General features: G+C 39.1%; 6 protein-coding genes and 1 long non-coding RNA gene across 20 annotated transcripts; 2 read left to right on the forward strand and 5 right to left on the reverse strand.

Moving 5' to 3' along the window:
- The first annotated feature begins 18,278 nt into the window (after positions 1-18,278).
- Positions 18,279-221,204, forward strand: CASK (calcium/calmodulin dependent serine protein kinase). 13 transcript variants are annotated; one of them, XM_057405084.1, is made up of 28 exons: positions 18,280-19,020; positions 21,048-21,317; positions 70,007-70,119; positions 102,830-102,935; positions 107,941-108,018; positions 108,928-109,000; positions 129,885-129,987; positions 141,163-141,338; positions 143,306-143,428; positions 144,652-144,735; positions 146,537-146,636; positions 153,393-153,410; positions 160,589-160,710; positions 177,221-177,298; positions 178,637-178,717; positions 183,884-184,072; positions 184,514-184,592; positions 189,875-189,960; positions 191,768-191,836; positions 196,734-196,802; positions 198,136-198,171; positions 200,849-201,045; positions 202,290-202,405; positions 207,094-207,174; positions 207,266-207,346; positions 211,278-211,480; positions 213,672-213,755; positions 219,782-221,204. In XM_057405084.1, the coding sequence occupies exons 2-28, from the start codon at positions 21,301-21,303 to the stop codon at positions 219,956-219,958; spliced, it is 2,739 nt and encodes a 912-aa protein (XP_057261067.1). In that variant the 5' UTR covers positions 18,280-19,020; positions 21,048-21,300; the 3' UTR covers positions 219,959-221,204. The 13 variants fall into 13 exon arrangements, with proteins under 13 accessions (XP_057261064.1, XP_057261066.1, XP_057261068.1 ...); XM_057405081.1 differs by lacking the exon at positions 21,048-21,317 and having other exon boundaries at positions 18,279-19,020; positions 207,109-207,174; XM_057405080.1 differs by lacking the exon at positions 21,048-21,317.
- Positions 22,077-24,251, forward strand: LOC130596970 (uncharacterized). Its single transcript, XR_008971656.1, has 3 exons — positions 22,077-22,156; positions 23,414-23,495; positions 23,962-24,251. It is a non-coding gene; the product is annotated as an uncharacterized LOC130596970 (long non-coding RNA).
- GPR82 (G protein-coupled receptor 82) lies at positions 115,397-117,790 on the reverse strand. Its single transcript, XM_057405097.1, has 2 exons — positions 117,669-117,790; positions 115,397-116,419 (listed from the first exon to the last, which is right to left on the reverse strand). The coding sequence occupies exon 2, from the start codon at positions 116,384-116,386 to the stop codon at positions 115,397-115,399; it is 990 nt and encodes a 329-aa protein (XP_057261080.1). The 5' UTR covers positions 116,387-116,419; positions 117,669-117,790.
- On the reverse strand, positions 124,867-128,337 carry GPR34 (G protein-coupled receptor 34). Its single transcript, XM_057405096.1, has 2 exons — positions 128,216-128,337; positions 124,867-126,496 (listed from the first exon to the last, which is right to left on the reverse strand). Exon 2 carries the CDS (start codon positions 126,471-126,473, stop codon positions 125,331-125,333), a length of 1,143 nt encoding a protein of 380 aa, XP_057261079.1. The 5' UTR covers positions 126,474-126,496; positions 128,216-128,337; the 3' UTR covers positions 124,867-125,330.
- A 16,420-nt stretch (positions 221,205-237,624) lies between the features above and the next one.
- Positions 237,625-243,567, reverse strand: NYX (nyctalopin). Its single transcript, XM_057405095.1, has 3 exons — positions 243,494-243,567; positions 243,237-243,312; positions 237,625-239,947 (listed from the first exon to the last, which is right to left on the reverse strand). Exons 2-3 carry the CDS (start codon positions 243,256-243,258, stop codon positions 238,548-238,550), a joined length of 1,422 nt encoding a protein of 473 aa, XP_057261078.1. The 5' UTR covers positions 243,259-243,312; positions 243,494-243,567; the 3' UTR covers positions 237,625-238,547.
- Positions 243,568-269,845: 26,278 nt separating this feature from the next.
- DDX3X (DEAD-box helicase 3 X-linked) lies at positions 269,846-278,326 on the reverse strand. Of its 2 annotated transcripts, none has more exons than XM_057405094.1 (13): positions 277,967-278,326; positions 277,784-277,883; positions 277,128-277,263; positions 276,616-276,701; positions 275,931-276,029; positions 275,695-275,855; positions 275,365-275,509; positions 275,107-275,251; positions 274,608-274,789; positions 274,399-274,516; positions 273,820-273,976; positions 272,739-272,863; positions 269,846-272,381 (listed from the first exon to the last, which is right to left on the reverse strand). In XM_057405094.1, the coding sequence occupies exons 1-13, from the start codon at positions 278,161-278,163 to the stop codon at positions 272,299-272,301; spliced, it is 1,734 nt and encodes a 577-aa protein (XP_057261077.1). In that variant the 5' UTR covers positions 278,164-278,326; the 3' UTR covers positions 269,846-272,298. The 2 variants fall into 2 exon arrangements, with proteins under 2 accessions (XP_057261077.1, XP_057261076.1); XM_057405093.1 differs by having other exon boundaries at positions 272,739-272,866.
- Positions 278,327-279,032: 706 nt separating this feature from the next.
- On the reverse strand, positions 279,033-285,279 carry LOC130596975 (ATP-dependent RNA helicase DDX3X-like; the record flags this gene model as incomplete). The annotated part of the gene is made up of 3 exons (XM_057405101.1): positions 279,033-279,422; positions 284,097-284,147; positions 285,222-285,279. Coding segments are annotated over 3 exons (324 nt in total), but the record flags the coding sequence as incomplete, so codon positions are not given.
- Between the last annotated feature and the right edge of the window lie 1,572 nt (positions 285,280-286,851).

Consider the following 286,851-nt stretch of genomic DNA (forward strand, 5'->3'; position numbering starts at 1 on the left):
CGGGTCACCACACAGGTCCCCTTAGTTATGTATTCCACCTGCTAAAAAAGGTTTACAAACCAAACTGTGTAACTGAGGTCCTCTCACACTCTGTACTGCTTAATTTTTGCCTCCATCCCAATTACATCAAAAAGTGAAAGCTGTCTTCCGGGAGATATATGGCCTTTATATCACATTAAATCAAACCCATCAAAATTTAAGATCAATTGACAAGACACAGCACATGAGATTTCTTTGTCTGTGGACATCCACACTGTTAGGAAATGGAAAAGTCATGATAAGATGGATGGTAACGGACTGGAGCACCTCCCGTAGAAAGACCGGCTGAGAAAGTTGGAGCTCTTCAGACTGGAGAAGTTGTGTGGAGACCCCATAGTAGCCTTCCAGTATCTGAAGGGTGCCTGCAAGAATGCCAGAGAGGGATTTTTTACAAGGGCATGTACTAATAGGACAAGGGTAATGGGCTCAAACTTAAACAGGGGAGATTCGGGTCAGATATAAGGGCAGTGAGGCACTGGAACAGGTTGCCCAGAGAAGTGGTAAATGTTCCATCCCTGGCAGTATTCAAGGCCAGGTTGGATGGGGCTTTGAGCAACCTGGTCTAGTGGAAGGTGTCCCTGCACATGGCAGAGAGGTTGGAACTAGATGATCTTGAGGTCCTTTCCAACCCAAACCATTCTATGATTCTATGATTCTGTGAAACTCAGCAGTATGAAAGGACAAAACTATGAGTTCAGACACATCTTAGGCACTTTCTGGTTTTTCTTCTTCAGGATGAATACCCCAGCCATTAAAGCAGATGTGAACAAAGCAAAGATGGAGACAGGAGTCTCCGTGGTTCTGTGGAATAACCTGTCATTTCGCAAATGACTGTTTATTTAAATGGAAATATTTCTGACCTCAGGTTTGTTCAAATAGCTACGGCCAAGGTTAGTGATGCAACAGCAGAACCACTTTGTTCTGTTGTTCTGATGTTTATATGACAGTTGAGGATTTCTAGTTAGTAATAAATTTCCCACAGCTATATTTCCTTTCTTTTGCGGAGTACTTTACTGAGGCAGATTTACCTTAGGGTAAAGGATGGGCAGATGGCAGGGATATGTAGGTCATGTGCTCTTCAAAGCTAATAAAGGAAACTCTTCCATGCCTATATATTGTCTGTCTCCTGCTGACTAAAGCTGAGAGTAACTATAAAAGCACTCATTATAATCTGAAATATATCAATCTAAGGATAAACATACTGCCTAAACTAATTATTATGTTTGATTTTATATACCCCCTGTGAAAATAAATTTCCTGATTAAATAAAACAGAGCATCTTATCATCCAAAATACAAAAGGGACACAATCTTAGAATCATAGAATAGTTAGGGTTGGAAAGGATCATCCAGTTCCAACCTCCCTGCCATGGGCAGGGACACCTCACACTAAACCATCTCACCCAAGGCTTTGTTTAACCTGGCCTTGAACACCAGCAGGGATGGAGCATTCGCAATTTCCCTGGGCAACCCATTCCAGTGCCTCACCACCCTTACAGTAAAGAACTTCTTCCTTATATCCAATCTAAACAATTGCTGTTTTTTTTCCGTTGTTCATACTGATTCCTCCAGTTAGCACTTTTGACTTCCAAATGGGGAGACTAGATGACACCATCGAATCTAGGATCACATCAACATCTGTTGACAGTCCCAGATGCTTCAGATGAGGTAAACAAAATCCTCTTCATTGTGTGAAGATGAAATAGCCAGTCTTTTTTCTTATTTTGATGGGATTTTTTTAAGTCCCTGAATTATGATATTTTTATTATTCTTCCTCTTCAGTCCTGTGTATATTGTAATATTTCTAACTGAATATCTTTTAACTTCCTCCACCTGGTTCTACTCCTGGCCTCGGGATTATAGTCTAATATTGCATCCATTGCTATCTATTATCCATTCTGTCTTGATTTAAATATGATAAGTTTTATCTTTTTTGTTTGACATTTGCATTGATTGAATATCTCCTTGCACTTGTATTACAATTAAAAACACAAGAAGATGAAATAACTTTCCTTAGCTATTTTAATGTGCATTTCAACAGTTATCCATTCACTTTTTATGGAGATAATCCTAATTTCCAGTTTATATGGAAATTTTTCCATGCTGTTCTTCCCAATAGCTTCTAAGTTCCTCTTTTCTGCTGCTCATTCTTTCTTTTTTACACAGTAATCAGAACTGAAATGTTCCAAATAAACATAACAGAGATTTATTTAGGATATAAATCCATACGTTCTTCCATGCCAGTCCTAGATTTGCACTGAAGTTTTCACTCAAACCTTTTTTTTTTTTTTTTTTACTGATTGCAATTAAATTTGAGCTCTGACTTCTGGCAATTCTTACAGAATGTAATACCCACATTAATGTTCGTCTGATACTCAGTGACCTAGCTTAGCTGTCTCAGTAGTGCTCCTCAGTCTTCTCTTGTTTTAATTATTCCAAAGAATTTTGTCATATTGCAAACGTTGCCACCTCACTGATCATTCTTTTACAGAGTGTGAGTTATATTAGTCACTAAGTACTGTTACTCAGCCTCAGGCTATTCCACCACTTCTGTTGACATTTCTTTATCTGTCTCACCATGTTTCGATAACAACTTTTTCTTCTCTTACAGCAATTAGCATTTTTCACAGGTTCCTGGTACCTACAAAGGATTTTTGAGGAATATTTTTTATATTAATTTCTGTAAAAAAAATTGCATTTTCTTTCATGGGAAAATGTTTATTGCTACTACATTACATCCACTTAGGTGTCTTGTACCTATTCATAATTATTTAATCCAATTTACCCAGCAATGCTCACAAAGGCTGTAATCAGAAGATTGTCCAGAGCATTTACAGTCTGTTCAGCTGTCTAATACCCTTGGAACATCTCACTTCCCATTTGTGCTGTACCTCCCTGGAATAAAAACCAGCCCAGTGATGCAGGCAGAAGGCCCAGAGTCAACACTAGATTCTTGCTCCAGCTCTGCCAACTACTGGCAGTGTAGCCTTAAGTAAGTTTTCTAACCTTTCTGCATCTTCCTCCTTTCTCCAGTGTAGATGGTGCTTAACAACATCACAGAATAGATTTGACAGGTCTCTGTGTTTGTCTTAGTGCCAGTTTCTGGGGGCTTGTTAGATGTCTCTGTCAGAGCATTAGAAGTCTGGGTACATGAGTGCAGAGCAAGCAGGGCCTCCTGCTCCTCTGTACATCTCTGAATACCCCACCAGCTTTCCAAGGATTTCCTTTCTGGATGGGACAGGGAACACTTTGCAGGCACAGAGTGGAAACTGGCTCCGGGGGCCAGGCAGCGGGGCTTCAAACAGCCAGCCTGTGGGAGCAGACACATCTGGAAAAGCTATATATTAATTTTTTATGAAGCTTGATTATTAATGTTTTGTAAAATGCTTGGAGATCCTTGGTAGGGAAATTTTACCACCTGCTAAGCATTAGCCTTCTATAAATATTTTCAAGCAGGACACAGTTGCCAAATATTTCAGTTTGCATTTAACTGTTTTAAGGCTGGGCTTGGGAGAAGTTTCGCAACCACCCAAATCTTCTTGCTGAACAAATCTTTTACATTGTTCATTTTTCATTTTTTGGTTTCTGTCTCAGTAGTCTCCATTGTGTCCTGTCCTAACCTGTCCTTTAAATGGTAATTTTAATCATAAACACTTTTTTGTCAAACGTGTATCTTCTTTCTCAAAGCCAGAACTCCAGTCTTAGAATTAATGCACCTGTATGCTACAGATATTAGTTTCAAGGTCTTGCCATATGTAAAGTAATTAGAGAATCTGATTAACTTGTTCCAGTATTGTCATTTTAATACTGTATTAGGTTTCAGCTTCATGAAGTATTGCATAGGGCTCTGACTGCAGTAAGTCTGAGAGAAATTACACCACTTGAATTTTGAATTTATTTACTCAGTAGCTTGTAACAAAATTTGTAGTAATTCTGTTGGTTAAATTATGGTTGTGACTTGTTGGCAGCTTCATTTACAATATTAGTAGCTGACTTCAAAATTAGTTAAGGCAATTTAGTCCCATTCAAACTTATGCAAGACCAACATGCAAATGGAAGAGAGAGATCTTTAGACATTTAGAACTACTACTATTTGAATAAATATGTATTTAAATTTTTATTTAAATAAGCACATCACAGAGACCAGCCAATGCCAGCTGGTCCTCCTACAGCGTAGGCTGGCTTTGATCTCCACGTTCCGTGTATTTCTTGCCTTATTTCAGCAGAGCTCTTGGCTTTCTCTCTGCCAAAGCACCATCTAAATGACTGACTTGAGAACAGAGTTTTTCTCTTCTTTTCCAGATGATGGTGCTTGAATCAGAAAACGTTATTCTGATTTTGTACCACATTTGTGTAGGACACTATTTCTCCTTATCTCGGTATGTTGTGTTAAAGATGGAAGAGTAAATTTATGTGATTATTCATGATGAATTCCTGACAATGACCTGTTGTACCGTAATGAAGATCCTGCTTGGGTGGATTTCCACCTAGCTTCTCTCCCATAGGCGTACTAAGAAGACAGGCGTAAAAATACACAGAATTGTGTTTTAAAGTGATGTTTTCCTCATGTTGTATGTCCAGTCTATATGACCTGAAAACCTACTCTAAAGCTTGGTGTTCTGCAGCAAGAACCACCAGCAAAGAAATAACTGTACATGTCAGGCTACATGCTGAATTTGGTTGGGAATTCCTGGGTTAGTATCTCTCCTGCATTATCTCTCCCTTGGAGGCAGGTCTTTTTACTGCAGTGGCTGAAAATAAGCCAGGCATGATTTCAGAGTGCACTTGAGTTTGATATCACTATACAGAGAAGTCTGGTTCAGTTAAACAGACAAACCAAAGTTTTCAGATACTTAAACACACACTTGACCTTACATATGAGAGTTCCAGAGTTTAAGGAATAAATTATAGATGTGATCTTCCAGTGTGCTGCAGGATTGAACTCCAGGGGTTTAAAACTATGTGGAAACAAAGCTTTTTCTATACTATTTCTCATCAATACATTTTCCAAAATATTTTGCCTGTCTGTCAAAAAATGACAAAGATGCTTAAAATTGACCTTGAGACAAAGAGAGAAAGAAAATAATTAATTTTTAGTCAAGAACTAAGTTTAATCAACTCTTCCAATAAGATTAATTTTAGGGAGTCTAATGAGCAATCATCTGCTATATTTAGGGCTACTGTGTCATTTGTGTAACATGAAAAATCAAAGCCTAACGAGGAAAAGGTAAAATGAAAAATCAGGCAAATGCATAATGTAGCATCTGAGAAACAGAGCAGTTATATTACCAGCCTCCTCTTATTTGAAGTGAGAGGTTAAAAGAAAACAAAAAGCAGAAGTTTTTTTGAAAATCTTAACTTCTGATTTCAAATGTAATTCTAGTAAAACAAGTGTATGCTGACTAACAGCATACAGGTCTGCCAAGGGTGACAAGACTGCTGAGACCTCTGATATTTTCACATTGAAGGTGGAATCTCTCAAGTGCTGAAATGAATTCTTTTTATTTACAATTAAATTGCCAGCTTTTTTTGCCTATCCACAACAAATTATTCTGTAAACATTTTCAGCACTAGGGAGCATATTTCAGAGATGAGTGATATTTGCAAGTGCCATCCATAGCCTTCTAAGTGCAAGACCTGAGAACATTTTCTGAACTACAGCTTCTGTTAGCTGACAGTATCATCTCTAAGGCTGGCCAGCATGGGAACCGCAGCTTTCCAGAGCTCTGAAAGGAGCCAGGAGCTGGTGCTGACAGCCAGGCTAAGCCATGCTGGTCAGTGAGGTATCAGACGGGATGAATTAGATTTCATTCAAACATTCTGGCTCTGTATGCTTTCAGAACAAAGCCTGGGACTGAAAATCAAATGAGGGTATAACTTCACTGAAGACTTCAATGGACAGCACAGATATCTGAGACAAGTTTAAAGTAGATATCTTGGACAAATTTAAAGTAGATATCTTAGACAAGTTTAAAACTTTAAAGTTGAAGACTTCAGTGGACAGCACAGATATCTGAGACAAGTTTTAAAGAGCTTTCAACAGAACAAATTAACCCATGCAGAGTTTCGCACTTTCATATGCAACCAGCTTAGCATATGCGCGCACTCTTAAGAAAGTTTGTCATAGCTGCTTTAGTTTATGATGTTTAAACTAAGGTATATAATCTTGTAACTGCGATGTGATGGATGCTTTGGGACCGATAGGCATCCATTCTGGTTGTAGCAGTTGTGGCAGAGGCTCATGTGTTGAGTCAGAATGAGCTGGGCAGCTTTAGCAATTTAAATAATGTCTTCATTAATCCATCTTATTCTCTAGAATGGTTTAGCAAATGATCACACAAGGGAGGTTGATGTTATCATTAGTATACCTAGCCTGACAGACAAGAAAGGGTTTAAAGGTTCCTTGGAGAGACAAATGTTGTAGGCAAATTTGTGCCTGATGGAGCTGCCAGAACCAGCTTTCTAAGCCTGCCACACTACAAAACAGAGAACATGGCAAAGACTTTGAGAAACAAGCACCACCAACTGTAGCAAAGCTTTTGAGAAACCAAAGGAGTTAGAGAGGTCTGTAAAAATAATCACAATACAGTTTTCTGGCACCTGCTCCAAGAAAGGCAGTGGCACAAGTCCTCTTTGAGCTGCACAGCAATGGCATGCATGTCGGAAGTGTCAACAAAATGCCAGTGCCCTCAAAAGGCAAGCGAAGCAATGGCTGACAGCCCTGCAGCTAGAGGGGTTCACACTCTCATTCCTCGGAGTTCAAGTTCAGCTGAAAGTGACTGTCAGTCACAGGGACCTGGGAAATAGTTCTTTAAAGAGGGATATTCAGCTACGGATATGGGATTTATGAGTTGAATGTAAACTTAGGAAACTTTTAGTGGTTGGAGACATGCTCTCCTATTTAACAATAGGGCTGTGATTCAAAGTTCAGAGTCAGATTTTACATGAATCTGGAAGATTTTATTTGCTTTTTAAGCAATAGTAAAAACAGAATACACTTTGTCAAAACTTCTCTTACAAACAAGTTATTTACAAAATGTAATGAAAACTATTTACATACCTTACCCAATACATGGTACTCTATGTACTGATAACCTTTACAACACTACAGCTGGAGGAAGCTCTTAGCACCAGATGGATGTTTGAAGACACCGGAGAGGTCATTTTTAAGACATTAATGGAAAATCATAAAATGGTCAGCGGAAACTCACTTAGGGATTGAAAACTCTAAGAGAAGGACCAGAGATTTGTCCTGATCCTTAGGAAACAATGCCGTTAAGGAAGTGGTAAGACTTGTCACATGGTACAGCAAGTTCTTATTCCCAGTGAAAAGGAGAAACAAACTTATATGTCCTGGATTGAAAGGAAAATATGCAGTCAGCAATCCCTTACTGCAAAATATGTATGTAGAATATTCTAATTTTCCTGAGATAGCGTTGATAGAAAACATAACAGCTTAGAAAGATGACATCCCAAATTTGATTCAATATGCTACGCTTGGTATACGTGATATAGCAATGTCTGACATTTAACATGCGCGTGTTTAACTGTTCTGCTCTAAAATATAAGTTTAGTCGTATAACCTTAGCCTCCATTTTCTCTAGCCTCTGAAGGCTACCAGAAAATAGGTTAAAGAATATACAGGAACAGATGCCAGTTCTGATCTGTACTTGGTACTGCTAAACAACAGAGTGGTACCTTTGTAACATGACTTGTTACTTGCTGACATTTTATTCAACAGAAAACTGAAAACAAGATCGGCTGCTCTTGAGCGCCTGTTAGGAACTCATATCAAAGTCATGGACATCCAGCAGATTTATGTGAAAAAAGACAGGGTGTGGTGAAGGCAAAAGGGAAACAAAATCTGGGGTAACGGGAGCTGTCACCGTTTTGTATAAACAGCTGAGAGACTGTTTGTAATGAAAAGCAGTGACTACAAACAGCAATAATGTCACAATCCTATGGTCAAACTTGACACACCAGGTGGACTTACACAGACAAATAAGTGACAATTTCTCCAGAGGAGGAGTACCAACACAGCCATTGCGCCTAAGAAATTCTGACAGCCAACAGCCACAGCAGGTTGAGACGAATTAGTTTCAGAACATGGCACAACTGGAACTAACAGACCGATGCCATCTAACAGCGAGAGTATTGATACTATGGGAGATATTTCCAATTCCATGAATCAGTGCAGAGTACCTCAGAGACTAATTGAATGTGTGCTTGTCCATTAAGTTAGATTAAGTTAGTATCTGAACTTCCTTATTATGTTAATGCTTAATTTCAGGATGCAGAGGGAAGTTGCTGAGAACCATGTCTTTAAGAAGTTCTGGCTTGAACCAGTCATTAAATACAAGGTACAAAGTGCAAAGCTCTTGTTAAGAGCTCATACTCCAAGTAAAGCAGATCCCTATCAAACTCCATGGTGCCTGCTGGTCGCAGGACAGCACAGACATATGGAGGAGACATCTTTTTCACTTCTGTGGAAAGTGAAAGCCAGACCAGGAAAAAATAATACATTTCTCATTACTTTTTAAAAAGCTAGTAATTTCTTGTTATCTTCTATGCCACTCATTACTATATTAATGGAATAGTTTAAAGCATCCCTCTGAAAGTTCAAAGGCAAAATATCCTTGTTTGTTATAAGAGAAACACAGGAACTTTGGTGGAGCTACTCGCTGCCTCCTCAGCATATCCAGAGTGATTATGCCCCAGACATGCCGTTATCTGTTGACTGGCTGTAAAAGAAGCCCAGAAAACTAGCTCAGATGTAGAACTTTCTCCAATTGGTGTCTAAAGTTATTTGAGATGATTTGGATTAGAAACATACCAGATGAGAAAACAGACTTAATGACCACTTGCTAAAATCTTTGTTACCTGAGATAACAGCTGGGCACTGGCTGTAGCTATACAGCAGAGGTAATAATAATGTTTCCCTATACATGTTCCATTCTTGGTGTGCAGGCCCTTCACTTTCTTGAGCTGACAAGCTGACATGCTTCTGGACAGGTACAACTACCGTAGGCGACATCTGCTCTGTGATTACCTTCCTACTTCCAACCAAAGGCACCAAAGGACAGACCAGGCAACCAGCATCAGGACTGGCACTATGAGTCACAGCTTTTCCACTCATCCTAGGGTTTACCCATTGTTCTGACAATTACTGTAAGTAAGTACTTAACAGTTAATTATTAGTTACCAATGCTAAGTTAGAAGTTTTTTAGATAGTATCTCCTTCCTTCTGAAACAAGAAAACACTTGATTCTCTTTTGTTCTTATTCGAAAGAATCAGTTATTATGACTGAACTCGAGCCTCCAGTCTCAGAGTTGCCCTTTATCCAAAACTGTAATGACTGAGCACAGACACGCCCAAAGCTTGTGGGTGTGGAGCACACATACATACACATGGTATTTGTAAATCTTCCTTAGAGAACCCAAACAGCAAGGGAGCCAGAGGGATTTGAGTAACCCATAGTGACAGCACGGTGAGGACACCAGTGTGTATTCCATGCTCTGGGCTGGCTTCAGAGGTGCTTCCCTGTACCTGTTACAGCATCCCACAGTCTGGGTGGACTGTCAGCAACACCATTGGGTTTAATTAACCTAAAACACCGCACTGTAAGTGAGTATTTCAGAGTCTGAGTGACAGGCAACACAGCCTCTGTTCCAGAGGCGGAGGGAAAAAAGAGATGTTAAAGTAGATCCCCTTTCTTCCATCATCAGAGCCCTAATTTTCTGAAGTTCTTTTTAAAGAAGGCCATGTAGCCCAGAAACCAGCCTCACAGCAACTAAACCAGATTTTTTTTTCAGAATCCATCAAAAAGTGTTACTTCTGATTCTTTTCTCACAGAAAACATAATTATTCCTAAATCTTTTTCCTCCTCATTTTACAGTAAAAATACAACCTTCTGAATTTAGTTCTGCTAGAAGCTTTTGTGTTACCTGTGCTAAGGACATTACCAGCATCAGACAGAGTTTCTGATAAGGAGCTATCATCTGTAAAATATAACCTGAGTTAGAATAGGTATTCACAGTTCTTTAGAAACTGTTCATATACTTCCATAATTCTTGGTTTTCCTCTACTTTTGTCGTAACATACGGATTTTACATTGGTGAAGAGAGATGTGTTTGTTGTTGCTGTACACATAGAGCTGTGAGAAAACTGAGGGCAAAGTCTTGTCTCCAGATGAGCACTGATGGCTGAAGCTGAGCATATTGGCCTCATTTATAAACAGTGAGCAAAGCATCACCAGGGACCACATTTTACTACAAAATAAATAACGAGTTGTTCACCTGTGTGTCAATATCCCATCCTAACATCAAGATTCCCCACCTGCTTCTTCCCACCTCACACATTGCACACAAAAAGCCTTTTCCCAAAGGAAAAAATATTTTGCTTTTGTGGAAGCATTTTTTCCTCCTTAAATGAAAAGGCCCCAAGTAACTCTTAAAAATCTCTGGTGAGATTTGGACCATGTGCAGCACACAAGCGATCATCAGGGGAGTTACAGCTTGAATTTCTACAAAATAAGGGTGCTCTTGAGCCTTTAAAGGAAGACATCAAAGAGATACTATGTGCTGGGTTTAGAGAGAGCTATTACAGAGTGTGGGTTTGTTTTTTCTCTCTCTGCTGTCTCTAACCTTCACTTTCATGGCAGCTTTTCAGCTGCAGCCAGAGTGTCAGGCTCCCAGCACAATCCTGTGTGCAGTGGACAATGTCTGGGATGAGAATGCCCACGGCTGGTCTCTTGGATGGCTGCCAGAGTGCTACTGCCAACATAAGCCATAGGAAAAACCAATATTTTTCTCCCAGCTTCTCCCTGTGTCAGACCTGAATAGAATTCCATGGGACACAGAATAGCATATGTCTTTGCTCTCTAGGACATTTTCCCTGCTAAATTTCAAAGATCTGTTGCAAACAATCTATGAATTGGATTTCTGCAGGCAAAAGATTCACAAGAAGCTTTTCCAATGGTAAGTTGGCCAGTCTGAATCAAGAAGTCAATATTAACTCCTTCCACTTCAGGGGGGTTTGTTCTTTTAAAAGAGCCTCAAAGTCTGGGGATGAATTGTCATGCAGTGTCAGCAGAACAATTAAGAACGGGAAAGCATAAGGAAGAGGGAGAGGGAAGTGGGAAATAACTAGGTGGCCAGGTGGAGGTGGAGTGGTGTTTGCTCTCCTCTTTGAAGCTGTACCCCATATGGAAAAGAAGTAGGCTGAGAAAACCAGGAGGAAAAGGAAAAAAAGCTGTGTGACAGAGAGGAAGACGGAATGCTTGTCAAATAATTATTTACAGAACTCTTATTCTCTTCTGAAGTTATAAAATGTGGTAAACTTGGCTTAACCTGAGGCTATAAGGTAAGTGGTAAAGCTATAGCTGTGTCTTATAAGTCTTCAACTGTAAGTCTTGTCAGCTTTTGGACTGTATTACTGCACATTAATAGAATAGTTATCTGGGAAATGCAGTAAGAAAAAATAGGTATTTCAAACCGCATAAACAGGGTTTGGAAAATAAATTGGTGGCAGAATGAGGACAAAATAAAGGACAAAGTTGCAAATGAAAAATTAAACATACAGTGAAACTAAAAGGCTGAAAATGTAAGAAATGCCCTAATGGGTCCACCTAGCCCTACTTACCCAACAGGGGATAACAAGATCAATAACAAGGCCTTCCTGGGTAAGGATATTTTTTGCATTCCAGGTATGCTGACGCTGGTCATTTCCCTGAATGTAAAGAAGCCGACAACATAATTTGTAGTGAAAGACTGTATTTACACCTTCAAAAATGAAAATGAAGCAGTGGCAGTAGAATGTAATTTAGAAAGTACATGAAAGTCTAGTCACTACCTGCAGTCATTTTCCTTCCACTTCCCCAGTGTCTGCGTTTGTTGTACTAGGTAGGGGTGCTCCACAGCCCACCCCTGCCTATTCCTTTCAGTATTTTTTTTCTAGTGAAGTGTCATCCCTGAAACGGTCTAATTCCTTTTTGAACCTGCTGACACTGTTGGTGTCCACCATCTCCTGTGGCAGCACATTCTCAAAGGTCACTATCCAGTGTGTGTGTATGTTTTCTTCTATTTTAAATATGTATTTCATGTATCTGTCAAACTACTTTCCTACTTATTTTACTGAGCACCCTTTACTTTTAGTATTGCATGATTTGGTGAATAACAGTTCTGCCTTCAATTTATCTACCAACTTCATAATTTGTAAAACTCAACTATATCCTACCTCAGGTGTCTCCGCTTAAAATTGGCAAGTCCCAGTCCTTTGACCTCTCCTGGCAAGACAGATAGCTCACCCTCAGTTTCATTTCATTTCCCTTCTCTGGCTGTTCCTCTGCAAACTCCTTTGTGTCCTTCTGGAGACAGAGAGTCCTGAAATGTTCCAGCCCTCCAGGTGTGGTTGAACAAGAGCTTCACATGGATGCAAAAACACACGTCATGCTTTGTTTTCATGCCTGTCCTGGTATGCCTGATATTTTATTGGCTTTTTTTGACTGTCACTGCAAACTGCAGCAATGGTTTCAGAGAACTGCCATGATGAGTCTGAGGGCTCTTCCCAGAGCTGCAACTGATTGCTCCAAATTCATCATCACGTGTGAGTGGTGTAGATAAGGATTTCCTCTAGATGCAGTACTCTTTGCCATTTATCTACACCAAAGCCCCTCTGGGAAATTCCTCTGCTTTGCAGGGCCCTTCTGGAGTTCTTAACTATTAGGGTGGCACCTGTCTACTCAAAAGAGCTTAATACATTTCTGCAAAACATAGTAACAGGGCAAGAAATGCAACAAAGAAGAAAAGAAAGATATAAAAGGAAAATACAAGGTGGTCTGTTGTTGTTTGTTGGTTTTGTTTCAGTGCTAGTATGTAGCATTCTGGTATTATTCTTGTGATGTGATTTTTAATTATTTTTCTGTACATAGGTGCACAACTGTAGCATATGGTTGCAATTTTCTGCTTAGGATAATGAACAAAAGATAACCCAAATTATGTGTTGTTTTTATTACTTTGTTTTATCCCCTGTATATCTTGTAAGCTCTTTTTAATTTTAAAAAGTTTTAATAAATGCAACATGGAGAGATTTCTTCCACAATTCTTATTATTTAATCCATAGCCATTAATGAAGAAAAGTTGCAGCTGGTGAGAAAGAAATAAGCACCTCCAGTAATACAATCAAGATTGTTCACAGGTACACAGTAAACAAGGAAGGGGAAAATAATCAGAATGGCAAGGAAAAGTGAAGAAAGCAACTCCACTAAGTGGGGATTGTGTAATTTCTGTGGGTTTGTTTTTTTTTATTTATTGTTGCCAGTTGTTCCTACCTGAGACTGTTTCACCTTCAGAAATCAGCTCTGAAGGGTGACCATGAGCTTCTTTGGCAGTGTCAGATAGGCTTAGGTTTGGTTTAGTTTACTCTCTATCTTCAGCAGTGTTACAGTAATTTATGTTTAATTATGATGACAGTCTAATTACAGATGAGGAACGTGACTTTCTCCCTTACCATTCCTTGTCCACGACTCAGCTGATTACTTGACTTGACATTCTCTCGCAGCTGGGTGGCTGCGTCAGAATAAGCCAACTGGTGCCTGAGAAATGACATTTATGCTTTACCATGGTCACATGTATATACAAGCCTGTATCTTTCCCAGGAACTTTTGGACCTGGTTGTCTTTTTCAACAGAATTAGATGGGGGCAAGGGATGGATTTCAGAGATAAGCTCCAACTTTCCTTGAAGATAGGGGGCTGCAATAAAGAGACCTGATAATGTCTTCAATGAGGAATGGTGGCAGTGAAAGTCCACTTCTCATTGAACAATGGAGAATTGACACCGTGGAGGAACTTAAAAAAACCACCTCCACTAAGGAGAAGAATGGAGATTTATCTTCCTAGACAAACATCATTCATCTGTTAAGACATGCAGTCATGGGAAACCAGCCTCCTTAATTACGGTGTGGCATGACTTGTATCTGGAACCTAAGGTAAAGAATTTGGTGCTTCCTACCTTTTTTGGTAGGAAGATTTAACTATCAAACCATTGAAATTTCTTGTTCATTGTCACATACCTTTTACATCACACTTTTAAATGGGAACACTATGAGGGCTGTTTGGATGTAACTAACTGATAATTTTAATTCCATAAGCAAACTTTGAAGAAACTTACCTCCTCTATGGCTCACTGTGGTGGTTTAAATGGACACTCACCAACAGTGTGCAGACTGTATGTACACACCCTGCACAGGACACAGCCAAACAAAACTTGAGAACCCCGTGAAATTTAAGAAATAGTCTTCTAGTGCTCAAGCCCACACTCGGCTTTTTCTTAGGACTTCAAAATAAACTCTAATGAAACAGTAGCGGTTTACCACACTTTCACCTAGCATCTCAGAATCTGACAGACAGGCAGTGGGGAAAGGTTTGGGGAAGGCTACTAGGGATTATAAAGCATTTCCTTCCTGTGAATAGTCAGTGCCTTTTTCTTGCTGTTCACCTACGAACAAGTCCCTCTTCCAACCCTGAAACAAGTGATGCCCTGCACTGTTTTCAGACCATTATCCTTGCCAGTAAATCATTCCAGGTCTCAAGTGTAAAGTTTCTTCTGCTTGTATGACAAACATTATTGTTACATACTTTTAGTAAGATCTTAGATACACATATTTCAGAATTTAAACTTAAACTTTTATATTAAAGCAAGAATCTATAAGATGTATTAGATACGTGGGTGAAAAACAAGAATGCCTGCTCGGGAAAGGGAAAGGGGAATGATCACTTTCAAACTTGTAGCTGAAATTCAACACGGAATGGTGATCACAGTGGTTTTGAGTGGGAAGGGACCTTAAAGATCATCCAGTTCTAGCCCCCCTACTGTGGGCAGGGAGACCTTCCACTAGACCAGGTTGCTCAAAGCCCCATCCAACCTGGCCTTGAATGCTGCCAGGGACAGTGCAGCCACAGCTTCTTTAGGTAAACTGTTCCAGTGCCTTACCACCCTCAGTGAAGAACTTCTTTCTTATATCTAATCTAAGTCTACCCTCCTGTCAGCTTGAAACTACCCCCACCTTATCTATCACCACACACCCTTGTAAAAAGTCCTTCCCCAGATTTGTTGTAGGCCCTCTTTAGGCACTGGAAGCTTCCTGAAGGTCTCTCCAGAGCCTTCTCTTCTCCAGTCTGAAGAAGCCGAACTCTCTCAGCCTGTCCTCACAGGAGAGGTGCCCCCACCCTCTGATCATCTTCATGGCCCTCCTCTGGACTTGCTTCAACAGGTTCACATCCTTCTTATGTTGCAGGCATGTGTTCACAATCACAAACATGTCTGTATATGCATTGCTTGGATGGTCATATTACTGGGTATTGACTGCTGGCAAACTAATGCTGGTATTTTGTCAAGCCCATTCAATCTGAACCTGAGTTACAGCATACTTCTCATTTGTTCTACTAATTGCTGATGCAGTGGTATCCTCGCTGTTTTTGCTGGTTCAGTGATCTGCACACAAATCCCAGTTCAGGCAAGTTCTTCTCATGCAACTCCAATGGTAGGTAAAACACATTTTTGCTCTTCCCCTGTACTGAATGTAGACAACTGACACAGTTTGTAGGCTTTGATAGATTTTTCTTGCTTCATGTCAGTCTAAGCAACAAGTGCTACAGCTGCTTTAACAAGCATGTCTTCTTTGCTCCAGAAAGGGGAATAAAGGGAAGGGAAAGGAAGCCTGAAAGGCAGTAGGACCCTTCGGGAAGCTAGATGCCAGTGAATGAAATGAACCACCTCTCTTCATGAAAGTCCATTTTTTGTTCACTGTCTTCCAAGAAACTACTTTTCCATCACAACTCTCCAACCCTGCATTGTGAAACCCCATCCCTTAGCAGAAAACCATCCTATGCTCTGTGCCATCCCCAAATGGACCCAACCGCCCCGCAAAGGTCTTAAAGGGTTTGCTCTACTATAACACTTTGGCTCGAAGCCCCCCTTGTGTTATGCTTGTATTCCTTGTTTCCAGTTTAATCTGTCACACATAGGTGATGGTGATGTGGCCTATTGTGACCCTCAGCACTTAGCACCCAGAGGGAGGCAAAACATCTGTCAAGTGGCATTGCTGGATGGCAGAAGCATTTGCCTCAGCTCGGGAAGGAATCTGCTATGAGCATTCTTCTTTCTCATGCATTTGGATAATTATTTCTTGTTAACTTGACAGCTCCACATATAGTCAGATTGTAGAATGGTTAGGATTGGAAAGGACCTTAAGATCATCTAGTTCCAACCCCTGGCATGGGCAGGGACACCACACACTAGACCAGGTTGCCCAAGGTCCTGTCCAGCCTGGCCTTGAACACTGTCAGGGATGGGGCAGCCACAGGTACTTTGGGCAAACTGTTCCAGTGCCTCACCATTCTCACAGTAAACAATTTTTTCCTTATATTCAACCTGAATCTCCCCTGTGTAAGTTTTAACCTGTTACCCCTTGTCCTATCACTGCAGTCCCTAATGAAGAGTCCCTCTCTGGCACCCCTTCAGGCTCCCTTCAGATACTGGAAGGCTGCAATGAGGTTTCCATGCAGCCGTCTCTTCTCCAAGCTGAACAACCCCAACTTTCTCAGCCTATCTTTGTATGGGAGGTGCTCCAGCCCCCTGATCATCCTCATGGCCCTCCCCTGGACTTGTTCCAACAATTCCATGTCCTTCTTATGTTGAGGACACCAGAAATACATAGTAGATGACAATTTCAGCCAAGAACATAAGCAAATACCCATATTCTAAAACTCACTGCTGTGAGGTCTATGTGAGGCCAAATATCTACCCATGTTTGCTGCATGAAATCTGGGGAACAAGCTAAATATATTGGCTTTTCCAAAGAGCAGAGAGTGTTTAAATCTTTTTAAAAGGTTTGTATGACATAGAGCATAGCCTCACGGGAATGTCTCTCACCTTGTATCTTAACATTGTGCAATAGAGAAATGGAGTAACTTTTACTGCTTTTCTTCATTTTTTTTTTCTTTTGAATTTATCTGGAGACAGGAACAAGGTGTTCTTGGTGACGTGTGGTCACCTCTGCATTTTAAATCTAACCTTTAAACCATGTATCAGGTAATTTTGCTGTGACAGGCTTTTTTTCCTCTGTGTGGGGAACAACTGTATAATTCAGCTTTGTTAATAACTTTTAAGAAGTTGCATATGTGCTAAAGTACTTTGGCAAAAAATAAACACTTCGTAAACTGCAGTAGTTCCCAATTGATTACTATAAGAGAGCTTTGATTTGTAAACTGCAATAGTTCCCAACTAATTACTATTAAAGAGCTTTGCCTTCTTTTACAAATACAATTCAAAGCTTGGGAAATCACACAGCTGCAACTTGCAACTTTCAAAGGCAACTTTCTTTGCAACATGTTAAAAATCATGTAACACACAGATCAGGTGAAGTACTTAGCATTCTGAAAGTCACCACGTGTCTCAGATGTTTTAAAGTAGCTACTAAGAGAAACGACAGCCCAACTAGAAGAGCATTGAGAGCACTTCTGAAAGGTTTTTATTCCCTGTTTTTAGCGCTAATGTGAAGATAACAGTTTTCTTAAGAACAACGAATGCTCAAATTGTGCTTCAGAAAACGCTTATATTCTCTTAGGCGACCCCCCCCCGAAAAAAAGCCACTTCAACTGCCCCGGGACAAAGCTCTCCAAGCCTAGTTGTGCACAGAGGTTCTTTATTACTACAATGAAAACGAGAAGGGACGCCCATCACTAGAAACCACGCTTGCGTGCGGCTGAAACGCCGCTCCCCTTGCCCAAGCGGCAGCCATTGCCACACTCTCAGGGCGCACCAGGCCTTCTGCCTCCCGTCCCCGTAGCTGCCAACGCTCCCACAGCCCCAGAGCCGCGCTCCCCCGCGGCCGCCGGTCCTTCCTTCGGCCGCGCCACCAGCCCAGCACGAAGCCACTGCCGCTCAAAGACCGGACGGCGGAGGAAAAGATAAGGACGGTCGGTACCTGAGCCCGGCCCGGCCGCACCCTCACACACAGCAACACCAGCGCCCGCCACAGCGCTGCCAAACCCCACTCCCCGCAGATGACGTCACCCCAATCCACGCCTGCGCACACAGGACCCCCCCCCCCCGTCCAAAACGGGTGGTGGGCGTGGCCCCGCTCGCGGTTCTGGCGGGGCGGGAGGAGGTGGAAGAAAGGGAGCGGAAGCAAACGCAGCCCCCCGCGTGCTCTGCGTGCGTGCGCGCGCCGTGACGGCCTTGCGTGACGGTGGCGGGGAGCGCGCGCGCGCTCCCGCCCTCCAGTAAAGGCAGCGCCTATCGCGGGCGCTGCCGCTTCTCCTCCTCTTCCAGCCTGGGAGCGTAATCAACGGCCGCGCCTGCAGCTCCCCGCCTCTCCCCCTCCCACCATTATCCTCCCTCCCGACGCGCCCCCCCCCTCTCAGCCCCCGCCCGCTCGGCGAGAGAGCGAGACGGCGCTGCCCGCTCCCCACCGCGCCGATCCCCTCCATGGAGCTGGCGCCGCCCCACTAAGCCGGAGCTGCCCGCCCGCCCGCTGCCGCTGGGGAGTAGCCGGCTGAGAAGGGGAGGGAGGGAGGGAGGGAGGGAGGGAGGGGGGTGGGGGGCGGAGGAAGGTGGGGTCGCGGAGTGTGTGACACGCGCGGGGAGCGGCGGCGGCGGCTGCGGGCCGCGGAAGGAGGAGCGGGGAGTCCCGGCGCGGCCGCGGGAGCCCCCCGGGGCGGGCGGCGGGAGCTGCCGTAGCGGCTGGGATTTACCGTGGTGGTGGCGGTTGGCGCTGACCGGCGGGGGAGCGCGCCGCGCGGCGGGGACCGTGCCCGCGGTCCCCCCTCCCCCCTCCCTCGCCCCTCTCCCTCCTTCTTCCCTCCCCCCCGCTCCCCCACCCCGGGGCCGCCGCCTCTCGGGCTGATCCCCCCGGGCCGGACCATGGCCGACGACGACGTGCTGTTCGAGGACGTGTACGAGCTCTGCGAGGTGATCGGCAAGTGAGTCCCGCGGGTAGCGGGAGGCGGGCAGGGCCGGGCGGAGCGGGGGAGGGGGCGGCGGTGCCCCGGGCCCCTCCCGCCGGGCGCGGGGGCTGAGGGATGCTCTCTCTGCCCGGGACCCACCTGAGTTGCCGCCGGCGGGTTCGTGCGAGCGGCGCCGGGTCCCGGTCGTCCCCGCCTCGGCTGGTGGCGTTGGCACGGCGGGTGTCTCCGCCGCGCTGCCCACCGTCGTTATGACAAGGGAGGCGGAAAGGGGAGAAGTGACCCGGTGTTTCCTCAGCCACCATGATTAACCACCTAACCGTCGCTCAGGCTGGCTGCAGCAAGCGGCAACCACTTCCCACCCCCTTTCTTCTCCTCCCCCCTATATCCCATTCCCGGCACACCCATCAAGGATTGCCTATTGGGGAAGGGAAAGGGAAGATATCTCTCCGTAGATCCACCTATTCACTGGGTGTCTGCATGTTGGTGCGCCAGGTGTTGTTTTTTCCTCTCCTATGCTGCATAATAACCAGCTTGTTAGTGGCAGCTCGGGTAGTGCTCGGTTTTCGTCCAGATCTTTCCCTCTACTCTCATTCGTGTGGAAATAGAGATGTGTAAGGCAGTAGGAGTGTTTGGCCTTTTGAGTCTTATTATGCAACTGCTATTAAACCGATGTTCGAGGCTTGCATCTAGCCTAAGAGTTGAGGTAGTTGCTGGCGTTCCCCAGCTGCCTATTTCGGGTTGCCACTGTTACAGGGTGAATGGAAATGACAGTTTAAGTCTCAGTCGGTGTAATCGCACCAAGAAAATACAGAGTCCCCCAGATCATATGGTAATAGCGAATTGAAGCTGAACTCTATTCCTGGCCCATTTTTGTGACTGCTTAGTTTCAAAATCCGTTTTTATTTATTTGTTATCATTCATATATTTTCTGTAGTTGTGTCTGTGTTGCAAAATGCACATGAAAGATGTAGCAATATTGTGACTTTGTAATTTTCTGTGTGTTTCTGATTCCAAACCTGAGATTGCTGTGGAAGCCTTAGTAGTGACACCATTCGGTGTGTTTGGAGTTTTTTCTTCCTGACAATTAATTTTATATGACCAATTGTTCACCATGTTTTGATTATAAACAAAGGATTTTTTCTGCATGTATCCTCTTGCCTGCTCTCCACTGGTATGCTTTTCAGTTTATATCGAGTGCTGCCTACTTTCAAAGCTGGGGTTGAAAATATTCTCGGATTAATCTTTCCTGGCGATTATATGAAAATGTGAGTCCTGGACTTGGCAGGTGACTTTGTTGTCAGCAGAAGTTTCGGCACTCAATTCTGTCATTTCACAATGTATTGCTACATCTCTCAACACAACTTTTTAATACATTGAGCTTAAAGGGCCTTGTTTGCTGCCATAGTCGGTAAGCAGTTGCTTCAGTGTAATGCTGATTGTTGGTGAGGAGCTTCTGTAGCTCAGAAACAAAACTCAGTTATTAAGCATGTTTTGAGGACAATTTTTGGAACGCTCCTTTTATGAGTGGTTTTATGCTAACCACTGCAGTTCACACACTGTTTTATTCATACCTAATTATTGTTAGAAAGAAGGTGCAGTGATTATGTGTGACCGCATACCCGTTTAGAGAATGGATGATTCACAGGAGTCCAGATGTTTGCACACCTCAAATGGCTTTTTTGTTTTGTGATCTGAGAATTTCGAAGAAAGTGCTCAAAAACTGTGGGTTTGGTATTAGCTGCAGAAGTTCCACATGAAATTTTGGTAGTATAGATAGCGTTGTGATGTAACTAGATGTAACAGATAAATACTGAATCACAGTAGCATAATGCCGCCAAGAGTACTGTGGCAAAAACAGGGTGGATCACTGAAAATAGCAGCAGTGATGGTGAGAAGGGCTGATAGCTCGTTGTGATTGCTCAGGCTTTTCCGCACAGATGTCATGTCAGTCCTCCAAAAAAAAAAAGGCAGTTAAAATAAATACACAGTTTCATGAACAGTTGTATAAGGAGTAATTCCTATTTTGTTGCAATACTGTGCAGGTGAATTCCAGGGAACCAGGAATGCAGCACCTTAATTTAGCTTACAGATTTTGGGTACCACCTTGGCCGCCTGGAAGCAACTTGAGGAAAGATGCTGTAAATCTGCTTTCAATTGCTACATATGCATCTTACTAAACCTCTTTCAGTGAAACATCCACTAAATGTCTGCACATTTTTGTGATTTATCATTGATTGATACAGTAATTTAATTCTTGCAAATAGCACATCTGGCCCTGATTTGTGTTTCAGACACATGAAATATTTAACCAGGTAATTTATCTTTCCTGAATAGGTGGTTACCACTGCCATGTAAGGTAGTAAAAGGTATTTTCACAAAGGGTGTGGGAAAGAGATCTTTGCCTGTAAAATAACTGAATATTTAGTCAAAGTTCCCATGCGATTCAGAAGCTAAGTAAGGTGATAGTTTCTTAGCTGACAGTATGCAGTCCAATTTGTTGAGGCATATTCTGATCTTCAGGATAAACTTTAAACACTTTAAAATATAATAAACTGGTAAGACTTCCTTTGTGTAAATGCAGTGATAATAGCTTTTGGTGTGCTGGAGTGTGGAACACTTCCAATATAATTGTATATGAATGAATTGATTGGTGTGACAATGATAAACTGTTTATCGTGTGACATTTAATGTGTTTAGGTTCTGCAAGCATGCATTTTTCATATTGAAAAGAAAGGCCAGGAGGGATAAAGAGAACTTTTAGTTTGTCTCCTTTAGAGAAAAAAAATTAAATAAAAATGAGATCTTCATTTCCATATATTTCCAGTATACCTTTCTGTTGCTGAAAGCTATATGGAGATAAAAATTGGAATAACAATACCAATTTCATGTTGAACTTTTAAAGTGGCATTTATGATCCTGTCATTAGTCATGCAGCTTTATTTTTCCAGGTGTGTTATGTTCTGAGTTTACTGTCTTGTCTTCCGACTTGACTGACACAAACACATTTCAAGCAAGAAGTAAATTGGGATTTCTACACTGGCCTTCAAAAATATGTTAACGTATCTCGGGATAACAGGTGGTGGTGAAAAACACAAACTGGTAGTGATAGAAAACACAGGTGTGCCATTTTTTCCCCTAGACTTTCTTCCAGGTAACTTTGAAGAGGTTCTTCCTGTACATTATCATAGAATCGTAGAATAGGGTTGGATAAGTACATAGTCTAAAATATTTAAGCCTTTTGTTATGTCGGTCACACCATGCATTTGATTGGCAGTTCACAGATAGTCATTCTAAGTGTACTACTTAATCTTTTTATTAACACTTTCACTGAAAAATGCATTTATTTGTTTATAAAACATAGTAGGTATAGTGTTGAAACATCTTGGGTATTCATCTGAGGTGAAAACTGGTCATACGAGCTCCACATACACATAGCAAAAGTTTTATTTATGCCAAAGACAGAATACCTGTGTTTCGTTGGTATTGAATCTAGAAGACAAGAACAGGAGGTACAGTCCTTGTTCTGCAAGGACTTTGTTTTACGTCATGTGGTTTTGAGTTTCTGTACCTCTTAAGATTCATCTCCAAGTATGTTAGCATTAGGGAAGTACTGTAAAGGATTGCAGGCTGCTTAAAATATTCTCCACATTTTTAGTTGTAAATAGTGTGTGATAAAGTTGATAACTGTTTACTCTTGTTAAAAAGGGCATTGATCCCAGTTGAAATCGTTAGTCTTCATATTGTCACTTAAAGTGTAATTTTTGTAATTTTGCCTTCCATTGGTGAATTATATATGAACAATCATTGTGCATAGTAGTAGTGTGGATTTTTTTAGTAGCAAAGTATAATGTGATGATCGGTGCTACTACTATTGTAGTTTTCAGGATGTTCTCTGCAATACATCTGGGATCAGTCTGTTCCTTTGCTGCACTGCATGCTTGAGGATTTTAGTTTGTTTTCATCCCTCCTTCCTCTGTGATAGGATAATTCTCTCTGCTTGGGCTCATCTAGTAAAGAGGAGTTTAAGTGCCTGAAGCCTGCAGGTGTTTCTCTTCAGCAGCCTAGTAGCACTGCTGGAACACTGCGAAAGATGTGCAGGAGGATACAAGGTCTTTAGGCAGGATAGAGGATGGGGTTGTTTTGCATTAAAGTATGAAGGCTTGTATCCTGTTGAAGTTAGGCAAGAGGATGGTGGTTGCAGTTCCATCCTAAGCTCTTGCCTTGACATGGGGATGCTTTATGCTTTAGACTGGGAGTGCTTAGGAAAGAAAGGAGAGAGCTCATGGATTCCTTGTCCAAGGAAAAATATTTATAATTTGAAGTATTGTGCTAACAAAACTATCTAGAAGTATTTTGATGGTTTCAGTGATACTTTCTTTTCATTGTTGCCTTCATTTTCTCTGCACAGGAGTGAGAATAGTGTTCACTATCAAATGTACTTTTTCCATATACACTGTTGAAATTTTGCGTCTCCTGGTGAAGTGATGCAGGTAACTGATGGGTATAATTTTGACAAACCAAATGAAAATGTGAAACAGCTGTGTTATGTCACTGTTTGGAAAGTGGGGAGACGGAAGAGAACTTCTCTGGAACATGGAAAGTGATTTGTCTAGTTTAGCTTTTGAGGGGTTTTTAAGACTGTTTGAAATAGACGAGAATGTTTTATTAGTACACTGGTTTCTGTATTACAGTGTTTAAGTGTAATAGATGATAATGAATATTTGATTTAAGCATGAGGTCATAATGTGCATTGCTTCAGGAAAATAATGTTAGATTGTTTGAAGTATGTAGTTGCTAGAATATCTCCTTAGCTAAGTTACTCTGCTATGGATTGAAACTTTAATAGTGACTTGTTTATACTTAAGAGGTTCAACTGTGGCTGAACAGCGAATAATATACCTGGTTGCAGACTACAACATTTTAATCAGTACTCTCCATTTCTGTTGCTTTTTCTAGTGCTGTTTTGATAAGCAGCTGCATTCTTACATAAATCCATACGGTGTGAACAAGACCACTGTAATGACTGGGAAGTAGAGCCTTGCTTAAGACAGACGTTTGAAGGAACTTGATCTAGGAAAATGCAAACTGAGAAAGATCGTGCAAGGGCTTTACAAATACGATTTTGTGCTTAAACACCTAAGAGAAGGAAGCCCTTGAAGGTAAGAGCAGATGAGCAAATGTGTGTAGATTAGTCCCGAGTAGTTTGAGACTGAAAATTAGAAGATTTCAGGCCAGTTTACTTCTGAGATTCTGGACCAGCTGTCTGTAAAAAGTTGTGGGACAGAAAAAAAAAAAAGCTACCTTGTCTTGAGGATTTCCAAGAGTTTGATCTTTTTATTAAAATAGTGTGAAACTTTGCTGCCTTCAAGAATGGGGCCTTTATCCCCGATAATCACTTCAATCAAATACAATGCTTGAGATAAAATGCTCTAGGATAAAGAAATATTAGGGAAAGAAAAGACACATTTTATGTCAATAGAAACTCATCTGCTTGGCTCTCTGTCTGATACAGTGGCCTTTTTATAATCTCATACAGATGTCACTACAATGAAAGGTAATGAAGCAGTATTAATCCTAATATGATGTTTCCAAAGATCACTGATCAGAAACCTGTAGAGCATCATCTAAAGAGTGGTGACTGCAGAATTCTAAGCGGTTGTCCTTAAAAGTAGGTGTTTTATGCCAAATTTGGAGTTGATAAAAATAACTATGAATTGTCCCTTTCCAGTAGTGGGTACTTTTTTTTGTTTTTTTAATAGCGTCTACAGGATACATTAATGTGTGGCCAGGATTGTCATCCCTAGTCGTTTAAAAAGTTAGACTGATCTCTGAAGATAGTGTACCAATCAGTTAATATACCCACAGAAAGAACCTCAAGAAACCCTTTTCTTTTTCTTTGTGTATGTCAGATATGCATGTAAGGGGACACCTAGGCGAGGCATCGAAAGCGTGGGAAGAGAGAACCTTCAATGTAGCTGTAAACTGAACTGCTTTTTAGAGTGTCAGGTTAGTAACTTCTTATAATAAACTTCTGCTCTATTCAGAGTGAGTTATAGTCTTTCTTGGGAGATGTCTGTTGGGGAAAATAATGCCTCCCTTGTCAGAAAAAGAAGTGCACCACAAGCTTTGGTGTTTCTGTTACAGTAATGTTACTAGTGTTTAAGCCCCATTCTTAGCCAGTATCTTTTTCTGAAATGAAAACAGCTAAATAGTGTTTGGAATAATTTTTGGAGCTTGACCATAAAAGACCTTTGCATCATAGTAAGGGTTTAATTTTTCACTTCAGTTTGTATGAGAAGCAAAGATGTCTTTTTCAGAGAAACAACTAGAAATCTGTTACAGCATAAATTCAGGACTAAAAGGACCAAGAACTATTTCCTAATGTATTCTCAAATGACAGAAGTGACTGTACTTTGGTTAACAAGTGCCTTGTTCTTTTACTTTCGTATCTTTTTGCTAAAATAGTGTGAGCAGGGGTAGCCAGAAAGTTACTATCTACCTTCAGACTTTTATTGCAATATTCAAGGTACAATGGGGCTGTACTTTCCTTCCAGTCTCAGGATGTGTCAGTATTCTTGTATTGTCAATATTTTATCAATTGCTGTATTGACTTTGATGTTTTCAGTTCTTATACACTTACAAAGTTCACTGTGTGCCCCTTAAGTTCTGTGTGTTTTCCTTCCACCGTAGGTTTATAAATAGCATTTGGTTAAATAGATTTTCACGTGGCTCCTTCGCTTGCTTCTTTGGAGTACCTGCAAGCAGTTACGTATGCCACTGGGTAGCCAATTTAATTTTTCATTAACATCCCCATTTTCTAGCTGGATATAAGCAGTTACTCCTAGCATTTAACGCTGAGTACATTTCCTAGGATATGTGAATTAAGAAAGTTGTAAAGAACTTGCTTCTGAACAAAATTTTTAGAAGTAGAAGCTTGGGTGTAAGTGGGCATTTAAACTGGTATAAAATACGTTCTGTTTCAGTTCATTTGTTTAGGAAGCGGTTTCAGCTCAGCTGAAAAACTAGTTTTATCTCATTAAAATGTTAGTTCTGCTGTATTTGAGAATGAGAAACAATTTTAAAGTGTTCCTTTTCTAGGAAACACATGGTTCTTGGGTAACTTCATTTAAACTCACTGTTACCAGGGTTTGGAAGGTAGTTCACATTTCAAAATTTTTGATCCAAAGAGCTCTAGGGGTAGGAAAAAATGTCTTGGCTGAGGCTTTGCAGGTAGAGTGGCCTTTAAGATATTCAGAACTTTATGAAATCCATCTCTAGATGTCTTCTTATGTGAGTATGTGAAGTATCCATTTATTTTTTGTGCTTTCAGAAGTCATCATGGATTTTCCCAGTATTAAATCTGTCGTCTTTAAAGAGGAAAAAAAATAAAAGCAATCTGTACAAAGGTAGTCCCTCGTTCATTGCTCTTTCAAGAGGGGGAAAAAACCCAAATGCACACAAAATACCAACAAACCAGCAAAACCAAACAAAAACCACAAACCAAAAGAGAAAAGTTCTTAGTATTTCTCCTGAAGAGAAGTTTTAACTTGTCCTGACAAGGTCTTCAGCCATGTTTCTCTATCTTCTTTATTCTCCCAGTTTCATTTTGGGGAGAGGGTCTATGAATAAAACCTTTGACTGCTTTCCTGATGTTCGAGCTTGGAGAAGCCCGTCAAAATAGTCTCCTATTAATTTACTTCCACCCTGCTCCAGGGAAATGCTGCAGCTGTTGCTGCAAATGTAGTGGTCAGCTGCCCACTTTTCTCTCTTTTTTTTTTTTCTCTCTTTTTTTTTTTCTTCTTTGTCTCCAGATGTTGTTCTGGATACTGAACAGAGGGAAACAGTTCTGAACAGTAGGAAAGCACTGATTTACATTTGGTTGGAGACATATGTACACCTGTAAGTGGAAGGGACAGTGAGGAAGCAAATGAGGTAATCCTACTTCCCTCTCCAAACCTTCCCTCCACCCCCCTCTTACTGGTTGTGAAAAGGCAATCTAGGGAGTAAGGATGGGGGTAGCCTGGGAAGATTACAAAAAAAAAAAAAAAAGTAGGGAATGATTTATTTTGGTAATAGGATCTTTCCTGCATTGGTACTGATCTGACCTAGTAACTTCCTAGAACAGAGCAGATCTTTGTGGAAAACTTCATGTTTGCTAGGGTTGAACTTGAATCTAGCAGGATGAGATAGGTTGGGTTCAGATGGCTTTAGAGAAAACATCTGTTTGGCCAGCACTGGTCTAACTAGAAGGCAGCTAATTGAGGTTAAGGGAATTGAGGTTAAATCCTGCATCTCCATAATCCTGCAGCCTTTTTAAGAATACCATGATTCCAGAGGAATGCAGTATCTAGTTATAGCTGGTCTGTAGATTCTGTAAACATGGTAGTATTAGCCTTTCTCTTCTTTTTGCCTCTGTGTGAGGCACTGTGAGCATATGAGTTCAATTATGATGTGAGCTGAATTAAGTTTGCTGCTGCTGGAAGAGGGAGATCTTGCTCTAATTATGTGGTTTCATGCCCTGTGATACCCTTCCTCTATGCCAGCTTTAGTATTCATCTGCTCTATATAAGCCAGGTGGACTATGAAAATATTTAATTGTTGAATGGGTTGTTATTCTGATTTCACTGGCTTGACAAGACCTACAATGCAGTCAGGGCTAGCTCAAGGTAGAAAATTTAGGAATGGACGGAGAGAAGCACGCACAACTTCCTGCTTCTCACCTTTGACAACAGTGAACTACTACAGCCATATCATGTAATGCTTTGTTGTTGCTTTTTGTAAAGCATATTTGGCTTTTTTGTATGTTAAACAGAAGGATAGTTTCCAGGCTCTTTTCTGCAGTAATCCAAAAATAGTAAGGAAAGGGAAAGAGTTTTTTGTTTGCTTTGTTTTTTTGTTGGTTTTTTTTTTGTTGTTTTTTTGAAGGAAAAAATAAGTTTTAAATTAACAAAAATTACTCATACACACACAAAAGTCACACTTAGTTGCTTTTATGTTATTAATTTGCTTCTTCCTTCTTTCTATACACACAGACATTCCTCATAATTAAAACTAAGCACTAACTTTGTCAGGACCTCACCTTATTTAGGATTTAAATTGAATACACAATAGAGTCAAATTAAAATTAGGAAGGCAAAGTGTGAATGTGGGATTTGTGTTTTTTGAATGTTTGAACTAAGTCTTTGAAGCATATTAGCTTATGACATGGTTAGATGCTTTTGAAGTGTGCATGTATTTTGTTTGGTCCTTCAGGACTTGAATATTAACAGTTGGATGTACTCTGAACCACAAACATGCTTAACATTTGTGAGTGCTTCTAATTTTTATAGAAGCCAAATCTCACTGTGTTTCTGCTGGTTCTGGTGTGATTGTGTGCAAAAGTAATGATAAGATATTTAGGAAAATTGAAGAAATTCAGAATGTTCCTGAGCTACCTTTTTCTTCAGATTTTGTTTTGCTCTAAACCTAAATCTAAAACGTACTGCATTAGTCAAGAACTTGTTTCAATTAAGATATTTGCTCTCCTTCCTTTTTTTTTAAAAAAAAAAAAAAAGAAAAAGGAAAAGTTCTCTATTAGTATATCTAGATCATTTAGATTTAAAAGTACCAACTTCGGCTTACAGGAAACACTGTTTTTCTTTCTATAACCCCCAAGTGAGAGCTAATCTCTTCTTTAGTGTGTTCCTACAAGTGTCTTAATTCCAGAGCTTTGGCACCAGAGAGATGAAAGCAACAAAAGGGGCTTTCAAACTGAAGGTCAGACAGAACTGTTTTGCTCAGTTACAGCTTAAGATTTTATTTATTATTTATATTTTGGGTTGGTTTGTTTGTTTTTGGGTTGTTTTTTTTTTTTTCCCTCTATGAAAAAATGGTTGCCTGTTGGATAGGTTTCTCGGATGTTCAGCCCTTAAGGTTCAATTGTCTTTAAAACATGTTCCTCTGTCTTCTTTATTCTTAAAGTAAACACGGTGCTTAAAATATCAGGAGCTCTTTAGCTAATCTTAGATCTTGAGTGTGTCTTTTTTTTTTTTTTTTTATTCAGCTGCAGGCTGAATTGGAAGTAATTGGAAAGTATTGAATACTTCATAGCTGTCATTGAGGCAGGATACTTTCTGAACTCTTGCAGACATATTATCTTTCTTGAATTCTTAGTTTTTTAGTTTAAAGTGTTCAAAAGTCTGAATTGTCTGTTTGCTGTGCTGGTTAGGAATGTTTTCAAATAGATTGCTGGCTGTAGAGTTGGTTTCCTTGTGTGTATGAAATAAAATTCTCACAACAGGGACTGGGAATCGGATTTCTTTTTGCTTAGTGAGTATGATCATCGTGAATGTTGCTTTTCCCTTCTTAGTGGTCTGGTGAATATTAAATGTTTCCATAAAACAACAGCCAGCAGTGCTGAGAAGAATACCTTTGTTTCTCATGTATTCTGGTGAGTGTTTTTTCAGGTGCTGCGTGTTAGGGAAGGACTTGAATATGTGCCTCCCAGTTTCAGAGTGAGTGTTACAAGCACTGATGAGAGAGTAGCAGATGCTGCTGCACTGGACATGGACTGACAGTTTGGTTCTGAGAACATGTCACAGTTAGTAGCTTGACAAAATATGTAGCAGAACTGTTGGTTTTGGTGTTTTCCTTAGTTGTGAGATACTGAGCTATTTGTTGCTGTTGAGACAGAACTTTTCATTATGCAAGGATCCTTTTCTTTTAGAATTAAATAGCAAACCCAGAAGTGTGTAGCATTTTAGAGGATTCTCAGGAGGCAGTTTAGCAGAAATCTGAGATCACTTTGTGAAATTTTTGTGATTCTTTCCCTGAATATTTGCTATTTTTCAGAATAGAGCTTAGTTTCCTATACTAATAATGTATTTTTTTTTTTAAAAACTAGGTGTTGCAGAAGACTAAGAGGTGGGAATTCTTTTCCTGCAACTGAGCCTGTACCAAATTTTTCAGTATTCATTAGGGTTGCAAAGCTGAGCAAAAGCATGAGAATGATGCATTCCTGAAATGTGGTTTCAGATACATGGTTGGAAGACTCAGAAATCTGTGGTGACTTCTGAGTACATTGATACATGATAGATTTAAATGTGCATCTTTTCTTGAAAGCTGCTTAAAAATGTTTTTTTTCTAATATGTGCTGAAGATTGATCTGTGAAGTCCTTGTGTTTGAAAGTGAAGTCTTACTGTGGTTTATACCTTTTCTTTCTAGTGGGTTTCCTTTTTTTTTTCTGTATTGTCACTGTTCAAGGTAAAGGAAAAAGAGAAAACCAACTTGAAATGTTTACTGTTTGAACAAGGCTGTAAGAATTATTCAGTACTTTCCTTTTAATTTAACTTTTACTCTCAACTGATAGCTTGAGACTTTGCTGCCATCTCTAGTTTCTTGATGAAATTTATCTTGAGCTGCTATTTGGTTCTACATTTTCATCTGTACTCTTAAAATGACAGATTTTGGCTGGATTTCAATACTGATTGCTGTTACAAGAATTTGTTTTGTAAAGCCTGTGTCAGTGAAAGAGAGCTGTGTGGTGTTTATTTTCTTTAGAAAAAATTGGGGAGTTTCTGTAAACAGAAGTATCTTGTATTCCTCCTTGCCTCATCTTCAGATACAGCTGTAGTTAATGAGCAAACTTTCAGTACTTTTTGCTTTCATTTTGGCTGCTAAAATTTGCATGTGGCACTCCTGTTACTGTTCTTGCTATGATACAATACCTTACATTTTTGATCTTACTTTACTTTCTGTAATCTTAAGAGCTGTTTCAGAAAGATTAAAGTTTGGGTTTAAAAATTAATATACTGTTCTGTATCAGTTCTATGCATATTTATATATTTTGGAAAAAAAAAAAAGTTTTGTTCATCTTATTCCTTCCTACACCCTTGAGTGTTTTCAGAATAACTTGAAGGAAAGATTATACTGGATCTGACTCTGCGTTCTGTGTTGCTTGGTTAATGAACACAGAACAGTTTTGTTTTCTGCTAGTCTCTTCTGTACCAATATTTTACTTTCAATTTGAGTGTCAATATTCCTTAATGCTTTTTAAGTGTTCCTCTGCCAGTTTTCATTATTTTAGTATTTCTTTTATAATATAAAGCTCCTTGGTATCTCTGCCAAAACTTCTTTCTGTACTTACTAGTCTACACTGTACTTGCTGGTCTACAGTGAGATCTCGTTTAGTTTTTTTTAGAGTCACTGGCCTCCCAGCACACTGTAGGAAGTTTATTAATTAGAATTTTGCTCCCATGGAAACTGGCTTGCTTTAGAATTGAACTGCAATTTGGGTTTCTGAAATCAAACTAACAAGTTTCCCTAGTGCTCATAGTTACAAGAACCTTTGAAAGAAGTGTCATTATGGTTTTATCTTTGAATTTGCAGCTACCTGCCGACAGTACTGTTGCAACCTGCATTGTTTTCCTTAGAGGGAGTGGTACACAGTAACCTGTTCTGTTACTGTCTCTTGAAAGTCCTCATGGCAGTTCAGGTACTTGGTATGTGATGTGTCTTTCCCATTCCCCCCCCCAATACTTGTAAAAGCTTTAGGGGTACAAAGCTGCCTCTGCAGCATGGAAAAAGTAAAACTAGAATTGAAGAGAGAGCTTGTTCTCCACACTCAAATTGTATCCTGGTGAGCATGTGTGGAAGAAATAAATTTACCTAATCTTTTCTTACCGGGGGAATAAGATCTTGGCCACCTTGTTTGCACAACCATGCTCCCCTACCTAATCGCTTTTGGGGAAAAGAAGGATTTTCTAGCACACAAGCATGTTTTACACCTAATAAGTACAAGCCTGCATCAGTCATTCCTATGTACTGTAACTAGCAAAACCATTTTTTTATATATATCACGATTTTCTAGTATCTAATCTCATGGCTTTGGCAGGGGATGGTCCTCAAAGAATGATTAAAAAATGTTTCTCTTTTTCTCCCTGCTAAGCTGCTGCTGTTTTACAGGATAGCACTTGAAATCTCAGGAAATGGAAACTTGAATGCCTAATGCCCCTGTTCAAAGTCCTGGTTACTTTCAGAAATATAAGCCTCCAAGAGAAAGGAGGAAGTCATATCTCCCAAGTCTGGAACTGTAACATATCTTCTGCAGAAGTGTATGTGTTCTGTGGAAAATGTTACTCCAGTAAGCTCGTTTGAAGGGGGGTGATCGTCCCTGTTACTGAACAAGAGATGATATCAACATTATATTATCATCTTTATCCACATGTAAGTGTGCTGGTGGTAAAAGTCTTCATTTTTTTTTCCCCTACTCTCCTTCACTTCTAGTAAAAATAAATATGATCTTCCATCCTATCAGCTGGAATGATATTTGAAAATTTCTTAAAACCTTTGGAAAGTATGTTGTTCTTTAATGACATGTAAAAATCTCTTGGTCAACATTCTCTGGCTCAAATGCACAGAGGTGTGCTAAGTCCAAATTCACACTTGACCAATTGCTCATTAAGTGCTTTTCTTTTTTAGAGTTAAGACCCTGTGAGACATGCAAAAAACCTGTATTCTTTTCTACTTTAATGGATATGAGCTGAGTTGTTGTAGTCAGTATCTTTCTCAGGAGCAAATTTTTGGTCCTGGCATACTTAATGCGTATAGGAGAAATGGGAAAGTACACAGTATTGATCTAATGTAAAAGTATTTGTTTTATTTGTTTGTTTTTCCAGTTGTTTCAGATGTTGTCTATATTCTCAGTCCTATTTCTCAGTAAAGCATGCGTAACCTGTTACTTCCTCTTAAGAGGTTAAGTGGGAAGGGCTATCACTCGATATTAACAAGTTAGTAATCAACAAAAAAAATATGGTGATATGGTTTGGAATGATCCAGTACCCAAAACTGTCAGTGTATTTACGAATGTTTGGTTCCATTCAGAGCGGGCTGAAAAAACATGTTAAGCTTCTCAGTATTGTGTTGGAGGTGACTTCCTAATTAAAATAGATTAGCATGTGCTCTTTCATCGGTCAAAATGGTTTCTCAATTTACATACTTCAAAAAAATCTGTCTAGTAGTAGAAGATGCTGACTGTAGTCAGACGCTTGTCATAAAAACAGTTTATTTAAGTCATAGACCATGTTGGTCTATGTAAACAGTTTGTAATGTTTATGTAGTATATGAAAATCATACAGATTTACATAGATAATTCTGTAAAATGGGAATTATTTGCTTGTGAGGAAGTTGACAGCAAGTAGTAGAACATGTTCACAATATTGATATTGCAGAACAAATTGCCTTGACCAGAAAAGAGTTTCTGTGCAAGTGTTCACTTTCAAAGATTTTTACATTTCATAGTAAAATGCATATAATGAAGTCCTAAAAAAATTTGTCAAGTAGTGTTTCTTTATGTGTGTTACTCCCCTCCTTGTCAGTTCACATTCTTACTGCTCTGTGGCCTAAACTAGGCTGGAAAAAATACCCAACCCAGGACTAAAAAGAGTGTGTCTCTCTCTCTCCTCCCACCCCTTTCATAAATTTCCCACTGAATCATTCTCTTCACAGATTTTGGCCACTTTTCCAGCTACAGAGCAGTTACTCTGAAAACCTTCATATTTACCTGGATAGCAATCATGGAGCACCAGAAAGCAAATTGCTGTGTGAACAGCCATGTGTCTTGACGAAAACAGTTAAGCCATGAAACCAGTTTGTCAGAAAGATTACACTTCTTTGATTTTTAAGAAGGAATGTACATATTATGTCAATTATTTTACCTCTTGGGCAAATATTTTCTGCTTCTCAGTGGATTACATGTGGTTTCAACATGCTGGGAAATGTTAACGAGGGAAGGGGTTTTTGCTGTTGGCTCCCTTTTGGTGATGTGATACTTAGAATCTGGTTTGTCACAGGGGAGTGTCATGTATTAAACAACTTATTTATCCTTTAAGTATCCCATATGTAGAAATGTTGTTGAGAACCAGGCCAGCACCTTCCTTGAGTGTTAAAAAAAAAACCAAACCCCACCAAAAAACAGAAAATAAAACCAAACACAACGACCCAGGAAAAAGGATATCATTAGCAGTTTTGAATATATGTATCCAAAACCCCCCTTCTTTTAGTTTGGCCTAATCTTCCTCCAGCTTGTATTTTAAATCACATTTAGACTCTGAATAACAAAGTAATGGTTTTAAAGCTTTGTTTGGGGCAGATTCTTGCAGAAAGGAGAAGACTGTAAAGATGGAGTTTTCTAGCCTTATGGGCTCCTTTCTCCTTAGGATAGGAAATGAGCAATCAATTGGAATCTCTATTGGAAATAGAGAATCAATTTTGAAAGTATGCCTAAACTGGTTTGGAAATAAAAATAATAAATAAATAAATAAGGTGGCTACCCCAGATATACTATTTAACCATGCCATCCACAAACTATGTAAAATGATTTCCAGACACCTTAGAGCACTCGTTTTGTGGATGACATATTCTGGTTTTGGCCACAGAAGGATCTGATTTTAGCTTATAGCAGTTGCAGTTGAGTAAGATTTCCATAACAAATGGGGTGATTGCTGCCTCTCTGTTCTGAGGGAAAATAACCCTAGGTATAGAGGAGAACATATTTATTCTGCATTCCAAGTCTGCAACCAGAGGGGAGAAAAGAAGCAAGATCTGGAAAGGTGTGCAGAGCATTGCTTCAGTTCTTTCAATTGCACTTTAACTTAAAAATGAGAAAGGGGGCTTTGTTTCAATTTGTAATATGTGTTTCCAGTGAGAGTCAGGAATGGGATCTCCATTAGCAGGGGGGCTAGTAAAGGTGACAGTTCTAGACCTGTTCAGCTGCTTCTCAGTTGAATGTGAAGAGAAAAAGCAGGTAATAGCAGTGACCAATTCTGCCTAGTTCCTACTAGCATATCATTGGGCTTTCAAGTAAAAGTATGTAAGTCTTGTGTTTTGCAGGGTAGGATAGATTGAAATGAATGCTTGGACAAACTGATTAAAGAAAACTTTGCTTAGCTGCTGCTAGTTCTTATTTTAATTAGTACATTAACTTCTGAAATATGGCCTAAGCTTACCCAGGAGAGTTTCACAATAAGCTGATAGCTGGCTAGGGAGGAAAAAGGTTTGTTCATTTGTTTATTTTTAAAGTATATGTGTAGCATTATTTTTAGTATGTTGTTGGCAAAAAAAAATAAATGGGAGTTTTACTGTCAAGCAGGCAGTAAATCCTTCTTTTCAGCATTCAACCTTGCTCCAGCTGTGAAGGTTCATGCAGTACAGGCTCTGAACTTTTTTATGCTTGTAGCTGTACTGAAGTTGCATCTCTGCAGAAGGGTATGTCATATTTATCATCTGCTACCATGTCTACAGAAGGCTTTCACCACCAGTTAGGATGCATGCTTCAGTTCTCTTGTCAGTTTCTCATTGTCAAAACTGAACTTTGTCTGCACGCAAAGTTGAGGCAGGTATATGCCCTTACTGTAGTATCTGCAAACCTTTTTCTATTAAAAGTGTAACTGCATATTGTTTTGTGGGAATTTAGGTCCATTTCTGGGACGTCTCCACTCCAATCCTAACTTGCCTGAAGGTCTCAACAAAGTCTGAAGATTGTCAGATACCTTACATTCATTCTGTCTTGTCAAAAGATGTGATTTTTTGCCTTTTTTTGTACCTATCATTCATATTGAGCTGCTGAATTTTATCTTAATTAGTATTTTGCATTGCTGCTTGAAGGTGAATGAAACAATTATGTTTTTCCAAATATCCCCAGCACAGATGTTTTTGAAACATATTCACATCTCTTATGGGTTATAAGGTATAAAAGCAAATTGAAAGTTTGTGCTTTTATATTGTGACAAACCAAAGGGATTATTGTCTGTTGTTTAATGGCATTGAGTTAATCATTGGGCTTTTTGTCCTGATAAAGGTAAATGTGCAGTTTCTAGGGATGAAGCTCTACATTAAAGAAAAAATGCTGCTTAGTATTTCTGAAGTGTCATTTAATTCTTCCCACCTTCCCCAGCTTGAATTACCTTTAGCCATATAATGTACTTTCTAAAATTATTGGTCAGTTGCACTCACTGTTTGAATACAACTGTCAGTAAAAAAATCTGCATCTGTGTGTTAAGCAGAATTGGCTCAGTATTACATTCATATCAAGGATTTTGCCTGAATTTTACTTTCAGAAGCCTAGCAGAGCCTCAGTCGTAATGGTTCTATTATTATATTTTTGTTTATTTAAATCTTCACATGTATCTTAATTTCAGATGGTGTTGAAAATGATACATTTTGGAGCAATAAAGTAGCAGTGCGCTTCAGCAAAGTCTCGTTGCTGAAAGAATGAGAAACAGACTCATGCTTAAATTTGATCTGCTGAGGTAGTTGCTTAGGGTTGGTTTGAGCTCTGTTATGTTGGAGCCGTGAAGGTGGAAGTGTAAAACCTTTCCTCAACCCTTGAATATTTTGACATAAGCTTTTTCAGATCAAGTCTGGCCGTTTTAGAATATCTTGAACTTGGAGCAGAGCTCATCAAGCATGGTTACTTTTGATCAAAGCTAGGGGAAGGAGGATTGGGGAGGGAGAGCAGGAAGCAGGGACCTTTTGTCCGGTGTGTGATTAGTGCACCAGCAATGGCTATTGGAGACCTGGGTTTGACCAAGTGCCCTGAGTACTGTGCTAGAAGTTGGATTTAGATGTGAAGCTCTACAGTCTTGCTGCTCTGGCTGCATGACTGTACCCAAAAATACCCTGTTACGGGGCTACAGGTAGTAGGGAATTTAGATTGTGGTTTTGCCTGCAAAGGGAACTGCACTGAACAGTCTGGAGCCTCTAGTGCTATGCATCTTGTTCAGTTTGCTGTAGTGAAGAATATGTAAGTCTTTGCAGCAGAAGTGTTAGACCCATCTAGGATTTCAGTATATCCATTAGTGTATGATGTGCTCCTTCTAGCTCTGGCTGTTTGTGTACAGTTCAGGTCATGAATGCTGTTTTTTGGTTTGGTGGGTTTTGTTTGGGTTGTTGGTTTGGGTGGTTGTTTCTGTGTTTTGCTTTTGTGTGTGTGTGGTGGTGGTTGGTTTTGTTTGTTTTGGTGGGGGTTTTTTTTTGTGTGTGGTGGTTTTCTTTTGTTTGTTCATTTGTTTATTTTTTTTCTTTAGAGAGTCATATTGGTTTGATCAGTGCCCTGGTTTGAGATGTAACAGTTGTAGATAGTTCATGCAGTAGCTCTTGGGCCAGTCTGTACTGGGCAAGGTGTTAAAAATGCCCTCTACACCGCAGCTGGGGAGAATGGTCCTACCTGGAGCCTCTAGCAGAAAGCTTCAGGGGAGACTCGAGGTCAGCTCCTTGGCTTTTGGGGTTGGGGATACAGAAAATCCGAGGCCGACTATACTCCAACAAAAAAGAGATACTGGCAGCCTGTGAAGCGGTTATAGCTGCTTCAGAAGTGATTGGCATGGAAGCACAGCTCCTTCTGGCGCCCTGGTTAGTGCCGTTAAGTTATTGGTTTAAAGGGAGAGGGTAGGGAAGGAGGGAAAGAAAAGAATACTGTTAGTATTGCAAACTGAAAATTAGCCAGGATTAATTAGTAAGTGTGACTCTTTCCACCTTTCCTGTGATGTACAGTGTAAATACTATAACCAGAGTGTTGTTTAAATCTATTGTCTAGGCTTGAGTGGGTTGCATAGAAGTCAGCATATGGTTGTTAAACTGGCAACGATTTCCTATATAATTTCCTTGCAGTCTCCTTGAGTAAGGATAGGATTGTACAAGGTTACCAGCAGAGAGAATTCAGCTTGCAGCGCTATTGTTGGTGATGGCACATTGCAAAGAAAGAACACATGATTAAACATTAGTGGCAGGATGTTACCATATAGAAATATCCATTTTACACATGTCCTGCTTTTCTGTAAAAGAACCTTCTGTTCTTATATATAATAAAAAACTTAGCCATTACTTATATCACATTTTTGTATACCAGCTTAACAGAAATCAAGCGTTGTAATTCTTACATTTCTTTCTTAAAAAATATGCAAGAGAGTGTGATGCCACTCAGCTTTCCTGGTCTCTACAGAATTGTGTGATGGTCTTATCTGTCACTGGAAAAGAAGATTCCAGTGCATTGGTGTAGTCAGAGGATGGGGTTTTGTGTCAACCAGACAGTTGTTTATATTCAGTCAACAATAGGAAATGGTGCTCTGTCCCTCCTCCCCAGAGACTTTTTCTGTCTTTTTTGCTGCTGGAAATAAGCAGGTGGTTGTCAGCTCTCTGCCTCAGACTAATAAGACTGGAGATGCTAAATGTATTATACAGTATTAATGCAGTACAAATTCTTTTGCTTTATGGGTGAGAAAATGAAGAATATCTCTTTAAGTCACTGAAGCTGTGGCAGTTTTCTTTCCCATATGGTGACCCATCAGTCCAGAGGCAGCATGATGGATAAATAATATATGTGCTGCATTGTTCCTTTAGCAAAGGAAAAAAACCCTAAGACTCAGATAAATGAATGAGGTTTTGGGGATGAATGAGTTATGCTGTGTATGCTCACTACATGTGTGGCCTTAGGACACTCTAAACATAAAGTAAAATTGATTTCGTATAGAATCTTTCCAGTTAAATGGCCCAAGAGGTCTTCAGTCTGATCTGCTTGAAGTGGATTGCTCAAGGGTTTGTCCAGTTGGGTCTAGAAAAGGATGGAGAGCCATAATTTCCCTGGGCAGCCTGTTTCAGTGTTTAATTATTTTCCTAGGATGAAATGTTTTCCTTATATCTAGATGAAACTTTCACTGTTTCTTTTTATGACTGTTGTGGCACAAGGTGTACATTCACTGTATACCTTGAAAAAGAGCTTGGTTCTATCTGCTTGATAACCTCTAACATGTTGAAAGACTACTGCTAGGTACCTTATTATGCTCTTTTATAGGCTATACAAGCTCATTTTCCTCATCTTGTCCTTATAGGCTGAATGGTTTGAAATCAGATGCTGTATTTGTCACTTTTTTCAAGGACCTATTTGCAGTTGCCACATCACCATCTTTTTTCTTCTATTAAAAAAAAAAAATCATGGTAGATGAAGGGACAGCGAGAGATACTGTCTAGACTTCAGGAAGGCCATTGACACTGTGTCCCTAAAGATCTTCACAGAGAAGCTGGTGGCGCATGAGATGGATGAGCAGACAGTGAGGTAGATTGAAAACTGGCTGAAAAGCTGGCCCCAGAACATTCTCATCAGTGGCAAGTATAATTGGAGGCCAGAAACCAGTGGTGTACCCAAGTGGCAGAAACCAGTAATCACTGGATCTAATAATCTTCAGCATCTGCATTAGTGGTCTGGGTGATGGGACAAAGTACACACCAAAGCTGCAGGTGATACCAAACTGGAGAAGTGGCTGATGAAACAGGGTCATGCTGCCATCCAGACAGGATCCATCATTGACAGGAACCTCATGAAGTTCAACAAGGGAAAGTATGCAGAGTCTTACATCTGGTGACAAACAACCCCGTGCACCAATACAGGCTGCAGGCTGCCTGGCTGGAAAGGCCTTTTTGCAGAAAAGGCTCTGTGGTAGTCCCGGCAGACACCATGTAAAATGTGAGAACACGATGTGCCTTTGCTGCAGAATGACTAACAGTATCCTGGGCTGCCTCCCTAGGAGGAGTGTTACCAGCAGGGGGAAGGAGGTGAGAGAGGGAATGGGCACAAACACACAGAGGAGGTTCTGTCTGAACATCAGAAAATAAGGGGGTTTACTGTGAGGATGACCAAGCATTGGCACAGATTACTCAGATTGTGGAGTTTCCATCCTTGGAGTTATACAGAAGCTACCTGAACACAGTCCTGGTCAGCTGGCTTTAGGTGTCCCTACTTGAGCAGGGGGCCCTGGACCAGGTGACCTCCAGAGGTCCCCTCCAACCTCAACCATTCTGTGATTCTCTGTACATGATTTGGACTAATAGATGGTATCTCTTGTGTTTTTTACAAGCTCCGTGGAAAGTTTCCTCAGCAGTAGTCTAAAGGCTCGACATTTTAATTGGATCCAACCTAGGTTTTCTTGTCATAGCTACTTCTAATGTTTTTTGAGAGTGGAATAGCCTTTGATACTATATTCAATATATTGCAGTTTACAAAAAAAGGGGGAATGGGATGGCCAGCTCTACATACCCAGGTTTCCTGTGATCAGAAATATGCTGAAAATCTGGCTGTAATATACCTTTAAGTTTGTAATCTTAAATTGGATCTTTCATTTCGTACTAGAAGCTATCAGGCAGCATTCCAGACCTTATAGCCTTCTAAACCTGGGTGGCGCACATAACTTCCAAAATATTTGGAAACATTTTTTATGATCACAGACTCATAGAATGGTTGGTTTGGAAAGGACCTTAAGATCACTGGTTCAAGCTCTCTTGCTGTGGGCAGGGCCACCTTCCACTAGACCATGTCACCCAAGGCTCTGTCCAACCTGACCTTGAACACTGCCAGGGATGAGGCAGCCACAACTTCCCTGGGTAAACTGTCCCAGTGCCTCACCACCCTCATGATAAAGGATTTCATTCTTATATCTAACCTGAATTTCTCCTGTTTAAGTTTAAACCTGTTATCACTTGTCCTATTGCTGCCTCAGTTCCTAACTGCTGCCTTGTTCACTATGTATGTATGGCAATGATTTCTCCCACAGTGTGGTGCTATTGTCTTTAGCTCTGTAAAGCTAGTAACAACTGAAATAAATCATTCTCTAAAAGGGTATAAGATAATAGAGTGACAGGTAAGAAGGATACAAATTTTTTCCACCTTCTGAGCACTACATTCCAGTTAATGTTTGCTATAATAGAAGCTGTGAGCATGGAGAAGGTTTTCATAGAATTATTGTGCTGGTAAACCAAACTATTGTTAAAGTTTTAGTGGCTTCACAGCCTCCTCTCATTTTGCATTGTACAGAGAAGTAAGAAGTGGAATATTTTTCAAAGGTAGTCTTGCACATTCATTCATGTTTCTGGGACAGATCCCGTGAATGTTCCAGATGGCTTTCCATGTAGACTTCTATACAGAAGGAAGATCACAATAGTTGAAACACTTGGGTACAAGGTAGTCTTTTCTGCTTCAGTCTCCACTAAATTAATGTAGACATTTGAGTAGGTCATTGGACCACCTTTACTAAACCACAAGTGAATTTCCTTCTGCACAGGAGTGGAAAAAATTAGCTTAATTTAAAACCATTATTTAATTTTGTTTAATTATGAAATGGATTTCTCTTTCTGTCAAACGATAGTGGAATTTAAACAGAAATGTTAAACCAGTGGGATGTTATACTAAGATACATCTCACATTAAAAGTGCAATGTAGTCAACTCTGGTCATAAGTAATTGTTCAGTTTCCTGTAACAAAATGTGCCCAGCTGCTTGCAGTTCATGAATAGTTGTCAGTTCTGCTTATTATTTTCTTTCTTTTTTTTTTCCCCTTCTTTCTTAATTCTGAATTAACAGTTTTTGTTTCCTGAGAGGGAGTTGTTTCTTAAGACTTTGATTTACACTAATTTGGCCATGAGTGATTCTGAGAGCTTTCTTTGCTTTTTTCTGGCATGCTCTTCGAGTATCTTCCTTTTCACCCCACTACATACACAGAGTTCAGATTATTTTCCTTTCCTTTTTTTTTTTTTTTAATCTTTTCATGACAATCTTCTCTCTCATTTCTTGTTTTATTTTGTTTTGCTTTTCCCAGTAATGTTTACTCTTCTCTGTTTTAGCCACATGGGTCTGAATTTAATCCTCCCTCCTGTTACTTAGACCCAATGCCAAAGACTAAAATTAGCTTATTTAAATCCAGTTACAGAAAGGTATTAGTTCTTAAATTTGTCTTGCTGATTTAGTATGCATATACAGACTTTTACTTGAAGGTGATGTAATGAATGGCTTGTTTGCTGGCACTGTCCAGTTTGTTTGAATTCATGACATCCTTTAATGTAACATATACTCTGTAGTTATTAAAGGTGTGAAGGGCTTTCAAGAGTAGTTTTGCTAACATTTAATAGGGTGTTGCTTAAGCTTTAAAATGTGTTGAAGAAACTGAGGTTTATGCAGTTATTTTAAAGTTATTGCATTTTAAATAAACAAATCTTCAAATAACCGTTAAATAGGCTAATAAGACTTATCTGGCTTTCACCATGTTTATGCTATAAATAGATCTAAAGCTGGTCCTTGGCATCAGGCTGCTTAACAGGCTTCTGTGTGGCTTTACAGTTAGAGCTGTGAATGTCTGGGAGACCCACCTGGTGAGTAAGCTCACTTTTTAAATGGACCTTTTTTTCAATGGTGAAAGTCAATAGAAAAAAAATTCATAGTCATAGGAAAATATAGAGGGGCTAGATCCGTCTAGTGACTTTTATTTCTTCTAAAATCTTCAAGAGTTAACAGCATGCCTTTGCTACCTCACTAATTAGATGGATGAATAAATTGATTATCAAGTATCCAAAGTTTCCTGGTTTTCTCAGAATGTACCACATTTAACACATCACAATTGATATAATTTATAATTTACTCAGTGATTGAAAGAGACACAAGTTAAAATTTGTTATGTAAAAGAACATAAAAGATCACCTGCTTCAAACTTGCTACTCAGGAAGAGTAAACATAAAATACCCTTTCCAAAGTTAAATTATACTTAATGTGTATCCCAATTTAGGGCAAAAATGAGGTAACTAGAAAGAATGTTCTCAAAATTTGCTGTGCTAGAATAGGAGACCAGAGATCATCTTAACTGGTTTAGATACATATTTTTTTAGAGAAATGCTAAAGTAATGGGGGGATCAGATTTCTTACCGAGACATAAAATTTAAAAATCTTTTTCAGGAGAGCATGATGCTGTTTCTTTCATTTAAATGATCTGGTAGGCATTTGATGAGTAATTAGATCTTAAAGACTGTATGTTTAGATTCATTTCTGAATCTGCTTAAAATGAGTATGCATACATATATAGAAGTGGCTGAAATGCATCAAAATTGCTCTGTATAATGTATTATCTGTAAAAGCAAACCCGCAAGATATCTGAGATGATATACTGTACACTGTAATGTTTTTTATGCAAAGCAGCATGTCTTGTTTTCTGCAGAGTACAGAAATGGAGGGAGGAATTCCGTGAGAGACAAAGCAGCTTCTTGATGAAGAGTGCCAAGTTTTCTGTTTAACTGCTAGTAGCATTGAAACCTGTCAGTTATGTGCAGTCTGTAAGCTGTTTTTTGCTTTTGTGCCTAATACTGGAATCAGTTGTCATAGCCACTTGACTTGTTTCGAGGTATTGACTGCTTAAGACATTAGGCATGTTTGTGATTTCCAACCCATTCACACAGAATTTCAATTTGAAAACAAAATGACTGAAACTAATAGCTGGGAATCTAATAGTATTTTGTTATGTTCGTGAGATGAAAAATAGTATGACAGCAAATAACAATTTAAGAAAAGTTGTCTTTTTTTTTTTTTTAATCTGTGCTCCTTTGTGCAAAGAATGTTACTAATGCATGCATGCATTTCATCTGAATATAATTTGTTTGGGGTTTAGGAGATGGCTGTCACCTTAATGCCAGCCATGATACAGAAAACTCTATTAATCTGTAACAAAACTGTTTTGTAACATAATTGTGGCAAGGACTTTAATATTGGTACAAAAAGAAAATTAATTTCATGAGCACATTCCCGTTCCCAATCCTGAAAAGTACTGCCTCTGCAAATACAGAGCTAGATAAAGAAATCAGTTTCACTAGTAACTGGAGAATGTATTATTTGGGCATTTTACTTAGAACTTTAAATTTTTTAGTGTAGCATAGGGAGAAATAGAGAGATACAAATTCCTCAGGCTTGGCTCTACATTGATATCACCATGCACAATATTCTAGAGTTGTGTTGTGTAGTATGTAGTCTGTATGCATGTAAACGTAATTTGTAGGGTAACTAATATCTCTTTGAAAAATGACAAATACAAATTTGTCAGAAGGTTCATCTTAGACTATTATGGAGAACAGTTAACGTCTGTCATTGCTTTCTTGCAATGGGAACTCCCATGTAGCTAAAATTGAACCAAACTAGCTACTCTATGAGGCTTGAGTTTTTCAAAAAAAACACGACTACGTGGTGTTTGCTTTGTATGTTTTCCCAGATTGATCCTTATGGATCTGTTAATCTTTCTGTTCAAAACTGAAGAATAATTTGAGATCCTTAAAAATCAGACGCAAATATGTATCACACAGCTAACAATCATTAAAATGCTGTAGAATTCCTGTATGTTTTCCAGGTAACTTTACTGCACACTGTAAAAATTGCTGTACTACTACTGTATATTATAATAAACTGATCTCCGTATGTATTCTCCAACAAATCCAAGTAATACTGAAATGCTTTTCTAAGCACAATTAAAAGGGCTTTTTATAATACTCCTTTGTGGGAACTGTGACCTAACTATTAGTCTATTTAAAAACAAACAAACCAATAAAAAAAACCCCAAACACAACAGAGCCAAACCAAAGAAACAAATAAACCCCACAGCAAACCAAAACCTCACAAACATACACAACCTAGAGTCCCCTCTCCAAACTAATACACATTTTGTGTTGAAGGGCCATGTTCTGTGTGTATGGAAGTTCTACAGTGGTTCACATAATGTAATGACATTAGTTGAATATGGTTACCATAAGGAATATGTGCAGCACTTAGTTGTATGTATTTCGTTTTAAATGTGTCTCAAATTAAACTTTGCCCTGCAAGAGGCTTGTTTTTGTCATGGCTGCTAAGAATAGCATCTTCTGTGTTAGCTACACAGATTATGGTTATCTAAACTGTTCTGTTGTAACAGAGTGTAGCTTTTCTAGCGTGTCCATGTCACTGACAGATGGTTAAAACTGGTCCAAAGGAGAGAGTGCCCCACTTTGTGATGTAATCATTCCTGCCTATGAAATTTTGAGAGTTAATGAAAGGTACTTAATTCTGTGTCTGAGACAAAACTATCGGTTGCCTAGAATTTTACTAGTTGGAACAATGGGGTTTTTTGGTGTTATGCTTTGTGTGTGTTTTGGGAATTTAATATTGTTAGAATAACTGCTTGTTCATGCTAAAATATTCTAACAAAATTGGAATGCAATTAATAATATGCATGTTGTTATGGGATTAGAGTTATGTTAAACTCTACTGTCAGAGCTCATTAGAGGAAGTATTGTCTGAATGCTTTTTTTAAGGTGTCAGAGGAGAATTTATGGAACTTCATCCTACAAATACTAGTTGCTTAATTTCTTTAATATTGGTAATATTAAGGCTGTCATTCAGATAAGCAGTAAAACTATAGATTATACATACAAGTAAAATTACAGATCATACATACAAGTGTTTAACAGATTTCACAATTTCTGGATTATGTCTTACTTTACTCCTGCAGTTAAAATACTTTGGGCAAATTGGCATTTTGGGCAAATTGGCATTTTGGGCAAATTGAATAAGGCAAATCCTTATTCAAATAGGATTCTGTACTGTCTTTTCTAAATACATAGAAGTAAATATGATGTATCTCAGGGTTATGTTTGCAGATAATTTAGGCTTAGTATTTTCAATGTAAAGAATTCTTGTCATTTTTGCTAAAAACTGTGCTCTGCTGGTACTTGTGATATGAATAAGTTGAGAAATGTTATGTCTTGCAAACTTGGCTTATTGATTTTATTATCAAAATGGAACTGTTTTAAATTTCCAACATTCGATCATTACTGTCTTACTAGTATTATCTGTACATACCTATGCAGTTCAAAGCTTCTCAAGCATTCAATACAATACCTTGTTTTTTTTCTGAGAGCTGGTTACAGTAGCTTGGTGTTCGCTTTCGAGTCTGACCTTTCAAACTGAAGAACAGAATGCTGATTTTGTTGTTTTTGTGGAGTGTATTTAAGTTGCATCCTAGCTCCTCTGCTGGGTAGCAGAAACATCTCTTCTGCTGGTAGCAAGTTCTTGCAGATCCTGATGTGGACTGGGGGGCGGGATTTAGTCTGTAAGTTAAGCAGAAACGTCTGGGACCAAAACTATGAACTTCCAGTGTACAACTAAACAAATTCCACTAACTTTTTTTAAAGTGTCATTTTTTGAAACTTCTTTCTATATCGGTTACTGTCCCGGTTTCAGCTGGGATAGAGTTCGTTTTCTTCCTAGTGGTTGGTATAGTTTTGTGTTTTGGATTTAGGATGAGAATAATGTTAACACTCCAGTTTTTTTAGTTATTGCTAAATAGTGCTTACCCGAATTAAGGACTTTTTGGTTTCCCATGCTCTGCCAGTGATTAGCTACACAAGAAGTTGGGATGGAGTGTAGCTGGGACTGACCTGAACTAGCCAAAGGGATATTTATAGAATCACAGAATGTCATACTCAGTATAGAAACTGGGGGGGTGGGGGGATGGGGGGCGACGGGACTGACTGTGTGCTTGGGAATTGACTGGGCATTGTTTGGCAGGTGGTGAGCAATTGCATTGTGCATCACTTGTTTTGTATAGTCTTATTCCCTTCCATTTCTCTCACATTAAACAGTCTTTATCTCAACCCATGGGTTTGACTTTTTATTCCCAATTCTCTCCCCCATCCCACTGCAGGACTGGGGGGTTAGAGGAGGAGTGTGTGCATGCGTGTGTGTGTGTGTAAGCAACTGGGTGGTGTTTAGCTGCCTGATGGGTTAAACCATGATGGTTACCAACATAATACCATTATTGACTAACAGTGAGAATGTTAGACAGTATTCTTTAACACTGATACAGTGAATATGGACAGTCTTCATCCAACTTGTTTGCCTCTTGCCCCCTGTGCTTTAGGGCATAGATACCTGTGATCATAAAAAATAATAAGAAATTAAGTTCAAATATAAACCGAAAATGTTAACTCTCCGCATGCCTTAGATTTTGATTGCTCTCACTGCCTCTCTCAAGAAAAAAAGCCAAAAACCCTTCTGTAGAGCGGGTTAGCTGTGAACATTGCATATATGAGCCTGGTGTGTTGTTGCTTAACCTACAGTCCAGGAATGGGTCTTCAGTTTTCTCCTATTTGACTGCTCAGCAGTTCAGAGGTCATTTCCTAACATTTGTACATTTGAATGGACAAAATTATTAGCTGAAACACTTCAATTATTGCTTGCAGTTACAAATGTAGTGTTCCAGACTGTATCGCAGATTATGTGTAGCAAGTACCGTATGGGTATTTTAAATATTGTTTTCCCAAATCATCTAAGCTGCAGATCAGTGTGATTACAGCGGGAGGAGGTGGAAAGCCAGGCAGAATAAATAAATATATCGGGTAGAAAATAGCAAAAATTAAGTACATGTGCGAAAGTTGGAGTACAAAAAACCAGACATGATCTCTTGGGGTCCAGTAACAGTGGAGATGTGAAAAAGACTGTAACAGTATTTGTCCGTAGATTACATGGTGCATTTCTTGGTGGAGGATATTTAGAAGACTGCTGCAAAAGCTCTTAATTTGGTGTCTCCCTGATGAATTCTGTGGAGAAAAGAGAAAATCAAGAGATGAATTGAGCAATGTAAATAAATTTGAAATGGAGCATACTGAACTCTCCAGTCAGCTCTTACATTAATTCTTCAAAGGGAAACAATTAAAATTTAATTATTTGTTAAAACTTTGCATTATTTTTTTTTCCTGTGATGGTTGTTGTTTTCCAGATGTCTGCCTCACAATAGTCTGACTTAGTGTTTTCAAGTCACATCGATATGTCTCACAGCTTAACTCTTAATGGTGTTGGAGAGAAGAGGATGGCTCTTAACATGGTGCTTTATCAGAACTGTCTAAGCCATACCACTTGTCTGGACTTTGTCCAAGCATTTTTAAACACTTCAGAATTTACCAATTGAATACATAACAATTAGCATACGCTTTCCCCAAGAATAGATATACAAGAAAGATACAACACTCTTATTTCCTTTCTGTTTGCAGTGTAGCTTGTTTTGCAGTATGTGATATGTTTTCTATAGTTCCAATGTGAGTTTTAGATTTTGTAACAGAAAAAATAATTTCAAATTAGCAGACCTGCAATATGGGTGTGTCTCTTGGTGTTTTATTTCAGGTCACAAGTGCTTTTTTGAAGTCTTTTGATCATCCAACCTTTGCTGCATTTCATAGAGTGATCTCGGAGTGTGTGAACTGAATTCTTCTTGAATTAAACTAAACTGAATAATGTGCTCAGAAGGTGAGCGTAATGCTCTCCAATCTAATGGGTATTTAGTTTAAGGGACCAGACCAGAGACAATTCAGAGCAAAACCTCTGAAAATACTTTCAGTGTGAATGTTTGGATTTTTCAGTACTCTTTACCAATCTATTCCTATTGCACTGCTCCCCTTGCGAATGTTCTCTACGTAATCTGAAATTTTTTGACAGGAGAGGTATTGCAGAATATTTGCAGGTAGCACAAGGTTGAGTGGCAGTATGCTTTGCTGGAGGGTAGGAGGGCTCTACAGAAGTCTCTGGACAGGCTTGATTGATGGGCAAGGGCCACTTGTATTAAGGTTCTATATGGCTCAGTGCCAGTTCCTGTACTTGGGTCAGAGCAACTCCATGCAACAGTACAGGCTTGGGGAAGAGTGACTGGAAAGCTGCTTGGCAGAAATACTATCAGAAATAGTGTGGCTGGCAGGGCCAGGGAAGTGAGTGTCCCCCTGTGCTTGGCACTGGTGAGGCTGCACCTCTAATACTATATTCAGTTCTGGGCCCCTCACAACATGAGTGATATTGAGGTGCTGGAGCAGGTCCAGAGAAAGCCACAAAGCTGATGAAGGGTCTGAAGCACAAGTCTTACGAGGAATGGCTGTGGGAACTGGGGTTGTTTAGTCTGGAGAAGCAGAGGCTTGGGAGAGACATAATCACTCGAAAGGAGGTTGTAGCGAGGTGGGTGTCAGTCTCTTCTCCCAAGTAACAAGCAATAGGACAAGAGGAAATGGCCTCAAGCTGTGCAAGGGGAGGTTTAGACTGGATATTAAGAAAAATTGCTTCACCAAAATGGTTGTCAAGCATTGGAATAGGCTTCCCAGGAAAGTAGTGGAGTCAACATCCCTAGAAGTATTTAATAGATGTGTAGATGTAGTGCTTAGAGGTATGGTTTAATGGTGGACTTGGCAGTGTTAGGCTAACAGTTGGACTCAATAATCTTTCCTAACCTAAAAGGCTCTATGTTCATCTTTAGCTGTCCTAGTGAATTTGACAAGTTGTCTTTCTTTTCAGGTGCATATGGTAACACAGTTTTGATACAAATTGATTTACTAAAACATCTTAGAGCATGTGATTGCAGTGGTAATATAGTATGAAGGATGTCATCTTGTCCTGATTCAAATATCCAACTACTACCATTTAAAGGTAGGGACTATTGCACACGCTAGGGGTTGACCAGCTGGAAAACACCTTTGCAGAAAAGGCTCTGTGGTGGTCCTGGTGAACACCAAGTTGAACTTGAGACCGCAATGTTCCCTTGCTGAAAAAAAGTATCCCGGATTGCTTCCTTAGGAGCGTTGCCAGCTCCCCAGTTCCCCTACTCTGCACTGGTGAGGCCACACCTAGAGTGCTGGATCCACTTTTGGGCTCCCCAGTAGGAGAGACATGGAAGTACTAGGAGGAGTCCAGCAACAGGCCACAGCTAAGATGATGGGCACCTCTCCTGTGAGGAAAGGGTGAGATAGCTGGGACTGATCAGGCAGAGAGGAGAAAGCTCAGGAGGGTTCTCATTGATGTGTACAGATACCTAAAGGGAGGGTGCAAATAAAACAGAGCCAAGCTCTTTTCAGCAGTGCCCAGTGACAGGATGAGAGACTGTAGGCGCAATCTGAAACACAGCAGCTCTGTCTGAATGTGAGGAAATGCTTCTTTTACTGTGAGGGTGACTGAGCACTGGCACAGGTTGCCCAGGGTGGTTTTAGAGTCACCATCCTTGCAGATATTCAAAATCCACCTGGACAAAGTCCTGGGTAATACGCTGTAGGTGGCCCTGTCTAAGCAGGAGGCTTGGACCAGATGACATCCAGAGATACCTTCCAACATGCTAAGTACATTTTATAATTAAAAGCAAATGTGGAAACAAATGCAGAAAATGCAGGTAGTCTGAAATTTGTGGGAAGTAACATTGGTTTGTTTCAAATAGTAGCTTCTTTAAAAGAAGGTTTTTGTGGAGATCATTCAGGAAACTTATTTAAATGGTGATATATATTGGAAGCTTGACCAAATGCTGCTCACCTAAAATTATTTTCCTTTTGTCACATTTGGCATGTGACTTGCAAGGTTATTTCAGGTAGGTGTTATGTCTAAAATAACTTCTAAACTTGCATATTTACAGAAGTGCAGTGTGGGTGGTCAAATTGAGAGTGTTATACAGGTTTTAGAGAGCTTTTTTTTATGGTCATCTGATTGCATACAAAAGCATATTAAGATTTCATTACTGGTTTAGTAGTCTGTAGGAACAGCAAAAGGGTTTTGTTTGAGTGGTTTGTATTGTGTGATTTCTCAACTGATCCAAAATAGTTTTGAATGATAGGTTAATTCTTTGCAGTTAACTAATTCATTTTTGCCTAAAGTTTTTTGACAAAAAGGAAATAATGGAATGTCAATTTTGCTTTCATACAAGTGGGATCTTAGCTTTACTTTTATATTTAAGTTTCTGTCTGGAGGAATCTTAGTGATAGCAGCTGTAATTTTGGTTTGTGCAAAATAGAAGAGTATCAGTATAAAAGAGAAGCCAAGCCTGTTTTGTAAATAGGATTCTTTTAAGACCTGTCTGGTTCTGCTAGCAATATTTTGTTCTTAAACATTGACAAGCACTTGAGTTATGCTTCAGTTGCTTTATTTCAAGCTGATAGAAGTAACATCTATTTCTGAAAAAGGTGATCCTTCCAGTGACTAGAAAATAACTGAAAACCAACCCGTCTAAGCCCAGTTCTTCTGATGAGCTGTTTTTCGCTAGGTACATTTCTTATCCGTCTGACTCCTGTGGCCACACAATTGCCATGGCTAGTACAAAGAACCTGGCAGCAGTACATGCCTGGAAGAACAGGATTTCCTCATTTGGTGACTACCTGCGTAATGGTTCATTTTAAAGCAATCATCAAGCCATAGTCCAGGTGGCAGTTAGTCACTTTTGGTGTCTCCCCAACTTTTCTGCTCTTGAAAAAGGTCCAGAGGTGCAGTAGAGCACAGGAAAGAGTTATTGAAGTCTTGCCAAAATAATCTGCTTGTGTGCAAATGAGGTGCACACTTGTCTAGCATTTGTCTGCTTGTGCTGCAAATTAATGTTAAGTAATAGGTTATTTTAACTGGTGCTATTTGGTTTTGACCCAAGATGTTACCTAATTTACATTTAAATTACAGTAAGGTATGTATTACAGTGGTTATAAGTGGGCTTTTGGTTTTGTTTTTTTTTTCGTGTGTGTGTTCTGTTTGTTATTTGCATTGAGGGCAGGAAATACGCTTTCAAATAAAGTGAAAGCACTTATCTGTATTTTAAGTGCAAAGAAGCACCTAGAAAAGTCTAAACTCTGATGTACAAAATCGTTTAATACAATATGGAGTGTATTTTTTAGTTTAGATAAATATTGTAGTACAAAGTCATATATAAGCATTACCATTCTCAACTGTGCTAATTACGTTAGCTATCCAGGAATAACCTTTTTGTTTTAATTTCTGGATAGCTAATTTGCTAGATACACTTTGGCCATAAATCACTTTATTAATATTTAGTATTGAATGGTGCTTTGCAAAAGCCAGTTCTCAGCCTCAGCAGAGAGGTGGTTGTAGAGGCAAGGTAGTAATAAAGCTGCAGATACATGCAGAACCTGGAAAGAGGTTTTCAAGGGTTCAAAAAATCTTAAAAAAAAAAAAATCTTTTACGTGTGAAAATGACCTAGATTGCCTGTAAGAAATTTAAAGCACCAGAAGCAACACAAAACTGATTGATGTTTTCCAGAGAGGAACGAACTGGATATTCTGTAAGCGTTAGTTCACGTGGAACTTGTTGATAATTTTTTGAACTGTGAAGATTTGCAACTTCATCAGTTGGGTTGTTTTTTTTTAACCCTTGTTTCTTGGCAGAGCAATGAATACAAGTGTGGAAGATATAATTGGTGAAGAAGGAGAATAATTATGTGCTAGAGAATTTGACTTTCACAGCTAGCTTGAATCTCTCAACTTGTTCCTGCCTTAAGGAGGTGCCCTGTTGTAATATCTATGTATGGGACCAGGGTGAAGAGCTGTCAAACAGCAGTATAGGCAGAGACTTAGGATGCCCAGCATTTAATTATACATATCCCATATGTGTTTGGCAGCATGGTTGTACAAGGTGGTTAAACATCGATTGGTAGACTGTTGCTCCTACAATCTGTCTGACCTGCTCTCTAGTTGCACTTGGGAAGGAAGGTTGTTGGGAAAGCAGCCAGTCTTGAAAGACTTCTGTTCAGATACAAGGTAAAAGATTTTGCACTTTATATTGAATTGTGAAGACTATTTAACTTTGTCGTTCAGTCACAGTGTAATGTTCAGCCACTTTGGTGTGGCCTATGTTGACCTCAAGATGCAAAGGTGCTCTGTGTAAAGACAAGCAAGTCAGCTTAAAATTGAAATTAAAACATTTCCAGGAACTGTAGTTAATTACCTGTGACTAATTCTTTTTCTCATTTTCACTTTTTTTATTGTTTAGCTTTTAGGGAGAATTTGTTTTTATTATACTTAAAATATGTAGAATATATGTGAAAACCATATACTGAAACTGTAGCCCTTGCTAAGTGCCTCCATGAATAAGGCAACATTAGTTGATTACTGAAGGACCTTTGTCTAAAGATTTCTAGAGAATGCTGCAGAGTGGATAACAGAAGAATCGTCATGGTTCTGTCAAACTGTGCAGGGAAGAAGAATTTTAAGAGCTTGTTATGAAGTTCTCCTAATATGAAGAATGTCTGAGCAGGTCATAATTGCTACATAGGCAGCTCTACTTGTTTTTATAGCTTTCAATTTAACTTTTGCAAACAGTAGAAGAGTAGAATGCTCTGAGAAAGGAGATTTTCTCTTTATTGGTAAATTTGTGTTATCCATATTTCTTTCCCAGTGTACATGAAAGCATGGGAGCTAGCTTTTTCTCTGTTGGTATCACAGGACTGCTTAAATTCTGAATTAAAAACTCAATAAATGTTTTCTTCCTCCAAAGTGGTCTTATTTGCTCTCAGTAGAGCAGTTGGAAACTTAATTTAGGCAGATTATGATGTGCTTTTTAAAATGTTTGGGGGTTTTTAGAGAAATATCTCAAGAAAAATGTGGGGATTCTCCTGTATCATATTGGTAGATGGTAAACTTCTGTAGCTCTACATTTCACACACACCTCCTGAAGAATCAAGAGGTGAAGGAGGAATGTCCCCTGTGATTTTCTTCTGTAACTGGTACAGGGTAGTAACTTGCTAGGGTTTACCTAGCAAGAGGGAACATGAATACCGGGTATCATTGCATACCTACAGTGTTCTCTTGTGAATATGTACACGTATCAACTTAGAAAGAGACTTGATTGTCAAAGACCTTAGCATACCTTTTCTGTAAGGACTTCAGAAATGAGACTTCTGTGATACTCAGATAATTTTATTTATTTTTTAAATTCTTGTCTATGGATTTAAAGAAGTGTCAGCTGATAAAAATATTCCAAATGTATTCTGCTATCTGTAGAGGAATTATTTATTTCTTTTGAACTTAAATTCATGTTCCTAGATAAAGATCTGTTGCACAGCATAAAAACATCGATTAAAATATTTGTGTAGGATTGTCTTTTGTAAGATTGTGATCTGAAGCTAAACCTTTTTCAATAGATGGGAAAGACGGATAGGGAAAGAAAGGAGATGGAACATAACTGTGCATTCTAATAAAAAATCCAAGCCTGCACTTGACTAAAATACAATAAAGTAAGTTTTTTTTTTGTACGTTGTGAATATAGACTTCACAAAACTGGAATGGGCTCCTTATGTTGCTGTTTAGTTTGCAATTTGTAGAAGTGGGGTTTTCTTTGAGCTAAAGACAATGATTCTTTAGAATTGCACAGCAGTAATTGCCAGGAGGAGCCGTATATTTCAGTAATGCACTGAGTTTACCGTTTCATTGGGATTTAATTTTTTTAACTTTCCTGAAGAAACAAGAACATTTCGATCCTTGTTTTTCTGTTTGTACTAATGCACAGATTTTAGCTAATAGGTGCAAAAGTGAAGAACATAAAATGTCTTCATTAGCTGTTTTAGCAGTTGACAAGCTGATAAGGTATCAAAGTCAATCCTGCTGAACTGGTTTTTGCTATTCTGTGAAGCTAAATCATCAGGTGCTCCATAGACAGGCACTTTTCTGTCTTTCAGCAAACTAAGATCTGTAAGTTTTGCTCAGATACATTTTTTTGCAGCATGGATTAAATTGTTGTCTAATCTGCAACTAGATTGGTGATAAATATTTCTGAAGACTATCAAATTTAATATCAGGTCTTAAATTCTTTGGCATTTGCCTCATGGTTGACCTAAGATGGTTTTGTACTGGTGTGCTACAACAATTAAAATATGTAACTTTAAGGTAGTATAAGTTTATACCCCAGTATCTGCATTTTATAAAAGAGTGGATGGAACTGAAAATTTAAAACTTAGAATGATGCTTTTATCAAGCACTTCCCCCTCCCCCCCAGAATAAAACAGCTTTTATCTGGTAACTTTCTATTATGAGCATGGGTTAGCTTGCATACTTGAGCCTTTTAGAATAAGAACTCCGGTAGAATTAAATACAGCAGAATAATCTGAGTTATGTAATGATGGCTCACTAAGGCAGTCTCATACGCACTTCATTTTCCAAGGAGAAAACTAGATTTCAAAAGTGCTTGCAAAAGATTTTACTTGAACATGTATTGGAACTGCTTTGGCATACTGCAGTTTAACTGTGTGTTTGTGTACTTACATGGATGTGTGTATATCGTGTCTCTATGCTAATTTATATTATTAGTGATGTACCCATTCAGCTACCTCAAATAAAACTTCCTGGAAAGGCTATATCCAGTTTGGGTATCTCTTTGAAATTGCTATTGTTTGGAGTGAGTTTTGAATATTATAGCTGTTTTGCCAGGGAATCGGGTATATTAATTCCTCATGGTATGTAGGAATCACTGCTTTAAATATGTTGCCACATGTTCATTTGAAAGTGAAACTTAGTTTAGTACTATCAGCCAATAAAGTTAGTTTGCAGGGGTATTGTTAAGCTCCTAATGAAGCCATAATTGTAAGAGTTCATCTGGGGATGCCACACACACTAAAGGACGTTGGAAACTAGAATATACAGCTGGGTTATGAGCAAAACTCTTACTCTCACAGTTATCTGAACAAATAGATTTTGTACCTAAATGACTAAAACAAAAACAGCTTGATTAAAATTCCTTGTAATTCTGGTATTGCAGGATGTCAAAGCTGCTTTCTGATATCAGTTATTTCTTTTGTAGTTCTGTATTTGCCAACATCCTTTTTTTTTTTTATTTTATTTTTAATTATTATTATTTCCGTATGCCTGGCTAGGTGTTCTGGTAAGCTACAAAAAGTATCTCCCCTGCTCTCATTTCTCTGCTAAAATCTAAGATTGTGATGCCACTTTATGCCTTGCTCCTTTCTTTTGGGATTCTGAATTACACTATCTCATGGTCCTGCAGCAAAGGCTGCCTCCAACATTGTTTGTGAGGTTTTTCCCCCTCACTGGTTCCTTAACCCTGTGTGTCAGGAACTTGCCATCAGTGTACTCCAGAAACCTCCTGGATTGCATGCACTTTGCTGCTTTGTCCCTGCAGCAGATGTCAGGGTGTCCGTCATGAGGACCAAGTTCTGTAAACATGAGGCTTCTTCCAGTTTTTCTGAAAAAGACCTCCTGGAGGACATGTCAAAACATGGAAAGCAGGGAGGTGATCAGAAAGAGCCAACATGGCTTTACCAAGGGCAAGTCATGCCTGACTGATGTGGCTTTCTACAACGGAGTGATTGTGTCAGCAGACAAAGGAAGGGCTATGCATGGCATCTACTTAGACTACTGCTAAGGCCTTTGATACAGTTCCCCACAACATTTTTGCCTCTATATTGGAGAGATATGGTTTTGATGGACGGACTGGTAGAGGGATAATGAATTGGCTGGATGGTTGTGACCAAAGAGTTATATATGGTATAGCTCAATGTCTTAAGTGAAAACCAGTAATGAGTAGTGTCCTGCAACAGTCCATACTGGCATGGGTACTACTTAATATCTTCATTGATTACATAGATAGTGGGATTAAATGCACACTCGGCAAGTTTGCACGTAATACCAAGCTGAGTGATACAATTAATACCCTAGACTGAAGGGATGCTCTCCAGAAGGACTTTGGCAGGCTTGAGGAGTAGCCTTGTGCAACCCACCTGAAGTTCAACAAAGGCCATGTTCAAGGTCCTCCACCCAAGTCATGGTAATTGCTGGTATCAGTCCAGACTGGAAGGTAAATGGATTGAGAGCAGCCCTGCGGAGGAGGGTTTGGGGATACTTGTGGACAAAAAACTGGATGTGAACCAGCGGTGTACACTGGCAAGCCAGAAAGCCAGTCAGGTGTGGCCAGCAGGTCAAATGAGATAGTTCTCCCCCTCTACTCTGCTTTCACAGGACCTCACCTGGAGTACTGCATCCAATTTTGGTGTACCCAGCACAAGTAAGACTGTTGGAGTCCAGAGGAGAGCCAGGAAAATGATCAGAGAAGAATTTCTTTATGATGAGGGTGGTAGAATTTCTTTATGATGAGGTTACCTGGAGAAGTGAAGGTGTTGAAGACCAGGTTGGATGGGGCTTTGATCAACCTGATCTAGTGAAAGACCTCTCTGCTGTGGTAGGGGTGTGGACTCTAGATCATCTTTAAAGGTCCCTTTCAACCCAAATGATTTTGCATTTTCCTGACCAGGCAATCAGTAGCAGAAACCCACCACAGTGTCTCCTGTGTTGATTGATTCCTAATCCTGACCTATAGTTTCTCACCTCACTCCTCATCAGTCTCAAGGCAAAATTCCATATGTAAAGCTTATCTCTTACATAAAGAACAACTCCCCTTCATTACTCTGCCAACCTGTTCTTTCTAAAGCTTTGTACCCACACATTAGAGCGCTTCAGTTCAGTGAGGCAACTCATCATGTTTCTGTGAACCAAATGAGACTGTGGCCCTGAACTTTCATGTAGACCTCACATTCTTCATGTTAATTCTTTATGTGGCATGAGTTATTACACAGGCACTTCAAAAAGACACCTAGTTGTGGTGATTTCCCAAAAGAGGCAAGAGAGGTGTCTAGAGAAGCATAATGAAGAAAAAACAGTATGATAATTTGATTTTTTTCTTCCCATTTCCCTCTCCGCCATTCTCAACTGCCAGTGCCTTTCTCCTCATTCACTTTTCCTGAATGTGCTTTTTCTAACAGTTAACTTCTGGTTCTGTTTTGTATAGCCTTAATTAATCTAAAAATATGGTTAGACTTAAATTTACAGTGTAATTCCTAGTATAAAGCAGGAGGGTGCTATGGTAGGGTTCCATAGCACGTGTTCATACATTTAGTCCAGAAACAATTGGCAGTTTCAAATTGTAGTTTTGTTCAAATTTGTAGCCTCTCTGTTTGAATACTTAGGATTCTTTGTAGCTCCAAGAATGTACCATCATTCAAACCACAGCAGTAGCTAAATTCTCTACTTTAATTTTTTTTCTTCTAAAGAGAGGGCAGTTGGTGTGGCTATGTGTTTACTCCTTCATGTGCGTATAGCCTAGAACAAAGCTGGAAGCTGCATTTCTACTGCTGGGCTCCGTTACGGTGACAGCAGTAGCAGCTGCCACCATCTACTTGTGGCAGCCAAAGCAAGCTAACCTTGGGAATGCCTCAAATAAGCAGCAGCAAGTTTCTTACTGAATAGTCTCCTATTTATTTTTTAGGACTTTTACCAGTGTCACTCCATTGTTTTGGGTTGTATTTTTTGAGAACATCAGTGCATAGGTAGCTCTGAGACAGTAATTTAGGGAATTACTTTAATTCTGTGGTTTTAATCAGGGGCCACAGCATTTATCACTGCAGTTGAATTCACTTCTGCTTTGATTTTAATTGAGTGATATAACTGAAACTTTGACTGTTTTTTGTCTTGGAGTGAGAGTATCATAAGGAAACAAACTGAGATCTAATCTTGGACCCCCAGTGCTGCTTGTCTGTCTCATTTCACTAGTCGGTCCTTGAATAAAATAAATTAAAAAAAAAAGAATTTAAAATTCATGAGCGGATGTTTAAAGGAAGCTGGTATTTCATGTTTAGATACTTACGGTATTTGATGCTTTTACAAACAAGAGTGGTTAGTTTTCCTACTATACTTATATAACAATATACCTTCCAAATACTTAGTAAGGTGAATAGCTCTGTTTAGTTTTAAAGCTTTTTCTTGTAGCTGCATTAGCTTTTTTCAAGATATCTTTAGTTTTTGAAGTTAGCAAGAGAGATAATGTTTCTAAATAAATTACTAAAACACAACTTGCTTAAAGTTTAGAGAAAGGCTGAACTAGTACAAATGGTATAGAGAAGTGTTTTTCTCATAGAGATATCTAGGCTGTTGAAATGCAATTTCTACTTCAAAACCAAAAAAAAACCTCACAACAAAAACACACCATGACTTTAAACAGTAGTTTGCATGCATTAAATATATAATAATGCAAAGAACTACTGTTCAGAAAGTTAAGAGATCTAGGTAGACGTCATGTGTCAGATTTTTCATTCCTGTGCGTAGTTGAAAGCTTCAGATTTCAAGAGGTCAGAATTAATTCATTTCTCCCCTGGAGAGAGAATTCAACAACCTTTTATAAATACCATAACCAGGAATTTTTTTCCCAATATTTAGCTGAACGTTCTTAATAAATGCCATAATCCTTCCGTAATTTAAAATGTTATGAACCACCCTAAAGGCTAATGATTTGAGTAATAAATTCTGCTTCTGAAATATTGGAAGTCTTCCAACATCTTTAAAAGAAAACCTCAAGTATTTATTTTTTCCTTCACTTCATACATGATCTTGATGAGAATTTATGAAATTTGATACTGATCTGCATACTTTTGAAACACACAAAACAGACCTTCTTTTCAGGATAGTTTTTGGTTTCCTAACACGTGAAGGTGTTTGGCAGCTCAGAGGCCAAACTCCTATAAGAAGTATAGGAAGCTGTCTGTCTGAATCAAGATTCTTTGGATAATATAGCTTTATGGATCAGGACTACAGTGGCAAACTTTCTCAGAAAATTGGTCTCTCTTGCTGAGGTAACCTCTCGCAGAGGCTACCTCAGTAACCTCTGGTTTCCTTTTTGGGTTCCAGAGGGTCTTGTGAATTGGTATGCACATAGAAATACCCTTGAGGCTACGATTTTAAGTGACAGGTGAACTGAACTGAGATTTATATATTTGTTTATTTTAAAAGCAAAATTTCAATATTGAGCAATGCAGGAAGCAGTTTTTGATCAAACTGATTACCAAAATAAATTCTGGTTAGATTAAGGTATTGGTTTTATGGGAGATACTGATTTCTAGTATATGTGTGTATCTTAAAAACACTAGGGGGTTTGGCCATTGCTGTCTTTCAAGTTTAAGACTCAACTATTGTGTAGTGGTAGCAAACTAAATGTGAGTTTTATTGTTAGTCACATGGGGGAGAGAGAAACCCTCAAAGAATCTCTGAACCATTTGCATATATTACACTATAAAGGTGATGAATTTTCAATTTTGAGGAACCGTTATATGTTATCACAGACATAATAACAGTATTTAAATGAGGCTATTTCCATTTAAAATGTTAAGTTTCTTCTCCACTTCTGTAGTGGCCCATGAAAGTCAAGTGTGCCTTTCTCTATTGTCATGAACATGTAGCAAACTTACGGTTTTTGTAACACAGTAGTGTTGGGGCAGCTGAATTAGTGGTGATGTATTCGAAGAAATGAGAAAACCCTTCTGTCAGTGAAATGTAAGCTCAGTTTTTTTAGCAGGACTGATAGGGGAAATTAATAATCTTAAAGTGGAAATTTAAAATTGAATCGCAGTGCAAGAGGGAGAGGAGTAGGGAGTGCTTAATGCAGGATAATTCAGCTGAGGGTGTAACCTCATGAAGGATATTTTGGCAACAGTGGTGGATGACATATTCCTGTCCTTCTTTCTCTTCTTGCTCTGTGTGCTATGTGTTATGGAAAGCACTTGTAGTTGCAAAATAAACTATGCACAGTGGAGCCAGCTATATAGGGATCTACCTGAGACTTTCTCAGTTAGATGAGTTCCTTTGCTTCATTTCATGAATGCATATATTCTGTATTAGTGCAGGTCCTACAGGTGGCTGTAGGACCATATGAAAAATCCTTGTGGTCTGAGATGATTCACTTTTAGCAGCAGTACTGTTTAAGCTCAACCTGTGTCCTAGCTGTTTGTTCATGCTTTTGTCTGTCTTGACAGAGCTCTTTTGCATAGCTTTGCTTTAAGCAAAATCAAGCATGTGCTCTAGATGAAAAGTAGTGCAGTAAAAAGTGGGAGAAGCTGTTTGCGTGGAGTATTTCAGTCGTTTTTGCTGCTGCTTTGATTTGGTTCAGCATAACCATGCCAAAGCTGTTTCAGAGCAACATAATATCTGGAAGGGTTGCTGGTTTGGCCAGTGCTGCTGCTGAAGAAATGCTGGTGAAGGCACAGCCTAAGATGGAACAAGGCTGTGTTAAGATGTGAATGGGATGAAAAGATTGTCTGAATGGGGAAAGAGAAAAGTAATGGTCATTGTCTCTAGCTGACGAGACTGAAGACACGCTTTTGTTTTGGAGGCGAAGCTGTTGTTTTTAATATACTCCCTTTTGTTCCTGTGATTGCAGTACTTTTTTTGAACATATTTGCTCATTCTTGCTGCTTTTCTTCTCACTGTTGAATGATTTCCTACCTAACGTAGTTTTACAATTATTTTTTTTCAGATTTCCTTTACTGCCTGCTGATTTTGTCTGATAGGTCTTTCTTCACAAAAAAACAGGGGCAAAAGATTTCTTCAGATATTAAAGTATCTGTTAGGAGAACAGCATAATTTTTTCTGAACACTTGAACTGGTGCTCTTGATTCAGCTGCTGGTGTGTTATATTTTTCTGTGAAGTGTTGCAGAATAAAACTAAAATTCTGTGGATTTTGATTCCATAATTTTATTGAAGTATTTCCAGTGGGAATTTATCAGTGAACAAAGCTTTCCCCTCTCCTGTTCAAGAAGTAGGTTTTGTGCTTTGATTACTGTTCTCCACCTGCGCAAAATCACTTCTTGCATGAGACGTAAATTCTTACCTACCTGAAGGTGAACCAGGGGGAGAGTACCCTTGCCATTACTATATTTGCTATGGCTGCAGCTTTTGGACCAACTCTTTCAAGGCTGTAAAGTCTATTACTAGAATATTTATTGAAAGCAGAATTTGCTTACCTGTATGCTGAGGTGGATGATTTTTTTTAAGTGGTTGTATTCAGAAAATTAGGTAACATGGCAGTATCATTTTTGATAGCAGAAGTGGACGTCCTGCAAAATTTGTTAAGCATGTCCCTTTAGAAGTACCCTTCAACCTAAGTTCTTCCATGAGTCTATGAATAAGATGGTAGAGTTTACAAGGATAAGGTCAGTGTTAACAGATAATTATGGAATTCTGAAAATTAAGGGTGTTGTAGTATATGTGAACATGAAAATATTTTCTGAATAGCTTGCATGTGAAGAATGTTGGTTTTGACTTGTGCTGAAGTTTTTATTTCATGGCAATAGAATAGAGAATCTAGTAAGTATCTTGTCTCAATGTTCTTCCTTTCCCATCCCCTCAATATCCCAGTCAGTCAACACAAAATGAGTTGTTTACAAACTAAAGATAAATTAAAGATATTTTTATATACCAATATCTGTTTATAGCATATACATGCCTAAGAGATTTGGTAAATACCTCATATATTAAAATGTAGAATGACTGATAAACTCATTCTTGCTCTTTTCCTTGATAAGAATAATCAAGCCACAATTTACCAATTCTGTTGATACAAATTATTACAGATCAGGTAAGGATAGCTGGATAGCTTATCCCTCTTGCAGACTGAAGATAGGGAAGACAGGATAGCAGAAGAGATCTCTTTCTGCGAGTGTTTTGCTTTTATAGTTACAAAAGCATGTAAACAAGCTTCTGAATTATAGGATAAAATCTTGAAATTGAAAGCAAGTATTTTCTCAGTATGTTGCATAAATTCTAAGCATACCCTAAAGCTTTCTTGGGGAGAAATAAGGCCTCAAAGCCTTGGTCAGATAAGGCTTTGAGGAGGACTGAAAACGTGGAGTTCTGATAATACTGCAAGGAGGGGAATGCTGCTGGTAGGGCAGTAGGTTGGAAGGAGGACCATGACTGGGTGTCTGGTCCACACTAGCAGCCACTGCTTCTGACTGGAGTTGCAATGAGGTCTACAGTAGAAAGTCTGTGAGTGCTAAGGTCGCTCCGGATGTCTCATTAACTCCTATAGTGTACTGCATTGGTATGACTATGTTTTTTAAAGCATGTTTCCCCATCGTCACACCCCACCCCCCATTGAATAAATGAAGTTTAAGGATTTTTGTCTAGGATTTTTGACAGGTGTTTTCCCTGATGGTTCTTTTGTTCCTATGCATAAAAGCTTGCCTAAGCCTTTAAAACAGACAGTAGTTGAATATTTTTAAATTGTAACAATAATTTATAAAACATGTTTTATCACCTGGCTAGTATTTTTAAATTCTTTAAATGCTGTTATTTAAAAAATACCTGCCATTTCCAGTCTTCTATTCACATTAGTTTACTGGTTTTAAATGTTTCATTCGAATCTTACCAACTTATTCAGTAGCCTTTCTCCAGTTATTTTGTTATTTACAAAATCATTACAAAAGAAAATCTATATTCTACTCAAATATTATGTAAGCACTATAATTCAGTACTTTTAAAGGTGTTTGAGCTTACTTACCTCTCATAAAAGTGATCATGAAGTTGAAGGAAGACGTGTAAGTTGTTGGGATTTTTTTCCTACCTTAGAACCACAGTTTCGGTACTCTGTATGTTCTCTTTTCTGTTGGATTAATATTAGAAGGTACATATGTACACACTATATATAATATTCTATACATTAATTATAAGTATATACATTAATATATAATACTATTTTATTTTCTATCTATTGTATTCATATATATATATATATATATATGGCTGCTTTCTTGTGCTTTGTCCTTTGTAAGTTTTGCCCTAAAATTGAGTTAAACATGGACTTGGTTTCCACAATGTGACCTGTTGAAGCATACTTGTGAGTAATATTGCTGCCTGGGAACTCAGTTTTGTGACTTGTTCTGGTATATCTGATTTTCTAAAGAAGTATCAGATCTTCAAACCAAATGTTCTTCTGTGCCACAGTCATAATAATGCAGTATTTAAAATTTTCCTTTGAGACTAAAACAGAAAATGTCTACCCAACAATGGTGTGATCGCTTTTTAAACATAGATGCCCTCTAATCCAATATGCTGATTCACAGAGAGGTTCAGTCACTGTTTTAAGCTGCAGTTCCATGTGCAAATGAGCTGATATAATGACTAATTGCAGGTTTAATTGATCTTGGAAATACTTAATTTTCAAAAGAGATTCACTTCAATCAAAGGGAAAATTAAAGAACAATTACATATTATAAATGACATGGGTGAGTAAAGAGGGAAGAGATCTATCTCTTTAAAATGTGGTTGTAATTTGCCTTTTCCCCCAACAATTTTTATCAGTTTGGATAAAGTTGTTTTGGAAGTATTAAGCACATTAGGACAAAAGCAGTGTTGTCTGCTGCTTAGGTAAGCTGATGCATAGCCTTCAAATAGGAAAAAAAAAAAAAAATCTCTGTATGTTTGTCTTTCCTTATGTGACAGACATTGTATTCATTTATAGTATCTTCATGCAACAAGCTGACATAATCCCTTTAAGGAAATATTGATCTTCCATTTAAAATATTGAATAAAGGTTACTTTAAGACCTGTACTGCATGTTTCAAGTTCTTAATTTGTTTTCTTATGGAAAAGGAGAATCAGAGGCCTTTTACTTCTAAATGGAAGGCCATTTTTAAAGGAGCACTCTGTTCGTTGGAGGAAATGTTGTTCAGTGTTCTTGGTTTCACTGACAAAATGTTTGTTTCTTTTTGGGGGGATTGCTTTTGTGTGTTTGGTTGTTTCTGGTTTTCTGTTTTTGTTCTTTTTTTTTTAACAATGAAACTGAATTTGAGAGCCAAAATGCATTGGTTTATACCAAGTTGCTCAGAAAATTCTAATTTGTTTGGGAGAGATGTTGAGCAAATTCTTGGTCATCTGACATATGGATTACTTATAATCTTAAATTTTGGGGTTCTGAAGCATAAGCTTCTGATTGTCTTTATAGTATCCTTTAGTGGAAACTCTATTCCCACAAATCAGTTCAGTACATTCCAGACATGGGAAGGGAAGAGGCTCTCACTACTGGTTGCAGGTATTTGTGCTTGTTAAGAATCAGCAAGGTATGTTTTAATCACAACCAGTTCTCATTCATGCATACCAGTATAGAATCATAGAATAGTTAGGGTTGGAAAGTACCTTAAAATCATCTAGTTCCAACCCCCCTGCCATGGGCAGGGACCCCTCACACTAAACCATGTCACCTAAGGCTCTCTCCAAACATGGTCTGGAGTGCACAACACGCAGATAAAATAACAAGATTCTACTGTAAAAAAAATCAGTTTGCAAAATATTGGCTTATGGTACTGTCGTGGTTTAAACCCAGTCAGGCAGCTCGTTCACTCACTCCCCCCCTTTCTTTCCCTCCCCCTACTCCCAGAGGGACGGAGAGGAGAATCAAAAAGAATGCAACTCCCACAGGTTGAGATAAGAACAGTTCAGTAACTAAGGTATAACACAGATCACTGCTGCTACCACCAGTAGTAACAATGATAAAGGAAATAACAAGGAAATAACATCTCACCACCAGCCAACCGATAACTCGCCCCCCCAGCCCGACCAAGCTCTGACCCATACCTCCTCCAACCCCGCAGTCGCAGCCCTTCTGGGTAGCTCCCAGTTACATTCTGGGCATGATGTGCTGTGGTATGGAATACCTCTTTGGTCAGTTTGGGTCAGGTGTCCTGTCTCTGCTTCCTCCCGGCTCCCCTTCCTCCCTGGCAGAGCATGAGGCTCACAAAGTCCTTGGCCAGACCAAAACATCAGTGTTATCAGCTCTGTTCCCAGGCCGAAAGTCAAAGCACTGCCCTGCACCAGCTACCAAGAAGGAGAAAAATGACTGCTACTGCTGAACCCAGGACAGGTACTTACCCTTGAAGCCATAATGGCATACACTAAGTAAAATAATCTAAAGTGAAAGAGATTATAAAAAGGGCTTTGATGGTCTCAAATTTTTAGGATTTTATTCTTTAAGTGATATACTTCTCAAAGAGGGAGTAATAGAATTGATTTTCTTCAAGTTGGCCTCTAGCTGATATAAAATTAATTGTTCTGTGCTAGACAGTAAAGCTAATCACCATAAAATAGTTTCAATAAAGTTAAGGTTATATCAGGTTATAAACCTGCCCGGCTTATTCAGATTTTGGAAGCATGAAAAGAAGTGGCTGTAAGGCCCCTCTTCAGCATTCCTATCCACTTTTTTTACGGCCTACCTGTAAACAACAACTTAATAATGTGGTGTTATACTTTTATTTCCAGTTGCAGTAGACAGCCTAAGTCAGCATACATTTCAACTTCAGTTTAAGCAAATACATTTTGCTTTCTCATACACATTGCAGGTGGGACTCAAAGGATTGTAGGTGCTGGAATGCACTCTACCAATGTTGACAAAATATCAGTGAAAAAAAAAATCTGTCCTTACTACTTGCATTTTTTTTTTATGATTCTCCTGTTTTGAGCTGTTGTAGTCTGTTGTGTGCATGTAAACCACAGTGAAAGATTTTGAAAGCTTGTGGGGAGGCAGGAGGTCTGAAACCAAAGATTTGCATGTATCAGCAGGAATGTTTGTCAAAGGTAGCACAGAGAGAAACAAAATATAAACCACGTAACGTTATAGTTCTAGTTTATATGACTTACAAGGTGAAGTCTTACTATGCAGCTTAACTTGGTTCCTCTGTTTTAATAAATAAAGAAATAGTCAGTCTGATCTGTCTATAACAGTTTTGAAGGTCTGTATCTCATGTTACAATTGTCCCTTCCCCTGTCTACATTACCTCTGTATTTTAGAGCTGTATAATTTGAGCTGCAGGGTTAGTAAAATGGGCTATAGAAATTGTCATTTTGAGATGATATATGTTTCCCTAGTGGCAGACACAACTGTTGAATAGCTCCTTGTCTTATTAGAAAGATGAAATATTGTAGTCCTTTTCTTGACTGGGAAGAGTGTGATTTTACTGCTGAGACTGAGGGTGGCCTGAAAGACTTCTGTTATTTGAATTCCAAATAAGGTTTGAAACTACTGTGTTAGGAAGCGTGGACTTTTGTTTTGCGACTCAGATTAGACAGTATCACCATGGGCTATTAAAACTTTGTTTGTAAAATTGCTGTGTGTCATTGCAGCTGTGAGGAAAAAGTAAAAAAAAACTAACTGCAAACTATTTATTTAAAAGTTCTTTTCTGCTACTTAGCATGTGGAGGCAATGGTGTCTGCTTAATTGATGAGTGCACCTGTCATGAGTGTTCTAAAATCACAGAATGACAGAATATCTCGAGTTGGAAGGCATCCATAAGGATCTTTTATGGGTCCTCTCTCAATGGCACCATCAAGTCAAACTCCCTTCTCCTCGCAGGACTACTTAAAACTTAATCATATGACTAAGAGCATTATCCAGAGGTTCTTTGAACATTGACAGGGTTGGTGCTGTGACCAACAGAGTCCCTGGGGAATCTGTTCTAGTGACTGAATACCCTCTCAGTGAAGGGTAATAAATATTTTGTGTTAATATTTTCCTAATGTCCAGCCTGAACCTCTCCTGATGCGGCTTCATTCCATCTGCTCAAGTTCTATCACTGGTCACCAGACTACTTCCCCCTCCACCACCCCACTTGAGGAAGACTGCGGTCGGGTCACCCATCAGCCTTCTCTACTCCAGGCTGAACAAACCAAGTGACATCAGCCACTCCTCAGAAGTCTTGCCCTTGGAAAATTCAAGCCTTTATTGTGCTGCTGTTGTCATTGATTTTGAAACTGTCTGTGGCTTTAATATGAGAGAGCTTGTTTTGAGAAAGTTGGGAGTCTAAGGCTTGTAAATAGCTGAATCTTCAGGTTATGTTTAAAAATCTTTTCATTTCTGTATGAAACTCTAAATTGCTATATTTTGATAATAAAATCAGTTTGTTGTGGGTGTCACTGAATTCTTACTTTCTCTGCTTTGAAACACTTTTGATTTACTTAAAGAGTCTTTGCATTCCTCAACTGAGAAGGCTCTGTTAAAACTATAGCTAAGTTTCAATATGCCATAAAAGTTGAGACTGTACAGATGTTTTTTGTACCCTCTCTCTCTTATGGAACTGGGTAAGATACTTAATTTTTTTTGTCCCAGACTTAATATTCAGGAAGCAGATCACTTGGGTTAGGGTTAATATATAATGCAAAGAAAAAAGAAGTAATGGTTAAAAGAGAGAAGGGAGGGATGACCACAAGTGTGATCTCTCTTGGAGCTGCAGCTCATATGCTCTTTTTTGATTTATGGTTCCTCCAGCTATCTCTGCTTATCTGCTCTAAGTATGTATGCATATTCAGATGGCTGGGCAGGCTGTCCAGCCCAGACTTGAGGAAACTGGGAAATCTAGAAGTAGCTTGGTCAACAGCAAAACATATTTATATTCACGGAGTTTGAGTGAATGAGTAGAAGTCAGGGGTCTACCTATAAGTAAGGATATGGTCTTGAAAGGTGTCCCTATATTCTAGTGATCTACCATTCGGTATCAGATTATATTAGAAGTGTTTTATTTAATGTCTTCAGAAAGGCTTTGTGTGGGGAAAAAAACAATGAGAATGAAAAGAATCATTTTAATGAAACACATTTAGTTTCTAGTAACTTATTTCCAAATTACCATAATGTAAATGTGTTTATACCATTTTAAAGCAATTTTACTTTGGCAGATGCTAAAGGAGTAAACAGACTTGGGATAAGCAGGTGACACTGATCTATGTAAAATGGGACTTTTTAATAAATTATTACTTTCTGAAATGTGAAGGGGAGGATTACAAGTCAATAGCTGTAGTCTTTCTAGTGCCAAATGAAGTTAGTTGAACGTTTTGCATTTACAGGTGCGAGTTTCTAAGTATTAGAGTATTAACTGAACATCTTTTTGAAATATCTGTGGTAGCTGTTGGTAAAAGGCCTGATACTGATAACAGTGGAGTGTGGATTTAGAGGGTATTTCAGTGCATGTTAGGAGCAAGGGAAGAGGAAAAAAACATGTGTTTTCTTGTATAGTTAGTTCTGTTTGAGCACAACAGCATAATTCGCATGTATATAGCTGTGCTAGTAAGTATTTTCCTTGTTTGTGAATGTTTAGACTGTGATTCGTTGCCTGGTTTTGGTATTCATGTTTTGTGTCAGAAATGATCCAGTTTATAGAAATCTTTGCAAGTCTGTTATTAAAGGAATACAGGAATTGGTTTTTAGCTATGGGAGTACAGGTTTGGTAGTGTGCTGAGTTACATATTTGTATCATCTGGTATATAAAGGAATACCAAAAGCCAGTCATAAATGTTTTTAAGGGCCCTCAGGGGGACGTTTCTCCCTTTGCAGGGAATCTTTTATTTCAAGAATTGTGTTGCTTTGTAATCTTATTGCTCAGAAACCTGTAAGCTAACTTTCTGATCACAGGTTGAATAGAAGAATTTGTCTTTTAAGCTATATTTAAGCATTTATTTCACTCAGCAAGGTGAATGTTAACTTAACAAATAAATTTCTGAACAAAGGCTCTTTCCATCAAATTTTCCCTTGCATCTTTTTGAGAAGACTGCAGGACGGATTTCTTCAGAACTATCTTGTCAGTCATTAAATAAGTAGCAGTAAAAAAGGCTTGATTTGCTGCAATTATTGCAGTCTTGAAGCAATCCTATTCTGTTTTCATGGCCTATTAATTTTTTCATGTTTGAAAGTTTGACCATAGTTATCTCATTGTATTGTTTGTTCTTTAATATTGGATGGAAATGTCCATATTTTAGGCAAGGCACCAAGAGCTTAAATAATCTTCTAAAGGAAGCTTACAAAAATGTATAGGTGGTCATGATTTTTAAAAGGCTGACATTGTCCTAACCATGTTTTGGCAAATGTGATTTCATTCATAATTTATTACTTGAGTGCAGTGCTAACACCTGTCTGAATTAATTTTAATAAGTCTTTTTATCTCTAACTCTGTCAGGATTCTTAAGTGCCACAGATGAGAGGTTGTAAATTTTTGTGGAATCTTGAAGTATTGTTATGGAGGCTGTTTATATCCACTGATGTCAAATGAGCTCAGAATAAACCTAGTTTGTTTAAAACAAACAAATGAAACCAAACAGAATGGCTCAACTATTCTCTTATAATTGTTTAGAAGGAATAACCTTTCAGTTGTTTGAAATAGTAATTTCTAAACTTTAACCTCTTCTTTGGAGGTGTTGCTGGGTTTTGTTTTTTTTTTATTTTCTTCTCTTGTTTGGGTTTGAGTTCCCCCCATCCCCTCCCCTATCTGGATTATGTATCAAAATAAAGCACACTTTTAGTAATAATGTCAGTGTGCTACACAAGGTTTCTAAGAGAACAGGGTTTCTAAAGTGTCAGAGTATGTCTTTAATATAGGAAAATGCAAAACTCATTTAGTGTTCCTTATACTGGTCTGTAGTTAAAACTATTAATTTTACATTTTAATGAGCAGCAAGCATGAGAGGTATAAGCTTCCGTGGAACTACTACACTTGAATGTTGGAATCTAAACTTTGCTTAGGAGTAATGGAACTGTAGCTCAACACAAGAGAATGGGTTATATATTGCTGTTTTCTGTTTGTGTGTGTTCCAGGGGTCCATTCAGTGTTGTGCGGCGATGTATCAACAGGGAAACAGGGCAACAGTTCGCTGTAAAGATTGTCGATGTAGCAAAATTCACTTCAAGTCCTGGATTAAGCACAGAAGGTAAGAACAAGCAAACAAGTTCTAAGCAGACAGATTTTTTTTTTTTGGTCAAACTCTTACGTGTTTGTGTGCTTTGTTAAGATCCTTTCTGGTTTATATCTTGTAGAAGCTTTAAAGCAAGATCTTATATTGCAAATTCAACTTAGTTGCATGCATTTCTAATCTTTAGTACTTCCTATGGCTGTTCAGTTGCAATAATAAATACTGGAAATAATAGAAGGTCTATACTAATGCTAAGCCATTGCTATTTCTGTTTGGATTCTTTTTTTTTTTTTTTAAGAATGAGAATTTCTGAAACAAAACACAAATTCTGAAACAAAAAAAGCATATAAAGGAAATAAAGCAAGAACACATCAGTTTTGTTTTAATTGGTGCAAATTTAGCAAGTCGTTTGCTACAAAATGAGCGAAGACTTGCAATTCAGGTGTATAAAATGATATAAAAAACTATACATTTTTCATATAGCCAGGATTTTAAAACAATGCTGCAGAAGCTACAGTGTAAATAAAAGCCTGTTTTTCTAAGTTGAATATGCAACCCCTGTGTGCTTAAAGTGCTTCTTTTGCACTCTATCGGAAAGAGCATGGTAACTGAATAACAATCATTGTGTATTCCATGTCCAGTGTATTTTTTTCTGGAGATCATATTCCTTTGTACAATAATGGTTTCTGAGGATTCCCCTTGTGCCATCCAAGTCTTTACGACTTGGTCCCAGGTTCAGCAGCATAAAAGGGCTGATGGCTTTTGTTGGTAATTATAGAAAACAGTACCTAGTTTTATTTACAAAGTAACTCACAAGTCTTACTTCAAACTTTAAATCTTATAATGCCATTGCTAGTTTGTTTTTCCTAGACCTCCAACCAAGTATGAGCAGCACTTTCTGGAATATTCAGCTTGTGTGTAGCTGCATTGAAGTTTTGACAGGTTATATCAATACTGCATTTGGAGTTAGTGTATTTTTACCAAAATGATTTGATATCTCTTAAAGAAGTTCTGTCCATATTGTAGTCTTTCTTTGGGCCCTATCTTAACTACTGATGCTAGTAACACTTTTCTATCTCTAGTGGAATATAGCTTTCCTTGCTCCATGAGAGTAATTTGTGGGCCATGAAAGAATTGTTGAGAGGGAGAAATAGTAGATAAAAGAGAAAGGACTCATCAGGAGGAAAAGAGAAGGCAATAATAATAATATAGTCACTGAAAAATGGAAGGATAGCCATTGATGGTTTGCATTTGCTGCCTGGGTGTAAAGACTTAGGAGTATACTAAGAATTTGGGGTGGTTTTTTTTTTTTTGGAATCCACTTGTGCTATATTGATAGCATTGTAATTCAAGGTAGCCTGTCACTGAGTTAACAGATCATAAACACCTTTTCCGTTTAGAGGTTTTTTGTTTTGGTTGTGATGATGGATTGTGGTTGGGGTTTTGTTTGGTTATTTTGTTGTTTTTTTTTTTAAGGTTTTGAATTGTTAGGCGTTAGATGTGTAATATTAAGACACATAAATATATAAATGAATGTGAAGCAAGTTCTTAACTCTGCATAAGAATCTGAATCTGTTTTTCACAAACTCTTTCCAACTTGTGTGCTGTTTATTTTGTGGCTTTCCTTCTGTTTTCCTCTGCCTTTTTTTTTTTTTCCCCTAGGTTCTAGTTTGGCTGGGGTTTTGGTGGTTTTTTTTTTTTGCGTATTTCGATATGGCATTCCTTAAAAACATTGGTAGGCAGCCATGATCATAGAATCATATAGAATCATGGAATGTATTTTGTTGGAAAGGACCTTCAGATCATCCAGTTCCAACCTCCCTGCCATGGACAGGGATGCCTTGCCCTACACCATGTTGCTCAAGGCTCTGTCCAGCCTGGCCTTGAACACTGCCAGGGATGGAGCATTTACTGCTTCTTTGGGCAACCTGTTCCAGTGCCTCACCTCCCTCACAGTAAAGAACTTCTTTATATCTTATATACCTGAACTTCTCCTGTTTAAGTTTAAACCCATTACCCCTTGCCCTATCACTACAGACCCTGATGACGATGGCAATTGCATAAAATAAATGTTACATAACTTACCTGGGAGGAAGCTGTATTTGTTAGTTGTGTTAAAGTGTAAGTTGGAATGGAATGGAATGGAATGGTAAGATTGATTCTTAGGAACATTCTTTACCTCAGAGTTTTGCCATCTGTTATCTTTGTACAACTTTCCACCTCCAGTCTTTCTCTGAGGCACAGGAGTGGGAGAGCAGGACATCCTGCATGAGAGGTAGCTAATGACAGTTCCTTCCATTAATTTCACAAATATGTAGAGTGCTGAGTGGTAAAGGGCCCAATATGCCTCCATATTTATGACAAGTTCTTTGTTCTTGAGTGCTTTCATTTAGAAGTGCCCATATGAGATAACATGTGTTTATGGGCAATAACTTCATCTTTATATTTGTCAGCAGTGTACTCTTGTGGCAAAGGCAGACAACTGCATAGCATACTGTTGCAGAAGTGTAGCCAGAAAGTCAGAGGAAATGATCGTTTTCTCTGTGCATCCCTTGGGAGACCGCATCTGGAGCATTGTGTGCAGTCTTAGTTCCCCAGTACAGGAAAAACAATGCTGTACTGACATGAGTCCAGCAGAGATGGACTGAGAGAAGTGGCTTTGTCTAGCCTTGAGAAGCTAAGGTGAAATTTAGTGCTGTCTTCAACTACTTAATAGAAGGGTACAGAGCAGATGGAGCCAAACTCTGCGTATCAGTGCACACTGAAAAGACAAGAACCCATGTGGACAAGTTGCAACATGGAAAATTCCAACTAGAGACAAGAAAGAAAGAAATCACCCTGTGAATGGTAAAACTGCTGCAGGTTGTATAGAGAGACTATGGACAGAATCCTCAGATGCTCAGAACTGGGATGCACGAGGCTCTGAATTGCCTTGTGTACTTTGACCTGCTTTGAGCAAAAGTATGGAAAAGATAACCTCTGGACGTTCTTTCTAACCTATGTGATTCTGTGGTATTAGTAGCAGCAGTCTACATGTAATCTGTGGGCAATATAGTTTTAATACTATACAGCGAGAGCATTAAGTGTAACATGACTATGCTTAAAAAAGTTGAGTTGAAACTGTTTGACACAATGTTTCAAGTCAGAAAAGTTAAACTGCCCTTGAAACAATATTTTAATTTAAACCTGGCTTAGATGCAATGTCTCAATTAACTTTTACTTTCAACTTCTTTTAAGGTTGGCTGGGTGTGTGTTAAAAGGACTACTTGATAGTCTAACAATTCATTTAAAAAAAAAAATTATACTGATTTCTCACAGTAATGGTTATCTGTCTTACCACAGTAACAAAAGCAGTCAAGCTTGAAAATTTGATACTTCTTTAAGCTAATCTGTGTTTATCAATTGAAATATCATGGGCATTTGTGAGCCACTAGCGTGCAAGTCAAACTTCTATCTAGTAGAGCATTCTTCCCATAAGGCTGCTCAATACATGTAGTGTGTATAGAGATGAACATCTCAAGTGATTTTTATGTCTTTGTGCATCTTTACAGTGGTTTGATAATGGAGGGGGAAAATAATGCTACGTAACAGTGCCCGACAGCTAACAAATCTAATTCAGGCTTAATTCCATTGGATTTAAGTATTAGTATTCGTGTTCTTATGTACAGTGTGTCATCAATCTCTGTAGTACTGTAATTCAAGCATATTAATGAAGTATATTGACACCTTGTCACTGTTCACATGGCTGCATGATCTACTGGTGGCTAGTTTACATGGTGACAGATTCTACTACAGTTCACTGTGCTTTCTTTCATATCACAGAAAATTAAAAATATACACAAGAAAATGCAAAGCTTTGATATTTTTAGGTACAAAAGATACTATTTTACACAGTTCAATTTAGAGGATTCATGTTGAAGAATACTTGATGCTGTCAGAGACAGACTTACTCATTGAGGTCTCATAAAAGTAGTGTAAATAAACTTACTTTCAAATACAGGTCTTAGTTGCTATACTTAGAACTTTTGGTATAGAAAACTGTAAAAACCATGTTCCTTATTTCTGAATGTGTTACAGCTTACACCATAGTTACCTTTTACTGTCCATTTCTTTTGCTGCTGTCTTCACATCCCATGCAGTTTCCTTTTCTTTATAATTCTCGGTATGGCTTGCATATCTTTCTTTTAGTCGGTGGTTCTAACACCAAATATCTCTTAAGTGCAAACACTGTTTCTCAGGAAGAGAACAATGATGGGTTCTTTACTATACTTAGTAAAAGCTAATATGCAATATTTGCCTGCCTTTTCTTAATGTCAGATTGCTGTCTTTTAACATGCTGAGTGTTTTTTAAAGCAATTTAAATGGCAGTGTCCTGCTTACGTCTCCTTGAAGTTGTTTTTCAAGATTTAATTGATTGTATATTAGATTCAGTTATGTGTAATTCATTTTGATGGACATGTCCTCACAAAGAAAGTGATTAGAATTACTTCCACAACCTCATGATAGCCTAGACTGTATTTATTAGGTTGATATATGCATCTGTACAGGTTTGTATACATGCATATCACTGTGAAGCAGAACAGATGAGCTGATAAGGAATGATTCAGGTTTCCTTTAGAACCTCAACTGCTTCTACTGGAAGCTGTGAAGAAAGTCTCTGCAAAATGTTACAGCTGTGTCAAAGAGCAAAATTGTAGCCAAGAAAGAAGCGTTTTGAATATAGTTCTTGGACTATTTCTAGCACTGAGACCGGCAAGACAATCGAATCAAAACCAGAGTTGTTATGGATCATCCATTTTAGGAGGATAATTCCAAAATGGGGGGGGGGGGGGGGGGCGGGGCAAGAGGGGGAGAAAATGTGAAAGTTTATGTTAGGTTGATTTTGGTTTGGTTTGTTCTTTTTCCACAAAGGTCCCACAGATCTTTTCCCTGACATATTTTTAGGTTGTGAGTTATTTTATTGCAGTTGAGACCTTACTCTTGTTCTCCTTCTTTCCTGAAATACTTTACCCTTGTTGCTTGTTTGTGGGCTGTTTTTGGTTTTTTTGTGTGGTTTTTTTGTTTGTTTGTTTTTTGAGGGGAGATAGGGTTGGTTGTTGGTTTGGCTTTGTGTTTGTTTGGGTTTTATTATTATTATTATTATTTAGACTTGCATTTTTGAAATTGCTTTGTCAGTGCTGTTAATTTTAAAAGCTTTGTTTAATTCTAGATAAAGATGCCCGACAGTATCTTAACTTTTGATGTTGGAAAGCTGTGGTGAATCTCATTACTTTTTGCAAAAGCATCTGTGTGTAAATTTCTGTACCTACGTCCCTACTTTTTTTCAAATATTTAAGCAAAAAAATGCAGTGTTAGTGTTGAGCTCAAGTCTTCAAGTAAAAGGTATTGGGAATCTGTATGGCATCAAATTTTACGATACTATATCATATGTAGACTTGTATCGTATGCAGACTTCTATTTGTGACTCTTTGCCTTTGATTTGGAAATACCAATTTATCTGGAATTTCTAGTAGTTGTGAGTTCTGTCCTGTACCGTATTTCACAGATGGAAGTTGCTTCTTTCTGTGTGGCATTACTGGGCCTACACCTGAGCTATTGTGACCAGTTCAGGGCTTCACAGTCTGAGGGATGCTGAAAAATGGGAAAGGTCCCAGCAAAGGACTGTCAAAAAGAGTTGGGACCCTTGAGCACATCATGGGCAAAGAAGAGGTAGAGGGAGCTGGGTTTATTTGGTCTGGTAAAGAGGAGGCCAAGAGGCTAATATAACACTAGTCTACAACTATTTGAAAAATTACAAAAATGGCAGAGACAAGCTGTTTTTAATAAAGACAGCTGTTACAGAAAAGAGTAATGGTCAGAAATTGTTGCTTGTAAGGTTCAGGCTGAACTTGGGGACGAACCTGTCCACTGGGATGGTGGTGCAGCAAATACAGGTAGCCCAGAAAGGTCATACGACCTCTGTTGCTGGAGGTTTTCAGGAATTTGCTAATGAAGGTACAGCTGTCCTAATCTAATGATAACCTCACTTTGAGTCAGAGTCTGATCAGATGACTGTCAGAGGTCATTTCATACCAGCATTCCTATAATTTAGTGAGAGTATGAGGAAGGCACCATTATAGGTTTACTTTCACAGAAGCAGAAAATACGAGGATATTTCAGAGAATGAAAAACTAGATCAGCTTGACTCTGCTTTTTCCTTTATTATTTTAAACCTATGAGAAAGCTGGAAGTATTTAGTGATATTAGTGTTGCAGATATAACTGTTATACAGGAGCTTTCTTGAAAATTCATTGAGTATGTACATATTGGTACTGAAGAGGTTGAGGCATCTGTTTATAGACTGCAAAAATCAGATGGTATTAGTGACACCTCTGTTGATAAGAAAACACAGGAATATGGAATTTTGAAGTGAAGGTGTTTAAAATGTCAATAGCTGCCTGTCATGGAGTTTATGTTGCTGGTCTTTTAAATATCACTACAGTTTTCGTGTATGCTGTACAAATGCTTGGGGAAGAGGGAAGGTGTCAAGGTCATGATGAAACGAACCTGTACTAGAGTTTGTGCTTATCAACAGAACTTGAAGACTGATGCTTAAAACCATGTCTGATATTTGTCATTTCAAGAGTCTACCTTTCTGGGGAATGCACTGTTTCTAGCATAGTTCTACTTCTTATGCACATGGGTAGAACTGTTCCTGTTTTGGTACAGGAAATGTTATCTAAGCCTTTCTGAGGGGTTTGCTTGTTTTAACTTACTGAAGGATTTGAGTTTTCTTTTGTTTTTCTGGAAAAGCCATAGGCTGCTCTGGTTATAAATTCAGTTTAACTAATTTCTATGTGTAATTTTCATAAATGTCTGTTCTATAGTTCTGCTATAACTGTCATAAAGTGTTATGAAAATTAAATACTTCTGTGCAAAAATAAAACATGAGAGTTGGAACCAAGCTTTTTTGCCCAGAAGACGTTTCTGTAAGTGTTTGTGCATGTTAACCAGATAATAGATCCAATGAATCACAGGAATGCATGAGAACATAACAAGGATTTCTTTTTCAGGATTCTATTTAATCTATTATTGCAAGTAGGTTTACTGCAGAAAAGGTGCATGTGTTTTTTCAATGGTTAGAAATACAGTACTCAGGCTTGGGCAACACTTCACATAATATATATAAAGCATAAAATACAGTGTTATATATTGGGGCCTTCTTTGGTGCTGTTTCTAGCATGTGGCCAAATACAGGCTTCCAGGAGTGGGCTACTACGTGTTACTTTGTTTAGACTTCGTTTGGAGTCCCACATAGGAATTTGATTGGTCCAGGAAAGCAAGTATAAGGTTCTACAACAAAACATGGCCTTTCATCCAGATCATAAGCAAAGAGTAACAAAGATCAATTACATGGTGTTATTTTATTTCAAGAACATAAAATTTCTTGAAATTTAATGCAAGCATATTCACAGCAGTGTTGATGTAATGCTGTTTCCATCTTCAGAAGGCAAGGCATAGTTTGTGAATTTATTACACCTTCTTTAAAGCACTTAAGAATATTTACCTATTTTTTATGAACTATTACTTAAATGGAATGAAAATTATTACATTTCATGCTTTGCAAGCAATTGGTTCTTTATATAATCAGTCTTCAGAGCAAGGACAGCTTTGTTGTTTGCTATGTGACTTCAGTCCCTTGCCTTTAATATGTATCTGGTTGTTGTGGTTTAAACCCTAGCCTGACAGCTTGTTCACTCACTCCCAGTGAGTGGTGCCAGGTTGAAACCAATTCGGGCCCGCTCCCCCTCCCGCAGGGCTCTTCCCTTCCCCGCTCCCGGAGGAACGGGGAGGAGGATCAAAAGAGTGCAGCTTCCACGGGTTGAGACAAGAACAGTCCAGCAACCAATGTACAACACAAATCACCACTGCTACCACCAACTACAACAATGATAAGAGAAAATAACAAGGGAAGAGAATACAATACCACCGGCCAAGAAACGAGTCCCACCTGGAAGCCCGTGTCCTTCCGGGTACCTCCCAGTTACCCCCCACCCCGGGCATGACGTGCTGTGGTATGGAATACCTCCCTGGCTAGCCCGGGTCAGGTGTCCTGCCTCTGCTTCCTCACAGCTTCCCCTCCTCCCTGGCAGAGCATGAGCCTCACAAAGTCCTTGGTCAGGGTAAACATCACTTAGCAACAACCAAAAACATCGGTATCACCAGCACTGTTCCCAGGCTGGAAGTCAAAACACAGCGCTGCACCAGCTAACACAAAGGAAAAACATGACTGCTACTGCTGAACACAGGACATTATCCACCCCTTATTCCATACCATTCATGTCATGCTCAGATCCCACATTTTCAATATACCATTGCTCTCCCACATATATAAATCCATATACACACAGAGACCAAGAGAAAGAGATCATTTTCTTAGTGCATGGACCAATCCCTATAATGCTGCCGAGTCCATTCGGTCCATGATGTCAGGTTCCATCTCTTGTAACAATCTTTCAGGGCAGGAAAGGCTGTGTGCAGTATTGGATGATGCTGGTCGTTCCTTTACTGTGGAACTCATCCGGTTCTATCAAAGTGCATTCTCCATTGGGATGATGGTTGGAGGGAAGTCAGGGCCAGTCGCTGGTGACCTGAAGACATCTAGTTGATGGGCTATAAAAGTATTACACAGCAGGCAACAGCATACATTAAGTTCATTGGTTGTTTTCCCCTAAAATCAAATCCCCTTGAGGTATACATTGGACTTCCCCATCTTCCCGCATTACCCACCAAGTATATCCAGGTCCCTGAGCAAAAGCAATCCCACGAGTGGGTTTGCCTTTACCTGAAGCAGGAATAACCCAGACTGTCTTCCCCAGCAAATTCTTCATATGCACCACGGGAACTTTGTCCCCCTCTACAATATGTAAAAGCTCTGACTGGGCTGGGCCGGCCCTGTTGGCAGATCCTCTGGTGTTGACCAACCAGGTGGCCTTTGGTAAGTGTGTATTCCAATGCTTGAAAGTTCCCCCACCCATTGCTCTCAGTGTAGTTTTTAACAGCCCATTGTACCGTTCGATTTTCCCAGAGGCTTGTGCATGGTAGGGGATGTGATATACCCCCTCAGTGCCATGCTCTTTGGCCCAAGTGTCTATAAGGCTGCTCTGGAAATGAGTCCCATTGTCTGACTCAATTCTCTCTGGGGTGCCGTGTTGCCACAAAATCTGTTTCTCAAGGCCCAGGATAGTGTTCCGGGCAGTGGCATGGGGCACAGCATATGTTTCCAGCCACCCGGTGGTTGCTTCCACCATGGTAAGCACATGGCGCTTGCCTTGGTGGGTTGGTGGCAGTGTGATATAGTCAATCTGCCAGGCCTCCCCATATTTATACTTCAACCATCGTCCTCCATACCAAAGAGGCTTTAACCGCTTGGCTTGTTTAATTGCAGCACATGTTTCACACTCATGAATAATAACCTGGGCAATAGTGTCCATTGTTAAGTCCACCTCTCGATCACGGGCCCATCTATATGTTGCATCTCTGCCCTGATGGCCTGAAGTGTCATGGGCCCACCGGGCCAAAAATAATTCACCTTTATGTTGCCAATCTTAAGTCCATCTGAGCCACTTCAATCTTAGTCAGTTTACCCACTTGTTGGTTGTTCTGGTGTTCCTCAGTGGCCTGACTCTTGGGTACATGGGCATCTACATGACGTACCTTCACCACCAGGTTCTGCACCCGGGTAGCAATACCAAAAGCCCATCGGTACCCTTTTGGATCTTTGAAGTACCCTCTCTTTAGGTAGTCTATGCCGAGGATGTATGGAGCCTCTGGACCAGTCACAATAGGGTGCTTTTGCCATTCCCTCCCAGTCAGGCTGATTTCAGCCTCCAGCACCGTCAACTCTTGGGATCCTCCTGTCACTCCAGAAATATAGATGGGTTCCACCCCTTGACAGCTTGATGGCATCAGGGTACACTGTGCACCGGTATCTACTAGAGCCTTATACTTCTGTGGGACTGATGCGCCAGGCCATCTGATCCACACAGTCCAGTAAATCCGATTGTCCCCTACCTCCACCTGGCTGGAGGCAGGGCCCCTCTAATGGTCGTCACAGCTTTGGACACTTAAGTCGTGGTGAAAGGGATTATTCATTATCACAGGAGCTGGAGTAAAATCAGCTCTTCCACTCCATCTGGGAAACTGCTCACCAGAGACTGAAGCCGTAGCTCTCATGGGACGATCAGTCTTGGCCCTTGCTCCCCTTTTCAATTCACTCACCCGTTCCTCCAAAGCTGAAGTAGGTTTTCCATCCCACTTTGTCATGTCTTCTCTGTGATCCCACAGGTAAAACTATAGGGTAGCCCATGGCATGTACCTCCTGTATCTCCTCTCTCAAACAATAGGATGCCTTTTGTTAATAGCTGAGACGTGTGTTGGTACACGTGAGGAGCTGGATAAATCAGATAGATTGTCCCTCAATTGTTTGAGGTCCTGGGACAGTTTTTCCACAGCTGAGATGATGGAGGGGGTGAGATTGTCTTCAAATTCTCGGAGTTTGTGAACCATTTACTCCATGTAGCATCAGTTGCATGATGTGTAGAGGAGAGCCTGCCTTTGAACATCCAGCCCCAGCATGGGCAATCCGGGTGCCAGGAGGAGCTGTGCTTCAGTGCCGATCACTTCCGAACCAGCTTGAACCCCTTCATAGGCTGCCAGTATCTCTTTCTCAGTTGGGGTATAGCTGGCCTCAGATCCTTTGTATCCCTTGACTCCAAAAGCCGAGGGGTCGACCACGAGTCTCCCCTGGAGCTTTCTGCCAGAGGCTCCAGGTAGGACCGTTCTCCCCAGCTGCAGTGTACAGTACATTTTTTACATCTGGCCCAGTCCGGACAGGTCCAAGGGCTGCTGCGTGAACTATCAATCCAGTCAGATCTGTCGTTATCTCAACCCCTTGTGCCCCACGTTGGGCACCAAAAGAACTGTCGTGGTTTAAACCCTAGCCAGACAGCTTGTTCAGTCACTCCCAGTGAGTGGTGCTGGGCTGAGAGCAATCGAGGCCTGCCCCCCCCCCCCCAGCCCGGGGCTCTCCCCTTCCCCACTCCCGGAGGAACGGGGAGGAGGATCGAAAGAGTGCAACTCCTACGGGTTGAGACAAGAACAGTCCAGCAACCAATGTACAACACAAATCACCACCGCTACCACCAACTACAACAATGATAAGAGAAAATAACAAGGGAAGAGAATACGATACCACCGGCCAAGAAATGAGTCCCACCCGGAAGCCCGTGTCCTTCCGGGTACCTCCCAGTTACCCCCCACTCCAGGCATGATGTGCTGTGGTATGGAATACCTCTTTGGCTAGCCTGGGTCAGGCACCCTGTCTCTGCTTCCTCCCGGCTTCCCCTTCTCCCTGGTAGAGCATGAGCCTCACAAAGTCCTTGGTCAGGGTAAACATCACTTAGCAACAACCAAAAACATCGGTATCACCAGCACTGTTCCCAGGCTGGAAGTCAAAACACAGCACTGCACCAGCTAACACGAAGGAGAAAAATTGACTGCTACTGCTAAACCCAGGACACTGGTTTTACTGTATTTGCTGTAGTACCTCAACATACAATAGCTTTGCAGGAGCATACCTCTTCTCCCCTCTTTTTTGATCTTTACTACTTGACTACACTTTGCTCTGATAACTTTATCTGTTCTTGGTTTCACTGTAGTGCCAATAATGTAAAAATGACTTGTATTTAGTGGCTGAAACCCCTATGGACCAGCTGCACATTGCCAGATTAGTTAGGTCTTTACATAACCTTGTCATGAAACTGCTTTTGGTGATGGTACGAGCAGAAAGATTTATAAATGTAAACGGTACCCTTTACAGCTTGCAAAATGCAATTAGATGAAGTGTATATGTTTGGCTGTCATTGTAATAATTATTCATTCTAAGAATAGCATATTAGAATACTAATTAAAAAATTGCTGCATCTTGAAATTCTTAGAACACATCTAATAAAGTAATTATGTCATTAGCACTAAACAATTAATACAGCAGATGATATGTAATTTAACTGTTATTTTTGTTATGTAACCGAGTGTGCAGTTGACCTGGATTTTTTTAAAAAAGCAGTCATAATTGATTGAGAAGTGCTCCAGAAGGAACATTGCTATAATCTTTTCTCTCATGTTACATCTCACTTCCATATATGTGAAACAAGAAAATATTTTCATATATGTGAACAAGAAATTAAGACCTATGCAAATGAATCTTGTTATGAAAAGTTGTTTTAAACTTGCTGTCATTTCAGTCAGGGAACATCAGTGAATATGATTTATAGCTTAGAAGTTAATTCCTCTTAGTACATATTAAATAGGACTTGGTGATCATTTAATTAAAATCTTTGCTGAAATGACTAGTGTTGTTAAATATGTGACTGGGTAATACATAATATCAAACCATTTTTCTGAAAAAAAAAACCAACAACCAAACAACCACATAATGTATGCACATTTTAGTCATTTCAATAATAAAGGATATTTACTAATTGAGGAAAACTTCTGTACAGACTCTTACTTATGCATCACTTTTGCTTAATCTGAACCAGCCTTTTGGAATGCAGCTTTAGCTGAAAATTAAACTGGAAAATGTTTTAAATTCTTAATAGATTTTTTTAACTTAGGAAAAACATTTTCAGAGAGTGCTTGTGGTTTAGCATAGATCACAGAGCCCAAATGATAAGCTGCAGTCAATACTATGTATTTCAAGCAGACTAGTGAAATGATGCCTGCCAGGTAATTGGAATGTCTTGTGGTATACTGAATGCTTTACAGAAGTATCAGAAATAAGTGTCAAAGGTTTGTTTTGTGGATTGTTTTGGGTTTGTTTTTGGTGGGGTTTTTTTAGCCAGTGGTAAGTCTGTTATTGAAATGTCCATCCCAGTCAGCTACAGTTGCATCCTCAGTCAGTCGCTTTGAACCCAGTGCTGCTTTCCAAACTCCATCTCCTAAATGGTAATGAGAAGGATTGTAGTTGAGCAGGGTTCTAAAAAATCTTTTATACTAATCATCTCTCTCCCCAGAAAAAAACAGGCCCTGTGGTGGTCCTGGTAGACACCAAGTTGAACATGAGACCGTAGTGTGCCCTTGCCACAAAAAAGGCTTACAGTATTCCAGGCTGCCTCCTTAGGGGGAGTGTTGCCAGCTGGTGGAGGGAAGTGATCCTTCTCCCCTACTCAGCACTGGTGAAGCCACAACTGAAGCGCTGAAGTTCTATGCTCCCCAGTGCATAAAGAAAGAGACATAGAGCTACTAGAGGGAGTCCAGCAAAGGGCCCCCGGATTGATGATAAAGCAACTGGAGCATCTTTTCTGCAAGCAAAGGCTGGGACAGCTGGGACTGCTCAGCCAGAGAGAAAGCTCAGGAGGGATCTCATTGATGTGTACTAACACCTGAAGGGAGGGTGCAGAGAAAATGGAGCCAGGCTTTTTTCAGTAGTACCCAGTGACAGGATGAGAGGCAGTGGGCACAAACTGAAACACAGGAGGCTCTGTCTGAACTTGAGGAAACACTTTTCCACTGAGAGGGCAATTGAGCCCTGACACAGGTTGCCCAGAGATATTGTGGAGTCTCCATCATTGGGGGTTATTCAGAAGTCATCAGGATATAGACCTGGGTAACATGCTCTAAGTAGCCCTGCCTCAGCAGGGGGGTAGGACCAGATAACATCTAGAGGTTCCTTCCAGCCTCTACCATTCTGTCATTCTACAGAGGCAGCTTTATTACTTTCTTGATGGGCGAATGGCTTTCCTGTGATAAGCCTGGGAGCAGCTGACCAGAGTACTCTTTGGGATCAACTCTGCTCCACATGCCATTGTCTCTCTGTACTCCTTGCTGAGTGTGTAGATAAGGTTTTATGACACAACCTAACAACATTTTTTCTTTTCTGAAGCCCTAGTTTAATTATAGCTGTCTTCTTGCTTAGGGAAGCAAACTCTTTCTCAAAGAGTTTGAGAAAGTAAGCTTGTTTGAAAAAGAAATCTAGGTTGGAGAAGGAAACAAGGGTGTTCCTTTGGTGTTCTTAAAGTAGTAAGCAATGGCTGCAGCTTTTACCAGTACAATAAACAAAATTGCAAAGGTGTGTTTATTCACCCTCTTTGCAAAGCAAAGTCATACTTAAATTTATGCAAAGAAATACAGAAATATGCTTTTTAAAAGATTTATTTTGAGAATGCTCTCAAGTCTTCATTCTTAAACATGATTGTCTTTAATCTCTTTGCAAAATGAATGAGGTAAGTCCAACTTCTGTTCTGAAAAATGAAAACGCTTTCCAAAACACTTCTCTTTCTACACAGTCTGTACTCGTCTAACGAGTCATGATTCTTGCCAATAGTCCAGAAATAGGCTTCTAACTGTGCTTGCCATAATTCAGGCTGGTTGCAAACACAGGGAAGATAATAAGCATCAGCTGTATTTTCAAATATTTCTGTTTGGATGCAAGCATGTATTCTGTTCTGGTTTGTTCAGTCAACAAAACTCAAGATTAATTGCAGCTGAGCTGCAATTTTTGTTAATTCATTAGTCCAGGGAGAACCTTCTTTGACTCTTAAATGCTGGGGTTGGGGGTTTTTTAATCAAATAATGTGGTGATATGATAAATAATGGTACTTGTGCAGTTTCACTGTTCTAGAACTGCTTTTCATGTCAGAATGAAAAACCTGTATTCTGCCATAGCGTAAGATATTGGCAAAAGTTGTGTCTTTGGGTTATGTGATTTTTGTTTCGGATAGTTTTATATCCCGTGAAAATCCCATCTAAAATCTTTCTGTTTCCAAAAGAGAGATTTCATGGTTTGTAATCCACAGATTCCTGTTCTTTTGTACTCTCCTGAGATTTCTGCTAAGTTAGATAGGTACGTTATGATCTTGGATAATCTTGCCACAAATCAGCTACAAACTTTCCACTTGGACGTTTTCAGCACGTGCTAGTATTTTTACTAGATTATGGATGAACATGGTTTTGAGCTAGAGGCAATAGAAATTTGCAAAAGTAAAGGTATGTTAGCAAACCTTGATGGACTGCTTAAATAGGATGGGAGAAAGAATGATAGCTTTTAAAACAGGTGCATGTTTTTAATACGTAATATATATATTCTTAATAAGTGTGCGTGTTCATCATAAACAAGACTGCATGCCTCTAATCAAATAAAAAAATTATTTTTGATAACGAGTACTTCAGATCACTTGCTTAAGAAAATACAAAGGAGCTACCTAATAGTTGACATTGATTGCTGTTGTGTCAATCTTTGGATGTAGAAGCTCTTACCTTTGTTTGTCAATTTGCTGCATATGCACTGCTGATTGTAAAACAGTTTACTAAAATTAAAACACATAGCATAATCTCCTTAACACCTAACTGGTCTTTAACCTGAAAAATTAAGCAGGAGAAAAAAAAGGTAAAGCTAAAAGACCAGTGACAAACTATCACAATCTATGCTGTGTTTATAGAAACTACAGTGTAAGGTATTTGCACAAATGAAGGTCTGCGTTTCTCGAGTGCAAGTCAAGGGGTTTAGTCCGGTTGTAAACAGTGCCAAACAATGGCTGTGTTTTTCCAGCATAAGAGTTGCATCAGTAGAAAAAATAAAAAATAAATCTTGTAACCTTCTTGACCAAAGAAAATCTTGGGGAAAAAGAGGAAAAAAGTGTTGAGAGAAGTTATTAAGTCTACCTAATATGAAGGCAGATGGAAATGTTTGTTGTTTGGAAGCTATCTTGTAAAACAATTTAAATGAAAGATCTTGGTTAACATATAGAGTAGAATATTTGAGATACATAGCTTCTTAATGAAGAGAAGCATTTTGATTTAAATAAATCAGAGACCTGGGTGTCTGAGAACACTTACTAACTTAATTTTGTTTCTTAAAGACGTTCTACATTTTATCTGGTATTCTAGTTGTATGTCAATTATTGTCCTGTCAGTTGTCTTCCGCTATATTATTTTAATAGAGTGAAGGAATTTACATACAATGATTTTCTATACGGTTAAATTTAACCTAAAGGCTACTTAAAACTTGAATGAACATGCATTATATGTAATCAATTTTATCTGTAATATTGCATTGCATTTCCTCCTAATTCTAGCTTTTAGAAGTATTACATGTATAACCAGTAGATTTAAAGAATTTTACTGAAACAACTGTCGTTGTTCCCACTGTAATGGAACGGAAGATGTATGATTTTAAAAAGCTTTAACACTTAAGTACCTAGAAGACAGAAGGATGAGAATATTATAGCATATCTAACTAAACACTACAAGATAATTGCACTTTCTTAAGGTTATCTCTTAACAGTTTGGGGGGGGATTTAAGTGCCATTGGCTTTAGGAGAGAGACCTGTTTTTAACAGCTCTGTGTATTACTGCAGTCTTAGCACTCTGAAATAGTGCTTACTGCCATGGCATTTTCCAGCTACAAGTCATTTATTTTAATGATGACGCTGATCAGGGACACCAGAGTAGCCTACTCATGCTGAATGTGTTGTATATACTTGATTTCCTAAAATGAATCCAACCAGGAAGTATACACCATGACAGTAAGTAAATTGGCAATGTAAATAAAAATACAGTGATCTATAGCAGGTTTACTTAAAATCTATGACAGAAATTTGTTTTGGAAGTTGTTTTTTAAGATCATATATGAGTAAGACTTACATTGCATCTCTTGGGTGGGGGAGGGAATCATTCTGTCTCTTTTGCCTAAAATATGCAGTGGTCAAATTCTTTCTCATTTGAAGTTGCTGTAGAAGAAAAAGCCCGATCACAAATGAGACTGGCTCTAAAAAATTGTATTTTATTCTCTCAGAATGTCTTATCATTTGTTAAGACACATAAATGAGGATTAATTTTTAAAACTTTTCAGAACTGAGAAATTACTGTAAAAGATCTGTTCCAAATTCTACAGAAAGTTACTAGCAGAATAGGTGATACAAAACCCAAGCTTCTTGATTTTCTGTGGTTTCCCAGAGACTAACTAAATAAAGTTATGTTAAAAATTTTATTGCTTTATCTACTGTGCCAGATCTAGTTACTGTAGATCTTTTAATATCTGTCCCTTTTAACATTGCCTGTGATATAGTGACAATTAACAATTGCAGGTCCTGGTGAAAATATTGCCTTAGTTTATAGCATCATAAATAGCAAAAATGGCTTATGAAATACCGCTTGGCCTGAGTGAGGTAGATTTGCCAAATCAAATAAGTATTTGAATCCAGGTTGCACAACATAAATGTTTATTACAGTATATGTGTGTTACGCACCACTGTTTTCAGGTCTGCACGGGTTATCATTGTTGTATTCTATTTTGTCCTCGTAATTCTCTTTGAAAACCTGTGCCAAACTGGAGCCTGTGTTTCCAGCAGAGGGCTGGACAAGTGTGGTGGTTGTGCTTAGAAAGAAGCTTTTTACCTCTGATATTGTAGGTTTGCAAGAACCTCTATTCTTGTGCTATAGAGTGATAGAGGACCTACAGTCTTTCTCTCTCTCGAAACCTTAGCTGCTTGAGGGGAAACCAGTAAAGAAACTACTATGCCCTGGAAATGTAGGATGCTAACATCTAGGATTATTAGATGCCACTTACCATCTGTGCGGTGCGTGGGTGAGTCTCGCTGCTTTGCATCTTCTCCCCTTTTCCCCTCGGTAAGACTAGTTGAGCTGATTTAACAGCTCCTGGATGCTGAAAGGAGGGGGAAAACCCTGTTTCTTCAACCCAGATTCCTTACAGTGCAGCCCTGTTGTTTCATTTGCATCGGCTTTGGTACTATTTTTGCTTTTGGACTGATTTATTTTAACTCAAGTTGGGGAAAAAAGTGAACAGAGGACTTGGACCCTCAGTCTCCTAGTCTTTACTTTCTCTTGATTGGCTTGCTTACTTTTTTAAATACATCTCCTTTGGAAACCTGTTAGGGTTAAAGAAGGATTACCTTGTCAGAAGGAAAATGTAAGCAAGGATAGTTTGATTTTATTCAGCTGGGAATTTTGATGGTGTCTTTAGAGGAAAATATTTCTATATGTTGTATGTTAGTGTCGTGGTTTAAACCCTAGCCAGACAGCTTGTTCACTCACTCCCAGTGAGTGGTGCTGGGCTGATGTCATGGTTTAAACCCAGTCAGGTAACTCGTTCACTCACTCCCAGTGAGTGGTGCCGAGCTGACAACAATCAAGGTCCGTGTCCGTCCCCCCCCCCCCCCCCCCTGCACCGGGGCTCTCCCCTTCCCCGCTCCCGGAGGAACGGGGAGGAGGATCGAGAGAGTGCAACTCCTACGGGTTGAGACAAGAACAGTCCAGCAACAAATCACCACCGCTACTATCAGCTAAAACAATGATAAGGGAAAATAACAAGGGAAGAGACTACGATACCACCGGCCAAGAAAACGAGTTCCACCCGGAAGCTCCTGTCCTTCCGGGTACCTCCCAGTTACCCCCCACCCCGGGCATGACGTGCTGTGGTATGGAATACCTCCCCGGCTAGCCCGGGTCAGGCGCCCCGTCTCTGCTTCCTCACAGCTTCCCCTCCTCCCTGGCAGAGCATGAGCCTCACAGAGTCCTTGGTCAGGGTAAACATCACTTAGCAACAACCGACGACATCGGCTTCACCAACACTGTTCTCAAACTAGAAGTCAAAACACAGCACTGCACCAGCTAACACAAAGGAAAAAACATGACTGCTACTGCTGAACCCAGGACAGCTGAGAACAATCGAGCCCCCCCCCACCCCGGGGCTCTCCCCTTCCCTGCTCCCAGGGGAACAGGGAGGAGGATCGAAAGAGTGCAACTCCCATGGGCTGAGACAAGAACAGTCCAGCAACCAACGTACAACACAAATCACCACCGCTATCACCAACTACAAGGATGATAAGAAAAAATAACAAGGGAAGAGAATATGATACCACTAGCCAAGAAACGAGTCCCACCTGGAAGCCCGTGTCTTTCCGGGTAACTCCCAGTTACCCCCCACCCCGGGCATGACGTGCTGTGGTATGGAATACCTCCTTGGCTAGCCCGGGTCAGGCGCCCCGTCTCTGCTTCCTCACAGCTTCCCCTCCTCCCTGGCAGAGCATGAGCCTCACAAAGTCCTTGGTCAGGGTAAACATCACTTAGCAGCAACCGAAAACATCGGTATCACCAGCACTGTTCCCAGGCTGGAAGTCAAAACACAGCGCTGCACCAGCTACCACGAAGGAGAAACATGACTGCTACTGCTGAACCCAGGACAGTTAGTCTAGAATTTGAGATAATAACCCAGTGTGGTATACTTAGAAAACAGAATAGAGGTTCACTTCTAAAGGCTACCAGTACCTGTTTAACACATGAATGCAAGCTGGGGTTGGACAAGGAACTGCAGAAGCATGTCTTGTAAATAGCTGTGGTTGTAACCTCATTTTCTTCCTAAATAGCTCATAGGCATTGTTTGGTTTTTCTTTTTGCCTTAAATAACAAGCAAGTAAGCAAATTAGCTGGAGAAAGTGCACGTACAAGGTAACATTAACAACAGAGAGAGAAGAAAAAGCCTCATATGTTATCAAAGCTGCTATCCTCATCTGTGCTCCTGTCCATCTGGTAGTACTGGTCAACAACTAAATACTAATTAAGGATTGAAAGTTAGATGGTCCATTCTAGAAATTGTCTGGGCTACCAGGCTTTCCCCCCCTTTTTTTTTTCATGTCCTGTTTTGCTTGTGTGTGTGGAGTTGTCCGTATGATTAGCTCTTCTTACAGGCGCTGCCTAATTTAATGAAGGTGGTCATCCAGTTCAGATTTGCTGCTTTAGTGTCATCATCCCCTCCCCATCACATGGCCAAAAGAAGAGTTTACCGATTTAAGGGGTATTTCAATCAGCTTAATTGATCATCAGTTGACAAACTTCCAATTGCTTGTTCTGGTATTGAAACAAACGCACACAAGTGTTGCCATGCCCGTGGCCACATGGGTAACATTGAGTCTTTTCGAAGAGGCAGTGGGCAGGGAGGAGATGAGATTAGTATATGCTGGTTCCTGCAGTGGTGGCAGCCCCTAAAAAATGTGTTGAGAGCTTAGATTATTTTATTTTAATTTTTGTTTTTTCAGCTTAAGAGTGCTATGGTGCTGTTTATTCTGTTTTAAAGTCCTGCTTCTCTAAAAATTACAAATAGGCTTTCCAAACTGACGGTAGTATATGTAAAAAACCCAGGATATCTATATAAAATGTATTAATTCATCTGTGCTCTGAGGCCATTTTTTCCCTAATTAGTTGTTCATGAATGAAGACTTAATGCAACAGGAGGATTTAAGCTGCCAAATTTTACTTCTCTGGTAAATGGAGACTGAGATACTGTAGCGAATAAGAAAAAAGAAGTGCAATAACACAGGTACAGTGGGATGTGTTAGAAAGCATGTGGATGTGCAAAACTTGTACGACATGCTTGTATCTGTCAAGATTTGTGAGCTCTTTCTTAGCACCAGTCCAGAGCTGACCCTTTGGTGAGTATCAGCCCTGTTTTCTTGGCAGGCCATTTCTGTGAGTGTTTATTAGTGCATCCTCAAGAACCAGGGTCACCACTGTGACTTTCAAGTGACCTTACATAGAGCTAGCTATGCAGTGGCATGTATACCCCTCCTTGCCTCAGTTTTGTGTCTTCCTGCGCCTACTGCAGTACTCTGGAAAAATAAGAACATGGTTGTGCATCATGAGACACACTGAACAGATTGTTTCACCAGGATAGGTGTGGAAACTGTGAGGGAAGGCAGGTCAAGAACTAGTATTTGCTTCTTCCTTCAAGGAGTGTACATCTTTTGCGACTAAGTGTGCTTCAGATTATTTTCAGGATCAGGACAATGCTGCGTTCAACCTGAGAGTCATGTGTTGTCATGTTAAGATACTGGTTTGATTTTGTTGTGTAGACAGGAAGGGTGATCTAAAGAATCTGTGGAATGGGTCAGAGGTCTCTCAAGTCAGTTGATCTATGTGACTGTTATGTTTACATTTCCAAGTAACCCCTCATGTCAATGAAATCCTTAATCCTGGTGGTATTTGGTGGTATTTAATGTAGACAGACTTATTTAATTTTTAATTATTTTTTTTTTTATAACTTGTGAAGAAAGGAAATTTGGTTCTTTAACAAAAGAACTGTCTTAATTGTTTTTTCCAGTGGTTTTATACAGCTCTGTTTTCAAAAGAGGATGTAGATTATTATCGGTTATTTTACTTCTGTGGACTTCTAATAGTAGACATATGCTTTGACCATTTAATATATGCAAGCTTATTGTTGCTCTTGCACTTTAGAGCAAGAAAAATGAGCAGAATTTATAAGGTTCCGTTCTTACTCTAATTGAGCATCATTTCACATTTAGTTATCAACAGAAGAAAATGAATCTTATGCTGAGCATGCAGGAGTGAGATAGTACAGGTTAGTTATTGGAACAAATTTGAGTCAAGCCTTTTAACCCCTGACGAAGTTTCATTCAGTTCTGAGAGTGTTTACATGCAAGTACTGTGAGTGTAAGTACTTAAATAATCTTTGCTTTGTCAAGCAGGAGGAGCAATCCATTATCCCCAGCTGGTTACTGCAAAGCTTCATAGATTGATGTCAGTCCTCTGTGTCCCTTCACTGTGACAGTAAAGGAAATTGTTGTATATATTACCTATGTGGTTTTTGCTATTGGTATCACCTGGAATTTCAGAGGCAGTGGGAAACTCCCTCAGAATTTAGTTAAAAAGCCATGCAGATACACTGTTTCCAAATGTGTACCTCCTACTTTCTCATAGAATTTCCAAATTCACAGATTGGATTAGATGACCGAACTGTTTCTAACTCAGTTTTTCCTAAGTATGAATTTTAGGTATTTTTGTTCTTTGCTGATCACCAGATAATAAAGAAGGGAAATGATATACTGTTTTCTTAATGCTTAGGTGAGATTAAAGAAGTAACCTCTTCATATCTGTATTAATGAAGAGGAATTGCTCTTTAAATACCATGAGGAGTGTGTGAATATTATGAAAGAAAATATTTCTCAGGTGATCTTTAGTTGTGATCCAAATCAGTTTACAGGCAAACGTCATTGGATAGGTTCTTTACAGGGATATGTTACCTCTGTCACTTACGTTTGCCAGAGAAAAAAGCATGAGTGATGATTTGTAAAACCTCGCAGTATTTTCAGCTTGTTGTACAATCCAAGTTAGGCAAGCTAAAACCTTGCTGCTACAGCTGTGACTTGGATGTTGCTAGAAACAAATTTGAGCTCAGGTGCACTGATTTCATCACCAATGTTAAGTTTTTATGGAATGAAAGGGGGAATATATTTTAAGAGCACTAGTTTCGGAGCCTTGGAGAAGTATTGCAACTGCACAAGCAGAAAAGGGAAAAAGTACTCTTTTAAAGCTTTGCAACTTTAATAGACAGTATTTAAAAGTATTTTATGAATATGTGGAAGTAACAAGTCTAGTTAAAACTTTGGTTCTTAGCATGAAATCGTGAAATTCTGGTAAAGAATACATTCTCTAGTGCTGCACAACTGTTTTATGAAACTGGGTTTGTAATCACAGAATGGTTTGGGGTGGAAGGGACCTTAAATGTCATCTAGTTCCACTCCACTTGCCATGGGCAGGGACATCTTCTACTAGAACAGGTTGCTCAAAGCCCCTTATTGCGTCAGTTGACAAAGAAAAGGGAGGAGAAAAATAAAATCTATGACTTGTGGTAATAATTGCAAAGAGAAGCATGTGCAGAAGTGGAACAGAGCAATGAGTAATCCTGGATTACTACTGCTTGAAAAGAGTTTTCTGGTTCCTGACATTGTTCTGTCACTGAACCAGAAAACAGGTTTTGTTAAGGTAATTGTTCTCCAGCTTTCAGACATTACTCTGCTACAGGATTTCCTAGCTGGACAGAATCGGTATCATCCTTAAAATTTGCTAGTTATTTATTACTCAGGGTGCATCTCTGCAGTGCGCTGTAGATGCTGTTTGCCCTCTAGTTCAGTGTGCTGTGAAGGGAGATTTCGGTATTCAGGCTGCCTCAGTATGGCAGCATATAATGTATCTTGCGCTGTTTTACCTGAAAAATCTGTTAAGTAACCTGTGTGGCATGCCACAGCTGCCACAAATAAAATGTTGTCACTCACTGAGCTATGTGACATGGCAGAATTAACTGCATCAGAATACATTGGTATTTTAGATACTGTTTTTGCCTGGGTTGTCTAGACTACATATGGGCAAAGTAGACTATTTCCTTTCTAGCACCAGTGATCAACTGGTTTCGTATAAGCTATGTAGAGCCCACAGTTCAGGGCCTAAGAAAGTTTGATCAAAGCAAACAAACAAGTAAATTTTGTTTGTATGGGAAGCGTCTTAAGCAGTCACTTCCCTCTTCTGAGTGCCTTTGGACAGGCACTCTTTTTCTGCTTATAGTGTTCAAGACTGTAATGGATTATTTAACCCTTCCTAGAATAGAAGTTAGGGAGAGTTTATCTCAACTAGCTGAATTATGAGTAGGTCTCCTTTGTGTCTTCCAGATTTTTTTTCCTGTAAAATTGAGATCCTTTGTTAATATCAAAACACAGGTTTCCCTCTCATTATGTTAAGGTAAGGCTAAACAACAAAATAAGACATTTCAGACAAAAATAAAACTGCAAATGTTAGAATGATCAGGAACAGAAAAAAACTTCTAAGTTTTTCAGGATCAAGTGACATTCTTGATAATGTTTCATGCTTTCAAGGGCACTTACTTCATGTAATGTCATTACATTTTAGTACATGAGTACTAAAAATTAATTTAAAGGACTGCAAAGTCTAACCTTTAGCTAAATTGATCTGCTAAGTGAATTTTGGCCAAAATATTAGAGAGATGTCAAAGTCTGGTGTAAAAATTTTCTACCAGTCTAAATTCAGCACTGATGACTATGCTCTTAGCACATTCTGGGATATACATTACCTATATTACTCTGGCCAAAGGCTGAAGAGAAAACATAAACACACACATATATCTGTGCACACACATGTGCAGCAAAAATATCCCTGGAAACAAGCAAACAAAACACAAACTATTAAAAACCACCCTGTGTGATTAACCTTTGAAAAGGAGAAATTGCAGGGATTTAAACTACACTATTTGCAGGTGCTGTCTTTCTAAAGCTTTTTGCCTGACTTCAAAGCAATAAATACACTCTTCTGTTATTGTTTTGTGGATTAAGCAAGAACTCATGTGTTGTAGTTGTGTAATACAGTTATTGATGTGCGCAGTGTAGGTTACTGGTGTAGTTGTTAGCTCTGAATGGTTTCTTAGGTATAGAGAAAATGGTTTTCCAGAGAATCTGGATAAAAGGGTGCTTAGCCCTGTATGTACCTTAATCATTTTAGGGTGGCCTGCTTTGTTGTTGTTGTTCTTAGGTTTGAACTGTAATCATTATTAGTCAGATCAGTGGTATAAAACTAGCCAAATGTAAAGCTCTCCGCGGCTAAATAAAAGCAGCAACCTTTTGTATTCAGTTGCTGACTACATACCAGAGCAAAGTAGGAGCTCTGTTGCCATCTAGTGAGAAATCTGTAGGTACGCATGTCGACTTGGAGTTGCACAAACGTAAGAAATTACCGAGAGGAAAGAGAAATAGGACCTGACTTACAACTTTGTTTTCAATTTGAGTTTCAGTTAAATATACGAAGCTATAAAGCTACTGTAAGTTAGATTTCGCAGTAGTATCAGGAAATGTAAGTGCTTTTAGTTATCGGACATCTTTAAGGAGAAGGAGAGCAATGTCATAGGCAGTTGTGATTTGACATATTGTCAAACATTTCAAGCCAGTGCTGCTGTTGAGATGAGCAATGCTGCTGCAATCTGGCCATTTGTTTCTATTGCTCTGCTGTCAACACTATTGTGCTCACAAGTGTTTGTGCGGATACCCAGAACTAGCCAGAACTAGTCTGGTTGAAAAATAGCTCTTTGGGGAAACAAAAAATGATTGTTTGCAGTCAGGTTGATTCCTTGATTCTGTTTATTGTGCAGTTGCACAAGCAGTTGCACTAGCATGAAGGGGAGACGTAGTGCAGGAGGGGAGAATGAATTGTCAGGAGGGGGAACAATTGTTACTTTAAATAAGACTGCTGGTTTTAAGAGTTTACCAGTTAGTTTTCACTACAAGAAAGAGCAGTCAGTGTAACTGTGAAATCATGACCTTTGAGTCGTTTCAATAAAGACCACTGTGACCTTACAGCTGAGCATTTTGCCAGTTCAGTGCTCCAGCCAGCATGTAGCGTTCTTTATACCAAACACACACCTTGTGTCTAATTGTTTTTCTATTTTTTGCTTTATTTTTTAAAAGAAGTTTCACAACATGTTCTGACAGGATGCTGCTGCACATACCTTTCTGATTCCCTCTGTTAAAGAATTCATTGTATCACAAAGTGTTTAAAATTGTGGCTTGTAGTATAGCAACCTGTGGTCTTTGGTTATTGTGAAGGTGCTGTGTTTCGGGCTATTATGCAGTGCTGCATAACAGGTGGGAACATGGGATTTAATATAATGGTTATCAGTAGTGAACCCACTTTTATAATTTGATTGATCACAACCTGAAAGTCAATGACTATTTTCAATTTCCTTTCATTAATTATTGAAGACAGAGCAATGTTAGGAGAAAAGGAAAGTGCCTCAGGTTTTACAGCAGAGGTTCCAAAATGTTTCTAGCAGCAACTTCCATTTCTGTTTGTCAGTTCAAACTTGTGACACAGAGAGCTCTCTTTATTCCTTTTTAAATTAATTTATGGTGTTTATAACATTACTTTTTATTATCATGTCCCTCCTTGAGTTTATGAAACAAACTGCTACTTTGCAGCAGTTCAAAATACAGATTGTGCGTCTAAAAGAAAAATAATCCAGGAGGTGCTGGTTTCACTTTTATGTGTTTCCCCCCTCTTCCTCTGTTCCCCTGCCTCACTGAATCTGCTGTTGAGTATAAACTGAGTGGATGTAGAATGTAGAAAATCTCATAGGAGAGAGATCCAATCTTTTTTCCTGCTTGGGAAAGGGTGGATTTGATGGGTTGTGGTGGGTGCTTTGTGAAAAGTTGGTAAGAATTATCTTTTAATTAAATGAATGAAATTATTTGGGCTTAATTATCTTCAGTAGGCAGCTGTTATTCTTTCAGGCATTCCTAAACATTTTTATTAGTTCAGGTTGATCCATTACCTAAAATACGCTGTCTTATTTATGAAGCATTGCTTATTTGTATGCCAGTAAAAATTAGGAAATAAGTAACAAAAGGCAGGGTTTGCTTCCATGGACATGACTATGCAAGCTAACTTAAAATGTCTGTTAGACATGTGGTTCTGGACAAGTCTGGTGAATATATCAGAAGTCGTGAGAGAAAAGGCAAGGAAAGAGTTTTTTCACACCCAATTTCGTGTTCTACATAGCTGATGGAGTATAAACTGAGGAAGGAAAATTGCCTTTTAAGTCTCCCAAGGCACCAGCTCCAGCTAAAAAGCCATTAATGTGTTTATATTTATGTCCAAACAGTGAAAGTGTAGAGTAGAAGATGGAAGTTATTCAGAATTTAGTGGGCGTCTATAAAGTCTGATTCCACAAAATGAAGCTTTCCATAGGTTTCTGCATAGGGTCTCAGAAATGTATTCTGGTTGTTGTCTACTAGCTATAACTGCATTTTGGATTTCTTTCTTCATGTCATTCTTTTGCTTCCAAATATTCCAGTAGCATTAAAACAAAAGATACTAACAGGAGATGGAGTGTCTCACAATGTCAGTGTAATTATTGATTACCATGGTGTTTTTATCAAGGCCCACCTACAAGCTATATGCATGTTTCTCTTTTTTTTTTGTATGTTTTTGTTAAGGTACAGATTGGTATGCGATAAAAAATTTGATGACAGTAGAAACATTTGCAGGGAAAGGTGTGTACTTGTGCTTGTACTTGTGTTTCTTGACATCCTAAGGAGCTCCAAGTGCTGGCTTTCAGAGTCTTATTTGCTTTCTCCTTCCATGTTCCTTTCCTTTCTTTTAAGCCAGCTTCTGTACTTGGGATTGCTCACTGAGCCATTTCTCATGCCAAGACTGCACGACACCGAGCCAGTGGGGAAAAAATAAATGAATGGTTTTTGTTCTTTTTCCACTGAGTTAACACTGAAATGGTTTGCTGTGTGGTGTGACAAGCTCCAGGCTGCTGCACAGTGGAACAGAGGGCAAGAATGTGTGTGGGATGAAGGGAGAAACAGCCAGCAGTTAAATCAGCTTGGCTACCACGGAGCTTTAGCCACCCCAAAGTGTGTGGGAGAGGAGGCAGGAAAGCTTTTACTACTTATTGAAACAAGGAGTCATTAACTGGTCAGATGTATGTGTGATGAGGAGTCAGTCACATATCCCAGGAAGACATTCGATGTGGTTTTAATTAAGAGAAAGGGGAATACTCCCTTGTAGCAGAGGGGTGGGTGTGTAAAAAAAAAATAAGTAAATAAAAATCTTTGGGGCCAAAACATCGCTGTGGTTCTGTAGTATAGGAGCTTCATTGCCAGTGTCAATGTAAGATGTTCCCACCTCCAACTGAGCATTCCTGTTGCAGTATGTTGGTTGTGCTGAGAGCTTTTAAGACTTCTTTGCTATATTATTAGAATAATAAAGCCTTAGAGTCATTTTCACAGAGCAGCAAGGATGAGCAAACAGAATGGGGACGGGGAAACTTTTCAAGCTGGTATTGCTCTGAAAGTTCACCTGGTTTTGGAAGTGTGACCTCAGGTGCAGTATGATTGGTTAAACTGCAGCTTGCTGTTGTGAAGGATGTCATGTGCTTGTTATGTGCTGTCTTGAGGCAGAGGTGTATAGCTGTGTGCTCAACTTGGAGGTAGTCTACTCTTTTGGAGCCCTTTGAAGCATGGTGTCTAGTGCAGTCTTGGCTACTTGCAAATGGAGCAAACCCATATTAAATGTAAGTTACAAGTTTTGAGCCGTGAGAAGCCACAGGGATAGCGTCTATGAGAAGAGGCTTACAGCTGCCCTGTGCCTGGATACAGCTAGTTCCAGGCAGCTCCAACGGACCAGAGCTGAGCCCCTCAGACATATGTGTGGCACTGCTGGGAAGATACACTTGAGGAAGGGTAGTGAACACTGGAATGAGGCATGGGCAATCTGGAACAAAAAGAGGGGAATACCAAGATCAGGGAAGGATGTTTGCTGTGTCAGAGCAGATATCCTCTGCAGCCTGTGGAGGACCCATTTTGGAGGAGCAGAAAGTGTAAGAAGGAAGGAACAGCAGAGAGGAACCACCATGTACTGACCCCCACCCCCTGCACCATTCAGAGTTGGGGTAGAGGAGTCTGCAGAGAACGGGTGAAGTTAAGCATGAGAAAGGCTGTTGTACCCAAGCTGTGGCTGGAGAACTAATCCTTTAAGGGACTGACCCTGGAGAATCAGAATGCTGTATATTTAAAAATGACATATCTTCCATCTTGCTAACTTGATGCCATCCTTCCCCAAAAAAAGATGTGGCTACTACAGTTTCTGCATGTCAGTTTCAAGATGTTAAAATGATGCTATATATAACCCAGGCTGCTAGAGAGCATCTAATTCTTCCATGCTGTAGGACAGCAAGAACGTACTTTCAAAATATGCTCAGTATGCTTGAGATGTTTTAAAACCTTGAGTATCAGATTTTGAAAGGAAATTAGGTGTTTGCCAGTATTGTCAGAGATGTGTAGGATATTTGATAGTTAACTCCCAAGGAAATTTTAAATGATGCTAATGTGTTATATTTTCTGTCAAAGACTGGTATATCTTTCTCTGCAGTTATTTAGAGTAGTTACCTTTTTAGTGCTTCCAGCAAGTCATTTTCAGTGTAGCTATCTAAATGCAGGACTGCATTTTCTCTGTGGGGCAATTATCACTGGGAATTTCCTTTTCCATCTTATACTTTCCCAATTGTTACAGAAGTCTTGGACTTTCATGCATTTTCAACAACTTCAGTGACTCTCTCTAAATAATTAGCTATGTATGAAATGGAGACTTTATTGTTTCCAGTTTCTAAAAACACCACAAAGTTTTTTGAACAGACCGAAATTCCAGAATATTTATTGGTAACAGTGGTGTACAATGAGAGCTTTTAAATGTTTTTCAAATTGTGATGTAAAGTATCAAACTATGTGCTAAGCAACCTAAATGAAACACCTAATTTTTCTTCCTATTTCTGCTTCTGTAACAATATCTTTCATGCAGTCAGCAGAGAAACTTTTAAGGCTTGTGCTTTTAAGCCTTGGTCTTCTATTTATTGCTGTTGTCATTAATGTTTCATTTTGAAAGAAGTGCTGACAGAGGAGGCTTAAAGTATGGACCAGAAAGCCATTTCTTCATCCATATCAACAAAAGAAGCATGAATAAATGAAGTGTTCAAAAATAAAGTAAATTAGTCCAGCAATTGAAGTATGACGAGTTAGTTTAGTTTTCTGAGATGTTGTCTTGCCTTAGGGTATGTCCTCTTGGGCAAATTTTGTTTCTTAGCAAAGGAGACCATTCTAAATGAGATACATAGCTATTAATAAATGGTACAAGTCATCAGTTGCTGCTTGAAGCTAACTTTTAAAGCCAGCTTAATTTATTGTCAGATGCTAGAGTTGTCATGAAGTTCTTTTAGGTGTTTTGAATATGAAAGACTTATTGTCATATAGGATGTGTGGGACCTTTATTATTACACAACTTGGCCGAAATACTGAGCACGGGTTTAGAAAACTTAACAGGAGGTAGCAGATAGTTCATACAATTTTATATTCAACATGATAAGTTACAGGTATTACAATGGGTCACAAGATAATAATGGGATTATTCTTAGGAAATCTTTAGTCACCTGCTTGCAGCCAAGCATCTCTTTGGTTTTGTGTTGTATTCAGAACTGGAACAGTATCTGTAGGCACCTGGGATTTTATTTACCTCTTGAGGAATGTGACAAGGTAAAATTCAATTCAGTCTGGTAAAATAATTTGATAAAGGACTGAGTACATGATGTCATTTTTTAAGTGAAAGCAATTAAATGTAAGTGCCATCTCTGCCTGTTCTCACCCCTCCCCTTTCCTTTTTACTGGTCTTAAATATGACGTATTTTGACACTTGGGTCACAGTCCAAATGGACTTCAGGCTCCGTCATCTCTTTCCTACCCTGTGGCTTCGTTGAATCGATGTGGTATGTGCTCCTCTGTCTTTCTATACCTAGTTTTCTTCTTCCTTAATAGGTCTACTCTAAAAAGTCCCTGCTGTTTTTAAAATAGGACATTGTTCTTCTCTTGGCCCCAAGACCTCTTAGTTATACAAAACCTTGTTGTGTGATTTCTGTCTATTTGGTTTTTTTCCTGTTTGGAGTTATTATTTTCCACTTTCCGTTTCTCCTTCCTCTGCTGCTGACATTTAGTCTGTGAGCAATTGTTTCACTCATACAGTATTACACAAAGGAGCAAGGTAAATGGCAGCATATGTTTTCTTCCTCACGGTTCTACTTCTCTTCAAAATATAAATCAGGTCCACAAGAAATTAATAAAGTCAATGGCCAAAATAAACTATTTTGAACACAATTTTTACAATTTTACAATTTTTGCTTTAAATAAAACAGTTTTTCTGTAGTTTCCTATTGGACTTTCACTTTGCTTTCCATCTAAAATAGGTATCAGATACCCTGGTGAAGTGTGATAACATTAAAGCTGTTATACAATAAGAGACAAAAGCAAGGTATTCTCTGAAGTCTGTCATCATTCACAGAATCCCAAAGTTTTCTATTCTCTTATGCTCACTGTTGTTATGCTTACCTGTGATTCCACGTAAGAAACCCTGGATGTGTACTTCAGTGAAAGACAAAGAGAACCTCACTACCTAGAAAAGAGGTGGTAATCATTTAGTGTCAAATCAATGCCAAAGTGTGACAGAAGGGAATGTTGGAATGTGGTTTTAGTAGTTATTCTTCATGAAGGTGGTATAAAAACTGATATGCCAGTATTTTGAACAGTGAAAGACATGCTGCTGTTTTATTTCTTGATAGAATTCCGTCTCTGTATAAACAACAAATTTTATGTTGATGTCTGTATTTAAATTTCTTCAGCATCAGTGAAAGACAGTTCCTCGCTTCTTTTTGCTGCTCTGTTTTCACTTCCCAAGAGGACATTACATAATGGTTTTGAAGGGTTTGCTCTGCACATTTTGCTTTTAAATTATATTTCCAAGGATGTGAGAGAAGTAGCGCATAATGCAACTTTAATGTGAAAGCTCTAGTAACAAAATTTGCACTTTCTGAATCTGTTTTTTCCCGAAAATTCAGTCATCTCCAGTTTCTGATCATTTCTGTTGAATTTATAGATGACTAAAAGAGCAAAAGTCTAGCATAAATCTTAGTAAGCTGTTAAATGCTTCACATGAAAGAATGTTCACATTGCTGCTCAAATATTTGAATGTTATTGATTCATATTAGAAATGTATTAAGGCACATATGAAAACAGTGCATTATATATTTCTTTGTAACACAATGGTAACTATTCTCAAATGAAGAAACCATATTTATATTTTCCCATACATACATATGTAGGCCATTCTTGAGCTAATCACCTGTATGGAAAAAGAATAGAAAAGTAAAAATGTCTGTTTCAGAATTAATGAAGTAATATTTTTCCTCTCTTCTCAAAATATCATCATGGGTTATGATCAAGTTATCATTCAGGATTTTGCTATTCCTCTAAATATTAGTGGTAAATTGAAAGGGAAAAGAAAAAAAAAAGTTTAAGGATGATTAAATAGCAAAAATACCAAGTGGTTTAAACAAAGAAGAAAGAAAACTGATTCAGCACAGTTTGGGTTTTTTTGCATTTCGATACTAGCAGAAGGATTGATCTGTGATCCGAAAAAGTAAAGAGCAGTGTTAAAATCTCTTAAGCTTTGAAAGATGTCACAGTGGTTTCTGCTCTTTATTTGGAACCGTTTCTGCTTTACTCCCTCTTATGTAGAGCAGAGCTGCAAGATAATATATGCTGGTTAAAATTTATGCCAGTGTAATTTCATATTTGTGATTAAAAAAAAAAAAAGAAATTGCTGTTAAAGAAGTAATCTTCAAGAACTTTAAACATAAGAAAAAAACTTTTTTATTTAGGAGGGTAATCAGATACTGGTATAGATTTCCTGGACAGGTTCTAGAGTCTCCGTTCTTGGAAGTGTTCAAAACCTAACTGAATGTAGTTCTGGGCAACCTGTTGTAGTTAATCTTGCTTTGAGCAGAGGTATCAGACTAGAGACCTCCAGGTTTTAATAGTTGTGTAAGTGAGGTGAAAAAGCCTGTCTTGATATTTGGAGATAATTTTGCAGTGATATATGTTTAAGATTAAAATCTTGGTGTAATCTGCATATGTGCGCTAAAGAAATTTATTACTGTACAGTTCTTCAGATTATGACCAAGGAGATCTTTTGTTAATAGTTCAGATCAAGAAAACCTATTAAGTTTTGTGTGTTTGTATTTTGAGATCTATGGAAGTTTTTAAGTTTGAAATGAAGTTGAAGTTCTGAAGGGGAATAGTTAAATATCATCACATCAGTGTTCTTTTCTAATAAACTCTTTAATCTTCATAATTTTAGATGTGTACATAGAATAGTTAGGGTTGGAAAGGATCTTACGTCTTTCCTAACATCATGTTCTAATTGTTTCTGGTTTTTTTTAATTAATCAGCTTGAATATATAGTTAATATACTACCTTATTATCTTCCACAGATCTGAAGAGAGAAGCCAGTATTTGTCACATGCTGAAGCATCCTCATATTGTTGAACTATTGGAGACATACAGCTCAGATGGAATGCTTTATATGGTCTTTGAGTTGTAAGTTTCTCTCATTGATTTTTACCTTTCTTTGTTGTTATTTCCTAAATAAAATCCTAAAAGTATGTCTGATTTCACCTGCATGTTTTGTGACTGAAGTCTTGAGTGATATCAAATATTTATTTCTGGCAAGTACAGGTTGTCCAAAATAAAAACAAGTTGTCACAGTGGCTAAGTGGCTAATGTCAGGCTAATTCTTTATAGCATGCTTTCTAAGGGCAGGCTTCGTTGGTGGCTGCTGTGTCCCTAATAGGGTACATGGGAACAAGTTAAAAATCTACTGATAGTTTTCATCTTTGGGTAACTGATGGCATTCTATTCCAATTGTGAAGTTTTATTTGGTTGTTGTGGTGTTTTGTTTTGTTTTTTTCCAGACTGTTGTTTCTTTAGCACTGCTTTTCCATTTACTAGATAAGAAAGGAAAGCTTATTGGAGTATTTAAATATTTTTGTGAATCAATATATCTGTTCACATCATAGGGAAACAGTCATTTGACTAAAACATGAGTTTTGGAAGCTTGATTGTAACAGTTTAGTTACCATCGGCGTAAGGAAGGGTGAACAAAACATGAGTTTTCAGCAGTGGACAAGTATTTTTAATAGACAATGAGAAACAAAAGGGAGGGCAGCCCCTAAATTGACACATTCCTTCTTTCAGGGAAAAGTATCTGTCCTCCTTCAGTTAGGTGTTAGCTGACTGGGAAGGACAAAAACAAACATGCAGAATGCTAATTTGTGCATTTTCCATATTTGATCTTCCTTTTCTTCTGCGTATCTATGAGCTCTTCTTTTTATGTTCCCCATATATATGTTTCTAGTGTGCCTGGGCATGTGTGCTTATACCTCTTGAATTTCTCTGATCTTTCTGCATAATGTTTTCTTCTTATGTTGAAGCAAGCCACATCATGCCAGTGCGTTAGGTCTAATCAGCATGTCCACTAGACCCAAGAATTTGTCTTGAGATGTGCACTCAGTAATTTGCACATCTTAGTTTTACCATTCGGGTAGAGAAACATTTAGGTGGTAATAGCAAAACAAATGATGTAAAGCTGTTGCTTGAAAGTCAGCGTCTTTTTTGATGAATTTATAAACTTGTGGTTGTGTGAAAAAACTGCTTTATGCTTTCCTTTCTGTAAGTTTTATTCAATACTTTGGTCTTTATTTTGTAAATCCCAAAGCGTGGACCAAGGAACTTTAATTATCCTGTTATGAAATAATTAGGTACACCTTGGGGAGACATACCGTGATAATTAAAAAGATTTTGAAATGGAAGAAAGGGTTTGCTTCTATTTTCACCATGCTGGTAGTTCAGAAATGTGAGACAAAAGCAGTAATTATTTTTTAATGACAGGCCTATTATCATTTATGTTTGTATACATGAAAAGTAAGTCTGAACAATTAGCATTACTACGCAAATACTGTACCTGACTTCAGGCTACATGAAAGAAGGAAATACGAGGCTAAATGATACGAAGGATCATAATTCTTTGCCATTTGATAGTTCTTGTCTGTCTTGTACACTACAAAACATTACTCTTTTGTAACAAACAGTGAAAGAAAATGAGGAGGAACACCTGTTCTCAGAATGCAGCAGGGAGTGGAAGAGTTGTGGGCACAATGTGTTATGCTTGAGGGGATGCTTTGGTAAAGTGATTCAACAGAAGACCAGTGTTTGCTGCGGATTAAGACTGCATTGTCTGAGTTTAATTGGGTTAGTGGCATAATAACAAACTTGTATTTAGTAGGAAAGCGTCTCTGTATTTTAGGTAACTTCCTTTGCCACATACTGTTTTCTGTTTGTTATGCTGTTATTATAACAAATTTAACTGCTTTGCAACAAAGTTGTCAGTAATAAAGTGTATTTTATTAGGGTCTATTTATCCTGAAATGACAGAAAAAGAGAAGACAGTACAGACCTGCAAGGAGCTATAAGCCCAGCTGGTGATAGGATATTAATGGGCCCGCAGGTGCTTTGCATGGAAATGAATGCAGGTCCAGCACATGAAATGTACAGAATAACCACACCTAAAACTTTGTACTATCAGTTGCACATAAGTGGTACATAGGTCCACTACTTTTTCGTAAGCTGTAAGCTACATGGAGCAGCTGCTACAGTGACCCTGAATATCTGGCTAAATCTATTGTTACAAAAAAGTACAAGTTAAATAAGCAAATGCAGCGTCTATCTGATAACGAGAGATTGTACCTCTCAGGAGAAAACACAATCTGTGCACAATTTTGAATTTTTTTTTTAATAAAAATTTAAAAAATCAAGTCACAGTTCTTAGAAGCGCTGATGAACATGAGCAGTAGCAATGAAGTTTAACACCAAAAAAATGGCTATGGTTTTAACCAGTATTTATACACAGATTCAAGCAGGGTTTAGAATGGGACTATCGTGTCATGTTTCCAGTAGGTTGCAATTAGCCGTATGGTAGAAGCAGTTGGTTATAATAGGAGAAGCTCATGTGTAGAGTAGGAAGTAGATGCTGTACTGGAAAGTCTTATTCCTAAAGTAAAGTTATCATTTTAAAAGTATTTAGATGTTATTACATCATAAATGAGAGAGTATATGCCTGTGTCAAGTGATTTCCTCCATGTGCAGTCCAGCTGCTCCCCAGAAGAATGAGCTGTGTATAGGAAATAAGAGTTTCTGTACTTTTTGGTCTAATTTTCAGAGGTTACTATGTAGGGCTCTGAGAAAAAAAATAAATACTTTATTTTTACGTTAATTTATGACAGTTTATTTGTAGTAAGTGGAGATAGCAAGCATATAAAAACTGTCCAAGTGAGGGAGAAAATGTTGTCATGCACAAACCTGTAGTCTTTCACCTTTGGGGGTTAGAACTAGATGATCTTAAGGTCCTTTTCAACCCTAACCATTCTATGCTTCTATGAACATATATGATACACAAAGCTCAGTAAACTCAGTTATGAGTAACATGCACAGTCTTTTTCTTCCTTTTTTTTTTAAATAATAATTCAGTTCTCTTAAGTAGTACTTTCTTATTCTTCATAAATAGATTTAAGTTGTAGGTAACATCTTAATAGGTCATCTGCAAATTCAAAGCTCTCATACCCCAGTATGAAAATGTAGACCTCGTCTGGAGTATGCTGTTTATTCTTCAGAGTGACTATTAGCCTCAGAACATATTTCTGCACTTAACATGGCTCAGAAGTAAACTTTCTGAGGAGATTGCAACTTATCATCAGCTTTATGAAGAATAATAGAATGATTATCAGGGGGCACAGTAGCACTGATCAGAGCTATATAGAAAGAAATGTTTATCTAAAGGCCTGAGATCCAGGCACAGTTCTGCTAAAAGTATGGCAAAACCAATACTAGAATGGGAAGTTGGGGGACACAGCTCCTAGTAATACCCAGAACAATTCAGATGCGGTGGTGGTGCCTTTGAACTTCCTATTCAGAGGTGTTTTGCCACTTCCAGTGTTGCCATAACGTAAACCGTCCCGGTCAGTTTATGTGGGTTCCGTGAGTGCCCTCTGCTGGTATCGGGTGATTCTCTCAGATGATGAGTGTGCTGTAATTTTACCAGCGTTTTTTGTTTTCAGCATGTATATAGTTTACTTTAGTGGATTTTAACTTAACTCTTTTCTTTTTGTGTTTTCACTTGCCTAAAGCTGACGGGCTTCACAAAACCTTGAGACTGCCTGATCTATCTCAAATCTTTAATGCTCTTATATCGTAGAATCATAGAATCACAGAATGGCTTGGGCTGGAAGGGACCTTAAAGATCATCTAGCTCCAGCCCCCCTGCCATGGAACATCTTCCACTGGACCAGGTTGCTCAAGGCCCCATCCAACCTAGTCTTGAGCACTTCCAGGGCTTTCAGATTTTGCAAAGTCATCTTTTATGTGGTTGTGATATTGCTGAATTTTTACTTTGGTAGTGCACTGAACTCTCCGGGGTTTCTTAAAACTGAGGCTAACTATTGCTTTTCCTGCTGAAATCAGGACAAAATCTCTGGTAGATAAAAGATTTCAGGTAAATTTAATATCATTGGGATGATTTAAGCCCTAATTATACACAAATTAAAATCTACTCTTAAAATAAGGCTGTCTTGAAAAAGTCGTCAGAGTTTAACATATATCTGCCACGTTTTTGTGATTTTTCAGATCAACAGAGTTCATCTTAATGAAATAAAACTCTCACACATTACTGCTCACAGTTTGTAGCATTAAGCTTTTAATATCAATACAAAAGATCTAGGTTTTTAATATCAACATAATTTAAACTGATTTTAAAATATTTGCAAAAAAAAATCAAACTGCCACTTACTGTTACAAAATTTAAATTAAAAATGCTGGTATGTTTAAGTGGGAGAGAGAAATGCATGTTAAAGACTATTCTGATTATAAACAGTTTAATAGAAAAGTAAGCGTAAATGACAGACTTGGCTCAGTGTCTTAGCAACTATTGATACTGCTAAAAATCTTGGGTGCCTCTGGATCTTTATTTATCTGTATATTATAACAAGCCAGAGTGAAATTAGTCTTCTAAAGAGTTCTGCTGCTTCATGAGAATGACACCTCCTTATTTTTGGTAGTCAAACATACATTTTGTATGTTCTACAGCGCTTGGTGTGGAGCTCTGGTTTCAGTTTTCTTTCCCATCTAACTGAAATAAATTGTTGGGTGGAAGCACTGAAAGGGAGATTAACATGAGGGTTTTTTCGCAGTGAGCTATCTAAATATCTAAATCCAGACTTACGTTGTTCTCATTGAACCTGACCCCATTGCTGCTATATCGTACCGTGTATAGTGCAGCACATTGTACTGGTTTGTGACATGAGGACCATAAAACATTTAAGCTGTGGCAAGCCATATTGTATTAGATTGCCTATTAAATGCTTTTCTAGTTATTAATGCATTGAACATGTATCCAGAGTATTTTATGTAATTGCAGTAAACAGATTTTTTTGAGCCTTTTTACATAATTGATTGTAGTTATCAGTTTTGAGCACTTTTCCCTTTTTACCTGCAGTATGGATGGAGCAGATCTGTGTTTTGAAATTGTGAAGAGAGCAGATGCTGGATTTGTGTACAGCGAGGCTGTAGCCAGGTATGTATTGTAAATTTAATTAATCCCACTGGACACATAAATGGAAAATAATGGAATATCCTGTAGTAGCTAAAAGTTGGAATACTATAAAGAATCCTGTTTCAATAGTCTGAATGTTTATTGCAATAATTAGCATAACAAAGGTAGATTTCTGGAACATTTTGTCATTTAGTTGTATATTTGGATGGGGATATTGAATAAAATAGTATTTCATATACAATACTTAATCCTTTGCCTTTTATGGATCTCTCAGACAATGGCATTAGGTGACTTGCCTGACAGGTGTGAATTTTACTGCTCTTGCTAGATGCTCTTGCTCATCTTTTATATATGTATAATCATATGTTTATGGTCACTTCAACTTTTCACTTAAGAGGTGAACTAAAATCAAATAGTCTATGTAATTGCAAAAAGGACAACAAAGCCCAGCGTCCTCATGGTATGGTGATTGAGCTCAAAGCCCATGAGATTCTCTAGATTTTTTAGCATCACAGAAACCAGGTTGGAAAAGACATCAAGAGGCCTCTATTTCAACATCCTGCTCAAGGCAGGGTCAACAGTGCATTTGGATCATGTTGCTCAAGGTTTTGCCCAGTGGCATCTAGAAAACCTCCAAGGATGGAGATTCCACAGCCTTCCTGGGCAACTTGATCCAGTACATAATTATGTTCCTAGGGAAAGGTGCTTAGATATCACCATCTGGAACCTCCCAAGAGCAAGGATTGATTCCTTCAGCACATATTCATATTTATTGTTATAAACACAGACTCCATTCTACTGAACTGTGTATATTTAAGGTTAAGTTGGGTGATTAGCTTTATGTAGTTAGACTCCTAAAACTTAGTTTGTTATGTGTGTATAGTAATTTTTCCTGCAGGTTTGTCACGTATAATATCTTTGTTTTTTCAGTCATTATATGAGACAGATATTGGAAGCTCTACGTTACTGTCATGATAATAACATAATTCACAGAGATGTGAAGGTAAGGGATTTAAATGCTTTCATTTTTCTTTGCCACAGTAGTACAAACTACTGAATTTTAATTTCTGTAATTTAGAGGAAGAGAAAAGCTCTAGAAAGGGATGCAGTGTTTGTTACGTGTGTGTTTACTCTAATCTGTCATGTAAAATTAAATCCCATCTCTAATTCCATCAATATAGAACATTTAGGAGGTCTTTATTCACAGATTGCATATGCATTTGATTGCAACTTACTTTGAGAGTCAATTTAATTTCTAGTTTTTGAATATTCATATGAAATCTGCTTCAATTATTTTCTTGTTAGGAAAATGTGTATAGAAATTAATTGCATAAATTAAACTGGCATTGGTAGATTAATAGCATCATTTGATAGCATAATGATAGTCTTCATCCAGACTAAGATTTCAGAGAGACACACATACTTAAATGCTACAAGTTTGGTAGTATTATCTACTTTTTGCAAGCAGTCTAAAACATTTGTTATTATTATGAAAACTTCTCTAATACAGACAAGTTTGGAGGAGAAATGCAGTGTTTAAGAACAATGTATGTACGTACTCTTTTTGATCTGGTGAATTTTGTACTATTTCTATGGATATTTATGGAACTAGCTTTTTCCAAAGTAACTGTAATATAAGTAACAAGGAGTTTTAACCTAAGTCGATTTGACTCCCTTTAATTTGAATATATATATTCTTTGTTAATACCGATAGTTATTCCCACTTGTTTCTGTGAGAGTTTGCTTTTATCCAAAGTGAGTCAAGCACTCTTGGAATTAATAGGAATTCTAACAAGCTCCGATGGTGCTGTTTGAGAAGTGAATCTTGGGGTTTAGTGAATAGAGATGATTGAGAGAGTGTAAGCTGTCCTTTGAACTTCTACAGGTAATCTGTGACAGAAGAGACTATGGACGCTGAACTGGTGATTTAATTTAAGGAGTCTTTTGGTCTTGTATACATGGCATTACACACCTTTCCCAATCTCTTTTTCCTTTTTTTCTAAAATCAAGAAAACTATTCCATGTAATAGGTTGGTTGGGTTTTTCTAAGTTTGGTATTTTAAAAGTAATTTCTTACAGCAAATTCTAAAGACAGTTTCTTAATTGATGTTAGAATGTCTCATTTTGTTCAGTCTTGAAGGTTCTAGATTCCTTTAATTGTTCTTTTTTGGTACCATATGAGAATTTCAGGATCAACATCATCTTCATGTTGCTGTGTCTTCCTGAAAGCTGCGCCTGTTTTGGTTGGACTGTGTTCTTGAATAAAAACAAATTTCAGCTTTAGGGGCCTCTAAGGGAGGTCAGTTTTACTGAATGTAAGATGAGAATTTGTTTTGCAGTTTATCCAGATTCTTAAAACTCTGAAATCACTGGCTTTGTTAAATATCATCCTTAAAAATAAACCTGTTTAAGTACATGAGCGAGCAAGATTTTTTTCATGTATTGCTTTAAAGTAGTGTAAACCAGCAGTGTTTCATTTTGGCAAAAGCAGTGCAGAACTATAGGATTTGGGTGTAGAACATATTAAGCTAACTGCAGTGTCCCAGCTCTAGATGTCACTGTAGACATTGCTTTGAAAGAAAGTAGACAAAATGACCACTTTCTGAATTACCTGAATGGATGAAAGTAAATTAATTATAGAAGGGTTTGGATTGGAAGGGGCGTTAAAGATCACCTAGTTTCAACCTGCCTGCCGTGGGAAGGGACACCTCCCTCTAGACTGGGTTGCTCAAATCCCCATGCAAGCTGGCCTTGAACACTTCCAGGAATGGGAATCCACAACTTTCTTGGGCAACCTGTGCCAGTGCCTCACCTCTCTCATGGTGCAGAAATTCTTAATTATACCTAATCTAAATCTATCCTCTGTCAGTCTAAAGCCATTCCCCCTTGTCCTATCACTACATGCCCTTGTAAAAAGTCCCTCTTCAGCTTTCTTTTAAGCCTTCCTTAGGAACTGGAAGGCTGCTCTTCTTCAGGCTTAACAAGCCCAACTCTCTCAGCCTGTCTTCATAGAAGAGGTGCTCCAGCCCTCTGATCATCTTTGTGGCCCTCTTTTGGCCTTGCTCCAATAGGTCCATGTCTGTCTTATGCTGGGAGCTCAGAACTGAATGCAGTACTGCAGTTGAGGTCTCATCAGAATGGAGTAGAGGGGCAGTATCACCTCCCTTGACCTGCTGGTCACACTCATTTTGATGCAGCCCAGCATACGGTTGGCTTTCTGGGCTGCAAGCACACACTCGTGGCTCACGTTGAGCTTCTCATCAACCTGTTAACACAGATCTGTAATGCTGATATTGTCATACTACTTTTTTTTTACCCTCTTAAGCTTTCTGTGAATATTATTTTGAACTGCAAAATGTTTTAGCATTATCTGACATGCAAGAAAATTTGCGTCTTACAGTCTCTTTAAGAATTAGGTGTCTTTTAGCCACTTTTGTGCTCCCTTAGCTCTTGACTAATTAGGAGATTTAAACAGGAATATTTAAATTTGCTGAATTCTGGTGCCAGAAACTTCAGCTGAATTCTGTGGCAAAATCTAGCAAAGCTTCTGGAGCCTTATGACTGAAGCCTGTGATAAACTCCTGTATGCCCCAGGTTCACTTCTGATGACAGAATCAAAACATGAAAGCTTTCACAAGGTAGCCTGTACTTGTCTTAATTTCTTTCACTGCTCTGAGAAACCAGATGCTTCTTGGGCCTCTCTATATCATTTGATCCCCTTCAGCGTTGCTTAAAGGCTGTATAATTGTTGACTGTTGCACCTTTGCTTTACCTTTGGTTAACGTAATCTTTTGTTCATTCAATAATGCAGCAAAGTGGAAGACTAAGACAGCTGTGCATCAGAAATGTAAATGTCAAGAACTTTTTCCCTTACCACAATATTTATTCCTATTCTGCCATCCTAGTAATATAGGACACAGCCATTCCTTTTATTCTTTCAGAACCTGTCAGAAATATGCAGAAGATGGCTACCAAAAGTAGCAACATTGAAGTGGGACCTTTTCCAATATAAAATGTTATTACACAGTAGTTTGTACACAGAATTATCTTTATGTGAGAGAACAGGAAAAAAAAAAAGTAAGTGGGAGTAATATGTGTCTGAAATGAGATGCTTGTCTTTTTCCATAAAATCCTTGCTAGAGTTTTGAGTACCAGTTGTCACTGAAGTCACTTTCTCTTGAGCTGTCAGCAATAGACAGAAATTAAAGTGTTTCATTAATATGGTCACTAAAAACTGATGAGTGGGAGAGAACCTTTGAAACAGGAGAAAGAATTAGGAGAAAAATTGCTTATATCTTTATTCTAAATTTCCACTTTGCTATATATTCTGTCCTGCAAAATAGTGTTTTCTCTCATGTCACCTTCAGGAATAAGAAAATAACAAATTGTGTTACATCTGCATTAAAGTGTTTTTTCTCTTAAAATAAATACAGCTGAAAGTAGTTACTTTATATATGACAACATATTTATTACAGGCAATTATACATTCCTCAAGATTTATTGGAACTGAAAACAGGTAACCAAAATGTGCTCTATACCTGCAATCTCTTCAAGAAGGATAAATAATGGTAGTATGCCTTTGCTACTCTTAATTGAAGGATACCACTGGTCATTGAACTTCCTTAAGTTCTGGGCTATAGCATTATTCTAATAATTATGATTTTAAAAGCTGAAAGTGGTGGGTTTGTTATAAATAGATGAACTTGAATATTTCTGTTCCTTATGGCAGATAATGTGGTGTAGAGTACCTGAAGTATCACTGTACATTTAGGATAATCACTTTTGGTCAGCAATCAGTATTTTAAGTTGCTGTATTCTCAGCATGTGAGAAAAGTTGCTTTGTCTTGTTTTGATAGTTCCACTGAGTTACCTGTTAGTAAGACTGACACTGATCTTGGTAGAAGACTTCTGTGCTAGTTACTTAGAGCAGAATGTGATTCAGCTCAAGAAATAGACTGTTTAAGCATTGTATAACTCATAAAGCAGGACAGTGTTCTATAAAAAGTGTGTTTCTTCAGTGTTTATTGCAGATTTTTTCACCTGTTCATTTTTGCAGTAACTTCAACCAGATGTGGTTTTTTTCATCAGTAAAATATTGAGAGGTTTTACAGTCAGTCTGCAGTTAGCCTATATTGGGATGCTTATGTAGTATTTTATATAGTTGCAGAACTCCTCTTAGGAAAATACATTTTAATGTAACAGATACAAGAGTGATTTAATCACAGTTGCAGGGGTTTTATCCTTAGTTCAGTCCAAATGCTCCAACTGCGTTCTATGATATCCATATAAGTTGGGTGCTTCTATATGTTTCTGTGATCAGTAAGATGATTGGTGTGCAACTAGAGTCAGGGCAAGCTTGTTGGCTAACTGTAGACATCCAAAATCTGTATTACAGGTTTATCTCAGTAGATATGAACATTGTTTCCAACATGTGATCATCTAAATAGATAAAACTGCTGGGGGGAAAATGTACAGATTCTTTTTCCAGAGAGTAGGACTGAGTGTTACACACTGTGCTGTGTGGCATTCACAAATCTCAGTTGGTCCAGGTGATCTGAGACTTGATTTGTGGATAGATTTGCATGTTAATTTATGCACTATACAGAACTTTCATATGAATTCTAACAGCACAGTCAGTTACCACTTCTGTCATTCATTGCCTAAACTACTTGCAGTTAGGCACTTCAGATTTTGCCAGTAGAGTTCAATATTCTTCTGCTTTTAGGTGTATCTAGAAACTGAGTAGGGCTTGTACATGTGTGTTTGTGTGTGTTTATGTAAGTGTTTATATAACTACATAAAAAATAAGCAGAATATAAGCTGTTGTTTAAGACCAATCTTTGAATATACAAACCAAGAAATTTGTTGCATTTTTCTTTCATTCTACTCTTTTCACTTTGATATGGAACCTATTTTATGCTCTCTGAGAACAGTCAGTAACCACTGGTGCTTTTTCTGTATTTTCTAGAAGCTATCATTGAGATCCAGCAGCAACTGCTGCGTGAGGATTTCGTAACAAATTAAATTGTTAAAATGTTATTAAGGCTGTGAAACCAGTAGCAGAGGTAGAATTAAGGTGTCCTAACTGGCCATGTTTTTCTGAGGGGCACTTCCTCATTCAGTCTAGACCCTGAAGCTCCCCACCTCTGTTTTTTCCGTTAAGTCACACGGTAAACACCAGGTGGGTATCCATCCTGTGAAACAGGGAATCTCTAAATTCTGTTATGGGTAACATTGTATTAAATGAAGGACTACATTCCTGTGATTTTCTGTCTTTTTCATTTGCAACTTTATTTAACTTCTGCAAAATACAAAGCAGCTGTCAGATGATATGAAGTCCTGGGGTCCCCCCTAGAGAAGAACTCATATTTTGTGTTTCCTGACACTTGGGTGGTTTAATGTACGTGTCATGGAACTCAGTAGTGGGGATAGGAAGACAGAATTGCTCATTGCTATTTTGAAGTTTTGGGTGAGTGGTAGGATTTCTCAGAATATCTAATATTTCATAACACTTTTCTATTCGGTGAACTCTTGATCTCAGTTGCAAAGATTGTACAAGGGAAAAGACCATTATGTATTCTTAAATATCTTCTACAGAAATGATTCTAAGTAACTGAAATCTCCACTTAAGTCATCATAACATTCTAACTTCTACAGTTAGAACCCAACCGCAAAATCTCCTATTTTGCACTGCTCTCATACTGTTAATAATCATTAAATATTTATCATTGAATATATTTTGGATACCTGTAAAGAATAAGCATTTATGCCTTCCTAATTAAACTGTAGAATTGACCTCACAAGATTAAACTAGGATTATTGAAATTCCCCATTAAAAAAAAAAAAAAAGGAATCAACCTTCTATCTAAATACCCATGAACAAAAAATACGTGTTAATCTTGAATGTATTTCGTAGCTTTCTGTCCCTGCTTCTTTAGGCCTGTAATATGTGATTCAGTAATTGCAGAGAAAACATCTGCGTTTTGTTCACCCTTTTTTTGTAAAGGAAACCTGTGTCCAAATCCTGGGACTCTTTTATTGATAATGAAAAAGCACTGGGTCAGCAACTTCAGCCTAGTTTCTGCCTTCCACTGTCCATAAGTCAAACATAAAATGTCTTTTGCATTGTCTTTTTTGCATGGATAAAGGTGTTTACACAGTTCACTGTATAAATTACTTGGATATACACATGGGATTTATTGTGGCTAATGTTGACATAGCAAGCAAAATAATTCGGAAAAAATACGTGTAATATGTTGTAATTTTATTTAAATATTTACCATTTCATACCAAAGTCTGGTTATAGGTAGTTAAAATGAGTTTACTGCTACTTATATGCTAATGAAACCTTTCCGTATTCCCTCACATTTCGAGAGTCTCTTCAGTGAAAACACCAGTTTTACATTTGTGGTGTGGCTTTTGTAAACAGGCCATAGAGACTTTTCTTAAACGTTTTATCTAACAGAAGGGTTATAACTGGATCTAAACTACTCTTAGCAGCAGCAAGACAAGTAAGGAAATTCTTAATTTCCACTAAATAGTTTAACCTTGGGCAGTCATTATTTGTAAGCAGTACATAAAAAATTGGCCTAAAAATGTGATACGGAAGAAAGCAGACAGTTAGTATCATCTGGATGACAAAAATGTTTCTTTTCACTGTACTGTAAATTAGATGTTTTTCTCCAATACATGTATTTTTCTGTATTTTATTCAGATGTCTGGTAAGAGAATAGTATGACAACACCACTGTCATAAAAGATACAAAAAACCATGATGTGGCAAGAAAAGCTGCAATCATTGCAGCGAATTCACCAGCTTCTACCCTGATGTTGTAGCATCTGTGAAATTCTTCCTTAGTCCTTGCCTGGACATTATGTATTATAGCTATTACTGTTATGCAGAGCACAATAAGCCATATAATGATGCACAAATATTTAGCAAATTTGGGCTGACGAAACTTTGCGAGTACACATCTGTAGAAGTTTTCATTAACTGCTTGAGAGTATTGTACATCACTGTTTTTCTTCAGTGTTGCATACTGACTTAGAGCAATTGAACATAAAATTATAATCGTAACATACATACTGACGTGCATAATAAGAGTCCCAAGGTGATTTGCTATTCTGCATGCTACACAGTCATAAGTCCATTGGTACCCTCTTGCAAAATAGGCAGCCAGAAATGGCATTGTGCTACATATAAGTAAATTTGCAGTGATGAGGTTTGCCAGGTAAATGTATTGTGTTCTTTTTGTGTGTGCTTGCCTTGAAAATATCCAAGCAGCAAGAATATTTCCAAAACTTCCAGCAGGAAATAGGCAAGAGTAGATGACTGGTAGAGCTACAGTAGTAGCTAGTGATGGCTGAAGAAGACATGTTGAATTTCTCATTTATGCTGTTTTTTCTTGAATGGATGATCAGAGCTGAAACAGAATTAAAAGAATTAGTCTTCTGTAATGTGCATCTAACATCTCTTTTATTCATTTCCCTTATTTTAACTGTTCTTCCTCCCAAAAGCCCCCCCCCCCCCCCCGCTTTTCGGTGTTATTAACCACTGTTTGTCCTCTGGGGCTACCATCTTGAGTTTGCATAAGGTTACTTTTTCGGTGTTCTCTTCCACTGGGATTTTGTGAAGAAAAGCTGGCTGATGTTAAACCCCATAGATTTGACATGCATAGGATCTAACAAAACAAATTAGGAAACAGAAGCTTCAAGATAGGCTGTAATAATAACTTGTGTGTTCTTAGTTTATTTCTCTTATGAAACATCTTATGAAACATCTGTAACCTACTTTGGATGCCACTTCTAGGCTATTTTAAGTTAAATAGGCAAAATAAGTGCAAAGAATTACTTTAACTGCCAAAATGCAGAGGAGTATCCAGTATCTCCACTTAAGTACAAATTAAACTGTGCATGATGCAGGAATCTGGCTAGATGCATCTATTTTTTGCTGATGTCTGTATCTAATGTTACTTTATTCAGAGCTCTAATCTTGCACATGCATTTTGCATAAATAATTCAGTTTGTATTTTTGAACGTACAGAATGGTTGTTGAAAACGGCAATATATTTATTTTTTCCACCTTCAGTTTTCCATCTTTTCCTAGTTTCCAACTAAAAATAAGATATCAAAGCTCTATACAATGACTACACATAAAAACTGGCATTTCATCTTACTGGCCTGTACTGAAGAAAGGTTTTATTGTCATACAGATACTATTTCAGTGAAGTGCATCATAGTTAGCTTTTGTTCCATACAAACTCATATTGAGAAAATTAAAATATTTCAGACTTAGACTGATAAGGTTTTTTTTAAAATAGCTGTAACCAAATGAACTTGGATATCAGAGAGAATTCTGTGTAGTGCTACAGTGAAAAGCCCAGGCACAAGGTTGATAAGATAGAGCAAAGTTGTAAAAGTCATATTTAAAAATTATGCTGTAGACCATGTGTAACAACTTACAAATCAACTTTTATAGCTGTTGCATTTTAGTGTACACAAAGTCTCGTGTGGATTGTTGAACCAAGTACAGTAAATTCTTTCATTACAATTGAGTTAAATTCTTTTTTTTTTGTATTTTTTTAATTAAGTTATTTAAAAGTCTAATAATCATTTTTGTATCAATGCCCAAATTTGTCAGGTGAAACAAAGAAGTAGTAGTTTTAAGCTTACCTACACAAGCTGCAGGCGCCTTCCTTTGCAGAGAGGAAATTTTTCTGTCTTACTTCTATTTTATCTCCACTGTTGCACTGAAAAGGATGATACTTGAATCTGGAAAGTATAGTTAGACCAGTTTTCAGAATGTGCACTTTTCTTTTACAGGGTCAAAAAACAGATAGGCATTTAAAGTTCAGTCAAGATGATGTTAATCTGTGCAAAAAAAGGACTTTGAAATTAGGTCAGGATGCAGCTCCATTAGAGAAATTAAAAGAATGAGATAGTGTGGAAGAGGGATTGTAACAGTCCTTTGGTCATGTAGGTATGGCGCAGAAACACCTTACAGTCCTTTATATGGTTCTTTTTTGGGGGGTGGAGGAATTGTTACTTTTGTTCTCTTTAGGACTGCCCACTTTCTAGAAGTTGGGGGAGGGAAACGGGAGAGAGTTGCTATTTTATGCATGAAAATTTGTTATTTTCACTTGTTACGTTTAACTGTTCTTCAGCTCAAAGAGCTACCGCAAAGCTGGCTTCTGTTCCTGAAGCCCACATGTAACAGTGCTGTAACCACGTCTGTCTTCATGTGGGTGACCAAATGACCACATCTCAGTTGTCTAGTCTGGTGATGTATTGTATAGAAATAATTTACAGCTGATGCATTCTGAGCATCAGTTGGGAAAAACTGACTCTCTTTCCAGAAATGTTATTTTATGTAAATGACTCAGAAGTGTACACAGGACAATTACTTTCCTCCCCAGGGAAGGTATAATCACAGGTCAGTCAATTTCTGTCTGGTTCTGCAGAGCTTGAGACCTTTGAATTTCCTTCTGATACATCTGTGATTGTCAGATATGGCTTTTCTACAGCTAAAAAGAAGTTCCTTTATGAGAACAGAGGCGATACCACATAAAAACTTCTGCAATTTTGATAAGGTTCTTGGTTTGTTAGTTTTGCTTTACGTTTAAACATACACTGTAGGAATTCCCTTCAGTGATCTACTATGAATTTTATCGTTCAGTCTCATTATTAATTTTATTATTTTGTACTAAAATGATTCACAGGTGTGCTAGCCTCCTATTTAGACTGCATAGTTGATCTTAAGATTAAATTTAAGTGAGAAAACTTGCTGTGGAGTATTATCAATTGGTTTGTAGTGCTGTAGTTAATTTGCATGTGCTTCAGTTCTTGTTCCTGTTAAATTTAGTTTTACCTTGTTTTCGTTTTTCCACTTTTGAATGTATAATTATATTAGAATTTGTTCTAATGGCAAGAGTCTTGTATTAATTAAATATTTATAGTCTCTTAAGTAGTCTTAGAAGTCCTTGTTATTGTGGTGTTCCATCCAGGTTTAGACATGCATATCCTGAACATTTGCTAAGAGGAGGCATGTTGAACAATAGTGTGAGCAATTGCATTTAACAGGGTTTTTTCATTATTATTATTATTCTGTTAGTTATTAACTGTAGCCTGTAGTATTTATAATTCAGTGACCATAACTTTTGCTGTAGAAAGAGATGCTACGTTTTTCACTGAATCATCCTATTATAATAGGTTATTATAGTGAATTACAGTCTATCACATTTCATTTTGTAACTGATTAGTGAGATGAGTAAAAAAGGAATGGGATATTATAACTGGTTTTTTTTTTAAAAAAAAAACAAACACCAAACACAAAACTTCAGAAATATTGGTTCTAAGCTATAGTGATCACCTTCATTATTCTTTTGGTGAACTATTGCCTTTCACCTAAGTTATAAATGGCATATTTTATGTAAAATATATTTGGTGATATTCAAATGGTACGAGTGCATCTTTCATACAATTCACTCTTAAGTTCATTGTAATGACTTTCACATGCATTCTTCTTCTCAATTGTTTATATTTTCTGTACTCTACTGGTCACTTTCTGAGTTAAACATGTTACTAGATTTTATATGCCAGTAGGCAGCATATGTTGCATTTTGCCAGTGTATGAAGGCAACTTATTCTGTGGCCTGAAACCACAAAACCAGGGACATTCTGAGGGGTGAAAGGTATTTAAGCTAGCCTTCTATAACCTGTACTTAGCATGTATTGTAATATAATCATATATGACAGAGCAGTCCACTTGCAGGCTGCCTGACCACTTCCTGTTCCTTCTGCCTGCTTGAGATGATAGAACATAGCTCAAGCAATCCCTTCTCTCCTTATGCCTGTTACAAACCAAGTGAAGAACAGGACTGTTCCTGTTGTGCAACAGAGTATGTAATCTGTTGGCACCAGTTGCCTCTTATAGAATGGAAGAAGGCAGCAGCTTGGTTACCTATGGCTCCCTTAGCAGACCTGGTTCTCTGTGCTGTGGAAGACCCAAGAAATGCACTCAGTCTCTGTATCTCGAAGGATGGAAGGCAACTGCTGCGGGTAGGGCACATAAAAGTGTGCGACCCCGGGCATGGCTACTCTGTGGACACTGAGGATGAATCATACTGAGCAAAGGTATAGCATTGGTATAGCATTCACCAAACATGCAGCAGCCTTTAATTTGAGATTTAATTTCATATACTTGGAATTTGAACTACTGTATGGCATTTAATACTAAGAGAAGTCTTTAAGATGCACTGGCTACTACACAAGTGCAATCCATATTTTATTTAAAAAAAAATAATAATTTTACCAAGTAGCTTGCCTAGAGCTTTGGTGCTTAGTTTTGTTGTGGATTTAAACATTACAATTGGAAGGTTTTTTTCACTGCATAAATTCTAAGGCAGATGTACCACAAAATAACCGTTTTCAGTTGGCCTTCTCTATGGGGAGAGTTATTGCAGAGTGCCATGGCTCTTCTCTGCCTGCTCATCAGCTTTCCATGTAGGCGTGACCCAGTGTGTAGGCAGCTCTTCTGACTTGATATAACAAGGATTTTAGCTCTAGTCACTATGTGTCGCATATTGTAAGAAGTAATTATCAAAGCAAAATCATCTAACATCATGTTTAAATCTACTCTTGTTGACTCTATGCTGAATCAGTGAAGATAAAATGTTCAACCAGTTTGAGCTGACTCTGTGCTTGCTGTTCACTAATGATTTATTTTCACCAGTTTAGCTTCAGCAAACTAGTCCCAGAATGAAAGTTCTTAATGTTATTTGATGAATTACAAGCATATGCAGTGTAACTGTGACATCCTTAGGGATGTAGGAATGGGGATATATTATAATCATAGCTTCAGTTCTTTGGTTGTCATAAAATATGCAAAGTTAAGTGTTTCACAGGCTCTGGGTAGTTGTTTTACATGGGGAAAACACAAACCAAACAATGTCTTTTAGGCAGGAAAATTTAACTTCAAGTTGACAGTACTAACAAAAATAATCTTCCAACATATTCATTCTTGTATTTTTTCCCCAGTGACTTTCTTTTTACAGCCCCCAGAGGTCTCTGGTATTTCCTTCTAAAAAAGCAGTGGCTGTGAATTGGTCATGGTATATTTCACTTTTAATTTCAGAAATAGGTTTTTAATGTAAAAACTCCGTTGATCATCATAGCCAAATAGGAAGCTTTCTCTGTTTTTCAGCACCATTCTATCATTTGTGTTTTTCCAAGTTAAATATGTTTGTGTGTAACAGCTTTTTGGCTTTTCCAGGTTCTTAAGCCTTTGTGAAAATGCAAAAGTAATAAAGCAAAACTAAAAAGCTAAAATGTGGCAGTAAAAGCAACTTGCCGTGCGAGGATTTTTCCTACTGATTCACTCTACAGGCAGTGAATGGCAACAGCTTTGTAGCACCTTCTCCTTTCTCTTGGATTTGACAGTTGGGATTTTGCTTAAGGGATGGAAAAAAGGGTGGCAGAGGGTTCCCAGCGCTACAGAGATTACGTTGAAAATATATTTTGATTGGTAAAGCATTATCAGTGGGTTCTTTTTCTCCATACGCTTCTTTTGTATTGTGCAGCACAACTCCCTTCTCTCCACCCTGATTCTGTATGTGGTTTCAGAGAGAACATTAAATTAAAGCATCCATATGGGAGCTTTCTATCTCCAGGTCTAATATGACTCTCACTTGTTTATCACTGATGTAAGTTGCACTCCTCTTTTGTGGTTTCATTAACTGATGTTGTGAGGGAAATTGTTCAACTAAATTTTCTTACGTTATCAAAAAAAAAAAACAAAAGCTGTTTTGCCCCCATGAAAAATGTTAATCTTCAGGTTAAAGCCATAATTACAGTTAATTTCAGTGTGAAAATAAAAGTTGGTGTTGTGGTTTAACCCTGGTAGGCAGGTAAGCCCTTCAGCCACTCACTCAGTCCCCCTCAGTGGGAGGAGAATCAGAAGGGTAAAAGTGTGAAAACCTGTTTATCATTTCTGTCTCTCCCCTTCCTGTTCTTGTGGCTGCTCTGCTGCAGAACAGGCTGCTGCTTCTGATGCTCTCTCCAGCTCCCTTGTACGTACTGTGGTCAAATCTGTCGTTATCGTGAGCCCTTTGAGCCCCATGTTAGGTGCAAAATGGGTTGTTGTAGTTTAATCCCAGCCGGCAGCAAAGCCTCACACAGCTGCTTGTTTACTCCCATAACAGTGGGCTGGGGAGAGAGTTGGTAATGTAAAAGTAAGAAAATTCATAGTTTGAGATAGAGTTTAATAAACTGGGGGAGAGAGGAAAGATGTTTCCTACATGACCGTGCTGTCTGGTTTCAGATCCCTTTCTAAGCCAGTTGATATATATGACTTTTAACATCTTGAAGCAGTGATTTACATAGCTGTGGAAATTCATCAGTATTTTCACTCGTCTGGTTGCTTTTTAAGATTGTTTTTTTGTTCTAACTGCTACTCCATTAATGTTATACTCTGATAAAGATAGTACAGTCATACCAGTTCCCCTCTTCTGTGCCATACCTGCTGTTACACAATTGTGTTCCCTTTCAGATTTTCATTTCTGGGGTGAAGAGTTGATTTATTTAATGTAATCTGTATAGAATTTGTGTCATATAAATTACTATCACAATTATGACTTCTCAGGTTTTTCCTCCTAATTTTGACAGTCTCTTTGCTCTTTCATTGCTGTTGAGCAGAGTTATATCTTGAAATTTTTTTAGGCTTGACCACCCTGAATAACTGTGTGTTGTTTGAAAACTTTGTCATCTCCTTACTCTCACTCATTCCAGATCATAGTATTAAATGTGTTCGTAAACATATCTATTTGCAGGTTCTCTGGGAATATAATGAAGAAAAATGACTATGTATTTCTAAGCTTTCTTTCCAATTTTTAACCATTTCTAAAACAAGAATTAACATCTAACATCTTAGCGTTTTTTAGAGCCTTCATTAAACGACTTTGCTGAAGTTCAGTTACACCATATCACCTTTACCTCAGTGTTTCTCAGCTTTTCCACAGAGCTACTCTGTTACTGATTTTTCTAGGATGTGGCTTCCCTCAAACAAATCTACTTGCTTTTGCCTAGGGTACCTTATACATAGAAGCTTGCCTAATTTTATTTGTCTTTATAGGTGCTATGAATTTGCCTAATACAAGCTCCTAGCTCCTGAAATGTCTTTGTAAAATTTGGGTCATATTTGCTGCTTATACACAGAGGCTGATTTAAGCAAAAGATGATTCTCTATTGAAGTGTTTAGTGTATATCATTATTGTGTAGTCCTGGGAAAGTGTAACTTTTCAATATTTCTTCTAAAACCTTGGTTTTTTTTTCTGAAACCTTGTCCATTGAGACTGTGTATAGCTTCCTTGGTGCTCCTTCTCTACAATCTGTAGAGAACAGCTGTCATGCAGAACACATCTGATCAATACAAATAAGAACACGCTAACTAGATTACACTGTTAAAATCATTAAAAATAAAACAGCCCACATAATACTATTCAGATGATGGACCAGAATCTTGAACTTGTACTGCATGACTATTTTCCTGTTGTCCTTTTATGTATTTAGTTGCTTCCAAAATAATATTATAGTAACTGAGTAAGCATTACATATTTTACAAAAGTATGCCCAGAATACTAAGGTCTTCTTTTTTGTCCTGTGGAACATATTCCTATTTGCCTTTGGCTCTAAAAGTCTCATTTGTTTCATTGAAGCCCTGTACTGTTGATCTTCTGAAGAGCTCTTAGTCTATTTTTGCAACCATGTAGTGTTCAGGAATTGCATTTTTTATAAATGAAAGCTCTGGTTTTAACAGAACACTTCCTTCAAAAGAATTTTAGAATTCAAATTTTGTTCAAGCTTCACTGAGATGTTTGTGTCCATCCTCTCCCATGTTCCCACCCTGGTGATAAGTGTCATTAATCAACTACTTATAGTAGAAAAAATACAGGCAAGGAAAGAATGACAAGATAATGTATATATCATGTGAAATGATGGTTTATAACCTCCACTAGATTTCCCAGAGTTGATGTAACTCTGTAGAACTACTATACTGCATAGCAGAATTGCAAAGGATGAGGAACATGCGCTTTACAATTACAGAGCCAAAACAGTTCTTCAGCATACACAAAAAAAGATGATAAGATGATAAAGATCATGAAAAAAATACAATGCAATTATTGTGAGAATCAATTAGAAATCATCGTACAAATATTTTACTTGCCAAAAAAAAAACAGTTACCATTGTACTTATATAAAAAGTACATGCTCATAGGCATCTCTCTCTTGAACATTAAGAAATCCTACCCTTTTTTTGTTTAAAAAAACAACAAAAAAACCCCACTGGCTGGTCATTGTAATTCGTTTCACATGTTTATACCCAATTTCACCAAAACTGAATGAAGTAAAATCACATAAAAATTAAGCCAAGTTTATATAGCAGAAGCGTTACGTTTACTTTGCTCAGTGTGAGTTTTATGAGTAACTTTTGTAAAACCAGAATATTGTACAGAATTAGTAAAAATCCACAAATTTTGTCAGAGGTTTGGCATAAAAAGTGACATGATCCGTCAGAGAAGTTACTGGTAGTAATATTAAAACTGACTTCTTTACATCAGCTTACTTGAGCAACACTGCTTGTATGTGTTCAGGATAATAAATCCTTATTTTATGGAGCTTAACACTTAGTGTTTAATTGGTTCACCTTTCTAGCCTTTAAGTTGTTCTTGGGATAAAATGCTTGCTATTTAATAAAATTAAGTGTATCTTCTGTAATTATAACTGAATTAATGTCAGTTATATTCTTCCTCATTTTCAAACCATATGTGTTACTGAGCTGTCAAATATTTTCTTGGAAAAAATACTTCTATAAATGTAGTTAAAACGCTGATGTATTTGAAACCTATTAAAACAGAGAAGTACATAAAATCTGTAATGATTTATATAGCTCTTTTGAATAGGACACATTATTTTTTACAAAATTCATTATTTACATACAGAAGTTTGTTATATTAATGTCTATATACAAGATTCCTTATACGTGTTCAATCCACTTCATGGAAATTTCCTTAAAGAGTTAGTGTTCTAGTTTAGTCCAACAGAAGATGTCTGAGAACTTCCTATTTTGTTTTCTTGGATAAACAAGAGTGAAGTACTTCTGAAAAGCAACTTCTTATTTTCACAAACAGAAGTAAGACTTCTCTTTTATTTTACCAGGAAGAAAGAGGCAGGATTAGTAGCTGTACAGTATAGCATTTGGTAATCTTAAATTGATGTGATGATGAATTGATACAAATCCTGAAGCAACAGAGAAAAGTTATTATCCATGCCTTTAAACAATCAAATCAGAGATTTCTTCTTTAAAGAACTTGAGTGGGGAGTGGTAGTAGAAAATCGCTCTTGTGTATATTGTCCAAGTTTTATTTCTGAAGTACTTTCCAGTGCTAGGCCTGAATCTCCATGAAGTCTTCTGCAGATAAGTTGGAATACAGTCTTACGGACACTTCTGGACATTAGGAAATACATAACTGGGTCTAAGCAGCTGTTAAAAGATGAGAATATGAGCATCACCTCGTTGCATTTGTGAATGATTTCCTTCCAATGACAAGATGGATTTTGTAACTGTGATGTAATGTAGACAAACCGGAATATGTGGTAAGGAACAAAACAGATGGTGAAAATAATGAGCACAATGAAGGAGTTCCTTGCTGTCTGGGTGTATTTTCCAGCATTGGGAAAATTTGCTCTTTTCCTCGAAATTTTCAGGAGGTTCTTAGCAATTTTAACGTACGAAAGTATCAAAAGGAAAAAAACTATCCAAAAAATGATTACAATAACATAATTTAAAATTGCTTCTGTCTTTGCATTGTGTTTATTTCGGTAATGAAAGCACATGGTAGAATTGCTGTTCTCACTCTTAAAGAAAGATGGTGCAACTACTATTGTAAATCCTGTTAGTGCGATTGCCCACACTGTACAACAGATATGTATACTTCGTCTAGTAGTTAGCATTTTAGGGCGCTTCACAGACTTATTTATTTTTACATAACGATCTAGACTGATTAGTCCCAACAGTACTATGCTAATGTACATGTTCATATAAAATAGAGTTCCTACAATCTTGCATAAAATCAGTCCAAACAGCCAAGTGTTTTTGGTAACATGGTAGAGTATTCGGAAGGGAAGACAGAAGATCAGCAGAAGGTCTGCAATGGCTACATTTAGCAAGTAAACTTGGATAGAATTCCTTTTCTGATGAATGCACAGGAAAGAAAACAGGGCTATAATATTTCCAACCAGTCCAACGACAAAAATAATAGAGTAAAAAACTATCAAAGCAAGTGACAGTGAGTTGTCATCTAAGGAACAAGTGGCATTGTTTTGAATTTCTGAGGCATTTATGGCCAGGTTAGGTAGGTTACTCCAAAAGTCCTCCTTGTATGGAATAATGGTCAGTAAATCAGCTGAAGCTGCACCCATCATTTGTGAGGATTTTTTTAGCTGTTCTGTAGGAGTGCAAAGAGAAATTGTAAGAATTAATCACCACTGGATCATTTTCATGTGTTTGTTTGCTTTATTGCATACAGTCTTATGTGATATAAACATTAAAGGAAATTGCCAAAACAAGTAAATGCACCGAAGTATCATTGTAGCTGAGTAGAAGGACTTTCAGATAGGTATCACGATACAGTGTAAGTCTAGAATAACCAGTTCCCTGTTTTAGTTCACAAAAAGTACACAAGAACAGATGGTATAGAATACTCATATCTTTATAACTGTTATTGTTTTCAAAATCAACTATTATGGTTTTCTGCAAACTTTATACTTTTTTGTTTGTTTGTTTTTTCTGTAAGTACAAATAATTTTAAGTTTAGATGTTAGGATTTGTCTTTCTAACACAGAAAACTTTTTAATTAAGATGCAAGAATGGGTAAGCATAACTAAGTGAAGTATTCTCAGTGTTGATACAAAGTACTTAGAAATATATCAAAACAATTCTAAACTCATCAGTATTAATTTTAAATAAGTGCCCAGGATCTCTCCCATACAAGTCACCAGTTTTCAATTAGAAAAGCAATTGTAAATTAATATTTTTTCAGCTATGTAATCTGTTAGAAGTAACACTATGAGCTTGTTTTCAATACTTTATATCTTCATGTAAATTTTAGTATTTTTTCCTTACCTGTTCACAAATGAATATTATGCAAAGAAACTAATATTAGCTGGAAGTCACATTAATGCAGTAACACTGTTTTCACATTTTCCTTGTTTTTCGTTGTTTCCTTTCTTTTAATTTCAAAGTTTTCGTTGTTTCCTTTGTTTTAATTTCAAAGTTTTAAATTTCACTAAGCTTACTTTTGACCAGGAAGGTACAATGTAGAAGTTAAAATCAGTTTTGACCAAAGAAGGAAAAACAAAAAAGTGTGTGGTTAAGACAGCAGGATCAGAACTAGCTGTTTAGAGAGATGGTTGACTGATTAGTAATGATACTTTGTCCTCAGTTTGTATTTCATAGTGATAAAAGGTTTCATAAATAAGTTTGCTTTGAATTTTTTCGTTTTTAAGTAGCAAGCTTTTTTCTTCTAATCCCACAAAAACTATAGAATTGGTGTTAAAATAGCTTTTCATTTGCATGCTATGTCTAAAAAATGCTAATTTACATTTAAATGTGTGACATGGCTCCAGCAGTGAAAATGGCAGCACTTTAGATAAAAATCTCAGTAAGAATTAATGCACATACAGAATCTGCATGATTGAGAGGACAGACTAAAATATTTTAAATGTGCTATGTAGGTTGACCTCACAAATGTATTAAATTTGTACAATATGCTAGCAGTTTAAAAAATATTCCTGTTTTCATATTGTCCAGGCAAGATGTAATTTTGAAAGTTTCATTAAAAAAATGTGATGCTTTCAAATACATCTTGAAACCTATCTACTGCTAGAATTTCTTGTTATGATCCTTTTCTGTAAAAATGATTGATATCGTAACTTGCAAAGTATTGAGAAGTTTTAGGTCAATGAGAGTGAAAAATCTATTACATTGCACATGCATTAGAAATATAACTTTTCACTATCATAAGTTTTGTCACCTGGAAGCAAACAGGCATGCTTAACCCTAGGTGAATTTAAGAAAAAGTTTGAAGGTCAATAGTACTTTTGCAGTTAAATGACATTTTAATAGAAATCTGGTTTAATATGGGTAAAGTATAAAAGACACTTACCATTTATATATTAAGAACTTCTGCTGATTTTCAAAACCCCTAGTGAAGACAGGGAGGAGTAACATGCAAGTCCTCTTATTAGAAAGCTAAATCACCAGCTTCTCTATGAAAGTGATAAGAATCAGCTGACATAGTACAATTAGCAACAAGGGGAAGTTTAACTAGTGTTGCAACTGGGTTTTTTTTAAATGTGTTTTAACTAGCAAAACTCAGTTTATTGAAAAGATCAGTTTTGCTGTTAATTTGGGGTTTGCTGGGAGACATTCTATAATAAAATTTCTCTTGAGTTGGAGATTTGGATTTTTTTATTTTATTTTTTTCTCAGAAACTTTGTTTCTGGTGAGCAGTGTCAGTGGCTTCCTTTTTGGGTGACAGTTATGTTGGTGCATTCTCTCATCTTTTTAATATTGTCATGGAAGTTGATTAAAGATAAATCACCACAGTAAAATGGTACATTTTGCTTATATTGGTGTAGTTGTTCCATCTACCTTCTTGCCTGGGGTTAGAAGTTTGAGGTTGATCTTTTTTCCACTCAGAATGGCAGTGATGAGAGATTGTGAAAGTGCCCTAAGTGGTGTGGCTTAAGAATTTCAACAAGGCAGAAGGGGGATACAGTGTGCTGAGATAATACCATCTGGTAATATTATTTTAAATAGGGTGAAAGGCATTGAAAGTTACATTTATAAATTGCAAATTTAGAAATGGATTCTAGAAATCCTGATATATGGTAGCCTAAATTTAATGATCATCTCAAGAACATTGTCTTGACTTAGTATTCTCCCTTAGTATTTGAAATGATAATTTCCATGTTAATTTTATTACTATATCATCTGTTTAGGAATGAAGCTTTTATGGGATTCTGCACATTTCAGTTATACTTGTAAACAGGCTCTATACATTCTTACTTGAAGGTGATTGCCTTGTATAACTGAAGCTTTTTAGAGGAAAACAGGTGAAAGCAGATAATGATTTTAAGTAGTCAGATTGAGCTTGTTGTAGCTCTTTTGCACTATTTTGAGGTGCAAGGTTTGTAATTTAAGCAGTAATGTATTCTCAAGAAGCAGTATACACATTTGACATTCTCCCTTTTAAATAATGATTGACTGCAAAATGAGGCAGGAAGTCATTCTGTAACAAACGCAGTAGTTTCGCTATGTGTATTATATATTAAACTGTGTTCGAACTATATGTTGCTTCATCCTACAGCACTCAGTATCCATCCAAGTTGCTGTGTAATATTATTCCATTTTTATATGTTACACCTCACTAGCGGAAAGACAGTGGAAAATCAAAGATGGCTGTGCCTGGAATCAGTTTAGAAGCCTAAACAATTCCCCTTCCCAACCCCCCCCCACTCGACCCCTTAAAAGCTTAAGGATGAAAAGTAAAAAGAAATTACAAGTGTTAATTTTTACCTCCATTTTATTATGATTTCACTTCGTGTTCCTTGTGAATCCTGGTAAGTCCTGAAAGAATATTGCTGTGCCTGGGACAATTGAAAGGCAAGCCAGTGAAGAAAGATGAGACCATGCCAGGGGAAAAAGTTACCGGAAATTAAGAAATACTGAAATAAATAAATAAATAAAAACTAGCTTCTGTCTGCAAATTTATGAAATCAAGTTCTAAAATGCCAATTTTAGATAATTTTTCTGGGTTTTTGTCTTTTCAGCCACACTGTGTACTGCTTGCCTCAAAAGAGAATTCAGCCCCAGTGAAGCTTGGTGGCTTCGGGGTAGCAATTCAGTTAGGAGAGTCCGGGCTAGTTGCTGGAGGTAAGAAGTTTTCCTTTGAAGTTACATTATGCATGTTTTATTGCAGAGTTCTGTTATTCTCACACAGACTGGCCTGCAAAACAAGAACTCAAAAATAATCTTTCACTAAAGACTTGCTAACATTAGAAATGCACACAGTTAAGCTAAATTGCTTGTAATGTCTAACGTAGTGCATACATATACTGACTATTAAATCCCTCTAAATGTTACTCAGTAGGAGCTTACACTGATTTGATCAAAGCAGAATTGAAAAGAACAAAGAATTTTCCACCTTAATACGATCTTTGGCGTAATTCTTCCATGCTTGACAAAACAATCAAATAAAAATGCTATCAGGACTGAAATGTATGTGAAGGCAATTAAGGATTTACTAAAGCATTGTCAATGCTCCCCAATGTTTCTTAGGCAATTTCTGTCAGAACACTATGCTGTTGAATAGCAAAATCTTACTAGTTTTCACGTGACTCTTTTCTATGTTTTAATATTTCATTGTAATTATTGCATAAAACATCAATATCTTGATGCATATGTATATTTTTTGACTGTGTTTTGTTTTCTGTGGATTTTATTTCCTCTAGCTGCCTTCCATATTGTTCCAGACAATAGGGTTATGCTTTTGTCAGCCTACAGAGATGAAGACCCAATCAATTTTCTGGTGCTTTCATTGCCAGAGTAGGAGACCAGAGCAAAAGATTTTGTTAGTTTTATTATTTTTTCTTCAAAACAAGTAACCTCCTCTCAGTACCATGTTTCTTCAGAAACTCAGATTTCTCAATCTATTTACTTAAAGGTCTGCATCAACTTGGCTTTTCTATGCTTTTTAAATTAAAAAGCAAATCCACCATAAGCATGACAACAGCTTCCATTCCCTTCCTGATGTTACTAATACCCTTGAAATATCCAAGTATCTTATTAACTGAGACCTAGATACATCTTTTCAAAGAGAATACCCATTCAGTTAAGCTACTGTTTCCTTAATGGAAAGGTCACTCCCTTCTTTACTTTTCCTGTGTTTCTCAAATTTTCAGTACCTCAGCCACTGCTTTTTTTCATGAGAGTTCCTACACTTATTTATGATTCTCCCACTTTTCTTCTTCATATTCTCACTGAGCAACCTTATCCATTTCTTCTGTTTGAGCTGCTCTTCTGAAGATAGTTAGAGATAGTGTACTTTCTTTCAGACTACTAACTGTCTCTTAAGAAACCTCAAGTTCAACTTGAAAAAAAATCCTGCGCTTTTCCCCAGATTTCTCATATCCTTCCTTTTCTGTTACTGTTCACTGTTCCGTGATCCACACATCGTTCATGTGCTCAACCTCCATGCAGTTGTCAGTGCTGGTCTAGTCTTTCCTTTTTTTTGTGAAAATGTTTTCATTCCTTCTGTTCTGTTTACAGTACTTCTAGAAGCTTCTTTCTTAAGCATCATCATTATAATAATTCTCTGTATCTTTTGCCTCATCCATCTCAACTTCTGCCATATCAGTCTACCTTCATTCCTTTTTTTTTTTTTTAACTCTTTCTCAACTGTCACTTCCAATTTGCAGCCCTTTTTCTAGTACTTGCTACTTTCAGTTTCAGGTTCCTCTCGCATTCAGGGATACACAGAGTAATTCCACTTCATTTATATACCATGGAAGGTCACAATGCTACTACTTGTTTCAAGATTTCTCCTTAACTGACTCCATATCTCTTTCTGCCCATCTTCCATTTAAATCCTTATACAACAAACTACATCAGTTATCTGGCAATTCTTTTCCCTTCCCTACCTGAAGCATAGTCCCGTCTACAGCACTTCTATGATTCACTTGCAAGATTTTATTTCTTCAGCTTTACAGTGTCACTCCATAGGTGTTATGTGAAAGTTAACAATGCTGTCTGTTTGAACTGGGCTATAAATTCTTTGTAAAAAAATGTTTACATATTTTTTTAAGTTATCTATGTGCCCTATGGTTAAGTTTTGTTTGGCAATGCTGATAATAACAATAAATTACAGGCAGTACCTATTTTTCAGTTGTCTCCTAAATTAAATAGAAGCTCTCTGTATAGATAGGTTTGAGCAGTATAAAACCCAATCCATTCACTTTCGCATGCTTTTCCTAATTTTTAGTAAAGAACATTAATTCACCTTAACATAGTCAATTATTTCCCTTTCAGCATGGCAATTCCTGTATTTGGTGTTTAGCACATCAAAAAAGGAAAATCTCTATTAGATAAAACCTATTACGGCACTAAGATTCTTTTACTGGCCTAAAAGCCCCTGTGCTTCTAAGTCATTTCAGTGCTAAGTACACCTTAAAATTTTTATAACACTGAAAACACACTGCCTTATACTTACAGAAAGTGGAATACTTATTAATCTTTCTGTATCTAGGTAATGTGTATTACTGCAGTACCCTAGCAGAATAGACTAATTACTAGTGTAAATCGCTATGTAAATGACCCTGATGTTGAAGAGCAGAAACCTTTTATCTTTCTTTATGTTGCTTGGAGTAATTTCTTATTTAAACCAAAAAAGAACAGCTTTCCTTTAGAAAAAGCACGTCAACACTGAAAGTAATGTAACTGTAGTAAAGTTCAACTGACAGGACTCTTCCCTTATCTAAACCCCCAGCCATTATGCAAAAGCTCTTCAATATCTGTGATGATAACTCTCTCTTTTCCTCCTAAAATAGGAGTTGCTATATCTAAAATATTCAGGGGTTACCAGTGTTCTAGAAACGTTTTCTTGCTTTCATGTGTTTGTGCCATTTTGCTTTCCTTTTTACACTGGTATAGCTGTGCTTGGTAAACACAGATAGTGTGTAGCCCCAGGACAACACAAATAAAAGGGAATTTTCTCCCTCAATGTCTTCAAAGCCTACCTTCTAGGGTCCAGCTTTTGCCTTCTTTGGGACTACAGAACTTTTTTAACTTAAAAGACATCTTATTTTTCCAGTGTATGTAAACTGATTTTTGTGAGAAAGGGTATTTTTGTAATTAAGTTTAAGCCTCGGGAATTGAAAGTACACCAGTCCCAATTTTTTGATGTAAGTCAAAGATAGACTTGTTTTGTTTAGAAGGATTATAACTGCAGTAGTCTTTTGAGCAGATAGAGGATTATTTGAGAGACATGTAAGGGAGCTTATGGTAGCAAGCTCTGATGTCATACCTGATGTCATTAAATGTCTGTGGAGTAGATTTTAGGAACATGACTGTGTTTTATCAGCTACCAACCCAGTCGAGTTCAAGATAATTTAATTATTATTAAGTACCAGAAAAGGGGACATAGCCATAACTAATTTTTTGTAAGATCAAAATGGAAAATGTAAGGGAATACTTCCAGTTCCACTGTGTTTGTCCATAAGCTGCAATGCAATGAATAAAAAGCATGTGTCATCTTCCAAGTTACAGAAAACTGTTTTCATGAGCTACCAAGGTCTCTTCTTGCAGTTCTTATATCAGAAGGAGAAAGTTTTCCTAAGTGTATTCATTTGAAGCATCGAAGTAGGTACTTTAAGATGGAATTCTGGCAGTATGTTCAGTAGTTACAGAGCATCATAATTTGTAAGTGAACTTTATTGTGGAACAGGATGTAGATAGGAAACTGTCCATGTTTGCATGGTTATGCAGCTGGAGTAGTGGAACCTCTGGGAAGTCAGTGATTTAATATAGCAATCTCACACTACTATCTCTGTCTTCTTCCTTAAACGATTTTCTTTCAGAATGTAGTATGAATAGTCTCAATATTTTCTCAAATAAATGTGACATCAGATTTATCAGATATCAAATATCTCAGATGCTAAACCTTGGGGGTTTTATCTAGTTTATGGTATAAAAGTCTGAAGGAACAAAAGCTATTCAGTCCACAAGTTCTTATTTCCTCCACTTAATCTACTTACTTTCTCCTGTTTTCCTCTAGTAAAAATAACTGTATGAGGTTCTGTACTGTCAAGTCTTATATATGGATAGCTGATTCCTTTTCACTTTTTACCTTTAGCAGCAAAATGTCACAGGTATGATGCTAATCCAGTCCAGCATTGATTTGTATGTATTATTAGCTAGTCCCCCTAAGGTGCTTCAGAATCCCATAGTATCTTCAGGTATCCTATCACAACCATCATCAGCTTACTGGCAAACATCTTGTATGTTCTTAATAGAAGTACAGCACATAAATATCAAGTGTTCTTGGTTCTTCATCCACTAGCCTTTTAGACTTACTAAAAAAATTAGTAAAAGAAAGCATTACCATAAATTTCTGTTCAAGTAAAACTGTGGAATTGGGGAAGGATCTTTTAAGTTCCTTTTTTTTATATATTTTCTTTCCATCAATGTAAAAGTGATCACAGAATAGTTTGGGTTGGAAGGGACCTTTGAAAGTCATCTAGTCCAACCCCACGGCAATGATCAGGGACATCTTCAACTACATCAGGATATTCAGAGCCCCATCCAACCTGACCTTGAATGCTTCCAGGGATGGGGCATCTACCACCTCTCTGGGCAACCTGTTCTAGTGTTTCACCAAACTGGATCTTCTTGGTTTAAATAACATAGTTTTGAATCGTTGTGTTTGTACACAGCATAGACTTTTCCTTTTCATCATCATCTGAATGATACAGCAGATCTTTATTTTGTTTTCCAAGAAGTAAATGTTTATAAACTGATGTCCTACACTAGTATTCTTCTTTCTATTAAATGGTAGCATTTCTTTCTTTGGCAAAGCAAGTGCACTATTTCACTTTTCCTTTTTTTTTCCTGAAAAATAAAAAATTTGAGAGTCTTCGAATTTTTACCTCTGGTAGACTTTAAAACAACAAAACATACAACTGTGGTTTACTGTCTCTCAGAAATTCCACTTCACATCTGGGTCAATTTCAGAGCACTTACAAGAGGCTAATGTGTTTAAAAGTCAATTTAGGTTTACTTCCTCCATCACAGTTTTATAGCTGAAAATGCCATTGAATCAGTTATTATAATTTGTCTGTTTGCTCATTTTCTGGACGCTAATATCTGGTTATCCAGTTGTCTGCTGATGCATCTTTTAAAATACATTTTCTACATTTTCTTCAGGCAGTCTTCTGTGCTGAAACTGAATTGCCTATTTTTTTTTCCCCTCTCTTTTTTTCTTTTCTTAATTTATTTTTAACCTATTCATCTTCTCTGTACACCTGCCTTAAACATCTCTATTGTCTGGAGTAATGTGGAAAGGAATTAAAAGCATGAAGTATTGACCTAGCTGATCTGTTGTGTGTGATTCTTCAATTCCTTCCACATTATTCTGGACATCCCACTCTTTTAGAAACTCCTTAATTTATGAACATATTTCTTATTACACTATTATGAGAGGTCAGATGGTGATGTTTATTAGTACCTCACATTTTTTTCCTAAAAATTATTTGTTCCAGTTGTTTCCTTATACATCGTTCAGATACTACTGCTGTTGAAAGACTCTCCTTGTGATATCTTGGTCATCAGTCCCCTGCCTTAGGGATGACAAAATCTGATTGGGTCTCTGTATATACTCTTCTTCTTGTGGAAAGCATAGCCCTATTGTCTGGAATAATATGGAAAGAGTCATAGAAACTAAATTATCAAAGGTAAGTCAACATTTATCTTTGGTGCTTGTAAATGATATCAGATTGACTACATCTGAAGACTGAAGGTCTCTGTTTATTCACAGGAAAAATCAGTAAAATTAGCAATTTTATGACTTTCCAGACTGCCATCATGCTTCAAAACTGGCTGATAAGAAAGCTTACCTCTAGAAATATGATATCAAATGTCTGTACCTATTCAGGCATTGAGTGCTTCCTAGGTCAGCAAATACTTTGACGTAGGCATTTACTTACAATAAATTGGATGCATCCAAGTATCACAACGAGTGGATACCACTGCAGAGTCTTCATATAGTGATGATTTTCTATTAATGCTACTCTAGAAAAGTTAAGAAGAACCTAGAAGCATAAAAACAGATTCCAGTCTTCCATATGATTTCTTCTCACATACAAATACGACTGAAAATCATGTGTGTATTATTTATATGATGATTAATAATTAATATTTACATAAATAATATTATGCATATAATATTTATTTAAATAAAACAATGTTAATTTTTATGGCCAGTCATTCAAATGTATCCATAAGTGTTCTTATATTCTGAAGAATAGAAGACCTTTGGAAGGAAGAAGTTACCTACTAAAGAGAGAAAAATGCCTTTGCTTACTATTCTTTCCCACACTGCTTCCAAAAGGATGCAGAGCTTCTCCCAGAACACCAAAGAAAATTCAAAAGCTTCTAAAATATTTTAAACAACTGAACTGTTTGGAACAATTTTAAAATTTTACACTGCATGAGTTTAGGAAGCAAATTTTGTACTAGATAATTTTCAGCAGAAGTGATACTTGCTCTAAAGAGCAGTGAGTATCCATGATTTTCGAAAACTTTGATGTCTACAGGTTCTGTTTATCCTGCTGCTGATGGTCACCTTACAGTTCCTGTGGTTGCAACACAGGAAAAATCCCTATCAATGTACGTGCAGATGTGCACGCCGTTCATTTTGCTGAGCTAAGTGTGACCCAGAAGTGCAGGTCAGCAGTCATTGCTCAAGTCAGTTTTTTAGAAAAACCTCAAAAGCAGCATTTGCTCCTTTTGATGAACCCAGTGGCTTGTTGTCATGAGGATGACAGCTGCCCCGGAAACTGCTTTAGACTTTTGAAGTTTCTAATGCACACATATATACATTTTCTTATCCTATTTAAATGGACAGTTCAGTATCAACCGGTTAAGTTTCTGTTCGTCCTGGGTTTGCTTTTTCACACCACCATCACCCCCCTATCGAAAGTATCAGGATCCTGTAACCTGTACTAAAAAGGTTACGAAACCAAATCATTCTGTAATTATTTTCAGTAATTATAATCTAACAGTGGTAAATGGCAGAATTTTATTAAGTTAGCCTAGCTTTCTTTTTCATTTCATTTGTTTTTATAGAGCTCTCATTTTAAATTTGAAAGTGAGTATTAAGGTTTAGTAGTACCGGTCTTTCAGCATGCTATTAAGTAGCATCCATTTTTCATCCAGTTTATAGCAGCAGTTTCTTGGGGTTTTAAACAGCTGTGTAGAATGTTTCCTATTATTGAACTAGTCTATTCTTTCTGCTCAACATTAAGCAGTTCATTAAAGTGGATTTTTATAGTATACTGGTTTTGAGCTAGGGTTACGAAGATCCAATTCTTATACTTGTAATCTATGTGCTTTGACTTCCAAGGGAGGAGAAAAAAAATTGGGGGTGATCAGAGAGGGGTGGTGGTTTTTAACCAGAACTTCTAAGTCTGTCAGTTTGTCTGTAAGAGCACTTGTGTACTAATTAAACATGCAGCCTCACATCAGAATGTGAGGCTGCCAGAAAAAGCAGAAAAGTAACCTTGAAGTATCAAGAGGCTATGATTTGTCTATTATCACATAGATAGTAGGAAACAAAAACCTCAAGAAGCTTGTTTTGTTAGAAAAAAAAATGTGTCTCAGGAAAAAAATTATTATGAAGGTCACTGATAATGCACAGAGTGCTGGCAGTGCATGGCTACTGCATAAGAAAAGCTTGCATATTATGTTTTGTCTGCAATTTTGATAAGCATACTGTTGCAAGTTATGTTTGCTATTTGTTGACATTCAATAGTTTTACCAGTGTTTTTGTACTTTCTTGCACTGTGCTCAGGAAGTGAAATAGAGGGGAAAAGAAACTCTGAAATTGTTGTCCACCACCAAGACCCTGCTTCGCAAAATTTAAGGAAGATGTTTAATGTTCAGTTTCAAGAAACTGTTCTGTTCTGCATATATTTATGACTGCATATAAATAATGAAGGATTTTTCTTGCTTATCAATCTCAGCAAAGTAATTTTCATTCAAAACATTATTTGCTGAAGGGAAGAAGGAAGAAATACACACATTTTTGATCATCTCTTGACACTGTAGAGTACTTGATTTAATCACAGGCTGTATAAAATATCTAAGGTGATATTTCAAAACTAAAAATGAAAGAAACAAGCTGTATCTTTGGTGGAAGATTGATCATATTTTTCCCTGTTCGGTCAGTGTTCTGTATATTAACACCAGCGTAACACATTTGGTGGGTTGACCTTGGCTAAGGGCTAAACTCCTGCCAGCTGCTCACAAGCTCCCTCTCTTCATCAAAGCAAGGGAAGAAAATAGGATGAAAAAGTTCACAGGTCAAGGTAAATATATACAAACTGCTTGCCAGTTACCATCATAGATAAAACAGACCTAACTTGGGGGAACAGAGTTGAATTTATTGTTAGTTCAAATAGATTTCAGTAGTGGGAAGCAAAGACAAAAATTAACACCACCACTTCTACTCCCTGGGCACTCCATTGCTCCTGATTCCCTTAACCTCAATCCCACAGTGGTGTAAGGGGATGGGGAATTGGGTTCTGCACTCAGTCCATAACAGCCCTTCTCTGCCGCACCTTCATTCTCACACAGTGCCCCTCCTTCTGTGTGGGTCCTCCAGGGAATGTCCACCTGCTCCAGCATGGAGTCCTCCTTGGGCTGACGGGTGGCTACCTGCTCCACCATGACCTCTGTAGGGGCTGCATGGCAATCTCTGCTGTAGCACCTCTTCCTGTTCCTCATGCTCTCACCTCGGTGCTTGCTGGCTGTTTCTCACACTTTTCCCCATATTCCTCACACTTTTCCCCATATTCCTCACTGCTGGGCAATGTTTTTCCCTTTCTTGCCCTTTACCTGAGGCACCACCATCTTTGACTGCTATGCTGAGCAGTACCCCTGCAGTGGGTCCACTGGAACCACCAGTGTTCAGCATGGGGTAGCCCCAGCCTCTCCTCAGGGAACACTCCTGCAGTACACACACACACACACACACACACTTGCCAGCATCTTGATATCTAAACACCTACACCAAATAATGCTATTGTATTCCTTATGCAGTATGTATTGCTGCTAAATATGCTATTTTACACCACAGGAGAAAATGTAGGATGGACAATTGTTTGCAAGGGCACATTTTCATCAGAACAAGATGTTCTGTAGATTGGCCCTTACTGTACTGCAAATGCCCAGCAGACTTAAATGCACTGCAAAAGAACCTTCAAAACCAAACCCCAAATCTTTTAAGTCTACTTCTCACAGCACATAGTCATTTTTAACCATGTTCATCTCTCTATTTGTTTACTTAAAACACAGAGAAGGTCCTGAGCTGAGAAGAATGACACATAATTCTTGGAAATACACATTCACTCAAATTAGGTATCATTTGATACATAGGATTCTTAGTGTCATTAGCTACATGATCCAAATGACCGTGTATCTCCCTGAATTTTAATGCCTCTTTTAAATAGCTTGCTTTGTCCCTGTGATATCTTGCCTTCTAGCTATTTTTGCTTTTCATCTTGAAAAATTGCTTTTCTCTAGACTTCTCAGATTCCATAAAAGCAATTGGAAAGCCTCATAGGAAGGCAGAATCTTCAGAGTATATGTGATTTTTCCATTCATATTGATAAAAAAGATTTAAACATTTATTACCAAAAATGTTTGGGGGTTTTAATGTGTAAGGTTACACCTGCTCCAGAATTGCTAATGGGTACCTCTGCACCCAAATGCCAGGAAGTTTAGCACTGAGATAAACAAGACTGGGGTAAGCCAGACTGCTCTGCGCTCTTGCATGGTATCTTCTGTACTAAAGATTTCCAGACTGCAATATGCATACCACTAATGTCATATGAGTAGTCTAAGTGGTATATGAATAATGTTTGAAGAGGCAGGTGTTGCTGCTTACATACATGCACAGCCTGATACAGAGCTGGAAATGTTGATGCTTTTGTTGTCATAAATGGTGATATTTTGGGGTGGGGGGTGGGGAAATTAGGAAATGCCTTCTGTCAATTTATTACTTCTTGTAGATGCAAAAAGGAGTGAGTAAGGACTAGTTAACGGAGCACAGTCAGATCATATTCCTGCATAAGGTGATATTAACGAAGGATGGTCTTTACTGAGTAAGCTTCTACCAGGAAAATGTTTCCTAGGTGTTTGTTACTAGTGCTGTGACTTAGCTAACTCACATGCAAATGGTGTGCAGGATAGGCTAGAGTAGTCTAGCAAGAGTCTCTTTTAAATAAGTTCCATGTGAACACCTCGGGTTTTCCAGACTTAATTGTAAACTCTCCTAGACAAAACAAAGGTGCTGAAAGCCTTGAATGGAGCCTCTGAATTCCACTGTAGAATCAGTAAGGAAGAATAATTTATGAAGATGGTACAAGCAGTAACAGTTTACTACAGTGATGTTCTTTTCTTCTGTTGGTACTTGGTGGAACCAGGGTAGTCCAAATTTTGGGCAGTGTTTGTACATGTCACTGATGCCTTGAGCATTCAAGCTTAATTTGTGCAAATCCTTTGCAGTGGAAACAAACCTCTTTACAATGGGAAACATTTATAGGGAGAGGTGAAATATTTGTTGCTTTTTTTTGGCTTATTGTGTTACACAGAAGTTGAATGAAGTCATTTTAATCAGTTTACCCACTCAAAAAATTTGTCGGTACTAAATACATTTTTTTCTATGGGTGTACATTCATTACCAGTCCAGAAACAGTACTGTCCCAGAACCACTACTGTGTGGCACTCATTGAAAGCACACTGTGAAACAAATTAGCATTATCTTCTTATCTGTGGTAAGACATTGCCTTCTTCAAATAAATGACCAACATATTTGCTAGCATTTTGCATTGGCTGCACTGGCTAAAGGTTGGGCAGAGCATCAGACCAGTCTATGCTCTTTCCAGTTAGAAGCAGCTCTACAGTGTCTTTGTACATGCTCTCTGAATAAATAATGCCTGTCTCAAAGGTTGCCCAAATTGATATTTTTACCTTTATTTGTCATGTTTCACTTAATAATCTTAATGCTCTTATGTAAGTCTTATTTCACAGTCTGCAGGGCAGGATAAAATATTCCTTAATTTATAAAAATATAAATCAAGCAAAAGGGAAACAACTGATTTGTCTCACTGGATATATTTAATAAATACTAAACTTAAGGAAAAAAGGATTGTGTTAACAGCTTAACCCACAAACAAAACTTATTAAAACTGTTTTAGTTTTTAGTTTAATATTCTTTGTTGCCATATTTGACACACATCACTTTGACTCAATTTTGTTTTTATTTCCATTTAGGACGTGTAGGAACACCTCATTTTATGGCCCCAGAAGTGGTAAAAAGGGAACCTTATGGGAAGCCTGTAGATGTTTGGGGTTGTGGCGTGATCCTTTTTATCCTGCTAAGCGGTTGTTTGCCTTTTTATGGAACCAAGGAAAGATTATTTGAAGGCATTATTAAAGGAAAATACAAGGTAAATGACAGTATACCTGAATCCTCTTCCAGTGAGATAAGTTTTGCTGGTAAAATTTCTGGCAGTTGATTTTTGTATTTAGCCTCATATAATTTGAAGCTTATAGAAATCTGTGTTACACAGGAAGAGAAATGATTTTCTGTCTCCAGTCTGTCTTGTTCCTGCTGTGTTTTGTATTAATGTTGATAATTAGAATATGCGACTATTTATTCAGATGAGATAATAAGTGGGTGCAACAACTACACTCTAGTTGTACATTTAGCTCAGTAGGATTGTGTAAGGTTTAGCTGTGTAGTATAACGTACTGTACATTTCCTTAGGTTTATAGATAATTTAAATCTTTTAATCAACTGAAAGAACTATCATAAAGGCTGGTCATCACATTGTCTTGATGTAAAACAAAATACATGTTACTGTAAGTATGTAGTTGCACATTTTTCTTTATATTACAGTGTGTAGTAAAGTGCTGATGATGATTCAAAAGGATCCACTTATAACCGAAAGCAGATTGGTGTGCATGCGAGATATGCATGTTTCACAAAACACGTATCCTAGAGCCATTGTGGAGGCAAATTTAAAGCTTTGACTTCACTGGTTTTGTGGTTTTGCCAAAGATCAGTATGCAACTGAGGTCATACATGAATTGTGTATTAGCAAATTAGGAGTCGAAACTCCTAAAACTGCCTGATAGTCTGTAATATGGTTTAGAAAGTATTTTATTATATGAACTTAACAGTATTCTGCTAGAATGTAAGTGACAGCAGTGGTACTGCACTTGGTCAGGAATTTTGTATTTCTAGAAACAATAGGATTTCTTCATGGCACAAGTTTTGGAATTGCTTAGACTGGTAAGATGTTCCAGTTTCACTTTATGGAAGATTTCTTTATGAAATCTCTTAAACAGCTAAAAAATTCTGGAAGTGTATGAGTTAACTTTTCTTTGTTTAAAAAAAAAAAAAAAAAATTAGTCTTGGCCAGTACATTTTGTCTTCTCAGTTCCTTCTCTGTTCCTGTTTCAACAGTGATATGTCTGTTCAGTGAAAATACTACAAGGATTTTAAAACCATCTTGCTGCAATTTTGCAATTATCTTCCTTCCATTAGGGCTAATTTTTTTTTAGTATGGTTTTATTGGATGAGATGTTCCTGCCCATGGCAGGGGAGTTGGAACTAGATGATCTTAAGGTCCTTTCGAACCCTAAATATTCTGTGATTCTATGATCTTGACTAGTTGGACACAAACCTGCATATGCACAAGATGAAAATGTATTCAAACTCATTCTTTGCATTGTTGTCTCCTCAAGATACAGTTCTACTCTAAAAAGAGTTGCAATTGCTTGTATTGTTGGTCACATGTTAGTAGGCTTTCCTGCCTTAGTGGCTGAAGATCCCTAACTATTGTAAAGTTGAAAGGAATTTATTGATAAGCATTATAGTCCATGACACCTCTGGAACAGGGCCAGAGGAGTCCTTAACAGGTATTAGCTTACTCCCCTCATACTCAGCATCACTGGCATGAAATTGTGGTTTGACCTAGACAGACTATCATGCCATTCCTTGTAGTGATTTCAAGAGTAGACTTAATTTCTACATTTATCATATGCATAGGTAACTGTCAGACAAAGCCCAATTTTTTTTTCTTTTTCTAGTGAAGGGTCACGTTTATCTGAACAAAACGTAGCATAGGTAGAAAATTGTGCTGTGATTATAACATAATACCAAGGATATATCAGCTTTTATGTGATACAGAGCTCACTGTTTTCAATTTTTTATGTCATTTCAATAGCTACTGATGTATGACTTTGTACATTATTACAAATCTTAGAAACTTCTTTTTACATTTATTATAAGAAAATGTTTACAAGTACCAACCACTGTTTAATCTATGCAATTACTTTACGTGAAAAGTAGGTTCTATTTTATATTCTTATTATTAATTTAATTTGATTTTTTCTTGCTTTTAATCAGATGAATCCTAGGCAATGGAGCCATATTTCTGAAAGTGCCAAAGATCTGGTACGTCGCATGCTTATGCTGGATCCAGCAGAAAGGATAACAGTATATGAAGCACTGAATCATCCCTGGTTAAAGGTAGTAAAAGCAGTTGTTGACATACCAGTTTCCTCTGCAAGGGAGAAAATGATTTATTTCTTTGTTTCTTTGAACTTTTCATAGTAGATGTGACATTGTAGGAAATGTGTCATAATGTGCTTTAAATACTTTATACAATTAGAGCCTGAGCTTTTGATAATTGCCAGACTTGAACTCTTGCTTGACAGCAATAGCAAACTCACTTAGGCATCTTTAGCAGCATCAGAGTATACACATTGAAATGGGAAACGATGGGTGTGTTGCACATTTAAAAAGTGGCTATTACTGGTTCAGAGCATTTCATTTTCTGTGGCAGAAACTGAAGGATTAACTATTTTTCTTTGTTATCCTCTTTATTTTCTGTAGTGCGAGCCCAGGGTGGAGAATCAGAATATCAATGACTTAAACAGGGCACTTATTTGGAAAGGGTGGTATTCTGATGTCTGCTCCTGGACTGTATATAAAGTTATACAGTAGACAAATATTCACACACACACTCAAAAAAAAAAGGACCACAAAAAAAAGAACAGGGGAAGCACAGGCTCATCTGTTCTTACGAGGAGATGGTCTATCAGCAAATGGAGTACACTTCTCAGCTGTCTTTCTGGCTCTAACTCTTGTATTCCAATCTGCAGAATGGTCTAGCTTATAAAAGGACGACAGGAGTGTGCACCTCTTGGGAATAACAGTGGTTAAGACATTCTTCTGAATATTGGGAAACTGTGGGTTGAAACTTATCCAGTTGAAAGGAGCCGATGTCATCAGCCATTGAGCTTGTACTTCCTCCTCTGTTAGACATGTACCCCATCTCCCAGGCTTACCTGAAGTACCAAGCACCCCTTAAAAGAGTGCTTGAACACGTTGCTTCTCTGGGAGTAGCAGAACTAATTCATGTTTGCCCCCTTCAAACTTCAATGCTAGCCACAGACTGACTAAAACTACAACAGTAAAACACAAGGGTAGGGTCTTACTGCAAAGTGGGAAATAAAATTACAAAAATAAAATATTCCTGGCCCAAATTAAGAATTCTTTCCAAATATCTTAATCTCTCTCAATTTCTTGACATTTTCCTGCAGTTGCAATTACTCTTCATTCTCCTTAGGATGCTTATAAGCTGGTACATTTCTTCTCTAGTTTCCTAATGCAGTGAGAATATTAAGAGCTTGTTTTTAATGTTTCTTTTGTTTTGGTTGGGGTTTTTTTTGTGTTTTTGTTTTCTTAAGGAGAGAGATCGCTATGCATACAAGATTCATCTTCCAGAAACAGTAGAACAATTGAGAAAATTCAATGCAAGACGAAAACTAAAGGTAAAGTGAACGTGCTGCTAAAACAATATAATTAGAGAACTTAAATTTTGTGTGATACTTTATTCATTTTAAATGTGCTAAGAGAAATCTATACTCTGAAGTCAACAATAAAATAGCAAATTGAAACAGAGTTCACAGCTGTTTATTGCAATGTCCTGTTGAGGGTGTTCATCCTTTTTTAATGCATAGATTTCAAACTAAATTTCAGCGCAAATTGTCAGATATCAACCCAGGTGTGCTTGAGGTCTTCTGACCCTAGCTATTCTATGATTCTATGAATTCAGTAATACTGTATAATATGAATTATTGGAGAGGAGAGAATAGTACAATGGCTTCTGTTAATATTCTGTTATATTTATAATAAAAGGAACATAACGTTTTAATGTCTTTTTTCAGAAAGAGCTAAGATGGATTCTTTGGTTTATCCCCTTTATGTTTAACTATACACAAGATTATTTTCTAGCTGTATTGCAAAGAATGTTAACATTTTAGCCCAAGGTAACATGGTTTCCCCTCAGTTCCTATCTTGGAAAGTTTCTCAGAAAAACATTTTAAAATTCACAGAAAGTTTGAGAAAATTGAAACAGAAGTGTGTGACATTACAATTCATGAGTGGTATTTATGATTTGTAATAAAACACAGAATCAGATATACATATTGAGTTACTGCTGTTCAAAATCTTAATGTAGCTGCAGCATTAAGATGCAACAGTTGTCATAGATCATCACAAACAGCACTTTCTCTTAGGTGGTTTGTGTGTCCAGGTAATGCTTTCATTAAAATGTTGGCTACTGCGTTTCAGAATATGACCTATTTTCCTGCCCTAGATGCAGTTTCAGATCTTTCCCATATTTCTTCTGGGGAGGCAACTGTATTTAGTCACCAGAGAAGTTTTATAGAATCATAGAATAGTTAAGGTTGGAAAGGACCTTAAGGTCATTATACCTGTGCTATTTGTTTTCTACCATTTTAATCAAAGCACTGTTCTACAGAATGTTTCATGAAATTATATATTGTCCGTTTTGCCTGCTGCTAAACTTGCTTCCATGTAACGCTCATTCTGGGAGTCTGAGATTAATACATTTTCATATAGATAAATTATGGATATATAGTTCTGTCAGTGTCAGATTCTGGCCATTTCTCAAACATTTTGTTTTAAAGGGTAAATTTGTGTACTTGCTAAACCACCCAGTCTAGGTAAGAGGGGAAGTGGAAATAAGTCTCCTGTCCCAAGGAACAAGGGATAGGACAAGAGGAAACGGCCTCAAGCAGCACCAGGAGAGGTTTAAGCTGGATATTAGGAACAATTCCTTCCCCCAGGTGTTGAAACAGGCTGCCCAGGGCAGTGGTGGAGTCACCGTCCCTGGAAGCATTCCCAAACTGTGTAGGTAAGGCCTTAGTGACATGGTTTAGTGGTGGGCTTGGCAGTGCTGGGGAATGGTTGGAGCTGATGATCTTGAAGGTCTTTTCCAACCTGGTTGATTCCATGACTCCAAATTAGAAATTTTGATTACATTATACGACAGGAATTTAGGCTTTGCACTTGTTATTTTAAAATAATAAATAAATCCCCTTGCAAAGAACATATTTACTGTTTATTAGAGTTGTGTATGGACAGCTCTTCTGTTAGATACGGTCACCGGTAATAGTGAAGCAGAACTGAAGACTATAAAATTTATTTACTCTTCAATGTGAAAGTCAACACCTGAGAGACCTCAGGAGATTGGGTGATCCAGGATATCTGAAACTGTTTCATTATCCTTCTTTGTGTAATTTAGGCATTATGGGTATTTTTATTCAGGGGGCAGTACTAGCAGCTGTGTCAAGCCACAAATTCAACTCATTCTATGGTGACCCCCCTGAAGAGCTGCCAGACTTCTCTGAAGACCCCACCTCCTCAGGTATTGTAACAGAAAGTATATTTACTGCAGTCAACCTGTCTTAATGCTATACTGACTAGAGTACCAAGTATTTAATAATTTCTCATGATTTTGTAAATTTGCATATTAAGTTAACACTTAAATATGAAAGCATAAAGAGTTTTCCATAATAGTGCTAGTGACTGGAGAAAATGAAGATAAAATCTCTGCATAGTTGTAAGTTTCTACAGAAATCTGTCTGATTTTTTTATTTCTTTTATGTACATTTAATTACAAATGGTGCTATAACCTCGTATTTTTATATTACTTGAGTGTAAAAGCAGATTGAAATACTGTCTTGAGTAAGGGGCAGTAGCAAGGTTCTCATACCTTACTAGTAGTTATTTATAGAAGAAAAATATTGTGTGCCAGAGTTTCTTGACCTCCTGTTTTGGAGAACAGTATGAATTAAGATGTCTCCTCTTTAGAATACATTGAACAGTATTTCTGATATTATAACTCAGATCTTCAGAGAGAGACAATACCTGTGCTTCAGGAACCTCCCAGCATACTTCAAAGGAGAAGATATTACCTTTGCTGTGCTCTGAGCACATAGCTACATCTTGGGCAGGACAGTGATCTTACTCCAAGTAGTCCTTTTATCCAGGAATTCAAATAACCCGACAATCCCTGTACTAACACAGACCTGTCACAGTTACGTATCTTAATTCTGATATAATGTTACTCATGATGTTTGCAGCGCAAAAGTCTGTGTTGGTGTATCTGACCTAAAATTAGGATTTAGGATCAGGTTAAATGAACTTTTAAGAAAAATCTAAAGCAAATTGACTCTCTTATTTTTTCTAAACTGAATAGTAATGGCAGAATATTTATTGTATACATCAACTTTACTGGAAGACATTTCAAGAACTTAATTACAGGTGCTGAACTACTGTGTGATGATTCTTTTCCCCAATATTTTAATAAGTGATAAAATTACTTATTGGCTGCATATGTTAAGTGTTACTTTTTTGCTTTTTCATATGAGCAAGTAATTTTCATAAATTATTTCAATGTCATTAATGTAGGAATTGGGGGCAGTTTTTTTGGTTGAAATTCTTAGATTTCATTTCTTGGAATGCAATTAAATCACTTCATCTTTAGAGATCCACACTGCTCATCATTTCTGCAGAAGTGAATGGGAATCTCAGATCATTTATTAAAAATGGGTAATAACAGCCTCATGGCCTAACTCCAGGCAGCTAGCTCTTGAATACTTGATGTACTTGTGAGTATCACAGTATCACAGTATGTTAGAGATTGGAAGGGACCTCGAAAGATCATCTAGTCCAATCCCCCTGCCGGAGCAGGAACACCTAGATAATGTTACACAGGAATGCGTCCAGGCAGGTTTTGAATGTCTCCAGGGAAGGAGACTCCACAACCTCCCTGGGCAGCCTGTTCCAGTGTTCCGTCACCCTCACTGAGAAGAAGTTTCTTCTCAAGTTTAAGTGGAACCTCTTGTGTTCCAGTTTGTACCCATTACCCCTTGTCCTATCATTGTTTGCCACTGAGTAGAGCCTGGCTCCGTCCTCGTGACACTCCCCCTTTATATATTTATAGACACTTATAAGGTCACCCCTCAGTCTCCTCTTCTCCAAACTATAGAGACCCAGCTCCCTCAGTCTTTCCTCATAAGGGAGATGTTCCACTCCCCTAATCATCTTCGTTGTCCTGCGTTGGACTCTCTTCAGCAGCTCCCTGTCCTTCTTGAACTGAGGGGCCCAGAACTGGACACAATACTCCAGATGCGGTCTCACCAGGGCAGAGTAGAGGGGAAGGAGGACCTCTCTCGACCTACTAACCACCGCCCTTCTAATACACCCCAGGATGCCATTGGCCTTCTTAGCCACAAGGGCACAGTGTTGGCTCATGGTCATCCTGTTGTCCACTAGGACCCCCAGGTCCCTCTCCCCTACACTGCTCTCTAACAGGTAGTTACCCAACCTATACTGGAACCTGGGGTTGTTCCTGCCCAGATGCAGGACTCTACACTTTCCCTTGTTATATTTCATCAAGTTACTCCCTGCCCAACTCTCCAGCGTGTCCAGGTCTCGCTGGATGGCAGCACACCCTTCTGGCATGTCAGCCACTCCTCCCAGCTTAGTGTCATCAGCAAACTTGCTGATAGTACACTCAATTCCCTCATCTAAATCATTGATGAATATATTAAATAATACCGGTCCCAGTACTGACCCTTGAGGCACTCCACTAGTTACAGGCCTCCAACTAGACTCAGCCCCATATATTCTTTTAAAGAAAGAATAAGTCTATTTTACTTCACATAGAATTACTTGCAGTTCTTTAATTCTTGTTTCAGTTACTTCCCCCATTTCAATAAAACAAACAGGCCACCAGCGTGATTGGTAGTAGCAACTTTCCTAATTTGAAAGCTGCAGTTCCTCTTTCCAGTTTCAGTCTTGCATCAACACGGCATGTGTCTTCCTCATATAGTGATGTAATTACAGATATCAATATATAACAAAGGTACAAGTTCTATTGTTTTCTGCTCACAGAAAGTATGAATCTACTACTTATGTAAATTCTATGCAATATCTATGATGGATCCATTGTTATGTTCTGTTCATCTCTAAAGTAACTGAAACAATAGGTTGGATTTCTCAGGGAAGTGTAGCTGTTCCTAGAATAACATTGTTGATCTCACTGATGGGAGATCACGGTGATCAGGAAATCATACTAAGTGAGTAGTTTTCATGATGTGTCCCTGACTGACTACATTAGCTGATAAAATATTTAATATCACAGGATAAACACTAATAAACACTGCAAGTTTCAGCTTCTGAAATTGCTAGATATGGAAATCAGTCTTCTTCAGAAGAACACAAAGTTTTCAAATATTTTTCTCTTGTAAAGATAGATTCTTGTAATTATTCTAAACTGAGCTACTTTATAGATATTAGACATAAAACTCTTGAATTGCCATAAAAACTTGGCTATCTTAAAGGTTATTTAAGTTTCCTTCCTAACAGCTCTTAATACTATTCCAGACCATAAACTCTAATGAAGAGCATTTAATATTTTAAATGTTGCTGCCTATTTTATCCTCCCATAAAATTTCATGGAGCTTATAATTGAATTTAAAGGAGTTGTCAGAAATGGGCAATGTGGAACTCCTACCAAGATAAAGATGTAAAAATGTAAATGCTTATTGGGTTATGCAAATTGTATATCCTGTCCTCCTCCAGGTCTTTCTAAACACAGAAACAAAAACTTTCAGTTCTTTCCTTTTGCTGGGTCAATCTAGAGGTGTTCTTCCTCAGAGTACAGTGAATCTGGGATTTCTGGAACCTTCGAGCATCTTGCTATATTACCAGACAGCCTGGAATATGAAGGCACTATAGGTAGCAAGTCAGGTGACTTTTTTAGATGTAGAATCACAAAAGATATTCTTGTTAGAGAGCTTTCCAATGAGGGTCAGCAAATTGTATAACTAAATTGGATGGCAATGAACACAGATAAATTTCATATAAAGTTAACCAGGTATTTTTCTGTACACATCTTCCTTTCATTCATAGAATGTATTAATAATTATTGGTTCCCACAGCTTGTTCTGGGTGATCTATTTCCTCTTTAGTCAGTAGCTGTCCTCAGAAAGACTAGACTTAACCCACTAGCATTCTGTTGGTAACAAGGTAGAAGTCAGTCTCACTAAATTTTGAGAAAGTATGGCAAAGGCTTTTAAAATGTTTTGAAAAATTAAGTAAATATTTTTAAACTAAAACAATATTACTTTGCTGCTGATAGGCTGTGTTCAGTAACTTCTTTAGCAAAGCCACTAAACAGCTCAAATGACACACATCTTGCAAATATTTTTTTGCTAGAATGTAAAACATTTTACTTCCAGATTGTCTGTCTTCAAGTCATTGTAAATGTCAATTTCCCAACTTAGTGAATGTTTTGGATATTTTTAATATGCTGTAACAAACATATAGCTATCGGCAGCCCTAAAGGCTAAATCTGACACATGAGAAAAATTGGCCTGGTAGAGAGTATTGGAAGTGGACCATGAAATTAATTAGGTTCCAGAGAAATTACAATCACTTCGCTCTCTGCTGCCCTTCTCCATCCAACTCCCTTCTCTCTCCCCGACCCTCGCTGGCTCTCCTATTGCCTGATTGCAAATTAGATTAAGATGGAAAATATCCTCTGCTTATGTCAAATGCTGACCATTTGTCGCCTTAGAGGGAGTACGGAAGTATAATTTTTAAGTGTTTTAACAAAAGGCTAAAGAACGAACATCACCAGTGTAAAGCTTTTCACTTCTTCTGCTTTTTTAGCTTCCTCATTCTGCAGCAGCCCAAGGAAAGGCTGTGGAATTGTTTTACATTTTGACTTGGGAAGCTGAATTAAGGAAGTCCATTCAGTTTACTTTGGAGTTTTAAGTAGATTTATGATGTTTAAGTTTTTAGGCCAACAGTTAGAAAAACCCATAAATTGAAGAGGGCGTTCATAACTTTATATTTCCAAAAACTGTTTTGTACCCACCTTTTCAGAACCACTGAGTCAGTGTTGGATTTAAGCCAGTGAATAGCCCATAGACTTCGGAAAACCGCATAACTGATTTTTAGATTAAAGCAAACCTTACCTATTGCCTGAAGGACTTTCCTCTATAACGCCTGCTTGAATGGCTCGGTTTATAGTGCTCATATTCTGAAATGTGACTAACAAGTTTCAGAGTAGCTTTTTGCTGCAAAAAGTCCTAGATTCCTGTAAGGCATCTTGTAATGCTGTAGGAGGTGATTCTGCCCCTTTACTCTGCTCTTGTGAGGCCTCACCTGGAGTATTGTGTGCAGTTCTGGTGTCCTCAACATAAAAAGGACATGGAACTGTTGGAACAAGTCCAGAGGAGGGCCACGAGGATGATCAGGGGACTGGAGCCACCTCCTGTATGAAGAGAGGCTGAGGAAGTTGGGGCTGTTCAGCCTGGAGAAGAGAAGGCTGCGTGGAGACCTCATAGCAGCCTTCCAGTATCTGAAGGGGGCCTACAAGGATGCTGGGGAGGGACTCTTCATTAGGGTCTGTAGTGACAGGACAAGGGGTAATGGGTTCAAAATTAAACAGGGGAAGTTTAGATTGGATATAAGGAGGAAATTCTTTCCTGTTAGGGTGGTGAGGCACTGGAATGGGTTGCCCAGAGAGGTTGTGAATGCTCCATCCCTGGCGGTGTTCAAGGCCAGGTTGGACAAGGCCTTGGGTGATATGGTTTAGTGTGAGGTGTCCCTGCCCATGGCAGGGGGGTTGGAACTAGGTGATCTTAAGGTCCTTTCCAACCCTAACTATTCTATGATTTCAGTTTAACCACAAAGAAGGTACAGCAGCATCTTTTATAACACACTGACTGACCAAGTGTACTTACTTAGCACAGGCTAACAAATAGCACTGTCGCAGTACTTCCTGAACATTTCTGTGATTTCTGAGCTCTGTGGTAACTGTAAAGGTGACAAACATAGAAGCAGTACTTTTGCATTGCACAGTGAGCAGGTGCTTTAAGTGTACATCAGTGTTTCTAGCTTGTTTTCTCAACTGCAAGGCATAAATTTCATGTGGCATTTTTACAAATGCATTTTGATATTTTGTCTCAGGATTGAAAATTGAAATTTTCATTCTTTTTATTTGTTCTATTGTTGTCGTATCGAATGAGAAAATTTTAGCTGTATGAGATCTTGATTTTCAAATTTTAAAGTCATGGCAATGGGGGAAAAGCTAAATCAAATAGTATTTCAGAGTGAGATCAAATAGCAAATGTATGGCCAAGTTGTTTAATATACATTAAACTAGCTTAATGCATAATTTAGTGACTGCTTAGTAGTTTTATGGGATTTAGATTTCGTGAAAAATGGGCAGTATAAGTCCATATCTTAAAAACTATCAGTCATGTTGACACAAGAAAGAAAAAGAAATCCTGTTGTTTTGAAAACCTTTCCACTTATTTTGTAAATATTTGCAAGGGGCCTTGTGTAACATTTTTAAGCATGACTTCTTTGGGGGAGGGAGGGAAATCATTTACCTTATAATTTACTGTTATTAATTCCTTATTTAGTATTGCAGGTATAACTGACAGGTTTGACAGGTTTGAGATCATAAATCTGAGTGTTTCCAATATTCCATTATTATCTTTATAATTTTTCAGCTGTTATGTCTTCTGGTTCTGGTATGTTTAGATACAAAACCTTTTAAGTATATAAAGTCATTATTAATTAAAAACAGTAATAAAGTGGTTGTGTTTCTAAATTATTCTCATATTGGTTCTCACTGAAACTTTGGTAAAAATAACTTCAATATAATATTGCTAAATTCCAGTTAGTAAATACTAGTAAATTAGTATGATGTTATGCTTCATTTACAGTATGTTGAATTAGTTTTTCAATTCACCTTTTATGATAATCTTACTTGAAATCATTTTTTGTTCATGAAATTTTTAAAATAGTTTAACCAATGTTGGAAAAAGTCTACTATTATAGATACCTAGCACTGTGTACATGTGCTACCTTCCCAATGCCAAGTGTTTGTTTTCCTCCCATCCCAGCCTGCAAGTCCCATTTGCTTCAGACATAGAAACCATGATAAAAAAAAAAAGGGGGTGGGGGGGGGGATCCTTGTCACTTTGTTCATACTATTTTGTGGCTAAAATAGTGTGCTAGGTTGCAGCTTTATAAATCGCTTGTTCTGAAATCTTCATACTGTTTGTTGTTTGTCCAAATGCTGCCTTCCTACTAGGACTTCTAGCAGCAGAAAGTAGGTATCCCTTTGTTTTCCTTTAAGGCATATCATTCAGCTATGGTGTGTGTCTTTGCATGTTTAAAAATCAGCTTTCTTCTCTTTGCTATTTTCAGTTTTAATACTGCCTGTTCAAGAAAAATAGCCTGTACATTTTTGACTAAATCGTTCTATAATTTTGAACGTATAATTAACCAGGAGTGTTATGTTTTCCAAGGAATTCCTAAGATTCTAGTTTAGAGGCAGTATTAAAATTACCTGGGTTTTTGTTTTCAATATTTGCAACACAACTGAAATAAAATTTATTTTTTATCAAATTAATAAAGGATAAAATGGTTTGGGTTTGCATTTTAGTTCCAAAATTAATGTTTTCCTGGACTAATGGGCTTTTTTCTCCTAACACTGAACATATACTGTAATATTAGTCATACATTCTTTTCTTGCTATCCCCTTGCATGAACATTCTTGACCATTCTGTGTTGATGTGATACACGATATATGCATATACATTTTGTATATGCATTTATATTTGTATATACATTTTGTATATACATTTGTATATACATTTTGCAATATGCATACACCTGATTTAATTATCTAGTATGTGTCTCCTTAATGAAGGAATATTACTTACATGTAGGGAAGAGGTTAGCTGCACAGTTCATGAAAGATTGAAAATGCAAACACTTCTAATATCTACAGACTATTTAGACAGAGGAGAAGGTGTGACATTCTAGACCCTTTGATACAAACCACAACCATTTCAAAAACAATTTCAGTGTCTCAAAATCCAAGCTCTAAAAGCTGGGGGGTTTCCTGCATCATTTTAAGACTTACAAGCTAACAGCTCTTCCATTCTAGGTCAGGGCAGCACGACATATGTTCATGATCCATTTCTGATCTAAGTCATGGATTGTTGTTTGGTTCATTCTTTTGATGTTACAGGTTGTGCGGGATGTTGTTCCTTATCCTCCTATTTCCCTGTCTCAGAATGCTTGCCCAAGCTGAGCCCCTCCACAAGAGCTGCTGCGATGCCCCATCCCTGGAAATGTTCAAGGCCAGGCTGGATGGGGCTTTGAGCAACCTGGTTTAGTGAAAGGTGTCTCTGCCCATGGCAGGGTCTTGGAACTACGGGGATCTCTAAGGTCCCTTAAAACTCAAACCATTCTGTGACTGTGTATATGTGAAGCATGTATCTCCCACCTAATTTTAAACTATTATAGGCATATACATACATAGACATGCACACTCATGCTTTGGCTGTCATCTGTCCTTACAGAAATAGTTGCTCTGTAGCAAACAGCAAAGAGCAACAGATTACTGTGTGAGATTCCAGTGATTCTTGCAGGTGTGGTTTAAAGTGATGAAGAGATCTAGTACTCAGTTAGCTTTCTCTTAATCTAAAAAGTTACATCAGCACAAGTAGTGGAAAGGTCCCACCTCTGTAAAAGACTCTTTTCTTGCCCTTAATGGAAACAGTGTATGTTTAGTAAATTCTTTACAGAATCAACAGGCAATAGCGGTGTTCTATCTTACACATTTTTAAGTGGACTCCTCTCGACTACTACTAAGGCAAAACAGGCCTAAAGTGAACAGTTTAAAATGTTTATGGGATTGTGATTTTCAAACCTCAGCAGACAGATACTTCATCATTTCCACAGCACTTTGGTATAATGTTTAATTACCTAATTGTGTAAAATATTTATGTCTTGTGTTTTTAGGGTATCATAGTCAGATGCCAGCAAAACAAAACTACTGAAAGCATTCATTTATACAATTATCACAACATAGTCCCTTAAAGGTGTAAGTTTCTGAGGTCTTGAAGCAGAAGCAATGAATCTTTGTTTTGTCATACATGAAAAATGAAAATTAAATCCATGAAACTTGAATCTCACATTACAAAGCTGGTGAAACTTACCTCATTCTCACTTCACCAGATGCGCTCTATCAGAATCTTGCAATATTTATAAAATACTTTTTTTCCTAAAAATAACTGCACTTTATAATAATGTCCATTTTGGGTTTATGAGATTGTATCCAGTGACTTCATTTAGTGATCCTAATTTTTTATTTCTCTAAAATGTAACCATTTCTGATATTTTTTTCTTCTGTCCTTGTTGTATGTGCTAGCCTCACACATCCACAAAGTGAAATATAAATCCTACTTTCCCAAATGCCTGTGCTTTGAGAGCCAGGGTTGGTTTTTAATTTCATTTACAGCAGCTGCACACCAGAAGGCAGCCAAGAGATGATGTTGGGAAAAATCAGGTTATGTTGATTGTAGATTGACTGGCGTGAGGACTGGATTACAATATAGAGGGAAATTGCAAATAACTGCTAAGTTTTGGTTAGTCATTTAAAAACCACTGTAAATCTTCGAGGCATAGTTACTTACCTATTTATACAACATAAAGAACAGTTGAAAAGCCAATCCAAATTAAGGTTGCTTATAAGAATGAGCAGGTTTAAAATGACTGCTTGGTGTCAGGAACTTAATCTTATACAGTTCCTCAAATCTAAGGGATTTAGAGATAATCAGTCTTTCTTTAACAAAAATATACTATTATTATAATGGTTGTCATAAGGTCTTCTACAGAGTCATTTCCTCGATTACTAATTGCAGGAGACTTGCAAAAAGGTCACAGTTTTATAGCTTTGTATTTAAATGAGGTCAGGCTTCCTATAACAAGTTTTCATTTCTCAGAAGCTGTTGTATGACCGACCAAGAATTAAATGGGCATTTGTAATCCTTGGTATTTAAAAAAAAAAAAAGTAAATAATTATTTTACCTTCTTTGAAGGTATTTGTAGTCAGAATGTAGTCTTTGTATGTGGCAACATGATCTAAGTCTTTTTACCCAAACAATCTTTTAGTCATACATTGTCGCAGATCACTGCTGCCTGAAAAGAAGCTACTAATTCTCTATACTACCTGCTCCATGACAGAGGAAGTCAGTTGTACCTGCCTGGCTTGCTGAGCCTTGGAAAAGCAACCCTTTGGGGTGCTTTATGGTGTTTTATGGTGGAGACATACTGCTATTGTAGAATACGTAGGCAATTCTTGGAACAATATTTTAAAGATCTTTCTCTTGTGGGGAAGAAGTAAGCAACTCCTACTGACCTCTAAAGTTCAGTTTCTGTAGCCAAGCCACCTGTTCCAGGTTAGAATAGCTAGATGCCAGGATGTAATAACAGCACTTTATTTTACCAAAGCTTTATCTGCTTGCACCTTGATGAGCCGGTGTCCATACCAACCTCAGATGGTATTAAGGGCACTGTATGAGAACTAGAATTCAGCTTTAAAAGAGAACTGTTTCTGAATTGCCCTCTCCATAAATGATTTAACAGAACCTACAGGAAAATAACTGTGATAACTTTGACTATGCACCAGGTGAAGAAATAATCCCAAGTTACTGCCTTCTAAAACAAATATGTCAAACTGACAAATAACAGAACTGCTTTAGTAGGCAGAAAGCTACTCAGTTCATCTCCATCTTCTTAGAAGCAATTTGGTATCACATTAAAAAGTCATTCCACTAACTATAAAAACCTATCATGTACCAGTACTGACTTCAGAAGTGTCATAAGCATTCTGACTTTCTTTTACTATAGTGAGAACACGTAAGTTTAAACTTTTCAGACTTGTCAGCCCCAAGGAAATTGTGAATAGTTGCAGCCATCCTTTCTTAGGTAGCCTTACAGGAATACACGACAAGGTTTTGTGCATGGCCCAGAATATCACTGCTCATTTGCACCCTGAGAATGTATATGCATTTACAGTAGGATCTGACAGAACTGATTTGGTGCTGATTTTGTTACTATTACTGTGGAGAAAAGTTTTCTGCCTGTATCACTGGAATTACAACATTTCCTTCACAATCATCTGTGTACATATTTTTATAGTAACTTAAGGCATAGGGTGAGATTCATGTCACCTTAGTGACTGGAGCTAATTGAAAGTTCTGGGAAGTAAGCAACATTTTCTCACAGTTTACTTTAGAGAGTCTTGAAACAAACAAAGCCAGTCAGTTTAGTCAACTTTCATTGTCCTGGATTCCTAATATTTATGCATCATTCTAATTTATGTATTTGTGAATTCTGTCTGTAACTGCTACAGACCATGAGCAGTCTGAGCTTTTAGATTGTATGGCTTTATAATAGCTCATTTAAGTCCTTCTTTTATCATCTATGCTGAGGCTAAAACGGGTGCATTGGTGAAAGACATTAAAGCCTATTTCTAGAGGATACAAGCTTTAATTATAAATATTGAATGCTTTTACACTTTCCCCAAAGGTTAGAAGTTTAACTTAAATGTGATAGAATATGAGTCTTTTTAGGGGCAGGTGTACTGTAAGGATTGCTTAGTTTTATTTTGTATAGTCTTTTACCTGAATTTTAAACTCTTCTGAAAAGTATTCCTAGGCTTTTAACCAGATGTCTGTAACAGAGAGAATTTAGGTGTTCACAGAAATGCCTGTAGAATTGTTCTGTCACTATTTTATGCAATAACAGGCTGTGAGTATATTGCTGCTGTGCCATTTTCTCATGCAGGTTCATGTTATTTGTAAAAGCGTAAAAGACATGGCAGTAGATACAGCATAAGATTTTAGGTAAAAAAACTATAAGATAGAACTGTGATTCTGAGAGATTTGCAAAGTCACTGTCAGAACTTCGTATCAAATTTATTGAGTATATTTTAGGAAACTTTCTTTTACAGCTGTCTATTCAGTGCAACCAGTGGACAGGAGAAAAAATACCTAATGAACAAAGCTTAATGTTTTGGAATTCCCAGACATTCAAAAGGTTGTTGAGATGCAAATATTTAAAAAAAAAAAGAAAAAAAGTAACTTTGATTTCTATTTGAAAGGCCCAAAGTATTCCACAAAATAAAATTCCCAAAGTAATATTGTTAACTAGATAATGTGATGATCCAGAGCAGAGTGATGGTCTGTTCAGCGTTTCACAATAATACGGCACTAGAGACAACATCGAACATACTTCCCATTGCTTCTGGCTTTGGCTCATGTTTTGGTGGTTATAAGCAACATTGAGCAGTGTTAGAGATTTAAGATAGCCAAGCCTTAAGATATCTGACTGTTCTCCTGAGTTTTCCTTAAACACTTCAAATTCACTTTGAAAGGGGATTGAACCCGGGAAGAAAAGTTGTGTTAGAAAAGAAAATAATTAATTTGAACTCTGAGCATGACAAGAACAGAAAGAGAATTGTAACAAATTTCCTTCCACTAACTCCATCCTGGAAAGTCAGGCAGTTTCCTTCAGGCTTGAAAATCTCTGAGTTCATCAGCCTTTAAATGACATACTGAAAATGTTTAAAGAAACTCAGCACAGTCCCTTTTGAGTCCCTGGGTAGTGTTTTCCTTCTTTGCCTTTAAGGCTTAGCTCTGATGTCTCCATGCTAAACCAGCAGATTCCCACACCCTGTATTTTCTCAGGTTTCCTGCAGTGTTTCCCAGTGTGGAAGCTGTGGCTCAGGCAGAAGAATATGGACAGTTTCTTTCAGCTGAGTATGCTTATTCGTTATCAAAGAGCAGTTTTTTCTCTTCAGTGCACCTGACTCGTGTAGCAGCTACAATAAGCCAAACCATTAGTTTTATTTGCTGTCTAGCCACCTCTTTAAAGGAATGTAACTTAAACTAATATATCAGTTGGAAATAACTAATCAGGCACACTCAGTGGGAGAGGACTAATAAGGCTTCTTGCTCCTGAGCCATGAGTTGTGAGTAGAATACTGTAGCTCTTAACCTGGGTGTACAGGGAATGGTGAGGAGAATCCTAGGTTGAGATTTGTACTAAATGTGATGTAAGTTTCTAGACTTGTAACTTACTCATCCAGCCATGACGTCACAAGCCTTGTATGGTAGGGTTTGTGTATTTTGTTATGTTTATTCCAGTTTTTCAAAGTTTTCAGAGAAATAATTAAACTTGTTTCCTTGTGTGATTAAGAGAAGGTTAGGGTTTTGGTTTTATTACATTCTGAAAATGCTATACATTATAAAAGGAGTTGTGTTAAGGAAGGCTGGTAAGTATTGTTCATATACTGAAGAATGGAATTTCAAGAAATATGGCAATTTTCAGATATTATCTGTCCTGACAATGAATAAGTAAACAAACAAAGCATATTAAGGACAAATTAGTGAAATACAGAATGCATAGAATTCTGTATCCTGAATTAGAATTTATGCATGAAGAAACATTCACTGTCAGACACCACCATTTTAGACTAACACTGGATATGCTAACATCTTTCCAGATGCTTATACCACTGTGGAAAAACTGAAGACAAGGGCTGTGCTTAGATAAGCCAAAATTACTGTTCTAGTAATGCACACAAGTGGCAGCCACCACTGATACCTGATTTTCAAAACAAGTTGTTCCAAAAGGAACCAATAGGGGCTGGTTTACTGTGGATTGGTGTTGTGTTTCTGCATCCTCCCCGGCTGTGAATTCAACTGTCCGCAAGGACTTCCACCTTCCATAATGCCTCCTGTTTCTCCTTTCTGTCCCCATGTCTCATGCTTCCCTTTTCACCCTTACACCATGTAAAAATCATGCCCACCTTTCTATGACCCAAAACAATCACTGGTCAAAAGGCAGCAAGTGCTGGGTCTGAGATAACCAGGCAAGCAGAACAAACAGAACAAAAAAACAGAGCTCATGTTACAGACTTTTTTACCTTCTCTGGAGGACAGAGCAGTCAGCCCTTTCTCTGTCTTCCCTCCTCTATTCAGATGCTAATTTTAAAAGATTTTGTGAGAGCACTGGTTCTTTCAAATTTTTACTGATTTGGAATATGTATTTGAGGTTGGCCAGCAGTTCAAAAAGTGAAAAAAGAGAAGGTTGGGGTGAGAACGATGAGGACAGGCAGATAACCAAAGTAACTTAATAAGACATCATTTGAAACCATGGTAAAAGACTGCAAAGTGAAGCTTAATAAAAATAGGCTTTAACCTCTTTTCATTTAAACCATTTCTTAGATATAATTGCACTATATGTGGGCACTGTTGATATGCGTAAAGTTTATTCAGTGAGTTTTCCTGTAGAAACTCCAGCTTTTTGAAGTTCCTGTTCCAGTTATACCAGATGAAGTGAAAGTTTCCCTTTCCAAAGTTCAGTTTACCATGAGTCTTTGCTTTATTGATTTTTATTCTTTCTTTTTTCCTGTTTATTGCCCCATAGGAGCAGTCTCACAGGTGCTGGATAGCCTGGAAGAAATTCATGCACTTACAGACTGCAGCGAAAAAGACTTAGATTTTCTTCACAGTGTTTTCCAGGATCAGCATCTTCACACGCTACTAGATGTAAGTTTTCTGTGCTAAGCAGTTTGAATGTGCTTCTATATCTGTTGTTCACTGTGTATTTTGAGGGCTTTTGCTTTATACTAGCTATACTAGTGTCATTTAGTGTCATTTGAGAGGAAATATGCTCTGCCAACACTGTACAATGAAAAACAAAAATGGGTGATGGGCATAATCAGAAGATGCATTTCAAAAATGCTCTCCTGAATCAAAACCAAAATGCTCATGTGACCATATAGATGATGGCTGTTTTATTACCAAATGTAACAGCTTGGATACCTCGGTGAATATCACAAATCTACCAAGATGTCTATGCTTTTTACCCAGTGGAAGACGGCCAGCTATCTGATCTGCAGGTAGATGATTATGGTTGTAGAAACTTTACAGAGTTTCTGAAAAACTGGTGAATGCTTTAGTTCCTATATGCAGCTTTGTAGGGGTATGGTGTGAATGTAAAGGGTGCCATAGTTCCTCTGGTGCCCAAACTCTTTACAATGTAGTAGATGACTTGTACACTTCTTACACTTTGTGTAGTGATTAGTGAAGAGCGGGCCACCTGGATTCTCTGCATCCTTCAAGTTTAATGGATTCAAATCCTCACACACTTCTTTCCAGAAGAGGACCCAGCTGCAGGGTTCTGAACTGGCCTGTATGGGAAGATAAGCTTTCTAGTGAAGCTTCCCCACAATGTAGCTCTATGAATCAAAGAACCATAGATAGTTACCCGTTAAGTGATGACTGCGTTGCTTTGGCACAAGACTCTACAGTTCTAATCTCTGTTCTTGATAACTTTATGCATTTTACATTAAATACGCATTGGATAAAATTATATGAAGCATGCAGGAAGAAGGGATTAGGAGCTCATGATTTTCCTGAATTGCATCTCCAACAAGTCATCTTGCAATTTGCACTATTTTTTTTTTTTTTTTCCCCCCCCAGTAAGTTTATCTAGCTTGTGTTCCAAATGCTTACATTGCTCTGTCTTTTTATATCACAAGCTGCAATATAGGAAGGTGATCAGATAATATGAATGAGAAATAAAAACCTGGACAGGAAGAGATTAACATGAGTCTAATAATAAGAGCCAAAACACTTGTGTCACTCATGCAGAAAGGTTTTACGTATTTATTAACCATTGTTCTATGAGGAAAGACTGAGAGAGTTGGGGTTCAGCCTGGAGAAGAGAAGACTCCAGAGAGACCTTATTTGCAGCCATTCATTGAAAGAGGCCTATAAGAAAGATTGGGAGAGACTTTTTAGCAGGGCTTGTTGAGATAGGATGAGGAGTAATGATTTTAAACTAAAAGAGGGGCGATTCAGGCCGGATGTGGGAAACAAAAATTTACAGTGAGGGTAGTAAAACGCTGGAACAGGTTGTACAGAGAGGTGGTGGATATGTCACCCCTGGAGACATTCAAGGCCAGGCTGGATGTGGTTCTAGAGAACCTGATCTAGTTGAAAATGTCCCTGCTCATTGCAGGGGTTTGGACTAGATGACCTTCGAAGGTCCGTTTCAACCCAAACTATGATTCTGTGTTGTCATATAGCTTCTTGGGCTTTGATAAATCAGATGGCTTTTGTTTACGCATTTTGGTCTATGACAGGTCTACCAGACATTAGCTCATGCTGCTGCAATGCTTTTACTTTTTCCTGTTCTTTATAATACCAATCTGGTTCATAGTACTTCACTAATGATCTGTTATTTCTGTAATGGTCTGCCATACCCTTTTAAACAAGAAAAAAATGCAATGAATTCATATCATTTTGCCATTCTTGTATTTAAAAGTCATAGTCATTCTCTTAGACAGAAATGGATGCATGTAAATACACACTATAGTAATACATTTGTGAGAACAAAATGCTATCAAAAAGCCGTTTTGTTCTGCTATGTGAAAGGGGAATGATAGAATTGCATTGATACTATTCCAGTTTCTGTTTGAGCTCTGAAAAAATCATCAGTTGTACTTGGATGAAGTTCTGCCAGGGAAACTGCTTACCTCTCTTGGAGTATTTGGGGTTAATGAGGCCATCAAAACAGGTCACCTGTAAAGCATTATATACCACTAAGTAGGAATTTTCTAATCTGTTGTGAAGTTGTGGCTGTCTCTTTGCATTAAAACTACTGTTCCTTTTCCTTGGCCTTTTTCCACAGTTAAATTTGTTCTCATGTTCCTACTTTTTCTCAAGACGTATCCTTATTTTTAGATTAGGCACATGATGATAGATCACTCCTGTGGCTGAAAATACCTTCTTTTGCTTCTGAACTAACTCTTTTTCAGAAAGAAGGAAAAAAAAAATAGGGAAAGGTCTACCTTTGTGTTAGGAGTGCAGGTTACCCACATGTTTTTTTAATATAGGTCACAAAATGGAAGTCTTCTTTCTCAGTAATTCATTAAATTCCGTGTTATGAGAACAGAGGTGCCTCTGAAGGCCATATAAGCAGCAGTCCTGTCATCCCATCGATTGTTTTTAATTGATTCATTTATGTATGTCTGTTTAGATACCTATCTCATGACTCTTCCACTCTACTTGGGTGCCAAAGCTTTTCAAAACAAGGGGGAAAAAGGTGCCAACTACTTACAAGTAATTCATATTCGCTCCAGGCCAAATCCTGCAATACACCAGCATATCCTGATGTGGACTTATTGAATAGGTTAATTTTTTGATTTTTTTAATTTCATTTTTGTTAAATAATTTTACAGAATCCCTATATTCTTTCAGTGTTTTATTCCTATACAAAAGTTGCACAATTCATTATTAAAACATCATTTTGTTTATTGGGGAGACTAAAGAAAAGGGCCTTCAAGAAATAACCATTTAAAAATATTCACTACCTAAAAAAATAAAAATAAATGTTTAATAATTGATGTTTCTTATAAAGAAAATGTGTAACTTTGGGTTGGACAATTTTATTTTTTTTTTTCTCATTTCTGTTAGAAATGTCATGATCAATATTTTGGTGAACACTTTAGGGCATTCCTGTCTGTGACATAGAACTGCCTTGGTTTATGACTATGTAAATCTTTATAGATGGTTTCATTCTGGTATCCTGTTTAGATTATAAAGAAGGTAATAAAGTTAAGTAAAGGATGTAAATAACTTTATGGAAAAAGAGAGTTAAATTTCAGTAGTTAAGCAGCTTTAATTACCACTGACAGATTTTTAGAAGTCCTACCAAATGCTTGAATTAAGATTTTCTGTTTTTTGTTGACATTCATGAAAGAGATCCTGGAGTCAGTGTTGTCTTGTGTCAGCAATACTGATAAAGAAGTTGAAAATAAATGTGAAGAGGTTATTGATTCTGGAGGTGTTTGTGTTTAGCTATTTTCTGTATTATGACACAAGATTTTACTTTAATTATTTGTTTTGAAAAGTATACTGGCTTCAAGACCGTGCCTAATGAAGAAGATCTTTACAGATTATGTTTTATCTCTGACAATGCATCAAAGGAAGCAAGGTTTGCTAAAAAGTAAAACCAGAAGCTGCTATTTTATGCAGCTCCCTACACTGAAGGAGACAAGAGAAATCATTCTCCTATTGAGTCAAGTAGTTTGGTCACCTCTTTAGGGACACTGTGGGTGCTTCTGAATGCAGATGTCGTTCAATTTACAAGTGAGATTTTCACTGGGCAGAACAGTATCAGCTTTTGTGTGACTGGGGCCTCCCTATGCTACTTGCTTTGTCTGTGTCTGCCTGTCCTGAGTCAGATAGTTCTCTAGCCTAGTATCTTTTGGCTGTTAATTTAAGTTTGTTACATTACTTTCATAGATGGAATCGTGAAGGTAAGTGTTGTTATTTCTGAAAGTATGTCTGCGATGGAAGCATTATGAACTTTCTTAAGTTTATTTTACCTCTTGCTGGCATAACAATTACACATCTATGGTTTTAACTAAATGAGATTAAATAAATTTTGGAGTAGCTATATGTGTTGTTTCTACATGTGTAGCCACTTCCTTTAGAGTTTAATGTATATTCACAGTGTATGCATTTAAGGTATAATGATTTTTAGAGAGACTTTTGTCTGTTATCGGTTGCTGATAATGGTAATGTTTCAAAGGAACACGCGTCCATGCGCACTTCAGAGTTCCCTTAGTATTTCTTTTGAACTCAGTCATCCAAACAGATTTGGTCCTGAAGTCCAGACTTTTAAGGAAACATATTTTCTCTTTTGCTAGAATCAATGTTGTCTCGATCTCAGTTTATCCTCTTACATGGTTGGCTAAATCTTTCTACTAGATTTATTTTGGTTTGTTCTGTTTACCCTCTCTATGTTGGATGTTGGCACAGTAAACTTGAACATCTTTTGCAAAAGTAGCAGTTGTTCAGCAGCGTCCAGCCATCACTGATACTATAGTTCTCTATTTGAAAATGTTTTAAACTCTTCTTACACTTATTCCCCATTTGCTTTTTTCTGAACAAAGCGTATTGATTTAACAATTCTTTTATACACTTTGATAAAAAACCAAGAGACATTTTGATTTCTATTTTCAGGACATTTTCATTTTCTTCTTCTCTTTTCATTTAAATCACAAATAGACTGGTAGAATATCAATCATATGATATAAAAAAATAAATAAAACCAGCAACTCTGTATAAAAACCTTAAAGATTTTAATGGATCATCTATTTTTTCTACATTTTTATTTGGATAATAATGGTTTTTCTGTGTGACTCACATGATATAAGTTTTTCAGATGAACATTGGTCCGTACCCTCTTGATTATGTTAAAACTAATAAGCAGAACATGTTTTAGTGAAACATGAATCTATTTCTTTTGCAAAAACAGCTCAGAAAGTGTATGTGTGCTAGATGCCTTGCAAAACTCCCTCAGAACATGTTATGCTTATACGCCTTTCTTATTTTTAAGAAACCTTGTTTTCCTATTTTGTATTATCCTGTAAGAGATACGTTCGTAAGACAAAAGCAAATGGAAAATATTTGTTAAAAAAAAAAAAAAAAGCAGCTATGTTGGCAGGAAAGCACCTTGCTATTTGAGGAATCAAATCTGGCTTTTATCCCAGTCCAGCAGAGGCAGCATGCTCAGCCCCAGGGAGTGGGAGGGACTGTCTCACACTGCAATGGAAACTCCTTTCCCAAGTAGTGTAGAAAGGAACAATGACCAAGCCTTAGGGAGAACTGTTTGAAGAATTCCCTCAGCAGGTGGGCTGGATCATCATCACCAGTGCAGTATGCTTTTTCTCTGAAAGGTAATTTCTCTGGGAGGCCATATCTGCAAGAACACTAAAAGCAGAGGCTATTCTAGAATTCCTTCTGCATTGTTTCATAGTCATTTTCTAAAATACCTTAAATTTTCAGCTTCCCTCATATCTTTGCATTTCATTTTCTGTGTTCCTGGGATACGTAGATTACTGTGCTAGTCAGCATCATCTCATTGTTTTCTTGGTTTTCCTGTTTCTCTGTCTTATGAATTTATATACAGAATTTGTCTTATATTTATGCTTCTGAGCAGAAATAATTTTTGTTCCATGTTTTTATTATATCTTATATAATACTGATATATGACTGGGTCTCTTAAACCTAAGACTAATACAAAGAAGAGATAACAGTAACTTTCATCTTGGTTTTAATTTTTGATGAATGTATGTATCCACCAGTTTACAGCAATACATAATTCTGGGTTGGATTTAATGACACTGTGATAGTAGCTTTGTTGCACTTAGACTATTTCTTTCTAAATAATATTGTTATTTCTGAATATTTATAAGCACAGTACTGACGTGGTGAATCAGAGGTGAAGTTCAGCTTAATAAAGTATGTTCTTTAAAGGAAAATTGTACTATTCAGCCCATTCCTCTTGGCCTAATGTCATCTTCCCTGTGTCAGTGGTGTGTCATTGTGAATGTTTATGCAAGCGTGTGTCTGTGTGCACCAACCTATCTTACTCCAAAATCATAAATCCATAGACCTTAGCATGTAGAATTAAAAATTCCCTTGATTACAGTGCATTTTCATATTACTGAGTCCTGTCAAAGTACTCTAGAACTGTATTTCTGGCACTTGTAGAACATTTAATTAGCTTCATTGGTATTGTTTTGAGGTAAAGACAATTGTTTTCATATTTGGCTTTCTACATTTTCTTCACTTTTTTTTTAATGTTGCTTGTAGTTCAATTTAGTTTCCTTTCCTTTTTAACCATAAGGGCTACCTCTTTGGGGTGGGGTTGTCTGGGGAGGGAAGGTTGTTATAAAACCTCAGATTCTCAGATTTAGTATTTCTCCAGGAGCTTGGGACTTCCTGTGAGAAATGCTACAACATCTGGTATACAGTCCACATGTCTTGAATAAAATTTTGCTTCATTGGTGCTGGGAGCTTTCTTCAGAATGGTATTTTAATCTACACTTGGTTTATCTTAAAATACCCAAGGCAATATAGTAACAGCCCAGTAAGGTATCCTTCTCTCTTTGAAGTCAGTCAGGCCTCGCTGCCTCTTACTTCCAGTTATGCAAGTAATTGGCTGTTACATGTTTACTGCTCTTTGTAGTAATGAGGTCATTGCAGTATATTTTTATTCTCAGTATATCATTACAAAAAATTTACATGGATAGGGAAAACCAAAAATGGCTGAAATGCCAACATTAGCAACTCCTGGTGCCAGATATGCTTCATGTCACAAAGCAGGTGAGAAGCTGTGTCCTTTGCCAACCCTCTGTAATCACTGTGGATTTAACTAGTTTTATATGGATTTTATATCACCCTGGAATGATGTTTGTGGTCATTAGCAACCTTTTCTTCAAGGTGGCGATCTAACCCTGAAGAGTTAGTTCAACTGACAGAAGGCTTGGCTTGAGTCTGTAGCTCCTGCTGTAGATCATTAGTCCATATTGGAGGGGGGGAGAGTGTGGGGGAAAGAGAGGAGCAAAGGTTATTCTGTAGGGTGTATCAAGGTGTTGTCCATGTAACATAGCTCTTCTTATAGTCTTTCCTGTGTTGAGGGATTCAGTTTACCTGGTACGAATAGAATAATTTAGGTTGGAAAAGACTTTTAAGATCAAATTCAACCGTTAACGTAGCATTGCCAATTCCACCAATAAACAATGTCCCTAAGCACCACCTATACATGTCTTTTTAGCATCTCCAAGGATGGTGACTCCACTACTTTTCTGGGCAGCCTGTTACAGTGCTTGACAACCCTTATGGGGAAGAAATTTTGTCTACTATCCAATCTAAGCCTCCCCGGCACAACTTGAAGCCATTTCCTCTTGTCTTGCTTGTTACCTGGGAGAAGAGACTGACACCCACCTAACTATAACCTCCTTTCATGTGGCTGTAGAGAGTGATAAGGTCTCCCTTTAGCCTCTTTTCTCCAGGCTAAACAACTCCAGTTACCTCAGCTGCTTCTCATAAGACTTGTGCTCCAGACCTTTCACCAGCCTCATTACTCTTCTTTGGACATGATCCAGCACCTCAATGTCTTTAATGCTTGCTTTTATCTGACCAGCTGCTTGGTGGTTTAACCAACCATCTTTAAAAGGTGGTTTGCCTTGGTTTTCTTGAGGTCAGCTTCAGTTAGATACCTGATGCAGAAAAAAAAATTGTGTCCTTGATATTACAAATATGTTAAAGTACCTTGTGAAATAACAATTGAAGCCTGTGCCTTTCACAACAGTACTTCTGCTACATTCCAGAATAAGAGTGTTTTTTTTTTTTTATTGTGACCACTGAATTTATTGTGTTGCTGTGCTAATTTTCTTGGTACTGCGATGTGCAAAGCAGTACCATTATATCATTCTAGTCTTTAACTTCTTTTGGAAAGATAAAAAAAGTAATTTTTTGCAGTGTGAACAGAGAAAAATCTGGTTTATGATGTAGGTATGGGGTTCACAGACACACACACACATACACACACCCCAAGAAAAATTGGCTGGAGGGACTTGTGGCAGAGTTCCTGAAACAGAAAAATATTAGATGGCATACTGTCTTGTAGTGTGTAGTGGAGAACTGAAGGGTATCCTGGATATGTGCAGTCAGCTCACAGCAGCAGAAACTGAAGAGTTTTCACCTCCTTTAAGGAGGTGGGAAAACATCTTAGCCAGTCTACTTAAATCTAAATAGTTTTTTTGTTTTGTCACTATGATTTTAAAGTGTACCGTGTATTCATTTAAGGTTATTCAATGCCAGGCTTTGCTTACCACACTTTCTGAGAGAACGTATGTTTACCTACACGTATCGCATATGTTCTAGAATTTTGCTTAACTGCAACCTCTTCCTCTTTGGCAAGTTATGTACATGTACTGTCTGGCATGTCTTTTAACATCTGCTATCACTTGTTGAGAACTGCAGCACTTACAGTCAATAGAATTTTTATTATGATTATTAATATAGTCTTTTTTTTAAATATGCAAGAAATTACGAGGTTAGAGTCCTAATTTATAGTGAAATATAATGTCAGATACTGGAGTCTGGATTCCTTACATGAATGAGGTATTTAGGGCACCTGAAATGAAATAGAAGGAAATAAAGTCCTGTGTGATTGTGAGGAGTAATGTAATGGTTCATTATTGATACATCAATGACACAGTTAAAAAAGAAAAAGAATCACCTTCTTGGCACAATTTAAAAAGATGATTGTGGAAAACGTCCGCACACACCCTGCAGTTTGTTCTGTAAGAATATTGTCCTTAGCACTTTTACCTCTGAAGTGTGAAGGATTTCAATTTACAGGGTAAGTGTATAGCGCACAGTAGTTTCTGTTAAAAAGGTTTAAGTTTTACAATAGAGCTAAAATCTGTTCATAGCTCATGTAGGCTGAAGGTTATAAGTTAGTCCCTTGCAAAGAAATAGAACGTACAAGTCAGATACTACTGAACATGTTGACATGTGACCATGAGGTCTGAACCACTATAAGCATGTGTCCTTGAATCTTTTAACTCTATCAGTTTAAAAAAATAAAATTAGATCTAAGATTGATCTAGAACACTGTGAAAGTGTTTTACTTTCTATTGAAGATGTAAAAAGCAATGTGCCAAGTATGATGCAGAAATAGAAATACTTCCTTTATCATTTTAAAAGCTAAAATTGCTGCTTGTCCAAACTAGAAGAACTACAGTTAAAAATGGCTACACCCACATATGTAAGCACAGTGGATTTAGAGTATTGAGCTGCACAGATTTGTGTAGTCTTAGTTTCAGATTGAACTTTGTGTGATTTCCCCACGGTTCACAACTGCCTGCAGTTTCACTACAGGACTGTAACCTATTGAAAGAATTTAAACTTGGACACATTTTCACTTTTTGAAGTTTTTGATCAAAAGATAGATACAACACATATCCCAACATTTAGCTACATAACAAAATGAAAAAAAATATAGCTTAACCTTTCAACGCAAGATTTGGGTGATAAAATATTGAGTGGTAACATATGTAATGCCACTTGGCATCTTTGCCTATTGCCAACACTGGCAAAGGGCTGTATGATTTCCTTCCAACTGTCTGTCACAGTTTAAACCCCTGGCAGCTAAGTATCATGCAGCTGCTCACTTCACCACCACCTTACCTGCCCCCACGATGGGGTGGGGAGGAGAATCAGAAGAAGGTAAAACCTGAAGGTTGAGATAAGAATAGTTTAATAATTGAAATAAAGTAAAATATAATAACAATAATAATAGGAAAAAGAGAGGAATGAAACCCAAGTGGTACACAATACAGTTGCTCACCACCCATTGACCAATGCCCAGCCCATCCTCTAGCAGCAATTGGCAGCTCCCGGCCAACTCTGCCCAATTTCTATACTGAGCATGACGCACTATGATACGGAATATCCCTTTGGCTCATTTGGGTTAGGTTTCCTAGCTGTGCTCCCACCTGGCTTCTTATGCAGCTCCTCAATGGCAGAGCATGGGACACTGAAACGTCCTTGATTTAGAGGAAGCACCACTTAGCAACAACTAAAACATTGGTGTGTTATCAGCATTGTTCTCAGACTAAAGCCAAAAACACAGCACTGCACCAGCTACTAGGAACAAAATTAACTGTCTCAGCAGAAACAAGGAGACTGTCAAGTAACCAAATTGCTACTAATACACAGACCCCGTGAAGGCAATGAGGAGGATTTCTTTCTGGGTTTCTTTTTATCCCTTGGATTACTATGGAGGCAATGCATACACAGTTCTTTGGCTGTGCACTTCTTTGGGTCTGGGGGGGATGTATTTTCCCTCTGAAAAGACGACTATGATTTTTCAGGGTTCCACCTTTATTAGACAGATAATGTATCTATCACCTTCTGTCCTTTAATTTATATTCATCCTCAGTAGAATGAACCTTGATAATCTGTGCTTTACTGAGATGCTGCTCCTGCAGTGTTTGTTGTCACATTGCAATCATGTGCAGAGGGAACTGTACTAATACACAGAGAAAAATATTTGGCTAGGTTTAGGTGAGTTTCCTCTCTTCTCTTCTTCTGCCCAAAAGCTAAGTTCATGATTTAAAATAAGTGAAGAAGCCCAAGTGTGGGATGGTTCCAAAAAAAAGGAAGCAGCTTGAAGTTAAAATTCCATAGCGTTGACTTTACCTGGCATAATTTTTTCTTACCTGTTGTTTTAGGTAAAGACATAAGAAAATCTGGTTCATCTCTGGCACAGGTAGCAGCAAGTGTAATTCTATTCTACAAGTAACACATTAAGAATATGTAAGAATGCAGATGACTTTTAAAAGCAAATTACAGTTGGCCTACATTTTGCAGATAAGCGTTCCTCTAAAAATCAAGAGTATGCATATTTCAGTTCTATCACGTAAATAATCAAAGTGAAGTTCAGAGTTCTCTTTGCTACTGTAAGAATTTTTTTTACATAAAACAATTCATATGTTGCATGAATGTGAATATGTAGAAAGAAATTGAGTATTTCAAATTAACATAACCTCTGTCAGGGTTACTGAAAGTCTGAGTGCCTGAACTAACAAGTTGTAGTGATGGCAGCTGTCAGTTCTGTGGTATGACAGAAGCAAATATTTGCCTATTCAGACAGAATTAATGTACTGCTTCAGACTGTCTTGTTCTATGAATACTGTGTCAGGGAGACTTCATTTTAGCAGATTAACTACTTCCTGAAGCTTTCTATTGGGTTAGCTTTGTTCACTGTTTCATTGCACAGCATTTCACAGTGTAAGGAATTTGAATGCAAAGGTTGATCGTACTGCTGTAAGTGTATTACATGAAATTTGAAGCTGTGGAGAGCTGAAACCTGTAATGCTTTGGAGTCTAGAAAATAGTCTTAAAGAAGTTGCAGACTTTCATACAAGATGGGATTACAGTGTGTGCTGTAGAATCATAATATGCATTATAAATGAATGTTAGGTCACTGATGCTAAAATGGTAACAGTGAGCTTCAGACACAGACCTTAACAGTGAAAAACAGATTTAAAAGAACAAACTGTCCCTAAACAAAGTTGAAGATAAAGGCCCTGCTGACTGTGGCCTTGTTACTCAGTGTGTTTTTCAGTAGGAATTGTTACCTTCACGGGTAAAGGCATAGAATCCCAGGGAAAGAGGCACCCATAGGAAGGTTACAACATTTTACACAGAAAAGGAGAAATTAAACAGAACCCGTGGAAGAAAGAATGAGGTGGTCTATCAGTTATCTAATTGGCTTTTTAATTTTAGCACTTCTTTGCTATTGCTGCTTGTGAATATTATTTCATTCAGTAGATCATGGATTTCTTTCAGACTTGCAGCACATGAAACCTCTGGAGTAAATGGAGATCCATGATAGGGAGCTGTGAAAGGAAACAGAGCAACAAGCCTATTCGTTAGTAAATGTTGCTGTGCAAGGGGCAGCACCTCCACCCAAGAATTTTTAGATGGTACAAAACCTAAAAGTGATGAAAAACAGTCCTCTAATCTCACTGTATTGTATATATTTATATTGTTCAGAAATCAAAAATCAAATATATAATTACATATTTTAATGATTATTTTTAGATGTTTCAGTTTGGAGATTTAAATACTTGATTTTGGCAACCCAGTATCTATCTGTCTGAATTAGAATGGAATCCTCAAAAAACGTGTTTGTGTTGAAAGATCGGGGGGGGGGGTATGTTGGGTATGTTCTAGCAGTTCAGTAGCTCTTGTTTTAACAAAAGTTTCTCTTTTGCATCACAGTAACTTCCAGATTTTTGATAAAATACTTGCTGATTTCACTGTGTGATCTAGCTTTGATTGCATTCAAGATTTGACCAGACAGTGAGGCTAAATTTCTCCTAGTTGTGATGCATCTAGATTTTTCAGAGTGACACTGAATGGAGGTTGTGTTTGGGCAGTATTATGACTCGTCTTACAGGAAACAGTTAAAAAGCAATTTCTGCACATCTGAAAAACTAGTCAGAAGAGACGAGTGTGTTGTTTTGTCTTGCCTGCCTGATTGCGGATTAGGCTTTGGACTGTCTGCTTTTAAACATCAGAAGAAACGAGTTCCCTTTATACAGATAGAAGACAACTACGAAGCTGGGCAACTGATAGTGACACAACTTGACTTCTTGTGGGTATTCTCTTCATACTGTTTGTGTTCTAGCATGCAAAACTTAAGCAAAATGTGTCTTTTTAAGAAGTAGTTTTAGTCTATTAATTAGCTATAATGTTAATGTTTGTTATATCAGGTTTTGTTAACATATCTGTTGTGATTGTTAAGGTTTTCTATAGGGAGCTCTTTTTCTGATTTTCTGTGTAGCAGATGCAGAATTGCTGCTGAGAAGTGAGACTGAGAAGCAAAATATTCAGAAGTCTTGAAATTCTAACTATTACAATTGCTGTGGCATTTTACAATTATTGTTAATTATTATTAGAAATTTTCAGTTATATTTATGCTTATTGCTGAGTGAAATGCTTGGAGGTTGGGGTGAGGAGCAGAGTTATTTGCTGGAAAATAAAAGCATCCCAGGAAAAAGAGAGCCCATCGTTGCGGCACATACAGATTTTACTCCACTGAATGTCTGTTGGTATTACATAGAAAAACATTCAGTTGAGGACAGTGAAGAATGAACCACTTTATTCTGTTCCATAAGAAACCACCTTTGGCATGGTCCCTGAAGGATTTAGAGTTGCAGGGCTGCTGTAAAACAGCAGCATTGTAAACAGGCTGATTTTCTGTGATTAAAATTGTGTAGCTAACTGCACATGTTAATATATTCTGTACCACAGGACTATATGAGGCTTGGCTGGAATTGTCATTAATGTTTACTTTAATCTACGATGTGTGCAAACAGGTTTCATTCACAGTTTTTTTAAACATTTTGTAAAACATTCATTTAAAGGTGTGTTAGATTCTTATGTCTAAGGGAACAAATATTCTTCTTCATGTGTCAAAATGAAACCTCTAAATTCAGATGCCTCCAAATTATAGAGTTGCACATTTCTTTTTCTTAATTGCTTCTGCTACAGCTGCTGTTTAAGTGCAAAAATACTTGAAAAATGTTGCAAAACAATCTTTTTTTTCAAAGATTGCAAATAAAGTAGGACTGCTCACCAGTTTGGGTGCATTAATGCAGAGCATAAGCTTTGCTCCTCTTGCCAGATTCTGCTGTGTTCTGACAGAAAACTTCTAATAATCTTCTGTAACCAATAAAGACTAATTATTGTTAATGAGTTTTTTAAAATAGGGTTCATAACATAATGCTAAAAAATTCTGTCCAGACTGCACATACAATTACTAAAACTGGAAATAAGAGATACAGAATAATATCCTGGATGTGTCCTTCTGTTTATATGAGACCATACCAAACAAGACAGTTTAGAATTAGATTTATTTTAGTGCCCAAAAAATTCTGTGAAAGCATTGCTGAAATGGTATCTTAAAAAAAATGAAATATTAAGCAAATACTAAGAGGTACAAATACTTCCTTTGTTTCTGGGTTCACTCACTATTACTTCTTATGATTTTAAAGATATGTCTTGGTTGTAAGCTAAAAACTTCATGAACTAATTTGAATTAGAGTATACCATTTCAAACATGCCATGTTTTAGTTAGAAATTCACCATTTAAATATGCATTTCAAGTTGGAGAAGTTCCAAGTTTCTTTTCAGATTTATTGTGTGTTTTGTTTCCTTCTTGCTTTTTAGAGTTAAGATTGGACAGAGGAAAACACATACTCAGAGTAAATGTAATGTGGTGTAGGCTGTTTATATAGTGTTTCTATTAGACTCTGGAATGAGTGCCTTCCACTGTAATAAGCTTTGAAGGTAAAGTACCCAATAAGATTCTCTAGAAGAGATCTGCTTGTGCTAGGGAAGCTACTAAAAATACATCCTTTCTCTAATTGAGGCTGTCTTCTACCTCCAGAAACAATGAATGGATCCTGTGTCTTGGGTAATATATAGGCTTTAAGCCTTAATGCAAATATGAAGGTTTTTCTTTTAAGTACTGTCAGAGTCCCTCCAAGTAGTTTGATGCTTTGGAAGCAAGTCTCTGTAAGTAGCATTCCTGGAAGATGAAATTTAAGTGCCATGCCTCAGTATGAAAAAATAAATGCACCCTTGTTTAGTCTGAACTTTGCCTTGATTTTTTTCTAAACATTCTTCGAGGCACTGCTTTCTACTTTCCTTTCTGCCTCCTTCCTAGTCTCAGAAGATAACTCTCCCATGATAGTGAGAAAAAAATTGTTTCTGTAAACTGCCAGTTCTTTTGAATCACAGTAACAGCAATTTGAGTAGTCAGCAACTTAGCTTCTAAACAATTGTTAGAATAGGTAATTTCATTAATCTTTCCTGTGATTTCTACTATTTCATTAAACAGGATGTATGTGTGAGTCTTAGAAAAATTACACTCAATAGTATTCATGTTGGGTATCAGCTCCTACTGCACTTGGTACGCAGTACTTAATGCAGTTTCTTAACAGCTGTATGAATGTGATACTTAACAGTTTGGAGTTGTTGGAGTTGGGGTATGTTTTGTTTACTTATTTAAGAAAAGGAAAAACCAAATAATTGTGTACACAGCTAAAATGTCTCCGGAACTACAAGGTAGCAGACAGCTTGTAATTTAAAGACTTCACCAGTGGTCAATGCTGCTTAAACTGTTAAGTATTTTGGCAGCACAAGGTGAAGTTGTTGGATGTGGAAGAAACTGATTTAGCTTGACTTTTCTATTTTTCCTCTTTATTTATTTACATATGGACTTGAAATGTTCAGCATGTGGGATTGTGATGATGCTATTGGATTGCATTCATTGCAATTTGCATCCCTTCTAAAACGGAATAGTGTTTCACATGAGAAATACAAGAGAGCACTTCTGCAGCATGACAGGATTCCCTTTTTCAAATATCCAAGGTTGTCCTCAGCCAATCCGTGCAGCTGTAAGCTTCTCCAAGCGAGCTTCTGAGCAACCCTTGCTGAACAGCCTAAATGGGGTGTTCTTATCAACTCATCCTTTACAGTGTTAGGAATGCCAAAGGTGTTAAGAGTCCCTTGTGTATTTTGAAACTTTGTTTATGTACACTATTTTGAATTTCAGTCAGATTTTGAGTATTTCCAAAGTTGAGAGCCTCCACAACTTCCCTGGGCAGCTTGTTGCAGAGTTTCACCACCCTCACTGTGATAAAAAATTCTCTCATAGTCTAAAAATAGTTATTTGTGTCTTTTTTCTGTCTAACATTTCAAAGAAGTCATCTAACATAAATAGATATAATTACAGGCATGTCCATCTTCATATCATTTGAAAAGTAAGCCGAAAGATTTTTATTTGAAAATAGTACTTATTACAATGCCTTTTTGTTCTCAAGTATCATTTATTCCTTTGAAACCTACACAGTCTGTTAGGTTTGTATGAAAGAAAGCCTGTGATATCTATCTCTTAATTTGAAACTGAAGACAGATCTTTCTCCTATTGTATTTTGTGTAGTTAGGGGGTTTTAAAAGTTTTTTCAAAACAAATAATTAACCTGGAAGGTTTACAATTTCCTATTTAAATAATTTGGCATTCTTCTGTCCAATAGGAAATCCTAGTAAAAATAAGGGTACTTTTCTGTGTGTGTGTGTGAGCACTCCTTCTTGGGAAGTTTTGGTTTTCTCTTCTAAGATTTTGGCTTTTGTACCCTTCTGTCTTCAAGAGCATTTTCCCATATTCTGAGGTTTATTTAAATTACTGTTCGGAATGTTTGATGCTTTGATTTATTGAGACAAGCGCGATATGCAGAATAATTTGATTTTATAGCAGAATGTATGGCTCACAGCATTTATTTGAGATTCATAGGATCACTTCTAGTAGAAGAATATAGTTTCGGTAAAGCTGTGGAAAAAGCATGGGAGGTTTGCAGAATCCCTTAACCTCTTGAACTTTCCCATGTCATCCTATGAACTCTGAATCTATGGCACTGTTCAAATCTGGAAATGTTTAAAAATGAAAAGCCAAAACCCTGAGCTGCTAGATTTTGTATATAAAACATCTGTGGCTCATGCAGTTTAACAGTCATTTTAATTTTGGTAACATAAGCAGGCTATTGTTAGCACTCATCATTACTTTATGTAAAGTAGCATATGATTTCAAAAGTTTGTTTTCCTGTTATTTCAGCTTTATGATAAAATAAACACAAAATCTTCACCACAAATCAGGAATCCTCCAAGTGATGCTGTACAGAGAGCCAAAGAGGTAATGGCTTTAAAATATGTATTTTTTTTTTACTTTGAAAGTTTGATTGTTTTTCAAGTGAAACATTTTTTTCTTCATTAAGACATCAATACATATTCTGTTGTATAATCTGAATTATTTCTGAATTCTACTGTTGCTTATTTAAGTTACATAAATGTGCATCATTGAATTATGTCTGTGTTACATACATTACTCAGTTTCATCGCTTAAACTTTGCTGCAACAATAGCAGCATTAAAATACTCTTGTTGGGTAAATGCAGTATCTTTAATATTCAGTTTATCTGCAGAAGTTTCATGTTTATATGATTAAGTCACAAAAAAACAAACAAAAAAACCCCCAGCATTTCTAGGTATCAGATCCTTAAATTTAAAAACTAAGTTTATCATAGGTAGCTCTAAGAAAAGCAGACCTAGAAATGCAAGAAGGTGGCCCATTTGACCAAGTAAGACTCAGATGTTCATAAGTATACCTGACAGACAGTATTTTGTTTATTTATTACAAGTAGTGAAAGCAAAATAGCTGTATTCTATATTATCAGTATAAGTAAGTACAGTTCTTAAGGGTAGTGTCAAAAGGGAAACACTGTTTATAGTTCTATTAAAACAGAATGAACAGGAAGACTTTAAAACAGTGTGTAGTAACTGAAGTCACACTGATAGAGACCCTGAAGTCCTATTCTGAAAATTTTTCTGTAAGTTAATCCTGGAAGGTGCTTCTGGAAGTAAATTACTCTGCTTTTGTTTTCCAAGTAGCTGCATGTGAAAATAAAGGTGTAAGTATCAGGTTGCAGGCAAATAGGTTAAAGATTATTTACTTCCTCTTCCTTCTCCCAGTGATAAGCTGAAGTATGGCTCCGATTTTACAAAATCTGGAGCTTGGAGGTGAGATAGCAGATGGACTACACCTACACTTGATGTCTTTAACGATCTAATTTGTGGGAGAAGGCTTTATGAGTCTTCTTAGTTCTGCTTTTAAACTGATTATTTTAATAAATTGAGATCGTGCGTGAAAGTAGCAGTTGGTGGTGGTGATGTGTGTCTCTTATTAGCACTTCCTTTCTGATTCCATATATTTAGCTGTTGGAGGAATACTTTCAATTGAAAAAGAGTAGCTGTTTCTCTCAAATTTTTGCTTTAATCTCTCTCAGAAAGAAAATCGAAATGAGGTATTTTATTCTCTTGGGGGAGCACATTCTCCTAAGTGCTCTCCTGTCAAAAATATTCTTTTGTGTATTCTTATAGATATTCTGACTGATCGGTGAGGGCTTTCATTTGTTTGATTAACAGCTTTATTTAAAAGAAAGTTATCATGGGTATTTCTCCTCCTTATTTTGCAGGTATTGGAAGAAATTTCATGTTACCCAGAAAACAATGATGCAAAGGAGCTAAAGCGTATTTTAACACAACCTCATTTCATGGTAAGCAAATGCTGCTCTTCTTGGGTTTATTTTTTATCATGTTCTTTATATTAGAAAACTTAAGTTCAGTAAGTTCTCCCTAAAATCCACAAGAGATGAACCTGCATATAATACAATATATCTATTCATAAATATTTCTGCTGGTCTGGCAAAATAGTTACTGTTACTACTACTATTGGTCCTCATTACTGTGCTGAAAACTGTCAACAGTTTGGAATGATCTAATTATGGAACAATTTCACTGTCTCTAGGGGAGCTGTGTTGCGCTTAGAAAGAAGAGCGAATCCTTTTGGATTTGCATAGGCAGAACTGGGATCGTTATTTTTCTTTCTTCCAAGGTCTTGTTAGGATAAAGGTGAATGAATACATTGCAGAATAACTGTTTATTCAACACTATTTTATGATAAATCAATAGCTTCTACAGTCTAGTTACATATCAATTCCTACTGTGTCTATTTCACAAACCTGATTTGTTGGCAGTAATTATCCTAAGTTCTGTGACTGCTTAATAACTTGATTCAAGTTAGTGAAGCCCAGTCTTTTCAAACTGCTGAAAAGATTTCTTCTGTTTCTGCCCTGGATGAAGTTCATAAATTTAGAAATAAAAGTGCTTGCTTAAATCTGCTGTACACGATTGTCAGTTTAAAATCATGAATTTGACTTTTCCTTACACAAGGGTTATTGAGGGGGGCTTTGTGGAATTTGCTCACCTGAAAGCTGAATTACAGTAAGTCTGAAGGATAAACCTAATTTCCAGGAAAGAGTGAGCTGAAACAAACCTCATATTCAGGTATAAGATTAAATCTAGATAGCTGCATGTCCCAGTGTGTTCTTTTGATGGCCACTGTAGCCTTGCGTGCATTTATTTTAGTACTTAAAATCAGAGTAGGAGTGTATTTTGAAGTGAATCTCCTGATTGTTACTTTATATAGAGAGCATGAAAACCAGATTCCTTTCAGCTAAAATAAAATTCAAAGATGTACTCCAGAAGCCAGTGTAATCCAGCATCTGATGGGCATTCAGTCCACAAGGCAAGATAGAAGCTGGTCAGAAGTAATCACTCCTGCAACATGTTCAGTGTGTACATCACATCCTAACTAACACAATTATTTTACTTGCCGATTCATTCCTCTTTCATTACGCTAATTGCTAATGCAGACATTGGCTTTTTATGTTGTACTTAGCAACACAGATATGCTATTGCCTGGAGATGATACCTATCCTGAAGTTGGTAACAAATCTGGTTGAATATTTGACAGGAAAACTTGCTTGAAATAGAACATAAAACAAGGTGGAATGGTACTTACCTGTATTGTAAGAAATATTTAGGAAAAATCAAAGGGGGAAGGAAAAAAAACAAGAGTAATACTCTCTGGTGCTCTGCTTTCATTTGATTTACCTTTTTTTCTTTGCATAATTACCACACAGTGTTGATAAAACATTAGGCACTGTGGAGAAAGACCATTTTTTAAGTATGAATTACTTTCAGAGTAGGCATCAATAAAAATTAATGTGGCATATAAAAAATTCATATATCAAATCAAGCAATAGGAAGAGTGAGCTGGAAATAATCTTTTACAGGTATCTGTATTTCCACCTGATATCTTCCTAAACATAAAACCATCTGTCAGAATTCTTTTGCTGCAATTTTATAAAAAGTTGGGGTAGGTTTTTTATATGGAATAAGCTGCAAATCAGTAAAGAGGTTTTTTTATAAGGAATAATTTCAGTAAGTTAGTCTCTGGCATCCCAAGCTAAACTGCTAGTTGATGTAGTCACATCCCCTCTCCCCACGTTTCATCCTCTCCCTTGCACTACACTTTGGTACTGTACTGTGCCAAACTAGTAGAAAACTGCTCCAAAAAAAAAATGATCTGTTTAACAAAAAGATTTAGGGACAACTTAAATGCTGCCAGAGCCAGAAGAAGCAAGGGAACAAGCACACAGTCCACGTTAGGGAGGATATGGAGGATATAAGGTGCAGACACCAAAGACCAGAGAGTTTCCAGATGTCAGAGGCAATCCCATCCTCTCCCATCGTTCCTAGTCCTGCTTCTGGATACACCTCTTATAAAGTTGCAGACCTTACAAAGTTGTTCTTATGTATCATGGTAAACTTTCCTTCAGAGCCAAAGCCTTTAAAATAGATACCATTATGAAAGGAAATAATTTTATAAAACAGTATTGCCAGCCTACACTCAATGTGTTTACCAAACACTGTACAGAGCAATACTCTGGTTAGTAAGTTGCTAACCAGAGACTGAAGCTTGGAGACTGAAGCAATAAGGTTTAATAGGTAGGATCATATGTATTATCACCTGTATGATAGCATTGTATTTTACTGTTGTTTATGTTATTACCTGATGTGTATACCTGATCAGAAGACAATGGAGTATAGTCTGAATCGTGTACTTAAACACAGTGTTATTGGTTTAGACTATGTATAGGCCTTTACAAAACCAAAGCAAATAAAGCATTTGTAGGTACACTTACTGGCACTGAGATCTTCAAGTTCAAGGTTTCTTGTTTTAGTTTTGGTTTATCCTTGGGTGCCTCATGGGTACGGGAGTGAATTATTAATTTAGTCTGTACATGCTTAACATTTTAATTCAAAAAACATATGTGAATTTTGCATAGAGATCTTCCAGCGAATAATTAATTTAAGAATTCTTTAAAAGATTATCAAGTACCTCATTTGTTGTGTTCAAGGAGCTTTTATTCAATTACACAATTAGTTTTTCAAATGTGCCAGTTTTATTTGCAAAAGGTTCTATTTCTGTGTTTAGTATGTGGCAGCAATTGAAATGCTTGCTATACTGGGAGAACTTTACTTAATTACATATTGAAGTTTTAGCCATCATCATGTGCCTTCCTACACTGTTCGAGACAATGATCCTACAATATAGTAGAAAGCAGTTGTTCTCACTAGACAAATTTTCAGAATGATTATGATGTTTTGCAAATGAAAAGGAGACAGGAAAAAAATCTAAGTTATCAAACTTAACAGAAATGCATGAAAATTAGTATCTTTAAGTCCAATAGCTGTCTTTATATTACAGGTTTTCAATATTTAAACTGAACTTGCTGTACTTTAATATCTGGTGTTTCTGAATTTGTGTTGTTTTTTGTTAACACATTCAGAAGTAATCTAGTATAGTTTTGAACCTTTAAAAATGTTCAAACTACCATACTTTAACCTCCTACAAAGTGTACATTATTGCTAAAAATATAGTATAAAGCCAGACAAATACGTGACGTGAAACAAATATAAGGCCCTGAATTACATAAAAAATGTAATGTTGAAGCATGGAGAGTATAACAGATACAGGCAGGTGCATGAAGTTGAGTAGCTTTGAATAGATTGAGCTGAAGGAAGCATAAAAGATTATCTTGCTCTGTTAAAAAGCACTTGCACACAAAGCCAAGACCACACTCACTCCTAGAGTGGATATTGTAACAGACAGAGCTAATGCATGTTTGCACACAGCTGCTCTTACCTTGTCTGGGACAACTGCAAAGTTTTCAGATGCTAGAATGAGAATTAAGCTAAATCTCTAAACCTATATAGGAGTATTCACACATCAGTTTAGACCCAATTAAAAAAAAATCAAATTAAGAATTTATTTATTTAAAGTGATTTTACATGTATGGTCCAGATTTCTAATACAAAATATTGCTTTAGTAGTACAGACTAATGCAGAGGAATTGTAAATTTGAGCTTAGAGGTTGACAAAATAAGGTGAAAACGGAAAATGCAGATACAGGTTAGTATTTAACTAAAAGCAGTATTTGTGTGAGTGGGCTTGAAACACTAGAAAAACAGGAAGGAATGTGGGCAGAGCCTTGCTAATTTAGGGAATTCCATTCCATCATTATAATGCTGAATTCCAAACTATAGTTTGAAACTGATTTGAGGAAAACTGTTTATGAAATTACCATTTATAACATGGTACACTTTAGAATTCCTACCTTGGGGACAAATTCAGGATTTTGCAGAGGCCATTAAACTCCCATTTCTCCCTTGGAGTCTACTTTAGAAATACATCTTTTATCACTTTTTTTCAGTTTAAGTTGTACTTCAACATTTTCATTGAAGACTAAGATGTTGCAGAGTCAGATTTCTCTGCCAAATTAAATTCTAGATGTCAATCTAAAGCCTTGCAAGATTGGTGGGTTTTGTAAGTTAAGAGCTATGAGCATTTAGATGAAAATTAACAAGATATGAACTATAATATTGATGGTTCTAACTGCAGTGGTCGCTGATGTCTCTACTTTTGCGGAGATACTGCAAGAACTAGGCTTGATTTATCAATCCCTATCTGAGAAACATGACAATTTGGGTATAAAAGCAGGATCTATGTCTGATGCTTGATAAGTCAGTATAGGAGTAGAACTAGCATGTTCACATATAAATCATATCTAGCTTTTGGACAGAAGCAAGTTTGCTATAATATACTCATTAAGAGTTGAATGCAGATATGAAATGACATTTAAACAATTATGTGCTGTACCATTCTCTACATTAAGAAACAGAATAAAACCAACAAAGTACTATTTGAGCAGTTTATTGGTTTAGATGGTAATTTTTATCAGGCATTCTGAATGCAATGTGGTTGTGCTGGGTCCGTGCTCTGGAGGAAGGGGAGACTATGGAAGTGATTATGCTGGTAAACAAAAAAAAAAAAACAAAAAAACAGTATTTCATTCTTTCAGACGAAACTGATGCACAGCCTGTCTTAATTAGAATAAAATACCACGGGAACTGAATAGCTTTCCATCTTGTTAGGGTAATTACTATAGAAAAGTTTGCTCAGAAAGTTAGCTTCCTAATTCTGTGTCTAGGCACATAAATAAAAATGTTTTAATTCTGACACCTTGCAGAAGATGAGGAAAAGGGAAGCAGCATCATTCTTATTGAGACATCTACAGCAGAAAACCAGGTTTGCTCATGCAGATTTTAAAGGCTAGGGTTATGTGTACGCATTTGCAGTCTGCTGAAGTTTATCTTAAACTTTCTTCAAGGGAAAAGTTCCTATATAGACAGTGAGGCACAAATATCTTGGATTTCCTTTAATTTCTAAAAAGCTTCAAAAATACTTACAAAAATTAGTGGTTGGCATCAGAGATTATGGAAGTCTGATATTTTGTTGCTGTAATCCCCTCTAGGCCTTACTTCAAACTCATGATGTAGTGGCACATGAAGTTTACAGTGATGAAGCGCTGAGAGTTACACCTCCTCCCACCTCTCCATACCTAAACGGGGATTCTCCAGAAAGCGCCAACGGTGATATGGATATGGAGAATGTAACACGAGTTCGACTGGTGCAGTTCCAGAAGAACACAGATGAACCAATGGTATGGAAGACACCTCACTATTATTCTTGATTCTGTGCTGGTAAAGATCAGTATTATAATGATTTTAATGACATTTTCTGCACTTTGAAGTGGGTTGTCGATATAACTGGTATAGTTCAGCAGCCATTGTATATACTTTTTCTCCTGTGTATATACTTCACTTAAAATGCTTTGTATGCATTCATACTACTGCTGGTTTTGTTTAAAAACAACCTTGTAGTACTTACAGCAGATTAAGCTTTTAACTAAACTGGGCGCTTTGCACTGTAATACAGAACTGCATCTTTAACAAACCAGAATGCTCATGCATTAAAGTATTGCATCTTCACTTATAAAGAGTATTTGTTTTCACTACTCATATATAAATGAGTGGCAAAGTTTTTATTATAAACTTGGGATTTATACCCTGCCTTCAAGCTTTTTTCTTTTTTTTCTTTCTAGGGAATCACTTTAAAAATGAATGAGCTGAACCATTGCATTGTGGCAAGAATTATGCATGGAGGAATGATTCACCGGCAAGGTAATTATTTGTCATTATTAGCTTTGTCTTCAAACCCAGTTATTTAAATAATTTTGTACAAACTGTGTAATGGTCGTACTCCTCATTTTGATTGCTACTGTTCCATAGTAGTGTGCCTCTATCTAGATGGAGTCCAGATGAGCACCTTTGTTACCTTCCAGTCTGCATTTTGAGATGAGAGCCCACTGTGTTTCATGTAGGCCTTAACTAGGGTAATGGAAGTACAGCTCAATAAGAGATAAAAATGCCAATAACTTCTGGAGCTATACTTATTTAATGCTCTGTTAAAAAAAAAAAAAAACCTTGACTACTTATAGTGCTTTTCCATGTAAAAATGAAAGAGCTTTGCTCAATAAAAAAGAAAATAAATTTCTCCATGTATTTTCACACAGCATCTTTGTACTTTTGATGTTGAGGCTCATAAAAATGATTTTTGAAATAAAAACATTTCTTGTGCCTCGAAGTTGGATCTTTGTTTTCAGTTTTCACTACTATAGCAAACGCTTCACACACGTCTTTTCTCATCTCCAGTCTACTCCTTTTTCCATTTTGTGTGTCCAGATCAGATGTCAAAAAAAAATATCTGGGCTTTGTCCTACTTTAAACAGATAAACTTCCCACTAAGTTGTTAGCTGCAAGGTTGGATTGCAGCTTAGAAGTGTTACTTTAGTTTTTCCAGTTTGCCATCTTCTTCTTTAGATGAATACACAAATTTTCATCATTTGTCAGACCAAGGTTTCTTCTAGTCTGCTGTTCTGTTTCAAAGGATGCTAGGAACAGGTAATTAGGGAGACAGAACATAAAACAGGGAAAGGGTACAGCAGTCCTTTTCCTGATATATTCACTTAGTCTCCTTGATATGATCAAACCTGTCAATAAGCAGGAAAGATAAAATGTTCTATACAAGCAAAAATGGAATTCATATGGACTTCTATATTCCCTTAGAGGACCCTCTGAACTGAAATTGTTTTGGCTTCTAAAAGTGAATTTTACAAGGAGATTGCTCTAAGATTCACAGGAAAAAGGTTTTCTTTCAGCTGTGCTTAAATAGTGGTGATCTCTACACAGAATTTTTTCACAAGACTGTGTTCCATAATATGGGTGTAATAAAACTTCTAAAACCTGTTAAAGGTGGTTAAAAAACCAACTATGCCCATTAACACTCTGATATTTTCTTTTTAATTATACAGTGTCTTTTATTTCTAGAGATTTGGGAATCTTAACCTATTTTATATGTGCTGCACCTAAGGCAGCTCTTCTGCATGTTTCTATTTTTGTTAGTGCTCTAGATGCTTTCATTCACTGCTTCATTCAACATACCTATATTTAGAATATTTTTACCGAATAGACCCATATAAATACAAGTTCACAGGGATCTTGAGCACAACATGTCTTTGAATCCTATTGACAGGATCTGTGGCTTTCATTTGGAGAGGAGAGGGTGAGAGAGGAGGGTATGTGGTTGTTTCTCCTGTCTTCTCTTTCTATACGGAAAACTGCCAGAGTGTAACACCAATGACTAGGTAACAGATCTACTGGGAGGATTACTGGAACTGTATAATTTCAGGTCTAGCAATATTAAGTACAAACTGCATAATTCCCAATCACAAAAACGTGGCTGCTGTGATGTCTGCTTTCTATCTCTATGGCAGCTCTACCCAGTCGTGCTGAATATAGTTGTGCCTATTCAAAAGGTTAAAGTGGGAAGATAGGCTTGTAAAGATGCTATCTACTTGCACCTACCAGAGGATAGTTTCAGCCATTAAAAATTGTCTTTTTGTTGGCCTGTCTGCTCTTGTAGGATAAGTACATGAATGTACCTTAGATTTCAGGCTTTTAATTATGTCTTGGCTTTCACTTTTGTGTCTGTGCCTTAACTTAGCTCAGTTGTCCATTCAGTTTTTACCTGTGGATTCTTTTTAGAATACTTACACTGTAAATATTATTTTCAGGGGATCTGCATATAGCCTGAGTCCTCAGTAGCTCTCAGTACCTTAACCCATTTTTTTGCTGCTGACTGGTTTTGGGGCGTATGTGCTTAAATGTGAAACCATTTAAGAAGAGGTCCCAATATGGCATTTTAAAAGATTTCCAAATAAGAGAGAGGATTTACTGGCTGCCCATTTATCCTCACCAGAAAAACAGCAGTTGTAAATTGTCTATGCTACATTCTCGAAGAGTCTTAATGTAAATCTCACACTAATTTTTAAAACACTGATACCTCGGATAATGTTTCTTCAAGTCTAACAAAACGTATGTGAGGACTTGGTGAAAATATGATTATATGTTCAAAGCCTTTCACTTTTCAGCTACAGAACTTCCTTTTGGCTACAAAACATGTTTCCGAAGAATTTGTTCTGTGCTCTTCCTAATAGGGTAGGATTTCTCCTACTTCTATGCAGAGCAACAGCACACACTTCCTAAAACTGTCTTCACTCTGGCTTGCAAAGACAAAGAAGGAAATCATTTGTTCCAGAAGTACATGCATTCTTTATTGTTGCAAATGAGTTATACATCAATAAGTCATGAATAGTTTAAGTTCTAAAGAAACACTGCACTGTCAATAGAAAAGGAACCAAAAGCAACCAAAATTAGATGGCTAAGCAAAGGTATCATGAGAGCTACAAATGGTACAGAACCCCCGTTATTAAAAGATGTCAAGAATACTCTTTTCCATCAAGAATATTTATGAAAAGTATAAAGTTTCTACAGAATAATAATAGCCTCTTCCCTGAGACTGAAAATGTCTTCTTATGGTTTCCTAGCTCATCCACTCCCCAAAACAGAATGACCATCTACTACTAAATATCCATGCTTTATTCCCAATTTTTATGTATACTGCTCCATTCCAAGCACAAACTGAACAATCTTCACTTCTGTCAGAATAACAGAAATGGGAAATGCTCCAGAAGAGGGAATTTCATTTAAATGCACTGTTGAAATAATTTGATACAGGGATATTACTGACTCTGATTCTCATTCTAATATTTAATCCTATCAGATTTGTACTTTGAATAATGCTAAAGGATCTTAATACTATTCCAGGGCACTATTATTATTGTTTAATAACAATTACACTCAATGCAAGCACAATTTTAATTTTGGCATGATACAGTCAAAGGAAAGCCTCATTTATTTAGAACATTTTTTAAGAATTGGGTATTTAATGGCTTCCTGAGAAATGTGAAAAGAAATGAACTTTCAAAGTGTCTTACTAGAGGTTTGGTCATTAATATTCCAGATGTGAGCTAGATTGATTTGAAATTCAGATGCAGGGCTTTTGCATTCACATTCAGTAAACTATTAATTGTGATAAACATTGTGATGAGTCCTTTTTTAAAATTTCACTATCAGCAGATCAGTTCCTAAAGAACTTTTTGGAGCATTTAATGTGGCTGAAGGACTTACTCTTGAGGGTAGCAGGAGTTTTTGTGAACTTCGGGCATTCTCTGTATGTTTTGCAGAAGAGAATCCAAAGGAAATCATAGGAACAGAGCTTTTCAGGATTCTTCTCTTTTAGGCTGTGCTTGTGTTTAGCAGGTACACAGTTTAGTTTTCGTACATTTGTCCAGCTGGAAGTTGTACTTGCATGGTATTCTTTGGAAAAACTGATTAGCTTGGTTCAGGAAAGGATTTTAAGATTTTTCAGGATTCAAGTTGATTAACTTTTTTCAGGTAATTTACTGTATATATGTTTTAGTTTAGGAACTGTTTAACAGTTGCTAGTTTTCCAAATAAGATTAATTATATTAGGTACAGCGATTGTATTAGGTACAGTAGTTAGAAAAGGGTACTTGAACAAATTATTTAAATCATACAGTAGAAAGAAATGTATGTGAAGCAAATGGTCTTGTCATATTTGAGAAAGAGTGCCTGGAAAGCTGCCTGGTGGAAAAAGACCTGGAGGTGCTGACTGAGAGCTGCTGAACATGAGCCAGCTTGTGCCCAGGCAGCCAAGAGGGCCGATGGCATCCTGGGCTGTATCAGCAATAGCGCAGCCAGCATGACCAGGGCAGTGATCATCCCCCTGTACTGGTGAGGCCGCATCTCAAATACTGTGTTCAGTTCTGGGCCCCTCACTGCAAGAGAGATATTGAGGTGCACAAAGCTGGTGAAGGGTCTCAAGTCTGATGAGAAGCAGCTGAGGGACCTGGGGTTGTTCAGGCTGGAGGAGAGAAGGCTCAGGGGGTACCTTATCACTGTCTACAACTACATGAAGGAGGATGGAGCAAGGAAGTGGCTGGTCTCTTCCCAAGTAACAAGTGATAGGACGAGAGGTAATGGTCTCAAGCTGCGCCAGGAAAGGTTTAGACTGGATATTAGGAAAAACGTCACTGAAAGGGTGGTCAGGCATTGCAACAGGCTTCCCAGGGAAGTGGTGGAATCACCATCCCTGGAAGTGTTCAGGAACTGTGTAGATGAGGCCCATAGTAACATGATTTAGTGGTGGACTTGGCAGTACGGAGGTAAAGGTTGGACGTGATGATCTTAAAGGTCTTTTCCAACCTAGTTGATTCTATGATTCCATTATATACAAAAAACATTTCTTGCTAATAATAAACCATGGAAGTTTTTTTGGAGAACTGATAGAGAATTGGGTGGGCTTGAGCTACTCAAGTCACAAAAAAGAGCCTCCTAGGTTGCTTTTATTCCTAAGGATAACTAATTCATTCACTGCCCTCTCCTTGTTTAGCTTTTGTAGTGTCTTAGAGCCATGTTGTAGCATGCCATTCCCATCCCAGCTTCAACAGGTCAGTTTATGACTTGCCTAAGATAAGTAGATATTTGTTTCATCGTCTGACATTGTAGATAGTCACAGCACTCATTCACATTCAAGCTGAAGTTAAGTGGACATACAGAAAATGCATAATGGTATATCAAAATCAGAGAAATGAAAAAATACAGCAATCTGACAGATAATATTAAGACTGTATCCAGAAACCAAACTGCATTAAGTAGTTATCTGATAAAATACTGCTTGAATATCTCTGTTGAACATTTCCAGCTGACTACTTGCATGTGACATTGTTTTCAATGTGAGGGGTTTTGCAGCGTCCTTGTATAAGGGACTTATACATGTACTTTCACATCTACTTTATAGGGTGCCTCCGCATCTCATGCTGATGTATTGATTGCACAGACAGATTCGTAATAGCTACCGACATCCTTATTTTAGTGTTGTTTCATGTTTATACCTTTTTATGGATATTAGTACTGTCTTACAATTATCTCATTTTGTAAAAACATGTTTGAGGTGATTGCGTGTTTCATTCACCCTGCAGGTACGCTCCACGTAGGGGATGAGATCCGAGAAATAAATGGAATCAGTGTGGCAAATCAAACTGTAGAACAACTACAAAAAATGCTTGTAAGTGCCTGAAATCATTTTCATGTTCTTTACAAAATCCTTTTTTCTTTTCTTCTTGATAGTCTACTTATGTATGTGACAAAGTCTTCCTGTGTTCGGCTAGGAAAGCCTTCTACAGGCTCTCCCCTGTTTTTTAGTGAAGTGGGTTTTTTGCACCTCATATCCAGGAATGGTAGAAGGCACCTCCAGTTGTCATCTTATTTATTCAGTTTAGTAGTCCCAGCGATAAGATCACTGATACCAAATCATTCCTGAGAGATGTACATCTGACCAGCTCTTAAAAAGAATCTGAGTATTGGATGTTCCCCAAACTCTCCAGGCAGGTGACTTCAGTGTACAACTGTGTTTTAGGAAGGTTTTTCTAATGTTTGAGTTTACTTTGAAATGCAGGAGTTTCATTTCTTCTCTCTGGTGGACATAACAGGAAAAAATACTGCTTTCCTCCTATTACTCATCCCAACATAGTCTGTAAACTTCATGCCCTTGTTTTAAATCTTCGGTCTACATCAAGTGTAGGCACTGAATATACTATGAGAAAAAATAAGCTTTTCTTGACTACTGATACACTTGTTACACAGATACAAGGACAATAAATCATAGAACCATTCAAGCTGGAAGTAACCTCAAAGGTCTCCAGTGCAATCTCCTGCACAAAGCAGTCTCAACATTGAATGCAGCCCAGGTTGCTCAGGGCTTTGTGAGATTGAGCCTTGAAAATATCAAAAGACAGAAATTTGACAGGACAGGTGCCTCTGTAGGCAAACTGTTGCAATACTTATTATCATCATAGAGAAAACATATATTCTTTACATGTAGCTGGAACATCCCTTCTTTCAATTTGTAACTATTGTGCTTGATAGTTATTGATGTAAAAAAGAAAAAAAAAAGAAAAAATACAACATATTTTAAGTTTAGACAGTCTTGTCTTTTTGCAGGAAAACTCGTTCTTAGGCCTTGCTAGTAAAGTTTGATATTCCATAAGTTGCGAATTTTTTCTGTATGCAGCCCTCACCTTGGGATCTTGGATGATATCACTAATCCTTTTGTTGTGTCCAGAACCGTATAGACAAACTTAAGTGAGTCCAAGCAAATAGCATTCTTTTTTTTTTGGCTCACAATAAGCCAGACAGGAGAAAGGGAAAAAACTCCCAAGATTACTTGAAGTGATCCGCTTACCCTTCTGCCCAGATCTAGTCCTGCAGTTGTCAGACATTTGGTGACACTTATATTCAAACTGTCATTTGAGAAAATATGGCTGAGCAAGTATGTTGCCGCAATCTCCTGCTACTCTGCAGTTACTACTTGTTATGAATATTCTTACACCATAGTAAATTCAAACTAGCATGTTCTGTTTTGATGAAAGACTATTTCTTACATTTCTACCTTTAGTAGAGCTACATGCAGCTTTTCAGAAACTGTGAATATGCTTTTGCTATTTAAATTTATGATGAAAGGGAAGAAAATGTCACTTTAGTATAGCTACAAAGAAAAGATTGACGTGGAAGAAACCTACACGTCTCTGAATCTTTCACCTTAAAATACAGCTCTAGGCTCTCAGCATTCGAAATCTGTCCAGGCTAACAAACTAATAAAGTTTATTTATCTTTTAGATGAATGAGAGGAAATTTAAATGTTTATTTATAAGCGATATGGCAAATTAGCCCTCACATTTTAGCTTTGCTGTATATTTATTTTAACAAAACATACTGCTGCTGTCAAACTACAATGCTTTCCTTTCAAACTTTAGTGATTTGCAGATTCTATCTTCAGTATCTTAGTCTTTAAAGAAGTGCTTCTCTTTTTGCAGAGGGAAATGCGTGGAAGTATTACGTTTAAGATTGTGCCAAGTTATCGCACGCAATCTTCATCCTGTGAGGTAATGAATTTAATGAACCATCCCATTTCTTCCTCAGTCCTGTAACTAACTGCCTGCTGATGGCTGAATGTTACTGCTTTCTGGGAAATTGTTTCTGCCTGTCCTGTTAGATCACGCACACCAATTTTACAACAAAGATAACGGAACATGAGTAGGTCCCACCTACCTACTCAGCCCTGCCTTCATATTCACCTCATCAGCACCCTAACTAACTCTTTACAGCCTGTTTTTTAAAAAAAAAAAGAAAAAAAAAAAAAAGGAAGGGGGATCCTCAATTCATGCACTTAGGAAGCCCCTTAAGCCTCTTTAAAATAAATTACCATTTAAACTTATTTTCCAGGAAGTCTATTAAAGTTCCTAAGCGGGGGAACAATCATTTTTTTAGGCACTAAACATTATTTTACTGCTTTGGGCTGTTAAGGGTTAATTGAAGAATTTGTTTCTGTATAACCCTGTTGAGGTAAATTCGTGATGGTTGTCTGTAACAGTTACATGTGGCTTAATATTATGTTTCCATGAAAAAATGGTGTTGTCATTACAGAAGAAAAACATATTTGGAGTGAGTTCTTGTTGAACTAGAAACTTGGTATTATGGTTTGTGCACAGTAACATTTAATTCCCTTCTGCTCGCAAAGTTATGTTCCAGATTGCAAGTGAAGGGAATTAAATTCTAGAAAATGCTACTTCAGAGTACTGTTCCAATTTAAGCATACAGATGGCATATGCAGTAGGTAGATGATGCCAGTCTTTCTGTGCCACATGCTTAACTGCGCAAACAGTTCCCAAATTAGAATTCTGAGTGAAACGCAGTCCCTGTTGAAGTCAAGCACCTTATCTTAATTAGAGCTGTGATTTCACCCAAATTGTTTTTGTGTCTCAGCAGATGCTAGAACACACACAAACTGCTATTGTGATTATCAGAACAATCTGTTTGCAAGGAAAAAATTACTGCCTTCTAATAGAAGTACAAGAACTAAAAGGTTTTAGGGATAGAAGGTTTGACAGATTTTCACGTATGAGGCTGATTTTCTTAAAAGATATAAATATGAAAGCAAAAGATTTTCATGAAATGCAAAAGCTTTAGAAAAAATAGAAATTCTGGAGTGTGATGACAAATTTACATATTGACTTTTGTGCTGTAAATAGGAATAATAAAAGCTATCTCGCTTCCCAATATTTAAATACAGAAACTGATGAAACTGTAGACCTGCTGGGAAGATGATTATTTGGAAAACATAATTCAGTGTAAAGTTTTAATTAATACCATTAGATGTCATTTTAGCAGTAGCCGGTCCTCCCTTTTCTTAGCTTTGTGTCCTTAGGTTCTTAATGACTTTATTTCATAGGGATGGGGAAAATGGACTCTTACCTTCCTTTGGAAAAAAACAGCAAAATCAGAAATGTGTGATCAAATACAGGGTAGGGGAAGCATGTCTAATTATCACACTTTGTGGCATTTAGCTTTCATTTAATCAGAGGTGGCTGAATCTGTGCCACCTGTTCAGCCACACTATGACTTTGGCTAGATTTTCAACTGTTAAAAGTGTACACAAAAAGCCAACAATTTTAGATCACCTTATTAAAGCATCACTGGTCCTTTGGTACAAAATTTTTTAATTTTGGGGTTTTTTTTACAGAATTTTTCAGGATTGTGATTCAGATAATAAATCAAGTTCTTAACCATTGATAAAGACTAAAACTGAACGTTGAAACACTTTACTAAGACACAGAAATCCTGCTTTGCATGTTGTCTAGCAGGATAAATTCAGAGATATTGGGTCTTTGTTAGTGTAATCTTACTAGTTAAGGTATTTTTTTGCAATATTTTAGTATAAATTTGTGTTTGGTGTCCCATCCTGCCTCACCCTCCCCACTTCAGTCATAGACTGGTGCACGCATAGTATAGTTTTACCAGAAGAGTCTGGTAAAACAGAAGTAGTAACTGGGGATTTTTGAGTCTCCTACCATGATCATGTCATTGGATAGCAAAACATCTTGAATAAGAAAGACTAAATATTAGTAGAATCACAGTTGATCTGCCTTTTACATAGAATCTGTCTATAGGCCTCTATACGCAAAGGTATAGAGGGGGGTCACAGGATGTTCTTTTTTTTTTAAATAATTGAGAATTACATTTCACTTGCCATATTTTTCTTCTTTTGTAGGCATTTAAGAGAAGTGTCATAGTGGTGTATTCTAAATATTAAACCACTTTTGCATACCTAGGAAGTCTTGTCCCTATAGTATGGAATGGCACTTCAGTGTCACTAGGCAGTTTCCAAAATCTCAACTGAATAATTTAAAGTTTCTTAGGGATTTGTGGCTTTTCCTGTACCCATGCCTTCCATTCAGTTACCAGGCCTTGTATTTTGTGGAGCAGATTTTGCTTGAATACATATGAATTCCCGTGTATAAAAATCTGATTGGCTGATCTGCTCTGAGATGACCTGTTTAGCCATTGGTGTGGCAAATGACCTGAATCACTCAGATACTGAGATAACACAGTGACCAGGATGTTTTCTGCTTCAGATACCCAGGAAATTAGGGTTATATAAATATGAACTTAAGTAATTATTGCAACATAGTCTTCTTATGGCTGATGACTGGATTTGCTGTTTCAGTTTTATCCAACTGAGTAAGCATTTTGCTTCAGCTACATTTGCGTTTTCACTTTGTGCTGACAAAACACTCCGAGTAACCTTTTATAGTGTCAGGTATGTGAGAATGGTAAGGGAATTGCCTTTTTTTTTTTTTAAATTTTTACAAAACCAAAAATAATTTCAGGTCATTTTTGTGAAACACTTAAGCTGTTTCATTAAGAAGAAATGCCTTTACATATATATGATGTTTTAAATGTCTGGTGATAACCACCATGGTTTTTTTTCCTTTAGTCTTGCAACGTTTCCATTAGTGCTCAGATTATAAGACTTTTGTAGTCTTAAAACTTTTTTACACTTGTATTAAAAATACTGCCAGGCAGGTTCCTCCGGCAAGTCTGAAATGGAAATGTATTTTCAGAATTTTGAAAAGTCCCTCTCTAGTCAAGTTATTGCAGAAATACAATAACACTTCTACAGTACTCAGAATTGTTCGGTCCTCCAAGTGTTTCTCTGCTCTTCTCGCCAGGAAAACCAAGGCTTTTTCTGATATAGTGGAGGAACAAACTCACAACCATAACTGAAGTTTTCCAGTCCTGTCCTAAGCAGTCCTAGCATTCTACAGGAATCTCCCTACTGATTGATTTGTTTAATTAGATTGTGCATAATGCAGTTTTTCTCTTAACTTTTGAGTCTGATATTTAGGAAATTAAGAATCTTAATGCCTTTGAAATCAAGGCTGAACTGCCTAATTATTTAAAAATTGTACATATGCCTCTTGACTAGCTTGATAGATTAATTTCTTACAGTTAGTACTGAAATCACCAATAGCACTTAAAATGTGCGTTTTCCTCAGTATGTTATGATGAACAGTTGCTTTGAGTAATATCCTGTATTCTGTTGAGAACTGCTGGAGGAATACAAATCAAAACATTCTCAAACTGAGAAAATTTCCTTCAAAGGGAGAAGCCTTCAAGAGTCCAGAAATAGTGGCGTTCTCTACATTACTTTAAACTTGTTTTTCTCCAGATTACTTGGGTGCTTGCATCACTTTCCAAAGCATTCCCTTGCTAAACTGTCACTGACTAGCAGATCATAACAAACGAGGTTAAAAAGAAAAAGAAAAAAAGATAAAATTAATTTTTCACCTCTTGAAAGTGAGAAAATGGCAGAGACAGAATTGCGTAGCGAGCAAAAACTCTCCTTATAAATGAAGGAAGCCACTGTTCTTTTTGAAAAAAAGTATCTCCTAGCTGCTATCTGCCAAAGGTGATGCTGATAATCCTGTAGCCAAAAAAATATTCGGAAAAATGGTTCCTTTAGGCTTTTCTTTGCCTATTTTTTTTTCCCCAGTAATGAATAACTTATTTATTTGGTCTCATTTGAACCTTTTAAACCTTTTATGCTGGAGTGATTTTGTAGAGAGAATTAGAGCTGATTTCCCCCAATCTGTCATTGTACGTTGCAAATAGCTGTGGGGGGCAAATGAGCATTTTGTTCTTATGCCTGTAGCAGAAGTATGCAGACCTACATACTTTGAACCACAATGATTTTAGAGCCATAATATTGTCAGATATGTCCTCAGCTGTGTGAAAATCAAAGCAAGTATCTAGACAACTGCATATGGAACTTTCTGTGAAAAGAAAGAGTCCACACTGGAGTCTTGAGTCGTAAGAGGTGGCTTTTTTTAAAAGCGATATATTTTGGCAAGGTTTAACACATTTAAGCCTGTAAGAATGTTGGAGGAAAAAGCCCTCAGTGCGCTGAAAATGTTCGAGAGAGAAGATAGTATCCGGCTTCCTTCTCAGGTGTTAGCTTCAGTGTCTTTGAGGCACTGGAGAGAGATGCATTTTACAGAGTAGAAGTCCTAGAGTGATCAACACTGACCACCACCACACAGCTGAAAGAAATTTTAGAAGCATCTTTAAAATGGAACATGTGCCTCATTCTATTCAATGTGTTGCTCAGCATATAACTTTCAGGTGATTATGGTAATTACCTCTGACAAAGACACCTGTATGACCAATGGCCTTTAGCATTGTCAGCCAATGAGATCTAAGAGGTCCCAGATACTCAGTAACTAAAAAGCTAAGGCAACATCTAGGATAAACCAAGATGTCAAAGATGAATCTTAAACTATGAAAAACTTGTCAGACTTACGGAGTTTGTAGTGGGGAAACTTTCACAGATAAAGTAGCTAAGCAAATGGTTATAAGGCTGTGGATGTAACTGTTCTTTTAAATATATCTGTGTTCCTGTGATAGTGTTGTGTTGTTAATGAACCTTGTGTCTTATTTCAGAGAGATTCCCCCTCTACATCCAGACAGTCCCCAGCTAATGGTCATAGCAGCACTAACAATTCTGTTTCGGTAAGATTTCCAGTTCCACACAGAGAAAGTGTGAAAGTTTTGTTGGTGCTCATCTGCCATTACTGTGATACTTATTGTGTGGTCAGTGGAATATTTTGTCCTGATGGTAGAACCAGGGTTATTATATATGTAATTCCCCATTTTCTGTTTTTTAAGGGTTTTTTTTCCAACATGCTCTTCTCATTAAAAGCCATACAGTGAATTAAATGTTAATAACTGTAATGTGATACTCAGTCATCCTTAAATCATTGTTAGCATTTTCCTCAAAACTGAGCAAGGGTTTAAAGTGGAAGTTTTGTTTCCATCCTGAACTTGGAAGCAGTGTTTGAAGAAGGAGTAACTGTGCAGTTGGTATTTCAAGATATTTTAGAAGCTTTTAAGTTTTGTGTTTTGAGAGACATCTGGAATGTGTACTGGTTTCCGCTATCTGAGTTAACGAATTGGTGTGCCCTCTGCTGTTGTGGTACGTGCACATACTTTGTGAAATATGAGCCTTGCCTGGATATGAAAAGCAAAAGGAAGTGGCTTTAAACTGCACTACAAACCAAGCTGTTATCATCACATCTTTAACACAAAGTACTTCCGTTCCATATGTATTCAGGTAGCAAGGTGCTGTTGATCTGCTGTTTTTCTGAAGTATATTTATGTTAAAATTTGTCCTGTTTTATCATTTGTCATCGTTTGGACCAATGTAGTAATGATACACGCAAGTTTCTTCAGTATCAGTGCTGTCAATATTATAAGTTCATGGGACTAGCTAAAAAAAAAAAAAAAAACCCAACCGAGTAACTACTCTTTTGACTATTAGAAATTATTTGCAACAAGGTAAAGCACTTAATTAATACAATAAAAGAGAATTGAAATAGAAAAATTTAAGAAATTGTTGTGAATTTCATTTGTAACATGATTAGGAGTTATAACCTTGTTCCTCAGCACAGTTACTTAAATTATATATTTTTAATAATTTTTTACTATTTATAATAGCCATCCTTCTCTTTTAAAAGCAAGACTAAGTATTAAGTGGAAAAGGCATTCACGTAAAGAGCCTCTTTCACTTGCTGGTGCTTTTGTGTTGAAGATGCTGAATTATTTATTAAAAAGCACATTCTCTATCTGCTTAAACTTTTTACCTGCTTTCTTCAGCTTGCTGCTAAACAGCCTGGGTTTGACTTTTCTTTAAGGAAAAAAATATTTCTAAACATTGGTCAACGCTTTATACTTTTGTCTGACTTACCATTTACTGTACTGTAATATGAATCACTAACAAATGGTGCTGTATACCCTTAAAAAGTAAAATGAAAATTTATTCTCCTGGGTTGACTTTATTCTGCAGGACTTGCCATCGACAACACAACCAAAAGGACGACAGGTGAATAGATACTCTCCATGGGAATTTATATAAACTTAGCTTCTAGTGAACATCCCTGCTTGTCTTTTTTTTTTTTCTGTATGTGCTGGACTAAGACATTTAAGCCTGGAATATTTGGGTTTTGGTTTTTCGTTTTTTCATTTTCATTTTTCTTTTTAACTCATTTGTTTGTAGCTAATTCAAAATAGCTTTTTGTGTGTGTGTGTCCATATATGTGAAAGTTATAAAATCAATCTACATTTAACTAGAGATGTTGTTTTAGTTCAGAATGCGTTAATAGTCTCACTGTTGTGCAGTGACCTGTGCAAATTTTAATCTTAGAGGAAAGCTCAACTTTATATTTTGGCTAAAATGGAGACAAGTAGGACAAATGTCTAATACTTTAAAACATTGTACTGACAAAGATTCTAAAGCTTAAGTTGTTCTATAACTAGTCATTAAAAAAGCTCTTCAAAGAAAAACATTAAGGTCAGTTTCTATTAATGGTCAGTAAGTCTGAAGAGAGCCTCTTAAATTTTCAGTCCTAAGGCCTAGACTCAATAACCTCCCTTAACTTGACCTTTTGGTAGCAGATGTCATCATGGACCAAAGAAAGATCTTCCCTCTCCAGAGAATTCCAGGAAAGCCCTTAAGGGCTCTTCAGAGGATTTCCTATGATTCTTTTTACAATTTTAATATTTTTTTATTTTTTTTACTGCAGCCTCCAAATCAACATGTACTATTAAGTGATTTGCATTTCATCTTCAGTAACTTCTCCATTTATATATAGGGCCCTTCCAGAATCTGCTTCTGAATCTTGAACCGTAGACTCAGCCTCTTTATCTAGCAAGGGTTTTAATAATAACTCTTGCAATTCCATTCAAAATAGTTGATTAACTCCATTATCTGTTGTCTTTGAAAATCTTTTTATACTACCATCTGGTTAAATTGGCTGGAATATCTATTACAAGAATGGATTGCTTTCGCTTCATTTCCCATTTTTAAAGCTTACAGCTATATGTTTTTTTCAACTTCTTGTTGTCTTCTGAGATTTGCAGCTGAAAAGCCTTCCAAGCTGTTAGGTTTTCATTTGTCTCTCATAAGGACTTTTTTCCAGAAGAAGAGACTTTTTTCAAGGCAGCATCAAAATAATGGTGTTCCTTGTACTTACACCATTTACAGTTACCTATTTCTTTTCAAGAGTCTTTTCCCACTGAACCAGCATATTACTCTGGTAGCTTGTAATCCTTGAAGACTGTAGGGGCTTGGATAACAGATATATTGCTATTTGTACAAAACTCTTGTTACATTCCATGAACTGCCAATATATGGTGGGTAATGGCTCAAACTGGAGCAGGGACTTGAAAAGCAAGGAAGTTTCTAGATGGCAAAAATACTGCTTGCATTTCTAGAACTGTATTAGATAAGGCTGAGGGGAAATAAGAGATTGGTTCATTACTGATTACTCAATAGAAAGCCAATTACTGCATAAAAGTAATTGGTTTCAAAAGATCCTATTTTTCAGTTAACTAAAAGAAGTTGGGTTGCTTGTTTGAACTCACACACTCAATGCACAGCAGAACAAGGGTCAGATTTAGTATATTACATGTTAATTTATTCATAGGTTGGGTTACAGGTTGGACTACTATAAAAATTCACTTTTTTCAGTGCCATGAATAGTGCTAGCACTGCATAGTTACAGCTCTTTCTGAAGCAGAATTTGAGCAAAATTTAAAAGTGTTACTTGCAGTTTAAATGAAAGAGATGACTTTGCAATGTAATTTTTTTTTAATCTCGTCAGTTTTTAGTAAGAAAATCGGCAGTAGAATAAACATGGCAGTTTGAGATGCTATAGGATGATGTTTGAAGTTCATACACAGTAGAAATTACCCATATTGGACACGACATTTAATTCCAATTTTAAGATCCTTGGATGCATCAGGGCTTTAATTAGCAACCAGAACTAGAGATCACTTCAATTTTTATTTTCTAGAGTTGAGACCTCACTAACATACAAAGCAAGGATTGGATACTATTTTAAATTGTCAAGACAGAATCTGAATTCCTTCTGTTAATGTTCCTTAGATAATAACTTACTCAAATTGTTAGTTTTCATTTATATGTGAGTAGACTTTTACTGAAAAACCCATGCAGACAATTCCCAGGTTCCTCCCAAGTAACTGTATGTGATAGGTGCAACAGAGGACCTCCTGTTAAGTCTTGGAAAAAGTACTGATTTTCCAGTCTAAATTCCGAAGATCAGTACTGTAGCCTAAATCCTTTATATTCTCCAGTAAAATTTCCTGTCAGACAAATTTTTAAATCATGGGACTTCAGTTGGAAAGTATAGCACAGTTCAGCTGTAAGCTTCTGGCTTATAGTCTGTAACATTTCGTGATAGTCAATATTGATTTGAAGGACTCTTATCAGTTTATTACATGTGTTCATTTTTGCTGTCAGGTTTTGCAGTATGTAGAAGACTGTTTTCAAAATAACTTTATATGTCTCCATTGTTTGCTGGGGGGGGGGGTTATTTTCAGCTATCACTCAGTCACTCATGCTTTTGCCATTGTTTCTTCCTTTGCTTGTTGCAAACAGTATATATAGCTACATGCACAGAACAAATTTTCACCTGTTACACTTAATACTGTGCCTGTAATAATATCGCAGTGTCTTTTATAAATTCCTTTTTTTTTAGATATATGTAAGAGCACAATTTGAATATGATCCAGCAAAGGATGACCTCATTCCTTGCAAAGAAGCTGGCATCAGATTCCGAGTTGGGGATATTATCCAAATCATTAGCAAAGATGATCATAACTGGTGGCAGGGTAAACTTGAAAACTCGAAAAATGGTACTGCAGGTCTTATTCCTTCTCCTGAGCTTCAAGAATGGTATGACTTTAAGTTTTCTATAAAAAATAATTTGGCTTTGTTTTGATTTCTGTCTTTCATGCTTTTCATTGTTGCATAGCTTGGTTTTGTATAATTTTTTTTTTTCAGGGAAAAAAGAGTGTATAATTGCTTCAGTTTGTGTGGCATTGATTTTCTTTTTTTTCTTGTACATGCATAGCTGTAAGGGTTACGTGCAGTATCAGATGTGTGGTTACATTAGAAAAATAAGCACCTGTGTTAGTAAACATTGTGCTTTCTGATATACTACAGGAAACTAGGATTGAAGGCCACATACAAATTTTTAATGTAACAGGGTCGAATTAATTTCTCTTTTAGGTTTTAAATAGTGTTTTCATTGGTACTGCTTACACGTAAGTGCTGCAAGAACAAGGTGTTAGCAAGCACAAAGGTCATTGTGGGAGTTTTGCGGTTTCTCTCCTTTCCATTTTTCCTGTGAAAGATAAAAAGTAGAAAGAAATCACAGTGTAAAGATTCCTGAATGACAGATTCAATGTGCAGCAATGGCACTGAGTACCAAAAAAGCAATGCAGAGCCTTTGAACAACCTCTTGCAGAAGCTGGTTAGTAAGTATTTGAAATATATCGGCACAAACTCTGCAACAAGTACTGGGCCATGAAAGTCACAGTCGGAACTCAAGAAAGTGTATCAATATGCAGAACGTAGCCCAAAATATTTCACGAAGATTTGCTACATAAAAGAATTTGAGTGCTGTAAGGTTTTAACAGCACCTGTGTGACCTGGACTGATCAAAAGAGATTTTATTAGAACAGAAACAGAGGTAGACTATACATTCCATCTGAAGACCTCCCTTGCAAGCCCTGACACAAGGGGAACCCTGGTACACATTGCAACAGGAACACCTGCAATACTTCATCCTAAAGATCGACCTTAAAACAGTTCCACAATGCAACTTGCTCTGTAGTTAATTTTGACCATAGTGGCCTTTCCAGACCTGATGCACTTCCAGTCTAATCTGCTGCAAAGTGTCTACAGTTTAGTAGCTACCCTTCCTCCCATGCTCACTTGATCTGTGATCTTTAATTATCTGTCCTTAAGAAGATTTTCCTTATATCAAAGTGGGTTTAAGTCATTAAAAAATAAAAGGGTTTGAAAGGTTTTGCTGTACTCTTGTGCTATTAAAAGTCTTACTTTTCTAACTCATTCTGTGTGGCTTTTTAGAACTCAATAATTACAACCAAAAAAATTTCTCCTTCATATGCCAGGCGAGTTGCTTGTATTGCCATGGAGAAGACCAAACAGGAGCAGCAAGCCAGCTGTACTTGGTTTGGAAAGAAAAAAAAGCAGTACAAAGACAAATATTTGGCAAAGCACAATGCAGGTATGAAAAAAAAGACACGAGTATCTTTAGCAGGTTATATTTTTCACAATCTAAACCTTGCCACTAATTGTTCAGCTGACACTGTTACATAAACCTAATTGAGGTACTTAGGAATTTATAAGTAAAATTCTAATTATTATGTTATTATGCTGCTTCTTCTTTGCTATTTATACATACAGGTTAATCAGTGAGAGGCAAGCAACAACATAAATGCATCATAATATATCCTAATACAGGCTATATATGCACCAATTAAATAATATAAATCTCTATTTTCACCTTTCTTCTTACCTGTGCAGTCAGAGCTCACTGTGTATCAGTGCTACAGAATTTATGTTTCCTTAAATTTAATTTAAAAATAAATTCTTAGAAAGTCAAAGAACAATAATTGTCATTTATAGTCCTTAATTCACCATCACATTTAAGGTGTTCACAGTTAAATATAAAATTACTTGTTACCCTGAAAACCTTTATAAGTACAGATTGGAAGCTTTAACTTGTTTACTTCCTTTTGCTGGTTTAACATGCTATTTGTTTTAATATTTCCACCCACTGCAGTAGCACTAAACCATGTTTTACTAATTATGACCTTAACAAAAAGTGTTGGGATTAAATTGGATTTTATGTCCTGAAGTCTTTGACAGTCGTGGTTTTTAAGTATTATCAGTTGCTTCCAGCATACATTCCCACAGCACTGCTGCTCCCTTCAGTTGTGGCAATATAACTTTGTGTGACCGTGCTGTTAACTGGATTAACTGAAGAACCACTTGGCAAAAAAAAACATTGATTCTTTTTCTTTAAGGCAGATACATTTCTTAATATAGTTCACAGTGCAGGTATATAGTTAATAATGTCAGCATGACTAAGCACAGCATGCCACAAAGGAATAAGTGAAGGAAAGAGGATGGCCAGAGAAGGAGCAGGCACTACACTACTTTGGGAGCAAAACTAGCTCAAAGACTGTATCAGTTAAACCCCTGTGTGCTCTGTGGTGCTCAGCTGCCAGCTGGGGCTAGCCCTGAAAGGAAGTAAATCTAGACTTCCCTGTCTTGATGTAGGGAGTGCATTTTGGAGAAGGTTGACAGCACTTTGAGTCACACAATTTGCTTGCCTTAGTGCTTGCCACCATCAGTGCTGTTAGCCACTTTACATCAGAGCACAGTGTTTGCCAAAAATTAGAAACATGGAATCATAGAATCAACTAGTTTGGAAAAGACCAAGTCCAACCGTTACTCCAGTGCTGCCAAGTTGATCACTAAACCATGTCACTAAGGGCCTCATCTACACTGGTTTTGAACACTTCCAGGGACAGTGATTCCACCACTTCCCTGGGCAGCCTGTTCCAATGCCTGACACATAAGTATTAAAAATTATAATGACAATAAAAAAACCCTGTTCTTTTCCGAATACCATCTGACACTTTCCTTTCCCCGTCAGAAGTCAAAAGGTTAATGAAAGCACTGATTACAATCATGATTTCTATTAGAAATGTTCATTGAACTGCCTGTCCTTGAGGTACTAAAGGTGATTCCAGTAATATTGCAGGGAATGATGCCAAATGTAGGGTATAAAACACTGGCTTTTGCAAGCCATCAGTGCATCTGTCTCAGAATAAAAGCATGATTTTCTCTTCTGTTAGATCCAAAATAAGTATGATTAATTTAGCTCTGAGAAGTCTAATCAAGATGTCAAAATGTTGCTCTTACAATAAAGTAGAATTTATTTCCCTTACATCTTAGTATAAAATTCAATAAATCATTTAGCAGTGTGTAATCTATTTGGACTTCCATGTTATTTTTGTCTTAGGGATGAGACTGAACTGGGGTACTGAGAAATTATCAAGTACAATACTCCATAGTCAGCTAAGATTTGTGTGGCTAGCTAATGATTTGAGGGTGAAGATTTTGCTGTGATATATTGGGATATTACTGGAACTAGAAATTAAATTATTCTGCAAATCAAGCACAGTTTGTGAAGTAGAGGAAAATATTTCACTTAACTTTTTACAATTAAATGCAAATATATTCTCCTTTACAAGAAAAATATCCTGTTTTTCTTTCCTCCATACTTGATATTAAAGTATTGTGTCTTTCAAGAGACAGTTTCACAATCATGCATCTTATCATTGTAAAGTCAGTTTTAAACCAAAGCCCACAGGAAAAAAGTAACTATTTTTCATTATTAGTCTCACTGGCATTTTTGTAAATGCTCTAGAGATATACTGCAGTGATATCTAGCTGTATTTTTTAATTTATTTTACTTAAGTGTTATTGCAGGACTTCATGAAAGAACAGTCTTTAGAATATACTGGAACTTTGCTTCATATTATGCATAATGTAGAAAATTGCCAAGCTTTTATAAAATATGTTTATCATTTCTTAATGTGATTTATTTGCCTTGTGTTTAGACTATTGCATGGTAAAGTTTATTTTGTGCATATACTTTTTATTTTACTAATATATTACAAGCCATATCTCAATGACCCCTGTACATTTTTCATGCTGTCTTACTCCCAATGGCCTCTGTGCATGTAAGTAACCTGTCAAGTGACAATGCCTCTTTATTTGCTTCTTACTGTTTCCTTTCAAGATCTCCTTTTCTTTATTAGCTAGTAACACAGAAGCATTAAATTTCAGTGTTTAAATGTGCCCTGTATTCCTTATCTTGTGTATTAAAAAATTAATCATTTTTCTTTTGCATTTGAAAACCCTACAATCATTAGTGAAATCCCTGTTGACTGAGACACATCTTCTCCATGCTGCTAGTGTGTGATGAAGGCATTAATATGTATCATTTCTGTTGTTTGTTCTTGTTGGGTTTATCTAACATGCTGTGGTTTTGTTCAAGAAGAAAATAAAGGATTGTTTTTTTTAGAATCATAGAACAGCTAGGGTTGGAAAGGACCTTAACATCATCTAGTTCCAACCCCCCTGCCATGGGCAGGGACACCTCACACTAAACCATCTCACCCAAGGCTCTGTCCAGCCTGGCCTTGAACACCGCCAGGGATGGAGCATTCACATTTTTTTTAATTATTTATTTTCTTTAATGGGAAAAGATACTTTCAGGCCTAGCTGGTTAGAATGGTAAAACTGTTTAGCATGTTGCAGATCTTTAGCCCTTTCTAATATTAAAGGAATTATTAATTAGTTTAAATACTGTGAAGTTGCAAAAAGGACTGTAGTAATGATTCCATGTGTATGGAATGGAAGAAAAATATGACTAAATTCTTGCTTTTAGTATTTGGGGAAAGGTTGAAAGAGATTCTTTAGGATGAAATTCAAAATGCTTCAAATGGATTAGGAAATTTTCATATCTGTATCTTTTCAAGGTCTTAAAGCTGAGTATGCCAATTGGCTTGATCTGCAGTTTGACCAAATTGAAGTAGTTACACTTTTTCTCTTCAGTAAAAAATATTGCCAGTAAATTGAAAAATCTGCCCTATAAAAAGAAATGCATTAAATTAAATCCCTTGCTGCTTTAACTGGGACTTTTGTACAAAAAGCCTGTGCCTTCTGGTACACTCCACAGTCTTAATGCTGATCTTGGTGGCTGGAGACTTCTGGAGCAAGCAAACTAAAGCTTCCGCCTCTACTTTCCTACAGGCTTTTGGAAAGGGGGGGGAGGGATCTATCCGGGCTTATCCTAAAAGATGGTTGGGATATAGTTGAGGTTAATACACCAGCTTAGGACTTGGAAACACTCAGAGATCTCATACTTTAGATGCAGTCTTTCCTCTGTTCTTTTTATAGCATGCATAAATACAGAACTGAAAACTCGTTCATTATTCTGCTCACAATTGCTGATTGCTGTAATTTTTATAAATGTATTTGACAGCCTCCTGGCTTCTGTTTTCATTAGAATTCTGCAAGAATTACCAAAGATGATGTATTACTGGGCACAGGAGGAAAAAGCTGGTTTTAATGAACAAAACTTGATCTGTCAATCCTTGTATACCTTGGCAATTGACAACAGGCTGATGGGCATGATGGAATTCATCCAATTTCAACTGCAGTTGAAATTCTGAAATTGTACTTTTACAATTTTTCCCTAAATGTGGTGGAGGTCCTTTTATATAATGCCATCACTTTTCATTAGAATTCTTCATTCTGTCACAAGTTTTAAAAGCATGTCCATTTAACTAGCACATGTGTTTAAAGAGAACTCTAATTACAATTAATATGGTGGTAGTTTTGAAGAATAAATACCACAAAGTATTAAGACTCTTCTCTATGCATCAAAGTATTAACACTCTTCCCTATACATTTCTCATAAATCTTGTTAAACCATGATTAGGAAAATATTCCTATCTTTAGTGTAAATAGATGTTCTCATATTGTATTCATGTTGGTCACTGTCTACTGATTTTTCTTTAGTACTGCAATTTCTTAGGAATGCAAACATGAATGGCATGCCATTTTAGCTAATTTTTGTGGTCTGCTGAATACTGCATGAAAGGACATGCGAACTTTCCTGAGCATTTCAGTACCTTTTTTATTTCTTTTTAACAGTTTTTTTAATGAACAATTTCATTAAAATTGCATAAAGAAATGCTTTTATTTTCCATAATACATCACTTTGTATTATAAATCTAAAACTTGCTAAAATTATAATTTGTACTACAATTAATTATTACGCTTAATATGCCTTTTTTTCTTATCCCTGTGGGGGTTTCTTTTGTGTTTTAGTGTTTGATCAATTAGATCTCGTCACATATGAAGAAGTAATAAAACTGCCAGCATTCAAAAGGAAAACGCTAGTCTTACTAGGTAATTTTGAGTTATTATTCTGAACACAATAGCATAGTTTTGAATCTTTTCTGGTGGAAAAATTATCATTCGTTTTTGTGTTGTGGATTAGGTGCACATGGTGTTGGAAGAAGACACATAAAAAACACACTCATCACAAAACACCCGGACAGATTTGCTTACCCCATTCCTCGTAAGTAGCAACATTCAGTGTGTACTGCAGAATTCTTTGTATCATCCTTGACAACACACCTATTGTACTGCTACATGTGTTCAGTTCTGATGAGACGAATCCCATCTTACAGGTGGGAACTATGATACAACTGGGTATATTTCTTCTTTTATTTTTTTCAGAGGGAAGTGTAGTAAGTAGCACTACGCATGTTTCTTGATATTCACAAACCTTCTTGTTAAGCACACCTTTCTCTAACCCAAAGATTTGTTAATTTAGAATGAAGTTTAAAACATCTTTTTTTTTTTTTGGGTGCTAATTTTATATTTACAGTTCAGGTAAGAGTGGAACAGCCTTGACATTTAAAACTGTGGATAGTTCCCATGAGAAGAATTATAAACTGGATTTCAAGGAAACCTTTAATGTGTACCTTGTCTGCATGTTTTACATTACTTTTCACAGCCTAGCATTGAGGACTGGTATTGCACTAAAATAACTTCAAGTTTCCAGAGATGACAATAAGAAAAAGAAAACTCAATTAACTTTACAAGTGTGTTGTTATGAAGAACACTGGGTATTTTTCTTTCATGACAGACTCTATCAATACAATCCAGGAATTGCATATCCTACTACATAATCTCTTGGAGATGCACTCTTTTTCCTCAAACTAGGCATTCTGAAACAAGAGTGTTCCAGCAGCTTAATCTGTCTGCTGTGTTTCAGACTGACTTCAGAAACAGCATACATGCCTCAGGCGTGACATTGATGACTGCTGTGCATTAATTTATTTTCTTTATACCTTGTTAGTGCTTTACTCTAAAATGGCACATGCGTGGTTTGCTACCTATGGGATTTTGTTGTTGCTAAAAGATATTATTTTTAAGAACTTATCTGCATACCTATTTGGAAACGGAAAAGGATTAGTTGGCTGCTGATTCTAGTTCCCCTGGCTTGCTTGCTAAGGAGTTACACAAAGACCAGTGCCAGCAGATGGAAAACAGAAAGACCTAGTAGCCCTTTCGAAAGCATGAGCCTTTGGATCACCCCAGCAGCAATGCTAAACTGCACTGTTTGTCACACTAGTGTTTATATCTGACACTAAAATCCTAGATTAGACACTTTAAAAGTGCAGTGCCGGGAGTATTCGATAAAATTATACCTATGTATATATTATATATATACAATCTTGTCAATACAGACAAGATTATATGGGGGGAAGGGAATAGTAACCCAGCAAATATGCTTTCAATTTCAAAGAGCTAAAACAAAGAGTAATAAATGCTTTACAGTACACTTTTCACCCAGTCTCTCTCAAGTACTAACTGTATTGCTGTGAGGAGGTAGAAGCTGAACTTCTTGACTTCACCTTCAAATGCCTATTAAAACAGACTCGCCTAAACTGTGATGACCATGCCTTAGATTGCCTACACTAGGTTCCTGCTCACTCTGTGGTAGCACTGGAATTGTTTCACTGATTATATAAGGCTAAAAAGCCTAGACTGCAAATCAGCGTGAAATTCAGGTGCTTAAGCATCAGGATGATGTTTAGATGCTTGATTTAGACATCACCTCACCTCCAGACCCACTCCAGAAGAGCAATGGCCTCCTTTAATTCCTCTGTTATATCTAGTAGTTCCTATATGTATATTTCAGACTTCAGGCATTTAAGGCATTTGAAATAGCACTTTATTCTAGTGTTGAGAGACCAAATTAGTTTGTTGTTAGTGGTATAAATAGGTCATATAAAACATATCACATACCCTTTAAGTATTATGGGAACCTGATCTGTCTTTCAATGGACTCTAGGTAATTGAGTTTATTCTCTACAACTCTCAGGGATGGATTTTACTGCATTTTCTGCATTCTTTTACAGAACTGTGGTAGGAGTAGGTATATTTTGAGGTAGGCCTTAAGTTGGGTATGGAGTTTTGGGGAGTGCTTTATGAAGAAAATACGTACCTACTGAAAACCTGATAATAAAAATCATGTCACATACAATAGTATTTAATTAAAAGGATTATTAGGCCATACATCTCTTACCACATAGGTCTGCAGAAGCAATATATTCAAAAGTACATTATTGCTAAGTAGCTTTCATCTCTCTGGACCAGAAGTAATTAGGCCCTCACCCACTTTTTAGGCTTATACTTTCACACTGAAGAAGAAAACCTCACAAAAATTTAAGTAAAAGAAAAAAAGAAAATACAGACTTTTTTTACAAAAGAAAAGGATGTGGGGGAACTACAAGAGTATGTAAGTTCAGTAGACCTAGGGCAGCAGCGAGTAATATAGTGACATTATATGGTTTATATAATCCATTGTTCTTGAATTCCTTAAAATAATAACTATGATCTATAATACATCTATAGAACTTTTCATCTTTGAAATATGCTAATTAATCCTCAGTACAATAATAGGTATAATTCAAAACAGAAGATGAGCTCAATTTTTTGATACCTTGTTTGAAATTATGATAGGGGTTTTGGAAGATATGGGATTAGATTGGTAAGAGATGTGGTGTTTGAAATTTGTCACTGACATAAATATGATAGTGGAAAAATATGAGAGAAAATCAGTTTGTGAGGGAATACTAGAAGAAAGAGAAGCAAGGGGATATCAGCGTGCCTGTGTGGGAAAGAGAAGCAGATGGCCCACAGAAGCACAGAATGGTTGAGATCCCTACCTCTGGAAATCATCTGGTCCAACCCCTCTCTCTGCTCAAGCAGGGCCACCTGGAGCTGGCTGCCCAGGACCATCTCAAGGTGGCTTTTGAATATCTCTGAGGATGGAGACTCCATCACCTCTCTGGGCAACCTGTGCCAGTGCTCAGTCACCCTCAGCATGTAAAAGTATTTCCTTACATTCAGGTGAAGGCTCACATATTTTACTGTGTGCCCATTGCCTCTTGTCCTGTCACTGAGCACCACTGAAAAGAGACTGCCTCCACCTTCTTTACACTTTCACTTTGGATATTTATACTCATTGATGCTAACCATCCTGAGCCTTCTCTTCTCCATGCTGAACAGTCCTGGTTTTCTCAGCCTTTCCTGATAGAAGAGATTCTCCATTTCCGTAACAGCCCTTCAATGGACTCTCTCCAGTAAGTCCATGTGTTTCTTGTACTGAGAAGCCCAGAGCTGGACACAGCACCCCAGATGTGGCCTTACCAGTGCTGAGTAGAGGGAAAGAATTGCCTTCTTCCACGTCCTGCCAATACTTTGTCTAATGCAGTCCAGGATACCTTTAGCCCTTCTTTGCCAGGAGAGCACACTGTTGGCTCATGTTCAAATGAGTGTCTACCAGGACCCCCCTCAGGGCCTTTTCTGGATAGCCGCTTTCCAACTGGTCAGCCCCCAGCATGTACCAATGCATGGGGTTGTTCCTCCCAGTGGCAGGACACTTAGCACTTCCCCTTGTTGAATTTCAGGAGGTTCCTGTCAACCTGTTTCTCCAGCCTGTCAAGGTCACTCTGGATGGCAGCAGGACTCTGGTGTATCAGCCACTCCTCCCAGTTTTGTATCATTGGCATCCTTGCTGAGGGTGCACTATGCCCCGTCATCCACATCTTTAATGGAGATGTTTAACAGGCTTGGGCCCAGTACTGGCCCCTGGGGTAAAATGGAGATGTTAATTGAATTGATTAGAAACTGTAAAAACTGTGGGATTTGGCCTTTTTTGCTGTTGAAAGCAGCTGATAGGATCTGATAGTCTTGACCAGGTAAAGGTTATTTATTACCTTCTCTGTTACCTTTTCATTTTTGCCTTTTCCACATCCCTTATTCTCCTGCTTTTCCCAGCCTCAGTCATTCTGCCTACCTCAAGCTCATGTTTCATGGTTCTATGTGTGATTTGACAGGTCATCATTCAGCAAATAAATATTGATTAAAAAAAAACAAAATGCCATATACAAGCCTAATATTGCTTTTGTACTAAAAATATTTTGTATTTTCAGATACAACCCGACCTCCAAAGAAAGATGAAGAAAACGGGAAAAATTACTACTTTGTATCACATGACCAAATGATGCAGGATATATCAAACAATGAATATTTGGAATATGGCAGCCATGAGGATGCAATGTATGGGACAAAACTGGAAACAATACGAAAGATCCATGAGCAGGGACTAATTGCAATACTTGACGTAGAACCTCAGGTAACTGATGAGAAGTATATGAAAATGAGACTCATCACAAATCAACCTTATTTTATTGAGATACATTTATTTTTATTGATTGCACAGTAGATAAGTAATGTATACAGTAATATGAAACAAAAATCCCTGGACCACCAAGGTATCCATTTGCGAAGTAGAATTCTGGTAATCATCTGGTTAGAAGAAAAACAGCAGAAACAAGTTAATACATTAGCTTGGTATGCAAACACTGTAGCTTGAAAATCTACTTAGCATGTAACTTTTTACTATATTAGCCTCATGTCCAGTAAAATGTATCTAAAGAAGTGATTGTCATTGCCTGCTAGGAGTAATGTTTTAGATACTTCAAAAATTTCTCTTTGATGCTGTTATAGATGGTAATCTTGCTCCTGACTGACTCTTGGCTCCGTATCACTATTGAGCATGGTCAGAAACATTTGTGGCCGATCACCGATATTAATCCTGTTTGCACAGGGACCAGATCAGTGTTGTTACTTCATAAACTCCTTTCTGTGTTTCGGTATTAGACTTTTCAGAAGAAGGCAGGAAGGAAAATCAGGCTCCAAAGAAACACAAGAGATTGTTCATTCCTCATATAAAATCTTCGGTGGAAAACGCTGATACGTTTCCTTTGTTACATCCATGTAGTCATGACTTTCAATTCACAGGGATGTGTTTGTATGTTTTGTTAAGTGGAACAACATGAATATGGACAAACATGATGTTAATGTTATTCTACAATACTGAAAGAAATGGGAGGAAAGACAAATTAAAATTGTTATCAGTGTTAGCTGTTTAAATTTGCTGCCTTCTTTATTTTTTGTGAATGGATTCAGTAACTTCAAATTCTTGAAGAATTTCATAACAGAAATAAGATACCTGACTAAATTATTTAGGACTGTTCACATAATGCACTGGTGTGGTGCTGTTCTGAAAAATAAAATCCCATGTTTTAACAGTTCTCAGGGAGAGCAGCATTTATACTTACTTGAAATGGAGCAGCTAATAAAAGCAAACTATTGATAAACCTTTTCAACTTGCATTAGTCAAAAACATCACAATTCTCAGAAGCCATTTTAATCTTTCTTAGTAACGGCCACCTTTGGTACACTTCCTCTACGATGTGTATAGGAAACCTCTTTCTTAACTAGTTTCCTTATGCATCCATCTTAGCTCATTAAGACCAGCCTGTCTGTGGACTTATTCCTAGTTATCTTGCACCACTTGCCTTTTTTCCCTTAGGTACTCTTAGTTATGTGAGTTTTGTTGACTTTCATATATGGGATTTATCTTTCTGTTTTGAGGATGTTGGCAAGATAATATCCATAGGTCAGTTTCAAGCTGCAGAGAGGAAAACCTCTTTAGCTTGGGAAAAGGATGGATTGTGGATTGTCTGTTTGTTTGCTTGTTTTAAAAAGAAAACAAACTTTGGAAAATACAGGAAGTAGAAGGAGCAAAAGACTGGCCTTTAGCCTTACTTTATCTCGTCCATCCATTTGAGTTCAGCAGACGTATGTTTATTTCCTTTCCTGCACTTCAGTCTAGCTTGGGTCTGTACCAAAGTTTTACATGTGGCAGCTCTGAGTGTCACTCAGTAAATTATGACCGAGTCAACTTCTAATGATAATTCTTTTCTTTTGTATAGATTTGGTTCAGGGCATTGGTGCTGCATTTACTGCATTAGTGATATGCTCACTTTTTAAAAACTTCACTCACATCATATTTTCATTTGTTTCAGAGAAGAATAATGAAGAACAGTTGGTAGAAAAACTTAGAAAAAATAATAGAAAAATTATATTCTAATCAGTATTTATTCTAAAATACGGTTGGCTCTTTTCCCCATTTATGGCATGACTAAATTTTTTTACCTGTTAATCATTCAGTTTTAATGCAAACAGAATTCTTAATCTTTGAGACTGTATGGGAGGAGCCTCTCTGAAAACGCTAAAACTTTTATTGGCTTGAAAACTCACCTAAATTAAGGATAAATATACAGTTCAACCACCAAAAATGTAAAATAATGCAATAAGCTAAGTGTCTGCATTATGAAGGTCTTGATTCTTCTTCAGTTAAAAACAAATACCAGTGTTGGTAAATCATGATTTTATATCTTTTGCTTGTGCGACTAAACTTGTTTCACATTAATTGCTGGGGGATTCTTCTAAAGTATCTGATTTTTTTTTTCATCCAGGCATTGAAGGTCCTGAGAACTGCAGAGTTTGCTCCTTTTGTTGTTTTTATCGCTGCACCTACAATTACCCCAGGCATTAATGAGGTATGGCATATTGCAGTCTTATCAGAGACAGAATTAAGGATGAGATTCAAATATTCAGATAAGCCTCTTTAATTGTTTCCTTGTCTGTAAATTGAGAGGCAGAAAGTTGTATGGCAGCATTATTAAGTTGATGAGATATTGTTTAGTAACAGATTTTTCTAATTTGAAATTCAAACTTCAAGTTAAAGGATCCATACAATGTATTATAAAAATACATATTCTCTTATTTCATTCCCTAGCCCAGAGACCTGCTTCCAAATCCTTCACAAATTATTAGCACAAATTACTCAGTTCTGACTTGCAATGCTAGCACTAAATCACAGCTGGTCTGAACTGAAGAAATGGATGTGCGTGACTGTGCTGACATCCCACCTTTATCTTTAGTATTTTTTCTATACAGCAAACATATGTGTGAGAAATAGGCTTATTAGTTTCAGAGACTGTTCTCTAAGCATTGGAAGCTTTGACTAAAGGGTTAATTGCTTCTAGAACAATGTTAAGTATTCATGGAGATCCACAGCCTGAGTTTCCTACATTGTTTTTATAGAGTATGCACCCTGCAGATTACTACTGATATCAAAGATGTTATCAAGCAATTCTGGATTTAGAACTCACAACAGGGCAAACAGTATTTATATGAATGCTTTATCTGCTCAGCCTTTTTTAAACCATGATATTAAGGTATTTAATCAATTGGATTTGACCATGGATCTGTTCCAAGTCTCCTACATGTCTCCTTGATCATGCAAAAATAAACTCAGAATCCCTGTTTCTATAGAAATGTAATTATAAGTATGAAACTGCAACATTACTGCAGAGGCTTGCAGAAAAATAAGGAACAAGACAAACATTAAATGCCAATACCCTGAATGATTATTAAAATAGTAAGTGGAGAGTGAAAAACATTGGCCTCAAGTTGCAATTTTACTGGCAGCTAAGGCATTCTACTAGTTCACTGTTGCTGAAGGGGCCGATTCTCTCCAACTTCCTTCTGCAACACATACTGCCACTGTGCACTGGCCATGGCACATACCAGATCCTTTAGTGAGCTACTTTAGCTCTAAATTTGATTTTTTGTCAGTTTTGAAGCATCTCACAAAGGCTCTGACAAGCACCAATGCCCAAAAAAGCATTCATTGTGTTTTATGGACCCATACCCTAACTGGTAAATGTCATGAGCGTATAGATGAAGATATCTCAAGACATCACAATCTGCAATGCTAGTGAAGTGACAGTTTGTCCAGCTGCAGGTGTTGATGTATGCTGTAAATTAGTACAATCTTGAGAAAATACTAAAATTTTGTATTCTACACTAACTTTGCCTTTGTGCAAGCAAATGGCATGGTAGCAGTTAAAAAAAATAACTGTTCTTAAGAAAAATAACTGTTCTTAGGATGTGTCTGGCAAGCATTGTGCTTATAGCAGTGTTCAGGCAGCCAGGTACCCTGCGGAATTATCAGATTGCCTGGGTTTGTTGCCTCCGTTCCTCTGTCTCAGCTCCCACATAGTATTACTTGCCCTCACTCATCTGCCAGTAGTACTTAACTTTAATCTTCCAGCTGTAGGATATAATACAGAGATAATTTGGGGCAGGTAATATGAGGCAGAAAATGTTTTCTGTGGTAAGCTGGGAAGAGGACAGAAATGTACCTTTTATAGTAGTGGTGGGGAACTACTTCTTCATGCCAAAGAAATATAGTAGAAGTAGTATGTTCTAAATATTTGCATTCATGCTGTAAGACTGTGTCTTTATTTTAAGCTTTTGTGACTAAAGTCTCTTCAAACAGGGTTTCACTCAGGCACATGAATTGCTGAACTGAGGCCATGCTTATAAAGCATGCTAATTTATGGATCAATTAAGGAAAGGGAGGGGCAGGAAATCATAATAGCAACAGACCTTACCCACATACAGGATCCTATTTTCCAAGGTTTACTGGCCTGCATGAAGGAGATACGCAAACCGTGTCTGTGTGAGCAGCCTGCAAGGCAGCAAACAAAGGTGGAGAGTGTGTTCCATATTTCCCATTCATGCTTCCTTTTTGAAGAGGTTCATCTGCATAATTAGTATCCCTTTCTGTTTATCCTCTTATCCTGCTGTGTTTGTTTTACTTATGCTTTTTGAGAACACTTCTGTAAATGACTATCCTTTTTCCTCCCTTATGTTTTCTTAAATTTCATCTTTGCTTTTCTTTTCATTTTCCCGCACTCGTACTAATTGTACATAGCTGCCAAAATGGTGCAGAAAATTGCCTGTAAGTACCAGCTAGGGGCGGAGAAGGTAGTCGTGGTTATTTCAGTAGTTTTAGAATGTAGATATGCTTGTTCCCATTTAATGTTACTTTCGCCATTGGAATAAAAAATTAATGTAATGATGACTTCAGATACCTGCAGTAAAATCATCTACTAGTGAAACAGAAACTGCAGCATAAAATTTCTGCTCTTACAGCCGTAGATCTGAACTTTGTGGTAAAATCAGTGCAGAGGCCTGATCTTAAAAGTATCTCTCTTGAGACACTTTAGCCTGTCACAGACCACACAAAGTATCTCAATAATCAAGGACCACACAGCAAGAGGTAGGAGACAAAGTACTATGCTTTCTAACAGAATACAGCAGCGCACTATAAGCAATTCCTCAAAGCACAAAACCAATAAAAACCATATAGGAAATCTCCCAGAGTGTAACCACCTGTCTAATCAAAGAAAGCTTAAATCAGATTATTTATGTGCTAAAACAGAGAGAAGAGAGGGTATCAGGAAACAATGGAGTAGTTCCTCTTTTCTCCAGCTGTTTTCTACCTCACAGCGCCCAGGCAGCAACAAATAGGAGTTGACAGGCTCCACTTTTTTGATCTAAATCTTTATTGAGCTATGTGTAAATCTTTATTGAGCAAAATTCTTCTGAAATTTAGCTATGCATTCTCCCTTCCTACCTCCAAAGAATAAAAGTATATTTTCTCAAGAACTATGCAGTCGCAGTCCACCAGCTGTTTAAATTGAGGAGAATTTCTTTCTGTTGAAGCAAAATTGGCAAAGGCTTGATGGTGTGTTTATACATTATTCACAGCCTTAGAAGGGAATATTAGTAATTTGTTAGGCTGTGCTTTGACTGTCACAAGTGGTAGCTATTGGCCTATGTACTTCAAAGGCAAAAAAAAAAAAAAAAAAAAGAAGAAAAGAAACCCAGCCCTCAGTTACTAAAGGTACTACTTGTGGCCATTATGTACAGAGGAGAGATTTCATGGGTAAAAGCCATGTTTCACTTCTTTCTGTCCCACCTACGGTGGAGAAGGAGAGACGATTAGCCTGTTACGTGAGAGCTGAGGAAAGAAGAAAAGACAGAGATGTTCTGCTCCCAAATGTGGAATTAATGAAGTTGTGGCCACTCATTTGTTTGTCTGCAGCTGGCCGAACATTTCAATTTATACCTTTCTTGACACTATTGAGAGCACAAGTGATGGAGAATATTCTTCTTGGAGAATAATCTGAGGTGTTCACTATTCAAAATTTAATTCAGAAATTTTAAAGAAATTGAGAGGATCTTACTACAGCAAAAATTTTGAGGAAGTGTTAACTGCATTTAAGACTTACACAGAGGAAACGGCAAAGTCTGATGTGGTTTTGAATGTACAACTAGATACTCACAAAACACAAACACAGATGAAATTGGGTCACAGAATAGAACAAAAATCAAGAACTGTAATCTCTTTTTGAAAAACTTGAGAAAGTTCGAACCTATTTGAGAACTGCTGCAGTGGCCTTTCTCAAACTTACTACTGCCCCTAAAAGTTTATGAAAGAAGTAATGTTTTACATTTCCAACTGACTAGGAAATTTAGATATTCCAAAATACAGTAAAGTTAGATACAGGAGAATCTAAGACAGAAAAATATTAAAAATCAAGTAATTTTTGAAACAGTTTTCTGACATCTATATGTACAAGCTCAAAATCAGTATTCAGTCTTCTTTATATACCAGTTAAGGTTTTTTTAAAGTGAGATCACTATAAATTTTTAAGATTTTTATTGTCAGTCACAGTAAGATAGATGCTTTACTGTGAAAAGTTCATTCTCATACTTGCATGTAAAGATGACACAGGAAATCTGAACAGCATTTTAAAAAGCTACATAGGGCTTAACAGTTCTGAGGTTTCATGGGGACTTTTCAGGTACTGTTAGCCTTTTACATGAGACTGAAACTCTTTTATAGGTGCAATATGATTTTAAGACTGGCTTTAAACAAAAAATAAATCTTAGCTAGATGTATTTAAAGCACTGGAAATATTCTGCTTGACAAGTATGGTTTAATTTTCTTTGTAGGTTAATTTAAGCAGAAAAGTTTAGATCCTCTGCTGATATAAACTGATGTCTCTTTTGGGATCCATGAGAAGTTGGCAGTGTACCTAACTAGGTTTTTGGCTCAATGACACTAAGCCATATGAAACACTCCACAAAAATATTTAATATTAGTATTGATCCACATTGTCCAATTTCTTAATAGAAGAAATTATATTTCCATGCACTAGTATTTTCTATAGAAGTTCAGGAATCACTGGCAATGCGTAATGGTCCATATAAGGAGCATCCTTTGTACAGAGTGCATGTGAGGAGTATTTGTCTAACCTGGAATGAAATTTATAGTGATTATTATGTGAAGGAGACATATCCTCCCTCCCCCCATTTGAGGCTACAGCTTCTGGAGAGAAGCAGAACTGTAACTTTAGTACAGAACTTCTCCAGAAGTGGCTGGTTTCATTGCTATAGGGAAGGAGAACTGTCTCAATGCAGGTTATTCCCTTTAGAGGACCTGAAAGCCACTGTTCCACAGCTACTTGTCACTATAATTACAAATACTTGGAAGCTAAAACAGAAAAAAAGGGAAGGAGGGGAATCTATTAGATGGATTAAAGTCTGTTCCCAGAATAATTTCTTGTGATAACAGCTATAGGCACTGTGTCCATACTTCCTGCAGCCTAAAACTCCCTTATAATGAAGTGTATCCCAATTCACTGATCAAGTAGAATGACCCTATAGATACTACAGAGCAGCAGGAGTTTATACTGTTCATATATAATTGTTTTCTCATACCCACCCCAAACCTATGGGGCAGAACGGACTTGATCACTTTCCTGTGGCTATTTCAAGGTTTATGAAAGCAGCAAATTATTTTTTTTTTCTTCTGGGGTTTGTTTTTCATTTCTAAGGGAATTTGTAGGAAGAGAATTCAAACTTATAATTGCTGCAGAGCATTAGAAAGAAGCGGTTTGCAACCCTAATCTCTCAGAAAGGCAGACCTCGCTAACAAAGCCCATCACTGTAGTATTGCTGGCTGCATGGAGTCCAGCAGCACACCCATAAAGCAGGATGCACTTGTTTCTGTAAGGACATTGACACCGAGCCATAGAGAGCACCAGTCTGCTGTACCTGCCCTTCTTGAGCATGGGCAATGTGGTTTGTTCCTCATGATCTCACACTAGGAGATGCTGGGAATGGTATGCTCTGAAATAGGAACCACAAAGTAACACGGGTTGAAAACTTCCTTATCAGAAAATTATTTTAAAGGAAGTAGGCCCAGAAGACTGATGCTGAACAGAAAACTTTACCAAAATCAGGAAGAGCTGATACCTGACAATATGCCTCCCCTGTTTCTCATGTTCTTACCTGGACATAGGCCAAATTTGTGCTCATACTTGTGCACTTCATACATTTTATTCATATATGGTCTCTGTTGCTCATGTCTGTGCTGCTTTTCTAAGCTTCCATCCTCTACCTTCCTTTGTTAACACTAGACTCGTGTTTTGTCTCAGTATTAATATCTGAGTGCTGTTTGAGTGTCAGCTTCAAGAGAGAAATTGTGCCATTTCTCCTGTGCAGTTTCCATAGATTGAGGTGGGAGATCTAAACCACCTAGACCTCCCTGAGGCTTTTTTGCCTGTTTCCTTCTCTGTAACTAACAGTTAGAAAGTCTGTTTAGAAGCATACAAAAGGATCCAACTTCTCTCTCCCCTTTTCTTTTCTGAACACCAAACAGGATGAATCTCTTCAGCGCCTGCAGAAGGAGTCTGAAATCTTACAGAGAACATATGCACACTACTTTGACCTAACAATTATCAACAATGAAATTGATGAAACTATCAGGCACCTGGAGGAAGCCATCGAGCTTGTGTGTACAGCCTCACAGTGGGTCCCAGTTTCCTGGGTCTACTAGACCAGTCATGAGAGAATTGAAAAAAATCTGTCATTACTGGGAACCACCTCATACATGGAAAACCTCTTCGTTATTGACCTTGTGTCAACAGGTCTTGGCCCCTAGAGACTACCTAGATGTAGTGTGACCTAAAATATAATTATTGTCATGTCCGAATAGATAGGAGGAGGGGAAAAAAAAAAAATCAAACACTAATTTAAAGAGACAGTATCTTTTTTTTACTCATTTCTCCTAAACTTTAATAAACTGTATCTTTAAATATATGTATTATTCAGTCCTTTGGAATGTTATATTTTTGGAAATCATAGCTTTTTATTTCAAGGGCCCCTAAAAACTGCACAAAATAGATGCTGCTTTCTATAATCTATTTTAATAGTAATAATAATATGATTCTGTTACCTTAACTTGGGGGTGGAACACTACATTCTTTTTAGAGTCTGATTTTATCAATTGGAATACTTTGCTTTCCTTTATTTATTTGAAGTAATTAGTCTAGTGGTTACGAAACAAATTCTTGAATTTTAAAGGCCTTTCTTTGCGCTTTTTTTTTCCTAGGATAGCATTTTTAAGTACTTTTGTGTAACATCCAGATAATGTGATACTGTCTCTTTGAAGAACTCTGTAAAACTTTTAAGAATTTGAAATTGGGTCTTGACTCTTAATGCATGTGGACAGTCGCAAGCGTTCATGCCGTTGGTGTATCTGTGTTGATAAAACCTGTAATCTACAGCAAAGTACATTCCGTTCATGGGAACACGTACCCAAGGGAATAAAGTAAAATATTATTCTGACTAAGTTGTAAACCTATGCACATCCCTTGCATTTTGGGCAACTTTATAAAAAAAAAAAAGAAAAAAAAAAACAAAACTGATTTTTATTAATAATAATCATGTAGTGAAATGTGTTTGTAATTTTGTCTCAATTTAATTTGTTGTAAGGTGGGAGGGGGCAATTACTGGTTTCACCATTTCAGATCCGTGTTGTCTGAGAGTATTAACGTTTTAATTAAGTTTAAGCAAAGAAATGCTGATTTTTAATATGTATGTAATTGTTTAAAAATGCACACATTTTAAAAGAAAATACTGTGCAATGAAGAAACCAGTTTAGGCATTGCGATAAACTGACTATTCCACAAGATTCATCTACAACAGCCCTGTAAATTCCTTTAAAAATGGTAATTGACTCTACAGTCTGACCAATTTTTTTTATTTTAAATATACTTCCTTTTATGTGTTCAACAATTAAATGCTTTTGGGTCCTTCATTTCATTGCAGGGAGTTTCAAGAACAAGTCAGCGGCTCATGCAGCAAGCAAAGGTTTCTTACAGTCTATTAAGGGAAGGCCCTTGGAAGGGCACAGGCTGTAGTGTGTTCCAGGGGCTCTGCTCCACCTATACAACCACAAGTTAAACTAATTTAGAATTAAGAGCAGAGCCAAGTAAGAAAATATAACGATGTGCTGACCTGGTGTTTTGTTTCCCTTCTTCATGCTCTTACTGGCCCAGATGCTTTGCATTTTTTTTCTGAAAATGGTTACCAGAAGCAAGCATTGCCACCTCTTTTTAGGTGTCAGAAATGCAGTGTTCCTTAAAACAATTTATCTTCAAAGCTTGGTTGCTGTGCTGTTGTGTAATATGAAGTTTAGTGCTTATATTAAAATGATACAGTGTTCTCAAAGGATTTATCCTCAGAGGCGAACTATCAGCTGTAAGTGATCTGTGGGCTGTTCCAGTTGTTTGGCACTGTTGCACATGTAATCAGAAAAAGTTCTCACAGTTGAACCTTTATCATGGGGGAAATTATCTGAAACTGAATATGAGCTGGCAGTGTGTGCTCACAGCCCAGAAAGCCATGTCCTGGGCTGCATCAAAAGGGGCGTGACCAGAGGGTTAAAGGAGGTGATCCTGCCCCTCTACTCTGCTCTCATTGGACCCCACATGAAATATTGCATACAGTTCTGGTGTCCTCAGCATAAGAAGGACATGGAGGTGTTGGAGCAAGTCCACAGGAGAGTCACAAGGATGATGAGGTGACTGGAGCACCTCCCACATGAAGACAGGCTGAGGAAGTTGGGGCTGTTCAGCCTGGAGAAGAGAAGGCTGCGTGGAGACCTCATAGCAGCCTTCCAGTATCTGAAGGGGGCCTATAGGGATGCTGGGAAGGGACTCTTCATTAGGGACTGTAGTGACAGGACAAGGAGCAGTGGGTTTAAACTTGAAGAAGGGAAGTCAGATTGGATATAAGGAAGAAACGCTTTACTGTGAGCGTGGTGAGCCACAGGTTGCCCAAAGAAGTGGTGAACGCTCCATCCCTGGCAGTGTTCAAGACCACGATGGACAGAGCCTTGGGCAACATGGTTTAGTGTGAGGTGTCCCTGCCCATGGCAGGGGGGTTAGAACTTGATGATTTTAAGGTCCTTTCCAACCCAAACCATTCTATGATTCTATCATCATATAGTGCATGGGTTGCTAATCTTCTGCTTACTCTTACTGCAGGTAGGGTAATCAAATCTCTGTTCCTGCAAAAATCCTTAAGCAAAGTCTAGGTCCAGCTAGGCCTCCTAGCCAGCCAGGTCAGGCAAGGTGTTTGTCTTGCGCAGCACTCACAGGTCAGCTTGCAGCCTGCAGCACAGAAGGGAAGTTGGTCCATCACTTTACCTCACCTGACTGCATCCTAAAGCAAGTACTGTAACAGGTTCCTTGAGCTTGTGGTTTGTGAAGTGCTGGAAACTAATTGAGGAGAAACAATCTGTGTGAGCCTCGTGTAAGCAAGCCAGCGTGTAAGAGGGAACCTACTGGAGTAATGATAGCTGCTCATGTGTTCTGAATTTAGCCCCTGAAAAAGGGGATAGGTGCAAACTGTGAAATATTTAGTGAGTAATTTTTCAAGTAGCTGTGTTGTCTCATTCTAGTCCTGGGTGAACCTTATCAGGTGTTCTTGTAGATCAGCTGTTGCAATAGTAGTATCACATGCTATCTGAGCTCATCGAAGTGACATTCATTCACTCTCAAAACTACCTCTTTTCCCAGCAAAGCACAAAGGTGGGACAACCTACTACTGAAAATCAAGCAGTGGAGTGTTTCTGATGTTAGAAATACAGATTTCTTCTCTGGTAAGCATTGGTATATGACTTAAGTGACACATTCTTCTTCTGAAATGTTTATGACATTAAACAGGTAAATAATTTTGATAATTTGGGTATAGTCTGCCATAAATGTTTTGACTACATACTTTTGACTCTGTTAAAGTGAATTTCTTGGAGTTTCTGTGTACCCATCCTATAAGAAAGAAAACTCATAATTGCCATGAGGGTGCTTCTGCCTTATATAGATGACAATAAGCAGTGATTCAGTGTAACTAGTACACTTAAGTGGAGCTACCATTCAGTTAATATTACACAGTAGAAAGACTAACTTGGAGAGCTCTGTTTCTTTGATTCCTATGTATAGCCTTTTATCAAGGGACAAAAAGTGTAAAAGCACATCAGTTAGCATACTGTCCTGCCTCCCCTTTACCATAGACTGTTTTCCTTGTGAGACCCTTTAGTAGCAAAAGACTAACTTGGAACACCCCCTAGGCTTTAAGTCCAGCTGAACCAGGCAGCCCTGTGAGTTCTGTGAACTGGTTTCAGCAGTCCCAGCAAGCACAGAGCAAGCCCAGGGACTCCTCAGTCTGCCCAATCACACCTTCTCTCCCTCCTGCCTTGCTCAAATCTTTCTGATGCATCTCTGTTATTTGTGTGTATGTAGAGGGCAAAAGGCTGCCGTAAATTCAGCTAGAAGCTTCCCTTGCATGGAGAAGACTCATGCAGGTGCAGAGCTAATGTTACGGTATTTCTATTTTTTTCCAATCCCCAAATGAAGAAGCATTCTCCTAGTGTTGTAAATATCACTGCATAATTTAGTGCATCTCCTGGACTTCTTTAAATTCATGCTGAATGTGACCTCAGAAGCAGCCCTGGGATTTGGAAGAAACAAATATTTGTTTGCCCCTTTTATACTTTATTTTTGTACAGGGGTTCATAGATTTGTAAAGAAAACCTGGTCTTATCAGTATGCTGCCTCTCAGTCTGACTGATGCCTGTGATTTCAAGGTGTTAAAGTTAGTCCAATAAATGTCTATCAACCTCTGCTTCCATTTACTTAATAAAAGTACACTAGGTTATTCAATGTCTCAGAGTGGTAAGATTATTGTATGGAAATGGTAACCTAGTTTAGACAGTCCTGGACACTGTTATGCAACTATTTAAAATCAGAGGGACATTTTTAAACTCATCACCAAAACTGAGTTCTTCAGTATGTTTTAGCATTGGTTATCTTTTTATTTGATTTGGGTCAAGAAAGATGCTGTGCCACTAGCCTCTAAGTGAAAATATTGCTACCTTCTACAGAAACTTCATTAGTAAGGTTACTCAGTTGATTTTGAAATGACTACATAGAAGAGATGTTACAGCATGAGCAGCATTGAACTGGAGTGTATATTTCAAGAACTTGATACCAGAGCCGTTAGGGAAAATTAATGCACACGTTAACTTCAGTATTTGTTCCATATTTATTCTTTTCTCTAAAGAAATTATTTATTATTTAAACAAATACTTGGAAATACTGCCAAAGTTCGTGGTTTTTTGTAAATCTAGATTGAAATACAAGATGCAGTTCAGGGCCCATTCTCTTCCACTGCAATTAGTTCTCAACATCTTTAATGAAAGCAGTTAGAACTCAATTTGGGGCTTTAAAATACTTGTAGAAGAGGAATTGTAAAAACTAAAGGAAAAGTACATTTCTTGACTGACTCGAGTAAGAGTCATCTGGTTTTGTAAGTTACTCAACAGAGTATGAGCTAAGGCAGACACCACAAAAAGTCTGCTTTCTCTTTGCAAAGCACATTCATTTTCTTAATAAGCCTGTCTCTCAGACTAGCTTCTTCACTACTTTTAATGAGCTAAGAAATACCCATAACTCTTACCAAGGAGACTGCTGCACATTACGTCATACAGTCACATATAAATTAAATTCCTGCACAACAGGAAATAAATACATCATAGACAAACAGGGCAGAAGTAACTTCTCGTCAGTGAGTGTGCCTTGTGTGCTATACCAGGATTTTCTACTTGCTGATAAACACAGTTAGTGCAGCTACAGTAACTTTTACTTTCTCCCCCATAAGTGATTTTTAGCAGTCATCCAATCCAGTGAAAGCTGGACTGAAGCAAATACAGAATCTTTTTGACTTTGATTCAGCCTCAGCTTTTAAAACCTCTTTCCCAGACCTGTACAATACATAAATAATTAATTCTTACCTTAATTATGGGAAATATGTTTCCCATACCTGTAATCCAATTAAGATTTTAGTCAGAAAGTTAATTGCTTTTCATGTAGACTTAACACCCTTCTCAGAAAAAAACAAAGGGGAGAGAGGATGTATATACACGTTCAGGCGTTCTGCTGTATCTCTTCTTAGCAACTGCCATGGGAAAATCAGTAACAAGCAAACTGAATCTGGCCACCTCTCTACCATGTGTCTTATGATTAATGTTTAACTTGAGCCTGGTTTTGTGTTGTAGAAGAGAACTGAACTAGTAGCATATTCCACTCTTTGTCCTTGCAAGAGTTCATGTTAGTATTAGCAAAGTAATTCCAAATTTTCCCTTATCAGTAGCTAATTTTTCTATCTGCATAAAGAAAATACGCAAGGGGAAGGGAGGAATTTGGTTGTTGTAACTCATCATCAAACTGAAACATGAGTCTGTTTTTCTCCATTGTCGGCCATCCAAATGGGAGACTTCTTCAGTGTTTTGCACTAGATGGTTGTGGTAGGCCAAGTCCTGAAAAAAGCAGGGATAACATGTGGATTGTGCTGAATGTCACAGTTAACAAAGCAGGGGATACATCAAAAACTTTAATTTTTTGACCCCAATCTAGGGCAACAGTCAACAGCAAAAGCCCAAAACTTAAAAAAGCAACAGAAAACATTTTACTAAATAAAATTAAGCGTCTTTCTGGACACCAGAGATCAGAAACAAGGTGACAGTTAATGACCAAATTCAATTCACGGATCAAGGCAGTCTAAGCTCAGACTTTAATTACCAGGTTTTTTTCCTCTTGTCATTTGAAAATCCCCAAACCTTACGTAAGTAATCCACATGCTCTCTTCAAGAGTTCATAACCAACCCTATCTGGATTTATAAGGTACCTGCCAATAGAAATTAAACATGATGACTGAATGAACAAAGAGAAGGCTAAGTTGCTTACAAAGAAAATAAATAGACAAAGACTGAGAAATAGAGCAACAAATTTGAGAACATGAGAACTGTGCTGGACTCCAGGAGTCATCTGCTGTGGAAAATAGGGAAACTCACTGCACTGTCAGTCTGACCCAGTCTCAAGGGAGGTTTGTTGCCTACCAGGGGCTCACATCAGGTGATGATCCTGGAAAGGACCTTAAGATCATCTATTTCCAACCCCCCTGCCATGGGCAAGGACACCTCACACTAAATCATGTCACCCAAGGCTTTGTCCAACCTGGCCTTGAACACTGCCAGGGATGGAGCATTCACAACTTCCTTAGCCCACCTGTTCCCGTGCCTCACCACTGTCACAGTAAAGAACTTCTTCCTTATATCTAACTTAAACTTCACCAGTTCAAGTTTAAATCCATTATCCCTTGTCCTATCACTACAGTCCCCAGTGAAGAGCTGCTCTCCAGTGCCCTTACAGGCCCCCTTCAGATACTGGAAGGCTGCTATGAGGTCTCCACGCAGCCTTCTCTTCTCCAGACTGAACAGCCCCAACTTTCTCAGCCTGTCTTCATACGGGAGGTGCTCCAGTCCCCTGATCATCCCCGTGGCCCTCTTCTGGACTTGCTCCAAGAGTTCCATGTCCTTCTTATGTTGAGAACACCAGAACTGCACACAATACTCCAAGTGGGGTCTCATGAGAGCAGAGGAGAAGGGCAGGATCACCTCCTTCAACCTGCTGGTCACTCTCCTTTTGATGCAGCCCAGGATATGGTTGCCTTTCTGGGCTGTGAGCACACACTGAAGCCGGCTCATGTTCAGTTTCTTGTCAGCCAACATCCCCAACTCCTCCGCAGGGGTGCCCTGAATCTCTTCTCTGCCCAACCTGTAGCTGTGCCTAAGATTGCTCCGACCCAGGTGTAGGACCTTGCACTTGTCATGTTTAAACTTCATGAGGTTGGCATCAGCCCACCTCACAAGTGTGTCGAGGTCCCTCTGGATGGCATTCCTTCCCTCCAGTGTACCAAATGAACCACACAGCCTGGTGTCATTGGCAAACTTGCTGAGGGCACACTCAATCTCATTGTCCATGTCACCGACAAAGATGTTGAACAAGACTGGTCCCAACAACATCCCTGATCCAAACCCCTGGTCTCCAACCGGACACTGAGCTGTTGACCACAACTCTCTTGTGTGGGGCCATCCAGCCAGTTCTTTTTCCATCGGGTGGTCCACCCATCAAATTGATGTCTCTCCAGTTTAGAGACAAGGATGTAATGCTGGACAATATCAAACGATTTGCACAAGTCCAGGTAGATGATGTCAACTGCTCTACCCCTGTCCATCAGTTCCATAGCCCCATCATAGAAGACCACCAAATTGGTCAGGCAGGATTTCCCCTTAGTGAAGCCATGCTGGCTGTCACCAGCCGCCTCGTTGTTTTTCATGTGCCTTAGCATGGTTTCGAAGAGACTGCTCCAAAATTTTGCCAGGCACAGAGGTGAGACTGACTGGTCTGTAGTTCCCTGCATCTTCCATTTTCTCCTTCTTGAAAATGGGGGTTGTATTTCCTTTTTTCCAGTCATCGGGAACTTTACCTGACTGCCATGATTTTTCAAATACAATGGACAGTGGCTTAGCAACTTCATTCCCCAGCTCCTTCAGGACCTGCAAATGGATTTCATCAGGTCCCATGGACTTGTGCACATTCAGGTTCTTGAATGATGAGGATCTCAAAGCTGATCCTCTCCTACAGTGAGGCCTAAGGTCTTCATTTTCAAAGTCCCTGCATCTGCCTTCCAACACTGCCTTCCAAGACAGTGTCTTCAGAGCATTTGCCAGTGAAGACTGAGGCAAAGAAATCATTGAGAACTTCAGCCTTCTCCAGATTCAGGGTAGCCAGTTCCGTTTCCTTCCGGAGAGGGCCCACATTATCCCTAGTCAGTCTTTTGTTTGCTACATACCTATAGAAGCCCTTCCTGTTATCTTTCACATCCAAGAAGCCCTTCCTGTTATCTTTCACATCCCTTACCAGATTTAATTCTAACTGGGCTTTAGCTTTCCTGACCTGGTCCCTTGCTTCCCAGACAACATCCCTGTATTCTTCCCAGGTGGCCTGTCGTCACTTCCACCTTTTGTAAGCTTATTTTTTCCCTCTAAGTTTCCTCAGCAGCCCCTTATCCATCCATGGAGGTCTCCTGGCCCTTCTGCCGCGTTTTCTTCTAGTCGGGACACAACACTCCTGAGCTTGGAGGAGGTGATGTTGAATGTCAACCAGCAGTCTTGGACCCTCCTGCCCTCTATCCCATTGCATCTTACTAAGCAGGTTCCTGAAGAGTCCAGTCTGCTCCCTTGAAGTCCAGGACAGTGAGCTTGCTGCATGTTCTTCTCTGTCTAAAAATCTCAAACTCAACCATCTCATGACCGCTACAGCCAAGGCTGCCCTGGAGCATCACATTCCCAACCAGCCCCTCCCATTTATTAACCTGCCAAATCTGCTTGTCCTTTTCAAGGTCCTCCCCTTTGACATAGAGGATCAATGGAAAAACTATCTGATCCCCAGTGCCCCTAACCACCTCTCCCAGGGCTTTGTAGTATTTCTTACTGATTCCCAGACTACTGCTGTTAGTATCACTAGCACCCACATGGACCACAAGAAGTGGGTAATCTAGTCAGCAAGACTTACTACAAAGGCAGCCTCTCTGCAACATCCCTGATGTAAGCCCCTGGTAGGCAACACACCTCCCTTGAGACTGGGTCAGACTGACAGATGGGTGCCTCTGTGCCCTTCAAAGTGGGTGCACCTACCGCTATGACCCATGGCTTTTTCCTGGAGGCACCAGTAGTGATCCTCTTTACTGGTGCATCAGCCGGTTGTTCATTTCGTGTGGTGTTTCCTCGTTAGCTTTCTGCAGTAATGTGAAGTGGTTCTGGGTACAGACACTGGATTTCGGAGGAAGCCCCTTGCTTTTGGTTGTCCTCTTTTTTTTTTTTTTTTTTTGTTGTTGTTGTTGTTACTAGATCCCAGCTTCCTGAATTAACGTCCTCCTTCTTTCCTGTATGTGCTGTGATGAACGCCTGTGGCCCCTGCACAGCTCAGGCCTGGAGCAAGCAGCCCAGCTCCCTCTCAGCTTCCCTGACACCTTTCAGCTACCGACAGCGCCCCGCAGCTCAGCCCCTGCTGCAGGAGGGCCTCCACCGGGGCGCACCCTCCCCTCACCAGACCAGTGCAGGCACTCTCTACACCCTGAGCTCTGCACTGCAGCCTCCCCTCTCATCGGCTCTGTCTGGTGCCGACGCTGCCACCGCCGGGGCAGCCAGAGCAGAGCTCCCAGAGCGGGCCCCGGCCCTGAGGCGAGCGCTCCCCATCCCGCCCGCTGCCCACTGAACGCTGCCGGCGCCAACCGCCGCGCCACGCGCTGCTCCCGCGCTCCCCGGGGCGGGTTTTCCCCGCTCAGGGCGGGGCCGTCCCTCCTGGCCCCGCCCCCTGTGAGTCCCCGCTCGCCTCAGCGGGGCTGCGGCTCCCGGGCAGGGCCTGGCCAGGGCTCGAGGCTCCCTCGGTGGCTCTCGCCGCTCGGAACCGGAGCTCCTGCACGCGGGGTTCTCCCTCGCTCCGGGGTTGAAGGCTCCTCTCTGGAGCTGCTCACCTCGGCCAGTGACTCTGTCGTATGTCATATGTCAGCATCTATTTTATCTGTCACGTTGTTCCAAATTACTTGGCTTTCAGGTAATTTGGAATTCATCAAAACCTACTTTAAACTCTACTGGCCTAAAAACAAAAATCTGTGACAGAAAATTTCAGCCCTACTTTTTGCCTATTAAAATAATCAATCACCTGTTTCAGCGCAGATGCTTACAACAAGCTTTGTCTGACTGCAAATTTATCATTTATTCTTATACTTTGTCTTCTGACTCTGCCAGTCTTATACATCAAGAAAGTGTCTGTCTATACAGTGTCTGTACAGAGATTTATCTTAATGTCACAGCACATTGAGACATAATCTTTCAGTAAGGTGAGGAATTGCTGCTGCCAACTCCATCCCAATTTATACACACACAGCTAGCTGTCTTTTGTTACTGATTTATCATGTTTGCCCATTTGCCTGCTCCTGGCGCTGTAGGCTCAGCCTTGTCTTCAGCATCAAAAGCCCAGAAGTAAAACCCCACCAAGCTCTGCGTATTTTTACACTTGCCTGCATGCTGTTTCCTCTGAGTTCCAGCAAATCTTCATCCCACCAGGCATGTAGCCACCTGGCTTGCATCAAGGAAACCCTGCTTGGCCCTTTGTCTGCTCTTGCAAAGCTCAAGCCTCCCTAATACCCAGTATTCCTGTGCCTGTGAGTCAACCTTCAGTGTAAGCAAAATAGAAATAAAAAAATAAAACCATTACTCAAGAATTAATGCCCACAGTCCCCATGTGCTGTCAGCTACAGGCAGGTCCTACAGAGCTCCCAGCAAAATCCCATCTCACCCATCCAGAGCTAGAGTAAACACATGCCAGATCCAGACCTCACTGCCTGTCCTCTGCTGCTCTATTTGCCCACCCTGGGCAGACACAAGGGCTGTTCACAATTAAGAGGGCTGTGAGGAGCAGAGGTCTTGGGCAGGCAGGGCAGCTCCCCAGGCAAGGTGCAGGAGCCAGCCTGGCTAGAAGTGTGGTGAGGAGCCCTGGCTGCTGCCTTCTGCCTTGGCCCAGCTTCTGCCATTCGCACAGTTTGCTTCCTCCGTGAATGCTCACAGCTCAGCCCTTCCCAGGGGTTAACAGCCAGCTGGTGCAGCCCTTGCTCTAGTGCTCAGAGACAAGCTTGTCAGAGCTGAGAGGTTTGTGTTTACATGGCTGCTGAAATCTATGCTATACTATGGTCCCTACTCTTTATGCTCCATACTCTCCATGAATCAATGCTATCCATCCCCATTGCTACTGGTGGGAACAGACCCTTATCCATATTCTCATTCCCCAGGAGACAGTTCAGGAAACCAGTTTTGTCCAAAACTGACCCAGGGACAGTGGTTCCTAATCCAGCTACCACACAGCTGTGCAAATGCTAGCGCTAGCCCAGGAGAGAGGGAGAACAGGACCACTGCCTGAGACCTCCACCTCATTTGGGCTACAGGGCTGTGTTGGATTGAAGCTCCCTGAAAATCCCACACAACCACAGCTTTCTGATGTGGGATCCCACAGCACAAGACTCTGTGTCCCTGCAGAGAATTGTGCTCCTCCTTTCTCGTTAGACCAAGGGAAGGGCTGACACTGTTCCAGCTAAGTGAGGTAACTCCCAGCGGTCATTTTCCTAGTACGCCATCAGATCTGATCAGTTATTAGATGTTTATTCATTGTTCATCATTTTAATAAAAGCATGTAAGTAACCAACTCAGAGGCTGCTCATCTATTGTTTCAGGGGAGATATGGGACAAGGTAGACAAGTTGCAATGATGTCAGCCTCAGAAAAAGCTCTCTTCACCAAGTACAGCTAATGACAAGAGAGTTAATGATTAAAATCCTAGAGTAAGATTATTTTTACAGTGTGTCTTAGACTATAGTGTATGACCTATTTTGCTGAAGTGTTTCTTAAATTGAATTATTAATTTGTTCATGTTCTGAAAAAAAGAGAACACCTCTCCCCGCACCTTCAAACCAGATCCATGCCAGCATAGGTGAATCATATGGTGCAAATCAGCAGTTGAGCCCAGTCTTTCCAATTTAGCTTGTCCCCCTTTCAAATGCAGCAATTACATTTTCTTATTATTATCCCCAGTTTAACCTAGTTATGCCCTACCTGGCTTATAACATTTTAGGGGAAATAATTGGACTTCTAACCATAAAAAAAGCAGAGGGGACAGATGTTGTTTTCAACTGTGACATTTTGGTGATCCAGTTTCAAGCTGTCCTGGGTTCAGCAGTAGCAGTCATATTTCTCCTTTGTGGTAGCTGGTGCAGTGCTGTGTTTTGACTTCCAGCCTGGGAACAGTGCTGGTGATACTGATGTTTTCGGTTATCGCTAAGTGATGTTTACCCTGACCAAGGACTTTGTGAGGCTCATGCTCTGCCAGGGAGGAGGGGAAGCCGGGAGGAAGCAGAGACGGGGCGCCTGACCCAGGCTAGCCAAAGAGGTATTCCATACCACAGCACGTCATGCCCGGGGTGGGGGATAACTGGGAGTTACCCGGAAGGACACGGGCTTCTGGGTTGGACTCATTTCTTGGCCGGTGGTATTGTATTCTCTTCCCTTGTTATTTTCCCTTATCATTGTTGTAGTTGGTGGTAGCGGTGGTGATTTGTGTTGTACATTGGTTGCTGGACTGTTCTTGTCTCAACCCGTGGGAGTTGCACTCTTTCGATCCTCCTCCCCGTTCCTCCGGGAGCGGGGAAGGGGAGAGCCTGGGGCGGGGGGGGGGGGGAGGGGCGAGAGCACCACTCACTGGGAGTGAGTGAACAAGCTGTCTGGCTAGGGTTTAAACCATGACACAAGCACAGCCAGGCCTGGTGCAGCAGTGCACCAAGGACACAGGCAAATTTTGGCTTGGAACAGGAAAATAGGGGGAAAAAAGGAGGGGGCAGAAGAACACCTTAAGCTTGTCTCATTGTAAATCTGTAGCCACAATAAGAAGCTCCTGGCACAGGTCAAAGCCCCTGTCTTAGAGTGCTGAACAAGCACAAGTTAAAATTAGCTGGTAATCCAAATAAGTAAATAAAAAGGATATGTACGTGAAGTAAACCGTAAGATGGATGAGTATAGTAAAGCTAATGGAAGGTTTATGTGTATTTATTTAAAATGTTTCGGGATTCTTCATAGAGAATATAAGATTTATGCTATACAAGTTAAGAATTAACTTTAAATTCATCCTTAAAAGAGAGAGAGACCAACAGGGAAGTACAATAATAATCAAAGTATGTGGTAAAGGTCAAAGGTGAGAAAAACTGCCGAAGTAATGAATGTTTTGCATTCAAGGATAAAACTAATCACACAGTACAAGAGCAGACTGGTTCAACTAACCACAGGGTCAACAAAATAAAGCTTTGGGCAAGATATTCTCTGTTCAGAAGTATCTATTTGCCATATTTTTATCCATCTTTATATTAGAATTTAAAAGACCAGCTTTGCCCAAGACAGACTTTTAGTGCTGATTTTGTGCATGTTTAGGTTTTGACCTATAGGTGCTGCTTCATCATGTAAAATCTAAAGTTTGCTCAACAGCTGGCCACTTGATAGTGTTCCTTGACACAGCTGCATCTTAGACCTTACGCATTTTCAGCATGAACATTCTTTTGTTTTGCTAAAAAAAAATAGCAGAACTTCATGCTTTTAAGTAATACTTGTGATATGTTTTTTATTATTTGTGGTCTTTATTCCATGGTTGACATTTTCCATAAAGCTCTTTTAAAACTGTTTTGGAAGTCACTGCAGCAGAGTCTTCAAACTCCACAGGCCTCTATCAGATTTGGGTGGGGGGAAAGTAAAGACCGATATTATTAGTGTTTGTGCAAAGCCCGTACCTTGACTCTGCTAAAGCAGACCTTGAGAAAGGCATGCTTCATGTACCTAGAAAGTGTTCTTTTCTTACCAAAACTAGCTGTGTCTTGTGAAGCTCACACTGGGGCAGCAGTGATCATTGCAGGTTATTTTCTTGCAAGACTTCATATACTCCAAAGGAATAACAGCAGTTTTCTGCTATAAGAAACTTTAACTCAGTTGATTTGGTTCCACCTGAAATTGTGACCACAAAAATTATCAAGGGAAAACTCAACGAATCAAGATTTAGGGTTTTTAAGAGCTAGCAGCCAGATGTCATAAAAACAAGAATTAGCTAAAATACATAACAGTTCCTGAGTTTCAGCTGGTCAGTATCTGCTGCCGTTCTAGCAAAAGTCATCTTTATTTACCGTGATTCCTGAGTCCTCCTGGACTTCTTTCTTTCCAAAGCAGAAAAGCAGTGTAAGACTCCACAAGATTAGCAAAAAGCCAATAGCTACAGTTCACAGGAGATTACTAGCAGTAGCTGTAAATGTAAAGAAAAAAAAAAAAGAGCATAGCAGTGTTGATGTTAAACATCAAGTAGGACCCTTAGGAATGTAACACGGGCAGAATTCTGAGTCCAGGAGATGATATCCAAATTCTTTTTTTTTATTTACATTGACTACTTCTTCCTTCTAATTTAATAGCAACTGTTGCAAAGCATAAAAAACACCTGTACCAGTGAAGAGCACCATGTTAACAGGTACTATACAGTAAAACAAATTGCCTTCTCCCAAGACCTCAAATGCTTCAGCTGGGGAACACGAGCTCTCAATAAACTTCAGTTATGAAGTGTATTTTAACACCAGACAACTTATGAGCATCCCTCCCAACTGCTTGAAGTAAATTCCCAGCATCTCACACTGAGGATAGGACTGGAAAGCACCCTCATCATCGAGACTGGCATCTCAGCAGGGCTTGACCTGCAGTTCTGTGACATCTTTGGTGGTGTCTCAGTCCAGGGGCAAATTTTTAAAATAGAATTGGTTTGTGAAAGGACGCTGTGCCATGGAACTGTAACCAACAGCTGGTTCATGTTTACCACCTGAAGCACAGTTTGGATCAGTAGTCTAGTCTAAGAAAATAAAACCCCCCAAATTATTCATGCAAAAGGTAGATCCTTAATTTAACTTGTTTGCTAATCAAGAGATGCAAAGGGGGGGGGGGGGGGGATTAATGAGGAGTTGACATCTACTCATCTATTCAGTGAAATAAGAAGCCCTTTGCTAAGAGCTTAGAAAGCAGGATCATGAAAATGAACCAGGTACTTCTAGTCTAATACAAGCTTTTGTGGTGCTGGAAGTCCTTTTCAGGCTTTTGAGCAGCCATATTTTGCTGCCCTTTGTAGAATGCTGCTGCTTTTCCAGGTAGGCACATGCTAAAGACAGTGCCCAAGCTGAATAGAGTTACAAGGAAAGAGCAGCACAGAGGAGAGAGGAGCAAAGGGAGAGCAATGCACAGACTCACAGACTTCTGATTGACTCAGAGCATTCACATGCTCTGTCCTGCTGGAACCACACATTGCTGATCTCTTGGCTCAGAGGGAAGAGCAGGATTTCAGAGCAGGCGAGCATGAAGTCTGTCCCCATTACTGCCAAAAAGCTGAAAGCCCATTACATGCAGTACAATGCCAGCCACGTACTTTCTAGGCAGTCACAGCTCTGTTACAACAGCACAGGGAAAGCCTTCTGGGGCAAGTAGTTAGGGTATTTGACTAAAGAAATTTTTAAATCATTGGTGTCCAAGGTCACCGGCCCCATTGTCACACAATGATGTATGATATACAGTCCCTTTGTCTGTCACCTGACAGTGCTATCTATCTGTGCTAAAACCTACATTTTAAGGTGCTTCACATTCAGATCTGCCATTCTTGCAGGTAAAGCAGAAGCATCTTTGAAGCCCTAATTAACTTCAAAGCCATGCTCAACAATTGCACAGTAAGACGATCTTCAGGTTTAATGTATGTCAGCACAGAAAACGAAAATGTGGACTATAAAAACAATTCACTCATGAGGCATCCATACTTATAGGAACTGAAATACAACCATTTGTGCCCAATATCCTACCATCTGTGCCAAGCCTATAGATCCTTGACAGGATGAAATATTGCCCCTGTAAAGGCATCCTTAACATAACATGCCTCTTCAGCACTGGGCTGGACTAGGTTTGAAAAACAGCCTTTTATAATACACAGATGAATTTAGCACTTAAGAAGATTAATGGATTCATAAATAGCCTGGAAATCCAAACTCATTGAATTTAGTTCACAGAACAGGTCAAATAGGCATTTATCAAACCATCTGGCATTCTTCTTCCCTGGGGAAAATACTGTGGTCGAGCTACAGATAGCTGAGGAGCCATTGCAACAGGGAGGGTTTGGTTTCCCTTGTACTCAGCCTTCCTCTAGAAATCTCTGGTGCTAATTAGAAAGCAGTAGATCTTTTGGGACAGAGTGCTGCAGACCAAGGCAGGCTGCCTCAAAGCATGTGTCTTGAAGCTGCTGGAGATGCCTCCTTTTTGCAGGCAAAACATCAGCTTCCCTGTTTCTTGCAGCAGCTGCTCCAGTAGGTCAGGAGCACACAGTCATTTTGCATATGAGCTGATGCTGGTTTCTTCGCAGCTCTTTAACCAACCCTATTGAGCTGATGTTGGTTTCTCCGCAGCTCTTTAACCAACCCTATGGTCTGTGGGACCATCCATAGAGTTGTTTACAAATGTGCTGGGGTGCCAGAGCTGCTTGAGGCCAAGGGCTGAACAGTGTGAACAGACCTGACCCAAGGCACCTTTGCTGAAGGGTTGAGCCCTTTTTGAAGAAGTTTATTTGTTCTCCCAGGCGATCCCAGATGTAAGAAGGCACAGGAGCTGCTAACAAAAGGTCTTCATGCAATAATTCATTACCCACCACTTTTCAGCTGTTCTATGCCCAAAGTCCATCCTTAGCTGATCTGTCCTTTGCATACATTTTTGGGTACTCGCCAGTGTGTGACTGAGGGAGGGGCCAGAGACAAAGACAGCTACTCTCAGTAGGTTTTAGCCGACGTGTTGTCCATACTGAACCATAGCCTTAGCAAAGCATGAGACAAGGCAGCTCCCACTCTGACACTGCTACTCCAGCACCCACAGGGACCAAACTGGGGCAAGAGTGGTCATATTCATGTTGAATTGGTCATGAAAGGAAGGGGTAGAGGTGAGTGGAAAAAAAGGGGGTAGGAAAATGTTTGATAGGGGGGTTTAATTTATTTCCATTTTTATTCCTATTTCATGACATTTTAGCAGTAATAAAAGATTGTATATATTCTATCATTTCATATGAACATGTACATCATAGTATAAGCCATGTATAATGATTTGATACAGTTAAAATATCACAAAAGTGTATTTCTATATAGTCACTTATTTTTTAAAGTGTTACTACTTAACACAAATGTAAGTACTATCATGTTCTAAGTTAAAGTGTCTATTCTTTACGCTGCAATAAATAGTGTGCCATTTGCTCTACACCATAAAAAGGACATTCATGTGTGTTAATTTGAGTAGCCTATAAAAAAACTACCAGAATAATTCAAGGATCTCAAAAATAAAAAGGGAGGGATGAGCAGTTAATTTATTTTTGTGAGCAAAATATCAAAGTATTTTATTAATGTACTCTGACACATAAAGCATGATAATTATTTCTGATCATATTAGCAGCTTTCATCAAAGATTTCAAAGAAAAAAACATGTTAGATGCCATATGGATGAGGCTTTGAGCAACCTGGTCTAGTGTGAGTTGTCCCTGCCCATAACAGGGGGATTGGAGAACTAGATCATAGAATCATAGAGTAGTTAGGGTTGGAAAAGACCTTAAGATCACCTAGTTCCAATCCCCCTGTCATGGGCAGGGACACCTCACACTAAACTATGTCACCCAAGGTCCCTTCCAACCCAAACCATTCTATGATTCTATGAAAGAAAATGATGGCATAGTTGGTTGTACAGCATAATATGACATGCTATATGGTACACGTTAGTGGTGGAAATACAAAATATTTAGCAGGGCGTGGATGCATTTGTCATTGCAATGTTCTGCCCCTCCCTTCATGCCATGAAATAATCTACAAATAAAAACAATATGTTCCTTGAAACAATATACTGAGAAGTAAAAACACATTGAAACAATGTTAGTAAGTAAGCTGTTCAGTTTAAATAGCTTTTCCCCAGAGAAGTATGTGCCCCATCCCAGCCCTGCCTGGGGCAGGCGCCATCCCCAGATGCTGTTCTCTTGTTCACAAGGGCTAGTGTTGCATCCCTGGATGCTGCTCAAGACAGCCCTGTTCCCCCCACACATGCTGGTGGAAATCAGTTTGCCAGCATCTGGAAGCATCCACTGTGGGTGTGGGTGTCTGTCAGGATATGAAGGGGGGGGGGGGGGTGCTTTTGATGCCTTGTCTTGCTCTTATAAAGCAGATAGTTTGGTCAACTGGAGTTGGCCCAACAGAATACAGAGTACCGCACTGCCATCCATACAGACTGCTCTTCCCTCTGCTCCCAGTAGGAGCCATTGCATGTCTCTAAGTGAAACTCAACCTTACAGTTATCCTTTCATTGCTCATCTTCCACACAGCAGTGTGAGTGGGCAGCACTAAGAACCCACAGGACAGGTTTATCACCTGAAGTGTGATCCAGCCTTGAAACAGATCCCACTAGCTCCCAGGAGAATCAGGAGCCAGATCCAACCAACCCAACATGGGAGAGTTTGGATCCAGTTATGTATTGGAGGCTCATAATACAAACTTTTCCCTGATGACTTGAGTAGGTACAGGAACACTTATGCAGGACCCATGCTTCATGTAGCCCTTGGACTATTTGCATTGCCAAACAATCACTGTAAAAAGGGCTGGAAGGTAAAAAGAGAAGGAGACGGCCTCCATTCTGTCTTTCCCCACCCCAGAAGAAACCCCATCAGTCAGTCCACCCAGCTGTGTGGTGTTACTGTAGACTTCAGTGGTATTTGCCACCTCTTCAGAAAGGCCCATCTGGAGCAAGAGTTTGGAGATAAGGCTGTTGAACTTGCTCTCTGTGGTAGACCAAGGCTCTTCAGTTGGGGTCGGGCCTTCAGATGTGACATTTAGCTCAGCCGGGTCAAGACAGTAACCTTCTGGAGATCTCTCATAGAGCACGTCCATTAGGTCAATCCCAGCTACTGAGGAGGGGGAGGCACAGGGAATATCCCTGACAAGCCTGTAATTCTCCATCCACTCCTTCAGCCACTCGATGCGGCAGTCACACTCCCAGGGGTTGCGGAAGAGGTACAGTCGCCCAAGGAAGTACACTGGCTGGAAGACAGAAAAGGGCAGGGTTGTCAGGTTGTTGCTGTTCAAGTGCAACGCAACCAGGCTGGTGAGGTTTTCAAAAGCCCCATCCTCAATGTAGTTGATCCTGTTACGATCCAGGTAGAGTACCTCCAGCTGCCCCAGGTCCCTGAACCAGGTGTTGGAAATGTTCCTAAGAAAATTCCCCCCTAGGTTGAGCATCTTCAGGCACCTGAGGCCATCAAAGGAGTTTTCTGGAAGCTCGCTGATCAAATTGTCATTCAGATACAGGTATTCCATCTTCTGGCAGCCCTGAAAAGCTCGCTCATGAACTACATTTATCTTGTTGTCCTGCAGATTCAGGTATTTCAGTTTGGTCAGGCCCTGCAGGGAGTTATAGGCTACCGCTTCAATCCTGTTTCTCTCCAGGTAAACATGGGTCAGGTTCCCCATGCCCCTGATGGCACCTGGGATCCTCCGGAAGTTGTTCTGGAAGCAGAAGAGCTCCTGTAGAGCAGGCAACTCAATGAAGATCCTGTCAGGGATGTTGAAAAGGTTGCAGTCCGCCAGGTCCAGCTTCACCAGCCGTTTGAGGGCAGTGAAAGTCCGCGTGTGGAGATAGCGAATGTACTCATTGTGGGCCATCTTCAGCTCAGTCAAGCTGGGCAGCCCCTTGAAAGCTCCTGGGGTGATGAAGGAGATATTGTTGTGATTGAGGGACAGGGACTTGAGGGAAGGCAAGGTCCCAAAGGCCCTCTCAGAGAGGAACTTGATGCTGTTTTTGTCCAGGTTAATAGAGGAGGCTTCACAAGGGAACTGGGTAGGGATCTGCCCCAGACCGACACGATCGCAGAGGACGGAGCAGCTCCGCTCTTGAGTGCACACGCAGTTGGCAGGGCAGGACCGCACACAGGCCCACACCGCATGGACGTGGGGTACCCAAAGGATCACTGTCAGGGAGGAACATGCCATCCCCATGGAGGGATGGGAGGAGAGAATCAGGATGCAAATATATTAGTCATAACAGGAAAAAAAAATATGCTATCTTTGCCTCCCTTCTAGCCAGGATAATTCTCACCCTCAGTGCTGACCAGGAAGTTCTCGTGAAAGATTCCTGAAAATCTGCTGGGTTCTTAAACCTTCTAAGAAGATGTGTGTGTGTGTCACACATCATCTAGAATATCATCCCTCATTAATTTCTCTCCCCAAGAGGTGGACACACCTAGATCTCAGTGTCTCTGTGGTTGGTCTCTCTGCAAGCTGATGGGGACATGGTTTGGCCAGGGAGCAGGCAGAGATGCTTTGAAGGTCAGAAGCTGTGTATGGGTTGCAGTATTTCTGGGTGGGGAAGAGGGGAGGACAGTCTATGCTAGTCTGGCAGTGGGCTGGGGCGATAAGTTAATTGCTTGGGGCATGACAAATTCATGCCTTTTGATTCTTTCTTTTCTTGTTCATTCAACCTAACATTTCTCCACCAGAGCCAGGAGCTGGTGTGGCACTGCAAGGGGAAATACCAGCTCTTAAGGATGCGGTACAGTGTTTAAAAATACATTCCCGCTGTGTATTGGTAGAACAGCATGAGGAAAAACAAGTTTATAGACATTGTTCAACTGCTTTCTTCATGATGAGGTACTTTGGACCTCCAGCACAGTTTTTATTGATTTGCCAATTCTTGAGACAGTCACCATAGTACCTCAGGCTTGATGGGAGCAGCTGCTTTGTCCTTTTACCAGCCTGACATGGGACGTGTGTGGCTACTGTGGTTTCTTTTCAAGTTAGTCCCATGCAAGTGGATGTACAATGAAGAAGAGAAGGAGAAAACTCTTGGGGAGAAATCAGAGAAGGATGAAAGGAATGGGAAATATCATCCCCCATGGACAGGCATTTTTGTGGGGAAAAACACCCTGTCAGCCAGGCATCTGCAAAATAAACTCATTAGAAAGGAAGAACTGAAGGCAGAGCTCATTTTGTTATTGCTCTCATAGGCACATCCCACCTGCTGCTCAACAAAATGAACAGCCACACCATCAGATTCTCCAGGTAGTCACTAGCAGGAAATGGTGGTATTGCTACTGCCTGGTTTTTCTGCTGAAGTTCATCAGCACCCACACAAGTATAATCCTTTTATACTTTTTTCAGCAAGACATGAGATACCAACAGTTTTACCAACAGCCACTTTATTGCAGCACTGCTGGGATCACATTGTTGCCGCTATGTGCGTATCTGGCCCCTATGTGCATATCTGGCCCCAGGGGCCAAGGGACAGGCTTTCCCCCACACTCCTGCAGACTGGAGAGGGAACCTTCCAGCAGCTGGGCTGCTTCTCACTGCCAGTTTGCTGCACAGTAATTGTCCATTACAGCTGTATTCCCAATAGGCATTTTTATTAAGATGGACATGTGAGGTGATATGCTGGGAAGCATCAGCTTCAGCAAGCATAAAGCTTTTATTTTTGCAGCCCCTAAGGCTTTAATGTACAGACCAACCTACTGTTTGAACTGCAGTAACTCTGCCCTTTCTCCATTCTGTCTGAAGGCAACATGCACAAAACTATGTTTGACTTTATGCTACCTGTTACTTCTTTAGGCAGTCTTGCAAAACCAGATGCTACGCAGGTCCCCACTAATAGGACATCAACCCAGGAGCTGCCTAGCCTGGTTCTGTTCAAACTAACCTGGCCATTGCATGTAGAAGAGGGATTTAGATACATGGAGTGAGCATTCCAGAAGGAAGCTGCAGATTCTATTGAAATTCAGGTCCCATCAAGCCTCATCACGCTATTGTGACCCGAGTATTAGCAAAACAGCATCACCTCAAGGATATATGATAGTGAAGGACTCTGAGGGGTGGAAAGGATTTTAGACAGGCTGTCATTTTGTTTGTTTTTATGCTCTTCTCCCTTTTCCTGAGCTCTTATCTACCAGGCACAGCTAACAGAAAGTCTCCTTCAGTCAAGGTTCTGAGCAGACATGTGAGGAGCCTGAGGACTGGAGAGCAGACAACACACTGGCCTCATGATGCTCTTGCTTCGTGCAGGTTGCCCAGGGGATGCCTCCTTTGCTACCTCTATGCACCAGTCCACGCTGCTGCTTGCAAACAGGGGCACTTGTTGTTTTTGCTAAGCTGTTACATAAACTGAGGGGCAGACAGATTAAGGATTTGCCTGTTCCCAAATGCCTAACCACAGGCGACTGTTTGGAAAATGATGGATGCAAGTGTTGCTGCTGGAATGAGAGCCTTGTGTGGGCTCAGGGTGACATCCAGAGGGACATATGTGCATAGGCAGTCCTCTATGTGAGCCTGTCCCAAACAAGCTCAATGTTCAGCTACAGCTACCCCAAGCTCAGACACATCTCTGACCTTCAAAGCAGACCTCCCCTAGCAGCTGTGTACACTGTGTGCAGTGTAAGAACGAGCATGCTGATAATGAAATCCACTCCCTGATTGTCCTTCAATCACTTGATAAAGGAAATGTCTGTACTCAAGCCATATCCAGCCTATTTTCTTTATACGTGAAAGATTTTTTTAAGGCCAAATCTGGGTCTTCTGATAGTGGCATTTCACAGCACACTTCTAAGATCTCTATTTACAAGCGTATCTGTTTGCATGGAAAACAAGCACTCAAGGACCATCCAGTGATGAAACATCCCCTTGGAAGTAAGAGCCCCTCAGCACCACAGCCTTTGTGGCAATTTTCCCTCTTTCTCTTGCAAAGGAAGTCAGAAAAAAATCCTCCATCTGAACCTCACCAAACCCTCTGGAGAGCTGCTGCTCAGAGCACAGGAGATCACATCTCCTTTGTTGGCCAGATCTCCTCTGAGCAGCATAGCTGGAAACATTCCCACCTCTTCTTCTGTACCCCTTCCCCAAAAATGATGTTCTTTGCTTTTAACACTGTGGTAGCAGACAGGGCAGCAGCTGGAAGATGCCTCCAACTTACTGACACAGAGGGTCTCAAATGAGATGTGTGTTTAAGGAAAAGGGTGAAATACAGCAGTAAGGGAAAAATATTAGAGGAAGGCATAAACAACATTCCACCCAGGGATGATCTCTTTTGCTCTTTTAAACACTATGGTAATTCAGTATTTGGAAAGAAAAGTGAGCGACAAAAAAAAATGTTTGCAGAGTTTTTAGAAGGGTAAAGAAACAATGATTGCAATAACTGAGCATTTACCCTACATCTTTCCAAATGACCTGTCTAATCCGTTACTAGGTAATGCCAAATAAGAGTATACTCACCATTTAAAATGATGGCAAACATTACCTTGATTATTCACTAGTGGCATTTCAGGTCTGGAAAGCAAACTTGAAGGATCTAGAAACACACAAGAAGAGCAAATCCAGGTTTCATCCTCTCTCATTTCCCTGCATCATTTTCCCACAATGAGATCTATGTTTAGGAAGGAAGATGATGGGAAAAGCTCCTCTCCCACACACAGTCAAACTGAAGAAGTCCCCAGCACCTTCCTGATGAGTATCTTTCTTCCACCACTGACCTTCTCAGGGAATCCTGCAGCTCTGTAAAACTCCTTTTCAGGTCCTCATCTGAATCCTTTTCACCAGCGGTTCCTATCATCTGAGATGGGAAAAGATCAGCAACAGTAAGAGACTGGCCATGTCCCCAGGAAATAGGTGCTGGTGCTGAGGGCATAACCAGCTTATCATCAAAAACTTGAAACTAAAATTCCCAGCAGAAGTCATTTGGATGCATTGCTTACCTAGCCAGGCAGTGGCTGTGCTCTCCCTCCTGCTCATGAGGCTGCCATTAGCCATACGAGTCAGTCTCTGAAAAGTTGGCATTTTTTTTTCTCACAAGCTATCATTTAATGGCAGGAAAATCCTCTGTATCAGAGGGGGATTAGCGGAGATAGAAGAATGTGTTTGTCCTCTAAAGCTCCCAAAGCAAAACAGGGATTGCAGACAAACCAAACTGATGCTTTCACCCCTCTGCCAACCTCCTCTCCCCACCCCACCGTTAAAAAAAAAAAAAGATAAAATACAGTCCAGAATTGGACTGCTGCCATTCAAACAACATTGCTGAAAGTATTACTGCACTCCCCATTATGTAATGGTACAGGAGGGTGCAGCCCAAATGGGATTATAACTGGAGGCAAGTGCAGGCTTATGGTTTCCCTTCACTGAACTCTCCAGACACAGCTTTGGTCTCTTTCCCCATGCATACTTTCCCAGCCCCAGTGTGGCTCTCATGCTGGTAACAGAATACCAGTATGCTTTGCTTCGCTGGGAGTTGCTCCTGAAGGACAAAGAGTTGCCAACAGCAACAGAAGGGTCAGCAAACACAACACGGGAAGCTTGTGTTGTGGTGCATATGGCCCTGATAATAATGAACTCTGCCCTGTCTATGAGTGTGCTTTGATTGCAGTGCTGCAGCTGGTGTGTGGAAATCATAAGGACAGGTTCTGTATGTGGTGATGTTTTAGCATTCAGGATGTGAACTGCCTTTTAAAGACTTTTCTGGCAGAATGATGATGGTTTCTTTGGAAAGTGGGGGCTGGATGAGTTATCTCAGCCTCCCATGCCTTAGGTAATTGCATTCACCATGTCAGAGGAAAAAAATAGCTCTACTCTTTATTTCTAAGTGAGTTATTCTGCTCTTTTTTTTTTTTTTCTTTCCAGGAAATGGAATACCTGATGAATTTATGCTTGATACAGAAGGAAAGATTCAGCTGGGAACCAGCCTGCTGCTGCTCAGCTCTACCTGCAGATAAAAGCACCCAGCTACATCAGGTTTGATTTGCTTTGGTTTTTCCTCAGTCTTCAGACATCTGGCTGGCAGCTCAGGAAATCTGTGTCCATCTAAACAGCAGGTGAGCAGGCTGGTGCTGGGGACAGGCTGGAGGGCAGGGGTTGACCCATATAGCACTGATTTTATCTGAAGGACACCTTTCTCCACCACCCTGTTATACCAACCCCCCAGCTTTGCGCTTCTGTGTTTTGCACCACGCTGCTTTGCACAGAGGAGGAAAGAGATTTGCAAAGCCACACACAGGCGTGTTGCTGCTTCCACCATGGAGCTGAAGCTGCTGGAGCAGACAACAGAGGGGGGCAGAAGTAGGACTGTCTGGTCATCACCAGTCCTGGGGCAGCTCATGTTCCCCTGAAGGTCCTGGTTCCTATGGGAATACTGGGAAGCCACAACCTGTCTGATCACAGAAAGCTTATCAGTGACCTTTGGTCCATGAAGAAAACTAGAGGGGAGGAGGTGAAATACTGTTTCCCCAACATTTGCCAGAGCCCTGGCAGTGGTACCATAAATTTTGTCTCTCCCCAGGTGCACAAGGTGGAGGCAGTCAGCAAGGATGGTAAGAGGGACTCTGGGACAATTTGGCATGTGATCAGTCAGCATCTCCCAAGGGACTAGACCTGCTGTTTCATTCACACAGCAGTACTAAATCTGCTCATCAGAAGCAAGGAGGGGCTGATCTGCATCAAGACACCTGATTTCTGCTGAGACTGTGGGGCTCTGCTGTGCCTAACTGCTCTTCTTCTATGAGCAAAGTAAGGGAATGGTGGGGATGGGACATGAACAACCACTGAGCCCCAGAAAATGTGCTGCAGAGCTACCTCCTCCAGAGGGGCAGCTTGTGGGACCTGACAAAACACATCCCCTTAAGGAGGGCACTGGAAACCTCTGCTATGTACAACAGGTGAGAGGGGACACTGGTGGGACAGGCACTGGGGGGGCTTGTTAAACTGTATGCACCTCTGCAGTCACTTTGGGAGTGGGGCTACAGTGACAGTAGCTGCCTGTTGCTAAATGAGCAGCTGTGGTGCTGTTAGCAATGCTGATGAAGCTGGCTCCTGCTGAAGCCACAGGAAGGTGGGCAGGGAACACCTCTCAGAGAGTTACTGCAACAGGCAGCCTCACCGCAGACCAGTACAGATATAATTAGCTCCTGCAGGAGCTTCTGAGCAGCTCTGCCATCCACATCCATAGCTCGGTAGCTGCAGCTGGCCTGGCAAATGAGCCTGGCTACTCCTCCAGTCTTTTCTACTGCTGTCTGGAGGTAAGAAAGGCTGAAACAGCCCATGTCCTGCCCCATCATGAGCCCTCCTCAGACAGCCTCTGCTCCAGGCATACCTGGAGCTCCTGACTGGCCAGCAGCAGCAGCTGTAAGGCTTTCAGCAATGTATCTCTGTGCATCACCTATGGGCAGGATCCTCATGCACCTTCAGACCACAGCACAGAGAGATGAAGCTTTCAGCATATGCACTGGGGAGGAGGGGGGGAGTCTGGAGGGGCTGGTGGTCACACATACTGAAGTCACACTTTCTGGGTCGGGGATCATCACCCTTCAAGTGGCTTCAGCAGAGTGCTTCAGGAGCACCAAGCTCACCATTCACTGTCTCCCATGAACTTCTGCCAGCTCTTGCAGCTGCTGATTCGTTTCCTGATAACCCTTCATTCTGAAAGGGTATGACCACATGAGAAAGGCCTGGTAAGGAGAAGTTTCTAGTCTTCTTAAGTAGAAAAACTTATCTCCCAGAGGGTGCATAAAGACCAGCATTTATCCTTAAAAATACAAACTTGGGCTTTAAACCACACCTCAGCATTTTTAGAACATGACTCACAGCTGGTTAATGCTGAGGTTTGAGCATACTGCACATGCTCAGTGCTGGGAAGCTGTTGTGGCTGCCAGGCTGGAAGTAGACTCGGAAGATACAGACCTGGCTTCTGTGGCTCTGAGCTGTTATTTTTTTGGCCACCAAGGGCTCTTCCTCATGACCTGTCCTGCCCTTTTTAATCTCTGGGAACTCAGAGAAGCCAGAGGTTAACATAGCAGCGAATCTGAGCTCAGCAGCAGAGCTATGCTGCTACTGGAAAATAAATAAATAAATAAATTAGATGTTTATATCTGATCTTCCACCTAAAGAATTTGGAGAATTCAACCCTGACCAGAGGAACCTGCTCTGCTCCAGCAGTGCATGCTGGAGACATAATCCTTGGCATGGCTTCATGAGCTGGCAGTGAGGACAAGCCTGCCTTGCAGGGCAAGCCTGTGCAAACTCCGTGCAAGATTGCTTCTAACAATCCATTTCTTCATGGACAGGGGCATTTCAGGTGACAGTTGGTTAGGAATGTGAACACTGATAGTATTTAAAATGATCACTGGGGACCACTTCTTGCAGTGGGTCAGCTGTATAATAATATATTCCCTTTATTTTCAAAGGCTGGCTAAAAGATGGTGGGACTCATCTCACCTAACTCAGGGTGAAAGAGGTCTCATCTCACCTACTTCAGACACCTACCTGTGGGCACCATAATGGGCCTCAGGAGGGCCCATTTTCTCTGACAGAAGATGACAAAACAGCTGGGGGCATGCAGCTTTGAGGACACCTTCACACCACTAAACATTAGCACTGGGTTAGCTGGATCCCAAGTATTGCACATCTGGGTGCTTCCAGCCAGATGCTGCCCTCCTCAGAGCAGTGAAGAGGCAGAGCTGCTTGCCTGACTCCAGTGGCTGAAAATCTTCACTCCCCTGTTTTTATCTATTAGAGATAGAGCTGTGCTTGCATTCATGGGACAATTGACAGGGGGTGAGGTCCCTGCACCACAGGGCACCCGAGCCCCTCCACCTGACCCAGGCTTTGGTTTCCTGAGCTTCTGTAATAGTGGCCACAGCTCAGTGCATAATTCCCCTCTTCTCACAGCAACAGCTGTCTCACATGTCTGAGCCTTTCCTGTGCAAGTAATGGCTGGGGTGACCTTTGAAGTTGCTGCCTCAGCGTTTCTCAACAGGACTTCTGTTGTCAGCTCTGCCCCATGGGACTTGGGCTGCATGTAGGGTGGTCACCCAGCCAGCTGCCCCGCTGCACACACTGCTCCGGATGCTGTAGGTTTGGGGCAGTGAGAAAGTGTCCTCTGCACCGGGAGCTGCTGTGCTGTGAGCAGATGGGACAGACCGGCACGGCCATGCTGGGGTTTGCAACTTCAGCACAGCCTGTGCCACCGCCAGAAATAGTGCTTGGTACACACGTGATGTTGCTGCTTCCAGGAGACGCAGAAGCAGCGGAGGAGCCAACCAGAACTTCAAGAGCAAAGAGCTGAGAGCCTTTCCCGTGCTTAGAAGAGAAGACAGCTTTTCTTCTGCAGGCAGGGGTTTGGGTTTTGCCTGGACTGAGGGCCCCATGCTTTGCTCAGGCATTAAAGTCGAGGACTCTGAGAGTACCTGTAGGTGTTACATGGGGGGATCTCCCCTGGGTGCTTCCCCACCCCTGCCCAAGGCTCTGGGGGTCCCAGCCCAGGGCCATCAGTCACTACCCAGCCTGGATGCTGCAGATTGCATGTTGTTGCTAGCTCTCTGAGCCGTGTTAGAGCCCCTCAGGCCTTCTGTTTGCCTCACCCCCGCTGGAGAAGATACACCTCAAGACACCCCTTGGAAGAGTTGCTGTGGTGCTGCAACAATGTCCTCCCCGTGTATCCTCAGCAAGGAGGGCTGCCACCAGCGACAGTGAGTCTGGGCTGTCAAAATGGCTCCTGCCCGTCAGAAATAAACCCATCTCACCCCAGAGACTGATAACTGGCAGCTAATCCCCTTCAGCAGCCTCTGCCAAGTGTCCGGGTTTGTTCTGCTGGGTACACATAAAACTGCCTGGGCCTTGACCAGCTTCCCTCGCAAGACACAACAGACCAAAGAACAGCCCATAGCCTGGTTTCACCTTCACCGAGCTGGCCTGGGTTTGTGTGGTAAATGCTGCAGCCCTGCAGCCTTTTCACACCAGCAGCGGCCCCGCTTTCCCTTTTACCCCAAGCCATGTCTCCCTGGCAGTGCAGCATGCACACACGCTGCCCAGCAGTGGGCTGCCATCACTTGGTCTAAGTGGGGACAGTTTGCTGACATACCCACCCATGGGCAGCATGGACAGTGCTGGTCATGTCAGGATGCACAAACCCAGCCCAAGGGAAAAACAGCCCAGTAGCTGCCTCACAGGCGGCTACCTGCAGGAGTAACTCTGGGGGACTCCACCACCTGGTCCATAGCAGGAGGAAGCAGGGACAAGACAAGGGGGCCAACAGCAGCACCTGGCAAAAAATAGCCACCAAAAAGCCGCTTACCCAAGGAGAGGGTAAAGAAGTGAAGCCAATGAAGCAGCAGAAAAAGGAAAGGGTCAAGCACTAGATCTGAAGCCCCAGGCCAGATCCTGCATGACGGCCAAGCCCTGCAGCAGGAGCAGAAGCCCAGGAGCCTGCAGCTGTAGCAGGAGTATCTTCTGAAAGGGAACAGCACACTCTAGGGTAGGGAGGCTGAAGCAGATGCAGTACACACCAAAGAACATGCTAGTGTATTATGCCTGTCAACATAAACTTCTGTTCGTAGCTTAGACATCACACAGACCCCGATGCAAAGGGAACAAGGAGCCCAGGGGATGGAGTATATCTCCATGAGGGTAAAATCTTCCAGCTTGCCTGGTGAGGGCAAGACAAAAGACCCTGTCTGAGGCTGTCCAAACCACTGGCTTTTACCCCAGCTCTCCCAACCCACCCTGCAGATGTGGTTTCATGTCTCACTTGTGCTAATCAAACAGTAACATTTCCAGTGAGAAGGAAGCAAGCATGGGCTGCTGTGCTGTGAGGAGCTGGGCATTTGCCATTGGAGTAAGTTCCTGCTTCCCATTGCAATACATGTGTATGGATGCAGTGCTGAAAAACATGGTTGGGGTTATCAGGTGACTCCCCACAATACTCAGAATAGCCCTGGGGAAGGAGAGGGAAGCTGGCCTGAGATTTAACTAAAGCTGAAGAGGAACTTGAATACATCCCCCCACATCTGCGCTGTGACTTGGCCTTAACTAAAACTGTCCAGCCACACTCAGGCACCTTGTTTCAGGGACAAACCGCTGCTGGGAAAGCCTGAACAGGGGCTGCATCACACATTTTTCTCTGCAGGGTTTGGGGAGTCCTGCCCTCACCTCTGCCTTTGAGCAGCCCTCAGCTTAGTGTGCTGCACTGCATCACCACTGGTACCCGGTGTGCAGCCAAGCAGGCAGCTGCTGCTCGCATGTCACCCTCACAGACAGGGAAACACAAAGGTGGCAGCACCTGTACCAGCCAGCCTGCCCTCCCTGCTGAAGCTGGTCCAACAGTGCTGGTGGTGTGGGCATGCACAGCAGGGGAGCCCTGGGATGGTTCAGCCTCATGCCACTTTTACTAGCAGCTGGGGAGCTGCTCTGCCCTGGCCCTTTGCATCTGCAGGGTCATTTCTATCCTGTGTAAGAAACAGCCTGCTTGTCTCCTGCGTAAGTCCTCATGCTGTGCTTTCTGCAGTCTGTCACCCAAGGCAGTGACTACCTGCAGTTCCATGTTACCTAATGGAAAGGCTGGGCAGTACATACATGAAGACAGGGACACATCACATGAGCTCCACTTAATTCCCCCTTACTGGCTAGTGAGTCCATTGATCTTAATAAAGCTGCCTCCACAGCCATGTATGAACTTAAACACAGCACTGCAGTCACCTTTTGAAATAGCCTTTCTGCACTAAAAACACAACAGGCCGTATGTTATCTAAGCCAGCAACCTCCAAGCCTCACCAGACAGTTTATTTACCTTCTGGTGATTCATCTCTCCCATCCCCACAATAGGATCAGTGCCACCTTTTCCCCACTGAATAGCGTCAACAATTTGGGGCAGGTTCATGGCTTACCTGTCCCTGCTTAGCTCAGGCATTTCTGTCAGAAGCCTGCTCTGTAGCCAGGTCAGATACTCAGGAAGAATGAGCTCTTGGATCAAGGGATCTGAAGAGCTATAACTGGACTACAGTGTGATTTGTGCTCTACCTATCATGGTACTTTCCCCTGCCTGACTACACTTCTAAACGCCAAGAAGCCATCACGCCAAGCATCCGTAATTACCTGGTAATAGATCTAAAAGGATAATTCTGTTGTCTGTCAAAAATGCTGGCAGATAGGAAAGGAGCTAATCATAAATCAGGAATGAATTTCAATAACATAATAACCAGCACACTGAACAGGAAGTTAGAGCACTATACACTTACAGATGATCTGGAAGATCTGTTAAATGAACTTATCATGCCTTCCTGAGCATGTAATGGCAATGCATTCAGGGAATAATCCAGCCCTGATCAGTTAAAGGACTGGGCTGAAAACAGAGCAAGAGAACTTACTAAAAACTGCTCATTATGGTTGAGTCTTCCATCCAACCAAAGTGAATTACAATACGAATAGCCACCTACACACTTTTCACCCATGCCCTCTCCTTGCAAAGTGGCATAAGAAAGTCTTCAGGTCTCCTCCCCTCAGCTGTGTAAAAGTAAAAAAGTAAAAGTTTTCCCACAATGGTACAGCACACCTGAACTGCAAGTGTTGGACCACTAAAAAAGGATGTGTCATGAGTAAAGGACAAAGAAACTCAGGGAGCACAAACATGGAGCACATGAAACTGTGGTGAGAAACCCATCATCACTCCAGAGTGCACTGGAGTGGCAATAGAGCTGGGGCTGGGAGCTGCCCTGAGAGCAGCTGTCTGCTTTCCCCAGGCCTCCATCGAGTTCATCTGAAAAAGGTTTAGATTCTCCAGATCTAGTAATGCTGCTACTCAAACATCCACCACCTGATGGATGCAGCATTTTTGCACAGGTCTAAAATGATTAAACCTAGCAGAGCTTGGGGGGGTGAGAAAGGAACAGCCACCACAGCAGATAAGCGCGCATTTACACACATATATTCTGCTTCCCACTGCTCCCTGCCAGTGATTTTATGGGCTGCTGACACCTCCTCCTCTATACCAACCCCTGGGTGTTGCCAAAAAAGCCCCCGTGGCTATGTCATGGGCAAACACAGCAATCCCCCACGCTGGGGTGTATTTATGGATTGCAGAAGTACGCTCATGCAAAAGGCTTTGTTTCCTGCCAGCTGCAGAAGACCACAGTACCTGAAGGAGATGGGGTACAACAGCTTTTTCTGAGACATCAAGTAAGACAGTGAGAGGAAGTAGCTCCTCTGCAGGAGGGCAAAACCTACACTCTCAGAATCAGCACCGACTCCCAAGCCTAGCAACTGGCAGTGTGAAGAAAAAGCTCTACTCTTCCTAGCTCCATAGCAGCAAAGCTGCAGCCTGCAAATCTCTTAACCATTTCTACATTGCATCTAGGGACGCTGTGCAGGAGGGGTTCATGGGAGCCTGCAGATGGGTAGGAAAAGCCCTCTTTGCGCTTTCCAGAAAGGCTGTGCTTCGGCAACAAGTGTGTTGCAACAAGTCATTTGAGCTACCATGCCCAAGCTGAGTAATAACAGAGAATATCTGCTGTCCTTGTATGGTGGGAAACAGAAAGCAAACAAGAGGAGGTAAAAACCACATACGAGGCAGGGGGAGGGAGTTGGTGCAGAAGCAGGTTTATCAAGCCACCATGTGGGAAATGCAACGGGGGGCTAGACATTCAGCATTACAATAAATCACACCAGGACTTTGCAAGACACTGCAGACCTCAAAAAACCTGTCTCCTACACAGAATTTCTCACTCATTACTTCACTTTGATTTAGGCAGCGCTTTCGTGTTTCTCCTCTGAGACTTACTGGGTTATGCTGAGGGGGGACACACGTGGCACATGATGGGATGGGATGGGGCAGTGGGCTCACCAGTGTAACAGAAATCTTTGTGTTGCTCTTAAAGGGGGTCAGGAGACTTCGCCACTTGGGGCTGCCACTAGGATTTTTAGTGGTGCAAGTTAAAAATTGCAAAACAGAGTGCAGACTGTGGAAGTGATGAGTGAAAGCACCAAGCCAGGACATAGAATCATAGAATAGGGTTGGAAAGGACCTTAAGATCATCTAGTTCCAACCCCCCTGCCATGGAAAGGGACACCTCACACTAAACCATGTCACCCAAGGCTCTGTCCAACCTGGCCTTGAACACTGCCAGTGATGGAGCATTCACAGCTTCCTTGGACAACCCATTCCAGTGCCTCACCACCCTTACAGTAAAGAACTTCTTCCTTATATCCACTCTAAACTTGTAACCCATTACCCCTTGTCCTATCACTACAGTCCCTAATGAAGAGTCCCTCCCCAGCATCCCTGTAGGCCCCCTTCAGGTACTGGAAGGCTGCTAGGAGGTCTCCACACAGCCTTCTCTTCCCCAGGATGAACAGCCCCAACTTTCTCAGCCTGTCTTCATACGGGAGGTGCTCCAGTCCCCTGATCATCCTCATGGCCCTCCTCTGCGCTTGTTCCAACAGTTTCGTGTCCTTTTTATGTTGAGGACACCAGAACTGTACACAGTACTACAAATGAGGTTTCATGAGAGCAGAGGGGCAGGATCACCTCCTTCGACCTGCCGGTCATGATCCTTGCTATTTTGGGTGGATGTTCAATAGGTAGGTGCCTTTGACAGAACATCCCATCGGGTCTACCGGTGCTACAAATTGGCTGTGTGTTGTCTAAGGGTCTCCGGCTGAGGGACTACAGAATCAGGCCTCATCACAGGGTGCACAAAAGAGGAACACACACAGGTCCCTCCCAACCTGAGGGGCAGCAGCATCCACAGGGAAATGGGATGGGCAGCCAGGGCAGTAATAGAGTACAGTGAGGTTGGCTTGTGCCAGCAAAGCCCAGATCTGAACACACATTTTGTGAAACCCACAGAGGATTAGAACTAGATGATCCTTAAGGTCCCTTCCAACCCAAACTATTCTATGATTCTATGAGACATCACTGCTTCCCCACAGATTTAGGGTTCTGTCAGGCAGCAGCACATGTGTTTAGGTGGCTCCTTTCACACTTGAGAGACCTGAAAAGGATTAGGCATTAGCCAGGGGATGTCAGCAGCACAGAAGCTGAAACACCCTTGAGGGTCTGGGCCTGAATGGATGATCCACAAAGGAACAGAACTGTTCTGGGAGATGTGAGGCTTAGGCAGCAACTGAGGGAGATCTAAACAAATTTATTCAAGCATCAAACCTTTCCATTAAAAGATCTGCTGGGCGTTTGCCTTTCCTCCATCGTGCCTGTGCATGACCAGCCAGCCCAAACACGCTCTGTCAGGTGTCACAGGGGCATTGCTCACAGACCTTGCACTCCTCCACCTTATCATGCGCACAAAGCCCAGCCCCACAGCCGCTCATGAGACAGACACACCGACCTTCATCCCAGGCAAGGCTGAAGGGAGCATTTGCCACCACTCACCCAGAAGCACGCAAGGACAAACTGTACGCTGTGGCACGCAGCAGTACCTAACGCAAGCAGTGTTCACCCAAGGGTCATACAACCAGCAGGTTTTTGAGCGCTCACCTGACAAAGCGCAGCCCCAACTTCTCTGCTTTCCACCATATGGGGAGAGCCAAACCCACACCACACTCTCCTCTAAAGAAGAGCATTACCAGCAGAAGCAATGGGCCATCATGGATCAAAAGGGGACTATCCCCCCCTCCTGTTGAAACCATGACACTGTGCAGCAAAATTAATACATAATGCCAGAGACTTCTGTCTGGCAGAAGCATACTAAAAGAGGAGATGGGGATTTGCAAACACATCCGGGGGGGGGGGGGGGGGGGGATGGCAGGGAGGGGAAGCATCGCCTTCTGTTTCCTGGATAGCTTCTGCATTTTTGCATTGAACCAATTGGTAGATAAAACACAGAAGCAGCCTCAGGGGCAGATACCAGACCCCCAGGAAAGTTCCCCCATCCACCATGAAAGACCTTGCAGGCAGCCCTTGCTGCTGCAACCCCTCTCAAGGCCACTCTGCCCTGGCCCCATGCCTGACAAACACGCAGATAAAAAATCAAGCCACTTTGGGCACCAGCGAAGCAGAAGCTGCAAAGGTTGAAGTTTTGCACTATAATAAATTTTGGGTGGGGTTTTTTACGTCTTTCGTCTCCCCCAGGCACAGGTGAAGTCCACAGCAGAGATGGGGAAGGAGCCCCCTCTCCGTGAGGCCCTTTGGCGTTATCAGACCTTTGCCTTGACTACAAAGCAGCCTGTCTTCCCGTACGTGAAACAAGACACGGCAACAGAAACCCAAATCAAAAGACTTAAGCGTCTGCTTTTGAACAAATCTGACATAAGGCAAGAAAGCTTAACCAGGGCCCAGAAGAGCAGTGATTATCAAATGGCAAATTAACAGGTAATTCGTCTCTAATGTGAGGTAATCTTTTCTAGGGGAGAAATTAATTAAATGGGGGAATTAAATCACCAAGAATTTGCAGAGTGACCAGTTCTGATGGGATTTAGTTAATGAGCTATCTGATAATTGTGTCAGCTTCATTTTCTTCTCCTCTGAACACAAAAGGAGAGACAGAGAGCGATTAGTGCAGTGCCTCCCCCCTCCCAGGCTGCAGCCTGAGATGACTGCATCTTACTTATCAGCCTTTTTTCTTGACAAAACTTGAAAAGCAAAAGCCAAAAGCAGACCATTGGCAAAGTGCAGTTAAAAAAAATAAAATCATATTCAAAGTTAGTAAGTGAGAGAGAAGGAAGTTTCCTTCATGGAAATGGCCCACGGGGTCATGGCGCACCCTCCTGCCTGAGCTCAGTGCCAAACTAGGAATGCAGTGAACTAGAGCCGAAGTCTGGTGCCAGCACCTTCCAGCAAAGAGGGAGGAAAAGGTGAGTATCCCTCCCTCGGTTACATGCAAGCCACCTGGAACAAGATAAAACTCATTTTGCTTGGGATTTCAGTTATGTCTGAACTTAGTCCTGAACAATGGATGGGAGGTTGAGGCTCTTCCATGGCCATTAATGAAACCCATCCGCATGGTGCCACTGACATGCTCCAAGCACACAACCTCATTTCTGTCTAATGATCCATTATGGTGTTTATGTCAGTGTCATACTGCTACAACAGCTCCGTGCCAGCTGCAGGAAGAGGAATGATCTCCAGCTTTGCAGAAACACAGAGCCACATGGGCAGACACCACCTGATCTCTCATAAAGCCTGCCAGCACAAAAATAACTTCTCAGAAACACTTGAACATGTCTGAACAAGCACAGTGAACCAATATTGGATCAGCACTTCGCATCACAGGGCTGCAGCATTTACGAGCCAGCCTTTAAAGCCCTAATTTTGGATTTGCTGCATCTTAAAACCAATGCCCAAGCTCACCTACTTTCAGTTCTGACATCTCCTCACAGCATTGCATGCCAAATCCTCTTAACAGCCCTCCTGGATGGAAAAACACAAGCATTTACACTTTAGGGCAGTGTCTGATCTGTGGCACCTATAATTGGTGAGGCTCTGCAAGTGAAATAGCATGGTCAGATCTGGGTGGAACTGGGGGGGGGGGGGGCAGTTACATTATCTACTTCATAGGCTGTGTTTTTCCTTATGTAAATAGAGGCTGAAGGAGACAAATTAAAAGCTCATGGCTCTCAAGAAAAGAAATTCACTGTTGCTGATTTACTTGTAAAACGATCCTCCAAGTGTTAAGATCTTCCCTGTTACCACATGTACATGTGCAGCCCCATAGCTCTGACACTTTTGACAGTTTATGCCTGAATGACAATAATAATAAAGCAAAACATGAAAGCTGACAGTGCCTGTTAGTGAGTTCACATTACAGAACAACATATTCTCTCCTGGAACATGCTGGGTCTTATGCATATTCAACTTTTCTGGGTGACGCAAATGCTGTAAAAACAACTCTGAGTCACAGAATAAAATCACATAATTCCCAAAGCCAAATAAGGACAGAACTCAGCCCACACAGCTCCAATTTCCCACTTTCTTCATAGTAACAATTTTATTTATCTTCCCTTTTAAACGATAGAATTTGCCTTGCTCTCACTGCAAATCTTGTGTTTCCCATCACTGAAGCCTATAGTCGGTGTAAGCACTGGTACTGTAAAAACCAAAGTTTTGTCCCAGCATCTGCAAGGTCTAGCATAAAGCCTGTTACATGCTCTCTGGGACTAGCTTTGCTAATTGGTATGAGGGCTTTATCAGGAACCTACAAGGTGTTCTGCCAGGCAGTCTGTAGCTTTATTTTGACTTATTTTTCACCCAGAGTTCATTTACAGCCCGATAGAGCCAGGCTTGAGTATTTTATGAATGTAACACAGCAGCACCTAATGCCTTACGTCTTTTGAAGGCTTTTGAATTTCATAACACAACTAGCTTCTTTCACTGCCAGAAATCCCATGTACCAAACTGGGCAAAGCCCTGTGCAAACAGTCTTGCAGCATGTAAATAAAGCCTTCAGACTTGATCTGCAGGTGGAGTAAACCATCATCGCTCTGCTGCTGTCATTTTGTATCAGAAACTGCTGAGCTTTCCACTCTGAAACCTTAAGGACATGTTATTAATAGGGTGAGAGGAGTTACATAAGAAGCCTTGTATGCAATAAACAGGATGTGATGTATTTACAACACATGTAAGCATATTGTTTTATTTATTTTCAGCATCGTTGATTTTCCTTCTCCCTGACTTTACAGCATCTGTGCATGAGAGCTAAGTGACTATGCTGGAAATACAGGTTGTAATGTTCATATGGTAACGCACCATAAGCTTGGTCTAACTATAAAGCAAAAAAGAGCTATTTGTGTCATACATAAGAAGCAATGACATATCCCAGCTTTACATTTTGCAAAGCAAAAGCCTCTTGAAGTGGATGAGAATGTAGCAGTGTGCTTGTGTATTGTTGCTGCCTGATGATTGACGTAGATGACAGACCACCACCTGATTCAGATACACACACACTCCTGGGTACCGGAAGCCATTAACATAGCGAAGCAAAGACATAATCAAAGTGTGGGGTTCTTAAGTCAGAAAGAACAAACTGTACTGTGATCCCCACCAGAGCTCTAACTTCAGCCAGCCAATGCATGCTTGCACAGCTGCACCCCCTTCTCAGACTTCTGTTTAGCTACCCCTCCTCTTCCCTGCACTTAAGTATCTTCCAAGTTACCACTAGTAACTGAATGTATTTACTGAATATAACCGAGGTCTCCAAGAACTCATTCACATTTGATATTTTTGTGTTTTAGCAGTAACATTTATATATTTGAGGCATGTTTTTCCACTGCTGTTTTTTTTAAACACAGTAAATTCAGTCTGGTTTTAATGCTGTTTTTTCCTGAAAGGTCTGCCAGATCTCTAACAGAGGCTATAGCACCAGCATGTCACTTGATGAAAAGCAAACAAGTGATTTATTCAGCCCCTTTAAAACTCCTGTATCATTAAACCCAGTGCAGCGCGAATGATTGAGAACTGTTGAGAAGAACAAGAAGAAAATATGTCTCTATTAAAGCTCCAAGAGTCTTGTATTTTTGATTAAGTAAAAGCAATTTTATACTTCTGTGACCTCCCACACCATATTCTTAAGGGAGAAAAGGCAGGAAATAGCCTATCTGACATTTGCCACTTGGGGAGGAAAAGAAACACTTCAGAGTTCCTTTATATGTCATAGGCTAGCTAAAAAGGAATAACTGGGGTTTGACTTTCTTGCCTCAATGCTTATGTCTACATGAAAAAATTAGTGAAACTTGCAGGTGAGCATTCCTAAAAAAGAGAAGGGGTATTGTATTACCCAACCATCCTGGCACAGTATCTGTAGCACTGTACATGTGCTTAAACTGGGGGCACAGCAGTGATCTCCGCTTGGACAAATGATACATGTGATTCTACAGTGCAGTATTGTCTACAGTAACCATCAAGAAGCTTAAAAGAAATTTCCTCCAAATACTGTTATTCATCTAACTTGTACTGTCATAAATGCACTGTCATGGGATTTGTTGTAAGGGCTAGCCTTTCTTTTCCATCAGAAGGAGTGTCTTATATTGAGTTTTATACAAACGGGCTGCTCCTAAAATTGCTACCAAGCCTTTGCCGCCCAAATATTTGGTTCTTTACCTGTAAATAGACCCCATGATCAAATCTCAAGTTTACAGCCTAGGAAGGTCACTGGAGCACTCTGCCCCTGTAAAGCTACACATAGACGTATCTTATTTTAGCCTTGCACATAGAGGACTGGAATGCAAACACTAACACATTCCCAGGCTGCCAATGGATTTTATGAACTTTACTTTTTGTTTTGCATCTCCTGCTTCTTTAACTCATGGAAAAATCTGCACCTCCATCTCTCAGCTACGAAAGACAAGGGATGTAAGTTCACAAACCAGAGGGGCTGGAGCTGTCAGGATTGATACCAGTGCTGTGTCACTCTGCAGAGGGCATTTGTTTCTCCTCCAGTCAGTCACCAGACCATGGTGTGTACAGTTTCACAGCTGTCACACCAAATATTTTAAACGACTGTTTTTTTGCCAAGTCAGAACACATTCACAAACCAAGAGATCATCTCAGGACAGAGCCTGTCCAGGAAAAAGCCTGTTTCTATTCTGGCACTACAGCTTGGACCAAGAGGTTACAGATCCCAGGACTGTCACAGCTGGAGTCTGTTTATGGAGAAGGTTTAAAACACAGACTTAGCTAATCTCTGAATTTCCTGAAACAAAACATACAACACTGCTTGTTTATTCCCCCGAGACAAGAGTTTCATCAGATGAGGACTGCAACATCTGACTACAGTTTGCTAGCCACACTCTCAAACCCCACAGGTGATACTTTGGGGAGATCAGAAGAAAAGCAGACCTAAGAGTCCGCTATGAAGCATCCTCCCTAAGAAGCTCTCATTAGCATCAATCTGCATGAATTATGGAGTTAATCCTTCCTACTCTCATGAGTAATCCTCCATGTACCTGCACAGCAATTCAGGTAAGACGCTACTCTGCTAGACGCAATACAAACACGGAGCAAAAGGCTACAGACCATCACAGATGGGATCTGTGTTCCCACACAGGTTTCTCATTATCCCACGAGTCCATTGCTATAGGTGGCTGGCATTGCACTGCCACACCATGACAGTCTCCAGAGGGATGATCCCATTTGGGTAAAGAAAATAAACCATGGAAAGAAAACATATCTCACAACTGACAAGGTGGGATGAGGTATAAAAAGAGGGTCCAGAAAGAATTTAGGCAGGAGTCCTGTGGTGTTAAAAGTACCTGGAAATGAGGTAATTGAGAGATGATGAAGCAGATGGAAGAATTTTTGAGCCTGTGATCTGTGCAGTCTTCTGCCTTACACCCCTGTGCACTCAGGGGCCTCAGATTTCCTCTGAATTTGCTTTGGTCCATCAAAATATATAGGAACACATGAGCAGCCATAATACACGTGACACATGACTATACACCAGAACATGGAAGCTAGACGGAAGAGTGGAAGGTTGTACTTGAACATGCAAAATCCTTGTCCGAGGCAAACTGGAAAACCCCCCAAACCAATTCAAAAAGGAAAGACTCCTACACTGTTTAAGTGCCCAGTTCCAAAACTGGTAGCACATCCACTCTCCCATCTGCAAGTTGTCAAGATCGAACAGGCTCAGCTCTCCAAGCAGTGGGCTGAACGGAAACACACGAGGGTTGCCTGCAGTCCTGGCCATGGTGGGGAAGAGATTTAATGTGTTTGGCAGCAGGTGCTGCCTAAGGGACCAGACTGTGGGAGCCAAGTGCCTAAAATGGAGGGTAGGTAAATGCTTCCCAACTCTCCCACACATATGCCCTGCCTTTCAAAGGAGGAAGGACTGCTTACAGCAAATGTATTTACAGGCCTGTTCATGCAGGTAAGTACAGGTCTCTAGGACTGCTACATTGGACTGTGGGGAAAGGGGGGGGGAGGTTACAGCTCTTGAAAAACAACATCTTTGATCAAAACAGCACAGTCAGAAGATACTGAACTGTCTCGGCTAGAGGAAGAGGCACTGAGCTAAATTAAAGATTAATGTTACAATTTGAAGCATAAATTAATCTCACTATTGGCCACACTGGGTTAGAAATCGAATTAATTTCTCATCACACGAAAGGGGCTTGAGCCCTGTCTCTGGGATTTTTACTGTTTCCCGGGAAAGGACAACAGTTTTACATTATTTATGTCAGCTGGGATAAGCCTGCCTCCTCTCTAGCCTGGTTTACTGGCACTTCACAATGCAAACGTGCATCCTGTGCCAGTCGGACTGTGGAGACTTGAAGCAACATGGGATGGCAATGTTCTGACACTAACATACTCTGCTCTTAATGGCTTTTGCCAATTACCAGTCACCTCGCTAAGTCTGACAGCCTTCTCTACTGCACTGAAATCACCTTTTCCTTACTCCCTATTTGCCTCTTTTTCAGTTTGATCTGGAAAATCCTGGACATTTTCCTTCCTGCCTGCTCCTTTATTAATAGGGTAACATTACCCTACAGACAAGCTGCCCAACATACTTGCAAATGTGCTCTGCTTGCTCTCCTGTGCCCAGCACTATTCCAAGTCAACACTCCAAGGACCTCTTAAGTGACCCCAGTGGAACTCTGACATGGTAGAACTTTCCTCTGGGAGAAAGGGCAGAACACAACCTGCTCCAGACTTACTTCTGAGGGCAGCACCACAGGTTAAATCAAGCTGGGTGGGAGGGGTCATCCCACAGCCACACGCTTTCCCTTGCCTCTCGGTGTGAGGAAACACAAATCTCTCATTCAGGAGGAACAACAGGAGTGAAGAGTATCAACAGCTACCCACCAGTTAAACAGCTAAATAGCCCCTGAATCAGGAAGGAAACCGAGGCACTTCCATAGCAAGAGATTAATTCAGTGATATATAAAGATGTTCACAGGAAAAATGCAGTATGTAGCTTGTGAGCAGAAGGGATTCTGGGAAGTCCCTTCCATTTCTCTGTGTGGAAAGCCCAGGAAAGATTCCCATCCACTGCTTCAGTCTCACAGTATTTTTCTCACTCCGGCTCTTGCCAGCACTAACTAATTCAGGACACTCTCTCTGCCCACAAAGCTGATCAAGCATAGCCTCCTGCCAGCCTGCAAGCGTCAGCATCCAGCTTGCACCAGCGCCAACGTACACAGCTGCCATCTCTCCTACCACCCCTACAAGCCAGCGTCTCCACTGTTTCCAGCCTAGCCCCCACAGCACACAGCCTCGCAGATCAGGATGCAGATTGTGGTGTTATGGTCTTCCCATGTCTTTAAAGTAGGAAGATCCAATGCTTTCATCCTATTCCCACTTTGCTATTGACATCGGAGGGCAAAGCCTATGGCACAGCTTACTGTAGCAAGACTGAGCTGTCCTCTTTTTCAGCCAATAAAATACAGCTCCCCCCAGCCGGTGGTATACCCACTAAAAGCCTCATTTACAGCAGCAAGTAACAATAGTACTACTAACTACCCGCTGCCTTCGAGGCTTAAAACAGAGCCATCCTTCAGCTAAGCCCATGAGGCAGTGGAGGAAGAACTGTCTTCAGCAGCCCAACAGGAACACCAAATCAGAAGAGGTGAGAGCTGCTGAACTGATTTTCTTCCCACTCAGCATCCACAGGAAACTTTCCTTTGAAGAAAATGGCAGTGAAGGTAAGCCAAGAGCCAAGATGCTTTGGAAATACCGCCTCAACCGTCTCCTCCAAGCTCAGAAAAGTGCTTTGCAACAGCATTGAGATGATGTAACTCTTGTGTAGGCCTCAGCACTGTGTGCAGTTCACAAAAGGAGACAAGTGAAGCTGGAGTTTAAAGGGCCACTTTTGTTCTCAGAAATCAAATAGACATGTTTCTCTGTAACATTTCTGGGAGCAGGATGGGCCTCTGAATCAGATACACTCTACAATCCATATACCGAGCACGTAGGCTGCTGAGGCTGTACTTTCTGTAAATTGGTGCTAACTGTGTAAAATGAACACGCAAAATAATATAGTGAATAACAAGGCAAAACCACTGTGAGCCCAGGTGCCCCTACTGCTCGCTGCAGTGAAGCAGCTCACCCCCAGGTTTTCATTGTCAAATGGCACCCACACACGGGCCCTGAACCGGCAGTACCCTGGGTACAGCCAAGGTACTGTAGGCTGGTGACACGCGGTACACATTTAGAGTCACACTGAGACAAAGAACACAGTGTTGCACACTGGTACGAAATGACAATAGAACTGTTCAGGAGCTCCAACAAAACTGATTTGTGGCTCGTAGAAAATGCTGATACTTCAAAAGACATTTGCAAGATGGGGCCACTGTGAAAAGTGGTTCAGAATTGTCAAAATGTCAGTCTTGGGCATTCATTACAAAAAGTGTATTTCCAGAACTTGATTTACAAACTAAAACCATTTTAACGTCATTTTTAATAAAGGGAGCAGTACAACAAATAGCCTGAAATTATCAACCAACCCAGAGTTAATGTTACTTCAAGGACACTGCTGTTCTGATCCTATGTCCTGTATTGGAAGGGAGGAAAGTTGGAAGATTCCATGGAACAGGAAGAGTGCTCCCATCCAGGTCTAATTTTAGTAATACAGCATGCTCTAATAAACAAAATTAAACATAACATGCAAGTATAAAGTAGGTCCTTTGTTTTGGAGGTTAACCGGTTGCTGCATTCTGGTATTTTCATACTACTGACAAAATAATAGTAAAAAACCACAAAATGCTTCCCAACATGCAGCTCTATCTTCTCCTGAACTGATGAGAATCCAGGTGATGAGTAGTTCACAAAGCAGTTTTTGAGGTCTAAAAGCACACTTGACAGCCATACTCATTTACAGTTCTGCCAGCTACTGCTCTGAGTTAAAAGCATTCAGTGACCTGGAGGAGCTGTGTTTAAATAATCTACAGTAATAATTCTGCTGAGACAAACCTTGAACAGTCATGTCCCTGTGGCCAGACAGTGCCTGTTACTTTATGAGGTCCTGCCTGAGCAGCCCTACAAATTCTTTATCTGGAGACATGGATTTGCCACCGGGAACAGCACTGCAGCTGTAGGCGCACCCACCCCTGAAAGGAGACCTTCACACAACAGTAGGGAGTTTCTGACTTCTGAGAAAGCAGTTAGATCTCTCAAAGTACCCAAAGCAAGTAGAGGCTGCAAACGGTGGACAGAGTTTGGGAAAAAAGGAAGGGTTACCTGGTTCGGAAGGATAAGGGACTCAGAGGAAGGTACAGGGTTTTGTGCTCAGTAGAAAGAATCAGGAAAGGCAGAAGGAAAACAAAATGGTTTTAAGCCAGTGGGACAAATAGCAAAAACATGGCAATGAATAGCTGTTGGTCCCCAGCTTCACGGCTGGCAATTAATACCTCACCTAAACACTGATAGATGCAAAACCCAGCATAAAAGTAATCTCTAATCACACAGCATCTGGTGATTGCAGAAGGAAAACCACTCAACAGGCAGGATAGCTAGGAAAATATGCACCACACAAAAAGAACTTGGATTTCCAATTCATCTGTCCATGTGGAAACGCATTCCTTGTCCCTAAGCATGATCTATGATATTTATGTAATTCTGACAAGTCTTCATTTCACTTACTCTTAAAGGCTTGCATTGCTGCAAGTCCCACCTCCAATCCAATGCCTTCAGCTGAAAAGCTGAAACTGAGGTAGGGGTAAACCTGTGCATGGTATCTACAGCCTGGTCATGTGGGTTTGAATCAAGAAAGATGATCAGATTTCTAAGCCAGAGCTATAACCTTAATACTTAAAAATTGGTCAAAGTACACGGGAGTGAGATTCTGGTATTGGAACTAAAAAGTGAGAAGTTATTTGACCTTTACTGCAACCTGGGAGAGTCTCCACTGAGTTAGCAAAAGCTCTAGAGAAGTGACGGGTGGTGTGGTTATCAGGTAGACACTCATTGAGCACACTTGCTTAAGCAGACATCAGCCAGGACTCAGAGATGTCCTTGTTAAGATATTCATAATCCGATGGCACAGCCCATGCCAGAAAATTCAGTAGTGCACTGTAGGGTTCAACTCTCTATTTGCTACTATTTATGGCAATGCTGTCTTGTTGTGCTGTATGTACTGAAACTTGCCTTCACTTCATGGGTGGGTCCTGTCAAAGTGTGTTTCAAAGTCGAAATTAACTTCTTTAAGAGTACAACATGGGAATAAAGGGTGCATCACCCCTTGTGCTAAACTGAAGACCAGACCAGCAGCAGCAGAAAACAACTCCTAAACTCCTGATAACCACTGTAAGACTTATCTTCCATGGGGAACTTTGATTCCCATGGAACTGTTACCACTAAAAGAGTAATGACTCCAAGGCAAGTGCAATGGCTGCAGTCTGAACGTTAGTTCCCAGGCTAAGACAGAGTGCCTCACACTGCTCCCAGCTCCCCAGGTTATCATGAAAGGAAGTTGATACTTGCACTACAAGAGCAACATGGGGTCACTCTCGTAGGGGAGTGCTGGGCTTCTGGATTCTAACTTGACCACTGCCCTCTTGCTTGATGGCTTTGTGTCTCAGTTTCCTGATAAGGCTGACCTCCCTTCTTAAAGCATGCTGAGACTTACTTGTGTGAAGCAGTGCAAAAGCACTAGTTGTTGAAGTGGGCCTATCATTTTAATTTATGCACATAAAATAGACAAACACTTGAGTTTTTCTGGGAATTAATCAATTTTGTCCATAAAGTACATTGTGATTCAGGAGTGGTCTAATTATCAGATTTCCTCAGCTGTTTAAGGATCAGTGAGAAGAGGGTGTCTCCTTCTCTGAACTAGCTGAATAGTTAGAAAACTCATCATGCTTTCAAGTACACGATCCCATTATATTCTTAGACCTACAAACAACATCATTAAGTACATGTAAAAATCTTTTCACACAGAGTCCCTAGCATACCTCCTCCATACACAGACAAAGAGGAGAAACCTGGAATAGATCAACAATGAGGTACTCTCCTTCCATAAACCAGTCTTCAGTTTTCAAGTGTTTACATTTTTGTCAGAGAATACCTCCCATAACCTGAGTCTAATCTCTGACTAAGCTCAGCATACCAATGGTATTTAACAGCTTCAGTTATGACTCCTGGTCCACTTAATTTCTGGCCATGCCTTCTTTGTAAATAGCCCCAAGTGTCTGTTTCCATTGCTTCACAAGAAATGCTTTCCATCTCACCAACCTCTGAGATCTCAAGCACCATCAGAAGCAGTGTTTGTGTTGCCTGCAAGAAGAAACCAGTACTTACAAAATAAAAGAGATAGAAAGCAAGGTAAACAATGCAAGTTGAAGTAGAAAGAACAAAAGCAGCTACTTGAAAAATGCTATCAGGAATCTCATTTATCTGTCTTGTTATAATAATCAAGGAATATGCTAAGGTGTACCATGGCTCTTATTGGGCAGTGATTTTTTTGTTTGTTTTTAAGCTCAATCTACCTGCAAATTATTGTTTTTAAGTAGAAACTAGAATCCCCAGGTGAAATGACAGATGGGATAGGATGCTGCAGTCCTTGCTTGAAAAAGTTGACGTTTTACACTGACAGGATAAGAGGCAAGGATATCAGCTGCAGCACACGACGTGACTGGCACCAGGTAACCCAGATGAGCGGCACAGCTGGGAACAGATGCCTGAAACGTCTTTGCCTAACCCTTTCTTCTTTTTCCTTTTCGAATTCATGACTACCCCTTCTTTCCCACTGAGTCATCAACTGAAGGATATTAGATACAGTCCTTGCCCGCTGAAAAAACTCTGCTACTCAAGTCCCTCTATGAAGCAACACCTGGGTTTTCCGCACTGAGTATCTAAGCACATAACATCAACAGTTTTCTATCAAATTACTCCGGATTGTACTTCAGCCTTCCCTGTAAAGCCTATAGTCCTAGCCTATCAGAGCATGCCCCTTGGTGATAAACACAACTTGAGAACTCCAGTTTATATAAAACATCAGTGGGAACAAAGCTCATCCTACCAAATACGTAATTTGATGCTGTTGCTGAACTGAAACCTGTACAGATGATTAATCAGATTTAGCAGTGTGCAATCTGTGCTCTCAACATCTATTTGAACAACGTCATTCCTTTAACAGCAGTATTTTTTGCTAACAAATCAGATGATACGCATGGTAAAATTCCCCTGAAGTGGCAGGACTAAGAGTGAACCTATTCTTGGTAACACACCAAGTTTAGAGCAGGATTTCAATTGCTTACAAAAACTCCCAGCAGAGATGCAGTGCCCCAGATGACCAAACACACAATTCCCTTCCACCCTTATCCTAAACGGACAGCCAAGACTCAAGAGATGTATAGCACTGACAGCCTTTCCAGACCTTCCCTAAATAATGCCCAGGAAGAACTGAGGGTAGCAGCACAGGACCCCGTTGTGGCAGATCAGTGAGTGGACAAAGGCCCCCACCACCACTCATGCTTTTCCTGGTCTTGGTTCTGGCCTAGACCTGCTTTGTTAGCCATCAGGTGGTCACTTCAGCTTGGCAAGTAGTATTTCTGTGAACACAGTAATAGTTACACAGACCACTTCCTGGGACTACTTGAGTGCCACAGGCAAGCAAAGCTATGCACAAGGCAAATAAGTCAACCAGCCAGCAAGGTTGCAGAACCAGATGGACTCTCTACTAGTGTGTTTTCTGACACAAAGTGGTAACCAAGATAGTTTCATGCAATAATTGGTGTCATCTCTACAGCCTTGGCAATCTTCTTCCCCTCAAAATAATCCAGTTACGACTGTCTTGTGACTGTCCTTGTGTGCTAGTGCAACTAGGTTCGCTAAAGTGGAAGAGCTCACCACAAAGTACGAATGAAACTAGAGACTTGCCCTTTGCTCTCTTCCTCCAAAGAATGAGAGCGAACACCTGAGAGCTGTAATACAATGTAGACTGTAACAACTAGCTGCAGGCTAACACATTGATAAATATGAGCAACAGTGAACACTGCATTTGATGAGGATTCACAAACTCAGGCGGCTACAGACACACAGCTTTCATGATGTATACAGTGCAACTCCTGTGTGCTTGCTGTGCTGAAAGCCCCAGCAGCATTCTGCTTGCACAAGTCAGCTTTCCACTCTATCACTGCCTAGAGATTTTGTGCTTGCACCTAACAATATCCAAACTCCTCCAATAACCCCACTGCTTTCATCTTACATGAAAATCTACAACAGAACATTAATCTAAGTCCTTCTCATCCTTGTCACCACAGTCAAATGGATGTTTCAAGACCACTGCTGATCTGCACAGGTCCCAGTAATGGCAGAAACTAGAATAGGTTTCATCACAGCCTTTTCACTGTAACCTCTGCCACTTACCAGCATAGGCAGCCATTTACTACCCGACTTACTGCATGTTTTAAAGGCCTGATACAATGTAACTTCAGTCTAAAGCGTATCAGTAATCATTTTCACCATTTAACTTCACAGCCTTTATCATACAATTTAGGATCAGTTTTCTCCACCCACTCCCAAACTATTTCCCCATTTATCATAGGAAAAAATTATGCTGCCCAATATGCAAAGAATTACCAGTACTCGGGTAACTGCAGTGCTGAAGTACAAACTCACACCATGGGAACATGCTCTCTGCTTCTCTTAGCAGTATGTGTCCCAACACTCATTCCTGTGATTTCCCCAGTAGCCTCATTTCAACCTCACACCACCAGAAGTTCCTTTCTCCAGCCTCAATGGAAGAGAATCTTCCCAAGCATTCCTGTCACACGTGAGCACCAGACTTCAGTTTTCATTCACTCCCCATACTTCACACTAACCATTCCACTGCCTTCACCACCCTGAGTATGGAGAGCACTGCTCTCAGATCTAGCCTAGAGCCGCTCTGCTGTGCTCCTGTGGTTTCAGCTGCCTCCCGATTTCTGCCATGCCTGCACTTTCTAGAACACCTTTTGCCAGGAACAACCTCATACTCTAGCACAGAACACAAAACTTTACACTCAAAGCTTGACTTCCAGATCCCACAGACCACCTCCATGGTGCACATTACTGCACTCAGTGCATCTCCTACCTGTGGTTCTGTCTGCCTCAGACCTTAGCGACATGATATACAAGGCGGGGTGGGGGAAATGCCAGGTTAGAGCTTTGGGAAAGTACTTAAGTGCATGTTGCACATCCAGGGACATAGCATGACAACACAAAGCCCTGCACGATGAGGCTGGTAAGTCAGTGCAAGTCTAGAGCAGGTAAATTTAGTGTGGTCCACAGTCAGCGCACTCAAAGCAGGTCCTCCAACAAGCTATCACCTTGTATGAGTCATCATGCTTATCTCCTCCTTCCCATAGTTCTTCAGGGCCCATACATAGTATGGATTAGCAATGTACAGAGTAGGGAAGATACCAGTTACCATGTGCACTATATGGATCCATGACTGCAAGTGCACTTTCTCCCAGGCACTGCTTTCCTCTCCTCTACTCCACTGGGAATTCAATAGCTTCTGCAGTCAGGACAGCACAGATCTGTATTCCTTCTAAACAAAGCAAAGCTTTTATCTAGCTTCAAAGGTAGATTGGAAACAACAGGACCTACACCTTCCACTGTAACCCCTTGAATATTCCAGTATTTAACCTCATTCCAGCCCAATCTCATTGCTTAGCTTTAGAAAGCCAATCGAAAACTGAGAGTATTGGGTATGTGTTTACTGAGGGGGGAAGCACATTTCTTTTGGAAAGAACATGCACTGCACTTCTTATACATGCTTGTTTTCAGCAAGGTGGCCCAGCAAAAATTAACAGGCAAGACATCAAATTTAAAGCTCTCTAAGGCACCTTTACCAAGTTCAGAAGCACAACTGTGTGAAGTACCCAACGTTGAATGGCTGAGGAATCAAGCCTGAGCAAGCTTTTATTAGGTTATTGGAACAGCAACAGGATTACAACCTTATCTGTTCCAGCTCTGTTTTGTTAGCTTCTCTAGACAACCTGTACATGTACCTAACACTGTAGGGCACAAGGTACTTGAAAGATGCTACAGCTGTAACCCTGATCCTAGCTGCCACTGATCACCACACTGATGCGTACCACACTAGATCCACCTGCTTCCAGAGTTGCACATGCGTAAGACTAGTCAGGCTACATATCTTGTAAACCAGAAGAGTGACGCTTCACAAACGAGTAGACTGTGCAGTTCAACTTTTTTATTTAATAAAATCAAGAATATGCACAGCACATGCAGTGCTAGCATCTAAACTAATACAATAAGCAATTCTAAACCTACAGTGACTTGAAACTCAATTTTCACATTCAGCAAGTTTAAATCCATTCTTGCATATTGTTTTGAATCCTTGTATCTGAACTGAAAATATTGCTGGCTGATAAAACTTGCTAAAATGCACAAGTCACTGATTATGCCAATACAACAAAGATAACCACATGTTTTGAGGATTGCAATGTGCCAGACATTCACTGAAAAAAAATAAAATAAAAAATAACACACAACTAAACAAAACTCACGCAACAAACATCTGAGAATCTGGACACTTCACATCAGTGTTTCGAAGTGTTTCATTAATATCTTAAGACAAGTGTATCAAAACCTTGGCATGTTCAATTTTAAGTTGCCAATTTTTTGTTTTACCTATCAGAAAGTTATGGCTACACTGCCAATGCCGGGTCTGCTTAATTTGACTTAAGAGTTTAATATGACTTAAACATTAAAAGCTCACACTACCCCGAAATATATAATTTCACGCATACGGTGACATTCAACATTCAAGTGCCAGTGTTTTTGTACTGTCTTTTGGTCAAGTTTCTTTAAACTTTCAAAGAATCACTTTTAGGCTTACAAAAATAAATATTTGTCAAAAATGTTCAATAAATATTACACAAAACTAGCAGCAAAAAGTATCTAGAAATCTGTCGTGTGCAAATAGTTTTCTTCCCAGCTATCATTCCCATGGTCCCAAATAAGTTTTAGAATCTATTTCCTTCTCCTTACACAAGCTGCGTTCAATCTCCAAGAGACAAAATAAGATTGGAAGTTAAGGACACGCACACAAGACATATATAAAATTCTCTGAATGTGCAATAAAAGAAGTATTTTGTAAAAAGTTATGGGCAAAATGTACAAGGGCCTAAACCTAGACTTGAAATAGCACCATAACAAATGACCTCAATACTGTCAAGTGCACCTACTTAATAAAAGTTTTAGAACAAGGCACAATACACTTGAAAAAATCTATTGCACTTTAGGAGATTTTTGCCATTTTCCTGTGCCACTGTAGATTAGTTGTTAACGGTTCCGGCCACAAAATCAGCACAGAAATCCCACGTGGCAGAGGCGTTTTTCTGGTGGACAATACTTATCTTTGGCCAGATTTAGCATAAACAGACTATAAATACAATGGAAACCTATGCAACTAAAACTGACTAAAACTGCACCTTAATAGCAGAATTGAAACCTTGTGCAGTTTATGTACATTTCCAACCTCTGTGATCTCAGGTTTGTTTGTTACTCTTCTGGAGCCATTTTACAAAGTCTACAGTAAGCCAGTTTAACATCTCCACGCAGCTTGAACAGAGTAATGTGAATCTGCATTAAAATAAAGCCTGCTGCATAATTCTTCCTGTTCATACCCTCTTGACCAAAAAACATCAACACTAGCATGCGTTATTAGACCAAAAATTCAGTCAGGCCCTTAAGGAGGGCCAATCACTGCCATGGTCAGCCATTCTACCATTTCAATTTCATATGGCAGGCATTTTAAAAAGTCTAAGTAGATGAATTCTCCTAAAAACTATTTCAAGTTATCAGACCTTTAAACGTTCCCTGTAATGTTCTGCCCACATTTGGCTAGCTCACATTAATGATCTGCCTAAATATTGAAAAAGGAATTGCTGTATTTGCTTGCATTAACTTCAAAAACAGTGCTTTTAATGTATGCATGTACCCATACATCATCTCATCATGACTGGAATGGCTTATTAAAGGCTATCAGGTTCTAAGTACCTATCCAGGATAGAGTGAGCAAATCAGAACTTTAACTTAGTACAGTTTTGCCACATTAGAAACTAATTGCATTGATATGCTTCAAGATGTTTTTATTTTTCAAATCTGCAGATACCAAAAGCCCTAATGCAGGCTACCGCATAAGTTTTTCTTTGTAGTATTATGGATGAATCAGTGATTCCTGTTTAAGTTGTATCACACCTGTGTGCCAAGGTTTGATTTTAGCCCAAGTTCAGTAATTTTTATTTTGTCAAAACAATTGATATCTTGAGCATTACTGAGCCAACAGGACATCAAAATAAAAGTTGTCTAAAGTTAAAGGCACAGTACATTAACAAACAAATGATCCTCAGTCACAAAATCAAAATGCAGTTTCTGGGTGGGGATGGGTGGGAGGGGAGTTAATCCTGACTACAGCAATAGAGTCTTCAAAACCACCTTCAAGATAGGGCTACTTGTTCCTTTGTTTCCATCTTGTGACCTTGAGCTCCCTTAAAAAAAATTTCAGTGGAGAATCACAGCTGGTAATGTACTGCGAGTTCTTGAAGCTACACAAGGTATAGTCTGGCTAAGTTACATGTGGTTTCCATATTAGCTTGTTTGGTAGGATATCTGCTGCAAGCAGATTCAGTTGCCCCACCAGTCAACCCCCTGGGAGTTATAGTTTCCTCCATATCCATCACTGTTGTAGAAGCCTCCATAACCACCACCTATGAAAGGCAAGAGAAAGTGATGCTTAATTAACCCATTAAAGACTTGTGCCTTCCCAAGAAGAAAACAGCCTAGGGCACAAACAAGATGTCTACTGTCTATTAAAGATAACGCACCCAGAAGTACTGTTAAATGCACAACATTAAACTGAAGTGCTGGAAAGATAGATAGCATCAAATTAAGCAAAGGCAGGTAACTTGCTCTAGTCTAGATCCAAGGACAATGCTGAGACTTTGTGGAACAGCAAGCACCAGGCTGGCCTCATATTTAAACATTATCTCCTTAAGTCTTACTATAGTCAAGCATTGTGGATATGACTTTCAATTTGCCAGCATTCCCTACCCAGTTTTTCTTACCTCCAAATCCTCTGCTGCCACTTCCTCCAATGCGGCTGCTGGTTGATCGACTGCTACTAAAGCTAGTGCTACCAGAACCACTACTTGTTCGATAGTCTCTGGCACCAAATCCTCCACTGAACCTACTGCTGTATAAAGAAAGAAAACAAAGACAAAGTCAAGTCAATGGTATTTTAAGCACTGCAGACATTGAGATTTAAGTACTAAATTTCTTCAGCTCTGGTTACCAACTGCAGCTGGCCAGTAACTAGGATGTGTGTTAAGTTCAGCAAGCTTTATTAAGCATCCCAATGCTATATGGAAAGGGCATTCCAGATGGCAAAGGAAAATTATTTACACAGGGTTGTACTGCACTTGTCATGTTGCACTACTTTCTCAGATCCCAGGAAGACTTGCTTCAGTGCAAGTGCTCCACATATTTTCCAAACTTATCTTGGTATTCACATGATGCATTTATGCCCACCTTCCATATTGCAGAAAAGGAAAACCATTTTCCAAACACACTTCTGAAGAAAAAAAAAACAACACGCCCAAAACAGCTGTAATTCATGTGGCTGCGTCATGTCAACTACATTAAGAGGAAGGGTTGTTTCTCCTCCTAACCCATTAAGCCATTGAACATGGCTTTCTATTACCAGCTTATAAAGCATTTTTTGGTTTCCTCAGACTACTTTACAAGTGGCCTCACATGTGCAGTCCAACCCTCATGCCTTTCCCATTTTGTGTCAGGAGGTATACATTACTTCCTCCTACACATCAAAATAATGCTGCTGAAAGCATATTTCTAGTACATGCAGATCTGCATTACTAGTAAGTGCTTTTGGAGTTCTGAAGCAGTTTTTGCTGATGTCATTCTACCTCAGCGGTATCTAGTTGTCTGCTTAAGGGGAGAACATCTTACAGATTAATTGCCTGATAAGATAGAACGAAAGCATTCGTATCAAGCTGTCACTTCCTGATGCACTTAACTCACAGTTTAGGCTCCACTAGTTTGTCTTCCCTTTAGCAGACTGAAAGCAAGTCAGAGAAATGCTTCTCATAATGGATTCAGTATACCTTTAGCTAAAGTTGTTACCATTACCTCTTAGATCGTCCACGGCTGCCACCTCCTTTGTGATGTTGTTCATAAGCCATGTTTTCCAGCCAAGATGGTACTTCTTGCTTAGCCTCAACAAGAAGATCAAGCAAGTCCTTGGTGATGTTTATGTTCCTCTCATTGAAGAATGAGGTGGCAAGACCTGAAGTAAACAATCAGTTTTAGCCCCACACAAGTACACTACAGCACTTAAACCAATTTCACACTCCACCTGCAGCTGTGACTGCCAAGCTTGAGAACACTAGAATTACCTGAAGAGAAAGCCATTTAAGACCATTATTCCACCACAGCTAGTCAAAAAACCCTTGGCTAAGCACAGGAGTCTTACAAACACAAGATACCAAGGTTAGCTGTATCAGAGCTTATTAACAGCAACAAAAACACTAGCTAAAGGAACAGGTTACTTTCCACACTGGCTAGACAGCATGAACCAGTTCCGGGTCACAGAAGGCAGCACATGGGCTTCTCTCAAATGCTTACTGGGAATTTGCTGCTTAGCCAATGCAGTACAACTACCAACTTTGGTATGATGTACTGTCTATGAAAATTATTTAACATACTTACCAAGGTTTCCTACACGGCCTGTACGTCCAATACGATGTACATACTCTTCAATGTCGCTTGGCAAGTCAAAGTTTATGACATGCTTTACATTTGAGATATCCAGTCCTCTTGCTGCTACCTAGTGGTCAAAGGATTAAATCAGATCTTAGTAAAATTCCACAGGCCAAGTAAATATGCTTACTGGCTCAAGTGTCATTGATTTTACTTACTGCTGTGGCAACAAGAATTGGGCTCTTGCCCGAACGGAACTGATGCAGTGCTTCCTCTCTGTCTCTCTGAGAACGATCTCCATGTATGCTTGTACAGGCATATCCTTCATGGTACAAGAAGTCCTCAAGAGCATCTGCACCCTTTTTAGTTTCCACAAACACCAGAGTCAAGGAATCCTTGCCTAACAATAATTGAAGCATGGGTTAGCAGAAGAGCTGTGCAAGTAGCTTTGACTCCACCATGTGGGTAAAAGGCAGTTTCAGTTCTCCACTCTTTTTTATTCTAAACTGAAGATCCTAGAGCTCCCTATCCCCATTCCATATTACGAGAAGAGCTTATATCCACTTAAAACTGTCATCTAGCCAGTGCACTATATTCACGGCATTTGAAGGAAATATCCTTTTATTTACCTACTCAACAGAAGTTCTTATTACTTGAGTCATTATATTTGCCTCATCAGAGCTTTGCCTTATTTGCTTATCTGAGAGTGGTCTTTACCTGTGGCATTCAGCAGGTCAAGCAGAAACGATCGTTTGTCTGACTCTTCCACCCATACTACTTTCTGTGTGATATTCTCAGATGTAGAACCTACTCTGCCTACAGCCAGAAAGATATATTCATCAAGGAAGTCACGAGCAAGCATCTGAAATAGATAAGATGGACAAAAAAAAAATAATCCAATCAGCTTTTTTTTATGCCTTCCAGGGCTGAAATCTGGCCTGTGAGCTCTTAAAATTTTAGAGCTCCGTCAAGTACCTGGATTTCCTTGGGGAAAGTAGCACTGAACATCATGGTATGACGAACCCCCTTTGGTGGCATAGTATCTTGTTCAACAATTCGACGAATTTGAGGTTCAAACCCCATATCAAGCATTCTGTCAGCCTCATCAAGCACTAGGTACCTAAATAATAATAAAAAAAGTTATTTTTCAGAGCTTTTTCTTTAATCTGTAACACAGCAAAGTTCTCAACTAGGTGTTTACACAGTCCAAAAGGCAGAACTTGGGTCATTAAGCCCAGATCTCACTTTAGAGGGTCGTTTCCAGCTGCCAAGACACTTGTATGTGGCCAAGAACACTTCACTTACTTGCAGAAATCCAGTCCAATCTTTCCCCTCTCCATCATATCAACCAGTCGTCCTGGAGTTGCTACAAGCAAGTGACATCCACGTTCTAAGTCGCGTATCTGCTGACCAATGTCTGCACCACCATATACAACGCAGGGACGAACTCTGGAACGGTATGCAAACTACAAAGCAAAGTAAATTAGCTCAAAGGAAAACTACACTTAAGCATTTTTAGAAGGATGAACTCCTAGACATACCTTTCTGGCTTCCTCGTAGATCTGCACAGCCAGTTCTCTAGTGGGAGCCAAGACCAGCGAGATTGGATATTGCTTGCGGCGCCCATACCTCCCATTCTCCTGAAGAGTAAGAAGAAATACTCTGAATTCCTCAAATGCAAGAGGAAATTAGAACAGCTGTTACAGGCAATACTGAAGATGGGTCACCAAGTTTGTCTTAACAAGAAAAAGCATGACTGAGAGCCAGCTTGTTTTAAGCACTGCATCTCAAGACTGCAGTAACTCCAGTACCCAAGATTCAGCTCCTGGTAACTCTCAGGTCTACAACCTGCACTGCTACTTAAGCAGCAGCGAAATAGCTGTATAAAACCTGTTACTTCCTATCCCGAAGTCGCTACAACATAAGACGTGTGTGACCTCATAGGTTTTCTGTAGAAAGGGAAGCATCTTTAAAGCCCAGGCAACAACAAAAAATACTCAAACAATTAGTTACAGATATCAACTCTTTAGAAAGGAAAAAGGTTTCACAGCCTGTATTTTTTCAAGGGGAATAGCTTGTCTTTTAGAAGGCAAGAAGCTTACCTATCCTACCCAAAGTAATGATGACATTTAAGACCACCTATTGTGTTCAGTAGCAGATACCAACATACAGGGCAAAAATACACATTAGTCATAGCTTTTCCAAAACTGAGGTTTAGGTACTTGCCTTCATAGCTCTCAAGGCATCACCAGGGCCATCTGCATAGATCTGGCTCAGTATTGGCAGAAGAAATGCAGCTGTTTTCCCAGACCCTATTAGGATACAATTCAGTATTAACAGTCATTTTCAAAGCTACTATATTATCAACTACAGCACTAATTTTGTACCACCAGCATATACCCAGTAACATCTGCACTAGTATATGGATACTGCCTATGCCAATGGAATGCACTCCTTTGCCAGCAGAGTTTCTCTACGGAAGACTTGTCACTTTGCACCACAAAACTGCAAGGTGAATGTGATTTAAGCCATGAACATTTCTCTAAGGACAAACACAGTAAACGCAGTCAAGCCACATCTGAAGCAGTTCCAAGAATAAAGCCAGCTAGTTTCCATCACTGCAGGTATTTCAGTATACTCCTAAGAGAACACTACTACTTACAGACCTCTTCCCTGCAGCTTGAGAAATACAAGACCCTATTCCTACTAAGAACTGAACAGCAGAGTTACTAACTTACCTGTCTGAGCACAGGCCATCAAGTCTCTCTTTTCTTTAATAATAGGTATTGCATGTTTCTGGACTGGAGTAGGACGGGTATAGCGTGTGAGCTCAATGTTTCCCATAATAATTTCTCCCATGTCAACATCACTGAACTGAAAGATATTTAAAATGAGTAGCATGAGGATGCTTCCCTTCAGCCACCATAGTACAACATTCAGTCTAAGAAGTCATCTGTAAAGTAGCTTTTGATTCATCTCTTACTATAGAGCTTGCCTATTAAGTTTACAGATACTCAAGAACAAGTTACCAAGAGTCTGGTGGTTACTTAAGTCCAATCACGAGTGATCCTTGAAAAGCCTGAAAGTATAAACTACACCACCTCCTCCAAGCACTTTTACTTCTTTACATGTTTACTGTTTAAAGACAAGTCAACTGCAAGTGACCTGTGTGTGTTAACATGCTTACATAACTGCTCTTCTGTCTTGGTTCATTACATACAACCCTCCTCTGAAAAACAGCTTAGCTGTAGGAAGGCAAGACAACATCTCCCCTTCCTCCCTCAATTTAAGACAGCATGACATCAGATAATAGTCACTATTAAATATATTAGCAAACCCGATTTATAAAAAATACCAAAAAAAAAAAGCCAAACAAAAAAACCAACTAACTTACACTTTCAATATGTGGAGGACAGTTGCTGCCTGTTGCTTCAACAGGAATATCATCGTATTTTTCAAAGTTAATGCCAGTATTGCTTCCTGAAAATAGCTCCCTGCAAACAGAAGAGAAGTATTTTACTTGCTAGACACATCAACTGACTCTGTCATGTGAATTTACAGTATATACATTACTTACTGTTCCAGGCGCTCACTTGGGGGAAGAGGCTTTGACCAGTCATCTTCATCTGATTTGTCAGACCAGCGGCTATTCCCACCACGGTCAAATCTGCCAAAGCCGCTCCTGTCATAGTCACCACCTCTTCCACGCTCTTCATATCTAAACACAGCAAGAATGTCAGGCCACCGTTCCTGAGCAACAGGGTTTTCTGACATACAAAATTAAAGTTATAATAACCTAGTAGTGTATGCTCTGTGTATCACATATACAACTGTAGAACAATTTAAAGCCATCTGATTATCTATACTTGTTTTCCCACCCATGAACTGAAAGGAGTGTAGTCCCAGCCATCAGACTAGGTCATGCATTCTGTCTTAGACTGTCATGATTTCACAGCTTAGGTTATCTTAACACACTGAATGTGTCTTTTATCACCATTTTGATTTAGTCAAGTCTAACAAATGTAAAGGATCAGTTATCTGCCAGCAGAGCTGCAGCTCAAGTTGCCCTGTCTTCACTATTTTTTGTAGTAAGCTCCACTTACAACATCTTAGGAGACACTTATCTGGTACCCCCTCCCTTTCTCCAACCCTCATTTTAGTTAGGTTCCACACATCCAGACAAAACCCTTGAGTGCTGCAATTTTTTCTTTTATTCCCCCATCATGAATGTGACCAAAATAAATACAGTAATTACATGTCACATTATTTTATAAATGATCTTACCTGTACCACTGACTCAGAAAAAGAAGGTGGAAGAAGTCCTTACCTCAACTGTTAAGTTTTTGGGTCTGGTAAGTCATGTTTGAGAAAACTCTGGATACAGGACTAGCGTCACCTTTACTAGTCGATAAAGGTCACTCTCACCACACTTGTGCATACAACGCATGATGTGTGTAAGACTGATCAAGTAAGGTAGAGAACCTGCAAGAGTCTCACCCAGTTTTATTAACTACACTTTTTAAACAAGGAAAAAATGCTGAAATTAGGAAAAAAAGAAAAACTGTTTTCATATATTTTCTATGTTCCAAACAGTTCATGTTTTTTTTTTCTGGAAGTAGCCATCCATCTAGCACTCTTTTGGTGGAATGTTAAGGTCAGCAAGTCACTACAGCTGCCAGTGAGTGGCTGGTGGTAGACTACAGGACACACTTTGCAACATATGCGATTTTTCCATCCTGGAACTCATGTACCTTTAAAAGCAAGGTTCTCTTTCTGCTCCCCTCCCAGGTTCCTGCTACTTTATCCTGTCATTCACACCTAGAACTCTAACTTTATCATCAAGATTATAGAGGCACTACTAAAACCATGACAGACTTTGTACGCACCACCCAGAGAAATAAGTACTTGCCTTCCTCCTCTGGATCCATTTCCACGGTCAAAGAAGCTTGATTTTGCTCCACGGTCAGACCGTGCACCAAAGCTGCTGTATGCATCCTTGTCTCTGCTAGAACTCCAGCCACCACTATCAAAACCTGGCAGAAAAGGGTATTTTAGCTATACATTACATGGTCTACTTAAGAATCCTAGTTTAGTTCTTAAGGATGAATTAACTTCACACAGAGAGACTTCTGACAGAACATCAAGAATACCATAATTACTTCATTAATGCAGGAGAAAGTTGTCTGTAGCTTGTTTAGAAAAGTATCTAAACCCAGATTTCGGTATGAGTAACTTTCAAACCACACTAAAATTACTGGAGTACATCTTTGTGTCAAGAGACCTAACAATAGTTGTAATGACAGCAACCTTTAGGAATATATAGATGTAGTTCCTCATTAGCAAAAAAAAAAAAAAACAAAAAAAACAAAGGGTTCATGCTGTATTAAATTAAGATCTTTTATGAAGTTTAAAAAGTTCCAGAAAGGAATCAAAAGTCGTTGGAACAAGTCCAGAGGAGGGCCACGAGGATGATCAGGGGACTGGAGCACCTCCTGCATGAAGGCAGGCTGAGAAAGTTGGGGCCATTCAGCCTGGAGAAGGCTGCATGGAGACCTCATAGCAGCCTTACAGTATCTGAAGGGGGCCTATAAGGATGCTGGGGAGGGACTCTTCATTAGGGACTGTAGTGATAGGACAAGGGGTAGGTAACAGGTTCAAACTTAACCACAGGAAGCTTAGATGCTTAGATTGGATACAAGGAGAAAGTTCTTTACTGCAGGGGTGGTGAGGCACTGGAATCAGTTGCCCAAGGAAGTTGTGAATGCTCCCTCCCTGGTGGTGTTCAAGTCCAGGCTGAAGAGAGCCTTGGGTGACATGGTTTAGTGTGAGGTGTCCCTGCCCATGATAGGGGGGTTAGAACTAGATGATCTTAAGGTCCTTTCCAACCCTAACTATTCTATGATTCTAAAACTATATAGTCCAAATAATATACAAAAGTAAGCTTACTCATCTAGCTTGCAGTACTTTCTGAAGCTGCTACCTTGCCACATTTTTCTTTAAGGTAGCACAGCAACTTTGAGACCAAGTCTTTAACAAATACCTGTATATACACACCCTGCTTGACCATTAGGACCATTAATTCCCTTTGGCATTCCTATTTTACTTGTGGATGGACAGAGAACAGAGGTCCAAGCCATACAAGTCACTTCAAAGCAATCAGCTAGCAGAAGAAATCTTTATGTAGAACACATGGCAAAATAAATCTAAAGCAAATTCACTGAGACAACACATGACAGACCACAGGCTGACTTCTCTAAAGCAAAGGTTGATCACAAGACCATACAAGAATTATCAGGAAATTCTCTAAAAACATCGAGGTGGGTAAAGGGAGTTGGTTAAGTAAAAGCCTGCATATATTGAATCCAGCACACATTTCTCACCAAAAGGATAAATCTGGAGTTCAGTAACATAATGAGCTTCCAAAGCTATTTTTCAGTTCTTGCACCCATGAAGAATGGCAGAATTGCCAATGCTTATCCTCAATCAGCATTTTAATTTGCATTTTGTAACGTTCTTAAGTTCTAACAGCTACTCCTTGAACTACTATAGGATCAGATGAGACTTTAAATATCCAAGAGCATCTTCCAGCAAGTTTAACAAGAAAATAACATGACAAGACTTGGTGTTATCAACTCAAGCTCATGGAAGCAAGAATTTTAGACCAGGGAGGCCTGCATACCAAGCTCTATATAAACAGAACTGACATTAAGTGACCTAAAGACATTTTTATGCATACTCTTACTACCTGCAGTTATGTACTCTCTTGTTCCCAGGTACAAGCAGCAAATCTGTATTACAAGAGGGACAGATCTGCAGGTATATGGAAAGAACATGCTGAAGCTAGCAATGCAAGAGTTTAAAACAGAAATACTTTACATCCCTGAGTGTCCTTCCCCTGTCAATACCTATTGAAATATCCTCAGTTCTTCAGGAACACAGGAAGCAACTGATCTTGAAGTAACAGTCAACAGCCTTAAGTGATTTCTCTGGCTGCAATTAAGCCAATTGTGCAACTTTAAAGGTGTCCATGAATTACTATACCATCATCAGCTACAGAGGAAAATTAGAATCACAAGCTAGAAACTATACACTATTTGTGTCTAGAGAATGTCTAAGGGAACACCACACAGGACAAATACTTCAAATTTTTAAATAAAGTAAGTTAGTTAACACTACCACAGAAGTCCACAAGGTTATGGTATGCGAGCAAGACAATTCTACTAGATTACTGAAATATGGTTCCAAATAGACTGATTTTTACACCCAAGAGCATTTTATCAGGTTACTACACTTGTAAGGCTGCATCAACAATTTTACTGTATGGTCAAATACCACTGTTATCCAACATCTCCTGACTGTTACTCGCTATACCTTGAAAAAAACCCTGATGCAATCTTTACAAGCTGCTCATTGGAGTATTTAGCAATACAGAACAACTTTAGCACAGCAAAAGAAGCAATTGTTAATTTAGATGTAAACAAGAGAAGCAAACATAACTTTCATGAAAGTACAAGCATATAACAGGCATCAAACCACCCTATAAAACATCTCTGCTTTAGATCCCTGTACTGATGATACCCACTTTCCTTCTCAGCAGGGGGCCTGGAGTTGCAGCTTTTCAATTTAGCCATCATGAAGCTTGTCACAGGGAGCCATGAGGAGTTTAGTGATGTGATACTCAATCACATTTAAAGGAAGCTTTGAAATGTGATGTCTACCAAAGGAAGGTGGCAACCTATGCTCTAATAAGTGAGTAAACCATGGGCCAAATTAGTTTCAAGACTTTTATAGCTTTTTGCAAGGTGAAGCTTGAAGCTCCCAGAAAAGCCAAATAATCACATGTACAATGCAGTGTCTGAACTATGGTCTTGCACATAATGGACAGTGACAATCCTACACATAACAGGTCATGATATGAACTCAAGGGCTAAGACTAAAGTATCCTTCTGTATCTAGGGACTGTAGTGATAGAACAAGGAGTAATGGGTTAAAACTTAAAATAGGGGAAGTTTAGATTGGATAGAAGGAAGTTCTTTACTGTAAGGGTGGTGAGGCACTGGAATAGGTTTCCCAGGGAAGTTGAGAATGCTCCATCCCTGGCGGTGTTCAAGGCCAGGCTGGACAGAGCCTTGGGTGGCATGGTTTAGTGCGAGGTGTCGCAGCCCATGGCAGGGGTTTTGGAACTAGATGATCTTAAGGTCCTTTCCAGCCCTAACTATTCTATGATTCTATCTGGTATCCCCCCAAAAATAAACTGGAATTTAGTACAAATTACCATACAGGGAAAGGAAATATATGTATAGCAAATGTTTACAAGCCAACTTTAAGTTGTTCCCTGCTTTTGAGAAACCTGCAAATTCCCCTCAGATTTAGTTAGTTATTTCTGGAAAGACTGCCCATATACGAAGTTTATGCAACTGGGAACTTCAAGAGCACTGAACTGCAGAACAATCCCTCTACTTTCCCCAAAATACTCAGCTCTGGTAACAGAGCTGCTCATCATTTGGTGTTTCAGGCCATGCTTCTTTTAGGTTAAAAAACACCCCCTCTTCCCCTTCCATCCAAACACCTCCCAAGACACAAACGCACATACACACTATGCTAGCTTGGACACATGCAAAAGAAAGACCAAAAAAAAACCGAACTCAAAAAACAGAAACACAAAAAACCCTGACGTTTCCTCAAATGGCGTAAAATTACAACGAAATGTTTTTCATCTAGTCAAATTTAAAGTTACATAGCTCCCCAAGTACTATCAGCACTTATTTCAATAGTCTCCCTCCCACCCGCTCCTGATGAAGTGCTCTTGCAGTATTGAAAAGACAATCTGTGAAAGTCTGCTGCTTTAGAAATAGATGAGATCAAAGTCTTCCCATACTATGAGACTTTCAACTCCTTAAGTTGCTGCATAGCAGAAAATATTTGAGCTCCTCTGAAGTATCTCAATAGATGTCAGATGAAATGTTTTAGTATCTATACAAGTCATTAGACAATAACACATGGTGCAGCATCTGCAATCTTTGCATCTTACTCCACCAAAGCGCTCCACAAAACATTTCTTCTTCATTCTCTTCCATTTAGAAAATAAAATGCAAGATACAAAGGCCATTTCTGAGAACTCCCATGGAAATAAGACCAACACAGCTCATATGTTTCCTGTTTCCTTCACCAGCATCCTGCATTTCCTTCTGAAAAAAGGATGGACTTCCTTTTTTCTGCTGCAAGAAGCTACATTAAGACAGCCTCTCTTAACTGGTTTCTCATGCTCCCCCAGTTAAGAGCAATTTGTGTAAACATCCATTTACAAACTGAAACTGTGCTATTTGTTTATACTAAGCAACCAATTACAACAAGTTATACATCAGTCAGAAACAGAAACTGGTACTCCTTAAATGCATTAAAATTCTCAAGTTATCAGAGCTAGTCAAGCTAAGACAGGAGACTCCATCTTGCTTTAGTCAGCTGACTGCTTAATGAGATATGGAAGGTATTTTGCCAGTCACGTACTGAACTTAAGTGAGTACAACTTGGTGAAGGAACTAAGAATGGCGCACTAAAGCCAAGATTTAAGTTGCAGCGTTTTGCAGAGAACAGTCAACTAGTCTGTACAACCACCTATAACAGCATTATTAAAGCCTTTAACGGTCTGTTCCCAGAGATTTAGGAGGCCAAGAATGCAAGTGATGCCCTGTATTTCTGATACATACCCTGTTTTGAAGCTTCCCTGTTCCGCAAGTGAGGAGGAATGTATCGGCCTTCTAAAGGACAAAAGAAAAGTAACATTACAAGATTGCAGCATTACCAATTTGAGATACTAGTCCTTCAGCAGAAGTCCTTGTTAAGAACATTAGAAAAAAAAAATAAAATTTGTATGCCTCACAGGCTTTAAGGCCCTTTACAGCATCTTTAAACAAGACTCCTTTAATACAGCAAGGCTGACCAATGCAGTGAAGACTTAAGTTCCTGCATAGTTATGCAGGTGTGGTTTGGGTTTTGGTTTGTTGGGGTGTGCTTTTTTTTTGTTGTTTTTTAAAGACACAAATATCTTTGCTATTTATTTGACCAAGTCATACAAGCTCTTTATGGATGTTAAGGGTTTATGACGAAAGCCTGTCTTCCTAGAACTCATTAAGGCATAAGCTAGTGCCAGATATTTGAGTAGCTTACAATTTTCACTGTGTCATTCAAGTACTGGCACTCACAAGTACGAATACTACCAGTATTTTTCCTTCCCCTTGAATTCAACCATCCCCTACAGTTCAGCCCACATCAAACCAGAAGCCACATGTAACTGCTTCTGAATAGCATTCTTCATTTACAATCCAGACGCACCTGTCTGCTAAGCAACATCAATAAGAATGTACCAGGCACAAGCTAAATGTGAATTCCAGGAACATTCATGTCTTCCTAATGTAGAGACTTAAGCCATGCATTTCAGAGATTGCAGTTTCTACTCCACCAAGATTAGTACAGTTAGAAGTTTTACCAGCATTCCAACTCTAGCTGGATATTTTGAAAAAACAGATTATCTTAATAGTAGTATAATCAGTAGCCTCCGTTGTTTGGCTAGAGGCAACAGAAAACCTTGGACAGTTAGAACAGCAAAAATTGTCTCAAGTCACTTAAGTACTTAAACATACACATGCCATACCACTGCTAAATTAAGTGCTCATACTTAAGTATACAGCATTTCCAAAGCAAGCTTAACTGGCAACCTCCCCAGTTCTTCCCATCATCCTCTGCAAATCCTGGCTTCAGAAATTCATTTCACAGCTATAAACCCCTTGATTTTTAAACTGTGTTTGTAAAATTGAGAATTTGCATGTACTTACTGCTTGAAGAGCTTCCTTCACTCTGAGAGTCTGAGGAATTCAAGTCTAGACCAGAAAACTAAAAGAAATAAAACAAGTATCAACATGTTGTATTACAAATTTGTGCTAAGATACAAAAAGCCCTTTTGCTTATCAAGGGCAAACAGTGTTCCATGAAGTTACTGCTGCAAAGAAATTTGTTTATAGTGCCAGTTACATCGCCTGTAAACAAGAACCAGAAAGTCAGACCATTTTCAACTGTCTTCATATCCACCACCACAAACCACATGAGCAGCAGGCAAGACTAAATGAGTTATCTTACACTCCCCGAATCAAATACCACATACTTCTACAAACACTGTATGCAGACTAAACATTTAAATATTCTTTCAGTCCACACAAGTGCATTCTGACTGAGATCAACTTCCCCCCACACACACTTTAGAGCTACAGCCCAAATAATACAAATTCAGTCAGGCACTTCACTTGCAGTTGAAAGAAATCCTCTGAGTGTCTGCATGAGTATTATCAGAACATTACTGTCTTCATATTTGGGGGAGCTATGCTCCAAAAATATCACGTGACTTTCTTCCTACAATTACTTTGACAAGCACACTTTTTGCATTTGCTTTTCTAAAACTTCATTTGCAGCCTTCAGACTCACAGTAAAGTCTACCAAAAGGTATTTCGGCTCAGGCACTACTGCGAATAACCCAAATGTTTTAAATCAAACACAATACAGACTCTTCAGCAGAAGGCAGTGAGCAACTAACACAGCTTAAAGCACCAACTTATTACAGTTGTTTGCCTGCATGGCAAATTAGAAGCTTACTTGGAAAACGTAAGACATGCTTAAATACAATTAGATTTTATGCAATACCAACTGCACAAAAGTGTCTTCCAATATGACGTGAATCAACCCAAAGCAAAGAAACCAAGGCACCCTTAAGCGTTCAGTTGCGTGTGGTGCCATTTAGGACACTCACACTCCGAAAAATCCTCTCATGGCAGGACTTGTATTACTCTGCAAAGCTACTACTTAAAATCTGACCTCTAGTTGATCCAAGCAACAACATGAGCTTAAAGCCCGATTCTTATTTGAACAGTAAGCAAAGACTCTCCACCAGGTGAAAGTGGCTCTCTAGGGGCAGTCAACAGAAGCGATGCCTAAACCTTCTCGTACTGGACTCTCACCATCTCCACGGCGGGGAGCAACGCTTGCCAGAACCTGCTCTCAGAGATGGCGCAGCAGCAAAGCCCAGCGCGGCCGCCATCTCAGTGCGGCGGTGCAGCCGGCACTGCGGGCTGGGATTTTCGGCGCAGCAGGGAGCAGCCGCAGCCACCCAGCTAATCCGGCACCCGTCACGTGCTATCGGGGGAGGGGGGAGAAAGGGGGAAGGGTGGAGGAAGGGGGGGAAATAAGGACCGGGTCCCTGACCTACTTCGCCTAAGACTCCAGAGCAGCGGCCGCCCGACGCCGGCAAGACGCCGAGGTCTAGCGCTGTCCTACCCCGCCAGCTGCCCGCCCTGGGTCTCGCTACAATACTGAGGCCCTCTTCCCGGCCCCCCAGTTCCAGCAATTAGATAACCATCTATCCCCTCCACACTGGGTAGGGGCCTGCGCCTGACTCCGCCTAAGCATGTCTTACGT

This window comes from Pezoporus wallicus, unplaced genomic scaffold, assembly GCF_028554395.1.
Source record: "Pezoporus wallicus isolate ANWC-B61680 ecotype Strahan unplaced genomic scaffold, APGP_CSIRO_Pwel_v1 contig_1739, whole genome shotgun sequence".
In the NCBI taxonomy this organism is placed as follows: Eukaryota; Metazoa; Chordata; class Aves; order Psittaciformes; family Psittacidae; genus Pezoporus; species Pezoporus wallicus.

Coding starts and splice junctions, on each gene's coding strand:
- DDX3X (XM_057405093.1), bottom strand. CDS start 278,163: ATGTCAGAAAACCCTGTTGCTCAGGAACGGTGGCCTGACATTCTTGCT. Junction 277,884..277,966: donor CCAAGTGAGCGCCTGGAACA/GTAAGTAATGTA, acceptor TTCTGTTTGCAG/GGAGCTATTTTCAGGAAGCA. Junction 272,382..272,738: donor TGGCAGCAGAGGATTTGGAG/GTAAGAAAAACT, acceptor TGCCTTTCATAG/GTGGTGGTTATGGAGGCTTC.
- GPR34 (XM_057405096.1), bottom strand. CDS start 126,473: ATGATGGGTGCAGCTTCAGCTGATTTACTGACCATTATTCCATACAAG.
- NYX (XM_057405095.1), bottom strand. CDS start 243,258: ATGTTTGCCATCATTTTAAATG. Junction 239,948..243,236: donor GTTTGCCATCATTTTAAATG/GTGAGTATACTC, acceptor CCTCCCTGACAG/TGATCCTTTGGGTACCCCAC.
- CASK (XM_057405080.1), top strand. CDS start 18,962: ATGGCCGACGACGACGTGCTGTTCGAGGACGTGTACGAGCTCTGCGAG. Junction 102,936..107,940: donor CTTTATATGGTCTTTGAGTT/GTAAGTTTCTCT, acceptor TTTTACCTGCAG/TATGGATGGAGCAGATCTGT. Junction 211,481..213,671: donor TACTTGACGTAGAACCTCAG/GTAACTGATGAG, acceptor TTTTTCATCCAG/GCATTGAAGGTCCTGAGAAC.
- GPR82 (XM_057405097.1), bottom strand. CDS start 116,386: ATGAGAAATTCAACATGTCTTCTTCAGCCATCACTAGCTACTACTGTA.